This window comes from Mytilus edulis, chromosome 12, assembly GCF_963676685.1.
Source record: "Mytilus edulis chromosome 12, xbMytEdul2.2, whole genome shotgun sequence".
NCBI classification, from domain to species: Eukaryota; Metazoa; Mollusca; class Bivalvia; order Mytilida; family Mytilidae; genus Mytilus; species Mytilus edulis.
Window position 1 is genome coordinate 50,843,842 of NC_092355.1, and position 288,358 is coordinate 51,132,199.

At 32.6% G+C, this 288,358-nt stretch overlaps 5 protein-coding genes across 16 annotated transcripts in view; 2 read left to right on the top strand and 3 right to left on the bottom strand.

The window, feature by feature from the left end:
- Positions 1–8,157, top strand: part of LOC139498731 (L-tyrosine decarboxylase-like) — a 22,036-nt gene extending 13,879 nt beyond the window's left edge. For all 4 annotated transcript variants that reach the window (XM_071287256.1, XM_071287258.1, XM_071287255.1 and 1 more), the window contains exons 6-11: positions 174–545; positions 1,332–1,547; positions 2,375–2,632; positions 2,895–3,020; positions 4,450–4,917; positions 6,329–8,157. In XM_071287256.1, coding sequence (XP_071143357.1) covers positions 174–545; positions 1,332–1,547; positions 2,375–2,632; positions 2,895–3,020; positions 4,450–4,917; positions 6,329–6,535 — 1,647 coding nt within the window. In that variant the 3' untranslated portion in view covers positions 6,536–8,157. The remainder of the gene's footprint in view (positions 1–173; positions 546–1,331; positions 1,548–2,374; positions 2,633–2,894; positions 3,021–4,449; positions 4,918–6,328) is intronic.
- A 17,090-nt stretch (positions 8,158–25,247) lies between these two features.
- Positions 25,248–68,698, bottom strand: LOC139498732 (myosin-IIIb-like). 6 transcript variants are annotated; one of them, XM_071287262.1, is made up of 29 exons: positions 68,417–68,698; positions 64,509–64,676; positions 59,730–59,795; positions 57,141–57,279; positions 55,926–56,014; positions 55,484–55,598; positions 54,639–54,789; positions 53,307–53,424; positions 52,693–52,810; positions 52,201–52,272; positions 51,038–51,173; positions 48,998–49,223; positions 48,286–48,450; positions 47,342–47,487; positions 47,065–47,178; positions 45,613–45,679; positions 44,659–44,864; positions 44,143–44,257; positions 43,111–43,362; positions 42,386–42,471; positions 40,989–41,130; positions 39,645–39,802; positions 39,024–39,096; positions 38,069–38,227; positions 35,835–36,054; positions 34,818–34,912; positions 34,163–34,304; positions 33,366–33,473; positions 25,248–26,232 (listed from the first exon to the last, which is right to left on the bottom strand). In XM_071287262.1, the coding sequence occupies exons 2-29, from the start codon at positions 64,611–64,613 to the stop codon at positions 26,111–26,113; spliced, it is 3,705 nt and encodes a 1,234-aa protein (XP_071143363.1). In that variant the 5' UTR covers positions 64,614–64,676; positions 68,417–68,698; the 3' UTR covers positions 25,248–26,110. The 6 variants fall into 6 exon arrangements, with proteins under 6 accessions (XP_071143363.1, XP_071143366.1, XP_071143361.1 ...); XM_071287265.1 differs by having other exon boundaries at positions 68,587–68,675; XM_071287260.1 differs by lacking the exon at positions 68,417–68,698 and adding an exon at positions 64,896–65,121.
- A 6,483-nt stretch (positions 68,699–75,181) lies between these two features.
- Positions 75,182–93,384, bottom strand: LOC139498733 (uncharacterized). 4 transcript variants are annotated; one of them, XM_071287268.1, is made up of 9 exons: positions 93,281–93,384; positions 90,156–90,215; positions 86,942–86,995; positions 83,841–84,005; positions 81,286–81,340; positions 79,073–79,312; positions 78,122–78,277; positions 76,324–76,427; positions 75,182–75,311 (listed from the first exon to the last, which is right to left on the bottom strand). In XM_071287268.1, the coding sequence occupies exons 1-9, from the start codon at positions 93,320–93,322 to the stop codon at positions 75,237–75,239; spliced, it is 951 nt and encodes a 316-aa protein (XP_071143369.1). In that variant the 5' UTR covers positions 93,323–93,384; the 3' UTR covers positions 75,182–75,236. The 4 variants fall into 4 exon arrangements, with proteins under 4 accessions (XP_071143369.1, XP_071143367.1, XP_071143368.1 ...); XM_071287266.1 differs by having other exon boundaries at positions 78,062–78,277; positions 93,281–93,383; XM_071287267.1 differs by lacking the exon at positions 86,942–86,995 and having other exon boundaries at positions 78,062–78,277.
- A 3,917-nt stretch (positions 93,385–97,301) lies between these two features.
- On the top strand, positions 97,302–113,458 carry LOC139498737 (uncharacterized). The gene is made up of 9 exons (XM_071287273.1): positions 97,302–97,404; positions 101,419–101,557; positions 101,978–102,133; positions 104,343–104,559; positions 106,718–106,916; positions 107,505–107,580; positions 108,167–109,118; positions 109,835–109,914; positions 112,914–113,458. Exons 1-9 carry the CDS (start codon positions 97,360–97,362, stop codon positions 113,126–113,128), a joined length of 2,079 nt encoding a protein of 692 aa, XP_071143374.1. The 5' UTR covers positions 97,302–97,359; the 3' UTR covers positions 113,129–113,458.
- A 14,506-nt stretch (positions 113,459–127,964) lies between these two features.
- On the bottom strand, positions 127,965–183,640 carry LOC139497675 (uncharacterized). Its single transcript, XM_071285908.1, has 14 exons — positions 183,169–183,640; positions 167,402–168,177; positions 166,428–166,458; positions 156,299–156,570; positions 154,917–154,944; positions 152,834–153,157; positions 147,829–148,080; positions 145,260–145,805; positions 143,358–143,464; positions 134,598–135,833; positions 134,203–134,233; positions 131,494–131,783; positions 130,427–130,454; positions 127,965–130,135 (listed from the first exon to the last, which is right to left on the bottom strand). Exons 1-14 carry the CDS (start codon positions 183,638–183,640, stop codon positions 129,831–129,833), a joined length of 4,698 nt encoding a protein of 1,565 aa, XP_071142009.1. The 3' UTR covers positions 127,965–129,830.
- Between the last annotated feature and the right edge of the window lie 104,718 nt (positions 183,641–288,358).

Sequence of the window (288,358 nt, forward strand, 5' to 3'; positions counted from 1 at the left end):
TATCAACTCTTTATGTATATATAAATGGTATTTCCTCTCATCATACACACAGTATTGCCATTAATACTTTCATCTGTAAAGATATAAATGAACAGTGTGTTTATACTTCTGCGTTTCTGTTGTATATTGTGACATTTCATAGAATTATATATGCGTATTTGGTTTTGTTGTAGGGTCTCTACTTTTCTATTCACGCAGACGCTGCCTTTGGTGGATATTTTGCCTCCATGCTCAGAGAAGATGGCGAAAATCTGCCCAACAAGCTTCGGTCTGATGATTACTGTGCTCATTCTCTTCTGAGTGATTATGCCAAAAAGCAGTACTCTTTTTTGAAACAAGCTGATACCATTACGGTCGATCCACAAAAATGTGGCTTTACCCCCCTGCCAACAAGTGTCATTTGTTATAGAAATGGACTAATGAAACATTTCAATATGTTGAAAACATCATATACAGATTCAGGGAATGATGAGAGCACAGGCATGTTTACCTTAGAAGGATCAAGACAAAGCGCTGCTGCAGTTGGAGCTCTAATGACACATAAGGTAAGAATTTCTCTATTTTTAAGAACTATAAAGGGGAAGATATCAAAGACTAGAATATATTGATATAACAGTTCTGTTTGGGAAATAAAGTGAATATAATGAGGTAGAGTTCCATTCGTTCTTTGTTTCTTAATAACTACATTATCATATCGTGTATTAAATGACTAAACTATATCAATGTCATACTTTATTTGGCGTATGGCATACAACATTGTAAACCTGGTAACTATGGTGAGTTTAATTATACGAGCCTAAAAACTGATATGCTATGTAGTCTAGAAATCATTCTCTGGTTAAAAATTAAACTAAAGGGGCTTTTTAATTTTTATTGCTTATCAATGTAAGTAGCTCTAACAGGTGTGATTATGCGATTAGTATTATGTTTATCTTCTTTTTTTTTTTTATAGAAACAGAGGAAATTTCATTTCCATATATAATATTAGATTGTGTTTATAAATGTGATGATAGCTATTCAGCATCAGATGTTTACATGAATAATCATTGATACGGTCATAATTATAAATTAACTGTTTATAAAAATACTTCTAAGTTTTGTAAACTAAGGCTTTTCTACCTCAGGAATAGATTTCCTTAGCTGTATTTGGTAAAACTTCTAGGAATTGTTGGTCATCAATGCTCTTCAACTTCGTACTTACTTTGGCCTTTTTAACTATTTTTTATTCAAGCTTCACTCAAAGTCTTTTGTAGACGAAATGCGTGTCTTGCACAATACGAAATTTAAATCCTGGTATCTTTTAACTCATTACATCATTGATGCCTTTGCAGGTAATTGGATTACATAAATATGGATATGGACGAATCTTAGAACATTGTTTGTTAGGTGCTAAAATTATGTTTTGTAAATGGCTTACGCTCGCCAAGGAGGACGATAACTTTGTCTGCTTCCCCGTCAAACCACTGCCAACTGGAATAGCACTGGAGAGTGTTAAATTGTTCATCAAGAAATACATCGAAGGAAAATCTGCTGAAAAAATCCGAAAGGTAAAGCTAGCAATATTCCCATTGATACTTAAATATAAAAGCAATGGCAGGTTCAATTCATATTACCATGTATTATTAATCATTAAAATGTTACATTTTTTGCTCATAAAGTTTAGTTGTCAATCTATATAAATGCACATAAAATCATGCATTTAAAGACCGCTTTTCTTTTTTGCATACTAACATACTTAGTAATATTATGTTCAAATTAATGGAAATACCAACAAAAATGGGTCATTTGTTTACATTTACGGCTCCATATAGCCCAAATCATATGAACAACAAAAAAGATATTAATGAATACTACTAGATCTAAAAAAAAAAAATAAGTATAAAGCTAAATAAATAGGTGTCAGGTCTTCTTAATCGGACTGCTAGTTCAAAAAAAAAGTATAAAGATAAATATATATTTGTCAGGTCTTTCAAATAGGACAAATGCCAAAACTTTAACAGATATTAATTGATATATTTAGTTGATGTTTTTAAAGCAAACTGGTACAACTTTTGTCCCTATATATAATTCATGTTATAACTGTGCCATTTAAACACATAGCTATTATCTCATAATAGGAAATGTTGCGCCTCGAACACAATGCAATTTGTAACATGCCTTTGAAATAATGTTTTTTTTTCTCCAAAAAATAGCAGTAAGTTTTATGATTAAATACTATTAAGTTAATGTAGATGTATATTTAAAATATTCAAACGTTATTTAACTAAAAAACCGAACTTCGAGGAATTTAAAAACGGAGGGTCCTTAGTCAAATAGCAAAATCAAACCTCGAACACATCAAACGAATGGATAACAACAAATTATATCTTTACAGAACAAAACTGCAATGGAGTTTTTGAAACAAATTGGTCCAGATTTGGTCAAGAATCCGTTTGTAGTGAATTTCAAAACCAGAAACACAATTAATGATGACGTTGGACTATGTAATAAGCTTAACAGTGAAATATTTCATCGAATGACATTTACCAACAAAACAGAACATAACAACAGAGTACCGTTGACGGTATTCCACACAGTGATCGACAAAGACAGTTACCCAGTCATGCTTGACATTCTGAAAGAAAATCTTGGTGTAAGTATATATGTATATATAATGGTTTTACTTCTACATATTGTGACTTGGATTGAGAGATTGTCTCATTGGTAACCATACCGCATCTTCTTATATCTATGTAACATTTTATATGATTTGGATAAATTAGAGACGCCATTTTTTTGCTACCTCATTAATGCGTATTCTAAAGTTAAAGGATCAAATGTTAGTCTCATTCTTAAATGTATTTTAAAGTATATGATTCAGACAAAAATTTATAAATATATTTCTGATATTCCAGCTTAAAGGAAGTGGTGGTCTAGAAGCCTCCATACATATTGTTTTGAGTCCCTGGTTAGTCTACAATAACAACACAGACATGTTTGCATCAACATTCCGACAGATAGTACTGGATTCTATAGGCAAGGTATGGTATATTTGTAGCAAAAGTAGTCTTCCAATTTATTTAATCATAACAGAATCTCGTGCAATCGTATTTTTCTTGTTTGTTTTACTCACATATGTTTGTTGGTACAATTGAATATATGCGAATGTCATATCAGTGAGACGTTTCGTTAGCTCTAAAACAAGCCCTTATCAACAATTTTCTACATGAGTATTTGCATGTTCCAAGTCATGACTTTTTTATTCGTTTGATGCGTAAGAACTGTTGATTTTGCCGTTTGACAAAAGACCTACCTTATGAAATTTCTTGGAGTCTGGTAGCTTTGCAGTTTTACCTTTTTATAACACATATTGTCAAATACGCTTATAACACAAAATCACTGAAACTAATTTTAGAAGACATCTACAAGTTCACAAACAGCATCAAAATGCATATATATAGGAGCGTTATTTTCATGGCATCGCCTAAAACCTACAATTAAGGCAACAGTAGTAGAGTCATAAATCGATTAAAAGAAAACAACCCCGGGTTACAAACTAAAACCGACGGAAACACATATCAACTATAAAAACAAAACAAACAAACAACAGGAACACTGTACCACTGATAAAAGATAATTTTTCACAAATACGTGAAGATTTAAATACAAAATCATGAGGACATGCAATTCGAAATATCAATAAACAATGTGGTTCCAAGATTTCGATGTCAAACATTGAAGGTGTAGATAATGTGCTGATTATTGAACATCATTTAATGTATATACTAGTATATGTAACTGACAACTAGCATTTACAATCAAATATTTGACAAATGTTTCGTGTTATAATTAGGTCGGTCGGTTAACCGTATGAAATATGTCATGTAAATTTGCATATTAAGTGAATTGTTTTCTGTTTTATTAAGGGAAATTTCTTATTTTAATGAACAAAAGTTACTTGTTTTTCTCTATTTCAATTTTTTTGTCTATTGTTTTTTGTTTTGTTGTCATCAGGGATGGGGCTGAATTTATTCATATTGTTATCATTTGTGGTCACTGATCGTAGGTTGTTTTTTTTTTATTGTGGACTTTCGCTAATTTAGAGCTTTTTTACACATTATACGCAGATTTTTTTAAAAGCATCCATAACTATCCAAATTTTTTAATCAAGTCCTAATAATAGCGACACAGTATGAAAACTTTCTTTTGCACCTATGACATGACATTGTTTTTGTTACTTCTTTTATTTAGAACATGACATGTTAATATCTGCTTGTTCCCACATATAAACTATTGATTGCTGATTGCTTTTATTAAGCTAGATTTTCAGCACTAAAAAATAAAAAGAACTTTCTTATTCAATACGTGTTCCTAACTTGCATGTAGGGTTAAAGACCAACATTTTCGAAAGCCTAACATTTCGTTGACGCTAAGAGTATAAAAACCAAGATTTTTTTTGTTTTCTTGAAGATTACAGATGAGCCTGTTTTACATAGTTTTATGGCAGCAGGAAATATGACGGGAAATACAGTCTTCTGTGATTATATAACAAATCTCCAGATTCCAAGTCATCAATATCAAGCAATTGTTAAGATGAAGTTTCTTGAAGAATCAGATGCTGAAGAGTACATGCAAAGGAAAGAAAAATGTGCAGAAAGTAAAGTTATTATACAAATTGAATCACCAGAAGTTCTCGGGAAGCTGTTAGACAACTCAAAAGACGTTCCATTTATGGTCAGCTGTTATTTTGATGTTCCTTCTGCTCAAAATCGCCCATTTCTTTCAAATGTATTAGTATTAGTCGACGATATTCCATTGTACAAACATGTTGATATGACTGTGGAACCTAGCAACGGACGACAAGAATACTTCCTGTACGGGGATGAAAGCAGAACTCAAATGTCGCGGAAGACCTCAAAGATTTCAGATTGTCTCCAGGTACGCTAATTATTGCGTTAACGTTCTGACGGCAAACTATTAATTAAGTTTTCAGATTGTCTTCAGGTGCAATAATTATTGTGTTAACGTGCTAACGGCACACTATTGGGTATTCATATTAACGATTATTCAATTGCTGAAAATGGCATTTCAAGATATTTAACCCGGCACCAGAAAGAAAATATGTTTTATTGAAAATGAATGACTGTTTATCATTTAATAGTTAACGTCACAAAATGATAGCTTAAATGTATATCTAATCGCACTTCGGAATGCAAAACGGAAATGAATTGTTTAATTAAAACATAATTTTGTTTTATTGACTTCCCTTGACAGACTTTTGGATATGAATAGTTTTTTCTTTTAAATGTTTATAATATTATAATGCTTTGACTCAGCGATTTTTAAGTCCAAACTTAAAATAATATTCTGTTTGAATTTCTATTTCATAATTGAGCTGTCATGTGTTCGTATTTTCATTAATATGGTAATCAAATTCATATTTTTTATATAACAATATATTGATAGGCCATGTACTTGCTTATCTAATAGTGAGGTTTTAAAGTACACTGACATAATTGTTAACAAGACTTTGATGAACGATCTATTTTTAAAAGACATACGTTTTATTTCCTTTATGGAGCATCAAGTTGACAAGTATATCCGCCCTCACGTATATTTAAATTTTAATTTATAATTCAAGTCAAGTGATGATAATGAGTTTGTCTGTATTGTCTTCTTTCCTTTTCTTTCTTCTTTTGGGCGTGATATGTATATAAAAAGAATGAGATGTGGTATAATTGCCAATGAGACAAGTATATTCATCAAGAGTGATGGAAAAAAGATATAAACTATTTCATGTCACCCATACGACCTTAAATAATAGAAAAAAAACATGTCGTAAGCTTTATTGTTTATTATACATTCAACATGGACATAATTGCATGACACTTGTTTATTTGACATATAATCTTGGTAAAAGAATTGCCGACTGAGGCACAAAATGTGACTTTCATGTTTATGTTTTGAGAAATATTTGGAATTTAAAATTGTGGCTTCTTAGTTGCGGGCTGGTAGAACGTGGAATCTAACCCTTCAAAATATTAGTCAATGTCCAATGAAAATTATCGTTACAAACTAATTGCATTAGAATTTACAGTTACACACATTTGAAGTGCTGGTCATATTTAGGAACAAGGTAAATGAAGGATTCAAATTATTAAGACCCTGACAATATATAGGCAATTAACATGCAACAATATTTAAGTACCCGTATTTGTGTTTAATGAAATCATTTTTATATTATTATCATAGTTAGTTTCAAAACATGAATTAATTGCATTACATGCTTAAGTTTCCAAAGTCATTGGCTCAGTTATAAAACTGATAGCATTGATTTTTTGTCTTTCAGGTTGCCGTTTTGGAACAAAAGCCAAACAGGATACCTCTACATCTGATAGAACAAGGGATCGATGTATCGTTCTTTTTATCTGATAAAACAAAACAGAAAAATGGTTCCGTCAAAAAACCGGAACACATCATTCAGTACCAAAAGATAGATGGAACTTTGGATACCTCAACAGTGCACCTAAATCAAAATATTCGACTTCAAATTTAAACATTTAGTTCGAGGACAGGTCCAAAGTCAGTTAGATTGGGTCATCTTAAGTGCATTATGTTAATGTTAATGTTTCTGTGCAATTGCAATTGTTCTTCTCTTTATTTATGGTGTACATTTTGTATATATTCGTGTTAAAATTGTTAATGAATGACCTTTGCATAAGGTTTTTGGTGCAGCGTACTAAATTTGACTTGCAGTTGTCCAATGAGTCAGGGGTATGCCAACCATTTTACAGTTGTTCTGTTAGTTAATTTAATGTAAATATAGCAATTTTTAAACTTTTGCCGAATCATGTACATATTGTTTTAATAATTGTTATTGGGAAAAGCCACTTAACGGGCATTTTCATAATTTATTCGTGTTATTGTTTTGAATGTACAGTAAAACTTATGTTATTTATACATATCTCGTCTGTACATAATATTGAGAGTTCCAAAAACTATCTATTGCGTTTATCATTATTTCGTCTAATCCATGTTATATCTATTGCTTCTTGGAGTTTTGTTTTGCTCTTATCTTTCATGATGAATTTTTGCTGCACGTGTTTCAGTTTGCCATACTGTCTTGACATACCATTTTCTGTTACGGCTATACCGAAGTGCGTTTAATTCTCTTCGTTGAGTGTATTAGTGTGTCTAGTCTAAGAATTATGACTCCATTATTAATAAGTTGAAATTGGGCTTTGTATGATTTTTGGGTAAATGTGTGGTCTCTTAAATCGACGCGTTGTTGCTTTTGTGTCTTTTGTCTCATTGTTTTTTGTTTGGTAATAAGTATCTATTTGATGTATTCAGTGCTTTTAAAATGATATGTGTTGATTGTTCCTATTCCTAGTGTTATAACATCACCATGTCAGGCTAAAATGTGTTATAAACTATACTTTGTATCATATGAATTTTTCATTCATTGATGAAATACAATACAATATTTTTTCTCTTAAATTGTTGCATGTTCTGATCATATTTGTTATAGCTAACTTTATGGAATTGGTTAGCTTATTGTTGAAGGCCTTACAATTAAGTATAATTGTTCACATTACTATGATCTTTCATGGATATTTGTCTCAATGGCAGTTGTGTCACATCTTTTTATTTTGGTAATCAAAATATTAATGTACCATTACTAGTCTTAACAGTTTAACATATATTGAAATAAAGAAAATGCAACAAAATTTTAGTTTCAGAGTTCGTCTATCTTACAACACTACGCTATTTATTGTTTAATATTCGTATTTAACTTTTATGCATTGTATACATTAGTAGCAAATGTGACAATTGTAGGTCAGTGTTTTTTTTCTTCATAACTAATTGTGTATACATAATATATATGTCATTATAGTTCACCGACAAACACTATTCACTCACCGCATGTGTATATTAAAGTAGAAAATAAAATCAGCATTCTCTTTAGAACAATTAATTGATTATCTGAGAATAGATCACGTATTCATTTAAATCAACACATTACTTGTATTTATCTATATATACCAAGTTTTAAGAGTTGTTCAACGATACAGAAAAAATTTATTAATATAGAAATTAATAAATATTTTTCAATCTATAAACTTTCAATCTGTCTGTATGTACAATTTTAGACAATAAAAATGTCTAAAATACCAACACTTGTTCAGTATATTATCTTGAAAGATTTTGAAAAATATATACAATGAGGAGAAAATCTTCGCTGGGCTTCCCAAATGTTATAAATAAAAAGAAAAAAAAATTATATCGCAAACAGGCTTTGAAAATGTGGTCGAAATGCATGCTTCCAAAATGTCGTATGTGAACCTGAACATTTTTGTAAATGGCAGTGAAAACTTTGACATTTCTGGATTACCCAAAAACTTTATTTATTTTCAAAGAAATAAGGAAATGTACATTCAAGAATTTGATTCTCAAAGTAATTATACAGCGATTTTCCAGTTTTCATACAACATTTTGGAAGTAAACTTTACAAACAACTGAGATTGGAAATTTTGTAACATGTCTTATTTCAAAAATTTGATTGGTCTAACTGTATGCTATTTTGAAATATCAAAGATTTCCACCCGCCAATACGATTTGTGCCCAATAGAAGTTTTAGCAAAAAAAGTCATATACGAAATTTTGGAAGCCCAGTGACGAAATAAGAGAATTAATTCATAGTTGGTGTCCCATCAAAATTCAAAGTGTGGAAAATTCAAAACGGAAAGTCCTTAATCAAAAGCTAAAACACATCAAATGAATTGATATCAACTGTCATATTCCTGACTGCAGGGTACAGGCATTTTCATATGCAGAAAAAATGGTTGATTGAACCTGGGTCTATAACTAGCTATACCTCTCACTGATATGACAGTCGCAACACATTCCAAAAAATATTAGATCAACATTTCGCGAATTTTTTAAATTTATTTTACACTTTAAGAATGTTGACCATAAGATAAATAGGTTTAACAGCCTGTGAAAATTGGATATCGCTTGATATCAACTCTTGTTATTTAATTCAAATCGGTGTGTATTAATAAACGAGCCTTTGAATAACTATAGTCGATATCAAGCGATATCCCATTCCTGCTAGTTATATAACCTATCAGTAACAAACGATACCACTATATCATAGGATCCTTGGCTGCTTAGTATTTACACAAAAGCTTTAATGTGTTCGAGAGTGCTGGGTACTAGTGTAACAACACAACTTTATAACAAATTGTATATATAAGTGTATCAAATTTTTTGTCAGTTTCGCCAATCGAAAATGTACTTTTACTTTTGAAAACAATTATATTCTTTATTTTGTATTGTAAAGGTATGTATTTGTAGGTTTAACCAGGCCAGAGTATTCATTCATTGGTTCCCGAAAAAAATCAGATGTTTTCTTCATAGCACAAAACAAATAAAACATGAAATAAAAAAGCAACACAAAGCATAGTCTGAAAAAATAAATTATCAAATGTACCAGGCTTCTTATTTGATACGACGGACGCGCGTTTTGTCTACATAAGACTCTTTAGTGACGCTCAAATCAAAATGGTAAGAAAGCCAAACAATATAAAGTTGAAGAGCATTATGAACCCAAAATTCCAAAAAGTTGTGTCAAATACGTCTAATGTAATCTATGCCTGGGATAAGAAAATCCTTAGTATTTCGAATCATTAGACTTTTGCAAACAGTAAATTAATAGGAATTATCATACAATTGATATTCATGTCAACGCTGAAGTGCTGACTTCTGGGCTGTTGATACACTTGTGACCACCAGCAATGGCATCGACCCAGCGGTCTACACAAGACTCTTCAGTGACGCTCAGATCAAAATAGTTAAAAAGCCAAACAAGTATAAAGTAGAAGAGCATTGTTAACCGAACAATTCCAAAACGTTGTGCTAAATACAAATTTTTGGTTTCTGAAAATTTCAAAATCAAATTCCAGTTAATTAATAAAACATGCTTTCCAAGAATATAATGTCAACCTGTACACCTCCGCTGATTTGATCTTAATCTACTTCATGTTAAGTAGAATGCGTTAAGATGAGCTTATCAAATGTTAAATATAACTATCATGAGATACCTGACCATAAGTGATAATACCTGAATAACAATACTTGATTAGTGATTGTATTTAATCATTAGAATATAAATATGATCAATATTAATAAGGCCAAAAACATTATAGAAAATTATATGCAGCTATTTAAATTACCTTAATTTAAAAACTTATTACCAACATATCACATTTGTTAAAAATAGTAGCTAAAAATATTTCAACCAGGTATATATGAAATTATATATAAAAAAAAAGAATCAAGTAGTTGAGCTAGCTTTAAAACCAGTACAGGTTTAATCTACCATTTTCTACACAAGTCAGGAATATGACCGGTTTTTTTTCAATTCGTTTGATGTGATCGAGCTTTTGATTTTGCCATTTGATTAGGGACTTTCCGTTTTGAATTTTTGAGCTCAGTATTTTTGTGATTTTACTTTTAATAGTAACGAAAACCCTGTCTTTATAACGATTCAATTATACACTGGTTATGTAAACCAAAATCTTAAAACAAATTGCAAGAACGGGCATCGCGAACCACATGGAAAGAGACACATCAAATTGTGCCAAAGGAACACAACAGCCGAATTAAATATAAATCAGCAATGAATCATGAGGGAAATATCTTGAACCACAGAATATTTTGTTTTACCAAGATTTGAGCTAACGTACTTTTATTAATGTATATATGCATCGTATTACATAAAGCAATTTAAACATTAATATAAAGATTACTCATCTAAAATTCGATTGAGACTCTGAACGCTAAAATCCAAAGCCGCGGTTAAAAATGTTGTAGTTTATAAGCAATTCAATCATCTGTTGGACCAGTGCATATAACGATTTATTATACGGCTTTATGGATCCTTTATTATAGTCTTAGCATAACTATAATATTTATATGTCACCGTATGGCCTTCAACAATGAGCAAAGGCCCATACCGCATAGTCAGCTATAAAAGGCCCCGAAATGACAAATGTAAAACAATTCAAACGAAAAAGCTTACGGCCTAACCAAACATAGAAAGAAAATAAAGATATTTCTTCTAAGTAAAAGGTTTACAGCCTGGATATTGTGTTAATATAGGTATACAACTTCCTTATGGTAATTGATAAGTTGGTAAGTTGGTTAAGAGCTTAGCCACACATATAAAGAAATATTGTTATCGACGTTATATTTTTGAAGCTAAATCATCATCAGCCAATCCGAACCATCTGTTGGTGTTTGACTAATTTAAACTACCATCTAATTTAACATCAGAGGATTATACACATTCCCGTTATTGATATTTTGCCTTGATGTTAGACAATTCGACCGTGGTGAAACTGAGTTGATAAATAGGCGTTGTAAAATGTAAAATAAGAAAAATACCTAACTTTGAAAAAATCAAAACGGAAAGTCTGTAATCAATAGGCAAAACTTATAGCTCAAACACATCAAACGAATGGATAACAACTGTCATATTTCTGACTTGGTACAGGCATTTCCAAATATAGAAAAATCGTAGATTAAATCTGGTGTTATATGTAGCTAGAGCTGTCACATGTATACGACAGTAAATGTGTTTTAAATGTATTGTTCTAGCTTATGGTATTATCAATCCTCAAGATTATCAAACGTAAGACGTTCTTCTTATTTCCCGTTAAGACATTTGTTATTAAAAAACCCAGCAAAAACCAATAAGAAAATGAGATATTGTCAATCCAGGTATAATAACAAATTCTAAGGGTTGGATTAAGAGATTGCACACTTGTGACCTATATGATTTATAAATAAATGCTAATGAAATTCATAGTTTTAATGATAATTCATTTTCTTAAAACATCAATTTTGTAGAATAACAAGAATGTGTCCTCAGTACACGAATGCCCCACTCGCACTATCATTTTCCATGTTCAGTGGACCGTGAAATTGGGGTAAAAACTCTAATTTGGCATTAAAATTAGAAAGATCATATCATAGGGATAATGTGTACTAAGTTTGAAATCGATTGGACTTCAACTTCATCAAAAACTACCTTGACCAAAAACTTTAACCTGGAGCGGGACAGACGGACAAACGGACGGACGGACGGACGAACGGACGGACGCACAGACCAGAAAACATAATGCCCCTCTACTTTCGTAGGTGGGGCATAAAAATGAGAAAGTGCCAAACGTAAAAGGATACTGAGTATTTAAATTTAAAAGTATTTAGAATCCTTCAACACGTGCCTGGTCAGATATACATGAAAGTAAAATGAAAAACTAAATGAGCGTAAAAGATAAAAGAAAGAAGAAAAGAATACCGTATATTGGTTTATTTTCACTTATGTTGGTTGATAAAAGGAAAATCGCGAAGATTCCGCCACAATTTATGCAAACGTTCGGTACTTTCTAATAAATAAAGAATTTTAATAAAACGATCTATTATTTTCCAGATCAACGGTTCAATAACATTTTATGATAATTTGAACATCATGAATGCCAAAGGTTACTATTTACATACATGTATGTCATATAAAAATTATGAAAGGCTGCCAAGTGTTAATTGGTTTATTGGTATTTAATTATATGAGAGTGTATAATATTCATATATGTATTCTCTTTCAGATATGTTTCCCCTCATAATACGTGTCAAATTATATAACAGTTGCAAGTATATCAATTTCGAAACATATCAACCGTATCATTTAAAAAAAGTTTGTGCGCCTGTGATAAATACCTAAGTATCGGTATTCTTTTGATTAATTGTGTCAACATGTAATCATTTCGTCGTGCAGATTAAACAATCATTTAACCATGTTCGTCAATTTCACATTTTTTTTTAACTTCCAACCATTTCCGTATCCGTCCATATATATAATTGCAATTGAGGAAACCGAATACTTTGTTGCCCCTATGTCCAAAATTCTACTGACGATTCCTATACAGACGAAACTCACGTCTGGTGTATCAAATAACAATTAAACCACTAAAGTTATCGAAAGTACAGTGACAGCACATTAGTGATGACCTGAAATATCAAAGATAAAGTCATTTTCTTTAAACTAACTACCATAAAATATAAAGCTTTTTAAAACACCATGTCTTTTTCTTTCTCCTGCATACCTATGGTGCCTTTACGGGAATATTAAGTTTTTATATCCATGCTTTTCATATTTTAAATTGCCTATCGAATGTTTTGAATGAAAGGCCGTGGAATTTTATGATGTAAACAAAACCTGCATCAGGAGTATCAATTAATAAGACTGTTTTTTTTTAGGAACTTCTAGAATCTTAAGGATGATTTTTACTATTGAAATTTGGTAAAAAAAACAACAAGAATGTGTCCATAGAACACGGATGCCCCATTCGCACTATCATTTTCTGTGTTTAGTGGACCGTGCAATTGGGGTAAAAACTTTAATTTGGCATTCAAATTAGAAAGATCATATCACAGGGAACATGTATACTAATTTTCAAGTTGATTGGACTTCAACTTCATAAAAAACTACCTTAGTTGACCAAAAACTTTAACCTGAAATTTGCACTATCAGTTTCTATGTGAACCGTGAAAATGGGGTAAAAAATATGATTTGGCATTCAAATTAGAAAGATCATAGGGCACATGTGTATCGAGTTTCAAGTTGATTGGACTTCAACTTCATCAAAAACTACCTCGACCAAAATCGTTAACCTGAAGCGGGACGAACGGACGCACAGACCAGAAAACATAATGCCCCTCTACTATCGTAGGTGGGGCATAAAAATGTGTTGAACTTGTAAAAAATGACAATGAAAAGTAAAATAGTGAAAGCATATATGTATCAGACTTGCACAGTTATTTTATATACAAATTAATATAATAATACTTTTTTTATCAGTTGCACTAGAGAAAATGTCCTGTATGATTGCCAACAGGTGAAATTTCTTTCCCAAAAGAAGAATCACAAATTGAAAGTAAAGAAACAACAGACACGGCTTCCTCTGTCTAATTTTAAGACATAAGCGGTAATCTCAGTAGCAGAATTTATGATAACGAGACGATTTTAAATTTCTGAATTATCAATTCCCTGTACCGAAGTAGTAATATACCGGCTTCACCTGCATATGAAATAAACATTCCGTATTCAAGAGCTTGCAGTTGCTACATAAACTTTTTAAAACGTCACCAATGTCTGACCAGAGAGTTGATGAACCAGAGGTATACAAGAGAACGTCTCGTCCTTTTTCTAAACCAGATGCTCCGCAGGGCGTAGCTTTATTCGACCGCAGAGGTTGAACCCTGAACGGTTGGGGCAAGTATGGACACAACATTCAAGCTGGATTCAGCTCTAAATTTGGATTGTGATTAAATAGTTGACACAGCATAGGTTTCTGACACAGAATGAATGTGTTCTAATGAACTTAAAATTATTGTTTCCTCTTAGAGCAATTCACTATGCTGTTGAATATTAATCCTCTCAAAAAAATGTTTGAAGAAATTTTCTTTTTTATTTATGAAATTTCAAATGAGAAAAATTGAACCCAATTTTTTTAATCACATCCCCCTTTCCCTTATTCCAAAACTAATCTCAATTAAAATTTCTAATGGAGTTTGCAACAATAACTACTCATTTAAATACATCATAAAATATTAAGATGTAAAAAAAAACTGCTTGTTATCACTGAATGGTAAAGATTATTTTAATTTATCAGTTGGTATTAAAAAGTGAATATACATTGTATATTGTATATAACAAAGATTTAAGTTGATTCTGGACAAAGAAAGATAACTCCAATTAAAAAAAATCTTGCTATTGCACAATATTTTGCAATTAGATATTTCTTGCTTACTATTCTGGACAAAGAAAGATAACTCTAATTAAAAAAAAATTGCTATTTCACAATATTGTGCAATTAGATATTTCTTGCCATTGCGCAATACTGTGCAATTGAAAAGACTTGCTATTGCACAATACTTAATATAATAATTTTAAATTCCTGATTTGGACCAACTTGAAAACTGGGCCCATAATAAAAAATCTAAGTACATTTTTGGATTCAGCATATCAAAGAACCCCAAGATTTCAATTTTTGTTAAAATCAGACTAAGTTTAATTTTGGACCCTTTGGACTTTAGTTTAGACCAATTTGAAAACAGGACCAAAAATGAAGAATCTACATACACAGTTAGATTTGGTATATCAAAGAACCCCATTTTATTCAATTTTTGATGAAATCAAACAAAGTTTAATTTTGGACCCCGATTTGGACCAACTTGAAAACTGGGCCAATAATCAAGAATCTAAGTACATTTTTAGATTCAGCATATCAAAGAACCTAACTGATTCATTTTTTGTCAAAATCAAACTAAGTTTAATTTTGGACCCTTTGGACCTTAATGTAGATCAATTTGAAAACGGGACCAAAAGTTAAGAATCTACATACACAGTCATGACAGTTAGATTCGGCATATCAAAGAACCCCAATTATTCAATTTTGATGAAATCAAACAAAGTTTAATTTTGGACCCTTTGGGCCCCTTATTCTGTTGGGACCAAAACTCCCAAAATCAATACCAACCTTCCTTTTATGGTCATAAACCTTGTGTTTAAATTTCATAGATTTCTATTTACTTATACTAACGTTGTGGTGCGAAAACCAAGAAAAATGCTTATTTGGGTCCCTTTTTGGCCCCTTATTCCTAAACTGTTGGGACCTAAACTCCCAAAATCAATACCAACCTTCCTTTTGTAGTCATTAACATTGTGTTTAAATTTCATTGATTTCTATTTACTTAAACTAAAGTCATTGTGCGAAAACCAAGAATAATGCTTATTTGGGCCCTTTGTTGGCCCCTAATTCCTAAACTGTTGAAACCAAAACTCCCAAAATCAATCCCAACCGTTCTTTTGTGGTCATAAACCTTGTGTCAAAATTTCATAGATTTCTATTAACTTAAACTAAAGTTATAGTGCGAAAACCAAGAAAATGCTTATTTGGGCCCTTTTTGGCCCCTAATTCCTAAAATGTTGGGACCAAAACTCCCAAAATCAATACCAACCTTCCTTTTGTGGTCATAAACCTTGTGTTAAAATTTCATAGACTTCCATTCACTTTTACTAAAGTTAGAGTGCGAAAACTAAAAGTATTCGGACGACGACGACGACGCAGACGTGATAGCAATATACGACGAAAAATTTTTCAAATTTTGCGGTCGTATAAAAAGCTCATCGGAAGATACATGTACCAAGTCCTTGTTGATAAATATTCCGTATCAACACCACAAGTAATACTCGATAGATTTTAGGTACTGATGTTGTTTATCTCCTTAAAAACGTGTTATAGTATTCTAGCTAATATTTGTCTTTGTAAAAAGTAAATTCACAAAAATACTGAACTCCGAGGAAAATAAAATGCGTGAACTAAACAGACATAATAAATAAAATAGTCAAAATATGGGTACATCAGTCAAAACCGTGTTACATTTTTCAAAAAAACACAAAAGCATCTATCAAATAAAAAACACATTCACTACTTCGTGTGTCTGACGTCAGAAAATTTATACGTCAAATAGGATTTTGTTTTTAAATTATTACTTTTACTGTTTAGTCTTTTCGTGGGAATATCCATTTGACGTTGCTCTGTACTTGTACATCCAATCATTGTGATATTGTGCTATGGTAAATTGTTTGCATTCTTGTCTTTTGTTTATGCTTCAGTGCTTTGTCTATATGCCCTTGTGTATATCTTTGTTGACATATATGTTGGTTTTTTTTTAGAGTGATTACGATTATAACACAATGTTGACTTTTGCTGTAACTTTATTTGACAAATTTTACCTATGTGTGTTTTATTCCCACATTGTTGTCAATATAATGGAATTTTGCGCGACAGTCTTACATGTGAGAGGTTTGGCTAGCTATAAAACCAGGTTTAATATGCTACAAAGAAGCACAAAAGATCATATAGACAAAGCCCATTAGCAAAAATTAAAGATAAAAAACCAAAATTGTGTAAACATTCAAGAAATAAAATTGCCTCTTTATATATAATAAAACTAATATTTTCTCTAGTAGATAAATAAAGTGTATACAAAGGTGGTGAAATGTCACATCTTAATTTTATATCGGTTTGTCTTAAATTCTTGTTATGTTGTCTTATTTTGTCAGGTAATGCCTATGTGACCTTTTTAATGTTCAAAGTTTCTCTATCTATTGCAGTTTTTAATTTTAGGGCAAAAAGTGTGAAAATATTGGTATTTGAAGGCAACTGAAATTTGACTATGCTGAGTTATTTCTTAGATCATATATAAAGTTGATCATGTTTGCAATTTAAAGTTTCTTTTTGTCCATCTATTATATACTTTCCAAACATTTAGGTTAAATGAAATGATGATGACTACACACGAACAGAAGCAATTACCTCAAAATATGTTGTCTCGTTTCTCTGAATAGATGATTATTTTTGTCAGTTTTTTCTGTAATTGTTTTCTGTATATAAGATATAAGGCATAAACACACACACAACTCATTGTTCCATTTACTGTAATTAAGATACTTGTTCTAGTCATGAATTTTAATCTAAATAATGCTACCAGTGAACTACCCAATGATTATTTTGGTCAAGCTTGGTCCTAATCCATTGATCATTCAGCAGTTTCAGGGGTTGAACACAACTGCCAACTATTTCATGTATTTCCTGGCTGTTCGGTTTTGTTGGTGGAAGAATCAGGAATGCCTGTAGAGAACCACTGACCTTAAGCAGAAAACCCTGATGATCCTAAGATTGGATAAGCATAGGTAGACTTTGTCCCAGTTTCAGAGGACTACATCTTTCTGAGGCTTTTCTACCTCAGGCATAGATTACCTTAGCTGTATTTGGCAAAACTTTTAGGAATTTTGGTCCTCAATGCTCTTCAACTTCATAATTTATTTGGCCTTTTTAATTTTGATATGAATTTGGTTAAATATACTTACCATGAAATTACATTTATATTATATAGAATATGTTTGCTTTCACAACATGTTCTCATCGCAATTAACTAGGTGATTAAAAATTACATCCATGAGATGTACTCACCTACGTCATAGTTCACCTGTGTTACATACACTAGCTTCAGTTTTAATTTTTGCGTTCAAGAGAACGCATGTTTCTCGTCGACAAGGATTTTTAACAGTTTACTGTTGAAAATCCTTATGTTTTATAAAAGACATTATTTGTTTTCGGAATATCGGTATACGATTAATTTAATGTGAATCAGAATACAGCGCTTCTGCCAAGTTTCTGATATGCACGTTTTCGTCATTTTTACAGCTTACGAGTCTGGAAATACGACGACATAGAAAATGACCTTTGTTTAGCCGCCATTTTCAAACATTAAATCAGGTCCGAGGAAAGGCAGAATTTAGCTGTCAAAATCGGACATGTTACGTGAGTGCTACGTTTTTAAAAAGATATATTTTTAAACGGATGTTTATTTTTTTTTTTCACGCTCAGCTGACCGGATTTTTCACTGCATTAGAGCAATGCTACGAAACGGGTCGAGTGTAAAGTTTGGATAAAGTCGATTGTTTACAATTTGCAGTCTGTACACGAGACTGTGTAAACACATCACTATATTAAAATCAGAATTGGTATTTTGACCAGATCTGATTGTTTTTCATGTGGAAAACGTCCGTATGGGAGCGTATACCACTATTGTCACTAGAACCTCAATTGGTTCGATTGTTTACAATTTGCAGTCTGTTACGTGTACACCTGGTACACGAGACTGTGTAAACACATAACTATTAAATCAGAATAGGTATTTTGACCAGATCTGATTATTTTAATGTGGATAACGTCCGTATGGGAGCGTATACCACTATTGTGACTAGAACCTCAATTGGTTCAATAAATTTCAATCAGAAAAGGGAATCTGCCCATTTCTGATTGTTTTATTTGGAAAACGTTCCATACAGGGAGCGTAGACCAACAGTGATACTGTTTTAACAGTTGATAAATACATCACAATCAGAATAGGGATTTTGCCCACAACTGATGATGTTTTTTTGGTTAATCTTCCATTCAGGGAACATAAACCATATTTATTGAAAATAAAACGTGCTCAATGGATCACTATAGACTTAAAATAGAATAGGGATTTTGCCCAAGTCTATTTGATTAATGTTGACATGTTTCATACAGGAAACATAGGAACTAGAACAACATGCATGATTTAGAATCTATAAGTTGCATTCATTCTAATAAAATACAGATTTGATATCTTACATAAAATTAAATCATAACTATTTATTGATTGCACATTGATATTTATGGAGCATAGAATTGCACGTGGATGATTGTTGCAAATAAAATAAATTAGAATCAGACTAGTGAATTTAAGTCCAGGTCTATCTGACTTTTCTAGACATCCTTCCACCCAGGGAACATTATGTCTACTTTTATTATATTTTAAAACAACACAAGCATAGCTAATATTTGGTTGCACATTGTTTTTTGTGATGAACCAACAGTTTAGTCAATTAACATATTTGCTCATATTGAAAATATATTGAACAAGTGTCTGGAAATAGTCAAGACAGATATTAAAGACACTAAAATGATACATTGTTATCTAGTACAATACAAATGTGATTGTAGTTTAAGCATACCAATACATACTTCTTTTAAATATGTCCAGTTTAAATCAGGACAGTAATTCTAGAAGCCTGAAATATTTTTCCAGAACAGCAAATTGCTGTAAATATTTAATTATTTTTTTACTGATAAATAATTCTCCAATGCTCTAACAGACATGGAGACAGTAAGAATGGAGCACTGTTCTAAATACAGTTGATAGCTTGTGACAACTCTTTTTACTAATATTAAATTTCATGGTCAGTTTACTTATGACAAGAAGAACATGAATATTATAAGTATGAACTGCTATAACCAATTGTTTGTTTTTGTCGGCAGTAAGGAAACAAAGGCTTTTATATGTTTTTATGTAAACATTAGATTGTCTATTGAATAAAGAGTTTAGGGGATGCCATGATGCATTTCACAAAGACTCATTCAAGGTAATGGCTTATATATTGATTACATAATTCAGAGTGTACATTGCCAATGCATTTATTAAATATAATATGTACTAATTCTGTTTTGTTTTGAGTACACAAAAAAGAGGTGATAACGTAAGACTCAAGAGACTATCTTACCCTCACTATATGGGAATCACTGTCAAATTATACATATATCTTCCAATCATGAAAGCAAAAGGAGTTTGGATGTTCTTTCTAAGATAGAAAATTATGCCTTAATTTACATCTTAAGTTTTCTAAGCAATGCCAACAGATGGGCAAGTTTCTGCTATAAGGATTCATTCATTGGGTCTGTTTTATTCTTAATGTGAGATTGGTAGAACCCAACAGTTTATGCAATGGCTACACATTGTTTTTCCTAGAGTTAAATATTGATTCAGAATTCTGAAGTATAGAGGACTCAAATATGCTGATTTATAGAAACAAGATTATCATTAATTTAGATCTTGTAAAAAAATTAGTAAAATATTGGTAAATAAATAAATAAGATTTAAAGCATTGTGGATGCAGGATTTATTTAAAATGCTAGACATGGTCTAGGAAATTGAAGTAGTTCTCAAGATTTGAAACTATCTATTATACAGCTCTTTATATAAACCTTTTATTTAGTCAGTCTTTACGAGATGCAGAAAAAAAGAAGAGTTTTTTTTTTGAGTAACACATGATGTACCAATATAAACATATAATATATATACATTTCAATTGGTTCTCAAATTTTAGCACCAGTGTAGAAGCAGTTAATCTAACAGCAAAATGTAGGAAAAGCAATTTATTTAAAAGACTGATTAATAGTTAGCAAATAGCTTTCAATAGTCTAAGAATAGTACATGGAAGTAAAATATAGTATGATAATTCCATGATTATATCAAATCAAATGCGAGACATTTTCTTAATATTATACCTAAATATTAAAATGTCACTGTTTATTTTTTATTTTTGCTCATTATAAGCATAAAGTTACAAAAATCTAGTCTGGTCAAAGTCAAGTTGTGTATTATCTATATGCAGGAAGGTTTTCCGAATGCATGTGATTTTAACCTCGGAATTGATGGTAATTATTCACTTTTCAATTTCCATATTACCAGCCAAAATAATATAAATATATAGCATAGAGTTAGTATCTTATGCAAGAATATGCTACACAAAATTGAAATGTGTTTATTTTAAACAATTACTTTGAATTTTGATTCAATTTTGTTTTGAAAGATGTGATTATTTAAATCACATTAATTTTGTTTTTGCCAAATCTGGGGACAAATGCAAAATTCTTCTGAGTGACTAAGTTAACCAAATGACTGGGTTGAAGTCACAAAATACTACCAAAAGCTGTTTGGTTGATATATATTGAATCATATCAGAATGTATAGGATTCAGATGAGGTGAACCAAGACAGAAATAAAATGAGCATTTTTGATAGTGAAACCATTTCTGAAATAACTAAGAACACTTAAGGATACTGCAAGTTAGTACAAGTGTTTTCCATATTGCCAAACAAGTGTTTTTCTTTAAATACAACTATAGAACTATATTTGACAAGTTGCATTTTAGTATTTCTGATAGCGAAATAATTTCTGAAATTAATATAAACAATTATCAAGAGCAACATACAAGAGTTGTTCATTATGTCAAATTTTTGTTTTCTTTAAATTTGGAACTGTACATGGGAAGATATTCTAGAAAGTTAACCGTTGTCAAATGTTAATTAGAAATATCAAAACATTTTATTTTAGACAGATTTTTCATAGCTGGAGAAAATCATCTGTTAGCATTCTTTTTGGACTTATAAGGACAACAATCATGGCTTTAATTCAGCTCAACATCCAAATGTTCTGTGGAAGCAGTATATCAATGGAAACATGTATACTGAAACTTTTCCACTGATTTGTCCATTTCTGTATTTTTACACTTGAGTAGTCCAATACAAAACAAAAATATGGGTCATGGTTGAAATGGTAGACATTGTATTCAAAGGTTCTACCACTCATAGAAATTTTATCAGATTTTTTTAATTTAGTCAGTTTAGAGAATTGTCATTATACAATAGTACAAGACTTCTCTTGATGAAAATATTTTATTCTAAATCTATAAAATATTAAAAGTAGTATATCTAGCAGAGAAGCAAATTCTCAGGGACTATAACTTTAAAAAAGTTTAAAGATTAATCCAGATTTAGCATAATCATGAAACAACTTTGGTTTGAGTCTTTAATAAACTTTGATTGTATTAAGGACACCTATTTACAAAGTATATTTTAATTGATTATAATTCTTTAATTAAGTAGAAAAGAATTTATTTCCAAAGATGTGATATTGATCAGGTTATCAAAAGATGACAGCAATCATATATTATCTGTTATTATATTAACATAGAGAAAACAATGGAAAGTTAAAGAAAGGTAATAATGTTTCCAAATAAACTTAAGTTTCAAAGTGGAAAGTAATGAAATTAAGGTTGGATTAGTTCTTGTCGATTTGTACAAGCAACAAGAACAACCTATTCAGAAATAAATGCTTATTTACTGTTGCATAAATATAACAACACATTTAGCTCATAATGAAGGAGCTTTAATATAATTATTTCTATACTAACCTGCAGATTATTTATTCATCAGATATAGAAAGATGGGGTATATATACATGTGAGTGCCATTGAGACAACTCTACATCAAGTCTATTAATTTTGCATACTTGTATTTATACAATCTGCAAAGTTTGCCATTGATACATATAGTTATGCAGCATAGCTTCATTGTATAATAAATTCAGTAATTTCGGTTTTTACTAATATCCGTATTTACAAAATTTAATGGAGTTACTTTTTAAAAAATTTCACATAATTTTTTATATGTTGAAATTGTATGTGTGTGAGAGAATTTATCCTCCACCAAATGAAATACTGCTTGTTAATCAGTAAATATTCTATATATTATAAATGTAATTTCATGGTAAGTATATTTAACCAAATTCATATAAAATGGTAATTTTTGAAATCTCAAGAAGACATTTTATATGAATTTATAGGGTTAAATATACTTACCACAATCCCCCACCACCCCTGGAATAAATTCAGTTTTTTGTTCACTGAATTGAAATTATTCAATTAAACGACAAATTAAAACTAAAGCTAGTGTATGTTACACAGGTGAACTATGACGTAGGTGAGTACATCTCATGGATGTAATTTTCAATCACCTAGTTAATTGCGATGAGAACATGTTGTGAAAGCAAACATATTCTATATAATATAAATGTAATTTCATGGTAAGTATATTTAACCCTATAAATTCATATAAAATCTCTTCTTGAGATTTCAAAAATTACCATTTTTTTGGATTCGAGCGTCACTGATGAGTCTTTTGTAGACGAAATGCGCGTCTGGCGTATATACTAAATTTAGTCCTGGTATCTATGATGAGTTTATTCTGAAAGGTTAATCATGAATAAAACAGACACCTATTGATGGCAAAAGCTCATATCTACTATTTGCTAAATATAACACCTGTGCTAATACATCAAAATAATAAGCCCAAAAAAGAGAAATTAACAAACATGGATATTCCATACCTGCCAACTTTTAAAAATGCCCATGGGGGTTTTAGCGCGCGACAACAATTTCAATGGTTACAATTCTTCGCGACGACTGTTTTGCGCGTGCTGTTTTGTAGTCTAGAAAAATTGTAATATGTTTATAGTACCCTTATTGCCTTTCTATTTGAATGAAAATAAAATATTATAAAGAAGAATCTGTTTCTTGTTTGGTTTTGTTTTTGATAAATGAGTATTCACTGCTTGCAAATAAATCATTATATTTATTTATCTTTATATCTGTATAGGTATGTATTCATGTCTTCATCTCCTTATCATTGGTAACTGTATAGACAAATAAGAAAGAAATATGCTATACATGTATGATGTATATTTGCAACATGATAAATAAATTAATAAGAAAAATAACAAACACTAACAACAGTATTGCAAGGTTTTTAAGCTTTATGAAAGTCATATGATATTTCTAGAAAACTTTAAAAAAAGACTCAGACAGTGTAAAATGTTTTGCTATGTTTTGTTCACTAAATTAATTAAATCTTATATTCTGACTTAAACAATTCTCAGTCTCAGTGTTTACTAGATTTAAACCTTAATGGGACATTTATGCAGTTTAAACTTTTTGTTTATCTTTATTATGTTCAGTGTGAACTTTTTTTTTATCCTTATTATGTTCAGTCTAATCTAAATTGTAATTGTTATGAATAACAACACAACTTGTAGAGAGACTTCTAATATAAGCTTTAATCTAGTCCTTGAAAAGAAGTCTAGATTGCTAAAATAATTTATAAATTTATATTTTTTTATTTGTCCCAAAACATTTGAATTCATTTAATTACCATCCTTTTATGATAATTTGATTAAAATATTATTCATTTATAGTCTTTTTACAATTTACACTTTTAAGAGCAAAATAACTTAAAACAGGATAATTCAAAGGGAAGTAACAATTTTTTTTTTAACAACACAAGTTCAATATCTAGCATGTTAAAATATTCTTGAGAGAAAACGTTTTTGATTGGCTGATTAATTTGATCATGAGAAACACACAATTTGATTGGCTGAACACGATTTTCCTCCATTGGACACAGTTCAAAATCGGGAACAACAATATTTTTCGTGTAGATTTTCACCAAATCGTGTTTTAGAGGGTTTTTCAGGAACACGATCGTGCAATCGTGACAAAGGGTCAAAATCGTGTAGTACACGCCTAAATCGTGAAAGTTGGCAGGTATGATATTCCAGAGGTTATCCCATGCTCTGATAAGATCTTGAAAAGCTCCAACTGATGCCAAAGCTCACAGATACAAGTCTTAGATTAAATAACCCTTTGTTAATACCTCACACACAGTACAACTCTCATACTTGATATCATGGGTATGTTGTTTGCAATAAACTTGTTAAATAATTTATTCCCAAAACAAATCGGAAAAGTGATATGTATCATGCACATAATTATCAAACAATTGTGGTCCTGTCCACCAAAATTTTACAATAAGTGAGGAACAGCAGGTTTTCTTCAAGAAGCACCAGGTTAAAAAAATTCTGAAAAAGCTGCACTTTGCATATTTTGTTTTTACTTGTTGTGGATTGTAATAATGAAGACCATACAAATATTTATTTCATTATTAGTTATTTAATATTAAAATAATTTCTAGATTTTACAAATATAGAATTGACACACTTCTGAATAAAAGGAATACAACCAATAAACTCATAATAAAAATAAAGTTCATTTTGGCCAACTCACTGAAAATTACTAATAGTACAATTCAATTCTGTAAGATATTATATTAAAACTAAGTCAGAAACTTTTAAAATATTATTATAAGAAAAACATATAATTATTCATAAAAACATTGTGAATATCTTTTCATGCACCTCATATGCAAGTGTTCTCTTTAATATTTCAGACAATGTTTGAGTCAAACTGTTAATATTTTCTCAAAATTACAGAAATTTCAGTCTCCTGTCATTTTGACTTTGCATAAAAAATAAATAATTAATTTAAAAATAGAAAAAAATCAATGCTGATTGTAAAAAATATTCAAAGTATGAATTTTTTAAAATTTATCAATGTTTATTGATTCATTTAAAAATATGTTTGATTAAACTGTTACTGTTAAGTAAGCAATACTAATTACATTTGCCTCTTTTTTAAAATGGCAACATAATCATGGCCGACATGCTAGTCCTTTGGACAAGTACCATCTCCATTTACGGTGGATTCATTCGATCATCGTGGGTACGAATTTCATGGAAAAATTATATTTTTCGTTGAGATTAGATTTCATGGTTTTGCCCAGGTTTGCCAAGTTTTTAGCAAGCCTATTTAAAAATTTATACTCCATTGACTGTGGTTCACCTACACCCATATCATTAATGAAAATTGGTTTCTGATGAATAATATAGGATCCACAGTAATAAATATATGTCTCTTATTATTGCAAATTTGGTTTTGCATGTAAAAACATGTCAATCAATCCTCCTCTTTTTCCACCTCCTCCTCTCTAATTGAAACTTTAATTTTGGCCCAATCCTTCCTCACTGGTGATTTACCCCAGGCCAGGCTACTCACAACACTACCAGTACCATGTTTACCTGTATTTAGAACACAAATTTAAATTACATTGTCAGAAAGAAAATATAATCGATATTTAACTGTGAATTCAGAAATTATTGAGATGTTTTTATTATTTTGAAAATGTGAAAGGGTTATAATTGAAATAATATTTAAACTCCCATTTTGAAATTTTTCATATGAATTAAACAAGATTTCTCTCAATATCACAAAAATCAATATCACATTTTAGTCTAAAATGACAAAATTATAATAATAAATGCACGCAATAATTATGAATTTACAGTAAGCCAGACATCATCAAGCCTGACATTCAAATAATACTAAATTCATTCTTTATTCATAATCTGTGTAGACATTTTTATGCCCAACCAACCTAGGATATAGGTGTTTTCTGGTCTGTTCAATCATTTGTCCGTCTGTCCCGTTTCAGGTTCAAGTTTTTGGTCAAGGTAGTTATTGATGAAGTTGAAGTGCAATCAACTTAGTACATATGTTCTCTATGATATAATCTTTCTATTTTACCCCAATTTCAAAGCCCACTGAACATAAAAAATTTGTAAGGGTTCCACGGAACCCAGTTACTCGCCTACTTTTGCTGTAAATTGCAGGCTCAACAAAAATGAGGGAAAAAAATCAATAAAAATATTTCCCTTGATACTATCTTTTGATTGTTGAAGAAGCTTATGTCCATGTTTGGTAAAAATACAGGACAGTTTATGAATCTAATAAATGTTTTAAAAACTTTAACTGCAGACTGGATGTAATGTTTACTGGAAGAAAAATTAAGTCCATTTATAAGTAAAATACAGATACACAGATACAAAATATTAACAAAATTTCCTTCTAGATATTAGCTTTTGATCATAAACAAGCTTCTGTCCAAGTTTGGTGCAAATTGAAAATAGTATCAGAAAGTTATCAAAAGTTTTTAAAAATTTAACCACAGAGTGAATGTGTTGTTTCCTGGCCTTGCGGTCATAAAACTTTCGAGCACGATTTTTGTACTCAGACTCAAGAATCAACCAATCAAAATACAGGATTTTGTGTTTCAAGCACTTATTTTGTACTCGGAGCACTGAGTAAAGTTTTATGACCGAGAGCCCTGGCAGAAAATCTAAGTCCATTTGAAGTAAAATACGGAAGAAATGGATTTATCGTTTTACAAAATTTACTTCTGGATACTATCTTATGATCAAAAACAAGCTTCTGTCCAAGTATGGTACAAACCAAGGATAGTTTAAGAAAGTTATTAAAATTTTTAAAACTTTAACCACAGAGTGAATGTAAGTCCATTTGAAGTAAAATACGGAAGAAATGGATTTATCGTTTTACAAAATTTACTTCTGGATACTATCTTATGATCAGTAAGAATGTGTCCATAGTACACGGATGCCCCACTCCCATTATCATTTTCTATGTTCAGTGGACCGTGAAATTGGGATGAAAAATATAATTTTGCAATTCAATTACAGTACGGGTAGGGACTTATTTTTATGGATGTCTTAATCCGTCTAGTCGGATATGAATAATCGGACATTTTTATGGTAGGTAGTATGTTCATTAAACAACAGATCCAGGTGTGAATGGTCCTTTCATCTTAATCCGTGTTGCTAAAATTACGGTTCACTGATTTCAGAATCAGATTACCTGTAATTTTAACCTCTCAGTCACTTTATTGATTATATTAGTTCTACATCGTATTTGACATAAAATATTTTTACAGGTGAAGTACTGGAGAAAACTTTGTTTAATAAGAATAGCCTATTTTTGTTCATTATGGTTTTGATATTTCAACTGTTAATATTTATTTTCTTTGTTCCTTAAAATTATTTTTATTTTATGTTCCTTTTCGTTTTTTTTTTTTTTTGTTTGTATCTTTTTGTTATTTGTTTGCATAAATTGTTTAAACATATATATTTTTACATGTATTCTATTTCTTGAAGCTTACGGTTATTTTTATTTTACTGATTTATTTCCACGTAAATCCATTGATTGGCAGAATGCTATCTCAAGTGCTGCTGCATACATTTTAGTTTGACGCAGTCACATGCAAAATATTTCTAAAATTTGTATTTAATATTCAGTCTGTTGTGTCAGTTCCGAGATAAAAATAATTACAGTGAGCAACACTTGTATATTATTAGTAGCTTGATGATTCTTTGTAGTTTTTACTTTTTACTGTAAACAAATATTGTCCGAAAGTTGGAGATGTAGGACTAAAATAGAACGCAAATAATAACACTAGAAGAAAATATTGATTCTTCCCGGGCATAAGTTTATTTTAAGATTTCCGTGTTTGTTCATTATGCTAAATTAATATAATTGATCTGCATTTGGGGGTTGGGGGTAAAAGGGGTCCGGATCTCGAAATCCCGGGCTTAAAAACACGAAGTCACACGGTCCCGAATTTAAATAAATTTAAATCCCGACATCGCGAAAAAAGAATTCCCAGATCCCGAAAGGGTTAATCCCGAAATCCCGAACTTATTTGCATAATATTAATTTACGCACAATCCATGTAACAAAGGAAACTTGTATGTTATATTTTTTATAGAAATCTAAAAGAAAAAATTGCCGTGAAAAGACAATTCCATGATACACATATCAGTGATCAACAGCGTGTGCACGTGGTTGAACTTTAACTTGACTCCACTCACAATAATATTGAATGCTAATAAAAGATATTAAAGATCGATTTTGTCCACTGCACGAGATTTTTATATGGCGGGAAATGTCGTAACAGTAAACACAGGTGACCTTACTGACCGACCGTGGGAAAATTCATTCATGATTAAATTTGATGTGGAATGATTGACAGTATTGTGTTTTAGTTTTGAGGCTCTTGATCGATTTACCAGAATAGAAATTTAATCGATTTACATACATGTATAATAAAAACACGATTTAGTCTTCTTTAACTATTTTTTTGTTTTATTTTTATCAGTCATTTCCCGGATTCCCATTTAAATAATCTATTTGGAGACCTCCTTTAAACTTCGGAAATAATACAACATCGATTTAAAAAATCAAACTGACTGCGCGAGCTTTAAAATGACTAGAAGTACGACGAAAAAGTAAAGACAGCTGATCATGACTAGTAGGACTAGCGTTCAACCCCATTGGGGTATAAATGTGCATTTAGTCAATAAACTATCTATATAAGGTTAAACTTTGATTTTCGTGTATCGATTTGATACAATTTGTAAAATATATTTATAACACCCGCGATTTTCATAAAATATTTTAGACATGAAAATAGAAAGGCATATTATCTCGAGTGTCAACAATTTGAAATAAAATAAAAAAAATAGGAATCGAAATATGATCTCGGCGTTATAAATATTGTATTAAAGGAAACCAATTGTTTGACTTTCAAAGAGATTAACGGGAAATATGTCAAAATAGAAAGCACGAGTGATCTGTCTGACCAAAATGTTTCACTTGCGAGAAATGATTGACAGGTGTGAATAGATGTAGAGGCTCCGACGGGGAAAGTTGTATCAAAAGGAAAATAACTTAATTCACAATGCCTATATATATTTCATAAATACGATATGTTGGCCTTATACTTAAAATTGAGTTTCTTATAATAACATATAAAGGAACAGGACGTTAAAAGCGGGAAATAATATAACCATCAACGAAAACTCGTATAATTTACGGGATTGAAGTCTCAATAATTTGATTTAACTTTTAACAGTCTTGGTTGTTATTAGGCTTATTACTTTTGAATTAGATGAAATATTTACGGTTTACAAATACAAATACAAAATAGTTTATTGGCACAAAACTATTGAAATAATTGGCAACACAATATATTGTTAAAAATCGTCTTTATTTCATTTTCAAATTATAAAAAAAATAAAATTATATTTAATTTTAATTTTTATTCTTATATTTAATTTTAATTTTATTTCTTATATTTAATTTTAATTTTAATTCTTTCTCTTTGAATACAAAACAATATTTTACATTTATCTATCCTCCATAAATACTAATATATCTGTACAGGTAAAATTTAATTCTAATCAAGCTGGTACAGATTGATTTACGACCTTCCACTTGGATATTGCACAGCAGGTGTTTATTACACTGGGACAACTGTCCGACCAGTCTGACATCTAGACGGATTAAGGCATCCATAAAAATAAGTCCCTACCTGTACTGTAGAAAGATCGTATCATAGGGAACGTGTGTACTAAGTTTGAAGTTGATTGGACTTCAACTTCATAAAAAATTCCATGACCAAAAACTCTAACCTGAAACTCCCACTTTCATTTTCTATGTTCAGTGGACCATGAAATTGGGGTCAAAAATGTAATTGGGCTTTAAAATTAGAAAGATCATATCATAAGCAACAAGTGTACTAAGTTTCAATTTGATTGGACTTCAGCTTCATCAAAAACTACCTTGACCAAAAACTTTAACCTGAAACTCCCATTTTCATTTTCTATGTTCAGTGGACCGTGAAATTGGTGTCAAAAGTGTAATTGGGCTATAACATTAGAAAGATCATATCATAAGCAACTAGTGTACTAAGTTTCAAGTCGATTGGACTTCAGTTTCATCAAAAACTACCTTGACCAAAACCTTTAACCTGAAACTCCCACTTTCATTTTCTATGTTCAGTGGACCGTGAAATTGGGGTCAAAAGTCTAATTTAGCTTAAAAATTAAAAAGATCATATCATAAGCAACAAGTGTACTAAGTTTCAAGTTGATTGTACTTCAGTTTCATCAAAAACTACCTTGACCAAAAACTTTAACCTGAAGTCGGACGAACGAACGAACCAACGGACGGACGAACGAACGGAGCCACAGACCAGAAAACATAATGCCCCTCTACTATCGTAGGTGGGGCATAATAAAAACAAGCTTCTGTCCAAGTATGGTACAAACCAAGGATAGTTTAAGAAAGTTATTAAAATTTTAAAAACTTTAACCACAGAGTGAATGTAATGTTTTCCCACAGAAAAACTAAGTCCATTTATAAGTAAAATACGGTATAATGGAATTTTATTTTCACAAAATTAACTTCTGGATACTATCTTATGATCATAAACAAGCTTCTGTCCAAGCTTGTTAGAAATCCAGTATGGTTTTAGAAAGTTATTAAATTTCAAAAAACTTTAACCACATAGTGAATATTTGTGGACGCCGCCGCCGCCGCCGCCGATGACGACGGAATGTAGGATCGCTGTGTCTCGCTTTTTCGACTAAAGAGGAAGGCTCAACAAAAATTTGTAAGGGTTCCGCGGAACCCAGTGTCTCGCCTATTTTTGCTGTAAATCACAGGCTCAACAACAATGAGGAAAAAAATCAATAAAAATATTCCTCTTGTTACTATTTTATGATTGTAAGAAAATCTAAGTCCATTTGAAAGTAAATTACAGAAAAAAACAGAGTAATCTTTTTACAAAATTTACTTCTGGATACTATCTTATGATCATAAACAAGCTTCTGTCCAAGTTTGGTACAAACCCAGGATAGTTTGAGAAAGTTATTAAAATTCTAAAAACTTTAACCACAGAGTGAATGTTTTGTTTCCTCGCAGAAAAAACTAAGTCCATTTATAGTAAAATACGGAAAAAATGGAATTTTATTTTTACAAAATTTACTTCTGGATACTATCTTATGATCATAAACAAGCTTCTGTCAAAGTTTGGTAGAAATCCAGTATAGTTTAAGAAAGTTATTAAAATTTCAAAAACTTTAACCACAGAGTGAATATTTGTTGACGCCGCCGACGACGCCGACGACGACGGAATGTAGGATCGCTTAGTCTCGCTTTTTCGACTAAAGTCGAAGGCTCGACAAAAATGAATGTGCGAGTTAAATATGGACACATTCTTGTTAATCACTGCAACAGGAGCTGTATTTAGCCATTTCTCGTGTCCTTTAAAAACATGATAAATGCTCATCACATAAAAACACTAGTGCTAGCCATCTCCTTGATCAGATCAGCATCATAATGATGAACTTACAAAATAGGCATAACATGAACTTCTGAACCTCAATTCAGTCAACCAAGCTGTAAAGATTACCTCTGTATAGCAAAATACTGACTAATAATTACATTCAATTTGATTTCTGCTAGCTCCATATCAACCTTTGACTAAAACAGTGTCATAATCATTGTATAATTCCTTACTTTTCTACATCCATCTATAACATAAGCATGCTCACATCAATGTTTTCCCTTCATTGAGTTTCTACTAGCTAGCTCTATATATATTTACAATTGAAGCAAGTTTATCAAATATGTATAATTGTCTAAAGTTTACTCGATTTGTATCCACTTATAACTGAGACATGCTCATCATCAATAGATGATCACTTAAGTATCTGCTCTAGATCTTTATCCACTTATAACTGAGTCATGCTCATGATCAACAGATGATCACTTAAATGTCTGTTCTAGATCTTTATCCACTTATAAATGAGTCATGATCATGATCAACAGATGATCACTTAAGTTTATGCTCTAGATCTTTATCCACTTATAAATGAGTCATGATCATGATCAACAGATGATCACTTAAGTTTATGCTCTAGATCTTTATCCACTTATAACTGAGTCATGCTCATGATCAACAGATGATCACTTAAATGTCTGTTCTAGATCTTTATCCACTTATAAATGAGTCATGCTCATGATCAAGAGATGATCACTTAAATGTCTGCTTTAGATCTTTATCCACTTATAACTGAGTCATGCTCATGATCAACAGATGATCACTTAAGTTTATGCTCTAGATCTTTATCCACTTATCACTGAGTCATGCTCATAATCAATAGATGATCACTTAAGTTTCTGCTGTAGATCTTTATCCACTTATAACTGAGTCATGCTCATGATCAAGAGATGATCACTTAAATGTCTGCTTTAGATCTTTATCCACTTATAACTGAGTCATGCTCATGATCAATAGATGATCACTTAAGTTTCTGCACTAGATCCATTTATAAATGAAGCAAGTGTATCAACTTTAACTGGAGAGCATGAATCTACATACAAAATCATCTTTGTATCCATCGGGATTCGAACCAGGGACCTCTGTGTTACAAGGCAGCGTGTTAACTGACTGAGCTAAAGAAGTACTTACCACATGTTCTAAGGGAAGCAATCCCGTCACACAACTCATAATTACCTGAATTTCTGCTAGCTCTATAGCCACCTATAACTGACTCAGGCTCATCATCAAAATTATCTAGTTCTTCCTGTAACTCATTGAAAGTCTTGTGTTTCTTCTTAGCTTCTGAAAAGATTATTTTGTTGACATAAAAAACCCATTGTTGAATTTGAGTTAATCTACTTTACTAACTTGCTTTAAGTTTTATTTTTGCTATTTATATGCTTAGTCTACATGCCATTTTGTGCGTCTTTGTTATAACACAATGTTGACTGCTAAACCCTATTTTTGACATTTTTACCTATAATTTCTTACTTTTGTTGACACATTGTTGTCAATATAAAAAGTCAAATCATAAAAATGCCATACTCTGATGAAACTTCAAAACAGAAAAGTCCTTAATCAAAGAGTAAAATCAAAAGCTCACACACATCAAATGAATGGATAACAACTGTCATATTCCTTACTTGAACACATTTTTTTTATGTAGAAAATGGTGGATTAAACCTGGTTTTATAGCTAGCTTAACCTCTCACTTGTATAACAGTTGCATTAAATTCCATCATAATAAAAGTTATATGGTTTGCTACTGACACCCTACAAATCAGTAAGGAACTGTATATCAGATTTATGGCACACAGGACTTTTCCTGCAAACTGTTGTATAAAAAAATCAATGTCACTATTAAAAGTAGAAGTTAGGCCATGAATACACATTTGAAAGCTACTAACCACCTACATATATATTCAATGGGGTTCATCATGTGACAACATTGAACCAATCATGTCACTTGTTTACCCAAGGTGATAGCTTACTTGATGGATCATCCCAGCTATAAGGCATGAATTCTTTAATGTCCAGCCCTTTCTGTCTTAATTCTATCCTCGTCTTTCTTAGTGGAGCTTTACTGCTTTTTTCATCTCTTTGTTTATGTTTTGACCATTCTCTTCCTTTATGCTGCATGAACAAATATAAAAAAAAGTTCTATGCTATAAGTTTTATATGGAAAATTGAGATTGGAAATGGGGAATGTGTCAAAGAGACAACAACCGGATCAAAGAGCAGACAACAGCTGAAGGCCACCAATGGTTTCCAATACAGTGAGTAATTACCACATTTTGTATGTATTGATTAGGCTAGCATAATGATGATGTTAGAAGGATGACTGCTCTATGTACAGTGGTAACCATTCAATGCAAATTCAAAACAGAAAATGTTAATTTTAATATATATATTTTTTAAGGAATCCTGTTTTTTCACTACTCAACTAGTTTTGTCCAATTTTTAACATGATAGAAAAAAAGTAAAAGAAAATATCAAACTCAAAGGTTTCAGAAGAAGAAAAATAGGACAGATTCTCTTTAACATAGAAATGTTTCACTGGTTTTCTTTTAATTTTAGAAGCCAAATGACACTAGTTCAATTAAAATCAACCTGATAACCTTTAAACGTAAAAAAAAACATACATACTCTGTGTATTATTTCATTTGTATTTTCTTCTTTTTCTACATCTTCTTCAGACCTGATCTTCATCTGGGCTATCTTCTGTAGCACATGGTTAGCCGCTGAATAATAAAATCAATGTGGAACATGATTAGACATTTGAAATATAATTTATATAGTACATGTTTACCCACTGAAATTTAACAAATAAGTTAATTGATAAGCCACTGAAATGTATTGAATGTAGAACATGGCGAGCCACTGAAATACTGTATATTCAGAAATTATATCGAGCATTTATTATTGAAATTTTGTCATTTTAGACTAAAATGCGATTTTTATTTTTGCGATATTCAGTAAAATCCTGTTTGAATAATGTAAAAAAAATGCAAGTTTTAATTATTGCAATGATAGCTTTGTCACATTTTTCGCAATAATAAAATATCGCAATAATTTCTGAATTTTATGACCATTGTTGAAGACTGCGGACAATAAACTATTTTTTTATGGATAAATGCTTCAAAGACAGTCATACTGCATCTCTTTATTTTTTTACTGTTAATTCAGATACAAATGTGTGCATTCATATCTTAAAATCCTTGACCTCTGGCAAAAATGTGAATTCTAATAAATACTGCTTTGCAAACAAATAATAAAGGAAAATCACTTCTGAAATTATGAATGCAAGTTTTTATTTTAACAAAACTGTTTCACAGTTCACAGTTTTGTAAATTTTAACGTTATGTTCTAAGAGGGTGGTAAAGGGTTATTTTCATGCAACATGTTTTGTCATTTTTATTTCACTTGCAGTCGTGAAAAAGGTTTGTTATTCACCATGTTTCATTGAAATGGGCAAAAAGATGAACGTGCAAGATATTTTTAATTGTTCGATTATTGTGGATGGCAATTTTATTTCAAGTTCTTCCATGCAGAAACCCCCCCCCCCCCCCTTTTACACCCCTATTCTAAGTGTTGAAAGATTGATGTACAACATCGTGTGTGCGATCAACTTAGCTAATAGGTAAATTCAGTAACATTACAAACCATCTTGATCATCTAATGTCCTCAGAGCTTCAAGATTAATGACTAACAGCCAACATGGGGTTTGGCTAATATCCTCATTGTCCTCTAGAAGACTGATGCCAACTATGGTTCGCAGCTGTAAAACTGGTGCCCTGTAGAGTAATGATCTGGTATCTGATGATGTTTTTGTTGCCTCCAGAGCCAGTCCCATGTGACTATGTAACTGATTTACATCAAATATCTGAAAAATAAAAATGTCATTTGATAAGATAAGAGATGTTTCAATGTGGAGGTTGAAAAAGTCATATCACATGACATTTAGTGTTTCACCCAAGCCAATTAGGCAAATTGCACATATTTTACCTTAAAATTTTGATCATACTAGCCGAACCCTGTTTAAAACCTACCTTTAGTTGATATCACCAAATTGTGATGTTTTCATGCAGACAACCTTGTACATGTTGTATTGACCTTAACACTGAATAGATTTCTGACATTATCACATCTGACTTTTGTGTGTAAAATAAAATCAGACAAGGACAAACGAATATCCAGGAACTGAAATACTGTAATCAGGTTATCAGTATTTGCTACCAAACAAAAAGAAATATTCAGTATCATATTGGTTTTAGGAAGCTTGCATACCTCTATTAAAAAAAATGTAGGTATTTTAGGTTACCAGAAATATAGACCATAATTCTACCTGTTTTATGCTATTTAACAGGACATAAAGTTACTTCTCTTATGTTCATTGGCAACTAACAGTAAGTGTCGTCTGCCATACATGTGGTTTGTCAATTATAAAAGAATAGAGTTGAGATAAACAGCGTGACTCCAATCTTATAGGTTGGACAGATAAAAAGACCAACAATTAATCAATCATTACCTCTTCTTACTACAGGCAAAATTGAACATCATCTCAGTATCTGATCGAAATACGAGTGATTCCTGCATTCTGTAACTTTTAGACTTCCCTGTTTCAGAATCTAATGCATTCTGGGTAATATTTCAAAAAAAGTCCTGAACAATAGACACTCTACAAATGATATGAGGTAAATATGATTTTGGGGTAAGAACAATAAAATTACCCAGAGTCCTTAAGATTCTGAAACAGCCAATTTAAGCCATGCAAAGCTTAAAAAATACTCAACAGAATAAAACTGTTACATAACAATAATCTTGTGGTCTTTATTATTTACGTGTCTGTGCCTGTATGAATAAAACTGTCTATGTTAAGAAATTTAATCGTATAACTAATTTAGGCAATATAGGAAACGTGTACTGACATAAGTAGTCTCTAAACACATTAGCTCCAAATGAAGCTTTCGTTAGTAGAAGCCATATTAACTATGTGTATCAGTGAGAAAAATGTAAAAGCATAAAAATATAGTATATATACCAATACACATAATTAACAGCGCCTGGTGGTGTTTTATAGCCTGACCGGTTTCGGTCCGAAAAGGACCTTCATCAGAGGCAGAATGATGGATTAATGTTTGCACCCTATTTATATAGATATGGTAACCGGCGGTTGAGTTAATCGGCGGTTGAGTTTAACCGGCGGTTGAGTTTAACCGGCGGTTGAGTTTAACCGGCGGTTGAGTTAACCGGCGGTTGAGTTAACCGGTGGTTGAGTTATCCGGCAGTTCAGATTTAACTGGCGGTTTGTTTAACCGGCGGTTGAGTTAACCAGTGGTTTAGATTTAACCGGCGGTTCAGAGTGAACCGGCGGATCAAAGTTATCCAGTGGATAAATATGTATCTTGTTGATATCTAAAAAGGTTCAATTATCCTTTCAGTGGGATTTTCCATGGTTACAGTTATCTATATTTAGCTAATGTACATGTTACAGTAAACTTTCTTTACATGTTACGGTAAACTTTTATACGGTAATCATGTGACCTGATACTATAACCATATTTGGGCTTTAGCATTGGGTAAAGGGTGTTTTAATAATTTAAGAAGTACATGGTAATCATTTAGTCTTGATCTTTGGCTTATGATACACCTAAATATCAAGTCTTGGAATAGTATGTCATGGTAGTATAACTAATTTATCCTTGGACATGTAGAAAATCTGACTCTTTGGAACATGATCTTAACTTTAAGCTTTATGCATACAGGCCCTGTAATTTAACCTGTTAAAAACCATTAAATTACAGCTGCTAGGTATTACCATTACAAAGCACAAAGAAAAGGAAGAAGTTTCACCATACTCACCCACAGAAAAAATTTCAAGTATGATTTTTATTTACCTTAATAAATTCATCATCTGGTATTTTGCCTTCTTTCTCTATCACTTCCTCTGAGAAACAGTAATTCTGTGGTTGTTTAAAGTCTTTGACGATACAGTTATTTTTACCAATCCTCCTTGCTAGTATCCCTCCATCCTCCTCCTTTCTTAGAATTATTCCCTGTGATAAAATGACAAAAATTACTGAATTTAAAAGCAAGTGTTCTATTTGAATTGAAATTAAAAAAAAAAATTGACACAACCATTAAAGTTTACTGCTTTCTTTATCACAGGAGTTGTCAAATATGTATAACTATGGGTTTCCTTAGTTACATCACGGAGGCTAAATTGTAGTTCTTTCAGGTTTCGCATACAATATTAACTGTTTTTCCCCAAACTATTCAGTTTTCCCCTTATTCTTATATTTCTTTATATATATAATGCATCTATTATGCCTCTTGGATAAAATTGTTGACTGGTGAAAATAAATGTTGATTTCTTTAAATTCACAAATTAGTGCATAGATATGTATTTTTTATTGCAATTTCAGGAAAATGTGCATTCAGTTTGATGTATCGAATATCAGAATATGAGTTTTTATTCTTGTGATACTCACCCAGTGCTATTATTCGCACAAATAAAAACCTTGCCTGAATAATTTCTTAATTGACAGTATTTACTTGTATGAAAAATATAAATGAAAAATCAAAATCTTCCAGACACATTACTTACACACTTCTGATTGATATACTGTAGAAACAATAATTTTCGTGGGATTAAAATTTCATGGTTTTGTCTTTATATAAGACTTCATGGGAATTTAATTTCATGGTTTCCAGTAAATGGAAGTGATATTGTACATGTTGTATATAGGTTAAATTTTCGTGGGTTTTTAATTCCGTGGATATATTCTTTTCACCAAATAAAAGAAATTAAATCCTCCACGAAAATTTCTGCTTTTACAGTAACTTTATTACCTTTCCTATATAACTCCTAATTTCTTCTGTTCTTGCATCTCTATCAGGATTTCTAAAAGCACCAAGTCCAATTCTGTAACAAATATATACAAAACTTTTAAAACCAACTTCATTCCAATGTGAACCAATTGTCAGCCTTTATTATCATGCAGATCCATAATTCATACAGGTATATTGTTCCAGGTGCTTGCTTCTTTATAATTGCTCTTGCCAAATGAAATCAAATAGACAAACACTGTACATGTATAACTTCAGGGCTGCCAAGTCTCACATATTTACATGCTGGTTTGGCAACATTTTTCCTTGATTTATTGTGTTTTCTCTTTAATCTTTACTATTTTGGTCAAATGTCACAAATTTCCTTCTTGAAAAATTGGCAGAACTGGAACTTTTAGTTAAGATGTATATATTTTTTAACCTTTATCCTCCAAATTTTATTTAAGCTGTGTGCCAATAAACAGCAAGGCTAATTATCATGATTATGAAAGATGGAGAACAAATATAAATATATTGTCTAGCGTGTCCTTTATGTCCTATTGCCCACTATTCTGTTCCCCCATTCAGACCCACATGGTCAGTAAGAAGTTGATCATCTTTAAACACACTTATAAACAAACTTACTTTTCACCTTCAAAACTCTCATAGGTGCCATCAATCATAACATCCCTGTCCACAATGTAGAATTTGGCTACAGGTTTGGCATATTCCATGTAGACTATCTTACACCAAGCATCGTGGGGAATCTCTTTCCATTTAGCCAATATCTGCCTCATCTGGTTCTAAAATAGCATATTTTGAGACTCATTTGATACTTGCTTTTCTAAAAATTGACTGATTAATTTGATTGATTGATTGATTGATTGATTGATTCGTGTTTTAAGTCACTTTCAACAATATTGTGCTATTTCGTGGTGGTCAGTTTTTATTGGTGGAGGAGGAAGCCAGAGTGCCCAGAGAGAACCAACAAACTTCTGCAGAAAAACTAACAATCCTGGTCAATTAAGATTGTAGTCATGTGCACCTGCTCTGTGAGGGACTCAAACTCACAACCTCAGTGTTGACTGGCTAGTGATATAGTAATAGGACAACTTAGACCACTTGGTCACTGAGGTTTTCATACAATTGAAGGTAAGATCAGCAAGGGAATTCAAATTTTTTAGTATGGGTCATAATGTCCCTGTCTATCCTTCAATATCCGTTTTTAATTGAATTTGGTTAGGATTAACTTATTATTTCAGAATAGGGTAAAGCAACAATGACTATATTTCAGAATAGGGTAAAGCCACAATGACTATGGATGCAAAGTAATGTCAAAAAGTAACATCATATAGCATCGAAGCACCTTGTTCAATAAAAATGTCAGAAAAATTTTATGTGAAAGGAACTGTCTCTCCCAGCTTTAACAATATGGAAATGATTGGGTTCAATGTGACAAATGCAAATTATTTGAGTGACAATTCTAAACAGCAGAATCTTACTTTCGTTAAGAAATCCAGGGTATGGAGAAAAAGATTTAATTTTTATAAAACTGATAGTTGACATTTTCGAATAATTAGGTATTACTCATGAGGATTCATTATTATTTGTTGGATACCAATTTTCATTAATTAGTGGGTACAGTACAGGTGAGCCATAAAGTGAAATGTTCCAACTAATAACAATTTTCTATATAAGCTGGGCTGCGTTCAGTATCGTAGCTGCTACCTAGTGCAATGTAGATTTTGACTATTGAATGTGGAGCTATAGACTAGCTGTTACATAGATATTGATAGCAGCTACATAGCCGTTACGTAGCTGCTACGATATTGAACTCAACCCTGGTATGCAGACTTCACCCAAACCACGAAATGTCAGTTTTCTAAAAACCAAGAAAGTAATGGTACTTAGGAAAATAAAAAAATCCAGAGTAGCAATAATGTAATGAACTCAGATCTAATTCTGATCCTTATTTTACAGATAATTTACCTGATATAAATATTCCTTGTTGGATATATCTTGTTGGATAACTGGGGAGTAGACATTTTTTTCTCTGCTCAAACCTCCCTGTGACATTGATTGTCTATTCAAACCTCTAGATGATTCGTTATAATAGTCAGGTTCTGATCTCCTGGAAAAAATAAATATTTAATAAAACATATGGCTTAATGTGGTACCTAAAACATTGACTAAAATTAATTTGGCTCGTGTAATTTTCATAAAATTTTGACAAAATATTTCCTAATTGACTCTTTTACAAAAATCTAAAATTTTCAAAAAACTTGAACCACACACTTTCTCACATAAATTTCATTGGACATATCACAGTTTGACAAACACTAGTTTTTATCATTGAAAAGCTTAATATTTCCTTAACAAATACGTTTAGACGATTTTTACAGAGTCATCTCCCTGTAGTGAGTTAGGTACTCTCACGGAATAGAAGTTCCTTCATAATATAAATTCCAAAAGGAAAAATATTCTGGAATATCATTTCCACAGGAATAAATATTAAAGTAGATGTTCCTAACAGAATAAATGGTGTAGAATATTTGTTCCAACAGGAATAAATCTTATGACAAGGTTTATAACAAAGTTTCCACTGGAACTTCTGTGTTAAGCGGAACAAATATACATTGACAGTACCACCTTAAACTGAAATAGTTAATGAACATATCTACTTATACATGCATCAACTAACATGGAAATAATCAATACATTGCAATCATGCTAATGTTCTGACCCTCTTTTGGTTAACATTAGAGTATAGAACAACACATTTGAACTGTTATTTTCAGATTATCTCTTAAAAACTTTCCCATTGTGATTTCCCACAGGAAGATTAAAGAAAAATATCTCTGCAAAACTTTCTCATTTAGATTTGCCAAAGGGAGATAAATGAAAGATATATCTCTAGAAAACTTTCCCATTGTGATTTGTCGAAGGGAGATAACAGAAAAATCTATCTCTACAAAACTTTCCCACTGTGATTTGCCAAAGGGAGATAAACGAAAAATCTCTCTCTACAAAACTTTCCCACTGTGATATGCCAAAGAGAGATAACAGAAAAATCTCTCTCTACAAAACTTTCCTATTGTAATTTGCCAAAGGGAGATGTTTCACTTTGAAGTTGAAAAATTGATATCTTTGTTAAATATGTCATTTAGAGAACTTTAAACAAACCCACTCATTTTGTGTCTGTACCATATGCCAGGGTATCTGGACCGTGTTAGTCATTGTTTGTATAACTTTTATAATTCTGAGCAATTGGTTGTTGGTGTATGATCTGTTGTCCTGCCCAGCATGTTGATGATTTTATCCTTTTCATGTGTTATTCAAAAAATATTTTTTTTAATGTCGTAACTTAAGGTAGCTTAAATTTTTACCTAAAAGATGGTTCTTCATAGTCAGGAAAATCTTCAATCTCCTCAGATTGTTGTCTGTTTGGTCTCCTAATATGTCTCTCCTCTATCTATAAAAAAGATGTGGTATGATTACCAATGAGACAATGAACAAAGCCTATAGCCCATAGTCAGTTATAAAAGGCCCTGAAAAGGCAAATGTAAAATAAATTAAACGAGAAAACTTATAGCGACCTAATTTATGTGCAAAAAAGTAAAGAAAAAAATGCAACACATCAACAATCGTCAACCACTGAATTACAGGCTCCTGACTTGGGACAGGCACATACATGCAGAATGTGGTGGGGTTTAACACTAGTTTAAATAAATAACATTTTAAAAATTAATCACTCTATAAAAAAGATTAGTACTCTCCCATTGTGGCATCATCTTGAAATTATAAGTTATTTGAAAGCTCAAGAATGATTGTGCTTTTCTAAATAAAATGTTAACCTACTCTTAAGATTTCATCAAATATAGGCATCTACACAGTATCGGTATTTCTAATTGTTAAAGGCCATTGTGTTGCCTACAATTGCTTACATCCTCTTCATTTAAACTTTGGTGGATGGTTGTCTCATTGTTAATCATACCACATCTTATATCTATATAGTTTTTTTTTCTCTAAATATCTCTTTCAAAAAACTTTGTTTAAGATATGGATAGGTGGAGGATTAACACTGTGTTGGATATTCCCAGTTAACCCTTACCAATTTTTGAAACTTATGGTGATCATGGTCATTTGAAGAAAGCATCATATGATAAACTCTATCACAGTCTCTGTTTAACGATATACTGAATTCAGCCAGGTCTTGATGCTGGTGCTGTTGAATCTGTTTCAACCGTCGACAGAATTTTCTGGCAAAATGTCCCCGCACACATTTTTGGACAGTTATAATGTCTTTGTATATAGTTTCCAAACACAAGTCTAACTGTTCAGTATGGAAATATTTAAGAAATACCTGAAATAAAATGTAAATCATTTCATAATTCAAGTTTTATATGGTATAACTGATTAGATAGAACAAATAATATGTTGGTGGAAACCTTATGTTGAAGATGCAAAAAAATACGGTCAGTCATGCACAAATATTATCTTATATGTCCAAATGCATTTTTGTCTGACTGTTAAACTTTTGAAATGAGTTTGTTTTTACCATAATTTTAAACAAGAATGCATATGATGTAAGCTTTGGCTTAAGTTATATAAACAAACAACTTCTCATAACTCAAAGTATCAGAAAAAAGAAAGTCTGTGTGTGACAAGTTCTAAAAGTCCACATTTATAATTTTATTTATATTACATGTATAATAAAGCATCAGACTTATATTTTTACATCATATTATTTGGAGTCTTCCATGCTCTTCAGCTTGGTACTTTAAAAAAAACTTTTAGCCTTTTTTTAAATTTTGTAGTCTAGTGTCACTTTCAATCTTTTATCTGCATGAATGAGTGTATTTATAACCAGTAAAAAGTAAAATCACAAAAATACTGAACTTAGAGGAAAATCAATTCGGAAAGTCCATAATCACATGGCAAAATCAAATAACAAAACGCATTAAAAACGAATGGACAAGAACTGTCATATTCCTGACTTGGTACAGGCATTTTAAAATGTAGAAAATGGTGGATTAAACCTGGTTTTATAGCGCTAACCCTCTCACTTTGATGACAGTCTCACCAAACTCCGTTATATTTACATTGATGAGTTAACTACAGTAAGAGTGTATATTTCTATTACCCGTGATTTTCCAATTTCACAACCCTTTAATCCAGCATACTTTAGTATATGTTGGCAAACCCTTGGACCAATTTCATTTTCGTCAATCCGTCTTAAAAAAGCAATCACTGAATATCTGAAAATAAAAGAATATTGTGAGAACTAGATGAAAAAAACCACAATAATTTTATGTTCAGACTATGACTAATTTTACTATTATTTTGATGAACACACATCATTAGAAAAATTCTTCTCAAAATTTATACCTAGAATTAAAATAGAAAAGGATCAAGTCAATATTTCTTAAATATAATAGTTAATTTTTTTCTTTTGTTTTCTAAGAATTTAAGAAATATCTCCCTTTTTCAATTGATTGTTATATCACATTTGATAACCTTACTTATGTAACATCTTTAAAAGTCCTTCTTCAATAGTGATATTAATTAAACTTGATTTTTGAAATTCATGAATTTTGAAATTATCTCCCTTTTCCAATTTGAAAATAACAATCTTGTATTCCTATTTTAACAGACATACCTGTGTATAAAGTCTTCAAAAGGCATCCTAGTTGGATATCCCAGTTTCCGTATCCTTGTAGTCTCCACTACTCCAGTACTTATTAACTGACTCAGTACAATTTTATCATCAAATTGGTGTGGATTTTGATTAGAATTTGGTTTTATACACCTAATGAAGTGTGGCTCTCCTTTGGCCATCTTTTTCATCAGCTTGGCTAAGGAATTCTATAAAAAAAAAATGCATAATTGTCCATATAATCTTGTAAGAGATAAAAAGATAAATTAAAATTTTCCCTTTTAAAATAAGTTTTTACCATTGTGACAATGGAGTTAGAGTTTGTATCAAATAACTCATTGTTTTACTTTTATTGTACAGAATATTACTGAATATTGAAATTCAAACTTTTTTAATTTCTAATATATAAAACAGGAAAACTCATTTGCCTAAATTTTAGTACATGAATATTATTGTTTACATTTATACTTTTTCAAAAGGATACCCATGCTTTTTGCAGGGTCACTGCATTAAAAACCATTTGTGTTTATTTTTTAAAGTAGTTAAATATGTTAGAATACAACCAAAACATTTACGTAAAATACATAGAGTTAATTCCCCAAGTGTTGTGTACCAGTCCAACCCCTTTAACAAAACAAATAATGGTACAAAATATGTTCATTTATTAGTTTTAATATATTTATTTATAGTGGACTGGAAAACAAGTTATTGCAACTTATATGAATCCCTTTCCACTTTGTAGGTATTAGTGCTGCCTTGTAGCGGCATTTGTCTTCTCTTTTTCCGAAATCTACAAGGGTGTCTTTTACGTACAAGAGATATGGTTCTCTCTTAACATGGGTCAGCCATTTATCGTCCACTTTGGACGGACTATCATCGTTTCTCATGTTCATTTTTTATTCACTGCACAAATCTGGGTAAGGTATTACAAAGTTTAACACCAATTGACTTACTTACCCTGAAATAGGCACTGGCAGTAGATACTGGGGGAGTATTGCTATCCACATGTTGACTGTCTTTTAATCTACAATACAAAACAATATCTATAATATATAGCATACATTTCTTCATTTAAATATTACCTCGGATGTCTACAAATAGGGGTAATTTTGCCTTTCCATTTAAAGTTTTGATAATCCATCTATTTAAAATTGTATTAAAAAAATAACAGTTTGAACTAATTTTTCCTAATAAGACCACTAGTATATATTTGATTGCATTTGGTAAAAGGAATTAACTAATAAGCGATGGATAAAAACTGTTAATCATGTTCACACGATGCTTGAAACCAAACTTTAGGAACCTCTAATTGTCAATCCTACATTCCATCGTCGGTGTCATCGTCGGCATCCACAAATATTCACTCTGTGGATAAAGTTTTTGAAATTTTAATAACTTTCTTAAACCATACTGGATTTCAACCAAACTTGGACAGAAGCTTGTTTATGATCATAAGATAGTATCCAGAAGTAAATTTTGTGAAAATAAAATTCCATTTTTCTGTATTTTACTTATAAATGGACTTAGTTTTTCTGCGGGAAAACATTACATTCACTCTGGGGTTAAAGTTTTTAAAATTTTAATAACTTTCTTAAACAATCTTTGGTTTGTACCAAACTTGGACAGAAGCTTGCGTATGATCATTAGATAGTATCCAGAAGTAAATTTTGTAAAACGATAAATCCATTTTTTCCGTATTTTTCTTTAAATGGACTTAGATTTTCTGCCAGGAAACAACACATTCACTCTGTGGTTAAATTTTTAAGAACTTTCTTATACTATTTTTAATTTGTACCAAACTTGGACAGAAGCTTGTTTATGATCAAAAGCTATTATCTAGAAGGAAATTTTGTAAATATCTTGTACCTGTGTATCTGTATTTTACTTATAAATGGACTTAGTTTTTCTTCCAGTTAACATTACATTCATATAGTTAAAGTTTTTAAAACATTTATTAGATTCATAAGCTATCCTGGATTTTTTCCAACTTAAACAGAAACTTCTTACAATCAAAAGATAGTATCAAGCGGAATATTTTTATTGATTTTTTCCCTCATTTTTGTTGAGCCTGCAATTTACAGCAAAAGTAGGTGAGACACTGGGTTCCGTAGAACCCTTACAAACTTTTTATATATTGTTGGAGAAAATGTGATGAAAATTGTATACATAGCCATTCTGTGTAATAATAACACTCAAATGACAAAAATAGCCTACACATCAACACACCTTAAAGACAAACATATTTGAATGAACTGCATATATAGATAGACATGAGAAATATAGGGAACTATATTACAGTGTGTATACATTTTGCAGATTTAGTCGATAGGGAGGCGGGTGCCTAAGGAAAGATTAAGAAGAAGTTCAAATCTTTCCAAAAATCTGTAAATACTAGAAACCATAATTTACCTTCTCTGTAAATCTCTGCCTGCACGTCTAGACAAAGTTTCTTCTCCAGCCAAAGCAGGTCTGTTTGGCATCTGCCATTCTGGGACAGACCACTGGTTTCTGTGTAAAGTATCTCTGGAAAAAAATGCAAAAAATGCAAATGTCAAATACAAAAGATTTTTTTAAAATCCTACAAAATAATTGAAAGTTCAAACAAGTGTTATATCTCAATTTTATGGTATAATCTCAAAACAGACAGGGCCTAACAAAATACTATAAAACAAGATAGTCTACTCACCCCTTTTTTAAGGTTCCTGCCTCTGACAATTGTGTTGTGAAGAGGTCTGTAATGAGTCTGTTTTGGCTATTTTCCATTAGACTTTGGAAGTTTGTACCCAGTGTTTCTCTATTCTTCTCTATAAATCCTTCAGCTCTGTACACCACCTGTGTAAATTAAACCAAAACTTCAGTTAGATTTGAAAAAAAGGCTTTTGTACACTAGTATTTTTTTTATTGGGCAAGGGCTGGGAGGAACTAAATCAAGATAAACAGTTGTATGAGAGGTGAGATCCAAATTAATTTGTAGAATGCAAATTCTCATTATATTTTTTTACTTAATTTACATAGATGCAAGGCAAAAGTATGTATTCACATTTTATCCCTTTATATCTTTTTATCAATATAACTAAGATTTGTTTCAATATATCTTTTGTCATTTAAAGTGTGTCCATAGGACATGGATGTTTCCCCTGCTTGCATATAACATTATAAAGGGACAATGAACGCATCTAAGAACAGTAAAAGTGACGCTACCCAAATTCTTACTGTATCTGTGATTTGTGGTATTTAGCATTGTATATAATTTTCATAACATTTGGTTCCAGCAAACTTAAGTTAGAGAACAAAACAAATCTTGAGACATACAGACATTCATTAATCTCTTTTCAGCTATTTTAGAGGAGTTTTGCAAAACTCTATAATTACCACATATTGTAATATTGAAGTTTAAGTAAATTTGATTATCTCCCTTTAAACATGTTTTGGGCGGCGATGATATATTTTAATGCACATTGCTGGAATCTATATATATATAGATACTACCACTGCAGCCAGTGTGATACAACATTTATCCACTCGAAACATGTAAATTTTCAAATTTAAAACTCATGGCTCGCTGAATAATATTTTAATTCAAGTATTAATAATTAGTTATAAATGTTAACTTCAGAATAAACTCCATACCTGTCCAGCAAAGTGAAGTATTGTGAAGACTGGATCTCGAGACTTTGACTTTTTGTAATAGCTGTTCTTCACAAAGTTTCTGTTTAATTTTTCTACAAAACTGATATCCATAGAGGTGGACAGACGACAGTCATCCTCCAGCATGGCAAATAATCCTACAGGTCTCTGAAAAACAAAGAAGTATTATGGATCTAAATATCATCACTGGAAAGTCATTTCTGTAATAACAAACAATGTTTGTTTATTAACAACACGTACAAGGGAAGAAACTTTTTACAAATATAAACCTTTTTTTCTCCAATTGGTGGATGCCTTTATAGAGGTTACAACTAATAATTATGTCAGTTCTTTTTGCATGTTGTTTGCTTGCATGAAAAAAAACATGTTATCTAAGATAATAAGCATATTATTGCAACTAATTGTCTTCTAAACAATCCCTATTTTTTTTTATATTATTCTAAATGTTTTGGCATGTACAAAAAAATTTACTCAGTAAAGTTATTCAGCCAAATTAATTGAAGTATTCAAATTGATTATCTCCCTTTTAAGATATCGGACAAGAACTACCGGTGTATGCAAATCCTAGGGTAGTGTTTGAAAAAAGTCTAAACAAAAGTATACTGAAAAATGACAATAATTTTTATAAATACTTGATGATCCAAAATGTCATGTGAATAAAAAAAAAACATACTCTGAACGCAATTGTGTATACCTGTAAAAATAGATCTAATATTTCCTTGTTATTGGTGAATTTGATTTTTGGTGGTTTGATTCCCTCCTCTTCATACGCCATCATCTCTGCAGTGAACACAGCTTGGTTAAAATAATTCTGTATCTGCTCATTGGCTACATTTATACACAACTGTTCAAAACTGTTGACTGGAAAATTTTCAAACCCAGCCATATCAAGGATACTTATTACTCCCACAGGGTATCTCCTAAAATGTACAAGAAGTAAAATATAACAGCAGTCAAATCAAGTTATAAAAACAAATTTCTTAGATAATGTTTTTCTTCATTTTAACTCATTTGAATTATGAAACCCTATTAGCAACCAGTAGAAAGAAACACATAGCTGCCAACCATCGTGTTTTGGGCGGAAGTCTCCCGTGCAAATGAAGAAATTCTAGAAATCTCTCACTTGACTGTCCACTCCTGATGTAACAAGTGAAACTGCGAGCTACTGCTCACTGATGATACCCCCGCCGCAAGTGGATAATATTAATAGTGTAAAAATATGCAAGTGTTCGGTAAACAGGAAGTTGTCGAGTGATGAATCTGAAAACGCATCACACGGTATAGCTGACTTATAAAAATCCTGAAACCAAATTTCAAAAATCCTTGTATTGTAGTTCCTGAGAAAAATGTGACGAAAATTTTCAACTTGGCTATCATGTGTAAAATCATACAAGTGTTCGGTAAACAGGAAGTTGTCGAGTGATGAATCTGAAAACGCATCACACGGTATAGCTGACTTATATAAATCCTGAAACCAAATTTCAGAAATCCTTGTATTGTAGTTCCTGAGAAAAATGTGACGAAAATTTTCAACTTGGCTATCATGTGTAAAATCATACAAGTGTTCGGTAAACAGGAAGTTGTCGAGTGATGAATCTGAAAACGCATCACACGGTATAGCTGACTTATATAAATCCTGAAACCAAATTTCAGAAATCCTTGTATTGTAGTTCCTGAGAAAAATGTGACGAAAATTTTCAACTTGGCTATCATGTGTAAAATCATACAAGTGTTCGGTAAACAGGAAGTTGTCGAGTGAGGAATCTGAAAACGCATCACACGGTATAGCTGACTTATATAAATCCTGAAACCAAATTTCAGAAATCCTTGTATTGTAGTTCCTGAGAAAAATGTGACGAAAATTTTCAACTTGGCTATCATGTGTAAAATCAGACAAGTGTTCGGTAAACAGGAAGTTGTCAAGTGATGAATCTGAAAACGCATCACACGGTATGGCTGACATATATAAATGTTGATACCAAATTACAGAAAGGGTGGATGTGTAGTTCCTGAGAAAAATGTGACGAAAGTTTCATGGGACGGACTGACTGACGGACGGACTGACGGACTGACGGACTGACGGACTGATGGACGGACTGATGGACGGACTGACGGACGGACAGACAGAGGTAAAACAGTATACCCCCCCTTTTTTAAAGCGGGGGTATAATAAGTCTAAGACTTTAAAACATTGAGATATGCACTTGGTTTCCTACTATAAAATTGAGAATGGAAATGGGGAATGTGTCAAAGAGACAACAACCCGACCATAGAAAAAAAAACCAGCAGAAGGTCACCAACAGGTCTTCAATGTAGAGAGAAATTCCCGCAACCAGAGTCGTCCTTCAACTGGCCCCTAAATAAATATATACTAGTTCAGTGATAATGAACGCCATACTAATTTCCAAATTGTACACAAGAAACTAAAATTAAAATAATACAAGACTAACAAATGTTGACTTCACTTATAAGCCTCCTTAAAGGGATTTTCATAATGTGATTACATGGCCATTTTTATAGTGTTTGAATACCATACAAAATAATATTACATAATTATTTGAGTATTTGATAATTTAGGACTGTATTTTTGTTTATTTGTTTATCTTGTTTGAAAGATTAATTAATGATCATGTCATTATATTGGCAAAAAATTGTGATTATGTGATAACTTGGACACTGCCATGAGGGGCCTTGATATACAACTTGGTTAAATTTCTGACTATTTTGACCTTACGTATCATATTCTACATGTAACATGAGGTTAATCTGTTGTATCATCCAACTGAATAATCGACTGTAGATTGTCTTAGCTAAGGCATCCCTTCCATCATTAGCTTCAGGAACAGACTTAAACTTTACTATTCTTTCTCCTACAAAGGGACACAACTCAATTATAATCTGTAACTTTCCTTTTCTTTCTCTTACAAAGGGACACAACTCAATATACAATCTGTAACTACTATTTTTTCTCCTTCAAAGGGACACAACTCAATATACAAACTGTAACTTTACTATTCTTTCTCATACAAAGGGACACAACTCAATATATAATCTGTAAACTAGAAGATAGTGTCTAAAAGATGACAGAATAAATAAGAAGATGTGCAAATGACACAACTGTCTATCCAAGTCACAATGTATAAAAAGTTAACAAGTATAGGTCAATGAATGGATATTTTCTTCCTTAATGTGACCTGATTTCACACTAAATTATTTGAATTGTTACAAATAGCTTATTTTTACTAGAGTATATGTATAATCTGATAGGTGTGGAATACAGTCTTAGATGGATATGCTAAGTTTTTTCATGGTTTAAGTTCATATTGTTCAGTAAGGTCTTAGTTTACAGTATTGTTTGTTATTTACATATGCAGAATAGTTTGGAATTTTGTTTTGTTGTTTTGGTAGTCTCAGAATTATAGTATGTAAAATAAATTCAGAGTTTTAAAGGTTAATAGACCTTCCAAATGTAATAGAAAGCAGCAATAAGGTGGTTACGACCAAAAACCTTGACTAAAATTAATTTGGCTTGTTCAATCTAAAATAAATTTTGACGAAATATTTAATTTCACCCTCTGTCAAAATTTAAAAAAAACTTGAACCACACACTTTATCAGAAAAGTTACATTGGTTACATAGCAGTTTGATAAACACTAATTTTGATCATTGAGAAGCTTAATATGCCCTCAACAACAAAAAATAATTAAAATGTTTAGCTGATTTAACAGAGTTATCTCCCTGTAGTGTTAGGTGCCACTTTAATTTAAAAAATCTTTTAACAGTGTATCTGTCTGAAGAATTAAACTACCAGGGTTGCAATTATTCTGCTGTAAAGGTAAACAACCCAAATTGTAAAAAAGCCTCCTTATTTATAAAACAAAAGGATCAAAACCTTACCTCTTACCCATGCAGTATTAGCCAACAACTTTGTTACTAGATCTTCTGGTTGTAATGACAGTAATACTGAAGCTATAAAGAAAAGAAAGATATAATTAAATGTTTATAACATTACAAGAATAATACAAATTGACACCAGATGTAGTCTTAAGGAATCCCAATTCAAACATTGCCTAGTTTGGGGCCGTGGTTCCACACTTTATCTAAATCATGGCCTTGCATCTGGTCACTGAAATGTGAACCTTAGTGAATTGTTATTCGGATGGAGAGTTGTCTCAATTTGGCACTCACACCACATCTTCCTATATCTACTTAGAATCTTGAATTCACAACTATATATACCACAACCATAAAATTATGTTCAATTCAGTATACTGCCCTCTACTACATTTTGGTAAAGAAAATGAGCAGTCTTAAAAATTACCAGACAATATCTAGTCTTCAAATATATTACTTTTGTGGTTCTTAACCCTATCTGAGATCTATACTAACCTGCATCAATCTCATTTTCATTAAGTATAATAACTTGTCCTGACTCTGGTTCCTGGACGAACTCTATGTTACACAGGTGTAGGATACCAGACATAATGGCTAAAATCAAATCTACATCCTGGAATAAAAAAATATTGTTTAAATTACCAAATAATGGCTCTTTAATAAGTAAAGATCTATTATAATCATCTTCCTTTTCAATCATTAAATGTTTAAATCTTACTATACAGTATGGGTTTTGCTTATTTTTGAAGGCTTAAGTTGACCTATATTTTTTTTAGTTTTTAAATTCTATGTCATTTTGTTCTCTGGTGTCAAGTTTATTTATTTCTAAAATATTTTTAATAAATTATTTCTAAACTTCCCTGCTGATTGACAGTTCTAAAAGAGCTTGAAACTTTAATAGTGCAGGGATACAGGCATGCCATCTATCTAGCTGTTAAAAGATGTCATAATGGCTTCACTCACATTGACAATTTTTCCAGTGAAAGACATGATTCGAGAAATAGCCTATTGGCATTTTTATTTTTATTAAGAAAGTGAAATATAAATGAAGGCACATGTTTTATAAGCATACTCTAAAGATACAAAATTTATAAGTCCATTCTTCTTACCTGTTCTGAAAATCCAACAGCTTTCATTGTATGTTTGATATCAACCATCATTTCATGATATCTTTGGTAGTCTTCATTACTGGTAAATACTGGAGTACCATCGCCAGGGTCAACTAACCTGTTAATATTTAGGTTCAATTTGATGTTAATATGACATTTAAAAAAAAGGAGTAGGTTCAGTAAGACCTCTTTTTGGCCCCAAAATATAGCAGTTTTACAAAATTGTTAAAATGTAAACTTCTAGTTATTTTTTGGAAGGTATAATGCATCTGCTACATAAATATGGGTTGTTTTTGGCATTACAATGCACATATATCGGGTACTTGCATCATTAAGTCATGCTAAATTACTGAAATCTTCACAATTTCAGCATTTTAGTGAAATTTTAGACGATTTTCGTCTTAAATGAAAGTGGCCGCATTCGTGTTCATTCTTGATATTGAAATCCAAGTTGTGTTTAATGATAATACATAACATATATAAAGGTCGAGGATGAACACGGATGCGGCCACTTTCATTTTTGACAAAAACCATCTGAAAATTGACATTTTTTGGCATATTTGATAGATTTTTCATATTTAAGCTAAAATCGGAGCGTTTTAAATGAGTGAATCAGTTAAAATCTTTCACAAAAAATAATTGAATCAATTGAAATAGACATTTGAATGTTTAAAAAGTGTCCAAAATCCTTCGTCCGATGAACTTGAAATTTGAGGCCAAAACCGGCACTTACCGGACCTACTCCATTCTATAGTAACAGTACATAAGAGTAAAAACACTGAAATTCTCACCCTTCTTTACTAACCATTGATATCATGTTGATAGTCGTAAATATAAAGCTATAAAACTATCCCATCAATTTAACATGATCCAGGAAAATGAGGTAAAGGTCGGATGAACCAAACTCAAAATTTCATACATGTATACCTTACAATCATTCCATACACCAAATGTGCTTTGAATATAGTTGACCTATTACACATTGAATCACTGAACCATGAAAATGACGCCAAGGTCAGATGAACTCTGCCAGACAGACATGTACACCATACAATTATTCCATGTTTTAAATATAGATGACCTTTTGTATATAGTATCTAAGAAACAAACTCAATCAGGAAAACTTATGATTGACCAATGAACCATAAACATTAGGTCATGGTCAGTTGATAATTGCCAGACAGACATATACACCTTTGTTTATTCCATACACCAAATAAAGTGAACCTATTGCTGACACCTTATCACTATTAAATTGAATCTGGATATGTAAAATTACACAACTCTTTCAGTTGGAGCTATTTCAGGCCCTGCGTAATCATTATTTTGTACCTGTATGACTCTGGTCTGTCTGCTAAGAAATATCTTTTCCTTTCATATTTATTCAATCCTGCTACCATACAGTAAAAAATATGGAAAGTTCTCTCTCTGTCTGAAGTATGGACCAATCGGCTTTTCTCTAACATATGTTCTGTCACTTTTGCTGGAAGTCAAATATTCAACATATTTAATAATGATAAAAAAAAATTGCACTAAAATTACTGGACTAAAACAAACATGACAAACTGATCCAATAAATTGTGTAAAATATTGATAGCTAGAGCTAGAATATCTCTCATGTATAGCCCTGCCACTCTATGAGTTCCTGTCCCAAGTCAGGAATCTGTGACTCAGTTGTTTTCATTGGTTCATTTCTGTCATAATTGTTTATTGTCACTTGTTTTATCATAAACGAAGCAGAAAGTTTATCTTAGTCAATCTATTTCACATTTTTTTTTATCTAAGAGTCTTTTAAAGCTGACCTATATACAGTATGGGTTCCTCTCTATGATGAAGGCTAAATATGGTGGCCTATATTTGCTTATCATGCTTATATCCACTTCTTTTTAATTCTGGTAAATAGTATCGCTGTTTACTATATATATGTCTATCTTAACCATGAATTATAATAGCCCTTTTTAGTAACTCTTACCCAGATTGTAACAAAATAAAAACTTTGCTTTCATCATAGCATAGAATACAATAGAAAATTTTATTTTAAGTCGTGGTTACATGAACATTACAAACAAACAGAGCTTTATGTCAACATCATAATGTAGCAGACCCCATACCTCAAATACATGAAGCAGGCACAATACCATGACAACAACAAGACTGTTAATAAAACGTTCACCTACCTCCTACGACTACACCAGTGTTCAGAAATTGTATTTCTATCAGTTTACCAAAGCGACTTGAGTTATCATTCATCACTGTGTGTGCATTACCAAAAGCTTCAAGAAGTGGATTCACCTGCAAAATTTATGTTTTTATGTCATGTATGTAGTTAATTAATCCTTCAAAAATGGTACAAGTATAAATATTAATACTGTAGATTCATTTCTATAGTTCCATGGTGTGGAAATGCTATGCACGACTTGCACCTCTTGTACATTTGTCAGGGGCTCTGTTTAGACAAAAGTTTTTGTTTAATGATTTTACAGCTCAAGGATTATTCAATAAAAACAAAAATCTATATATCTATTATTTCTCACATAAGGCATTTTGATTAGGTGAGAGTCGGTGAAATTATACTAATTTGTGGATAAAAAACTTTTTTAAAATAGAATTTTTCTTTACCTCTTTTATTTGTTCTACTAAGTTTGACGATGCTGACTTTGAGATTCTGACAAGCTGAGCCACAACCATCTTGGTAGATTCTGTTTTACCTATATAAAAAAAATAAGTTTATTATTACATACCATGAGAATTGTTTTAAGTCTAAATTTTTTATGTGATCTAGACCATTTAAATATCTCTATTTACAGTAAATTCACATAATTTTATGATGATTTTTTTTAGTATTGTAAAAATTGTGTATGACATGTTTTGCAAAAAAAAATAATAATTTCAAAATTCATTAGTATTATTTGTATGAAGAATCTTCTGAAATTGTAACTTAATCAAATTTGTTTTTCTGTTCATAATCATATAATAATGTTCAACCAATACAACAACTATATAAATAGATGTTTCCAGAAATTTCAGAATTTATAGTATTCCTGCAGTGTCTTTTTTTCTCTTTTAATACAACATATAAATGGTATTCCACACCATTCCAGTTGTCAATAAGATCAATTGGAACTTATGATAGTTAATATTAGTTTATAGTTTATGTGGCATATATGTATTTGTAGTTAAGATTAAGTTTGGAATTTAAAAGATTTTTTCTTATATTTTTTGGTTTACGCCCAAATAAACAGTAAAATTATCTTATTTATGATTCAAATGAATATTTGGTGACTATATTATTTAATTTAATAATGCACGCAATTGAAAATGAATATTTTTAACGTCGCTGCCATCTTGTTTGCATTGGTTACAAAATGTAGTTTGGTCAACGTCATCTATCTAAAATAAATAAAGTCAAGAGCCTCTACCGGAAGTACTCTCAACAAATCATATAAACATATTCTCTAATATATATGCAAATCATACAGTCAAGATTTTTATGAAAATAGCACACAAGTTTTTATTTGTGTTCGAAGTAATTTTCTTGAATTTTATGACAACATGTATGAGGAGACTGCCCAAACATGTGAAAATCAAGAAAGATAGTTACATGAACTTATAAGAAGCTACTCTTACATGTACATGATGTATATGACTAAGAGACCACAAAAGAGTAGCCAAATCTATCCAAGGTCATATTTCATTTTAAGGAAGTTGGAACTATATTATTTCTAAATATATCAACAAAGAAAAAAGAACTAATAAACTTTAAGGTAGCAATGTCATAAATCTTATGTCTAAAAGTAACACAAAGTCATGACCTTGCACAAGCTAATTAATTACCTGCCCCTGATTCTCCACTAACTAACATACATTGACTCACACCAGATTTCATCAAACATTTGTACGCCTTTGTTGCCAGGGCATATATATGTGGTGGCATATCACTAAGTAACTTGAGGTTTCCATAATCTTGCCCAATCTACAAAACAAAAAGTTCCTTAAAGATACCATCTCTAATTCAGATGATAGTTTTGTGGATAATTTAAAAAAAAATGTTAACACATTGATATAACTCAAACCAAAACAAATCAGACTAAAATGCACTCTGAACCTTTGCAACTTTCAGCACTAGCAAGGAAAAAGAATAAAGTACCAGATATGTTGACAAAGTCAAAGGTGTCGCCATAGCGTTTTTATTTCTGCCATTCATTCTGTATCAATATTACTCCCAGCGGGGGAGTTTGTAAATCAGTGGTTTCTTTCCGTCATGTTTGTTTTTTTATTGGTGGTTTCATAATAAAACAAACCATTAGATTTTCTCCTTTGTATTATTTAACCATACATCTTGTTTAAACCTTAAAGCTTATTTATGATATTTTTTTGTTTTTGCTCATCCTTAAGGGCCGCCTTAGGGTTGTGCAGTCAATAGTTGCTTACATCCACAACATATGGTCTCGAATTGTTATTTGTTTCTTTGGCAATCAAACTTAACCCTTTTATGTTTCTGAGGCTCAGGGTAAAATGAGGGGTGGGGTGGGGTGGGGGTATGAAGGGGTCCTTATCTGAAATCCCTGCCTTTAAAACATGAAATCCAAAGGTTTAAAGAAATTTTAAATCCCAACCTCACGAAATTGGAAAAAAGAATTCTCAGATCCCGAAAGGATCAATCAGGAATCCCGAGCTTAAAAACACCCATGCCTTGAGTCCCGATAAAGGTCCATCCCATCTCTAAATGCTACAGTAGCCTCAGAGTCTTTTTAAATAAACAGGCATGATTTGTATGACTGCACTTTTACTGTAAATTCCCAGTTCAAATAAAGCGCCATGATTAATAAAATTTTGTTGTGTATTAAAAGTTGCAAGCTAGATTGTTCCTCTAATAGGCAGATCCAGGGGGACCTGAGGGGGCCTGGGGGGGGGCCCCTTTTGTGGGAAAATTTTTTTGTTGATTATATAGGGAATCATTGAAGCATGACTGGAGCGGGCCCCCCCTTAGGAAAAGTTCTGGATCCGCCACTGCTTCTGGCATTGAACATACTGAAGTTGAGCAGTATTTTGACCTAAGCTCATTAATTTTTAGGCTCTCAAATGTGTTTTTTTTTCATTTTTGAAGATTATTTCTGAAAACTATTGTCATGTAATGTTTCCATGTATTTGTTACCATGGTTACGGTTACCAGTAACAGAAAGTTATCAAATATGTTATTTTAAATGTTCAACAGAATTTCTTATTTTTTCAGATGTTCTCATTTTAGTTATTGACCTCGCAGTCTGTATGTATATATGGAAAATTCTATAAGTTCCTTGGTATAACCTCAATGACTTATTTCTCTATAAATTTTTTATCAGATCATAGAAATCCAAAAAGGGAAAGTTTTATGATCATGTGATAAAATCGATGAAATTGACAGTTATCAAGCTAAAATCAATAGTCAAAATATATTGAGGTAATCTCAGGTAAATTCTTCACCTGAACAGGTGCCTACAGGTGTTTGTGGACTTTTAAAGTATGTTTACACAAACTTTATCAATCTTATCATACCAAGGTGTATATATATATAATACCACTGGATCTGTGTATTGTTTCAAGTCAATCTTATCATGCTTAAGTCAATGTAAATAGTCATTAAACTGATAAAAAGATCATCATAAAAACTGGTGATGGAAAATAATATGACTGTCATACGGCAATGTGGAATGCCAAGTTTTTAATATGTTGATTGTTTCATATGTGCTGTAGGAAAGCCCCCCCCCCTCTTTTTTCATTTTTTTTTTATGTAATTATAAATTGTTTTTTAAGTTAATATTCTGGGATATTTGATATTATACCCAATTATTTAGTATCAATGCTCATGCTCTTTTCCATCAGATATTACAATGAGGGGGGATAGGACCTTTATTGGGACTCCGGGATCGGGTGTTTTTAAGCTCGGGATTTCGGGATTTACCCCTTCGGGATCCGGGAATTCTTTTTTCCAAATTACGGGATCCGGGATTTAACTTTATTTAAATTCGGGACCTCGGGATTTCATGTTTTTAAGCCCGGGATTTCGGGATCAGGACCCCTCCTACCCCCCCTCTACAATAACAGTATTTTATAATTTTTGACCTTCTATAATATATACATGATACATGTATATAGCTACAACTGTCAACGTATATTTGTTCCACCTAACAGAAGTTCCAATAGAAACTTTGTTATAAACATTGTCATAATATCTATTCCTGTTGGAACAAATATTCTATACCATCTATCCTGTTAGAAACAAATACTGTAATATTTACTCCTGTGGAAAAAATAATTTTTTTCCAGAATATATTTTCCTTTTAGAACTTATATTATGAAGGAACTTCTATTCCGTGACAGTACATTATAAAAATTTACCCTCGACTATGATAGAGGGTCAAATTTATAAAACATTTATCTTACCTGATCTCCATAAATGTTCAATGGAGCATATGGGTTCACAGATACCAAAATATCTCCAATATATGTCTGGAATAAAAAGATGATTTTACAATTTTACATTGTCAATAAGCATGATAAGTTCAAATTAATCAGTCTCTATTTTGGCAAAAAATCAAGAAATGTTTATATGAAACATTGTACTTGAACGATCTTGAACATGTTGAATATCAAACAGTATCTGTTACCATGGTTACTGGTACTTGATTAATTGCAATTTATCACTATGGGTGCTTCACATGGATCAGGATCTGGTTACCCTACTGCAGCACCTCAGATCTCCCCCTTTTTGTGGTTTCAAGTTGCTTTAAGTCTTTAGTTTTCTATGTTGTATATTCACAGGTTACTGTTGATTGCCTTTTTTTGGTCGTTTTCATGGTTTGCCTGTCAGTTTAATTTCGATGTGAGTGTTAAAGTTTTTTTGGTACATTTCACGTTTCTTTAAAACTTGTTTTTAACTTGTTAAGTTAATTAGTTTCATCATAGTTTTATACAAAATATACAGAATTGCTAGGTATAACATGTATAAATGCAGTGGCTTTTACACATCCAAGTGATTACTCATGCACACAATAATGCATGACATGATTCAAGTAAAATGTATGCACCTGATGCATTTAGTATATCAGAAAATTAAAAACTTGATCTTCATTAAAAAGTGTTTACTTATATTTCATTGGTTGCAATGAATTACATTGAATTCCAAGTGAAATAAAAACTGATAATTTGGCATTGTCAATTAACACATTGATAATGTTGGATCAAACCAAATTGGGAATGCAAGGAACAAAATAAAGTTCTTAATATGTCTTCTATTTTAATTTTTAAAAAGCCATTTGCAAATGCAATAAAAAGAAATAAATATCAAAAATATTCAAATATCACAAAATATTCAACCGTGACAGAACAACACTGATAATTAAATCATGGCAGTCATGCGCTACATGCATTTATGAAATAATTCGTTGCTTGGTCACATGGTCACTCCTTCAATATTTTTCTCTATTTGAATTATTTAATAATTTTTTCAACCAAGCAACAAAATAAACAAATGCCTTAATTTTGTTTGATACTGTCCACTCAGTTACACTGTTAAAATCACCTATTTCTGTGTAGATTGTGAACATCTATTGTCCCATACAATACATGATACAATACATTGGTTTATACCTAAAGGGGGCATCTCACAGTTTTTTTCTAACTTTAAAAATTTATTTTTACGATTGTTGCAGATTCAGCAGAAAATAATTGGAGATAATAACCCTGCTCAGATTCCTGACCTAAATAATAGTAACAGGTCACTGATGAAGCATGGTTTAAAAAGGGAAATTGAACTTGGGAAAACACACATTTGGTTGATAGGTTACAATTTAAATGATAAAGGATACCTTTTCCTTTAAAATTTGAAAGATAATTATTCAGGTAACATTGAAAAGAAATTATAGTCATAGCATGTCATTAGAACCTATTCAAGTACATTTTGTAAGGAAGTTACTGATACTTTGCATAAAACACAGCCTAATTATTAAACCTTCATTAACATGTTTAAGAACCATCCAACTGTACTATATCATGTATATCAAAATAAATATGTACCAAAACAAATAAGACAACTTTTGTTTGCATAAAACAGACTATGAAACAAAACTCTTTTTGGCTATGCCTTTTGAAAATTTCCAAAAACATATGTACTAAATTTCGTCTGCAATCCGATTATTGTGTAATCATCATGAACAATGCCATTTTAGCCAAAAGGTCCAGATGAAACTTAATTTTAATGTCATTATTCACTAAATTTCATACAAATTTGTAAAAAAGCCAAGTGTAAAACATTTTTCAATTTTTCAAATGTTTTTTGTTCATTGTGAAACTGCCACCCTTTTTTTTACCAACAAAAAAAGTGTTTTTCTAAACGTGGCACTATTTTCAACATTTCAGACAATTACACTCATCCTTTTCCTCGAACAATAGACTAATGATAACCCTGATATCAACAGGAAATTGTCCTTGACTACAGTCAACATAGTCAAAGAGACTATAATATTCAATGTTTGACCCCATAATGTTTTAACTGATATGATCAAAAGATTATTGTTTTACTTTCAGTGTATATCAAACATTTCGAACATTCGTTAATTTTAATTGCAGCTGTTACATAACATGCATCAGATATTGACTTTTGAGTATGCTATTTCTTTGTTGCAGTCACATATAGCCAGGTAGATATCTTGCAAGTCTCTGTTGTAGGGGGAAGATAACTAGAACAGAGGGGTTTTTATGACGTGTTCAGGGGGCTCAGGCCCCCTTTTGGAGCTTTATATAATATAGTTGTATAGACTTTTTACTACTACATGTCTTACACGAAACATTGCTTTGCTAAGGGACTCCCTTTTTTTAAAATCATGGATCCACACCTGTTGGAAAAGAGGGGAGTAAAATTAGGGATATGCGGGAAAAGTTTTTCAGCATGCCTGAGATACATTGATAGATTTCCATTATCTGAATTCAAAAACATTTAATTAATACCAATGATTTCTAAACCTTGAGATTGTCTTGAATAAAAAGAAGTATAAAAAGCCAACTAATCTTCACAGTGAACGATCAACTAAAAAGTTTTAGTGTCGTGATCTTTTTACCGATTTCACGAAACAGGGTGAATAACGAACCCTTTTTCACAAAATAAAAATGGCAAAAAACATGTTGTTTAGCATTTCATAATTTTACAACTTATATTTTTTTTTAGTAAAACATTATTTGTAAAAGTCTCTGCACTTAAAAAGTGACAATTAAAGCAGTGGTGAATCCAGAAATTGAAACCCCCCTTTTTCTTTGGACAATCAGTGCATTTGAATAGGGATCGACATATAGTTGGAACCTCCCTTTCTCCTTGGTTGGGACACACACCCCTTTTAAAAAAAAGGTTGCATCTGCATCTGCAAAGGACCGATACTTTAAGATTTGGGCATCTCTGTGTATAAAAATGTATAAATCTAAAACAAGTCATGATAATTTGAGTATATATATATCATGTATATCATATATATAGTTGGGTTAATTTTTTAAATATTTAAATACTTTAAAATTCTTTGGACATTATCATGATTATTGGAGTGCAATCAGGCATGTCAGGTACATGCAATCTGAGACTCATTAACACTAAATTATGTGTTATAGTCTCAGATTTAATCATTTGATATTTTTAAAAAATCAGTTCACATCGTCATGGTCTCGGTAACCCTTTACCCGTTTCTAGTTATCTGGTACACTAGCACTGAGAATAACCCGAAATGACTGTCACGATTTGGTGTTACCCTTTCAAAATACATAAAATGTGTGTTGTCATTCAGCATTTCAGAAATTAAATACTCTATATCATGTATATATGATAAATCAGACTTTTAAATGACCCAGTGTTTAAAGACACAATGTGTGAAGGATATAACATGATATAATGCTACATTTTAAACCTCTAGGGCTCTCAAATAGAAACATTCAATTTAAATGTAGTTTTCCCAATAACAATAAATGAAGCTATTTTTCCACCCAAGAGGCTACCAAAAAGGTGTTGAACCAAAAATGTATTTTAAAGACTAAACTTGTGACCAAAACTGAAAAGGATTGTATGAACTTTTCACAACATAAGCAGTGTATATTTTAGGGTAATTTTTGTCATATATATATATATATCAATTTTTTGTGATCTCATTATAAGAGTAATTAAATTTACAATTCTGAAACTGTAATTGCAAAAGATGTGACACCAAAACATCCCATCTACATCCTCATTTTGTGTTTTTATCAAAGGAAATCTCCAACATTTATTTCCTTCCTTCAAAAATTTGAGTGTTGTATATTATAATAACAAAATTATAGAAAAATGTCAAAAATACACAGTTAAGCCAAATATGATCAAATATTTTAATGACATTAATATTTTGCAGGGTGCCTTGTGAGCCGGAATTTAAAATGCTATAATAAGTTTCATGATATTGCAATAGGCTCTAACATGCATTGACATAAAAAAAAAAAAACTTGCTAATGGCTTTGAGAGGGTGGTACAGGGTTATTTTCGTGCAACATGTTTTGCCTTTTTTATTTTGTGAAAAAGGGTTCGTTATTCATGTTATTCACCCTGTTTCGTGAAATCGGTAAAAAGATCACGGCACTAAAACTTTTTAGTTGATCGTTCACTGTGAAATGGCAATTTTATTTTGCATTCTCCCACGCAGATACCCCCCTTCACTTTACCATGAATGAATCTATATATATTTCCAAAAGCTGTATTTGCTTTTTGAATACATAATTAATATCATTTCATAGACAATATAATTTGTCTCTGTTGTGATATATATGTATATATATACATTATATTTTTTATTTATTGAGAAACTACCCCTTTTTATACAAAGCATAATAGTATTGCTATTCAGAGGCAGATTTAGGGAGCCCCCCCCCCCCCCTTTTTGGGGGAAAAAATGGTTGCTTATATATAGGGAATCACTGAAGCATGACTAAAGTGGGCAGTCAGTAGGCCCCCACTTATGAAAATTTCTAGATCCACCACTGCTATTGACTTTAAAAACAGTATCGATCCTCTAAAAACTTAAATCTACTATGTCATATGGTCATACAATATGCAATATAAATGCATCATATTATTAGTTAGTATATAATATTTGTATAAATAAGATTTCAATGATCTCAGTTTAATAGACCAAAGTATATCTATAAAAAAATACTTACATAAATAACATTACGTTCATACCGTTTCTTCAATTCGTGAAGAATAACTTGGTCTTCTAGATCAATCAGTTTTGCAAGGTCGTCTATACCTTTGACCTTTGCCATTCTCAAGGACGTTGTATATGCCCAAATCAAATCATGTTGAATTGCATGCGTGCGTGTGACTGTCTGAAAAAATTAGGCTATTGTTAACTATGCATACCTGTCCTTTAAAATGCATGTAAAAGATGATGTATATGATCCAATTCATTATCCAATCAAGTTAAACTTACGTAGAAACTTCATATTTGCTCTTTAATCTAAGCCGAAAAGTAAACTTTCACAATTATTCAAAATCACGAATGTTTAATTACTAACGGCCTGGCTGTCCCACGGTGTAAAACTTACGTGAACAATATATCAAAACCTTTCATCTACAGCATAATAGTTTTGATACGATTCAACATTCAAGATTTTGTTTCAAAGTAATTCTTTCATTTCTTTTACCACTATTGTTTAATCATCTTTTATCATCGGTCCATCAATTGTTTAAATATTGCTACTTTTGAACTAGTGTACTTCCTTGTGGTAAACGATAGGCCATGTGGTATTGATTAATAACAATTGAACATGTAAAGTGTACAGATAAACTTTTTCAATTGATTTATTACAGGTCAATCTTCAGGACGTTTTCAATATTTATTTGACGGCTTTATCTGTAAAATTCACCTTGCAGGTAAAGTACCGGCTGTACTCAATGTAATGCATATTACGAAAATGGAACATATTCACAATGAAGCCTTAAGAACACAATGAAATAAAATGTTTAACTTAATATAGCGAGATGGATTCTAAATTTGTCGAAAACCAACAACCAACAAAGTGACTGGTTATAGATCGTTATATATATTACAATGCGTTTAAAAATACCATCATTATAGTTAAAATGTGACCATCAGTGAAAATTTATCATTAATACTGAGATTACTGTCACAAAGGGGGTTCCCCCCGGTTGTATATTGATTAGCATAGTTAGTTCTTACTATACAAGTCCTTTGTCAAATATGCACAATAAACTATCTGTCGTTTTCTTCACTACTTGTTTTAATTCATAATAAAATAGAACTAGTCTCTATTGTCCATAATTTGCGGTCTGGTGGGGTCATTCGTTTCTTTATTCTTTTTTACTTCTAGTTTATGAAATTTGTTTCCTCTATTCTTTGTTTTCGCCTATTAATTAGGTTCTCTTTTTTTTTCTTATCAAGCACTCCTTTTTTTATTACTTATATTCTGACCTCTTTTTCTCAATTCTTTATTTTCTGGCCCGTATAAAGTTTTCCTTTTTTGTGGTCCTTTATTCTATGTTTCCCCCATTTCAATGTAAACTATATTAAACCCGGGGTCATCCTGACCCGAATGGTTGTTTGACAGATAAGCTATCGTCCTCTAAATAACATGGAACATGTTTTTTTCAGTAACGGACCATTCAAAACTCGTTGCTATTAGGGGAATGGACCAACCCCTTTTATTTGTATATATATATATATATATATAAAAATCCTTTTTTTTATTCTTAATAATATTCTGTTATATTTTAACTGGTATAAGATGTCTTACTTAGTACTTTTTCTATGCGATATGGATAACGATTTAGTTTATAAAATAATGTTGACCCGGCTCCGTATTGTTGAAAATAATAAGAGGGTCAAAATGTATAACCTAATATATTAAACTTTTGTAAAATCGTTTGCAGAAGAGGACAGGACACAGTAAACAAGATAAAATAAGTACAGACATAATGCAATATACACCACCCACACACACCAACAAACCAATAAAAAACACCCCCCCCCCCCCAAAAAAAAAAAAAACACAAACAAAACACAAACACAAAGAAAAGAAAAGATAATTACGAAAGGGGTCTATGCCCCAAAGCGCATGTGGTTTTAACTTTTATAAGAAGAGCACATAAAACAGATTTAGTGATATTTAATAGTTGTTTAAATTCCAAGGTTATATATTTAACGGCGGTGTAAACTAGGAGAAAATGTGTATATTTGCATACAAAAAAAAAAGGCGATGATTGTGACAGTTATTTGAAAGAAACGGTTATTACTATGAACAAAAAGAAATAATGAGAGCCCTATACGATCAGAGATAGCAGAGTCTACAGTAAAATAACCAAAAGCTAAGAGGACGAACATATGAAATAAGGAGGGGGTAGGAGATCAAGGACATTGAAAATAAACAATTTGCCTACATAAAGCCTTAATGAGCCATACGAGCGGAATTTAAAATAAATAACCATGCCAAAAACATAAAGAACAAAAGTATTTTACTCAACCACTATAAGGATATAAATATGTACAAAAGGCCAATTTAGGGTACTATTATTTATTAATTATTAAAAAAAAAATAGTAAGGTCTCTCCTTAAGCAAAAATCGGTTTTCCGCCAGAAAAAAAAAACTCCTCCTGCTTTGCCTCCAATAATCAAAATGGTCAACCCAAAAAGGATTCAAGTCAATGCATCGAACGATTTTGTAAGTATTAAATGTGTATAATCAAAGTGCACATGACCACAAAACAGATTAGACAAGACACGGTACAATTAAATATATTTGTGGCAATAATTATATCAATTAAAATATCTCAATTACAACCGTGTTATACAGACAACATTATAAATTAATAATAAGTTTACTGAATGATTAACCCTTTTAAATTATTTTGATGTACGCAAGGTTTAAATACAATGTTTAGTTAGCGTTTATTATATTTAAACTGAATTGGCAAATAAAACCTTCTGAAAGTTTGTTTGTGATATTAAATATTTGATCAGGGAAAAATTATTCACTATTGGCAAACTTGAGGATGTATTGGTCCACCAATTCTGATCATATTTACTTCCGTACACAGAAAAAAACAATAAAAAATCTATGTAGCCAAGATTGACATGATTGATAAGTAAATGTGGTAATATTGCGAGTGAGACACCAGTATACACCTGTATACACCACAGTCTAAAGCAACTGTAGGTCACCTTACTCTACATGGCGGCCTTCAAACTTGAATAAAACTTTTACCGTATCGTATGAGGGTTTGGGTGGGGTTACATGATTAAAGAATAATGCCCTTAAAAAATGAAGATTAGAGAATAACGGGCCAAAAAAATGAAGATTAGAGGAAAAAAGGGTTATTTTTTTGAAGATTAGAGAAAAAAAGGGGTGAACATTAAATGAACATTAAATGTTTACAGAATAACAGACCCCCCCCCCCCATTCCAGACCCTCATCGTATAGTGAGTGATCAATTAAGGTATCATCAGAGGGAAAACAAGATAAAAAAAAAAACAGCCTAATTTAAAACAAAATAATATAAGAGAGACAAATACTGGAATATCAGAAGTATCCAATAGAATGTTTGATGAATTATTGGTAGCTTCACGTTCAGTGGTAAATATTTAATGCTCAGGACGTCAACACCATGGAAATAGAAATAGACATATATAGCTTGTTGTTCGGTGTGAGCCAAGGCTCCGTGTTGAAGGCCATACATTGACCTATAATGGTTTACTTTTTTTAAATTGTTATTTGGATGGAGAGATGTCTCATTGGCACTCACACCACATCTTCTTATATCTATATATAGTCAACATAAAATAAAACATAAATACAACATGACTTGTATAAATAAGCTATGGTGAAATTTTGATATAATATAACAAAGCATCATGAACATATAAAACATACAACTAAAACACCGTAAAACAGACTCCATTCAAATTATACAAAAGTTCTTCTATAAAAGAAATGTATGAATCAAGAGGAACCGTGAGGATCCTGTATCGGAAAACATCATTAAGTAAAAGACAAGCTAACGCACAACTGACAAGTCAAATACAAATAAAATGAATGACAAGTCAACTCACCTTTCTGACCAAAAAAATTAAAATGAATGACCACAGTCACCTTTTTGACCAATAAATAAAATCCACTGAAACGTTTTGTATTATCCAATTAAAAAAAATACGCATGTAAACAGTATCAACTAACAATATAATTCGTGGCATAAACTTCCACAATTTTTATAATTACTCACAAAAATATTAAATCTCTTTTCCGATATTTAAATTTGTTGAATCAGCACAAAGGTTAAACTTGACACTTGGATGGTTAAGTTAATGGAAGACTTCACATGATACATTTTATTTAAACCTATTCCTAAAAATAAGTATCATTATCACGATCAGGATCTACCAACTGAACGGGATTTCATTCATAATTTATATTTATTTTGAGTTTTAAAGAAAATAAAAACAACACGTCTTATTGAATACAACATTTTTGGAGAAAAGCAAAACTGGTTAAATTCCGGATTTTTTTCTAGTTTGGTTCCATGGAAAATGTTCTTTAGGGACTAGTCTGGCTAGATTATTTTTTTGTTTTTGAGGGAAAATATACAGAAGATACCACGAGGACAATGTTAAAGTTATATATCGACAAACTGGAAACTTGATCAGAAGATTTAAGTCGGAAAAGGGGGGGGGGGTATTATTTTAAATCGTGGATCCACATCTGTTGCTACCCCGGCCATGGAAAAGGATGGAAAGGCAAAAACAGTCTACAAAACATTTAACAGAATACTCATGACTGAGCAACATAAACCCCTCAAACACCATGGATCAGGTGCTTCGGCATGCTGGTAAGCAGATCCTGCTACACCGACAAAAACCACTCTTGTTGTTGTTCATGGCAATATCAAATTCGTTTTGAAGTCGTATTCGGTGAACTTACCTTAGTGGAAATGACCTAGAGCGTGATTGAATTAAGCTACGATAATTAATGGAACATATCTTACGTCATGACATCTATCGACACAGATATGCAAACTAACACTTAGAAAAATGAAAGCAGGAAAATCTGCTATCTATCTTAACAAATACATCTAACAATGGTTTCGGTCAAATCCAAAACTGATCAAAACTTAATTTAAGTATATATATAAATCCAAACCGGGCAATTTATCCATGCAACGTTGGCAATGAATTTGTCTTAATCGGTTTGCATAAACCTTGATTTGTATACACTAATAAGTCCACTACCGGCCACCGACGAAGTCGAAGGGGACTTAAGGTTTGCACTCTGTCCGTCTGTCCATCAGTCAGTCCGGCCAATCAGTTTTTCAGACTTTTTTTCTTCATGCTTGACGATATTGATTTGATCAAGGATTTGTATTGTTGTAAGTGGCTTTGAACTAGTCGTCAGTTCAAACTGAGAGTAACTTCACGCACTGGTAAAACAGTCCAAAAGAGTAAACTAACGGCCAAATTTATGTACACGAAATAAACGAAAAACAAATATGTAACACCAACAAATGACAACCACTAAATGACAGGTTCCCGACTAAGGACAGGCACATAATCTATATAAAAAATGAGAAAAGAAAAATCTGAACCACACCAACAAACGACAACTACTGAACAATAGGCCCCTGACTGTTTCGTAAAAAGTTCCGAGGTTTTTTATTTTTCGATTTGTTTTCCAGTGTTTTATTTTTTATATGCCACAGAAGAAGTCCATAAAATACTTTACGATTAAAAGTTGTATGTGGTGTATACGTCGATGAGATAGCTACGAGAGAAGCTCTACTGTGATAGTCGAGTTGACATATTTATAGACCCTCATTGATAGGATTTCAACCTCCTGTGTTACGAGTGTAACCGGAGAGCACGAATTTCATTACAAAATTGCTTGTCTCCACCGGGACTCGAACCCGGTACCTCTGTGTTACAAGGCAGCGCGCTAACCGACTGAGCTAAAGAAGTACTTCCTTAGCTCAACCGCTTACGGCTGACTAAGTATCTACTAAGTTTTTCTAAGGGAAGCAATCCCGTCACACTTCCCCCACCTCAAGAGTCATTATACTCTATAATGATGATATCTTTTTTATATTTATATTTTAACCTGGCTAGGTAATTCTTCTAACCGTGGGTTATTATTGTTGGGCGCCAATGTAACCGGAGAGCACGAATTTCATTACAAAATTGCTTGTCTCCACCGGGACTCGAACCCGGTACCTCTGTGTTACAAGGCAGCGCGCTAACCGACTGAGCTAAAGAAGTACTTCCTTAGCTCAACCGCTTACGGCTGACTAAGTATCTACTAAGTTTTTCTAAGGGAAGCAATCCCGTCACACGAGCTTGAAATGAGCTAACACAGACGAACTGAGACGTGTCAACGTAATGTGAATATGATAATGCACCAGGTAAATTATTAATTGTTAAGTTTATCACATCATCGTATCTTCATATGATAGGTAAATAAGTGAATTTTCGATTTTAAGTGTCGTCAGGGTTCAAACCTGGAATCATGCCAACCTTTCATTATTTTTTTTTAATACTAACCTATAGTCGGAACATCTTGATTTTCTCCCAATTTGTAAAGTTAATTATGCTGCTTGACATATATTTTTTTTGGGAAAAAAAATTGATATGCAGTCAAATGTGGCAGTTTTTAATATTTGTTGCTATGTGAAATAAAGGGAAGTAAATTAAAGTAAAAGAAGGCGCGCTTTTTCAAATAGTAAACAATTTAATTCAGATGCATAGTATTTTGTCAAATGATAAAGAATATCGTAGAAACTTGCTAGAAATTCATCTAATTTATAAAAGATATACAACATGACATACTGAAATCTGAAAAGGGGTAAAACCACCATACCTTGAACAAATTCAGTTAAAAAAAGGGGGGGGGTGGTAAAATGCTACGAAATTTAGATTTTATTTATTTTTTGTCGACAGCCAAAAGATGATTTGACATGTAACTAACTACTTTTTCAATTTCATTGTAAAGTAAAATAGGCTTTTTTTGGGGTCTCTGTTTATTGTGGTCTGATATTTTCAGGTTCTCTTTGGATTGCCAAATAATATTATAATCATCTAATTGAATGTTCAAATTATTTTGCAGCGATGGTGTGTATGGAAGGAAGACTGTCATAAAACCCAACAGTTCCGGATGGCCCTTTAAATAATTGCTTAACATCAATAGCGATGTAAGATTCAAGTTTAGCCAGGTTTTCCTTGTAATTGTGGCAGAAAAACCACTAGACAGTGTCATGCATTGTAAGGATATCAAACGGATATTTTATGGAATGATTCTCGTACATATAAAATCATATGCATAGGAATGTGGAGCTAGTGTCTTTCATGCAGCAATTTTTAATTTCCAATATAAACTCTGAAAAGACAAGAGCATAGAAATGTATACCAATGAGATTTTCAACATTCTTTGTGAATAAAATCATTCCAAAACTTAAATGTGTCATTAGTGTTGCATTATTTATCAGTAGAGATAATCAGATTCCAGTAAGATTGTCCAACTGATGGTTTTTGTTTGTAATCGTTTTTGTAAATCTTAGTTGTTTTGACAATCCGGGCTGTGCATGTTGCCCGGCTGACCCTTTCAGTGTGAGACAATATTTTGTTTATGATAAACAAAATCACTGATTCAAGACTGGAGCGGACCCCTTTTAGGCAGTTAAAGCGAATCCTTTAGGTTTAAACCATTACATGCAATACGGGGGGACGGGAAGATTTTTTTTTTACCGAGTCAAACATTTTTCCTAATTATAATACATTGAGATTTAATATATACTTTGCTATATGTAGTGTGTATATTAAAGTATTGCCAACAAAATTCATCAAATTTGGGATCATAATATTGTTTAAGAAAAACCCTTACCCCCTGTACATCATAAAAGTTCATAATCTTCTGTAGCACACGTGCATGGTTAATTCGGATCACATATTTTCTATTCCGATGTTATAAGAATTCGAAGGTTCATATCATTTACAATATCATTCAAAAAATTTCTGGGATTTTTTTTTACTATCAACGTTGAACCTCGAGGTTACATTGTAGTAAAAAAAAATCCAATAAAAACGTTGAATGTAAATGATATGCACCTTTAAATATTATATTGTAGGAATCATGTTGTTCAAACATAATTTGTTGATCAATTATGTTATGATGATTTTGATAAACTTCACATTAGGTAATCTTTCACGTATATTGATTACATTATATCGAGTTGTCCCAACGATATACTTGTCGGTGTGCTCGAGCATACGAATTTACCGACATTCATAGACAAAATGACACAACTTTGAAAAATTCTTGTGACGAAACTACATTTCGGAACACGTTAAAAATTGGATACCCAGAAAGCTACATTATTAAGGTTTGATATATATTTTTTTCAAAAAAAATGAAAGAAAAATATGCAGTCAAATCTGGCAGTTTTTTACACACCCCTATGTTGAACAATAGGTTGTTCAATTAACAGCATGTTTGGCAATTAAAAAATCATATATTAACACATTTAGCTTTAACATATACTTTATTTATAGTGGTTGTATAAAAGTTATATAATGGTTTTGTGTTTTAAGAGATATTCATCCCTATGCATATCGGGTTTTATGCGTAAATTGTCTCTCCTGTTCTTAGACCTTTTCTATCTCTTTCATAAGAAGAGTGACTTTTCTATTGTTCTAGTGTCACTGGAAATCCCACTGTTACGTTGTCATTTCAGGCCTTTTATCGCAGACTATGTTGTATGCGCTTTGCTCATTGTTGAAGGGCCTTACGATGACCTATACATGTAGTTGTTACTTTCTATGTCATTTGGTCTCTTGTGGAGAGTTGTCTCATTGACAATCATACCACATCTTCTTTTTACATAGACCATTGGTTTTCATGTTTGAATTATTTTACACTAATCATTTTGAATATAGTTTGTGGGAGCCAAGACTCTGTGTTGAAGGCCGTACTTTGACCTATAATTGTTATATTTTTATCTATTGTGATTTGGGTGGAGAGTTGTATCAGTGGCACTCATACAGTGCATCTTCTTACTTTTATTAATGGAAGTCCGAACACTAGCTGTTAAGAAGAACAGAATCAATGCCCGAAGACCCCTTTGACTAAACCTACACTTAACATGTGTACCTATTCATAGAACATCAGAACCAATGCCCGACGACCCCTTTGACTAAACCTACACTTAACATGTGTACCTGTTCATAGAACAACAGAAGCAATGCACGAAGATTCCCTTGACTAAACCTACACTGACTTAACATGTGTACCTGTTCATAGAACAACAGAAGCAATGCACAAAGATTCCCTTGACTAAACCTACACTAAACATGTGTACCTGTTCCAAAAAACGGATTACAACACTTTCTGTAAAGTAATTACCAAATTTATTTAGACAAGTATGAACGGATGGCACATGTGGAGCAGGATCTGCGTACACTTCCGGAGCACCTGAGTTCACCCCCTGTTTTTGGTGGGGTTCGTGCATGTTGCTCAGTTTTTAGTTTTCTATATTGTTTCTTGTGTACTATTATGTGTCTGTTTGTCTTTTTCGTTTTAGCCATGGCGTTGTCAGTTTATTTTCGATTTATGAGTTTCACTGTTCCTCTGGTATCTTTCGTCACTCTTCTACGACACATCTTGACCTCACAAGAGTGCACACGCTGAAATGTCTCGCCTTCTATACTAATCATTGATATTATGTTGATAGTCCTAAGTATAAAGCTAAGCTTTATTACAACTGTCACATAAACTTAACATTAACCAAGATAACTAAACAAAGACCAATGAACCTTGAAAAAGAGGTCCAGGTCAGATGAACCATGCCAGGCAGACAGGTACAGCTAACAATGCTTCTATACAACATATATAGTTGACACATTACTTATAGTTTAAGAAAAATAGACCAAAACACAAAAACTTAACAGTGTGCAATGAACCGTGAAAATGAGGTCACGGTTAAATAAAACCTGCTCGACTGACAAAGGTCATAAAATATTTCCATACACCAAATATAGTTGACCTATGGCATATAGCATTAGATAAAAACTTAACTTTGACCACTGAACCATGAAAATGAGGTCAAGGTCAGATGACATCTGCCCGCTAGACATGTACACCTTACAATCATTCCATACAACAAATATAGATAATAGTAGACCTATTGCATAAAGTATGAGAAAAACAGACCAAAACACAAAAACTTAACTATAACCACTGAACCATGAAAATGAGGTCAGATGACACCTGCCAGTTGGACATGTACACCTTACAGTCCTTCCATACAACGAATATACTAGCCCTATTGCTTATAGTATCTGAGATATGGACTTGACCACCAAAACTTAACCTTGTTCACTGATCCATGAAATGAGGTCGAGGTCAAGTGAAAACTGTCTGACAGACACGAGGACCTTGCAAGGTACGCGCATATCAAATATAGTTATCCTATTACTTATAATAAGAGAGAATTCAACATTACAAAAAATTTGAACTTTTTTTTCAAGTGGTCACTGAACCATGAAAATGAGGTCAAGGACATTGGACATGTGACTGACGGAAACTTCGTAACATGACGCATCTATATACAAATATTGAAGCATCCAGGTCTTCCACCTTCTAAAATATAAAGCTTTCAAGAAGTGAGCTAACGCCACCGCCGCCGCCGCCGGATCACTATCCCTATGTCGAGCTTTCTGCAACAAAAGTTACAGGCTCGACAAAAATGTCATTTATAAAACAAATATATAGCAGATCACGACACAAACAAAACAAAACGTTTACATGTGATATATATACATATATATATATACATTGTCCATATAGACCATATAGAATATCAGAACATTTTTCAATTTCAGATTATAAACAGTACTAGTCATGTCCTTCTAACTTCAACTTTTCTTTAAAATCTGTTGCTAGTGTATCAGTCTGAGAGACTCCTTTTGTCTGAAAATAAATAAACAGTGTTGTAGCGTATCAGTCTTAGAGACTCCTTTTGTCTGAAAATAAATAAACAGTGTTGTAGCGTATCAGTCTGAGAGACTCCTTTTGTCTGAAAATAAATAAACAGTGTTGTAGCGTATCAGTCTGAGAGACTCCTTTTGTCTGGAAAATAAATGGACAGTGTTGTAGCGTATCAGTCTGAGAGACTCCTTTTGTCTGAAAATAAATTAACAATGGCAGGAAAATAAGGATGACGTATCTTTGGTGTGACATTTTTGTATTTACTTGATATATGAATAAGTTAGTTAGTTTTGCTTTGGCCAATAAGAGTAGGACAAAAATCAAGGTAAAAAAAACTTCCCCGCTAACCCATTTGTTGGAATACAATCACGGTTACATCTTAAATATCAAACGATGAAACCAGTGTTTAAAACATAGCTATAGTTACGACAAGCACAGCTAGTGTTATAATAATCCTAACAGTTGTCCTGCCCGTTATGACATAGAATAAAAAATACCAGCTAAAGCGAAACATTTCTTACTAAAATTTGGTCCTAATCAGCAATCCGCTAAAACAAATCTGGAGATCATAATTCGGTATTTGGTATACAACATTAAGTTGAACGGACTGTATAACAATAGTTTACATACATGTATAAGTTGGTGGCAATATTTGTTTCAGAGAAACCACTAACGGTACAGGGGCGGATCCAGCGATTTTAAAAGGGGGTCCAACTATAAGTCCCCATTCAAATGCATTGATCGGCCAAAAGAAAGGGGGTCCAACGCCCCGGACCCCCCCCCCCCCACCTGGATCCGCCACTGTGGTATAGGTCAATGGTATATGGTATGCAGCTGTATGAGCAAATTGGTATGCATGCTCTAGTTCAATGAAGATTATTGGCTGCCCCCTCAACCACATTCTTCAGACTTTGAAACTTTTTGCATAAAGTATACTATAAAGTATATGATTTAAAGTTTAAGATGAGATCAGTTTGATAGTTAGAAACTTTACCTCAGTTGACTCTTGTTTCTTTTCAAATATTTGTCTCAAAGATTCAACAGAACCTAACCTGGTTCTAGTATTGTTTGCAATACCTTCTGATCTTTGTTCAATATCTGAAAGCAAATTATGCAGTATCTAATATCTTTATCGAAACATCTCTATAAACCAATATTGGGGACCCTCATGGCGCTGTCAAAGTAATCACATAATCAGAATTGTTTGACGATATAATCACATAACCATTAGTTATCATTTTTAACAAAATAATGAAATAAAAAAGAATACAGTCTTAGATTATCAAATAATCATATAATATAAACGGTCAAGTAATCACATAATAAAAAAACACACGAAGAGGTTTAACACTTCAGAATCAAGGACACATATGCGTTAAAAGGAAATAAGAAAAATTATGTCTCTTCAGTGATCCCCGAAAACCTATAGGTCACAGCTTAAACAAGATTTTTGGCTGCCATCTTGAATGACAAATTCAGATGATACTAATTTTAGATTATTTGTTGGTGTCTAAAAACGCTATATATCACGGTAGCCATTTGTTTTATAGTTGGAGAAGTCCGGAATACCGGTCGAAAATCAACAACCTTTGACCAGAATATTAGGCAATTTTTGTGATTTAAGAGAAGTCGAACCTAACTCGACAACTCAGTGTTCGATTTCAAAAGAGGTTAAAAATCACAGTCGGTGAACTACTTAAACTACTCGGTTATCAAAAACCCTGTCAAATGTTATTCTTGAAAACCAAAAATCGGTTTCCTAAACTCTGCAAACCTTCTCTTAAGGTTCGACGAAACCATTTCAATGAATATCAGAATTTATATGTTTCGAAACTGGCAACAAATACGCTTTCTGACATACATTTGTATATTGAAATATAACGCATTCCATTGTTTTTATTCAGTGGAAAAACAAAAATCATTTGCCGATTTCTCATTTAATTTCAACGTGAATAAGAGATAGTTTGTCGTCTTCTAATATATTGTAACCTCTGCTCTTTAATATATTTTTTTTCTTTTTTTTTCTCTCGTTCATTTGTTAATTTTAGAGTGACGTGATTTATTAGCTGTAACAGTTTAAAACTATACAAGGACATTGGTCCAAAATTCCTCTTTTCAAATCCGTATGCAGAGATTAGGGTAAAAACGTCAGACATAATATATAATTATGTGACAGTGGAATGATACTTTATCTGTTTTCTCGAGAGGGTCTGGCTGGGGTTTACATATAAATAGAGAATAATGTGCAAAAAGTGCAGAAATAGAAGAAAAAAAAAGACAGAAATAGAAAAAAAAGGCAGAAATAGAAAAAAAGGTAGAAATAGAAAAAAAAGGCAGAAATAGAAAAAAAAAGGCAGAAATAGAAAAAAAAGGTAGAAATAGAAAAAAAGTGCAGAAATAGAAAAAAAAAGGTGCAGAAATAGAAAAAAAGGCAGAAATAGAAAAAAAAGTGCAGAAATAGAAAAAAGGCAGAAATAGAAAAAAAAGGTAGAAATAGAAAAAAAAGGCAGAAATAGAGAAAAAAGTGCAGAAATAGAAAAAAAGGCAGAAATAGAAAAAAAATAAAGAATAGATAATAACGGCGGGATAACATGTTAAGACAGGAGGGAAATTGGCAAAACAAAGGAAAGGATATATATAAGATTACAAAACGAAATGACGGACTTTTTCTTGGAGTTCCGTATTTTTTGTTTTACTTTTCACCAGTTCGTTTTATTAAAATGTATTTATACCTTGTATATTTGATTGGTCTTCCTCAGGAAACACATCTGAAATTGTACTAGAACATGTACTGTGATTAGGACTGTTCTCTCTGTGATTCTCTGTGTCTTCCACAGCAAATATTGGGTTGTTCTGTGTATAGACATCCTGGGTCTGACTGTCAACGACAGATTCGTCTATGTCATTCTTAGTACAGGTGTTTGAAACTGGATGGGAAACTTTGAGTTCTAAAAGAAATAGACGTAAATTATGTTTATTTCATAAAATTCACAGCAATAATGTTCCAGAATATTATTATAATACTAGAAACCGTTCTCACTATAGAGTACCAAGATGTAGATTGGACATGTTTTCTAAATCTTTTTTCCCTTCTTCAATTTGTGCATGGAATTTATTACCGTTAGATATTAATTTAGATCCATACAATCATCTCCAAATATCAAAAACACAATCCGGCGAAACTATATTTCATTTTTGGGACCTAGTTATTATTTTATTGGAAACAGGTTGGGAAATATACTGCATATAAAATTACGCAAAGATGTTGTCCCTTAAAAGCTGATTTATACCGAGTTAATTTAGTAATTGAAGTGACCCAAGTTGTGAATGTGGGTGTACATTAGAAGATACGATTTTTTTCTTAGAATGTCCACTCTACATAAATTTTAGAAATCAGCTCTTTGAAAACATTCAACACTTAGCTGCTATCTCCATCGATCATATTTTATTTGGAACAGACGAAATTATACTGTTGGACAAAACACAATCCGTTTCAGAAATGTACATAGTTATTTATATACGCTACACAAAAAGATTCTTTGATTAATATTGCTATATCTTAAAGTGTACTCGTATCCAACTGTTACTGTTTGAACATAATATATTAATTATTATATATTTTTTCATATCGTACTGAATTATCTTGCTTCCCATCCTATTATATTTTAGACAGTAAAATATGTTTAGGTAAACTTAACTACTAGTAGTACAGATGTTTTGACTCTGACTGATTTCAAATATACCTGTTTCCGTACCAAAGCACTGACTGTCCTCTAACATGCTACTACTAATACACACTTTCTGATTTTGTAGATCTTCGTTAAAAGCATCCATTTTCAAACTATTATGATCAGTTTCACTTTTATAGTGACTGTTCTCAAGAGTAACATTCATCTTTTGTGGTCTATGGATATGGCCATCGGCAGAATCGTTCCTGCTATTTCTTTCGACACGGAGTACATCCCTGTAGCTCCTAGTATTAACTGGAATAAGAATTAAAACTGTTATGGAAAGAGGATATATATATATCAATCGCATCAATGCAAGTCCAACGATTCACTGCTTGGTAACATTATTACCGGGACTCCGGGATAGGGTGTTTTAAACTTGGGATTTCGGGGTTGACCCTTTCGAGTTCCGGAACTTTTTTTTTCGAATTTCGGAATGTCGGGATTTTTTTTTTGACTTTTCATTTAACAACCATGCTTCAAAGAAATATGTGTTTAAACTTGGGTACACGTCAATAAAGCGACACACTATTTCTATGTTATGACAATCATAGCTTAGTATACAATAACCCATTCATCATGGCATTCTAAATAGTAAGTTGAAACAAAAGTCATCCCTTCTCTAAACGGATTGTTTTTTTTATAAAATTAAAAGTTAAAAAAAAATCGTACATGGGACCTTGTGTCTCGTCTGCTATTGTTGCTGTCATAGTAATGTGTAATGCTGACTGCTAAAACTAAGTCAATGGCAACGTATCAGCTAAAGACGGAAAATAATAAGATTGAAATTCTTTCTATTGATGACATTTCTCGATATTGAAGAAGCTTCCCAATTCCGTAGCATTTCATGAAGGGGTGACAAAGTTATTAATGTGTAAATAATAAAGTCCTGTAACCAAAAATTTGTTCCAGCGTGACGTTTGTTCCGCTGGAACAAATTCCAAAGGAAATATATTCCGCCGGAACTTATATCATAGAAAATATGTTCCAGCACTGTAAAATTTGTTCCGGAACTAATTTTTTGACCAAAAATGAAATAAGTTCCGGAACAAATATCATAGCTCCATGAATTTAGTTTCAGTTAATATCAAAATTTTTAAATAAGTTCCTGTGATATTAGGTTGAGACCAATATGTACACATTTCAAAGAAATCAATGAATAAGTTCTTCTCAAACCTATCATTTTCACTGAAATATAGTACCTTTGCAACATACTGCACAGCGAAACATTTTCTTGTTACACTTAAATTATAATGCAAGCTAAATATTGTACTGAGTGTGCTGAGTTCTACAGGATAAAGCGATGGTAATGTATCATTATTTGTATCTATGTTTTATGTGGTATTCCTCCTTGGTTCCTGTTAACTGTCATGGCCCTGTGTTCTAGTCATACATGTACTTGTCATGGAACAGTTTCAAAAGAATGTGTCTTTTGTTTCTTTATGTTTTTTGGAATAATTGATCAGTCATTTTGTCCTTTTATAATTATAAGTTCATATATTCATCTTTAACTATACTTTATTTTTTTCTGAAAGATTTTTCGTATTCTACCCTTTTCTGGTTCAAAAGTGGGACTGTCATTTTGATATTTTTTACGTATATAGAAAAAAATTTGCTATAGTCCACACGATCCTAATTGGATGATTTACATTTTTTATTATTATATTATCAATATAATATACTTTTAAACTCACTGATGACAAATGTTCAGTATATAAGATAACCTGTTTAACCAGTGGAACATATTTCACATACTAGGAACTTATTTTACCAGGTGAGGAACAAATTTCACAAACCCAGAACTTATTTCACCAGGTAAGGAACAAATCTCATAAACCTGGAACCTATTTCACTAGGTAAGGAACAAATTTAACCAACCCAGTACTTATTTCACTAGGTAAAGTGAGGAACTTATTTTTATAGAGATGGAACAAATTATATTGAAATTGTTTATGAAAAAAGTTCTCCCAGAACATATTTCCTTTGATATTAGTTCCACTGGAACATTTTTCACAGGAACAAATTTTTGCTCACAAACCGTTACGGTAAAATTGACAACATGTACCCAATTTCTAACTTGATCGAAGTTTTGTGGTAGCAATTGTATCTGTTTTTATGAATGAACTTTTTTCTTCCAATGAGAATGGTGAACAATTGATATTGCTTTCATGTATATTTTTCTGTTAAAATAATGTTGCCTATTTATATAAGAGTCGATATAAACCCACCAAATGGACGATTGTACTTGGACAGTTCATCAGCAGGACCAACCCTCCTTATAATCTAAAAATATTGTACAAAAAAAAATCAGTTTTTATATGCAAAATATTAAATTGTATCTTTATAAGTACATCATGTATATGTATCTGCATAAGTTTTGTTGGTGTTATATCTAGTAGCAAACATATCATGCATATTCAGGATCCGATCAAATCAAAAAATTAATTAATAAAAACTTGATTGAGTTCGCAATTAGGGAAACCCTTATGAAACTGAATTGTTTGCCGCAAACTTGCCGGAGACTTGCTACAAGCTTGTAGCAAACAAAAAGTTTGCAGGAACACAGAAAATAGTGTTAGCAGATATTTGCCGCTAGCTGAAAACTTCCGACAAACATTGCAGCTTTTTGCTGCAAGCTTGCGGCAAGTTTGCAGAAACATCAATGTTTGCCGTAAGATTGCCAGAAAGTTTAAAATAATAAAGAATATTTGCCGCAAGATTGCAGAAAACTTCGATCATTCTATAAAGAATCGTCAAAGTTTTCTGCAATCTTGCGGCAAATATTCTTTATTATTCTATATGTTTGCCGCAAGATTGCAGAAAACTTTAACGATTCTATATGTTTGCCAGAACTACAGAATAATGACTGGGCATGCCTAGTTGGCACTTCCTGGATGCTAACAATTTGAAATTGTGGCTGGGTCATGTTAGTTGTGTTTCGAAATGCATTTCACATACAAGAGATCAAGGAGGCATTTTGGTTCAATAATATGGGATATTCAGTACGTAGTTTTGTAAGTACAAATGGTTCATAGAACTGCATGTTTCAAAAATAATTAATGTTATCATCATACATAATTAAGTAAGCAACTATGTATACATGTATGCGTGATTGAAAAACTTAAGCTATTATAAGTTTGAATTTGTAAGTGATGTACTGCACCATCATGATCATGTTTATTAAGATTAGGTTAAATTCTGTAATGCAATCATTACCTAGCTTTAAACCCAATACACATTTGAGATTTTAACTTTTTCATTTTTTAATACAGGTATATTATCATGATTATGTCATTTGAGAATGACTCCTGTCCCTTTTTCAAAACTCAAATTCATGTATGTATTTTCTAAAATCTCATGAGTTTGCAATAATTCTTTCAATGACTGTTTGTATAAAGACAGGAATTGACCTTCTATAAATGTTGTTGTGTAATTTGAAAGAGATAATTTGAATGTGTCTACACACATGACATTGGTATATGTATAGTTCCTGCAAGTTTGCCGCAAGTTTGCAACAAACAATTGCCGCAAGCTTGCAGCAAACAATTGCCGCAAGCTAATTTGCATAATTATGTTTGCAGCAAGCTTGCCGCAAACTTCATTTGCTTGGTAAAATGGTTGCGGCAATGTTTGCTACAAACTTGTTTGCCGCAGGGCTTATTTTTCGATAAAGGAAGCCAAAATGACGTGTATATCAAATGTTTGAACTTCCGCTATAAGTAAATTTATCTTACCTCCTATAGATTTATAGAGATATGATTGGTTAAAGGACTACACGTGGTGACTATGTATATATGATATAGGGTGTCCTTAAAAAAATATAGGGTTAGATACCATACATGGTTGGGTACCGTATAGGGGTTTATTATAGTAAGTAGTTACTTCCCTTTCAAAACAAAAAAGATGCCACATGAACCCTTTATAAAAACAGCACGGTGTTGAGGTAAAATCTGAAGGATTCAACATACGAAGAAATTGATGATGAAAGGTTGAAATAAGTTCATAAAACATAAAGTTAACAAGTTGTTATTGTTGGCATAATGGAGTTACTTCCCTTTTAAAAAAAAAAAGAATTCTGAAAGGATTCAACAGACGAAGAAATTGATACATGTAATGAACGATTGAAATAAATTCATAGAATAAATTTAAAGACGTAATTACTAGTAGTATTTTTGGAAATGGTCAGTAATGTTTTCATAGAAAAAATAAAGCATGTCAAAGGAGCCTGTATTAAAATCAGTGGTTGTCGTTTGTTTATGTGTTACATATTTGTTTTTCGTTCATCTTTTGTACATAAATAAGGCCGTTAGTTTTCTCTTTTGAATTGTTTTACATTGTCATTTTAGGGCCTTGTATAGGTGACCATGTGCGGTATTGGCTTTGCTCATTGTTGAAGGCCGTACACGGTGACCTATAGTTGTTAATTTCTGTGTCATTTTGGTCAATTGTGGAGAGTTGTCTCATCATTTTGACAATCATACCACATCTCCTTTTTTGTTTGTTTTATATAATATATATGGGATATTCATTCATGCCTCACACAAAATCAATACCTGACAGCAAGAAAACTTTCAAAACGACAAAGGACAGGACTATAGTTCTATAATCTAAGCCTTTGTATGTTCATATCGTGTCTTTTCAACGTTTTTTTTTATCGAATAATATTTGTTTGTTACTATTGAGTTCAGTCGTTAATTTAACTTGAAAAGCGGAAAAACAGACGCATGAATATCGACAAGGGGAGATAAAAACTGTTTTATATTTTTTATAACACAAATTTTACCTGTTTATTTAACAAGAGCGAAGTTGTTCCTTTTTTCTTAGCAGACAATTCTTTATTTTTCATTACGTCTTTGTCTTGGAGTTTAAATTGGACGTCCACTAATTTTCTTTTCAGATCTCTAGTTTCTGTATTTTCCAATTTAGATAATTGTTCCCTTTTGAATTCCTAAAAATAAATGTTCACGGTAGGTATAGTGTTCAGTTGGAATAGTGATTTTTGTTCGAGTAAATGAGACGAAGCAAACTATTTTACAAGAATATACTTGAAGATTACGAACCGCTGACTGATTTTACAGCAATATATATACTTACACATGATAAACCGCTCACTGATTTTACGGCAATATACTTACACATGACGAACCGCTCACTGATTTTACGGCAATATACTTACACATGACAAACCGCTCACAGATTTTACGGCAATATACTTACACATGACGAACCGCTCACTGATTTTACGGCAATATACTTACACATGACGAACCGCTCACTGATTTTACAGCAATATACTTACAGATGACGAACAGCTCACTGATTTTACAACAATATACTTACACATGACGAACCGCTCACTGATTTTACAGCAATATACTTTCAGATGACGAACCGCTCACTGATTTTACAGCAATATACTTACACAAGACAAACCTCTCATCAATTTTGCATCAATATACTGACACACAACGAAACCAATTTACAGCAGTATACTTTAAATTTTTAATAATGTGAACAGCTTTATGAAGAAATAATAATTGTGATTTGCACGGCTACGTATATACCAGATGCTATTAGACATTTGCGGAAACTAGGTCTATACCTAGGATTACACTTTAGACTTACGATTACAGGTGACAAAAACAAGGGGTCATATCAAAATACAAAAAACAAACCAACAATACAGATACAAAATAGCAAATGGTGTCTTCTATATTAAAAAAAAAAAAGATGCAAGCAACACGTTAAAATTTTGTGTGTCCGTTTCTAGCGCTTTTTTTGGATTTAACATCAGGGCCGCACAAAGCCGAATATTTGAAGACAAGGATTTATAAGGTGTAGATAGATGTATAAGATATATATTATCAGCAGGAGCAATAAACCTACCCCGCGAAACAGGGTACATCGGTATATTGGATTTAATCTGCACAGCTTGTGTGACCCTGATTAACCCGAACGACGTAGGAGTTCGGGTTAAAGGGTCACACGAGCGTGCAGCTTAAATCCAATATCTCGATTTGATTGGCCAATAACTGTTTTAACACTTGACGCCATCAATTTACGTGAACGTTTAAGCAATATACAAACGATGTTCCGCAATCCACGGGCCCTGAATAAAGTTCCTTGTAGAGTTAAGAAAGGGGGAAATGAGCCTTTATGTAGTAAGAGGTTGGTAAGTTTTAAATTATTTTTTTTTATTTAGGCTTCTTCCTCAATTTTTACATTATTTGCGATTTAATTGTAATTTTTTTTCTATCGTTTCTGTTAAATTTATTCGTAATTTTTTTTTCTTGCAATCAGTGACGATTAATACTTTGACATATTGTACTTTCAAATCGGTGTTATGGAGTAAAGATTAATTGCTTTTCTTTCCTTAATGATATGCTTAGAGAAAGGTGAAACGAGGAAGGTTTTAGTACATAAATTTAAAATGTTAAATAACAGAAACAACGATTCGTTATCCAATCTTAAACCCCCCTCCATCGACCCTAAATTTAAGTTCGATACCCAAATACATGTAGTCCCTTTATAGGAATAAATATTCCAAATATCGTAATAAAATTCATTGAGTCTAAAACTTATTCAAATTAGATTTCATTTACTTGCCTGAATATTCTTAAGTACATGATTTCTTTTTTGGCAGAAGCTACAAAAAATCGTCATTATCTGTTCTGACTTTGAACACTGATTTAAGATTTACACTTGTGTACACAAAATAAAATAAAATATTTCATGTCCCAGTTTAAATAATAAAAAAGGAAGGAGAAACCTTTCTTTTTTCATCAGGGGCCTCTAAGTAGTTCTTCTACAGTAATCACTAGACAGTCAACACTAAGGGTTTGAAGGCAAACTCCACCCGTGCTGGGGTTTTCGACTCCAATATCAATTGATTAGGACTGTCAGTTTTCCTATCAAATGTGTGTGGTTTTCTCCGGGCACTCCGGCTCCCTCTACCAATAAAAACTGGGCGCCACGAAATAGCCGAAATGTGGCTCTTAAAAGAGACGTTAAAACATCAACAAACAATCCATCATTTGTTTCTTATTTTGAAACTGCGGTGTTTGTACAAAGTGTTTAATTTATCAACTTTTTTGTAAGTTCAAGTCAGATGGCCGATTCGTTTTTTTTTTTTTTTTTTTTTTTTTTCTTGTGGGGGTTGGGGTCGAATAGGCTGAGGAACCGAAACGTTTTTAGTCTCGCTACAATCGTTGATATTTTTTTTATTTTATAGAATACATGTCACACCCCTTTCAGAATCCAGGAAACGCCCCTAAAGGTAAAAATAGATTTGAACTGTGCAGTATATCTGAGGTAGTTAATGCACACCTTAGCTGTGCATTTTTCAGATTATAGCACAGTAAGAACAAAGAGATTATACCCATGCCATGTGTTAAATAATATATCAATTGTTGTAAGTATAAAATATAGTGACAATTCAAAATACAAATTACAACATATCAATATAGTATTACCACAAAACTTTTATCCATGGTAAATCAGGAGTCCCGTCTTCAGTTCAATTGACTGTTTTAAAAACTTGAGGAACCTTAACTGTACCGGTTGAAAATTTGATGGATTGAGTATATATTGTAGCTTTTGTTTTATTAGTGCAACTCATAAAGTCGGGATTTTGAGAAGCAATTTCAGAGAAGTAATTATTTCTTATTTTTTTTAAATTTATTTCGCAATGAAAGAAGAAGTGAAATTCATCATCTATATCTTTAATACTAAGGGCAAAAATTACATAATCTAAGATTTCGTGGTACTTTTTTTTTTATATCTATACCTAATTCAAGTTCCAGACTATGATCACATATTCTAAATTTAGTAATAAGTTTACGAAATTCAAAGTTTGAATGTGACAAGTAAATTACAGATAAATACCAATTCATCTTCAAGATCTTTTACCACCTCGGCAGGGTCTTCTTGGAATTCCCGCTGGAAAATCAATTGATTGCGTAAATAATCATCTGTAATATTTATATTGAGGAACATTTTTTAAAGTTCAGCAACAAATATTTTCGAATTTCAAAAATAAACGATACTGCATTTCCTAAATTTTAATGACAGATGCCGTATTGGTACATGAGATGGCACATAACTTCGAAGTTTCACTGAGTTTTAACTACAACTTTAATGGATATGTTCCAGACCGTATGCACCGTACGCGTACGGTCTGACTTATATTAAGAAGTTGACAAAGTTACTTATTAGATGCATATAACAGATCAGTATAACTTAACTCTCAAATAATTGATATAAAAAAGTTTAATTGTAATTGAAAAAAAACACTTTATATTTTAATGATTTAAAAAATTCACGCTTATTGAATCTGTTAATCTCTTGTATTTAGCATGTCGATCACCCAGTAAAATAATTGAATTATGATCAAAGATCGGAAGTAATTAGAATGGGGGAGGACAATTGTTTTAGAATATTTAGCAACTTTAAAAATGCAAATGCTAAGGAACATCAAGACCGTAACTACCATTAAGGCAAGTGAGGCAATTGCCTCACTAAAATTTCGACACTGATTATTTTTATTATACATATATATAAATATAATAGTCATTTATTGTTCTGTCTCAATCTTAATTTCTATAACTTGTCATCATTCCTTTTTAAACTTTTCTCCCTGGATATAACTCAGCATCTCAACGGTAGATGTTTCTCGATTCCATTAACCGAGTACATGAGTAACGATAATCATCATGGATCTCTGGTTAAAAACAGGCTCTAGCAGAAAAAGGAAAAGCGACACTGAAGGTAAAGAAGGAATAATTCTATTATTTTTTTTTGTGAACAGAGTCTGAGTATTGCATATAACTTCATTAGAATAATCCAAAAACGATAAGTAGACTGACAAATCAAGTACTGGGCATCGCAAGGGGGCAGTCCTGTCTGTGTATTCATTTCTCTGTTCCACAAACTTTAATCTTTCTCTTTACAGATAAATAAAATATAAATAATATGAAACATGCATTGCTTATTTTTTATCCATGTTTCTTTAACCTTAAAAATATCCCATATTCCAATTTGACATTATTGAGGAATGGAAGAACCTTTAACACAGGATTTTGTCTTTACTTATTCGGGACTACGGAATTTCGTTTCTTTATATTCAGGGTTTTGGAATCGGATACCCCAACCCCTAACCTCTAAATTTATAGATTCTGGAACTAAAATACCACCGACCATTTCCAGAAATAATTTGAAATTACGGACCTACATGTATAAACGTCAAAAACTCCATTCCAATTCCCCTGTACCCATATCATATATACTTACTCTATAGATAGAATCATATACATGTATCTTATCTCATTCTATCCCTAGTTTATCTTCTCTTTGTCAGCATAAAAGCGAGTTTAATATTTTGTAACTGCGACTGTATGATGGTGCTTACGGAAAGCGTAATTCCCTTTTGCAAACAAAACTGTTACTACCGATGATGCTAGCGAATTGCCGATGGAGAAGGAATTGGAAGAAAACATTGATCATTGTGTTGATGATAATGTGCTACCTTTAGAAACACAGACTGCCCTGAAACGACTGAAAACTTGGAAAAGAGCATGCCTGAGTGGCGAGAGATTGTGCGGTCTTGCTATGCTCCATGTTCATCGCGATAAGGATATTATGATTCTGAAACAATTTGACCGAACCAGCCATAGAAAAATTTGGCAAACTCTACTGAATCGATGTTTGTTCTATGTTCTGGCAACAGACTCAATTGATATTTGGATGATTATCTTATATATTAATTTAAATAAAGTTGTTAAAAACTTGGTGTTTGTAAAAGTCTTAAAATATGAAAAAAATATATAAAAAGTGTCCAAATTCAAACCATTATCAAACTCTCTAAAAATGCCTAGAATGCAGGATTTTGCACCATGCATTCATTTCATACCCTCCAAAAAAAATTCGCCTCGCCTCGCTCGGCTCAATTATTTTGCCACACTAAAATAAGATACCTAGTTACGGCCTTGAACATACACGAACTGCAAAAATGTAAATGTAAAAATATTAGTACATTACTTGTGGCAGCAAGTGTAACATTGGTTGAGAGTACCAAAATAAGAATCAAGATATACAATTAAACAAATATTTAATTTCAATTGTTCATTTGTTCATTTTATCCGTGTAATTGTAATAATATCAATAAGTAAAACTAAAAATAAAGATTGTGATTAATGTTAATTTGTTTAAATTTAACCTATATGATCCAATATGGTCTGCTCGTACTGGACCACACGCGTATACTCATACGGTCCGACCGTACGCGTATGGTCGGACCGTACGAGTATACGTTTACGGTCCAAATACTTATATGGTCTGGAACAGATATATCCTATTTTAATGTTTGAGGAGCATTTTTACATTTTTGCATTGTTTCCATGATAACAACAGAATCTCCCAAATTAAATACCAGTCAATATTGCTGTAAAATTTCATTGCGTTTTGGAGAATTTTGAAATTTTTAACTCCTTTTCTGCCATTTCATGGCAACATTCCAACTTTTCACATTTTTCTGTTTCCAAAGTCAGATGCACAATTTTATATGGTGGTCCCATTTTAGTAAACCGTCATTAAAGTTTGTCCCCTAAAATCAGAAAAATACTGCGGAAAGACTGAATTATTGAAAGAAAAAAAAAAAGCAATAATATGCGTCATCCGACATGGTCGATCGGGTGACATAACTACAGTACAATGTATGCTCCACAAATTTCAATTATACAGATTTAAAAATTGGACAGTTTTATTTGAATTTTAAAATATAACTTTAAAAACAATATTTCGCTGACAAAGAACAAAAGCCCATGGTGATAAAGTTTTAACAATTTAATAAAACATTCTATTCATTCACTTTTTTTTATATAAATAAGGCCGTTAGTTTTCTCGTTTGAATTATTTTACATTGTCTTATCGTGGCCTTTTATAGCTGACTATGAGGTATGGGCTTTTCTCATTGTTGAAGGCCGTACGGTGACCTATAGTTGTTAATGTCTGTGTCATTTTGGTCTTTTGTGGACAGTTGTCTCATTGGCAATCATACCACATCTTCATTTTTATATTATAAAACAAAAATAACAATACTCACATATGCAAATACTGGGTTCCCATCATTTATTTGGTGATTAGGTCTGTTTTGTTCAGGCTCCTAAATGAATGTAAACACTACGATTCATATTCTTGTTATGCGCACACGCATTTATGGCCATAACACAAAAAGAAACAAACATATTAAAACATGCATACATCCATACAAAAAACTGTCTAGCTCCTTCAGAAATCATAAAACAAAATCAAAAAGAAAATCAAAGAGTTTAATCAATGCAAATTGGTATTATACTAATATGTAAACATGAACAGACAATCGGACAAAAACTGATCTATTGATTTGACGTTTTGGTTGGTGTTAAACACATGTAACAAATATACATGCACATGATTACAAAAAACCATGTTGATGTGGTGAACGCATAAACTCAGTTGAATTTTCTGTGCTGGTCCAAACGGTAAAAGTCCGTCAAAAAAAGTAACAGTACCCGTATACATTTAGACCTCGTGCCGACCCGTGTAAGCTCACTTCTTATTGCCGTGTGCTTACCAAACATCAAGAACAAAATCATTTTAATGACAATTTTCAAGATTTTGGTTTTATCCGGATGCGGTGAGATCTCACGATTTCCTGCACGCAAGCTGAGCACCGGTTACCGAAGAGACCACCGAAGCTGTTCATGAATTCAAAAGGAATTTCTTCGTCCTTAAGTTTACAGTATTCCATTGACACTCGATGAATACATATTAATGCATACAAAATTTATATAAAATATATACTCCAATTTAAAAAGAAACCAATTATCTGATTGTATAAAAACGCCCATGGATCAAATTAATGACAGGTACATGTATTATAATGTTTCTCTAATGATTGTGGCTAGTCCTATATTATATAAACTCGGGGCATTATTTTCTATTTATGTTTACTATTTACTTATTTTGCTATACTCTTGATTTTTTTGATTTTTTTTTTACTATCAATGGTGTGCCCTTGTAGTGTAATAGTATCAGATTATTACATGGCATTTTTCATATCGCATGTATTATCAGCCCTAGGTTCAATATCAGCCCAAGAGCCGCATGGCTCGAGGGCTGATAATGCATGCGATATGAAAAATGACATGTTATGATCTTTTTATCATATGCTTCAACAGTGGAGAAAAATAACAGATTCATATATTGATCCTTTTACGTGGTTTCCATATAGAAATTCAATTGATTGATTGATTGTTGGTTGCTTAACGTCCAGTGGCAAATATTTCTTGCATATTCAGGACGAGAACAGGCAAGTTCACAATAAATACAATAGGTAGGTCTTGTCATAATAGAGGCCATAAGGGATGATGGTCGGGGAAATTTGGACTGCCCTGGAAAATGAGGGTATATTGGATAGGGACAGAAATTTTGCCGTACAACAGGCCACCTACGGGCCCTCAAAGAGATATTGTAAGGGTTCTTAACGTGCAAAGAGCGTGGCACTCTCTTTACACGAGACATCGGATTTAACGTCCCCATTCTGACCGGACGTGACTGCGAACTTTATACATCCCGCACAGCCAAACGGACGCCCCACTTCGGCAAGCGTTTTACTGCCGGTCGGGAGAAGACCAAGTGACCATATTTCTATTCCCCAGTCACCCTTGGGGGTAGAAGTTCAAAGAGTGAAAAGTTCACGCACGTCGGACCCACAATTTAGTACATTCGATTTGAAATCTTTCTATCATATGCCTCAACAGAGAAGAAAAATATTTTAAATGGACAAATCGACAAAAATATACATAATGAACACTGTTTGGAAAAGTTAACTTTTTTAAAGTAACTTTCTAAATTATGTTTGAAACTTTGAAAAATGCATTTATTCAATAATTTGTTTCTTTGTTTTTTGTTTTGTTTTTGTTTTGTTTTTATTATTTTACACAATATACTTTCCAGTATTCAAATTGTAGTTTTGTACTACTTTGTATTTTTTTTCACTGAAAACTTAGCTTTGACTATGATGTGTAGTTTCCGGAATGTGCCGAGTATCACCGGAATGCCATGCGATAACGTTACGGAAAGGCATGTGATAACAATCGAAGCATGTGATAAACTTTTCATATCAGCCCGCTAAGCACAAATTCGAAAAATATGGAATTTACGTTAATTTAATGCTATTATCATACAGTACAAATCATGTTATTTAGTCTAAGTATATGATAAAGAGAAATATTTCTTCGTGCAAGAAATAGATAACAGGCCACAACCTATTCGTATAGCTATAGATTATCGTTGGTCATCTCAACTGATTTTCTTGCTTGAGCCATTACGGCGAAAGTGAGAAAAGCAGTCGAATGGAGCTGATCAATGATAATCTATGTATCACTATTTTAACCATGAAGACGTTGTTAACTTCATAGACAACGGGACGTGCGACCTTATTTTCTAACAATAATTTTTCATATCACTCTACTATGCTGAGACAGGAAATTATCTGTCAGTAAGATTCGCATTGTATTTCCACGATGATGATTGGCTATAAGTTAGGCACTTGAAGTCTTTTAAAGGTTACAACTATGTACATTTCGTTCATTGTAATGGACATATGCGAACTGTTCAAATATACACAAAACACTCACAAATTTCACCTGATTTTTTGTTTGTCTTTCATTACATTTTTGAAGCGAACATACAGTTTTGAAATAGCTGGTATTACAGTTTGACACTGGAACAGGATATGATGTCATACTGGTACCAAGGGTTCATGGAATTTTTAATTTAATACAACCGAGTGTTATCATAAGAGAAATATGCTCAACAACTCATGAGAATATGATATCGCTGGATATCAACTCTCGTTATTTAATTTAGATAGTAATAAATTAATAAACTCGCCATAGGCTCGTTGAATTAAATAGCTCCAGTACTCCAGTTGATATGAAACGACATTCAATTCTCACTTATTATTAAACCTAGAATGGTTTCGGAGTGTCCAGCGAGAACTACCGACCATCGTCAATGGGAAAATTTTGGTTGGTTATATATGGAACCAATGAAGCGTGACGAGATGCGGGACCCCTCTTATGTAGTGGGAAGTACTTGAGATATAACATCTGAAACCGTATATATATATATATATATATATATATAAATATGAACCTCAACATCAATGCGATACAAACTTACGCATGTTTCGAAGCCAAGTAATGATTTCAAATGCGAAAACATGTTCCTATATATCCTGTGTTGCTCAAGCCGCTTGATTGTAAACAATACTCATCAATATTTACACAGTCACGTGTATATATATATATAACGTTACGTAGTTTGACTATACACACTTCACATCGAAAAAAATCCAACATTTAATATAATAAATTATAGTAACTTTTTTTACTCAGAGCCTCAAAGAGATAAAAAGGGTCGGACACAGGTTTGACGAACTTATGACTGTAATGAAGACTTCTCCTTTACATAAGACAACAGTTACGTGACGTCAACATGGAAAAAGAATTGAAAAAAACTTACCACAAATATTATTCGTCGGTGTAAAGACAAACTGATGAATAAAGACCTATATATATATATATATATAGGAAATGTAAAATTAAAGCTTTATGCATTTTATTCAGATGAACCAAAAACCTTGCCTGGATTTTGATGCCATTTCCCCTTTGTCTGCAGAAGATGTTAGCAATCATCAATTGTTGGTCCCTATATTGTCCATGCAAATTAATAGAGTTTATAAGATCCATTTGGACCATTTGCTAAAATTAGCTGTATTTTCACCTCAAAATAAACTGAATTGTATGATTTAGAAACTTCAAAACTTACCTGGATTTGCAGTGCACTATTTTCGTCTAGTGCAGAAGATGATAAAATTAACAAACAGTTCAGTTTCACTTGATATGGTCCTATCAGGTACAGTTTTAATCACCATTTATTTTCAGGTATCTAGGGTTCATCTCTTGTCCATGTCAATCAATGGGCGTATTGCATTTCCGCTAATTTTTCAGAGTCCCAATGCTACGTTTCCGCAAATTTAAAGTATACGTTTCCGCAATTTTTATTTATTACTTTTCCGGAAATTTACGTGGTAAGTTGTAAATAATTGAATATATATTGACTTGAAAAATCGCCAAATTATTTCCGAAGTAGTATGGGTTGTAGGTCCGTGTTTTTTCTTCATATACTTATACTTTATGTAGTCCTATGTAAACTAAATGGATACATCGCAGAAAAATCAAGGTTATCATTCTGTTCATTTAAAGTCTACGTCGTCGGCTTCACGCGGAAGCGCAGATGATGATGATATGTAGACCCGCAGACATGTGTCATCTGAAATTGAGCGATAGCTTCTATAGGTGACGTAGTAATATTACCAACAACTAAACCACCCTCAGGCACTTGTTTCTATCCATGGGAAGGTCGACTATTAGATTTTAGCAAGAGAAATTTATGTATTACTGAAAAATTATTACACCAGGGTTTTCGATATCACAAACTGGTCAAAACATTTACTAACTTTTATCACCGGTATAAGGAAATAATTCGTAAATATAACTCAACATGCAGACATCTTATACGTTCAGGTATTTCCCATCCAATTTTTTATGGAAATATTCTTTATAAAGCACAAAAATGTCAGTATTCTCCTCAGAAACTAACAAAACCTTTAAATGGACTTATTAAAAAGGGATATAGTTACGATACTGTTGTCAGGTCATTAAAGATTGCATATTTTGGCTTTAATATTGATTCGCTTATAGGGTCGTTGCATCGGAACTAAACACATTTATTTCTAAAAAAACAGTTGTTGGCATGACACGGGTTATGTTCTTCTCATATATTTTATGATAGTATGATACTAAACCCCTAACGGGAGGGATTGTGCCTGATATTCATATGATGAAGACATAATCTTTCAATCAGTTTAATCGAGGTCTGGAGCTGGCATGTCAGTTAACTGCTAGTAGTCTGTTGCTATTTATGTATTATTGTCATTTTATTTATTTTCTTTTGTTACATCTTTTGACATCGGACTCGGACTTCTCTTGAACTGAATTTTAATTTGCGTATTGTTATGCGTTTACTTTTCTACATTGGCTAGAGGTATGGGGAGGGTTGAGACATCATAAACATGTTTAACCCCGCCGCAATTTTGCGCCTGTCCCAAGTCAGGAGCCTCTGGCCTTTGTTAGTCTTGTATGATTTTTAATTTTAGTTTCTTGTGTATAATTCGGAGTTTAGTATGACGTCCATTATCACTGTACTAGTATGCATATTTTTAGGGGCCAGCTGAAGGACACCTACGGGTGCGGGAATTCTCGCTACATTGAAGACCCATTGGTGGCCTTCGGCTGTTGTCTGCTTTATGGTCGGGTGGTTGTCGCTTTGACACATTCACCATTTCCTTTCTCAATTTAATCAATACCCATGGATAGATCAAATGTGCACCATACCCAAAATGATAAAATCTAAAACCCAGATGATTTATCTACTTGATGATTATTAAAATATTAGAAAAATGTTGTTCGGTCATCTTCGTTTAGTTATTCTATAAATATCTTAAATGTATTTCAAGTTGTAATCATCTAGGTCTATTCATACTTAATTTTTCCTAGGTGCACAGTTGTGTCTGTACTTAGAGTGATATTTGTGGTGTAAATACGGCTCTATTTGCCAATAGGTCAAAGTGAACATAAGGGTATTAGTAAATAGGGGTGAACTCATGATTCAATACCAATGTGATTTAATGTCAACCAAGCTTAAGAACATAAATGAGACAGGCTCCTTTATGCCCCACCTTCGATAGTAGAGGGGCATTATATTATTGGTCTGTGCTTCCGTTCGTCCGTTCGTTCGTTCGTTTGTCCGTTCGTTCGTCCTTGCGTCCGTTCGTCTCACTTCAGGTTAAAGTTTTTGGTCAAGGTAGTTTTGATGAAGTCCAATCAACTTGAAACTTAGTACACTTGTTGCTTATGATATGATCTTCTTTTTGCCCCAATTTCATGGTCCACTGAACATAGAAAATGAAAGTGGGAGTTTCAGGTTAAAGTTTTTGGTCAAGGTAGTTTTTGATGAAGCTGAGGTCCAATCAACTTGAAACTTAGTACACTTGTTGCTTATGATATGATCTTTCTAATTTTAAAGCCAAGTTAGACTTTTGATCCCAATTTCAAGGTCCACTGCACATAGAAAATGAAAGTGGGAGTTTCAGGTTGAAGTTTTTGGTCAAGTTAGTTTTTGATGAAGTTGAAGACCAAACAACTTGAAACTTAGTAAACATGTTCCCTATATGGTATGATCTTTCTAATTTTAATGCCAAATTAGATTTTTTACCCAATTTCACGGTCCATTGAACATGGAAAATGATAGTGCGAGTGGGGCATCCGTGTACTTAGGACACATTCTTGTTATCTTATAGTTATAAAAAATATATATAAAAAATGTAAAAGTTAAAACTTAAAAAATTGTAAATTTCATAAATAAATAAAAGAAAAAAAAAATGAAATTTACTTAAAACGACCTCATACAGGCATGCGCCGGAAAGTAATCCTAAAAAAATTGATGGTATATATTCCGTAACTAAAGAAGAAGACTGTAATTAACTACATTTGTACTGTATGATACAATGCCTATAACTTGTTTTAACTTTTTTATTGAATTTGTCACAAACTCATTTAGCACGGTAACAATCAGACTGACTATCATAACAATCAGATTGACTGTCATAACAATCAGATTCACGGCCGGGCCAACATCACACGAACAGTCAGATTGGCACCTGTAAGGCAGCAACCATTTGATTTTCTGGGGGGAGGGGGGTATGGATTTTTTTCTTCCTAACAGACCTTTTATCGGTGAAAAACAATCTATTTTTTGGGCGACAAGTCGAAAACATTTGTTCTTTTAATCGTAGCATAACATATGGTGGCAGCTGAAGGTGAAACAAACATTTTTTTTTCTCAGGGTCAAAAACAAATTATTTTTTTCTCCAAAAACTGGAAACAAACTTTTTTTTCCAAAAAAAAATTCCATAATCCCCCCCCCCCCCCGAAAATCAAATGGTTGCTGCCTTACAACCACACTTGTAAGAATCAGATCATATGGACACCTGGAACACATAATGTAGACAAAACCGGGAAATGCAAGACAAACCCGGGACTCGTTCACATGTTTTGTACTTTTACTGATTTCAATTTACCGAAGGAACCAGTTTACGAATTTCCCGCGGAAAACATAAACGTAAACAAATCCAAACAATGCCACAAGTTAAAAGCAAATTTATTGTATCATTTACGTCACAGGTGAGAAACTTATTACACGCATATTATCATTACTCCTTAATACGTGATGTTCCGCACGATTTGGCAATTGCAAATGTAACGGGAAACCATTTATTTCCGTTGAAAAGTGCAAATGAGACATATCGTCGTGTCATATGTTTTCGGGTACAAGTACTATAGTCAAATCGGCACTCGGTCAATTCGGCACCCATAGAAAAAGTCAAATCGGCACTTGGTTAAATCGGCATCTAGTCAAATCGGCACCTATTCATTTCATGAAGAATTTGATTTATATTTGGTAGTGATAGTTTACAAACCGTTTGACTTTATAATTTTTGCATTGCTCTTCAAATCCAAGGAAACTGGTACCAACCCAAGGTTAAAAATATCAAAAGGTCCCCGCCCAGTTACACGTTACACATGTATCTCGGCCAATAACACACTCGGCCAATAACTTAATGGGCCTCACAAAATGATAATTCAAACTTGCTCATGTTACTTGAACTGATAGGTAATATGATACAATTGTTGAATTAGAAACGATTTAAAGACATATGTACAGTGGAGTCCCTGGTGATGATGTACATTACCTGATTTCATCATATCACCACAGTAACACAAATAAAATAGTTCTTATTATTGTTTGAGCCTTCCCAAGGGATAGAAAAGAATAAATTGATAAGTTCAAAGTAAAATCACAAAAATACTGAACTTAGAGGAAAATCAATTTGGAAAGTCCATAATCACATGGCAAAATCAAATAACAAAACGCATCAAAAACGAATGGACAAGAACTGTCATATTCCTGACTTGGTACAGGCATTTTCAAATGTAGAAAATGGTGGATAAAACTTGGTTCTATAGCGCTAACCCTCTCACTTTAATGACAGTCTCATCAAATTCCGTTATATTTACATTGATGCGTTAAATAAACAGACACAATAAATAAAATAGTCAAAATATGGGTACATCAGTCATTATCGTATAACAATTTTAAAAGGGACAATCTAACAGAACACAAAAACATCCACTATCTACGAACGCATTCATTGATTTGAGTGTCTGACGTCAGAAAATTTTATACGTCACATAAATTTGTCGTTCAATGTGCATACAAACAATTTTAAAATCTACACATGTAGTAACATAGGCAATGTTAGCATACAGGGTTAAAAAATCAAAAGTATGTAAGAATAAATTTCAGAAATAGACCGAGATTTAAACTAGTCCAAAAGTTACATATAGAATTTATAAGAATCCACAAATAGTTAATTCCACTACGAGATTGAATGATTTTGACGTTTGTGGTTCAACGTATATTGTAATTCATAATAGAAATATATCATAATGACATATAATAGAACAATATCATACTGACAGGGTCTTTTAAAGTACAGTCACGTTATAAGAACAAAAGAAATACAAAAAGTCACATATACAAAACAAACCACCAAAATATGAAAGCCAATACAAACACATTGACGAGATGTATTATATACTGATATAAGTACCGAGCCACGTCAAACAGATATCTCATAAAACCATTCAACAGTAAAAGTAATATTAATAATAGAACAAAGACAAATGAAAGAACTATAAAACACATTGTTAAGATGATAAACAACATCAGTACGCAGAATCTATACATCAAGACCATTGTGTATTATTTGAGAAGTTGATACGGAATATTTATCAACAAGGTCTTGGTACCTTCCGATGAACTTTTTTAGAAAAAGGACGAGACATTCTTTGTCATGGTTCATCAACTTTCTACTCAGACACTGATGACGTTTTACAAAGTCTGAGTAGGAGCTGCAAGCTGTTGAATATCGAATAATTTGGGAAATATATATCCCATAGGCAGGTGAAGTTGGTATATTGCTACTAAGGTGGGGGAAATTCAAGAGTTAGTTAATTACTGAAATCCCGTGATTTACCATATTTGGCCAATTTTCATTAAAAAAAAACCTACATCATCAGATAAAATTTGTTTTATTTAAGTCAAATGTATATCAGATTGAAATAAACTTTGCTCTGCATCCTTGGCAGTGTGTTTGGGGGGGGGGGGGGGGGGGAATCAACTTTATTGCGTATTATAATATTACACAAAATCTTGAGGGTGAAGCCAAACACCCAAGATTTTAAGAAATAAAAGTATGTTATGAATGTGTTCACAAAATATTATCCATTTTTTGTGTTTTATTAGTTGAATGCAGTAAATTTATAAGTCTTATGTGCGCCGATACACCAGACTGCACTGTACCTTATGTAAGATTGTGTTTGTGCAGACCATTTACATATACAAATGTATATAGGCCAGTACAAATACATTGTACCTTTGGGCACAATTGGAAATTATTTAAAAAGCTTTAACATGTTCAATGTAACACAATATTTCCTGTGAGACTAATTTAATAATGCATATTAAAAGACTGGAATTAAATAATCCACGAGTTGATTTAAATTCTTCATACTCTACATTGTATCAATACAATTAAAATACAAATGCAGATATGGAACTTCATTGGGAGACCATGATTTACCAATTTAGTGACTAAAATGAACATCTACAGGTTGCAAAGCACGGTCTTCTAAGACCATTATGCTTCGGAAATACTTCTGCCTATCAAATTACGAAATATTAGTGAACCATGAAAGATTGATGTCTATAAATAGTTTATAAGTAGATAGATTGAAACCAAAGAATAACAGTCTGCGCCGTTAGCCACCAGTTCGATGCCCAGACTACTTAATATTGATTCGGACTAGTGGAAATTTTCAAAATTTTATATAGTCATATAGGCACAAGTTTTGATATTTAGTTTCCGGACAAGTAGATGAAAAAGTTTTTGACACGGACTGGAATAATTTTAAGGCTGGTGTCTGTGTAATTACCCATGAACTGTTCAACCAACATTGACCAAAACTTTTCAAATTTTAATGTGTAACTGATGATGAAATGGAGGTCAATGCTATATTGATGATTTTCACTTTCTCTGTTCAGAAGTTGTGATTCTTGTAAGATTGCAAAATTGTGTTTCCAGTAGTGTCAATGTTGTAACTTATTAACCGTTTAACCAAACCTATTTAAATTTTAATGTGTTGTTACTGATGACAAAAATTGATCATGAGGTCAAGATCAATATTGAAGATTTTCACTTTCACTGTTCATATGGGAGTTATAATGGTCCTTGAAAATTTTAAAATAGTCTTTCCAGTCATGTTTGTGCTTTAACTTATGAACTGTTCAACCAAATCATTTTGAAATTTTAATTTGTTGTTACTGCTTACAAAATGGAGGTCAAATTTGATATTGATGAAAAAGTAAAATCACAAAAATACTGAACTCCAAGGAAAATTCAAAACAGAAAAGTCCCTAATCAAATGTCAAAATCAAAAGCTGGAACACATCAAACAAATGGATAACAACTGTCGTATGCATGACTTGGTACAGCCATTTTCTTATGTAGAAAATGGTGGATTAAACCTGGTTTTATAGCTTAGTAGCTAAACCTCTCAATTGAATGACAGTCACTTCAAATTCCATTATATTGACAACAATGAGTAAACAAAACTAGTTGACTTTAATAATACAACTCGGTAAAAATGTCAAAAATACATGTAGGGGTACATGTCAACACAGTGTTATAATCTTAATCACAAAAATATATAAACCCAAACAAATATGTAACAAAGAAGATTGAAAAGGCATATATACAAAGAACATTAGCAAAAGTTAAGACTCAAATGTTCAGGAGTTATGGTCCATGTGATATTGAAAAATGCCAAAACACAAATTAATGCTTAAAAATCCGGTTTGCTGTCCCTCTTTCAAACTCTTGAGAGCCTATAGTGTAGATATAGGGCCAGGGTTTTTTAATTTGTTGGTTTACAGACCCTTGGTTCAAATCAAGGTTCGTATCAATGTCACAAAGTCCTATTAAATTTCTCCTGTTACATTTATGTGTGTAATATTGGCAACTGGATGCAAGCTGTGACATTAACATTACACTCTAATTTCATTTATTTTAATAGGATGAACACTATAAGGCTGCCAATCTTATTACATCTGATGGTTTCAAGAAGTGGTTATCCCATCCAAAGGAGAGATCAGGAGAGATTTCAGTAACTCTGCAATTAGAAAGAGAATGTTCCATATCCTATATAGATATTGGTTTGTATTAGATAATTTAGTAAATATAAAGTATGTGTACTGGCCAATTCAAACACTAAGGGGATTAGATATTTTGCTTTATTTGACATATGTTTTGTTTTCAAATATTTATTTTGGAAGCATTATATATATATATCCATCATGACTGTGACTGAATGATCTATATAAAAAATAGGATGCTAAATTATTTTTTTTTTCTTTAATTTTTCCATATTTTACCTGGAGCCAATTCCTAAAGTGCTCAATACAAAATGTTAAATAAAATAGTTAAGATCAGGTGATAGCACAATCATTATATTATTTATTTCAGTCTAAATATAAGAGTTCATTCATTTCAGGTGTCAAAATCCATCTAACTGTACATAGTAGTCTTACCTTGTCAAATACAGATTATTGCATCTTTATTAATCTACATTTAAGGTACTCATTGGTGTGCAAATATAGAAATTCAGGTTGGAAGATCAGACTGGCCACAGGGTGTAGACTATGAAACATTGGCCCCTACCTGTATAATGATGACACCCATTGATTGTAATCTAGCAAGGAACTGTACCAGCACTAGAATGTTCTCATCAAGTAAGATTTCAACTGTTCCCTTGTATTTGGAATTTAAACTTAAAACTGAGCTAATTTTGGGTATACAGTCCATATCATTGATCAGCCCTCAATTTAGCCTTCTGAAATGGTTGCCAGGGCGACTGTTAAAGGGGATTGGCGACAAAACATTCATAACTGGTTGCCATTTGGGCAATTAGAAAATTGAAGACCTGGCGACAGTAAATTTGCAGAAATTTTGCCCTGATCCGAGTCAGGTTTTAAAAAATCGTCTGAGCACTTGACAGTAACACAAATTTATATTGTTTTTCGAGTGCCTTTTAGATTTTTAAGCTTAATCTTGTCAGAGCTTTATTACATCAGGTAATTGTAGGTCACTTTTAAGAAAATGGCCCAGATCTATCTGTCTTCCCTATATTTTGGCATTCGGTCACAACTGCCGTTAGAAAGAAAACCATTGTCATTTATAGCTTGTGTTTATTGAAAGCACATGGTCGAGCCTGATTCTCGATTTCGTCAATAAGTAGATGAAACAAGGTCGGCGACAATTTTGTAACTTGTTCTCATCGATTCAATAAAATACCAGCTACAATTTCGTAAACGATTTCAGATGTTCATGTTGACTGATGGGGCAATCACCAGTGCTTTTGCACAAGTCTGTTGCAAATTTTATAAGACTGGGGCTTCGGACTACCGCTAAAGGTCGCAGATTGTCTTAAAACATGTGCAATGTAATAAAATTAAATAAATCATGTGGTTATGTTACAGTTAATTTATACAAACTATTTTTTACCATCGACAGCATAAAAACACAGAACAAAAACTTACTACTTTTATTTTACAAGGGTTTTTTAGCTAGACAAAAAATGTAGGCAACCGAAATTATTTCCTGGCAACTGAAATTTCAAGTTGGCCAATAAATTTTCATGTTCTGGTGGCCAATTGGCAAGTTCATTTCAGAAGCTACTTTGAGGGCTGTTAAGGTAGATACATGGTATACCGCCATCTTGGAATGTACAATCACAGTAAAAAGTCGGTCTAGTTATTTGCCTAAATCTGCAAATTTGGAGACAGATTTGCAATTTAAAGGTTAGACTGTTTAATGATTTAAAGAAAACTTAGTAATTTTTTGTATAATTAAAAATATTTAAACAAATATAATTTTTTTTGTTTTTAGAATCATTTTTTTTCAAATGGGCCATTTAAGGGAAGATAACTCTTTTAGTAGAAAATTTATACTGGACTGATAGGGAATTTTTTTCTTTTTACTTTTAGCAAGAAAACAAGTTCGGTGACACCATTTTTTCTTTTTATTTTCTTAAAATATATTACAAAAACCATCTTTTCCCAATTTATTTCAAAATTCTATCTCATAGAATTTTTTTTATGCACACAAATGTGTTTTTTCATGAACAATCTAACCAAATTTAGGCAATTTTCAACGACATATAGCTTGAAAAATAGCACGGTGACCCATACTTTTTATTATATTTTTGAAAAGAGCATAGTAAAATCTTCATTCTGGCTAAGTATAAGAAAATTCTGTCTCAAAAAATATTTACTTATGATCTACCTTAATGGTTACTTTTCACAGTGAACATGGTGAATATTGATGATTCTGACATTCTGAAATATCCCTGTATTTTCCTTTAATAATATATGATAGGTCCTGCTGCAACACCTTGCTAGTTGTAAGATATGTCTTGAGTAAACCATACTACTAAAACTTAGCGATGACATAGAATATCGTGAAATCGCTCAACTTCTAAATGTTTATTAGAAAAGTTAACTTACTCTCTAACTCTTAAAAATTTACAAAAACACATGAACGACAAGGTAATTGATTATGTACACCTCATCTTTGTTTTATTAATCGTAGTAAATGCTGGAGATAATTTACTGAATTTTAGAGTACATTGTATTAGATAATGTATTTGTCTCTAAAAGAGGAATACATAAAGATCTGTTATCTTTATCACACTGAAGGCAGTACAATATATTAATATCTCAATGCGTTAAACTTACAGACGTTTAAGTGTTCAAATGCCAAAGAGATGACTAATTTCTTAGTGGAATTTTTTTTTCACACAAAGAAATACAAAGAGAGAAATGGGCTTGAATATTAGAATTATTTTGAAAATAAAATCTTTTTGTTTAGTTAATTAGATTGTACTAAATACAGATTGCCTCTTTTATCTCAATAATTGTCATAAATTTCTGTCGTCTGCAGAGGATTTCAAAGACCATGTTGCATCAAAGACTTGGGACAGAATAAGAATCATTTGTCGACAACCATTGAAGAAGGATGTACAATTTGGGTTGTCTTTCCTTCGTATTAAAACAATGGACAATATCACCCCTAGTAAAGATCTGTCTTCAGTTTCCACAAACCAGCAAAAGACAATACGATCCATACAGAAACATTTCTTTGGGAAGACAAAATCATGGTAAGTTAGCTAAAATTGTCATCTTTTCAATTCACAAATTATTTTACGTTATCGATAACATGTTTGAATTATCTCATAAAATGTCATTAAAATGGATGCAAATAAAAAAATAAAAAAGGGAATTCAATTCATTTGTCATGATTTTTTTTCTTAATGAAGATTATAGGACCATATGGTTTATCTCAATTATGAAACAGTTTTTACAAATATGAAACAAATATCTTTTGTTTAATTCAACATTTTTCAACTAAGATGTATAAAGGGAGATAACTCAGAAATTTTATACTTTGAATGTACAGACAATTTAAGCTTTTAAATTTAAATGTTTTGTAGCAAGGAAAACTTTGCTAAAAGTACAATTCATGAGATGTCTTCTCTTATTTTATTAAAGTACTATTGTTTAGTTTTTATACGCCCGTCAAAATTTTGATGGGACGTATTATGGTATACAAATGTCCAGTGTCCGTCCGTCTGTCTGTCCGTCCGGCGTAAACATGTCGCACCATAACTTGAGAACGACTTATCCAAATTTCATGAAACTTAAGATAGTTGTTTCTTATGATGGTCAAATGATCTGTATACTTTTTGGTGAAAATAAGATTCAAACTTTTTGAGTTACGGCACTTTGTAACTAAAACAGGGGTGTGTTTTTTTCACATGTCGCACCGTATCTCAAAAACGAATCTTGATTATGGCTTAAAACTTTAAACACTTCTTAGTTATATTAATCTTAATATCTGTATACTTTTTGGTGATGATTCAAAATTTTATTTTTTAGTTATTGAGTATTTTGTAAAAAAGGGGGAGGTTTTTTTTACATGTCGCACCATATCTCAAAAACGATTTATGATTATTGCTTAAAACTTTACACACTTCTTTGTTATATTAATCTAAAGATCTGTATACTTTTTGGTGATGATTCAAAATTTCATTTTTGAGTTATTGAGTATTTTGTAAAAAAGGGGGAGGTTTTTTTTACATGTTGTACCTTATCTCAAAAACATTTATGATTATTGCTTAAAACTTTACACACTTCTTTGTTATATTAATCTAAAGATCTGTATACTTTTTGGTGATGATTCAAAATTTTATTTTGGAGTTATTGAGTATTTTGTTAAACAGGGGAGGTTTTTTTTTTTACATCAATGTCGCGCCGTATCTCAAAAATAATTTATGATTATTGCTTAAAACTTTACACACTTCTTTGTTATATTAATCTAAAGATCTGTATACTTTTTGGTTTTGATTCAAAATTTTATTTTAGTGAAATTTAGTTTTTTGTAAAAAAGAAAAACAGGGTTGGGGGTTTCACATGTCCCGCTGTGTCTCAAAAACAATATATGGTTTTGCTTAAAACTTTCTCCGAAACTATTTATGATTATTGCATAAAACTTCCACAAAAGACGTCAGGCGTATCATGCGCTCATGGCGCAGCTGTTTATTTTTGTATAATATATTTTTTTTTAATTCAAGATTTTTTTCAACTTAGCCATATAAGGGGAGACAACTCCCAAATTTTATACTGGAATGTACTGAAAATTTACTTATATAAATTTTTGTGTTTTGTAGCAAGGAAAACTTTTCTGAAAGAACAATATATGAGATATCCTCTTTCATTTTATTAAAGGACTATAATTTAGTTTTGTTTGTATCCCCTCAAAATCAGTTTCTCATGTTCATTTGTTAGTAGGTTTGTATATTATACATGACACCTGACAATTTTGCCCCACTTGAAGCTTGAAGCTACATAACCAATATTTTTTTATATTAATTTTGGAAAAAAGCATGATCTAAACTAATTTTCACCACTAACAAAAAATTCTATCATTTTAGATGCACACCACCCATGTATGTTTTATAAAAAATAAAAATTTGAAATGGATATTATTAGCCTTAGTTTTAAGAACATTGGTTGATCAATTTGCAATAAAAAAAGAAGGATATATACAACAGGGAGCTATGCACTGGAAGTAAAATGACGAGAGACCGTGTAACAATATTTGTTAAAAATGTTAATGTTTGAAAAGCACAATATTAAGCAGTATATCGGAATTTCTGGCAAAGCCTATTTTTTTTTCTTTCACCGGTTTTTATGTTTATTTTTTGTGTGCAGTTCAGCTCCCAATGGTATTTTGTAATAGCCAATGTTGTTTTTTAGTGAGACCCCTACAAATGAGGTGAAAACAAAATTACTGAAAATGGCTGGCTCATCTGAAAATGGCACAGAGATGGAAGGTGCCATGTCACGTACAGCCAAACTAGTGTTAGCAGCTTCAGCAGGAAGTAAACTAAGGGAAGTAACTCCAAATAAGACGCCTTTCTACTCTGATACATTAGCACAGAAATATGGACCAGAGGTAACTGTTCTTTTCTTTTCAATTGAAGTAAAAATGAGTTAAAAAATGTGGTATGATTGCAAATGAAACTACTATCCATTAAGATGTGTCACTAAATTAGCAAGTTTGCCATAATGTTCTGCTTATATTGTCGTAGATAAAGTTCAGCTTTTAACTTAGTATACCCCGCTCTTAATGTTTACCTCTGAAATATTATATTATAGTATTTGTCATATAATCAGCTTTCTGTTATTTGATATCAAGCTTCATGTAAGCATTTAATGTTTCTTTTCAAAGTAAGTTGGCAGCTTGCATATATTGTATTAGATAAAGTTTGACACAGACATTGATTCACATCTTACCATATACCATAGACAAAATAAACAGGATTATTTACCAGCGAAAATTTTCAAGTTAAAAGATATTCTTATGAAATTCTTCTTTTCTTTCATAACATGTTTTGCAATAAAGATTATATTATCATAACTTGAAACATTTTTTTTAAAAGTTTGAATGTAAACGGTATTTTCTGAAATTATGAGATTAAGTTTATAATGCATTTTTTATCATACAATCAGACACATTTACACATTTGTTTTATATTTACAGTTCAGTGAGGAAGTGGACAACTTTTTAAATGGTTTGCAAATAAAAGAAGAAGAACTTGACAAAGTTACAATTGCTGGTATGTATAAAATAACTATCCCTCCTTTTTAAGAAGAGAATTTAGTGAAAGATATATATATATAATAAACATATATGATAAAATTGAGAATGGAAATGGGGAATATGATAAAGAGACAACAACCCGAAAACATAGAGCAGACAACAGCTGAAGGCCACCAATGTGTCTTCCAATGCAGCGAGAAAATCCTGCAATCAGAGGAGTCCTTCAGCTGGCCCCTAAACAAATATGTATACTAGATCAGTGATAATGGACGTCATATTAACTTCGAATTATACACAAAAAACTAAAATTAAAAATCATACAAGATACAGTCTGGGGCATTACTTGAACAAATAATTTAAAAATTACCTATACATGTAGCTATATAAAATAAGTAATGTCGAAAACAAGGCTATTTTTAAACATTACTGATATAATTAACTTTTCTAAATAATTTGTTGATAGACATCAGTTTATACAGATTGTACAAGCTTTAACAAATTTGTATAACAGTGAGTATAAATATACTTCTTAAAATTTGTTTGACTATAACTAAACATTTACACAGCGAAGTATATATTATACTATTGATATTTTTTTTCAGATTTAAGACATAAATTGGAAAGGCAGAAAAAGAGAAAACTTGACAAAGATGAAAGAAAAACTTTTGCTGAAATGGCTCAAAATTATATCTGTAAACTGTTTGGTGAAAGTGATGATGAGAAAAAAGAGAATTCTGGGAAATCTAGGGAGGGAATTGAAAATATCAAAAAAGAAAGTAACTCTTCACAAAAGAAAATTGTGAATTCTAAAAAAGTGAAATGTGGAAAAACTGAGAAAATTTGTTATGGCAAAGAATCGAATTCAGGGATAGAGGACAAGCTTAACTCCCCTGACAGACTTATCTCCCCTGTCAGACTAAATACTAGTGTAGATGGGGAAGAAAAATATGGAAACTTTCATCTTAAAAATGACTTTGCATCTCCTAAATCGACACCAGCAGATGAACAGAAAAAGTCTGATATTGCAAATCAACTGAAACAAATAAGACAAAATGCTCATAAAAATTATACATCAAATGTAGATAAAATACAGTCACCTGAAAATTCTACCTCCACAGGAACTAATTATTCTAGTCATGAAGAATGTTTGTCAGAATCAGGTTCAAACAACAAGTATGAGAATTTTGCTAAAAAAATGATGTTAGACAATGAAATGTATAAAAATATGTCATATCTTGAGAGAAAAGCATTTGCATTTACAAATCCCTACAAGGCAAATAAAAACAGCAACAGCATGAGTTTTGGACCTAGTAAATCTGACAGTGGGTACGATGATGAGTCACCAGTGAAGAATTCCATCTCATCGCCTAGTACTAATGATCAGTGGTTATCCAAAGTTAATCCTTCTAGAAACGATGTAATGATTTCACCTCCTACAAGAGGTAAAAGGAAGAGAGGTCCAAATGCAGCTATTGGAGGGAGGGCCTCCAAAGTTTCAAAGAACTCTGATGGGGAGATTGAATATCTATCAAAATCTGGGACGCCTAAAAGAGGGTAATTAAAAGATACTGTGAATTCAGAAATTACTGCAATGTTTTGAAAAATGCGACAGGGTTATAATGGCAATAGTTTAAACTCACATTTTGAAATTTGTTATATGAAATAAAACAGGATTTTTCTCAATATCGCAACAATTAAAATTGCACATTAGTCTAAAATGACAAAATTGTAATAATGAATGCAAGCAATAGTTTCTTAATTGACAATAGTTGATATTACAAAACTAAAATTCATGTCAAACTGCTTGAAAGAAATTATTCCTCAATTTAGATAGATTTTGGTTCTGTGGTCAAAATATTTGTAATGAAAATCGGTGTATAATTGAATAACTAGAAAAGATGAATAGGTTATGTTTATGGGATATTCGAATTTAAGCCTTTATATTAATGACTTTCGATACTAACTCCATCTTGATAAGTAAAGCAGGCATACTTTTATTGTAAAAAAAGAATACATATATACAGTACTAACTGTAAAAAGATTATATAGATATAGGAAGATGTGGTGTGAGTGCCAATGAGACAACTCTCCATCCAAATAACAATTTATAAAAGTAAACCATTATAGTTCAATGTACGGCCTTCAACACGGAGCCTTGGCTCACACTGAACAACAAGCTATAAAGGGCCCCAAAATTACTAGTGTAAAACCATTGTAAGGGAAAACCAATGGTCTAATACATACATATAGTGTATCTTTATTTATTGTAGAAGAGGCAGAGGACGTGGGAATACAGTAGCTAGAAACGAAACTAGACCAACATCATTTGAACGATGTGAAAATTGTCAAGGTATGGTGAAAATCTAATAAAGAAAAATCAAAGGATAATAAAGAAAAGTAGTTATGCCCCTTTGATGTAAGAAGTTTTGCCTTAATATACTACTGTTGTCACAACTCCTCTGAAAACACACAACAGAATTTCATGAAACTTTGTAGATAAAAAATACATAATATGAAGATGAGCAGTGGCGGATCCAGAACTTTTTATAAGGGGGGGGGCCGCTCCAGTCATGCTTCAGTGATTCCCTATAAAACCAAATTTTTCCCACGAAAGGAGGGCCCAGGTGCCACCCCTTGGATTCGCCTATGATGAGCATAGCGACAAATATTTTTTATCAGTTGACTTTTGTAGGTGTTATACGAGTCTATAAACTTAGTAATTTGTTCAGATTTTGTTTATTCTATGACATTGTCAGGGCATGGTGTTTGTGAGCATGCTGACATAGGTTCTTTGGTTTTGAAAGCACATGCTTATAATCTGTATCATTTGTTCTCTCGTGGAGAGTTGACTCATTGGCAATTTTACCAAATCATCTTTTTAGCTCACCTGACCCGAAGGGCCAAGTGAGCTTTCCCATCACTTTGCGTCCGGCATCTGTCGTCATCTGTCGTCGTTAACTTTTAAAAAAATCTTCTCTTCTGAAACTTCTATGCCAAATTAAACCAAACTTGGCCTTAATCATCATTGGTGTATCTAGTATAAAAAATGTGTCCGGTGACCCGGCCATCAACCACAAATAGAACATAGGGGTAAAATCCAGTTTTTGGCTTTTAACTCAAAAACCAAAGCACTTAGAGCAAATCTGACATGGGGGTAAAATTGTTTATCATGTCAAGATCTATCTACCCCTAAAATTTTCAGATAAATTGGACAACCCGTTGTTGGGGTTCTGTCCCTGAATTGGTAATTTTAAGGAAATTTTGCTGTTTTTGGTTATTATCTTGAATATTATTATAGATAGAGATAAACTGTAAACAGCAATAATGTTCAGCAAAGTAAGATTTACAAATAAGTCAACATGACTGAAATGGGCAGTTGACCTCTTTAGGAGTTATTGCCCTTTATAGTCAATTCTTAACCATTTTTCGTAATTCTTAGTTACCTTTTATACTGTACAATCTTCTCCTTTGAAACTACTGGGCTAAATTAATCCAAACTTGGCCACAATCATCTTTTGGGTAACTAGTTTGAAAAATGTGTCCGGTGACCCGGCCATCTAACCAAGATGGCCGCGAAGGCTAAAAATAGAACATAGGAGTGAAATCCAGTTTTTGGCTTATAATTCAAAAACCAAAGCAATAAGAGCAAATCTGACATGGGGGTAAAATTGTTTATCAGGTCAAGATCTATCTGCCCTTAAATTTTCAGATGAATCTGACAACCCCTTGTTGGGGTGCTGCCCCTGAATTGGTAATTTTAAGGAAATTTTGCTGTTTTTGGTTATTATCTTGAATATTATTATAGATAGAGATATACTGTAAACAGCAATAATGTTCAACAGAGTAAGATTTACAAATAAGTCAACATGACCGAAATGGTCAATTGACCCCCTAAGCATTTCTAAGGAGTAATTGTCCTTTATAGTCAATTTTTAACAATTTTGATAAAATTTGTAAATTTTTACCAACATTTTCCACTGAAACTACTGGGCCGAGTTCATTATAGATAGAGATAATTGTAAGCAGCAAGAATGTTCAGTAAAGTAAGATGTACAAACACATCACCATCACTAAAAAACAATTTTGTCATGAATCCATCTGCTTCCTTTGTTTAATATTCACATAGACCAAGGTGAGCGACACAGGCTCTTTAGAGCCTCTAGTTTTATGATACACTGCAGTTGGACATCAATACTATTTATAGGTCTTCCCTCAGTCTGTAACACAATAACAAGACCCACCCCTCTGCCATGCTGTTCACCCTTTTATTTCAATACAATGTTTTTAGACCAGCTTCTATAAAAGGCCCTGATATGAAAAATATGATACAATTCAATTGAGGAAACTAATGGCCTAATTTAAAAAGTTCCTTTCATGCAATGGAAATATAAGTAATATTATGAGCCATTGTTTGGAATTAGTATAAGATGTTTATTTCAAGAAAGGAAACAGTTCAAGATTATTAAATCAGCTAAGTTCAGACTGCTGATGAAATTTTCATGTGTGATTGTATGGGACACTAGAAGTGTCTTTTTTTAAATAACAAGCTTGCAAGCACTTGTAAAGAAATTTAATTGGTAAGAAAACATGTAGAAATATAAAAACACAAATGAAATTCCTAGTTATAACAAAAAAATATTCATTGATCAAATATTAAAAAAAAAATAATTAAAAAAAACCATGATGTTATACATTTAATGTAAATTCAGATATTATTACAATTATTTTGATTTTTTAAGAATAAACAAAGATGTGATTAATAATCGTGATTTTAGGAAAAGTTTCATATACAAATTTGTAATATATATCAGAATGCATGTTCTTGTTATTGCGATACCCAAGGAGTCAGGTTATTCGCATTAATAAAAACCTCACATTAATTTTTGAATTTTCTATAATAATGGGTTTCTAAGAAGAAATGCAAAAGTATATGTAATGAGGGGGGATAGGACCTTTATCGAACTCCGGGATCAGGTGTTTTAACCTAGGGATTTCGGGATTGACCCTTTCAGGATCTTGGAAGTCTTTTTTTTTTTCGAATTTCGGGATGTCTGGATATTAATTTATTTAAAATTGGGACCTCATGTTTTTAAGCCTGGGATTTCCAGATCAGACCACTCCTTCTCGCTCTCTGTAATTCAGTGAGACCGCAATCCTTCATTCAAATAGCAAACAAGACATCAGAAGGTACTATATTAATGACCTTCAACCAGGACAGATACATTTCTTGAAATATTCATTCAGAATATTTAAAGGTTATCATTTATGGACATGAGAGTACATTTTAAACACTGTCAGAGAAAAATATTGTCTTTGACAATTGATTATATATTTGTGTTTTATTTCTAGAAACCTTTCCTCCAGGACAGATGAAAAACCATATAATGACATGTACCAATGGCAGATCAGTTTCACCAGATGTCATAGAAGTGGGAGTGTCAGGCCCTGCAGCAGTCGACAGTTTAAGGTCTCCAGAATACGTAGAATGTCCTATTTGTAGTCAGTTTTACAGTGCAGATGTAGTACAGTTTCATGCCAGTATATGTGGAGATATAGGATATTAAAGATTTAGTGCTATTTTAAATATTTTTAAAACTGTTTACTTGTATTTTTATAAAGCTTACCATGTTTCAATCATTGCTATATACAGTTAAATAGTACCTCCAGAGGAATTTAAAAGAAATCATTTCTGAAGCGTGTTGAGAGAACCACAGTGAAACATTATGATTGATAGGGATTTTGGGTCCTAACTTTCTGATTTATATGTAAATGAGTAATCAGTGTAAACAATGGTTAATTTGATAATGCAAATCTTGTTTTTAAGTCCTTTAAGAAGTATTCATTATGAAAATTGTCATTTTTGACCAGTAAAACAATAATTTATGACCATTTAAGTTACTGTGTATTTACTTCCTATTTCCTTGAGTGAGTGATGTTGCGGGTTCGGACCCCTACTGGGTCATACCAAAGACTGTAAAATTTGTTATTCCTGCTTCTCTGCTAAGCATGTGGCATTTAGGAGTAAAAGAAAAGACTAGGCTGCTTGGAAGTCTGATTAAGTGTGTGGGTCAGGCAATATGTTTTCCTGTGAACTGTAACCATGTCAACTATCAAGTTAAAAATCCAACTTAATGTGTAAGTCTTGTACAAAACTAGGTTTATGTTCATATCCCACTTACATGTTATCATCCTGAATATGCATTATCTTGGCCACTGGACATTAAACAGCCAACATCTATACAGTCTGCTTAATAACATACATATGTGTTTTTGTCGAGCCTGCAACTTTTGTTGCAGAAAGCTTGACATAGGGATAGTGATCCGGCGGCGGCGGTGTAAGGTCACTTCTTAAAAGCTATATATTTTAGAAGGTGGAAGACCTGGATGCTTCATATTTTGTATATAGATGCCTCATGTTACGAAGTTTCCGTCAGTCACATGTCCAATGTCCTTGACCTCATTTTCATGGTTCAGTGACCACTTGAAAAAAAAGTTCAGAATTTTTGTAACATTGAATTCTCTCTTATTATAAGTAATAGGATAACTATATTTGGTATGTGCGTACCTTGCAAGGTCCTCATGTCCGTCAGACAGTTTTCACTTGACCTCGACCTCATTTCATGGATCAGTGAACAAGGTTACGTTTTGGTCTATATCTCAGATACTATAAGCAATAGGGCTAGTATATTTGGTGTATGGAAGGACTGGAAGGTGTACATGTCCAACTGGCAGGTGTCATCTGACCTTGACCTCATTTTCAGGGTTCAGTGGTTATAGTTAAGTTTTTGTGTTTTGGTCTGTTTTTCTCATACTTTATGCAATAGGTCTACTATATTTGTCTTATGGAATGATTGTAAGGTGTACATGTCTAGCGGGCAGATGTCATCTGACCTTGACCTCATTTTCATGGTTCAGTGGTCAAAGTTAAGTTTTTTAGTTTTGATCTTTTTATCTAATATTATATGCCAAAGGTCAACTATATTTGGTGTATGGAAGTATATTATGATCTATATGTCAGTCCCGCAGGTTTTATTTGACCATGACCTCAATTGCACGGTTCATTGGACAGTGTTAAGTTTTTGTGTTTTGGTCTATTTTTCTTAAACTATAAGTAATAGGTCAACTATATTTGTTGTATGGAAGCATTGTTAGCTGTACATGTCTGCCTGGCATGGTTCATCTGACCTTGACCTCATTTTCATGGTTCATTGGTCTTTGTTTAACTATCTTGTTTAATGTTAAGTTTATGTGACAGTTGTAATAACGCTTTATACTTAGGACTATCAACATAATATCAATGATTAGTAAAGAAGGCGAGACATTTCAGTGTGTGCACTCTTGTTTACATTGAGGAACATATAAACATTGTGAATTGATGCCATGTAAATTGTTGACATTATCCAATCAAAGTGAACAATATGAATGATGTTCCATCAGAATTAATCATCTTATACATAAAATTGAGAATGGAAATGGGGAATGTGTCAAAGAGACAACAACCCGACCATAGAAAAAACAACAGCAGAAAGTCACCAACAGGTCTTCAATGTAGCATGTATGTTTTCAAGTAAATGTTTGCCTAAGAAGATTTGGTTAAATTGTCTTAGCAAAAGCAGAAGTATGGGGCAGGAAGTGGGAGAAAGGGGGAATAAAAAAATAGGAACAATTTTCTACTCAAAGTATGGGGAAGGGAAATGTGATTTGGGGAGGAAGCCCTGTTCACCCTTCTTTATAGGATTTTTATTAATATAAATTTATATAAGGAATCACTGTAAAAAAAAATGTCTATTCGAAATAACATAAACAATGTGGTGCACACTGAATAACCCGCCTAGCATGTTATTTTAAAGTGTGCACCACTTTTTAGCTCACCTGGCCCAAAGGGCCAAGTGAGCTTTTCTCAGCACTTGGCGTCCGGCGTCCGTCGTCCGTCGTCTGTCGTCCGTCGTCTGGCGTCGTTAACTTTTACAAAAATCTTCTCCTCTGAAACTACTGGGCCAAATTTAACCAAACTTGGCCACAATCATCATTGGGGTATCTAGTTTAAAAAATGTGTCTGGTGACCCGGTCAACCAACCAAGATGGCCGCCATGGCTAAAAATAGAACATAGGGGTAAAATGCAGTTTTTGGCTTATAACTCAAAAACCAAAGCATTTAGAGCAAATCTGACCTGGGGTAAAATTGTTCATCAGGTCAAGATCTATCTGCCCTGAAATTTTCAGATGAATCGGACAACCCGTTGTTGGGTTGCTGCCCCTGAATTGGTAATTTTAAGGAAATTTTACTGTTTTTGGTTATTATCTTGAATATTATTATAGATAGAGATAAACTGTAAACAGCAATAATGTTCAGCAAAGTAAGATTTACAAATAAGTCAACCTGACCCAAATGGTCAGTTGACCCCTTTAGGAGTTATTGCCCTTTATAGTCAATTTTTAACCATTTTTCATAAATCTAAGTAATCTTTTACAAAAATCTTCTCCTCTGAAACTACTGGGCCAAATTAATTCAAACTTCGCCACAATCATCTTTGGGGTATCTAGTTTAAAAAATGTGTGGCGTGACCCGGTCAACCAACCAAGATGGCCGCCACGGCTAAAAATAGAACATAGGGGTAAAATGCAGTTTTTGGCTTATAACTCAAAAACCAAAGCATTTAGAGCAAATCTGATGTGGGGTAAAAATGTTTATCAGGTCAAGATCTATCTGCCCTGAAATTTTCAGATGAATCGGTCAACCTGTTGTTGGGTTGCTGCCCCTGAATTGGTAATTTTGAGGAAATTTTGCCGTTTTTGGTTATTATCTTGAATATTATTATAGATAGAGATAAACTGTAAACAGCAATAATGTTCAGCAAAGTAAGATTTACAAATAAGTCAACATGACGGAAATGGTCAGTTGACCCCTTTAGGAGTTATTGCCCTTTATAGTCAATTTTTAACCATTTTTCGTAAATCTTAGTTATCTTTTACAAAAATCTTCTCCTCTGAAACTACTGGGCCAAATTAATTCAAACTTGGCCACAATCATCTTTGAGGTACCTTGTTTGAAAAATGTGTCCGATGACCTGGCCAACCAACCAAGATGGCCACCACGGCTAAAAATAGAACAGGGGTAAAATGTAGTTTTTTGCTTACAACTCTGAAACCAAATCATTTAGAGGAAATCTGACAAGGAGTTTAATTGTTAATCAAGTCAATATATATCTGCCCTGAAATATTAAAATGAATTGGACAACCTGTTGTTGGGTTGCTGCCCTCCAATTGGTAATTTTTAAAGAAATTTTGCTGTTTTTGGTTATTATCTTGAATACTATTATAGATAGCGATAAACTGTAAACAGCGATAATGTTCATCAAAGTAAGATCTACAAATAAGTCCACATGACCTAAATGGTCAATTGACCCCTTAAGGAGTTATTGCCCTTTATAGTCAATTTTTAACAATTTTCATTAATTTGGTAAATTTATGTAAATTTTTACCAAATATTTTTCTCTGTTACTAATGGGCAAAGTTCATTATAGATATAATTGTAAGAAGCAAGAATGTTCAGTAAAGTAAGAACTTCAAACACATCACCATCACCAAAATACAATTTTGTCATGAATCCATTTGTGTCCTTTGTTAAATATGCACATAGACCAAGGTGAGCGACACAGGCTCTTTAGAGCCTCTAGTTGTATGTTATTTCTAATAGACAGAAAAAAATTACAGTCATTTCTTATAATTTAATTCTAAATTCCATTTTTTACTGGAGTAAACCATGAAAAATCTTTGATGACATCAAGGTCACATGACAAAATTATGTCTATGAGCTGATAAACAAAACAACATCAGCCAATTAGAAAACGTGTTATATCCAAAATAAAATTATTCTTCATTAGTAGTTTAATTTGTTATGTCCAAATCACTATTACTAGTATATTAGCATTTTCAGTTTAAACAAAACATGTGACTGCCAATTAAATTTATTTGATAAAAATGGGCTCAAAAATATTATTTCCTTACATAGGTATTAAAACTAAAATTACTCCTGAGAAATGTCCATAAAAATCTCAGGCAAAATCACTTGCACTGCGGTGACCTGTTAACCTGAGCAATGGAAATGAATTCATTACTAAACAAGTTACATTTGAAAGTGATTGATACAATTTAAAATTAACTTTAAAATTGCAAAATAATAGTTAAAACATGTATTGATTTGGTTGTAATAGGTAATATTGATAAGTTGTAAATTGTTTTATAAAAATAGAATCACAGTATTTAAAGGTCAAACAGAATGTTGTGTCATTCTAAGTAACTTTCTCTCACAATTTGAACTATGTTTTTTAAATTCAAAAGTTGAAATAAAAAAAATCCAGTCATGTTATTATTAAATAAGTGCATAATAAAAGTTGCTATGCTGGATTTTTCACTGAACATTCAGTCCAGTAAAACAATAATGTTTTACTTGTAAACAAAATTTACTTATGTCAATACACATGCATACTAGTATTAAACTCAACAAAGGGAGGCGAAAGATATCAAAGAGATAATCAAACTCCTAAGTTGAAAATAAGGTGACAAAAGAATGGCAAAAGAGAAAAAGACAGTAACAAACAACAGTATACACAACACAATCTAGAAGACTAAAACTGAGCAATACAAATCCATATAAAACTGAACAACACAAATCCAACTAAAGACCAGGAAGGGTAAACAGATGCTTCATCATGTATGAAACCCAATGGGTTAAACATTCAAAAAACTATATTTTGGATACTAGTATAATTCTGTCGAATGATTTATTGGTCCATTTTGCTAGTTTTGATTGTCATCCCAGTGTCCTTTGTGAACACTTAGAACGCCAATCGATGTCCAATGGTGAACTTATGCAATGATTTATAATTCATGTATTTTATGTAAGAAGATATGTGGGGTTTTCTTTAATAAGACATTAACCCACGGCCAATACATATTATGACCCTGACACATTAAACATGCGCTTAATTATGTTGTTGAAGGCCGCATGAATTTTGGGGTTGCTAATTGATTTATCATTTTCTGGAAATGACGGCAGCAGTTGTATACTTTCATTCAATTTCTTTTGTTCATCTGTATGCTTCACTGTCTTGGTTACTATCTTTTACCGTGTCATTAAAATAAACTCCCATACTGTCCAATTAGTGTATGCTTGGTTATTTTTTTATTGAATAAACATCAGTTGTCTCATAGTCATATACTCCACATTACATAATAATTGATATATCCTCATGTACTTTCGTATTGAAGTTTGCTTGGTTAATTCTCCGTTGAATTATTCTCTGTTGTTGTCTAATAGCAAATACTTCATTACTGTGTCATTTACATATCCTCATTTACTGATGCATTGACATATACTCTTTAACTGTGGCATTGATGTACGCGCGGTTGTTTTTTCATTGAATTATCCCCAAAATAGTCTCGTATCCTAAACAAAGGGACTTTCTCATTTACATATACTTGTACTGCTCGGATATTTTGTCATTAAATACCACTCAGTTATCTTTTATACTCCGTGACTGTGTATTTGACATACTCCCGTGCTGTGACATATGTTTCCTCATTGTCTCATTGACGTATGCTCGATTGAATTTTAATTAAAGGTAACAGTAGTTTACCGTTGTTCAAAAGTCGTATATCGATTGAGAAAAAAAACCAAATCTGTTTTACACTCATACTCAGTTGCTCTCTCATAGACACTGCACATTACTGAGTCATCGACATGTACTTCCTTACTATCGTTTTGAAGTATAATCGCTTATTGGCACATTGCCGTATGCACGACTTTTCATTTTATTATACACAGTTGTTGTCTCGTACACATATGTATTGACGCATGCGCAATGGTTTGTTGTTGAATTATACTCAGTTGATATTGTATTGCCTTTTATGAAACTCGGAATGCAAGTCATAGTGATTGCTACGGGCTTGTTAAACTATTTGTGTGATGCTTTATATTCTAGTACAGGGTAAAACAATTGATACTTTTTATGCCCCACCTACGATAGAAGAGGGCATTATGTTTTCTGGTCTGTGCGTCCGTTCGTCCCGTTTCTGCTTTAAGTTTTTGGTCAAGGTAGTTTTTGATGAAGTTGAAGTCCAATCAACTTCAAACTTCGTACATATGTTCCCTGTGATATGATCTTTCTAAATTTAAATGCCAAATTAGATTTTTACTCCAATTTCACGGTCCACTGAACATAAAAAATGATAGTGCAAGTTTCAGGTTAAAGTTTTTGGTTAAGGTAGTTTTTGATGAAGTTGAAGTCAAATCAACTTGAAACTTATTACACATGTTCCCTATGACATGATCTTTCTACATTTAAATACCAAATTAGATTTTTACCCCAATTTCACGGTCCAGTAAACATTAAAAATGATACTAGTAGTGCGAGTGGGGCATCTGTGTACTGAGGACACATTCTTGTTTTACAGATATCTTGTGTTACAAGTACAATATTTATGTCTGTCATATGTTCATTGTCCTTCTACTCATTTTCATGGTTCAGTGACTTAAAAATACGTATATTTTATGTCGAGGCTGCGGCGTTAGCTCAACTCTGAAAAGTTTTTAAATATTTTAGAAGGTAGAAGACCTGGATCCTTCATTTTTTTTATAGATGCCTTATGTTATGAAGTTTCCATATGTCATGTGTCAATATTCCTTGACCTAATTTTCATGGTTCAGTGACTACTTGAAAAAATAGGTAAGATTTTAAGTATTTTTAATATTCTTATTTCTCTTATTAAGAATAATAGGGTAACTATATTTGGTAAGTACATTGCAAGGTCCTCGTGGCCGTCAGATAGTTTTCACTTGACATCGACTTCATTTCATTGATCAGTGAACAAGGTTATATTTTGGTGGTTAAGTCCATATTTCAGATACTATAAGCCATAGGTCTACTATATTTGATGTATGCAGTGATTGGAAGGTGTACATGTCCATCTGGCAGGTGTCATCTGACCTTGACCTCATTTCATGGATCTGTGAACAGTTATATTTCTGTGGTTAATTCAATATCTCAGATACATGAGAAAAATGTCTACTATATTTGGTGTATGGAATAATTGTAAGGTGTACATGTCCTTCTGGCAGGTGTCATATGACCTCGACCTTATTTTTTTATGGTTTATTGTTCAGTGTTAATTTTTTGTTTTGTGGTCTTTTTTTTCTAATACTATTAGCAATATTTGGTATTAGTTAAGTTTTTGTGTTTAAATCTGTTGTTCTAAAACTGTATGCCAACTGCATTTGATGTATGGACATATGTTATGATGTAAATGTTAGTCTGGCATGTTTGATTAATTTTGACCTTGCTCTCATTATTACGGTTCATTGCTCAATGTTAAATTTTGTTTTGTGGTCTTTTTATTTTCTAATACTATGAGCAGTTTGTCAACTATATTTGGTGTATGGAATGATTGTAATGTGTATATGTCTTTCTGGCAATTATCATCTGAATAAAGGCAACAGTAGTATACCGCTGTTCAAAACTCATAAATCCAGGGACAAAAAACAAAATCGGGGTAACAAACTAAAACCGAGGGAAACGCATTAAATATAAGAGGAGAACAACGACATAACACCGAAACGTAACACCCCGAAATCGGACCAAGCATCAGACAAAACACCACGAGAATAACAAATATAACATGAAAACCAAATACATGAATTTGGGATAGACAAGTACCGTGCCACGTCTGATCTCAATATCTCAAAAATAAGAGAAAACACAAACGACTCAACGTTAAAATGCAACACACACAGAAACGAACAATAATATAACAATGGCCATCTTCCTGACTTGGTACAGGACACTTTTAAAGGGAATAAAAGTGGTGGGTTGAACCTGGTTTTGTGGCATGCCAAACCTCGCACTTTAATGGCAAAGTTAAATATAACATTGAAATGACAACATAATATTACAGGACTACAATACAAATAAATATGAGAACATATTAGACAAAGAAAAACATGATTAATAGATAACAAAAAGCATCAGGTTTAAAATTCAATACGCCAAAAACGCGCCTTGTCCACACAGGACTTACAAGTGACGCCCAGATATAAAAGATCGAAAGTGAAAAAAGTACAAAGTTTTACAGCACTGGAGATAAAAAGTTGAAAAGGTTTCGCCAAATACGGCATTGTTTTTATGCCCGGGATAAGAACATTCTTATTATATAGAACAATTCATGCTATTGCAAACAGTAAATTTTATCAAATGAATATGAAAGAGATATACATAAAGAAACTGAAGTATTAACTAATTACAGAAAACTGAACCCGAATACATAACGCCCAGATATAAAAGATCGAAAGTGAAGAAGGTACAAAGTTGTACAGCACTGAAGATCAAAAGTTGAAAAGGTTTTGCAAAATACGGCATTGTTTTTATGCCCGGGATAAGAACATCCTTATTATATAGAACAATTCATACTATTGCAAACAGTACATTTTAACAAATGAATATGAAAGAGATATACATAATGAAACTGAAGTATTAACTAATTACAGAAAACTAAACCCGAATACATAATGCTATTACAGTTTAACACAGAATAGACACACCCGAATCAGTCCAGGCGTCAACGTAATTACAAAAATGTGACGTCACATACGATGGCGAAAAGGTACAAACGTTATGCCACATTTGAATTTATGAAATTTAGAAACAGCATGACGTCACATATGAAAAACTATCAAAGTGAGATAGAATTAGGATTGATTTAAGATTATATCAGAACTAAATACTGATAATTAATTTAAACAAAATGCATATTGCAATACTTATTAATAGCAATTAACTGTAATATATATATGTCCAGTTTGTTATGAATCCAACTTCAAACGTAAATAATCGTACAAAATTTAATATAATTAATAAAGGCGGTGATTAATTTTTCTATCCGTAACACCTAAATATAATAAAAGACGACGTCAACACATTTGACAAAATCCGATGAGAATTACAAATATAACATTAAACATGTAAACTAAATACATGAATTTGGGATAAACAAGTACAGAAACACGTCTTATAGTAATGCGAATTCACATTCAGCAAAACAGTCACAATCGGGAATAAGTCACGTTTGGTAATTAAAAGATTAGACGACATTGATCAATGTTAAAAGTTAATAATTTAGCCCTCTTCTTAGATTTTATATTAAGCAGGTCAAGTACATTTGGTTGATTGAATGAGTGTTACATGAACATGTCCGTCTCGCTGATTTCATCCGACCCTGACTTCATTTTCATGGGTTATTGGTCAATGTGAGTTCATATTGTTGAGTCTGTTTCTAAGACAAATAAGTCAACCATATCTGGTGAATAGAATGATTGTGAGGTTTACGTGTCTGTCTTCAGGAATTATTTGACATTGACATCATTGATAATGTTAAAGAATTTACTAGATGAATTGCACAAACATATGACTAAAATTTATGACTAAAATTAGCAAAGACCCAACGAAACAACATTTGATACAAAAAATAAACAATACTTTTAGATATTTGGATAATATATTGGCTCTCAATAATGACGACTTCAGTATTATACTTAAGAAATGTATCCTGTTGAACTTACTTTAAAAAACACTAATACTAAAAATGGCCATTGCCCTTTCTTTGATTTTTGGTATCTATATCAGTAAAGGGACAAAAATTTATGATAAAAGAGATGATTTTTTATTTCCTATCGCTAATTATCCATTTTTAGATGGTGACGTTCCCTTGTCGCCATCTTATGGTGTTTATATATCTCAACCTGTACGATTCGCTGGTGTATGTAGCAACGTTTTAAATTTTAGCGAGAGAAATTTGTGTATTACCGAAAAATTATTACACCAGGGTTTTCGATATCACAAACTAGTCAATACATTTACTAAATTTTATCAACGGTATAAGGATATAATCGTAAATATAACTCAACATTCATACATCTTATACGTTCTGGTATTTCACATCCAATCTTTTATGGTAATATTCTTTACAAATGACAAAAATGTAAGTATTCACCTGAAAAGCTAACAAAACCTTTAAACAGACTTATTAAGAAGGGATATAGTTAGGATACTGTTGTCAGGTCATTAAAGATTGCATATTTTGGCTTTAATATTGATTCACTTATAGGGTCTTTGCATCGGAATTAAACTCATTTATTCTAAAACCAGTTGTTGGCAAGACACAGGTTATGTTCTTCTCGTATACTTCATGATGGTATAATAATTAACCCCTAACAGGAGGGATTGTGCCTGATATTCATATAATGAAGACATAATATTTCAATCAGTTTAATTGATGTCTGGAGCTGGCATGTCAGTAACTGCTAGTAGTTTTTTTTTTATTATTTATGTATTATTGTTATTTTGTTTATTTTCTTTTGTTTCATATTCTGACATCGGACTCGGACTTCTCTTAAACTGAGTTTTATTGTGCGTATTAGTGCGTTTGGTTTTTTCTACATTGGCTAGAGGTTAAGGGGGAGGGTTGAGATATCAAAAACATGTTTAACCCCGCCGCAATTTTGCGCCTGTCCCAAGTCAGGAGCCTCTGTCCTTTGTTAGTCTTGTATGAATTTTAGTTTCTTGTGTATAATTCGGAGTTTAGTATGATGTCCATTATCACTGAACTAGTATACATATTTGTTAAGAGGACAGCCGAATGACGCTTACGGGTGCGGGATTTTCTCGCTACATTGAAGACCCATTGGTGGACTTCTGCTGTTGTCCTGCTCTATGGTCGGGTTGTTGGCGCTTCGACACATTCCCCATTTCCTTTCTCAATTTTATTATTTATATATTTACCCGTAAATACCTTTTAAGACTCTACAAAACATCTATCAGTAAAGCAGGAGATATATTCAAATGCATGTGTGTACTCTTATCTGCCAGACATAAACTCAATAACTGTGTCATTGAACAGATATCGTATGTTACTATCACAAAAACGTATGCTGCTTCACTGTCGCATTGACATGTGATCGGATGGTTTATACAAAGTTGTAATCTGATATCTGATAGACATATTCTATGATTGTAAACGTAAATTTCCTTACAGTCGAATATACGTATGCTGATTTCTTTTCACATTAAATATACTCGATTGGTTTATCATGGTAAGGTGATCCATAACTGTGACATTGACATATAATCCATTAATGTTGTATTGACGTAACATAGTTGGTTTTTCTTCATGTATGCTTTTGTTTATTTTAATTTATATCCTTTTGTTATCTAATAGGCATAACACTAGTATACAACTGTGTCAATTACGTTAAATATCTAACAATTGGATTTACGTATTGACGGTTGTATTTTTATTGAATTATAACCAGTTGTTGTCAAATAGACATGTACTTCATAACTGAATACAAATATACTCAATACCATATGTTGACACATCCCTTTACTGTGTCATTGACATATTCTCTCTTACTACATTGACATATACTTCCTTACTGCGCCATTGACATATACTAAGTTTACTGTGTTTTTGACAGACAATCCGTACTGTGTCAATGACTTATACCACATGCCTGTGACAATAACATTAATACTCCATTATTACCATTGACATATCGTCGCTTACTTTTTCATTGACATATACATGTAGCACATATAGTCCCTCATAGTGTAATTGACATATACTTCCTTCCTTTCATTGACATTTTCAATTATTGTGTCATGGCATGTACATGTTGTATCTTATTTTGTCAATGGCATATATTCGTTACTGTGTCCTAGACATATGCGCCATACTGTGCCATTGACAAATAAACCATTACTAACTGACTGACATACACTTCCTTAATGTGTCACTGACACATCTTTTTACTGTGTCATTGACACACTTCATAAAAGTTGCTGTGGCATTGATATTCTCCACAACATTGTAATTACATATACTCCATTTATGTGTCATTCACATATGCTCTCTTACTATGTCATTGACATATACTCCATAACATGGTCCTTGTCATATATACCATGACTCTGTTATTGCACTATATTCTGTTAGTGTGTCATTGAAATATTCGCCGTTAGTATTCATGTTTGAATTGATTCACACTAGTCATTTTCTGGTCCCTTTATACATGTTACAGCTTGCTGTTCGGTGTAAGCCAAGGCTCCATGACCAAGGCCGTACTTTAACTTATAAAGGTGTACAGTATCATTGGCACTTATACCACATTATCTGATATCTATATAATATCTTTTCATTTAGATATACTCCATTTCTGTGTCATTGGCATATACACCCTTACTGTGTCATTGACATAAAGTCCGTTATTACTATGGAATTGAGGTATTGTCTGTTGTTTTTATACGACCGCAAAAATAAGCATTTTCTTGGTTTTCGCACTATAACTTAAGTTTAAGTTAATAGAAATCTATAAAATTTTGACACAAGGTTTATGACCATAACAGAAAGGTTGGGATTGATTTTGGGAGTTTTGGTTCCAACAGTTTAGGAATTAGGGGCCAACAAAGGGCCCAAATAAGCATTATTCTTGGTTTTTTCACAATAACTTAAGTATAAGTAAATAGAAATCAATGAAATTTAAACACAAGGTTTATGACCACAAAAGGAAGGTTGGGATTGATTTTAAAAGTTGAGGTTCCAACAGTTTAGGAATAAGGGGCCCAAAGGGTTCAAAATTAAACTTTGTTTGATTTCATCAAAAATTGTATAATTAGGGTTCTTTGATATGACAAATCTAACTGTGTATGTAGATCCTTAATTGTTTGTCCCGTTTTCAAATTGGTCTACATTAAGGTCCAAAGGTTCCAAAATTAAACTGAGATTGATTTTAACAAAAATTAAATTCTTGGGCTTTTTTGATATGCTGAATCTAAACATGTACTTAGATTTTTGATTACGGGCCCAGTTTTCAAGTTGGTCCAAATCAGGATCCAGAATTATTATATTAAGTATTGTGCAATAGCAAGCAATTATAAATTGAACAGTATTCAGCAATAGCAAGAAATCTTCAATTGCACAGTATTGTGCACTTCAATTGCACAGTATTGCGCAATAGCAAGAAATCTTCAATTGCACAGTATTGTGCAATAGCAAGTATTTTCAATTGCACAGTATTGCGCAATAGCAAGAACTATCTAATTGCACAATATTGCGCAATAGCAAGAAATTTTCAATTGGAGTTATCTTTCTTTGTCCAGAATAGTAGTTGAATCAACTTAAATCATTGTTTTATACAATATACAATGAATATTCACTTTTACTACCAAATGATAAATTAAAACAATCTTTACCATTCAGTGATAACAAGCACTTTTTTTACATTTTAATATTTTATGATCTATTTAAATGAGTAGTTATTGTTGCAAACTCCATTAGAAATTTGAATTGAGATCATTTTTGGAATAAGAGAAAGGGGGATGTAAAAAAAAAATTGGTGGGAGGGGGGGGGGGGGGGGTTAAATTTTTCTCATTTCTGATTTCATAAATAAAAAGAAAATTTCTTCAAACATTTTTAAAGAGGATTAATATTCAACAGCATAGTGAATTGCCATGGGCAAAACAAAATTTTTAAGTTCATTAGACCACATTCATTCCTATGCTGTGTCAACTATTTAATCACAATCCAAATTTAGAGCTGAATCCAGCTTGAATGTTGTGACCATACTTGCCCCAACCGTTCAGGGTTCAACCTCTGCGGTCGTATAAAGCTGCGCCCTGCGGAGCATCTGGTTCTTATTGAATTTCTTCTCAGATGTGTCTCACAAAACTTGCCATCTTTAGGTTCTAATCCAAACTCTTTAAAACGTAATGGCAGATCTTGTATAGAGTTACTTTTGTACAACCTACACAGGGTAACAGTAATCACCCAAAAGATTGGACAATACAGCAGAAACCAATTCGCTTAAATACAGATTAACACAGATAAAAATGTTTAGTTCAATTTTCTTTTGAGAAAAAAACACTATTTTAGCTGTACTATTATGCATTGTTGTCTTTTTTACTGCTCTGTAAGGTTGCCGTATTAGACGGTTTGGATTTCAAATGGGTCCTTTTAGTACTGATTTGTTAAAAAAAAAAACCTGGTTTTGAAATGCAAATTGATACCGGTTGAAGAAAACTCTAATTTTCTGTATTGTATGGTATTTCTAAATTTTATATCATACAACGATAAGGTTTTATTGTCTTAAATAGAAAGTTGGAACTATGAGTATGCATTTTTATTTGTGTTTATATATTTTTTGTAATAAGCATACAATGATTTGTAAATCCACACAACTGCAGAAAAAAATTCTATTTCAATTAATTCAACAAATAATCAACTATGTACAATGTATGTAGTGTAGTTTAGTAAACTATTAAAAAACATACAACTAAAACACAGTAAATATTATTAGTACTTGTTTATGTTCAAAACCATATAATACACAAAGTAATATTAATTAAAACTCAAAATCATGAATGTACAAGCTGCTTCAGTAATACTCATTCTAGGAGTACTCCTGGTGCGGGAGTTTCTCGCTGCATTGAACACCTATTGGTGACCTTCTGCTGTTGTCTCTTTGACACATTCCCAATTTCCATTCTCAATTTTATTCTAGGAGTACATATACATAATGTATCGTTAACGGTTGACAGAGGCAAAAGTAGTTCTTATAATTATATTTACAAAATACACACCAAAATAGATACGAAATGAATCTGAGCGTATTCAACAGTATGTATGTAGTTTTGTTTGATTAATGAAGGAATCTTTGCTATGAAGAGGAAAAGTAGCTCTTTTTTTTAATAACACTGCATTACTTTACACATCAATTATATTATTTCTCCGCTGTACATTTGTCCCTACTATGCATACAGTGGAATCCACATAAATTCAGACTTTTAAATATTTTATCAGAAGAGACTCCTAATTCAAAATATTGGTAAAAAAAGATACAAATATGTACAACTACATATGGTATTTACAATGTTTGAATGCACGAAGAAAAAGTCGACCAACAACAAATCGATTTGCAAAGCTGAAGTCAAAAATAGTGTGCTGTAGATTCATGTGAATAGGTACTTTAAAAAAAAATTAATTCAAGTGTGAAAAATAAAAATTAATCCTTGAGTAAACCTTCCTACACATGAACTACTGGGTGTTTTCATCTTGAAAACCCCATTTAAGAAACAAAATCCGAAAAGGAATAGACGTGCACTCCACTTAATTAGGGGTTACCTAACACAGTTTTCTTAAAAACTAAAGGTAGTAATACTGGCTGTACTGTGGCATTATTTTTATATTGCGTTGCACATTATGTTCATGTTTCGGCCCCCTACACACAAAAACAAATATGATGCAACATTACTTTCTTCATCTTCATTTCATTCCTAGGATGCACATATTGATTCACAAATGTACCCCCTTACTCCAGATTATAAGTAGAAACTTATATAGGGTTACACTAAACCCCGTCTCTCGCCTACGATTGTTTATGTAGGTGTTAATATTTTGCTTCAGACATTATCTAACTAATGCTGCCAATTCTGCTATAAAAATGGTCAAATAAACATTAGCACCAGTCTTTATATACATGTTTGATGCCCCACAAAACCAAATTCAATTCAAAAGTAAGATAAGGAAAACAAAAAAAAATCATATTTTCAAAACTCGGATATTGTATATTGGTCACATGCAACTGTGCAAATTCTATAAAAAGCCATTAATTTAAAAAAACCATCGCTATTATTTACCTACAGTTTCGGTTATGTTAGTTCTAGTGTTATACATCCTCTTTAAATTTTAAATGAAATAACATTAACAGGTAAACAAAAGAAGACATATGTCGCAACAAACACTGTAATTATTGTAATTACAATCATTACATTAGGCCAATTAAAAATATGTATTAGTTACAAACAGCAACCAGCAGTGCTACTCATAACCCTTAAAACTGTTTAAGGCATCCTTATCACATTTACAGAAATGCATGTTTGCAGATACATAAAATAAAGATGAAAACACATTATACTACAATACTACTGTTTGAAAACAGGCAGATAGAAGGTTATATCATTTGTAGCAAAAATCCCAAATCTGTAAAATGTTAGTACCAATATTCCAAAGATCTTTTTTTTAAGTTATAATACCCTAACAAATAAACCTTAATCTTGAATAATAATATATGGTACTACATGAACTTAAAGTGAGTTGTAAGTGCTGTATATCTAAGTAAATAAAGTAATATCTGTGTTTTCAGATTTTAAGGCATCGTCTTATTTCACACCATATTTCTTCTTTAAGAAAGCTAGTCCTGCTGCCGCATGAACACGTTTCAAAGCTACCATAAGCCAGTATATAGTTGGTTTCACCCGATCCGTTTTCTTCCATTTGATGAGGACATCATGTATTTGACCATTTAAATCCCTTGGAAAGTTGTGCATAGTCTCCCTTATATCACCAATGGTAAGACCTAATTCAATCCCTAAGTAAACAACACAATCACCTATCAGCTTCTTTTCTGTCAAAGCATTAATTACTTCATCAGAGGGAACAACTTGTAGGTGACTGTGGGCCTCTTCTGTTAAAAAAATGAAAGGAAATCTTAATTTATAAATAATGCTAAACCGTAATCATCTACATTTATTTTTTATAGTGAAAACAAATTATGAAACCGGTTAAAAAAAATAACATTGATCTTTCATTTTAAAATCTCAACCATAAAATACATCTAAAAATATTATGACAGTCTGCAATAACATGTATTGTATTGCTTGTTTGAGTAAAGGAAATGGTATAAAAAAGCTGTGAATTGATAGAGATACAAATATATATAATTGAAGCAGCAACAAAACTATAACAATAGTCTTACCAACTAGACTATGGTCCTCCCTGTGTATCTGAAATATGTAGAATAGAATGAACATCAAATTAACTTTTATATGCAGAGTAATTCTGGTATAATGACATACATCATTGAACATTTATAAAAAATCAAAACCAAAATTCAGTATTGACATTGTATAAATTTTTATTTTATTTATGCTAATTGAGTATATTAAACAGAATTTGGATAATATCATATTTTACAACCAATTCACCAATAAGTTATCCTGTACAGAGCTCACAAACATACAAAGCTAGAGAACAATATTGAATTAAACTGTTTATTCAGATCATATCTACATAGAACACATAAATTGTATAAATTTTGAAATAATGTTTATGGCTCTTGTTTAGTTTTATGCCTGTCTGTACAACGTAATCTTTCAGTTGTGTATTAGGCATTTGAAGATACCCTTAAATAATAATTTGTGTTGCTCCAGGCAAGCCTATACCAACACCTTATACCATAGAATGTTACTGATTATTGAAGTCAGTATATATATATCCTATGAAGCTAGAATAACAATTATTACGCACTCTGAGGTGTCTTTATTTTAACTTGAATAATCATTCTAATTGTTTGTACTCAATCACATTTCCTGTCAAGGTAACCAATCAAATGCAAGTTAAATAATAAGCTAGGACATTCACATCAAGTATAAATGTATGAAAAAAATATAGAATTGAAACTTGAATTGAAAAAGGGGTAAGTCAATGAAATATGACAAAACAAAAAGGTGTCACAGATGTCCCAGTTGCACTTTTATTTCCTATATTCAGTTGTTTAACCTAAAGTAGGACCGACGGAAGAACGAACGGAATCACAGACCAAAATCACAATGCCTTTAAATGTGGCATAAGAAAACGCTCAACTGACAGAGAGAATTGAAATCAACTGTCATATACCTAACTGATCTTACCTAAGTACAGGCAACATAATGATGTGATTTAATGATAAATATCCTACATAATTTTTTTTATTGATTTTACAAGTGTTTGAGTTTGCACGTGTTTCTTTGTAACACAGAAAGCTAACACACTTCACAAACTAACCTGGCATAGATAGTGTTGTCTGTCAATAGCCTTTAATGCCTCCAGCAGTTTCCCAAATGTAGCGGGTGATTGGTCGCTTTCTGTTTTATCTCTCCATTGAAACATCCCCATCAACATCATATCCATAGGATTGGAGAAATAACGAAAGTTTAAGTTGTCGTAATCATTTTTTGTCATACCAAGATGAATAAAGAAGTTGTAGAAGTCACCAATCCCCAGATACTTGGTTAGATGGACAAAATGCTGATCATTTGGTTTCAAGAGAAGCGTTTTTGTTTCTTTTTCAAGACCTTGAATGGAAAATAAGTTATACCATATAAACACTTGTGTAGGAAATAACTTTGAACCTGACTGGCAACAAAAATATCGATGATATAATCTGTCTAGTTTTTCTAATATTTTTAAATGTATGCAACCAATGAGTATTCTAGAAACATTTTTTACAGTTTCCCATTCTCGAACATCAAATCATTAGAGTTTTTTTGATATTATCAGTTTTTGATGAGCAATAAAACCAGAATAAGCAAAACTGTGGACCACTGCTCAATAATGCTACCCTGACTTAAAGAATTAGACAAACTGAAAGTTGATGTCCTATGGATCTAAAAACACATCACAAAGTAACGGTTAACATGGTTAAGCATGATCACATTCAGTCTTAGACAAATTTCAGGAAGCGTAAATCAAGTAAATCAAAGGAATTTCGCGTTTAACAGTAATGTGTCGCACACTTATGTATATGTGCATCTTCAACAATAAACAACGTTGTAGACTATAATAAAATTCATCACAACGATCTCTTTTTTGCTGATCTGAATTGAACTGCTGTTTTCCAATATATATCTTCTTCAATGTTTTCCCTGAACACAAAAAGGGTAAACTATTTGTCATTTCAATATGGCGACCTATTGTTGTCAACCAGTATAATTACATGTATCTACCTTTAGCGCAAACGTATAGTACATAAAAACGGCTGTTCCGCTGTACGACCAACTTATTTATACAACCAGATATCCTCAATTTTTGACATCAAAACTCCAAGTTTATGTAAACAAGGATTCAGATACAATATATGTATCTCTATTCCACAGCAAAATAAACAAATCGGTCCATTTCAATTTAGTTTTCATGGTAACATTACAAAAAACAAAAATTCCGCGAAATGATGTCATTGTCCTGGCATGACAACGAAACAAGGTGACGCGTCACAAGTATGTTTCCGTAAATAAAACAAGAAATCAAATGTAAAAACCGGGCGTTTTTAAGTTCCTTGTACGCATCAAAACGATTAAAATTACATTCGAAGAAAAAAATTATACTAAGTGCAAAAGTCGGTTACAAAAAATCATTGAATTATATACTATTAATTTTACTTATATATTATCAAAATTTGGTAAAACGGAACAGCCAAAACAGTATCGTATGTATAGGGCATTCACGTTTAACGAAATTACCGAATTTGTTCTATTTGAATCGAAATAAATCATGGCCACCGTAGATTTGTTTTCATTTAACCATGGGTTGGTCATTTATATTCGTATAAACGTTCAAGGTAAAATACTCGAATATAAATGCCCAACCCATGGTTAAGTGAAAACAAATCTAAGGCTGCCATGACTTATTTCTTACTTTTAGGGCAATCACTCATATAATGAGTGTACTAATGATTTTGGCAAAATTTGGGTTTTTCGTAAAACTTGTCTCGCTAATCATGTTTGCTTTAAAAAAAAAATATCTGTCTATCTTTTATAGTTAAAGGATAATTCGAAAAATGCCAAAGATTGGTCAAATTCATTCTTTAAGAACAAGATATATAATAAGGTGTCGACTGACGATTGGGAATGTTAGCTTATATATAGATCTAGTCTTGCTGATCATTTTTACTTATTCAATTACCTATCTGTCTATAATAGTTTTTCGGATACATGTTTTTGCGACTGCCAGAAGCTAGGATCCATTTCTTTCCTTTGTAAGTCTTGTTTAATTTCAAATCATAGTTCATTTATATGTTTTTGGAGTATAGATTGACGTCCATTTTCACTGTACTAGAACACATATTTATTTTGGGCCAGCTGAGCTGAATAGTTATCAAAGGTATCAAGATCATAATTTAGTACGCCAGACGCGCGTTTCGTTTACATAAGACTCTTCAGCTCGTCTCAGGGTGGTGTTGAAGGTTCATTAGTGGCCTTAAGCTGTGTTCTGCTCTAAGGGAGGGTTCCTGTCTCTTTCACACGTTCCCATTCACATTCTTAATTCTATTTAGGGAAAAGCTTATAAAATATCTTCATAAGGGGGCAATCACTCTAGTAAGGAGTCAACTGAAGATTTTGATTCAATCTGTATATTATATTTTTCAATGCATTAGACAATAACGTAAAATATTTAAAAAAAATCATTACAGAGCAATTATTTAAGGAAGAAGTTATCTGACAATTTTGTTGTAGATGAACAATAGTAGAGCTCAATACTCTGAACATTTTTGCCCCTCTTACATGTTCTGTTTCATTTGGCGAAAGGAGCTGGTTTTTTGGGGATGAATATATGTTGCTAAATCAATAATGTTGTAGACTGTTGATTTTTTTCTTTTTTTTTATCATGTTGATCATGTTGACCAGTGTTGTCTTTCTTATCTATTGAATTTTAATTGCCCCTTAGACATGTTAGATATCTGCACCCCCTTTTTCAATCATAAAACTATGTAATTACCTTCACAGTTTGGGTCACAATGCTCTTCGTTCTGAAAAATATATTTTAAAAAGTGATACTAGTAATCTTTCAGTTTGCATATACATGGATTTTGGCATATTTCATGTTACTTAATTCTTGAATTTTCTAACTATGTGTAGGTTTTCATTTTTTTTTTAACTTATCGTAAAAACATTTTTTTAGAAATATCCATTTAAATTTGACTGCGTTTTTCACAGAACATTTATAATTACCAAACCATTTATCAATCAATTATTTTAAGTTATCTAAAGTATGGTAAAGATTTCTTTTTTAGACTATGAAACATTATTTGCAGTAAGTAATCAACAATTATACTATCATTTATATGCAGTCAAAATATAGCAGGTATCGGGGATATACAGAAAAAAGCCTACCTTATCGAAAACCCAATTCAGAGGATATTTTGTTTGATGTTTTTTTCCATTTTTGCAACTCCAATGTTTACGTTTTTGGGCATCCAACAAGGGAATTAAGCATGTATCTCCATTGCATATTTCTCCAACTTCTATTTCAAACAAATCTGACATAACTTGGAATCTTTGTTTGCAATTAGCACGATGGTAAAACTGAAGAATTCGTCCTAGTGCTAAGGTCAAACATTCCTGTGTCGTTGTTGCGAGATCTGGTGATATGAGTTCTTTTGACTTGTCATTGATTAAGTAGGCATATATTCTCTGTCCCTCCACATGAATTTGAAGTTCGTTTTCAGAATCGGCATCCATAACTGCAGCTTGAAAATATAGACAAAAACGGCTATCCACTACCTTTATAGGCCATATGCAAATTGCAGCTCCTATAAGCTTGAATGACAAAGCGGATGGAACCACTGTCTCCTTCAGATGATAAGCTATGCATATTGTTCTGTCATTTGTTGCATTTTTCTTCATTTTTGCTGGAATGTGAGACGTCACGATACATGGTACTAGAAATAAATCTGCAGCTGTGTCCTTCTCTGTATAGCGTTTAGGTTCAACAAGGATATCAAGGTGAAGGAGAACTTGTACCACATAATCTTTAATTCTGTCATTCCCCAACACGTCTTTGAAAGATCGTTGTGACCACAGAGTGAAAAGGTCTGTCTTCTGTAGAACTCCAGTGGCTGATAACTTCTCTAGTATATCGCGCATATGTCCTTTCTTTGGCCAAAATATTCTGTCTGTAATGAAGGCTCTCAGGATATTGACCATTGCTGAAGGTTGAATGACAATAAAATCTCTTAACGCTGGTTCGTCGAAGTATAATAACTTTCCTATTGAGTTTTGAACAAGTAAGAAATCTTCGACTCTTTTTTCGCTCAGAGAAAATTCATTATTTGACCTGTTCATATCCAAAAATCTTTCTTTTGTTATCAACTTAACTCCATCTGCTCTCATATCTGATATCTGTAAATCAAGAGGCACCCACACAATTGGCATTTGTTGTCCCCATGTTGACTGCTGGAAGGCGATATCAACTAATGTACCCTTCAAACGATCAATATCCAGGTCAGCTGCATTTGTTGCGTTGATGAAAAAGACTTTGTCGTACATAATATGCTCATGAAGTTTATGTAAGGAAAACGCTTTTGTTAGTTCCTCTTGAAATTGAAGGGCTTGTTTCTTTTTCTCATCCTGTCAATCATAAAGAACTAAGCAATGACAACAATAAATTATTTACTTTCCACAAAAAATGAATGTTGGTATAATTTGATATATATTCTGAGGAATCTAAAATTGTTTTCCTTTGGAAATTTGTTTTCAATTAAATTCTCTGGTTTGAAACAAATATGTGATGAAATTATGAAAAAACTGGTGGCCATGGTATAGCCAACTGAGCTAAATATGGCATCAAACGCTTTGAAAAGAATGCATTTAAAGTTTTACATATTTAACCCAGCCTCATTTTTGCGATTGTCCCAAATCAGGGGCCTCTGGCGTTTGTTAGTCTTGATTGTTTTTTTTTTTAAATTATTGTTCATTCATATGTTTCTGAGTTGGACGTCCATTCTCGCTGACCTAGTACATATTTTGTTAAGGGGCCAAATGAAGCACGCCTCCTTGTGCGGGATTTCATCGCTGCATTGAAGACCCATTGGTGGCCTTCGGCTGTTTTCTGATCGTTTGTCGGGTTGTTGTTTCGATGTAACCTTTTATGTCTGTTTTGTTCAAGCATCGTTGTAAATATAATGCACTTTGATGCGACTGTCATTCAAGTGAGATGTTTAGCGCTATAAAACCAGGTTCAATCCACCATTTTCTACATTTGAAAATATCTGTACCAAGTCAGGAATATGACAGTTGTTGTCCATTCGTTTGATGTGTTTTATCATTTGATTTTTTTCCATTTGATTAGAGACTTTTCGTATTGAATTTTTCACGGAGTATATTTTTTGTAATTTAACTTTTTTTTTACACATTCCCCGTTTGAATGCTCAATTATATGTACTACAAGTATCACATAAACTTAACATGATCCAGGAAAATGAAGTCTAGGTCAGATAAACCAAGCCTGAAAAACCTTCAGTTGTACACCTTACAATCATTCCATACACCAAATATAAGTGACCTATTGCTGATAGATTGAAAAAACCCAGACCTAATCATAAAAACTTTATAGTAACCAATGAACCATGAAAATGAAGTCAAGGTCAGATGAACCCTGTCAGACATTATAATCATTCCATGCATCAACAATAGTTACAATGTAACCTATTGCTTACAGTATTTACAAAACAAACTTAAACATTAAAACTTTACATTAACCAACGAACCATGAAAGTGAGTTCAGGGTCAGATGATACACGACGGACCGACATATACACTTTTCAATCATTCCGTACAACAAATATATAAAATTTTAACTTTTTCAACAGAAGGATGAAAATGAGATCAAGGTCATATTACACATTTATGCTGTTACGGCATTGGTGTTGTGTCGTTTACCATGACTTTACGACTTAAAAAGTAATATGTATTTTTTTTACGTGAGCACGTAAATTTAGTTCAACTTTGAATCATTATCTGCAGTCTGAATATAAACACTGACAAGGTGTATGCACTTTACCATATAAATGATATTCTACTTGTAAATACATGATATAATCCTTTTTGAAATTGATTCTTTTCAAGAAAAGATCACATATGTTAACTTTCGAATAATCGTTGTGCCTGTTCAGTTTCTGTGTGAAAACTTTTTAAACGAAAATTTAACATATTTCAAATATCAAGATGATGTTTTTGAAGGTTTTGATATACTAAATATAAAATTGTTTGTGTAATTCAATGTACTCAGATGCTCTTTTGTATGCTTGTAAGTATACATATTTTTTTTTTATTGTTTATGCAAAATGATATATACCAAATGTTTTATTGTTTGTTAAATTGATAGAGATACCAATAATTGTGTAAATTGGTCAGGCTCCATCGATTGGCTTCATGTCCATTGTTAGGTAATGTGACCACACTTGACTTATCTTATTGATTTTTATGATGAATAATAAAACAAGAATGTGTCCATAGTACACGAATGCCCCACTCGCACTATTATTTTACATGTTCAGTGGACCGTGAAAGTGGGGTCAATACTTCAATTTTGCATTTAAATTAGTAAAAGCATATGATAGGGAACATATGTACAAAGTTTCAAGTTGATTGGGCTTCAATTTCAACAAAAATCACCTTGACCAAAAACTTCAACCAAAACTTTAAACCGAGCTTAGCACTATCTGTTTCTTTGATCAGTGGACCGTGAAATTGGGCTCAAAACTTTAATTTGATGAATAATAAAACAAGAATGTGTCCATAGTACACGAATGCCCCACTCGCACTATTATTTCACATGTTCAGTGGACCGCGAAAGTGGGGTCAATACTTTAATTTGGCATTAAAATTAGAAAGATCATATGATGGGGAACATGTGTACTAAGTTTCAAGTTGATTGGACTTCAACTTCAATACAAACTACCTTGACCAAAAACTTTAAACTGAAGCGGGACTAACGGACGCACGGACGAACGAAAGGACTGATGAACGAACGGAGGCACAGATCAGAAAACATAATGCCCCTCTACTATCGTAGGTGGGGCATAAAAATAGCAGAATCTTCTAAAATTATTTTTTTCATCATAGATGCGAACATTTGGCTAAAATTAGAACAGACAAATCAGTTTTACTAGTAAACAGTTTTGAAAGCGAATAGAACAGTGATATTGTATTAAGGCTTATTTATATTAATCAGTGTATTTATTTTCCAAGGCCATTTACTTGTTAAAGTAGATCCTGCTCCACATGTTGCATCCCTAGTGTTGTTCATGTTAGTACACACCCGGAAATAAGTCAAATTCGGAAAGTCACATTTCAGAAAACGAGGACGGGATTGTGTTTATGACAATTCGAACAAATCCATCGTCATCTGTGAAACATATCATCCATAACAGTCAACCGACTCGTTATAGTGTCCATAAAATGTTAGGAGTGATTTCAACTATAAAACTTGGAACTCTTGGTTTAATAGCTTCCTAATGAGCAGCAACCCTATATCAAGGAAATTATGATAGGAAATACAATCTCTGTGATATCGTATTGATTAGGAGATATATCCTATACATGTTGTCGCTGTTAGAATGCTCACAATTGTGAAGCTGAAATCTTCTTTTTTATCGTAAAGTTTTGTTTTCTCATTGTCATTTTTTTTATGTAAGTTAGGTATGAGGCAGGCTAAATAACACCTGTCAACAAAGTCAATAAACTTAGTATTAAGTGAGAGAACATTATCTTTATAACGGAAAATGGAGGTGTAGAATAATGCAAGCTTAATTTCATTCTGCCTAAGACGCTCTTGTATGAAGTCAGCCTCATATGATTACAAAAACAATCGGCAAGTAGAATAGCACGGTTGGTTCTGCCAAATATGACAATGAATTGTTTAAAAACATGTTCTCCAAACATAACAACTATGTTGTGGTTCAAGAACTCGATCATCTAGATAAGGTCAATTTCAGAGAACTTTCTGTTTGAGTTAATTAGAGTAATTTTATCCCTCCCTAAGACAATTTTTTTATTAATGCGTTGGCCAATCTTTTTTATATTTTCAATCTTTTTGTTTGGAATAGGGAATACTTGATAAAAGGGTTGAAATGTCAAATGTGTTAATACTTTTGCGAGATGAAAGAGTATGATATTGAATCTACTCATACAGATCTCGATTTTTATGAGTATTCAAATATGATTCATGCTGCACCAAGAATCGGTAGTTTCACAATAACTTTAAAGCGATCCTTTGATTGCTGATAAATTGATGTAAATAATTTAGAAAGAGGTTTCTGGGAGCATTTGAAAGACTTAGCAATATAACACTGTTTATAATAACACTTTTTTTAAGGTTTCCTAAGTTAACAGCGAAACATAATCATCTGTTTGGACAAACTTTAATAAGAAACATTCATTTATCAAAGTATATACAGCATAAGGTATTTTTATTTTTTTTTAAAAATATTTGACTTCAATGTTTTGCTTATATTTTATAAAAGAAACTTTACTTTAATAAATAGTTGATTTTTACTCTTTTCTGCGGTACCTAACCAATTGAGTCTAACTAGTAATTAAAACTGTAACAGAAAAGCAATAAAAAGAAAGAAAAATAAATCTGGAATTGTTGAAAGCTGTTACTTCTTTTAAAGGTGCATAAGATGCAAATTTCTCATATTTTATTTCTAACATACTTATACGTATATCAAAATAATAAAAAGTTTAAAATAAACAATTAACTATACATGGACTCGACAATATTTTAATGTTTTGCTTATTTATGAAAGAATCTTTACCTTAATAAAAAGTTGGGTTTAACTCTTTTCTGCGGTACCTAACCAATTGATTTTTACCAGTTTTAAAAAGTGCTACAGAAAAAAATGAAAAGAAAGAAAAAAATGGATTTGTTTTAAAGCTGTTTTTTCATTTAAAGATGCATAAGCTGTAAAATTTTCATATTTGATTTCTAAAATACTAATATATTACAGTCATTTTCTAAATTTAGGCATTTTGTAAAAGGCCTGAAAATTTTAGGCATTTTCAAAAATGCCTCCATAATTCAGTCATTATACAAAAAAATTCGTAAGGGTTCCGCGGAACCCAGTGTCTCGCCTACTCTTTCTGTTAATCGCAGCCTCAACAAAAATGAGGAAATAAATCAATGAAATATTCCTGTTGATACTATCTTTTGATTGTAAGAAGCTTCTGTCCAAGTTTTGTAAAAATCCAGGATAGTTTATGAATCTAATAAATGTTTAAAAACTTTAACCTCAGACTGAATGTAATGTTAACTGGAAGAAAACAAAATTTCCTTCTAGATACCAGCTTTTGATCATAAACAAGCTTCTGTCTGTCCAAGTTAAGAACAAATCCAAAATAGTATAAGAAAGTTACTAAAAATTTTAAAAAGTTTAACCACAGAGTGAATGTGTTGTTTCCTGGCAGAAAATCTAAGTCCATTTAAAAGTTAAATTCGGAAAAATGGATTTATTTTTTTTACAAAATTTACTTCTGGATACTATCTTATGATCATAAACAAGCTTCTGTCCAAGTTTGGTACCAACCGAGGATAGTTTAAGAAAGTTATTAAAATTTTAAAAACCTTAACTACAGAGTGAATGTAATATTTTCCGGTAGAAAAACTAAGTCCATTTATAAGTTAAATACAAAAAAAAATGGTATTTTATTTTTACAAAATTTACTTCTGGATACTATCTTATGATCATAAACAAGCTTCTGTCCAAGTTTGGTACCAACCGAGGATATTTTAAGAAAGTTATTAAAATTTCAAAAACTTTAACCACAGAGTGAATATTTGTGGACGACGCCGACGACGACGGAATGTAGGATCGCTTAGTCTCGCTTTTTCGACTAAAGTCGAAGGGTCGACAATGACTAATTTTTCTAGGCATTTTACAAAATGCCTGGAAAAATTGATAGGCATTTTACAAAATGCCTGAAATGGTTTTATAGAATGAAATGTTAAACAATTCAAAGCTTTCAACACCGGAGCAGTTTAATTTATGATAGTTACTGAATTAAAAAAGAAGAGTTTTAACAAACTTTACTAAATTATTCCAAAAAACTCTAAAATTATGTTCATTTCCTCAAAATGTTTGGATGACAGAACTGTTACACAATATTTGTCCTGATTTTTTGTCAATACATTGTTTGGCGTTAAATCTGGTTTTAGCACTTCAACCAAAGTTTGGGATCCTGAATCATGATATATTTTGCCGTTTCATTACCTTTAATGACAAACACTTAACTTTCGACATCATTGTGGTTCGCAATAAGCACACACGTCACACATGAATATCTTCTTTTTCATACATTTATTGTAGGTTTCAAAGATCAACGTACATTAGATCATGATTAGTTTGACTTGTATCTTTTGGCTTATAGCTTTTCACAGACTGAAGCAGATCGGCCCATTACGGGTGATGCGTCTTTCGCTTGAGACGCTTATCCTGTCAAAGCACTGTTATTTGTCTGTTAAATGCAGTTTTAAGGAAATTTTGCAATTTTGGTTATCATCTTTCATCTTATCTAAAGCCTATAGAGATAAACTAAACAGCAATAACGTTCAGAAAATTACAATCTAACAAGAATGTGTCCAAAGTACACGGATGCCCCACTCCCACTATCATTTTCCATGTTCAATGGACCGTGAAATTGGATAAAAAATATAATTAGGCATTAAAATTAGAAAGATAATATCATAGGGAACATTTGTACTAAGTTTCAAGTTGATTGGACTTCAACTTCATCAAAAACTACCTTGACCAAAAACTTTAACCTGAAACATGCACTTTCATTTTCTATGTTCAGTGGACCGTGAAATTGGGGTCAAAAGTTTAATTTGGCTTTAAAATTAGAAAGATAATATCATAAGGAACATGTGTACTAAGTTTCAAGTTGATTGGACTTCAACTTCATCAAAAACTACCTTGACCAAAAACTTTAACCTGAAACATGCACTTTCATTTTTTATGTTCAGTGGACCGTGAAATTGGGGTCAAAAGTTTAACTTGGCTTTAAAATTAGAAAGATAATATCATAAGGAACATGTGTACTAAGTTTCAAGTTGATTGGACTTCAACTTCATCAAAAACTACCTTGACCAAAAACTTTAACCTGAAGCGGGACAGACGGACGAACGAACAGACGAACGAACGAACAGACGCACAGACCAGAAAACATAATGCCCCTCTACTATCGTAGGTGGGGCATAAAAATAAGACAGTGTGATAAAAACTGTCAATTGACCCCTTATGGAGTTATTGCCCTTTATATTTAATTTTTAAAAAAATGTAATCTTTAACCAAAATTTTCTCCAATTCATATACTGGACCATATAAATTTAAACGTAGCCCCAATTTGCAATATGCTATACTGATTGAAAAACGTATGAGATGACACTGCCAACCATATATTTGCATCACAACAAAACACAGCCTTGTATGGCGAAACTGATATTGTAGAGGGGAGTTTGTTTCGATGTGGATTTACCAATTTAAAATTCTCCTTATTTCTGAAAGAGAACATTAAATATATTGCCATATTTTATTCAAATGCAAAAATTTTTTTTACATAAAGAACTCTACAGCAATCAGTCAATAAACAAAGAACCTTTTTTGTCAATAAAAAAAACTCCTTTTAAAAAAAAAAAAAACAACTTTTTTATCTACAAATTTGTATGAAATCTACTAACCCCATACGGTCTCATAAGGGGTTACCACGTGACGGCGTTAAACCAATCACAACATGATATTTTAGCCGCAGTGCGATAAAAATTAATAACAAACATGCACAATTGGAGTCTTCTTGGTCTTTTAGATTTCATATACTAGGTTGAAAATATATGATTATCATCCTTTTTCTTTTTATAAGAATTAGGTTTTGTGGATCGAATCAGGCAACCAACTAGTTTACCTTTGGTTCAATTTCGATGTTGACATGCTTTTCTTTTCGATAGCTAGAGGGTAATTCGAAGGTCAAATGAATACGGATTCAATGAGGTCGAATTATTCACTTGTGCTAACATGATATTTCAAGTCATTCTCCAAGTAGATGTGCAAATATTTTTGGAAATATTGGTAGTAGAATGTTTTGTTGATTAAAACATACCTCAGAGAAGCTATCGCTATGGGTTGCAGCAAACACAATTCTCGGCATTTTATCTTCACTTTTGTTACAGTAGGTCAATACAGAATTAATCCAATGCTCCAGAATAGCTGCAAAAGTATGAAGTGAAACTTAAAAGTTAGAAATGAAATGTGTATGTGTCATTTCGAATCCATTGCTGGATAGATGATTTTGTAAGGATGAATGCACAAAACCAAATTGCAAGATGAGTAAATAAAAAATACCATGTGCTGTAACATTAACGTTGCAATAAACCGGTGAAGTAAAAATTAAGACCTAAATGGGAATATATGAAACATTTTGAAATTGGGATGTTCCCTATTACTTGTATAAACAATACTGAATGCACAAATTGAATAATATGGAATGAAAAATAACTTTTACCTGCAACTTCGAATTCCCTACTGTTATTAATTTAACAATATATTTTGAGATTTATACTTCAGCGATAAACTTATCATTATCGACATAGATACCAGGATTAAAATTTTGCTAGCCAGATTCGCGTTTCGTCTACAAAAAACTCATCAGTGATGTTCTAATCGAAAAATTTTAAAAAGTCAAATAAAGTACAAAATTGGAGAGCATATTGAGGACCAAATATTTTAAAAGGCTTTGCCAAATACAGCTAAGATAATCTACTCCGGGGGTAGAAAAATTTCAAAGATCTGTAAACAGTTGATTTATAATTTTGACCATGTAAATTGAAATGTATGTTAACACAGAAGTGTTGAGTACTGGACTGCTGATTCCCTCGGGATGAAACCTCCACAAGCAGTGGCATCGACCCTGTGGAGGCAAATAAACTCAGTATAGATACCAGGAGTAGGATTTTGTATATAAGACACGCTTTTCGTCTACAAGATATAGACTCATCAGTGACGAATTAAAAAAAAAAAAGAATTTAAAAGCCAAATAAAGTACAAAATAGAACGGCATTGAGAACCTACTATTCCAAAAAAAGGTTTTGCCAAATACAGCTAACTTGTTAGGTAATCTACTGGTATTATTGGAGTAGAACATCATTAGTATTTCAAAAATTTCAAAGCTTAGTTAACAGTTAATTTATAATTATGACTATATCAATGAAGATTCATGTCAACACAATAGGTACTGATTACTATGCTGGTGAAACGCTCGGGTAGTAAAACTCAAAGGGTCTATGGAGTTATTTAAATATCGTAAATGAAAATCTTCATCAAATTTTGGAATAGAACACTTTCAACATTATTGACTTTATTTCAAATCTGTTCAAGTCGTCATGACTAGCTTTTACAAAATTTTCCAAATGTACTGCACTAAAAATATGTTAAAAATATCATCTTTTAAATGCAGTAGTCTCAAATAATTTTAGAATAGTTTGGACATGTTGGATTAAACTGTGGAGTTCCTTCGTTTGATTAATGAATGCTTACTTGATGGTAACGTTTTTAGGCAAATATTTCATACATCTCTTTCAGAAAAAAATTAATTATAGGTATTAAAAAATAAAATAACAAAAATACTGAACTTCGAGGAAAATTCAAAACGGAAAGTCCTATGTTCTGTAAGAATAAGGACTGCAATGAAGAAGGCAGATAATTTGAAAAATCATACTAAATTTCCAAAAAGGGGCCGTATCAAGTATATACTGTGGTTCTAGAAATCACTTTTAATAAACTTAAAATCATAATAAATAGTATTAGATGCCCTATTACAGATTGAGGCTAGGTATGGTTTAATTTGGCACTGTAGTTGAATTAAAAATGGAAATTGTTGAAAAAAGATTTCCAAAAAATTAAAGAAAAATTAGAGAAAATGACTTTAAAGGACAAAAAGATGTCAATTGATGATTTTTATTATAAAAAGTATTCAAAAATAAATGGCATATTTGAAGTAACTTACACATTGCTGTTATTGCTGTTATATCTCCTTGATAATATTCCTCCGATTTTGTATTTAGACCTTTACGTCCATCGAACATCAGAACAAATGTTCCCCTGTGCTGGATAAATAACTGATGTGTCATATCGAACGACTTTTGCCCACCGAAATCAACCAAATCAGATGGTGCGATATTCATGATATTCTTGTTTTTCTTTATTTGCTTTGCTAACTTATATTGAATGGAATGGGTGGTATGTTTCTGTGGTTTAAGAAAGCCTTTTGATATCCCCAGAACAGGTTTAGATGGTTTTTGTTGAAATATAACAGACGGTGCCTCTTTAGATGTTGCCATTGTTTGTGATAAGGTCTGGTTTGTCGACCATTTCCCCACATCTACTGGGCTGGGATTTTCATTATTAGTTCGTTCTGACATTGAAAGATCTTGAACTACATCCCTTTCTTCGTCATAATTCTGCCTTTTTGTGTATTCACTTGTCTGTCTCTGTTTCCTTATTTCAGGATTTCCAAGTAGAAGTTTCGTTAAAACATCACCACTGCCTGTTACTGTTTTAAAAAACACAATATTTGTTATAAAAACATTGATAATCACCAAAGTATTGTGAAAACACAAGATAAATACATGTATGTGAAGTGTATACTCTAAGACTATATATTTTTTGCAATGGTTTTAATATTATTGCGATAGGATTATTATGACAACATGTAACATGTTTTATATGGAATAAGTAACTTCATTGATTTGACATTAATTTTGCTGACTAACAATATTTAATCTCTCCTCAACAATTGCGGTATAATATTCACCGTAAATTTCTGAATATACAGTGCAACAAAAATTAAAATGCAAAGTATATCCACACTCTGTATTTATTGTTTTGGAAATAAAGGTAGTTTGTTCAAGATATTGAATTCATGAAAAGACACTTCTTCGATAGCCGATTTATTACAGCATTTTACGTTTAATAACTTTAACTATTTGTGTCATATTATGAATATCTTTTATTTTTCTGTTCGTATTCACTGCTCATGAATTGAGATGAGCATTTCTGTCCTTTCATATATTAATCTTTTCAAGCTGTTGAGTTTTAAACAGATTGATAACCTGCAAATATACTGACCGTTGACATGACATATGTTAATGCATTTAAACACATATATCATTGTATGTCTGGTACTTGAAAAGAAATTTCAGACAACAATAGGCTCAATTGTATTTTACAAATAATGCACTCCACATGAAACAGCTGGATACTACCGTAGAGGTCGAACTCTGAACAGTTGGGGCATATCGACACAATATTCAGTCTTGATACAGCTCTAAATTTGGATAGTGATTAAATATTTCTTACACAGAATAAATGTTGTCAGATAGCTAAAAAATTTGAAATGGGACTATTAATCTACTGAATGGTCTAATATCCAAAATATAATTATAATCTAATCTAGATTCAGCATATAACCAAAAAAAAACATGAATTCAAACAAAGTTTAATTTTAACCATTTGGACCTTAATATGGATATATTTTAAAACCGGGCCCAAAATAAAACAATCTGAATGTACAATTTGATTCAGCGTATCATAGAACCAGAAGAATTCAGATTTTGATCAAACAGAAACAAATCTTATTTTGGACTCTTTGGACCTCAATGCATATGTAGACCTATTTAAAAATGGCAAAATATTCAATAAATTAATACATGGTAAAATATGAGACAGCTCAAGACTTTAAAATAATCCTCATTGAAATTGGTAAAAAGATTTGTATTTATTTTCAATTGAAGATTGCTTACTGTTGTGCAATTCTTTCTGTTGCGCAATACTTAGTAAATATTTTTACAAACTAGATATAATAATGTTATGTGTGTATATCCTGCCATATCAGTATTTGTTGTTTCTTTATTTAGATTTAGAATCATCTATGTTAGAACCAGCTTTGCCAGTATTAGTTTCTTAACGATAACAGCAATAACCCACAAAATCGACCTCAACCTGATTCGTACGGTGTGATACAATTTCATAGAGATCCATCGACAAATACTTAGAGTATTTGTCCGGAAACCAGAAAAACTTTCTTCCTACCCCTCCACCTTTTTTGTCTTTTTCCCGAATGGTTTAAGCAATAACCCCTAAAGTCAACCCAACCTTTCATTTGATATAATATGGAACCTTGTGTTTCAATTTCATAGAGATTTAAACTCTAATACTTACGTAATTGTCCACTAACGAGAAAAAAAACACATTTATTTGCTCCTAATTCCTAAAGAGTTTAGGCTATAACCCTAAAAATCAATCCCAACCTTACCTTTGTGATATGTAACCTTGTGAAACAATTTCATAGAGATCCATATACATTTTTTCCGGACACTATAAAATGCTATTTTCATACTAAGCAGTTTGTTTACATTTCACAACATTTGGTTGAGGCAAACTAAAGTAGGAGAACGGAAACTATTTTTTGGACGTTTGGACAAATGGACTGACTTATAGACAGACAGGGGTAACACATAATGTCTCCTTGTCGAATCTTGGGCATAAACATGTAAAAACACATTTATAATACATACCCTTTTTCAAAGGAATCATCTTTCTTTGTTGTAAATCGATGCCATTTCGTCCAAAATGAATAATTAGTCCATCAGTTGATAACCATGTCTTTGGAATTGCCTCGCCAATTAGAATACTTGCTAGAGAAGATTTTCCAATATTACAAGGTCCAGCCAAATATACCCTGTTCTCGTAAGAAGCAAATGTTCCGAGAGCTACAAGACTCTTGAAGTCATCACTATTTAACTGGCCGAGTTTGGTCAAAATGGATTCTGAAATTTCACATTTGGATTGACAGTGTATATAAAGTGCGAATCAAGTGAGTTCATTTTCACTGTTGTATGCGAGTATGTTCATTGTAGAATAAAGGACCATGGGAAAACTTTATTTGTTTACGTGTTGAAAATACCAAAATAATTGATTTGAAACTAAATTTTAACATTTTTTCATTATGATGTGTCTTTTAAATGTAAAATAACAGTATTAAAATTCAAATATGTGTTATAAAAGCAACATAACATAGAATATCAGTTATTAAAAGCGATCCATTTTCACTATAGATGCGATGAATTATCACTGTATGGCATTCATTTCTGATGTAGAATTTTCGAAAATGCGATGAATTTTTATTGTAGATAAATGTAATAATTAGACTTGCAACAAATGAAAAACTTATTTGATTACTTTAATATTTATATCTTTTTATAACTTGTATATGTCTATAGAAACTGGCTGACCATTTATACGTTTTCCAACAGTATTGACATGTGTGAACTGTAAATGTTTCCCCGCAATGTTTTTTTCCGGTTCGTATATTGCTATGATGTCGTTATCGTCTGCGTCGTCCGAAGACTCAATTAGTTTCAGGACAACTTTATTTTTTTTTTTTTTTTAAATAATATCTTTATTGCACTTTTCTTTGCTGTTGTTACAAATTACTCGACCTACAGCAGTTGGCCGAGTATCCCTGTGAATTAGTCACTGGATAACCAGGGAATGTATGCAGTGAATTCATATTTATAGATAGTTTGTTAGTTTTACAGTTCATGGTTATTACAAACATTTTACAAAGTATATTGTTTCATGATTACGGAAAGTGTACAGTTTTGTCTGGACAACTTTAATTTAAGTGAATGGATCTATATAAATTTTAAAGAAGGTTCAATACCACAAAAGGAAGGTTGGAATAATGTTGGGGATGATGGTTCCAACCGTTTACGAAATAGGGGCATAAAGGAAGCATGTTTTTAGTTTCAGGATAAGTACTTGTGTATAAGAATTTTGATTGTTCTGAAATTGTACCACAGTGTTCAATACCACAAGTAGAATGTTAGGATTCCTTTTGGGGTTATGGTACTAACAGTTTAGGAATGAAGGAACAAAAAGGGACAAAAAACAATCATGTTTGTAGTTTCCGGATAATTACTTGAGTGTACGTTTTTGGATCTTTTTCGCATTATCACAAAGGGAAGACTGGGATTTGGTTCGGGGATAATTGCCCCAAACATGCAGAAATTAGGGGCAAAAGAAATGGCAAAACAAACATTTTTCTAGTTTCCAGACAATATCTTGTGTTCAAGTGTATGGACCTCTCTAAAATTGTACTACAAGGTTCATTACCAGGAAGGAAAGACTGGGATTTGGTTTGATGGTTATTTATCCTAGAAGGAAAAAAAAATGTTATGGGCGGGAATAAACCTTCAGGTGCACAGTATTGCGCATACGATTTTAGATCTTCGACCACTCGACCACATTTACCTTGTGTCAGAAACCTATATAACGTCATAAATTTGATCACAATCCAAATTCAGATAGTATCAAGCTTTAATATTATGTCCAAATTTGCCCCAACTGTTCAGGGTTCAATCTCTGCTGTCAGCGAAACATTTTTAATGTTTTACTATAAAACCAGCAGATGTGATTAAAAGTTCCAGTTGCTTTCTTCATATGGTAAGCTATGCCAGCCTAGGCGTATCCAGGGGGGCCTTGAAAAAATTTGGTTAATTATATAGGGAATCACGGAAGCATGACTTGAGACCCCCCTTTTAAGTCAGCCATCGGGCCCGCCTTACAAAAAGTTCTGGATCCGTCACTGCCCAGTTCTGCTTTTGAAGTGTTTAGAACAATAAGTACAAATCAGGCTTTCTCCATGCTATCAGTTGTTATGCTTATTGAGAAGTCTTAAAATTTTAATTCACATTGGTCACATTTGTTTAACCCATTAGTGTGGATCTTCTTATGCCTGGGAAAACTAGCTACACATTTTGTCTTGAAAGGACAATACGTGCATTGGTATGAAGACCCCTCCTTCACTAAAGTTCTTTTTTCTGTGATTCATCTTCACTTGCCTCCCCTATTGTTGAGCCCCCAAATGCTTCAACATCCATATTCTGAAGGAAAGATAGTTTTTAGCTCGATTGTTGCTTGCATGTTCTTTACTGTATAAAATGAAACGACAAAGTGACACATAATTATCCAAAGTCATTAAAGCTTGAAATGCAAGTCAAGTTGTGTAGGGCAAACTTTATCTGTCAAAAACGTACACTGATAAAGTTGCATTGGAACATGATGTACGTTTTGTAGAGAACCCTTGATACTACCGCAGAGGTCGAACCCTGAACAGTTTGGGGTAGGTATGTACACAACATTCAAGCTAGACTTCATTTTTGATGAAATAAAAAAAATGTTGAATTTCGGAGCCTTTGGGCCTCAATGTGACCCATTTCGATAAATTGGCCCAAAATACCAAAATCCCAAATTTAAAACACGTTAAGATTCAGCATTTCAAAGTACCCCAAATACTGAACTGTTGTTGAAATCCAAAAGAATTTATTTCTTGGCAGTTTGGACCCCACAAACTTGTGAAATGGGCCAAAAAATAAAAAATAAAAAAAAAATAAACACAATCATGTATGGATTCAGCCTACCAAAGAACCTTAAATTTTATTTTGGACCCTGTGGGCAATTTCAAACCGGACCCAAAATCAAAAATCTTACTTTAAAACCTCATTGAAATTGGTCAAGAAGTAATTTATAAAAAAAAATTAGAAAGTATTGTTGTTTTTATCCCTTTTTATCCCATTCTATTTCGATAGACATGAGAGATTTACGTATTCAGTGATGAAGTTTCAATGCGTTGGATAAATATAACTACACTTTAAATAAAGATTCTGGTGAATTATAAAAAAATCTATGACATGCTTCTTCCGATTGGTAAATCGACCCATACTCGAAATCCAACGTTAAAATGTGTTTGCACATGCGTATAATGACTACTGGAGAAACATGAATTTGATCAAATTGGCATGCATTTGAAAATATTTTGCATTAATCTAAAAACACTTTCAACTCTGAAATGATCCACATATTGTTATATTATGACAATGATGTGTTTTATTTGATATAGATATTAATTCTATTGAATTTATTGGAGTGTTCAATCAAACTTTTCATCTCAAAGTCAGCACTACCAAATCCTTTTCTTACTTTAATTATTGTTTGAGCAAGTCGGCTGAATTTGGAATTTAATGCATAAAAACTAATAAAATTCATACAGTGAAAATGCACCGATTATACAATACTAACGAATCGCTCTACAGTGAAAATGAAAGTAAAGTATCATTATTCAACAGTGAACATGACTCGCATAAAAATAGCATCATAGTGGAATTCAATACAATATGGGCAAACTGAATAACAAAAGCTATTCTACGTAATACAACATTAATAATTGTGTTGTATAAATGAATATTTTTTGGCAACTACATCTTTCCTGCTAGTTTTTAATCACCTGCACGATTTGTTCGTAAAACGTCCTAAATATTCACCTATTTTGGTATATATTTTACGTATGGATGGTTCTCGGCGCGATAAAACCCCGTTCCCATCTCTTACTTTGTATAACTTGTATTATTTATTACTAAATATAATACATACGAACAATTTTCTTCATTTTCTTCAAAAATCATAATTTTTTCGTCTGTTTATTTACCATTCTACATCAGAAATGCATGACATATACAGTGAAAATGGTATTTTAGGATCCGCACTTTACGTACACTGATTGAGAAATTGATTAAAAAGTGACTTCTGTAAACCAACTTTTTTTCGCAAGCGATTTATTTTCGCGACTTTCGAGAGTAAAAAAAATACGCGAATATGTAAAATTGGATTTTGCTTATTAAACTACAACAAGTAAATTATATTATCGCGAAATTAAATAGCCGCGAAGTGAACTAGAATGAGTGAAACGCGAAATAAAGTATCGGCGAAAATAAGTTGGTTTACAGTATGTACACCTACCAGTTCCTTTTTAAGTGGGACTTGCTTAAATACTAAAGTCAATATATAAAGGAAACATACTGTATCTTTCCTACAAATTTAGGTCGGTTCGTAGTTAGAACAATGTGTTATATATATTTGGATAAAAGGCACTACAAGGCAGCACTCGCAACTGCAAAGTGGAAAAGGATTAATATAAGTTGCAAAGCTTGTTTCCAAATCCCCTATAGATAAATATGTTTAAACTAAACTAAAGGCATATATACCTTGAAATAATTCCATACACTACCTATATAAATGACCTACTGTGTTGGTTATAGTATCTGCGAACAGGATAAAAAACATGGAAACTAAACACAAACCACTAAACCATAAAAAAACTAGGACCAGGTAGGATTAACACTGCAAGACTCATATGTGAACCTTATAATTACAATCAATCCATTCACCAATAATTGTTTAGCTTTTGCTTAAATTTTTAAGAAAGTGATCAAGCCACAAAAACCTATCACTGTCCATTGAACCATAAAAAATGAGTTCAAGGTCAGATAAAACCTACTTGACAGTACACATACATGTATTAATCACCAAATAACTCTATATGACTTTTTTTTTAACAGAATGCAACCTTGTCAATGTAAAATTAAATAAAACTATTTGAAAGAAACGTAGCTTTCGAACATTTTTTTTGCACCCTTCCTGGCAAAGTTGTATTTGTTTTGATTTGTTCTTCTTCACATTTACCTCTTTCTTCTTCAAAGCCAAGGGTATTTGGATCCACATTCTTTAAAACTTCCTGTAAACAAAATGCTCCTCTCCCAATGTTAACTAAAGCCTGTACCAGTACTCGTATTGTAGGTTTTACTGATCTGTCTTCTCTCCATACGAATAATACCTCTCTATTCTGAGCTGCTAAGTCTGAGGAATTAATGCACTGTATATTTTCTAGGTTTGCAATTGACAACCCCAATTCAGCACCAAGTTGAAAAAATATATGACCTATTTGTGGAGCTAATGCATCCAAAATCTCATCTGTCGGAATACAATCGAGGTATTCCAAAGGAATATCTAAAATATATACATAATAGACATGATAGATTCAAAATGATTTAAATTGAAAAAAGTCCCTAAAAAATTATGAAAACTAAAGGCTCAAGGGAGCTGGAATCACTAGCTGGGAATGAATGTTATATTCCGACCAACTTTAAATATTTTAAGATCTGCTAATACTCTCACACAGTTAAAAACACAAACAGATTATAATGAATTTGATGAAGCTGTCAATTTAAAAGCATAATTAATTTTGACTTAAAAAGTAAGTACATTTATCAGTAAAATAGAGATTTAAAATTTGAAAAAGTTTTGCAACAAATGTATTTCAAGTGTCTATAAATGTTAACTATAAAAACAAAAACTATCTTTCAGAAAAAATATTTTTCAAAAAGTTTCATCAAACTGTATGTTTGACACATTTATTGATGTGTAACAATCTTATCTAAGCAGTTTGATTTTTTTTTAAATCAACAACCAGGTTGTTGTATTCACTAGCAATATCATTGGACTTATTATTTTTAAACTAGTTTCATGCTTCCTAAAACAAAATTGGTCAAAATGAAACAGTGGATTCAGAGGACGGTAGACCAATTCTTTGAAAGGTGACTTACAGACACAACGTGATGGTGAAAGCATATTGTTGACCTGTCGTCCATTTGAGCTGAACAGAATATTACAAGCACATACATTATAATAGATCAAACGAATTTTGAGAAATTGCTTCTAAAGATTATGTGCCAAATTAATATGCTATTTGAGGACGGGAACATGTTGATGTAATATAAATGTTAACCGTCGTTTGTATGAGACCCAGACACTGAGCTGAATCCTTAACATGCTAATTAACAAAGTAATAGTCCACAAGAATACATGTTCCTTTACCCAGACACACTATTCAAACTCTGATCCTATTTACCCTGACTCTTTAATTTCGCATGCTTAGCAGAGAAGCCATTCAAGGTTCAAACCCAAGACACCCTACACTAGAGAATAACATACTTCCAAGAGAACTGCAATGCAATTAGTCATATATGTTACAATCATCTGTAATATTAAGTTCTGTTTTCATTCAGTTTGTTTTATTGTGTATATTGGGTTTGATATCCTTTAGTTTGTTTTGTAGTTTGTATTGGGTTTGATATCCTTTAGTTTGTTTTGTAGTTTGTATTGGGTTTGATATCCTTTAGTTTGTTTTGAAGTTCGTATTGTGTTTGTTATCCTTTAGTGTGTTTTGTAGTTTGTATTGGGTTTGTTATCCTTTAGTTTGTTTTGTAGTTTGTATTGGGTTTGATATCCTTTAGTTTGTTTTGTAGTTTGTATTGGGTTTGATATCCTTTAGTTTGTTTTGAAGTTTGTATTGGGTTTGATATCCTTTAGTTTGTTTTGTAGTTTGTATTGGGTTTGATATCCTTTAGTTTGTTTTGTAGTTTGTATTGGGTTTGATATCCTTTAGTTTGTTTTGTAGTTTGTATTGGGTTTGATATCCTTTAGTTTGTTTTGTAGTTTGTATTGGGTTTGATATCCTTTAGTTTGTTTTGTAGTTTGTATTGGGTTTTGATATCCTTTAGTTTGTTTTGTAGTTTGTATTGGGTTTGTTATCCTTTAGTTTGTTTTGTGGTTTGTATTGGGTTTGTTATCCTTTAGTTTGTTTTGTAGTTTGTATTGGGTTTGTTATCCTTTAGTTTGTTTTGTAGTTTGTATTGGGTTTGTTATCCTTTAGTTTGTTTTGAAGTTTGTATTGGTGATGTTGGTTTTGTTATTGTTTATTGCTTACCAGTTTCTGCTATTTTCACTCTTCTTACCTGCATATATAATGAGAAATAAAAAATACAGTTCATGTTATAGGTATAAAGTATGATATCTCCAAAACAATTTGTTCTATCTACACATTTATAATTGAATACACGTACATCATGCATATATATGCATACCACATTCTTCTTAAATTGTACCACCCTTGCAGTGATTGATGACCGCAATATTGTCTCTAATGTTAGACAGAACTGTAATCCTTACAGTAGATTATTCAGACTGTTTTCCAAAAGCAGTAACAAAGCATCGTGGGAACTCAAATCAATTTTGTTTTCAATGGACATAAGATGTGGGTAACAGGATAATTAATCCTACAACATTCTATAACTTTATTTTTCAAACAATTGCTTCAAATATTATCTCTAAATCATAAGAAATAAAAGCTTCTATCAAGGTATCAAAATTGAAGTAACTATTGTGAGAAAAAAAATCACCACCGACGGTGTCTACTTGGTAAATGTAAAAACAAATCAATTTATCAGTAAAATGAGGAAAAACAAACATAATTATTTTCAAAACATTTAGTTTCTGATAATATGTTTTGGTCATAAACAAGATTCTGTTCAAATTTGAAAGTTTTTCAAAGTTAACCATATCTAACAACACTTTCACCAAGACTGGATTGAAAGAATTTCTATAAATGCTTTGACCGCTGACTGAAACACACATAAAACATTTTATAAAACAATTTGTGTTTTTGATTGTTTTCTCCTGTATTGGAGTATAATGTAATGATTAGATTTTACCAAAATTTGTCGGCAAATTTGTCTGCAACGATCAAAAAGGTTCTGTTAGAATATGAACTTGCAACTCGTAACATGTGATAGCATTGATTGATTTATTAGTGTAATACACATATTTAAGAACTTTCGGCTATTTGGTGGTGTTATTGTTATTGATGAATGAATAAACAGTGATGAAGGATATTTTTCTATAAGGCGGAGTACACAGCCATCTCAGGGGATACAAGGTTTGCAGAGAATACAATCTTCTCTATCCACTATAAAATGTTTAAATGTCTACAACGTTGTATGAGTTAACAAGGACGAGAAACATTAAACAATTACTATATACACTACTTCATTTTTTTCATTATGTCAAAGACTGTTTAAAACAAAATTTTCGCCTATCGTGAGTAAAAAATAACGCGAAAATAAATTGTCGCGAAATGTAAAACTCAGATCTTTCCTAAATAAACTACATCAAGTAAACTAGAAAATCGCGAAATTAAATAACCATGAAGTGGACTAGAAATTATGGGTATTTAACACAATATAAAGATATTGAAAAAATAAACTGGGTTTACAGAATTCAAATCTTTTGAATGTATTTTAAAAAACTTACTTGACACAAAACATGTGTTGATATATCCATGTTTGTCAGAGCTTCTGCCAAGTCTTTGAAATTGCTCTCTTCTTTCATATCTTTCCATTTTGATAGAACCAAAAATTTTGCTTCATTTATATTGTAAGAATAATTGTGTGTGATATCCTCCCATTGCTCAGACATTTCAAGATATGTCACTAATTTATACATTTGGCTTGATGCACACTTCATTGAAAAACGCAATAATTCAAGATCGCTTGGTCTTCGGTTTAAAGCATCATCACTTAAACCTGAAATTAAACATTTGTTTGAAAATCTTAATTGTCTTACAATAAGCAAAATGTGTTTATAAGATTTATTAATAATATCTAAACAAAAAGGAAGTAAAAACCAGTCTTGAATAAACTATACTCTTTGCAGAAAATAGTCAAAAGGGTTTATGGTGTATTAAATATCCATCTGAATTTGTTTATTTAAAAAAATCTGTAAAGCAATTGAAATGTTTTCTACAGCCTTATATCGTGTCGTCTTTAAATCCTTCACTTAATAAAAATGTATTGAATGTTATAACTATTTTTTTTAATTTTGGGTCCTCAATGCTCTTCAACTTTGTTCCTTTTTGACTTTATAACTATTTTGATCTGAGCTTCACTGTAGTGTCTTAGTAAGACGAAACAGGCGTCTGGCTTAATAAATAATTAGCCTGGTACCTTTGGTAACTATTTATAGACAGAAGTAATTTCGGTATATCAATGTGAATTTAGAATAACATATGAAGTAAAAAACTGTAATTTCAAAGATGTATAATGTCAATACTAGATATAAATTCAAACAATTTTAAGTGATGATAATGACTAATATCATGACTATGGTTCTATAACCATGATATATTTTTTGCTCTTTCCTTTCGTCCAAAATTTGAACACAGATAAAAGTATTTACAAATTTCAATAAAACATACACATCATCTAACAATGACAGTTTTTATTTATTCTAAATATATCTGGAAATAAAATATAAAATGTTTGTTTTTACATGTAAGAGATATGGACAGGGAACCCTTATATCACATTTCAATGCTCATTTTATCAATTTTTGAAATTAATCACTCTTATCATATGTGTTACCCATATCCAGGGAATAGTCAAATCAAAGTTTGTACGAAAACAGATTTAAATGAGGTTAAACTATTGTCTTGCTATCTAAAAATACATCAGCATTGTTTTGGGACAAAAGTGAACCAAATAGTTTGCTAATATCGAAATACTACATGTATATGAATATTTCGTTTTCATAAACATGATAAATGCACAAAACAATTTTTTTTTATTTTTTTTCAAAATCGTACATGATACACCTTTAATTGAGCCGACCCACCTACACACTAAGTATAGTGAGAAGGATTGACCAAAGCTAACGTTGTGAGGGAAAATCATGTCATTTTTATTTTATTATCCGGAGAAGTCTTCAGTAACACATCAATATGTTATTTCAAAATAAATTTGACTGCTAAAAGTATCCAATTATATCTCTCTCCATAAATTTGACTGCTAAAAGTATCCAATTATATCTCTCCATAAATTCGTCTGCATCTATATGTTGGTTAACAAGAGTGCACACGCTGAAATGTCTCGCCTTCTATACTAATCATTGATATTATGTTGATAGTCCTAAGTATAAAGCTAAGCTTTATTACAACTGTCACATAAACTTAACATTAACCAAGATAACTAAACAAAGACCAATGAACCTTGAAAAAGAGGTCCAGGTCAGATGAACCATGCCAGGCAGACAGGTACAGCTAACAATGCTTCTATACAACAAATATAAATGACACATTACTTATAGTTTAAGAAAAATAGACCAAAACACAAAAACCTAACACTGTGCAATGAACCGTGAAAATGAGGTCACGGTTAAATAAAACCTGCTCGACTGACCATAAGATCATAAAATATTTCCATACACCAAATATACAGATGGGTGCACTCCTAACCTGTACAGCAAGTTAACTTGATAACCAGTCATTTGGACTGGTCAAAGTTAACCTGTGACCGAATATAGGACTGCTCTGACCAGTCCTAGGACCAAAATCTAGTTAACTTGAAAAGCGGACTTGGTCCTAGGACTGTTTTTTTGTCTGCCAAAAAGTTAACTTGGAAACAGGTCCGCTATTGATATAAGTTAACTTCGAACCAGTCCTGTCATAAAGTTAACATAAGTTAACTTCGGAACCAGTCCTGTCATAAAGTTAACATAAGTTAACTTGTAAACCGGTCCTGCCACAAAGTTAACTTCTGCTTGGACAAATCCGATCAAAACCAGACCTGTTCCCAAGTTAACTTTTGACTGTTCTGCTCAACACTAAGTTAACTTGTAACCAGGACCGCTCTTCGTTGATTTAACAAAAAATATTTTTAATATCTTTGTTTCGTAGTATAAACATCGAAAATAAAGTAATTTGAAAATTATTACTTCCGTTTTATGAACAGGATTAAATACAATTTTTTGAAAATAAGTACGCACAGAACGTAACACAAATTTATCTGTGATCTGACAATCTATCTATTATAAAAACGATCTCGGTTACAATGATAACAGGCACTGAATATATATATATATTCCGAGATCAAATTCAATCATATTATGTATATTTTTGAAAAGAAGTATATTTGATGTTAGGTGTATACGTCCTTGTTAGTTATACATCCTTGAACTATGCAGCCACAATCAGCAATAGTTTAATTCATTTAAATAATGACTACAAATTTTTGTTCGCCTAAATTAAGGGTGCAAGCATGTCTTCTTTTTACTCAAAATACTGATAGGTTACAAAATTTCAGTAGTTTTGATACCTCCAGCTGACTTGTACAACAAAATTATTTGACCGCATTACCAAAACTGACCATATATGCACTTTAATTTGTAAATCTATATACCCGCATAGTAAATCAGCCATATTTTTTATGTCAGGATTCAATGTATAATACAATCATGACAATGGACAGCAAAATTGCAATATAATAACAAAAAATTTTGGTTCGCATAAATTTAAGATACCAGCATGTCCTCATTTTATTCAAAATATTGATACGTAACAAAATTTCAGTAGTTTTGATACCTCCAGCTGACTTATACAACAAAATTATTTGACTGCATTACCAAAACTGACCATATATGCACTTTAATTTGTAAATCTATATACCCGCATAATAAATCAGCCATATTTTTTATGTCAGGATTCAATGTATAATACAATCATGACAATGGACAGCAAAATTGCAATATAATAACAAAAAATTTTGGTTCGCATAAATTTAAGATACCAGCATGTCCTCATTTTATTCAAAATATTGATACGTAACAAAATTTCAGTAGTTTTGATACCTCCAGCTGACTTGTACAACAAAACTATTTGACCGCATTACCAAAACTGACCATATATGCACTTTAATTTGTAAATCTATATACCCGCATAGTAAATCAGCCATATTGTTTATGTCAGGATTAAATGTATAATACAATCATGACAATGGACAGCAAAAATGCAATATAATAACAAAAAATTTTGGTTCGCATAAATTTAAGATACCAGCATGTCCTCATTTTATTCAAAATATTGATACGTAACAAAATTTCAGTAGTTTTGATACCTCCAGCTGACTTGTACAACAAAATTATTTGACTGCATTACCAAAACTGACCATATATGCACTTTAATTTGTAAATCTATATACCCGCATAGTAAATCAGCCATATTTTTTATGTCAGGATTCAATGTATAATACAATCATGACAATGGACAGCAAAATTGCAATATAATAACAAAAAATTTTGGTTCGCATTAATTTAAGATACCAGCATGTCCTCATTTTATTCAAAATATTGATACGTAACAAAATTTCAGTAGTTTTGATACCTCCAGCTGACTTGTACAACAAAACTATTTGACCGCATTACCAAAACTGACCATATATGCACTTTAATTTGTAAATCTATATACCCGCATAGTAAATCAGCCATATTTTTTATGTCAGGATTCAATGTATAATACAATCATGACAATGGACAGCAAATTTGCAATATAATAACAAAAAATTTTGGTTCGCATAAATTTAAGATACCAGCATGTCCTCATTTTATTCAAAATATTGATACGTAACAAAATTTCAGTAGTTTTGATACCTCCAGCTGACTTGTACAACAAAATTATTTGACTGCATTACCAAAACTGACCATATATGCACTTTAATTTGTAAATCTATATACCCGCATAGTAAATCAGCCATATTTTTTATGTCAGGATTCAATGTATAATACAATCATGACAATGGACAGCAAAATTGCAATATAATAACAAAAAATGTTGGTTCGCATTAATTTAAGATACCAGCATGTCCTCATTTTATTCAAAATATTGATACGTAACAAAATTTCAGTAGTTTTGATACCTCCAGCTGACTTGTACAACAAAACTATTTGACCGCATTACCAAAACTGACCATATATGCACTTTAATTTGTAAATCTATATACCCGCATAGTAAATCAGCCATATTTTTTATGTCAGGATTCAATGTATAATACAATCATGACAATGGACAGCAAATTTGCAATATAATAACAAAAAATTTTGGTTCGCATAAATTTAAGATACCAGCATGTCCTCATTTTATTCAAAATATTGATACGTAACAAAATTTCAGTAGTTTTGATACCTCCAGCTGACTTGTACAACACAATTATTTGACTGCATTACCAAAACTGACCATATATGCACTTTAATTTGTAAATCTATATACCCGCATAGTAAATCAGCCATATTTTTTATGTCAGGATTCAATGTATAATACAATCATGACAATGGACAGCAAAATTGCAATATAATAACAAAAAATTTTGGTTCGCATAAATTTAAGATACCAGCATGTCCTCATTTTATTCAAAATATTGATACGTAACAAAATTTCAGTAGTTTTGATACCTCCAGCTGACTTGTACAACAAAATTATTTGACCGCATTACCAAAACTGACCATATATGCACTTTAATTTGTAAATCTATATACCCGCATAGTAAATCAGCCATATTTTTTATGTCAGGATTCAATGTATAATACAATCATGACAATGGACAGCAATATTGCAATATAATAACAACACATTTTTGTTCACATCAATTTAGGATACCAGCATGTCCTCATTTTATTCAAAATATTGATACATAACAAAATTTCAGTAGATTTGATACCTCCAGTTGACTTGTACAACAAAATTATTTGACCGCATCCACCAAAACTGACCATATGTGCACTTTAATTTGTAAATCTATATACTCGCATAGTTAATCAGCCATATTTTTTTATGCCAGAATCAATGTATAATACAATCATGACAATGGACAGCAATATTGCAATATAATAACAACAAATTTTTGTTCACATCAATTTAGGATACCAGCATGTCCTCATTTTATTCAAAATATTGATACGTAACAAAATTTCAGTAGATTTGATACCTCCAGCTGACTTGTACAACAAAATTATTTGACCGCATTACCAAAACTGACCATATGTGCACTTTAATTTGTAAATCTATATACCCACATTGTAAATCAGCCATATTTTTTATGTCAGGATTCAATGTATAATACAATAATGACAATGGACAGCAAAATTGCAATATAATAACAAAAAATTTTGGTTCGCATAAATTTAAGATACCAGCATGTCCTCATTTTATTCAAAATATTGATACGTAACAAAATTTCAGTAGTTTTGATACCTCCAGCTGACTTGTACAACAAAATTATTTGACCGCATTACCAAAACTGACCATATATGCACTTTAATTTTTAAATATATATACCCGCATAGTAAATCAGCCATATTTTTTATGTCAGGATTCAATGTATAATACAATCATGACAATGGACAGCAATATTGCAATATAATAACAAAAAATTTTGGTTCACATCAATTTAGGATACCAGCATGTCCTCATTTTATTCAAAATATTGATACGTAACAAAATTTCAGTAGATTTGATACCTCCAGTTGACTTGTACAACAAAATTATTTGACCGCATCCACCAAAACTGACCATATATGCACTTTAATTTGTAAATCTATATACCCACATAGTTAATCAGCCATATTTCTTTATGCCAGAATCAATGTATAATACAATCATGACAATGGACAGCAATATTGCAATATAATAACAACAAATTTTTGTTCACATAAATTTAGGATACCAGCATGTCCTCATTTTATTCAAAATATTGATAAGTAACAAAATTTCAGTAGTTTTGATACCTCCAGCTGACTTGTACAACAAAATTGTTTGACCACATCCACCAAAACTGACCATATGTGAACTTTTATTGGAAATCTATATACCCGAATAGTAAATCAGCCATATAGTTTATGTTGGGATTCAATGTATAATACAATCATGACAATGGACAGCAATATTGCAATATAATAACAACAAATTTTTGTTCACATCAATTAAGGATACCAGCATGTCCTCATTTTATTCAAAATATTGATACGTAACAAAATTTCAGAAGTTTTGATACCTCCTGCTGACTTGTACAACATAATTATTTGACTGCATCCACCAAAAATGACCATATGTTCACTTTAATTTGAAAATCTATATACCTGCATAGTAAATCAGCCATTTTTTTTATGTCAGGATTTAATGTATAATACAATCATGACAAGGGACAGCAATATTGCAATATAATCACAAAAAATTTTGGTTCGCATCAATTTAGAATACCAGCATGTCCTCATTTTATTCAAAATATTGATATGTAACAAAATTTCAGTAGCTTTGATACCTCCAGCTGACTTGCACAACAAAATTATTTGACCGCATCCACCAAAACTGACCATATGTGCTCTTTAAATTGTAAATCTATATACCCGCATAGTAAATCAGCCTTATTTTTTATGTCAGGATTCAATGTATAATACAATCATGACAATGGACAGCAATATTGCAATATAATAACAACAAATTTTTGTTTGCATAAATTTAGGATACCAGCATGTCCTCATTTTATTCAAAATATTGATACGTAACAAAATTTCAGTAGTTTTGATACCTCCAGCTGACTTGTACAACAAAATTATTTGACCGCATTACCAAAACTGACCATATGTGTATTTAATTTGTAAATCTATATACACCATGACGTACGCCCATAGTTTTAATCAGCCATATTTTTTATGTCAGGAATCAATGTATAATATAATCATGACAATGGACAGCAATATTGCAATTTAATAACAACACATTTTTGTTCGCATAAATTTAGGATACCAGCGTGTCCTCCTTTAATTCAAAATATTGATACGTAACAAAATTTCAGTAGTTTTAATACCTCATGCTGACTTGGAAAACAAAACTAGTTGACCAAAACTGATCATATGTGCACTTTTATTTACAAATCTATATACCCGCATACCATTGTACCGAGCGCCTGCATGTCTTCTCCTGGCGCTCCTGTTCACATTTTAGTAGGACCGTAAATGTATTGGAAAACTATTAATGCAAAAAATATTCTTATTAAATTGAGAATGTCAGAATTTCATCTATTTATTCATTATAACAGTCAGATCATATATAGGAGTTCATGATGGTGTACGTGTAAAACAAAACTATTATGCCACATCATCAAAGTACCAACACTGACATGTCTGAATTCATTTTTACTATTTACAATGATTTAATAAAAAAAAGTATACGAGGTTCTCTTCTTGGAATCAATTATGTCGGTTGATTGATTTTGTTTATGGTTAAACGTCAAGTGGCAACTATTTCATTAGAGTGCGCATTGAGTATAATTTTAGGATGTCCCATATAAATATCGGCAATGACAAATCTCTCGATAAATCTGACAAATTTGACGAGATTGTTGATAGTTTTACCACACCGTATGCTTACGGACACTGTACAATTTCTGTTAGAATATTTTGCGGGAAATAGAATAGTAAATCCAATGCAAACAAGTTGAATATCAATGAAATATCCATGCAAGTATAAATTTATGCATAAAGTAAAATTTAGGAAGGGACAGGTAAACAACGGGGAACGAAGTAATGTAGACAATGTTGCCGATATCCCGTGATATAAGAATATTGTTCCAATGCGTTGGATAACCTTTCTATCCGCCTTCTAATAAAACAAACTCTGTGTGATCATGGTGATCGTATAGTCATTTTTTATTTATATAAGAATACAAGTATATCAAATAAAAGAGAGCATTTGTATAATATCTAGTAGAGTCTAGCGAGTAAATAATAAATAATATCTGTGGAAAAACAATGCGAATGTTGTTTACATATTTTAATCATGCGGAAAGCTCAAGGCTGATATGAAAACTCTTATAACGATAATCTGTCATAAGCAGACCTGTCCTCAGGTCTGGTCAATAGCAGACTTGTCCACAGGTCTGGTCAAAAGCAGACCTGTCCTCAGGTCTGGTCAGGAGCAGACCTGTCCACAGGTCTGGTCTGAGGCAGACCTGTCCTCAGGACTCGTCAAAAGCAGACCTGTCCACAGGTCTGGTCTGGAGCAGACTTGTCGATAGGTCTGCAGCAGTCCTAAAAAAGCAGACCGTAGGTCTGGTCCACCAACGACGAAGTTAACTTGCTTGACTGCTTAAAAATTCTCAAGTTAACTTAGAAAGCAGTCAACAAGTTAACTCTAAGTTAACTTTTGTCAAGGTTAGGACCGCACCCATCTGTAGTTGACCTATGGCATATTGCATTAGATCAAAAGACCAAAACTCATAAACTTAACTTTGACCACTGAACCATGAAAATGAGGTCAAGGTCACATGACATCTGCCCGCTAGACATGTACACTTAACAATCATTCCATACAACAAAAAAAGTAGACCTATTGCATATGGTATGAGAAAAACAGACCAAAACACAAAAATTTAACTATAACCATTGAACCATGAAAATGAGGTCAAGGTCAGATGACACCTGCTAGTTGGACATGTACACCTTACAGTCCTTCCATACACCGAATATACTAGTCCTATTGCTTATAGTATCTGAGATATGGACTTGACCACCAAAACTTAACCTTGTTCACTGATCCATGAAATGAGGTCGAGGTCAAGTGAAAACTGTCTGACAGACACGAGGACCTTGCAAGGTACGCACATATCAAATATAGTTATCCTATTACTTATAATAAGAGAGAATTCAACATTACAAAAAATTTGAACTTTTTTTTCAAGTGGTCACTGAACCATGAAAATGAGGTCAAGGACATTGGACATGTGACTGACGGAAACTTCGTAACATGAAGCATCTATATACAAAGTATGAAGCATCCAGGTCTTCCACCTTCTAAAATATAAAGCTTTTAAGAAGTGAGCTAACGCCGCCGCCGTAGCCGCCGCCGCCCGATCACTATCCCTATGTCGAGCTTTCTGCAACAAAAGTTGCAGGCTCGACAAAAATCATTCCAATGACATTAAGTCATTGAAATAACATTCTTCTTGGACATTTTAGTACATCCAAGCCCCAACATTTGCTAATGTTTTCTGATCAGTCTATTGCTATGTTTGTAAACATCACATGCTAATATCAAGTTACTGATGGATGCCTCTAAGAAAATAAAGAGCATTTAAACAAACTACATTTTTCGCTTGGATGACTGTTGACCTTTTTAAATAAGGTATATATCGTAGGTGATATACATCAGGTAGGTATGCTGGAAACAAAGCTAACTAAGAAACTTGACTTACATTTCATTGTTGAATGACTTGAGATAGTTCATATGTAACCTGCTATTTCATTTTTTAAATTTCCACATTAAAACAAATAATCATATTTAAAGTTTAAATGAATTGCTAGTAATAACTGATATTCTAGATTATATTTTCGATAACACATATTTGGACTTAAATCCTACTTTTTAATGTACTAAAAAATACAAATTCAATTGGAAATGTGGTAATACACACCTTCAAATCATTTCTTTGATCATTTAAAATGTTAAACAATTTTTCCTATCATCCTTTTTCTATAATAATAAAATTTACGTATGCCACTAACGTATGCCAGCGGAAAATAAATTATATGGATCCTAACTTGTATACATGGGATATCTTACCTGGACAATTCTGCTCACACTGTTCATTCCTCTGTAGAAATAAAATACATACCTATAATTATTTGACATTGTTTAAAAGTATACAAATCAGAAAATGCAAAGGGTAAAATCAAAAATAAAAGCTAGAGAAAGACATATGTCATCATGGCAAAACTATAGGCTCTCAAGAGCCTGTATTACTCACCTGACTCTACTTGGGTTTTTGAAATCATATAAAAACAGATCAAATTTGGCTACAAAGTAACAACACTTAGCCAGCACCTCATAAGGGATGGACTATTCATGCTATGTTTGATTTCATTCAGTTCCGTGGTTCTCTAGAAGAAGACTTTTGTATGCATTTCCGATAGGGTTCTATGTTAAACTAAGACCCCTGCTGGCAGCCATCTTGAATGATGGATCAGAGACAAAACTAAAGAATAAACAACACGAACCCCATCAAAAACTAGGGGTGATCTCTGATTCTCAGGTGCTCCGGAAGGGTAAGCAGATCCTGCTCCACATGTGGCACCCGTCGTGTTGCTTATGTGATAACAAATCCGGTAAATAGTCTAATTCGGTAGGTCACATTCATAAAAGGGAAGGGGATTGTAGTTGCGACGTAAGGAACATATCCAATATCATTTGTGAAACGGTTATTCCATAACGGTCAACCAACTCGTGATGGCATTCGTAAAATTTACGAAGGGATGATTTCAACTTCACCATTTGGAACTCTTGGTTTAATAGCTTCCTTGTGAGCAGTAACCCTCTATCAAGAAAATCATGATAGGAAATGCATGAATGGGAATATCGTATCAATTGGGAGATATAAACCCCGTATGCAGGTGCTGCTGGAATGTTGCTACTAAGAAATGGAAAGTTCACAATTGGAAAGCTGAAATCATCTCTTTTGAAATAAAGTTTTGTTTTCAACCGACCCTCATTGTCAATTTCTAGATGTAAGTCAAGATTTGAGGCTATAAAATATATACCTTATCTTGGCTCCAAACCTCCCAGTTTCTTGATCTGTGTGTTTGACTATGTTCGTCACAAACCCATACATTGGTCTGCAAAGCTATCTCTTCGCTAATGAAGCATGTCAACTGAGAACATGAATATTCAAGGTGAAAAGGTAATTGTTGGCTGTGTTTTTCATGGATGGTTGACTGATAGAAATCTGATATTCTCTTCATTGTTGTAACCAAACATTCCTTAACTCCAGTGGCTACATCTTGTACTATAAGTCCAGCCGAAGATTTATGGACTATATAAAAGAGAATCTTGTTGCCTTCAACACATACTACAACATCATGTGCCTTGTCAAATGAGACTACAATAAATCCTGAAAAGAGGAGTTTTCTTCCTTCATACTGCTTCAAAGTCCACATGCTCAAACATGCACTGATCAGACGATTGGGCAAAGCTGGTGGTATGACAGTTCCTTTAAAAACAAACGCTAAACATATTGCTCTCTCTGGTGTACATTCTTTTTCCATGAAGCTGGTGGTATTTCTTTCTGTGACCATACAGGGAACAAAGAAAATCTCTACTGGCAACCGACTTCCTGTAGCTGTATCATATCTCCTTTGCTCTGCCAGAATATCTAAATGAATGAGGATGTTGAATATAAACTCTTTGTACGGTAAAACTGCACGGAAGTCCTTCTGTTTCCAGATCTGATACAGGTCTTCTCGGCGTATTATCCCACTTTCTGACATTCTTCTGAAAGTTTGCTGTAATTTTTGTTTCTTTGGCCAAAATCCTATATCTGAAAAAAAAAAAAAAAAATTTTTAAGAGGAACGATATTATAGTTTAATGACTATAACTATTCATTGGTCAACTTAAACGGAATTCTACATGTCAGCAGTCTGTGTATCATTACATTAATAAAAAATAATGATGCCCAAACAATATAATGCATGAACACTGCAAGGTGAGAAAAAGTTGGGTACGAATGCAAACAAAAGGTTGCATGTAGTCATATTCTAAACAAGCCATGTGCATGGATGTATAAAGGTTGCATTTGTCATATTCCTGACAAATTATAAAAATAGGTACAGTAGCATGTATCATCAACTGTCAATAATCCCTGTTTAGTACTAGTATACACGATATCTTTTCTGTGCCTTGTAAAGGCTGTCATAATAATTATGTGGGCTAATATTAGGTATAATCAACATAAAACTTTGAATGTCTTTCACTTATTTGCCCCTCTTTTAGAATAATAGTTTGCCACTGTGATTCCAATTATGGCTTGTGTCATTGTGGTATGATAGGCAAAATATGCTTTAAAGTTCCAGCCAGATATACCATGGTCAAATAAAAAAAAGTATAACATTGTAGACAAAAAATTATTACACACAATCCTTATGAGGATGAAATTTTCTTCCACGATATCTTTTCTGTGCCTTGTCTAAGTCTAAGTATTCAAAATGGCATTCAATTCTCAACAAGAGTGCACACGCTGAAATGTCTCGTCTTCTTTATTAATCATTGATATTATGTTGATAGTCCTATGTATAAAGCTTTATTACAACTGTCACATAAACTTAACATTAACCAAGATAACTAAATAAAGACCAATGAACCATGATTGAGAATGAGGTCAAGGTCAGATGAACCATGCCAGGCAGACATATACAGCAGCTAACAATGCTTCCATACAACAATTATAGTTGACCTATTACTTATAGTTTAAGAAAAATAGACCAAAACACAAAAACTTAACACTGATCAATGAACCGTTAAAAGGAGGTCAAGGTCAAATAAAACCTGCGCCACTGACATATAGATCATAAAATATTTCTATACACCAAATATAGTTGAACTATGGCTTATAGTATTAGATAAAGAGACCAAAACTCAAAAACTTAACTTTGACCACTGAACCATGAAAATGAGGTCAAGGTCAGATGACATTTGCCCGCTCGACATGTACACCTTACAATCATTCCATACAACAAATATAGTAGACCTATTGCATAAAGTATGAGAAAAACAGACCAAAACACAAAAACTTAACTATAACCACTGAACCATGAAAATGAGGTCAAGGTCAGATGACACCTGCCAGTTGGACATGTACACCTTACAGTCCTTCCATACACCGAATATACCAGCCCTATTGCTTATAGTATCTGAGATATGGACTTGACCACCAAAACTTAACCTTGTTCACTGATCCATGAAATGAGGTCGAGGTCAAGTGAAAACTGTCAGACGGGCATGAGGACCTTGCAAGGTACGCACATACCAAATATAGTTATCTTATTACTTATAATAAGAGAGAATTCAACATTACAAAAAATCTGAACTTTTTTTTTCAAGTGGTCACTGAACCATGAAAATGAGGTCAAGGACATTGGACATGTGACTGACGGAAACTGCGTAACATGAGACATCTATATACAAAGTATGAAGCATCCAGGTCTTCCACCATCTAAAATATAAAGCTTTTAAGAAGTTAGCTAACGCCGCCGCCGTAGTCGCCGCCGGATCACTATCCCTATGTCAAGCTTTCTGCAACAAAAGTTGCAGGCTCGACAAAAACTAATAAAAGTAAACGTCCAATTTCTAATGGCAATACTCATGATAACTGGTAAAGAAGTCATCTGACAGTTTTGATGTTGATAAAAAGTAGGTAGATCGTAACATTATAAACAAGTCTGCTTTTGTCAGACTTGCTCTGTCTTTTACATGTTTTAGGATAAAAGACAAAAAATGCATGTTATCCTTTTTTAGCCATGGCAAATTTTTTGTTTGAAGTCGGGGACAATATTTAAAATATAACATATGGTGTATCATTTTACTGTTTTTGTCGGATATGACAATTACATATTTCAAAGTTATTGTTCGTATCTGACGCCTTGTTTCTATTTTTACGGATATTGACGTTTTCTTTCTATTTATCTGTAAATTGAAGGCCCATATAAAAAAATCTTGCTTAATTTAGATTTCTGATGTCATGACATCATAAAATTGAGAATAGAAATGGGGAATGTGTCAAAGAGACAACAACCCGACCAAATAAAAAACAACAGCAGAAGGTCACCAACAGGTCTTCATACCAACCATTGCGGAAGCGCCGCTTCAGAAAAGAAAATTTGCAAGTTGATCAGGAGTTTTTAAGAATTGTATGTGAAATGCAGATGATAAGAATACAGGAATGCTTAACCTATTCATACAATAATCTGTTGTCTGCTCTATGGTCGGGTTGTTGTCGCTTTGACACATTCCCCATTTACTTTCTCAATTTTAATAATGTACGGATAAAAAATATGACTTATCCAACCAGGTATGAGTTCATTTAATAAAGTATAAACAAGAATGTGTCCAAAGTACACGGATGCATGCCCCACTCGCACTATCCTTTTGCATGTTCCATGGACCGTGAAATTGGGTAATAATCTAATTTGGCATTAAAATTAGAAAGATTATACTGTAGGGAACATATGTACTAAGTTTCAAGTTGATTGGACTTCAATTTCATCAAAAACTACCTTGACCAAAAACTTTAACCTGAAACTTCCACTTTCATTTACTATGTTCAGTGGACCGTGAAATTGAAGTCAAAAGTCTAATTTGGCTTTAAAATTAGAAAGATCATATCATAAGCAACAAGTGTACTAAGTTTCAAGTTGATTGGACTTCAGCTTCATTAAAAACTACCTTGACCAAAAACTTTAACCTGAACGAACGGACGCACAGACGGACGAACGGAACCACAGACGAACGAACGGAGCCACAGAACAGAAAACATAATGCCCCTCTACCATCGTAGGTGGGGCATAATTTAATGCTTAATAGAACTTATGATTAAGGGTGTAGAAAATCTGACGACAGCCAATCCTACCAAGTAAGCAAAACCTAATCGCAAACAGTGTCTGAAAATTGATGTGCTTCAGACAGACAGACGCTCATAAAAAATGGTTACCATTTATTTTTATATTGTGGGCAACATCGAAGGATAATAAAGAAATCCATAAGGACATATAAGAAACAATATTTATCAGCATGAACATGAAATAAAAGCCTTCAGGTGGCTCACCCCAATAGTGAACCCCTGTAGATTTTGTTTATTTTCACATATTCTGTAGATTTTTTTATGCTGAATCCAAAAATGCAAAGAAAAAAGGGGGTCACCAAACTTGTTTCCCCCTCAAATTGAAGCGAAATGTGCGATTTAGACCCAATTTCCAAACATGTCCACCCTTTCAACAATAACGGTTACATCAAATTCAAAGACTTTTAAAACCAAGTCAGTATGATTTTCATGTGAAAAAACATTAGAATTTAAAATGTAAACCTTTCCCTTTGTTGTTTTTGACTTAAAAATCCTTTTATTTTCAGATTAATGTCTAAATTTTGCATTTTCTAATTTCAGTTTAAGGCAAAAAATATTGGTTTAATCAATTTTTCGTAAAATTTCCCCGGTAGATTTTTTCTAAAAACTGATATGTCAAAGCTATGAACTTTTCGAACATTCTAAGGTAAAATAAAAAGGGGGTCACCAGGCTTTTGAAAAAGTTACGAGCTTTTGTTTAACCCCTCTACCCCATAAGGTCTGATTTCAATGCACTACATTAATTACTTAATTGTGAATTCTTTATTGATGGCTTTAATAAAATAATGTTTGTAATTATATCAATAAACGATGGCTGAATATAAATGTGGTTATCGTATTACTGTTTGTTATCAAAAAGCGAAATTTTGATTATTTTGGTGAAATACGGTAATTTTGTGGGTTACACTAATGTCCTGACAATGTCCTGACAAAGTCCTGACAGAAATGTAAATGCCTAATACTTTTTTGTTATTGGAAGGATTTACTTGAAATTTGGAATCAAGCAAGATGAGAACTTATATTTAATAAATAAAATAAAAAAAATAAAAATAAAATAATTTAAGACTTAGAAAACTTGACCTGACCAACTTGACCTCGAAAATACTATTGTCCTGACCGATATGAAACGGCTAAAAAATAATTTATTATTGACAGGATAGACTTCAAATTCGATACCAAGGAAGATTAAAACATTTATTACAAAAATATAAGAAAAAAAAAATAAAAAAAAAATTTTAAGAGTTAGAAAACTTGACCTGACCAACTACACATTTGCCGCGACTTATGTCCGGATCGATATAAAAATGATTCTATCTATTTTGTTATTGTAATGAATGAATTCAAATTGAGTAGTAAAGAAGTTTGCAACATTTAACAAAGAAATTAAAAGAAATAAAAAGAAAAAAAATGTTGAAAAGACCAAAAAACTTGACCTGACCAACATAGGCTATTCACCGAAAAAAGGCATGTATCTTTAAAAATAGAATGACTATGTTAATTACTTAAATAAATGTCTTTAAGTTTGAAAACTATCATTATCTTATTGAATTTTTAAATGACTTAAAGAAAAAAAGTAAACAATTATTGCAAGGGTAAATAATATTGACCTGACCACTGTAGGACTTGATAAATTTTCTAACTTGTTAACCTCTTACCTTAAATTAGTGAAATTAAAATATCCGATCACAATAATATTAAAAACGACATTGAACACGAGAGATACAGTTGAAATGAAGGAAAGAAAAGTGTTAGGCCCAGTCCCAGTTGCTGAATGTGAGTATTGTTTATTCATGTTAACATTCTCTTATTGCTCTATTAGTTAATATGATTAGGGGCTTGTGATGATTAGATTAATCACCTATTTGTTAATCCAATTAATTAAATTATGAACTTGAACTTGTGCTATCATTAAGACTGATTATAACACCGAAGTTATACCAGCGCAAAATTCGGATTCAAATTTATATTGTGTATTCTGTATTTAAGTTTGTGTTTTATAGTGTATTGTGTTGTATAGTGTATTGTGTTGTATAGTGTATTGTGTTGTATAGTGTATTGTGTTGTATTGTCTATTGTGTTGTATAGTGTATTGTGTTGTATTGTCTATTGTGTTGTATTGTATATTGTGTTGTATTATTCTTTGTATTGTACTTGTTAACGGTATTGTGTTGTATAGTGTATTGTGTTGTATAGTGTATTGTGTTGTATAGTGTATTGTGTTGTATAGTGTATTGTGTTGTATAGTGTTGTATTGTCTATTGTGTTGTATTGTATATTGTGTTGTATTATTCTTTGTATTGTACTTGTTAACGGTATTGTGTATTTTATTGAAATTATTATTGTGTATTGTTTATTTTATTGTATGGGTAGGTATTTGTGACTTAATTGTTCTGTTGGAACCTAATTTGATTGAATCATTTTTCTGTAAGAGAAAATTGTGTGTTAATTTATTGTATTTCTTTGTGATTCAAATATAATATTAATGTATATGCTTGTATACACATCCTTTTCAAACAAAACGAAGCCCATTTCCTGCTTTTATATGACATGTATAATCACTCAATAACTGGATAAAACAAAATTTATTGATTGTAAAGAAAACATTCCAAATTATGATTATAGTAATTAATGTAGGTGTGTTTTAATTTTATTGATTCTTGTCACCTTTCTTTGCCTTTATTTTAATACATTTTTTTAACTTATTTATTGCACCAAGAAGAAAAAGAAAACTTTCTATTAACTTAGTTATTAAAATCAGTAGGTAGCTAGCTAATCACTATACATTTTTATAGTTTTTAATTGAGGTTAATAATTCAATAATTAGTTTCATTAGTCAATCTGAATTATTAATCAAATTAAGTAGATTTGTGTTACAAAGGGGTAAACAATACTCACAGTCACTCAGCAACTCATATTTCCCCTATCTTTTCATTTAACAAAATTTATTTGCTTTGGATGTTGTATTTTATGGATAGGAAATATATAAATTCAATTACAATATAAGGTAAGAACTAAAAATGTTGTTGTTTGTGTATTAAGTTTAAGGGGTTAAGTCAAGTATTTATTTCCTTTCAAATATTTTGTTTCCAATTTATTGCAGCAAGTATAAAAATAAAAACGTTACAATTTGACTTGGTTTCAATTAAGAACTCAATCCGACCGAATTTGAGAAATAAATTACCAGTTTTATATCGGTCAGGACATTTGTCACGGTTGGACGTGGTTGGTCAGGTCAAGTTTTCTAACTCTTAAAATATTTTTTTTCTTTTTTTTTTCTTATATTTTTGTAAATAATGATTTAATCTTCCTTGGTATCGAATTTGAAGTCTATCCTGTCAATAATAAATTATTTTTTAGCCGTTTCATATCGGTCAGGACAATAGTATTTTCGAGGTCAAGTTGGTCAGGTCAAGTTTTCTAAGTCTTAAATTTTTTTTTTTTTATTTTTTTAATTTTATTTATTAAATATAAGTTCTCATCTTGCTTGATTCCAAATTTCAAGTAAATCCTTCCAATAACAAAAACGTATTAGGCATTTACATTTCTGTCAGGACTTTGTCAGGACAATAGTATTTTCGAGGTCAAGTTGGTCAGGTCAAGTTTTCTAAGTCTTTAATTTTTAATTTTTTATTTTTTTAATTTTATTTATTAAATATAAGTTCTCATCTTGCTTGATTCCAAATTTCAAGTAAATCCTTCCAGTAACAAAAAAGTATTAGGCATTTACATTTCTGTCAGGACTTTGTCAGGACATTGTCAGGACATTAGTGTAACCCTAATTTTGTCTGGCGCGAGTTGCTTCCCTCTAATTTGGTGCCATCATCGGACCAGAGGAATTTCAAGGTCGCCAGTGCCGACCAGCATACTATATTGATGAATACGACCATGTACATGCATAACAGACATTGTGGCGAATATACAATGATGAAGGTAGAGCTATTACATAAGAAAACATAGATTTCGATATATTAGGCAGCCAAATGTTACAGGTATCACGAAAAATACAAACTTGGGGGTTTTCTTAAAATACTCGCTACTGTTGAAAATAACTGCGGCTGAAACCTTGCACGGGCTCAATTTCTGTTCTATGTTTAATCGTTATAGCTGGTATCTTATTTACGTGTTTATTTTACCCTTTACAGACAAGTTGTAAACATGTCTGGCCAGTTATGAAAAATATCCGTGTGCAAACGGCCGAAGAGAAAGGGACGACATCTACTATGAAGCACCATCACTGTCATTTTTACGCTACCGTTAGTGTCAATGAACTAGTCTTTTTTAATCATCATTTGTAATATCTAATTTCGTAGCCAAGTTAGGGTCATTTGTATGTTGGGTACCCCATAAATTCCCTCTAGACAGTCTCTACTCCCTAGCCCCAATTATATTTCCCTTCCCTTTTACCCTAAAATCCCCCCCCCCCCTTACTTCAATACTTCCATCTCCTTGCTCCAAGACAAAATAAAAATGACAAAATATATTTCCAAGATACCCCCTTTTCTCTGATCTCTCATTCCCCTGTCTCCTTACCCCTGTCCACCTCAATTAAGGTCCTCAAGGGGTTTGATTGACATGTTTATTTTCTTGAGAATATGATATAATTGACCTAATTTGTAAATGATAAACCCTACAGTAGGAGGCAATACATCTTATTGAAGGATTCGTCTTGATCAATCACAATTTGTTTACCATAACCCCCCCCCCTAATTCTGTTAGGTATACCAAAATTTCAGGGTTAAACATGTACAGAGTGTGGCCTAAAGTATGTGTCACTTGAGATTTTTATCTGTTCATGTATATTGTATATAAAACTACATTTAAAAAAAAAAATTTTGGGATCATTTGGGATTGATTTTAAGCATCCTGGTACCAATAGAAGCAGTATTATCACAGGTTTATTTTTTGGTTACATTGTATATTTTTTTTTTTTGGTGTCTCATTTTCAATATTTTCTGTTCAGAAATTTGATATATATTTAACATATATGTTCAACCAAATTAAATTATAAAAAAATATTTTAAGTGTTCTCAAGCATTTTTCAAGGGAAAACAAAAACACATGAAAACGAACCTATTATCAAATAAACACATATTAATTTAGACCATTCTACTTCTTTTAAGGCCTCGAAGATAAAAATCCAACCATAAATGCCCTCAAAATATTTTTTTGAAGAAATGTGTTTTTATATAAAATATATAGCAAAAAAATGCAGTTGACTATTACTTTTGGCCAGGTACTGTATTTTGAGTTGAAAAAATCATTATTGTTTTGTGAATAGTATTTTTTATAAATTCAGAATTGAAGGCAGCCGAACAGCAAGAAGCCTTCATTCAACCTATAAAAACAAAATCACTATTTACGCTTGTTGTGCATGTTATTATATTTTGTTTGCTCATTATTGATCACCACAAATTCTTCATTATGTTCAAAACCATAGCGACAGGGGCATTAAGTTTTACCCTTGCATTGTCAGTCTTATCAAACTTGCATGTACGTCCCAAATTTGGTTTCTGTTCTCCAACTTCATTTTGCCTCTATCAATGTTATGAAACTAATACACAATTTATGCATATATATACCAACAAACACACATGAATTTTGAATTTTTGGTGGGGTCGCTTTTACTTTTCTAGAGTTATGCCCCTTTACAAATTAAAAAAATGCTGATTTTTTGTTCCTTTCTTTAACACAAGTTTGCTTCATCCAAATATTCTGAAACTTATATGCAATGCTTACTACATAAACACTCAGATCAAGTACAAATTTGGGTGGTGTCACTCTTTTCATTCTTTATATGCAAGCGGCTGCTCATCTGTGTCCCATGGACACATTATCCATTATGAACTTAAGTCTACATCTATATGCTTTTGCATGTCAATAATTGTTAATTTTCTGACAGAATTACTCTGATATTTAATTTCAGGCTGCAAGTACATTTGTACATGTACATGCAAATGGAAGGAGTGATCTTGGAATGTTCAACTTTACTTGGAAACTATTGGCAAAGTACTGACAGAATTTTATGAGAAGCCAGTATCATATTCTAGTCTTGCAACTGGAAACTATGCGTAAAGTTCTGAAACTTAAGAACAACATTTTACATGTATATGCAATATGTGTTGCCACAATCCACTTAAGGAGCTAAGATCAACTATGAATTGGAACTACATGTATATTCTTTAGTGCTGTCAAAATCCATAAAAAAATCCAATCAAAAGGACCTACTTCATCTACCTGTCCCAATGATGAATACAGATCATATATACATATATTGAGACTTATAAAAAAACAGTGAAGGAGAATAAAAATAATGAAAATATAGAGCTGATCAGCTTATGATTGTACATGTACATGATGTATAAATGGCAACAATACTTACATGTATACCATGTATACTAGTACATTGAAATTAACAATATTAATAAATGTTTTATAAATTTGATCTCATAGACATTAGACATGTTAGAGGAATAAAATCAATCAAGTTTCAAAAATTTGATTTAGTTGAGCCTTTTTTTTTTACGCCTGTTTTCGGGACATATTATGGTTTACCATTGACTGTCTGTCGTCAACATGTTGGACATATACTCAAAAATAATAAATACTAAAAGGTACATGTAGTAGATAAACTATTTGCGTGCAATAATTTACAATTCTGTCTGGCAATTGTCATTGACCACATAAATAAATAAATAAATAAATAAATAATCTTTATTTCAAGAGGATGATCCCATTAGTTAAAACTAATCTTCCTGAGAGTCCTCAAAATAATAATAACATATTTATAAGTACATAGAGTATTATAAAGTTATGTTATACACAATATACAATTGTATTTAAATAATAATGAAAAAGCATATTAATTTGCACAATTGATGAAAAATTTGTAACATTTTGTTTTAAAAGATACAAGTGTATTACTCATTTTTATTTCATTTGGTAAACTGTTCCATATTTGAGAACCTGAATATGTAAATGTTTTCTTTAAAAAATTAGTTTTTGGTTTTGGAAGATTTAATACTTTTTCATCAGCTGAACGTAAGTTATAATTTTGATTATCAGTAAAATGAAAATTTTCTTGTAAATAGTTAGGAACCATACCATTTAATGATTTAAATACAAGTATTGCCTTTTGGTATTGAATGCGTTTTTCCACATTTAACCAGCGTAAACTATTAAACAATAAACTGGATGATGTCATTATGTCAGCTTCTACTATAACCCTAGCAGATTTCTTTAATAACTTATTAAGTTTATTTATTCCACTTTCACAACAGCTTCCCCATATATTGCAACAATAATCAAATAATGGCAGAATATAAGCATTAAAATAGATAATACGTATATGCATAGGTAAATATTTTCTTATCTTTTGTAATAAATTGATTCTGTTTGATATAGTACATGACATTTTATCTATCTGCTGATTCCAATTTAGGTTTTTGTCAATATATAAACCAAGAAGTTTTTCCCAATCTACATTTCCTATTTGTTCATTTGAAATATTGATATCTAAACTGTTTCCAGGTGAACAAAGTCTTTGTTTTGAACCAACAATCATTGATTTACACTTTTTGGCATTTAATTTCATACAATTTTGCGCACACCAGTTTTCAATTACATGAATATCATTTTGAAGGTTAGAAGTTAACTGAAGTAAATTATTACCTTTACAATGTAATGTAGAATCATCTGCATATAAATCTATTAATGAATGTTCTATATTAAGTGGTAAATCATTGATATATAAAATAAATAACAAAGGGCCCAGGATAGAACCTTGTGGTACCCCAGTTTTTATGCATTTAGTATTAGACATGACGTTATTGACCTTAACTTGTTGGCTTCGTTCAAACAAGTATGACTTAAACCAGTCTAGTGTACAATTTGAAACATTATAATATTCAAGTTTTTTCAATAAAATTATATGATTAATATAATCATTTGTATGGTTCATTGGTCAACAGTAAGTCCAGTGGCGGATCCAGAGGGGGGGTTCCGGGTGTGCGCACCCCCCCTTTATTTTGGCCGATCAATGCATTTGAATCGGGACATATGTTTTGCACCCCCCCTTTGCCCTGGGCTAGCACCCCCCCTTTCGAAAATTCCTGCATCCGCCACTGAAGTCCTCTTTTAATATGCTATATTGTGTAATCAATAGGTCATCTTCATGTATATTTGGTGTATGAAATGATTATTAAATGTATTATAACAAATTAAAATATCAAATAAGAGGATGTGATGTGATTGTAAATGAGACAAAAGAGACCAAATAACACAGAAATAACTGTAGGTCACCATATGGACTTCAACAATGAGTAAAACCTATTCTGCATAGTTGGTTTTAAAGGCCTCTGAATGACAAATGAACAATTTAAAACAATTCAAATGAGAAAACTAATGGATGATTTATGTACAAAATAATGAATGAAAAACAAATATGTCTGTCTTGCAGGGTTTATCTGAACTTAACCTCATTTTCATGGACTTGTCTGTTTCTTGAATTCTAAATATGTTTCAAAATATTTGGTTGATGGGATGATTGTTATAGAGTCCGACATAGGGTGCGGGCTCATTGGTTGATTATATTGCGAATAACTGAAGCCGTCCCCCGCTTGGGCAGTCAGTCCCCACATTGCCACTGGAGAATTAAAATAACTAGAAAAAAAATGGTATAAGAAAAAAAAAATTGAATCACGATAATTTCCTGACGATATGCACATCTACATAGTATGTCCTTATTATCTACAAAGTTTCATGAAATTCTGTTGTATGGTTTCAGAGAAGTTTCGATGACAAGCTGTTTGCAGTAGTATACTGCAGCAAATAAGTTCAAAGGGGTGTAACTCATAGAAAAAAAAATAATCGTAATTTCCTGTCGATATGCACATCTACATAGTATGTCTTTATTATCTAAAAAGGTTTCATGAAATTCTGTTGTGCGGTTTGAGAGGAGTTGCAATGACAAACTGTTGCAGTAGTATATTGAAGCAAATAAGTTCAAAGGGGCGTTACTCCTAGAAAAAAAATATGTACATCTAAATAGTATGTCCTTATCTAAAAAGGTTTCATAAAATTCTGTTGTGCGGTTTGAGAGCAGATGCGATGACAAACTTGCAGTAGTATAGTGAAGCAAATAAGTTCAAAGGGGCATAACTCCTAGAAAAAATTTGAATCATAATTTCCTGTCGATATGCACATCTGCATAGTATGTCCTTATTATCTAAAAAGGTTTCATGAAATTTTGTTGGGCGGTTTGAGAGGAGTTGTGATGACAAGAAACAGGACTGATAGACTGGCTGACGGATGGACGGACGGACGGGTCAAAAACGTTTTACCCTGGGCAACTTCGTTGCGTGGGGTATAAAAATAGAAAGATGGGGTATCATTTTTATGAGGCAACTCTTCACCAGAGACCAATTTACATAGAAGATAACAATTATGTCCCCGTACGGACTTCAACAATTACCAAAAACTGATATACCATATAGTCAAACAAATAAAAGTCCCAGAAATTACGTTTTTTATATGATTGCACATAATGAAAATTTAATTTGTGTGCATACTGAATGATCACTAGCAAATATTTCAAGCATAATACGGATGAGAACATACAGATAAGTATCAATTATGAAAGTTATGCAAAGTAAGAGGAGCTAGATATATGGACTGCCATAAGAAAATGAATGGACAATTCTGCTTGGTGCATGTATAGGCAAAATTCCCCCTTTTTACCCTACGAGGCTTCGTATGTATACATCCAGCTGTTTGAACACCCTGTATAATTAAGGGATCATCTGTCAGATTAATCATATTTCTATGTTAACCATACGAAATGAAAATAAGCAGATGTGGTATGATTGCCAATGAAACAACTATCCTGTATCCAGTTCAAATTTAAAATTCAATATTATAAATTAAAAAACATTATCTCCTTTTATCATCACGCATAAATCGATGATTAGTTATGCATTTCTTTGCCACGGTAAGATCAAATCAGTGTTCACAAACAAAATTGCCATTCACATTTTTTGCTGCAATGACATCACTCCACTATATTTTTTTTAATCAGAACTTTCCTTATTGGCTTACCTTTTAAAAAAAGCATGTCAAAAATTTAGATAGAAGTTAAAGTTTGCCAACATCACCGGCTAATATAGCGTTCCTGTGTACTGGGTGTAGTTTTTAAATTACAATCCAAACTTTTCCTGAACCAAGTAGTAGTATAGATTTTTTTATATATAAAGTCTTTAGTAGTGTTTGAGACTGCCCGGCATGCTGCGGGTGTATGTCCTAGCAAATTCCCGACATGGTGAAACCAAAAATTTTGCGGTCCTCCGCAAATCATGCAGTATTGAGGAATTATATCATAGACCGATATGTAAGGTCGGAATACTAGGCCAGTCCCAGTTACTTTTGACAGTGGTGGATCCAGGGGGAGAGTTCCGGGGATTGGAACCCCCCTTTTTTGGACGATCAATGCTTTTGAATGGGGAAATATAGTTGGAACACCCCCTTTTGTCCTGGGTTGGGAACCCCCTTTTAAAATGGCTGGATCCGCCCCGATTGATCAATTTTCATCTTCATCAAAAGGCAGAAAACAGCAAATTATTGAAGTGTCGTTTTATTTCTGCAGGAAAACAAATAATCATTTTAGTGAAATAAGTTGCTGGATCCATTAGTCTATTATAATAACACTCAGTGCTCTGATTCAATTATTTTAGTTTTAATGCGGATATTTCTTTTTTTTTTAATATGAACTCGGTTGACAAATTGATAGATACAACAGAAAATTGCAAATCAACAAAATAACAATTCAGCAAAATAAGTAATAGAAAGTATCATAAAAATAGAAACCATTGGCCCCGATGTCTTAGATTATAGGACTTAGTCTAGTGTTTCGGAAATCATGGAATTGTTATACGAGAAAAATTATCAGATGATTTTCATGATCATTATTTGATAAGGTAAACAAATCTTTAAATGAAAATGTTAGGTGTGCCTGTCAAGTATTAAGTCTGTTAGAAAACTGGCATGTTCAAATTTGTTTTGGGGAAATTAAAAATATTTAACTATAATTTTTGCAGTGGAAAAATATATCGCATACCCTGGAATAAACTCCTAAAAATATTTGGAAACAAACTGTTATAAAACGCCAAACGGATTATAGCTTGAAAATAAACCTGCCCCGATGCCTTTAAAGCATACTATACGGACAGAGACATATATATACATATATGTCTCTGATACAGGTCACAAGTGTACCTGTTTTTGAAAGCTGTACTATCACATGAAGTTGTTTACATCGCTATCATTTGTTTACAGTAAATTTTATATTACAGTTAATCATTGCGTCAATGGCAAAACATTTTCAAAAATAAATCTCCAAGACATCATTTAATTAAACCGGTATTTAAGTGAATTCAAAATATGGTACGAACGGACCCAAGAGGCGACCGTGTAAGATGAGAATGCGTTTTGGGATCGAAGCGGCACCAAATACCGTTGACGTCATACATGTGACTTTGTTAGTATTTATATATTCTTTTTTTTTTAATGTTATGCTTAAATCATGTATATTTTTCTCCTTTTAAACTTTTATGCGAAAAATGAAGAAAGCACTCTGAATTTCTGACCGTTCGTATTTCCTGTTTTGAAGAACGTTTTGCATCACTTGTTTACATTGTCAAGGGTGCTTTCATACACGCCGGTGTTCCAAGGTCGTCAAAGCTTTTTTTGAGAAGACCCCTTAAAGCGACCGTTTCCAAGGCACTCGTAAGAAACATGCGTTAAAATATGCGCATTGGTAAAGGGCCTAGCCACCTTAAACAGTTTTGGTCAATGCTCTGATTAATTACAACAATGGTATTTACACGAAATAAGACAGAAACTTTTAGTTTTCAATTGATAAATACCTGTCACAAAAGATCTCATAATATCCACCATGAGTAGCGGGTTAATTATAACATAATCTTGGAGCTGATAAGTATCAACGTAGATAATCTTCCCAAGAGAATGTTGGATGTGTAGGAAATCATAAAGTTGTTCTAAATCAAGGACGGACACCTTGCTGATTGAATTCAATTCTTCAAGTTCAACCAATGACAAGATTTGCTTTCCTGCAGCTACCATCTCAGCAATCTCTAGTTCAAGGGGAACATAAGCGTATGGTATCTTTTCCCCCCAACACGGATGATCGAAAGTAAGCTCTGTTATGGCTTTCTTCAGGGATTCAATTTCTAAATCACCTTTGTCAGTTGCATTGACAAATATTTGTTTGTCAAGGACAAGATGATTTTTTCCTTCGTGGTCCTTAAATAATTCCTCTACTTCGCTGTACAGTAGTGCACGTCTGGTTTCCACATCTTCCTTGCAAAAAATAACCATCATTAAATACAGGTTTGGAAGCTGAATATGATGTTGTAAAACAAAATGGTTGATGTCATACTGACTCAATTTCTTTTTATTATTCTATTCAAAAGAATGCAATAGTGCTTACAAAAGAATATTGATACATTGTATAATCAAATGTTTTACAGACAGTAACCCAACAACACTAGTAACCTCTTCTTTGTTTTTTAACTTTGTTTCTACACGCATGTACATGAAAAACTTTATGAATATTATAGTTATAATGTATTGCATGTACTTATAGTCTCTCCTTTGGTACCTTTGAAACATGCGGATTGTGACAGTTTTGTTCACCCGAAAATAGGGATGACTTTTTCATTTTGAAATGATTCAAAAATAAATTGGGAATGTGTTCATCAGACACAGATGATGTCACCGCTTACATAACATATAAAATTATAAAAGGACGTAACTGAATAATAATAAAGGTGACGTTTTTAATCTGATATTTGTAGCAACAAGTATTGTTTATAAGTTCCATTTTTAAAGGGACATAACTCTAGAACAATAAAAAGTGATACCCCCAAATTCAGAATTGATCTGTTGGTTGTAGTAAGAAGCGTTGTGTATAACAGTATAAGTGGCATACCATTTGTTTGAGGAAAACTTAAGTTAGAGAACGGAGATCAACTTTGGGACGTATTTACGAAAGGACGTACACACGAACAAGGGTAAACTTAATGCCCCCTCCGCTACGGCGGGGACATACAAATCATAAGACACTGTTACAGTATGAAATGTTTATGTAATCAAATTTATATACATTTTATATGACCATAACACGCATGCATTATGCTTGGTTCTAAATTTGACGAAACTTTAATTTGTTGCTCATTTAAACATATTTAAAAAAAATCATGATTTGAATGGTAACAGATTAAAACTAGTTTACTCCCCTCTCGAATATGAGTTATAAAACAATTCCAATTATATACTATTAATTATCATCAAGATCACCAAATAAGTCTTGTCTTGGTTTCTTGTCCTTATAGGTAACAAAAGACAAGATTAGAGGAATGCCTGTTTAAAAGACCTATTTATATCTCTTTCATTTACTACTGGTACCTTGTCCTTATGGTTAGAAAAAAAAAATCCTGTATAAAAGATCTTTTGATATCTTTTTCACTTAACACTGGTGGCTTATTGTTATGGGTATAGCAACAAACAAGATCTTAGGGATGTCTTTAAACAAGACCTAATCTACCTTTGCTACTTACCACTGGTACCTTGTCCTTATGGGTAGCAACAAACAATATCTTAGGGATACCAGCATACACCACCTTACAATAGGTCAGGATTGAGTTCACCCAGTACAGTAAAAAGACTGAAAGAAGAATAAAACTAATATATAATGTGTGTTTTTGTTAGTTCTTTTAATTAACAGGTGTATGAAAATATTCGTTTTGAAAAAAAACTTTACCCTTGGCAAGTAAAATTAAATTCTCCTTGTCTAAAACTAAAATTAGTTTCCCTGAATTCCTCGATAATTATTGAAGTGTTTTACTGTTAAGAGGTATGATTCTTATAACTGTCTAGTTTTACATTTTCGTATGGTTGTGGCCTGTTATCTATTTCTTGCTAGACTAGATTTTTCTAGAATCAAACTATGCAGAGTCTGATACAAAAAAAAAATAAATGAAAATCTGCGTTAATTTGATTGGCCTTCCAGCATCCCGTGACGATATTACGGCATTTCTATTTGTTATTTTTTTGGTCAATGATGACTTTGAAAGGTTGAGACGATGTACAAATAAGTTAGACTTGATCAAGGTGAGAATGTTTCTCTGGAATTTTTTTTTAATTGTCAGTATGCATGCTATGTTCATTGTTAAATGAAGTATGTTCAGTAAAATACATGTTACAATTGTAATTGATATAAATTACCTGCCGGGGTTGGTGTCATGTGCTGCCCTGGAAAGCACAGTACATCAGGGAGATCTTCGTTCAATCCTTTACTTCCGTCAAAAACTACTAGAAACAATGCTCTGTAAGTCATGAATGTCTGGTGTGTTGTATAATAGAAATACTGTCCACTTAGGTCCCAGAAGATGAGTCGGCCAACTTTCATCTTATATGTCCCTCTTTTGATGACTTTCTCCATTCTCTTTCTTATTTCTTTTTTGGTCATTTTAGTTGCTGCTTGTGGCTGTTTGTGACTATCATCTTCTTCAATGGAGGTCATTAACACCTTATTGTACACATCATCTAAGGTATTAAAAGTTGCTGTGTGGACAAAAATATAAAAATAAATAAATGATGTTATCTTTTACACAAAACTGAATAAACTGTGGTACTCAAAGTAACTATAAAAACGACTTGAGCATTAAATGAAAATTAATTATTGAAGTAGGGATATTTTTTTTTTATTTCGTCTAATTCTAATTGATGTGGAATAATTACAGATGAGCCATTTATGCATTACAACAAAGTCAAATTAACCAGATTATAAAGAAATGCATCATCATTGCACAGTCTTCAAAATTGGAAAAAATCAATATATCTGGTTAATTTTCCTAATGCGCCTCAAATTGAGGTACTCAATAATTTTGGGTAAACAAAAAATTCTGTGTAGTGATATTGGACATGTTTCTTTTTTTTACAAGTTATTGAGCTTGACCATTTGTGTTTCTTTGAAAATTAGAGGACCATCGAATTACTGTGTAAAAATTATTGAACGATTAAATGTGCTCAAAAGTATTAAATTTGCAAAGAACTTATTATGTAAAAAAGGGACATTTTTACCAAGAGAAGTCGTCCACACGAAAGGATGTTCGGTGCATGCTACTTTGCAGAAAAAATAATCTCAATTCGTACACTGAAAAATTAACAACATATGATACAATGTGTCAGCTTCGAAACGAGGCATCACACATATCACTACAAAAGTCGAAAGTATTAAAAGACAATTTATTGCCTGAATTTGCATTAATTTTTACTCGATTTTTTTTCTTTGTCTGATTTTTTCTTAAAATTCTTAACATACATGTATTATAAATTTGTATCTTGATTTTCTTCACAAGAGTCTTGACAGTATTAACATTGTCTAAACAAATCTCCACCCTTTCTGTATTATCTAATAAGAGTCTTGATTAGTCTCAACCAATTATTGATGGTCTTAAATTTGTCTTTATGAGTCTTGACATATTCTTGACATTCTAAATAATGTCTGAATAAGTCTTCATATATTTTTGACATTCTTGGTAATGTTTGATTATTTCTTGACACGTTTTTGACAGTCTTAAAGCTGTCTGAATATATCTCGACACATTCTTGACGGTCTTAAAGATATCTTGACACTATCTCAGCAGTATCAATTTCTCCTGAATTGTGAGTAGACACATTCTGCACTGTTTAAACACTTTCTTTTGCTATTATAATACATTCCTTTTTTATTATCGCTAAACTTAACGTAGGAGAATCAAGGGTTTGTATAATAAGATACCCTTTGGTTGCCCCTGAGTGGGAGTACTCCGAATGACCCCCACCCCCATGTAGTTTAATTTTGATCTACGTTTTATCAAACATCTAATTAAATTGTTTTAATTTGAGTATATTTCAAAGTTATTGAAAATAGCATTTGAAATTCATATTCAGAATGTCGAGAATTTGTCCAGTAAATTTCATTTTCAGACTTTTGGACTTTTGTAGTGTATCTTAGTTTACGATATGGAATGGGCTACAGGAAAAAAAACGTAACTATTACCGCCTATTTGAAATCAATTAAGGATATAAACCTGTCTACCACATAAGCCATGACAAGACAATAAATAAAATAATTGACAAAAAAAAAAACGCTCACAAAAAGTAAAAGAATTGACACAAATAAAACATAAAAAGTAAGATAACTGACAAAAAATCAGGAACGTCTCATACCTACATTTCAAAAAGCCCCTATGGGCTTTAGGTGTAAGATGGCTCTCATAGTCCATGAATGAAAAAAAACAGTCGTCAATAACGCAAAACAAGAAAACGAAATTCTACAGAGCACCGTTATTGACCTTCAATGCAGATCAATGAAGAATAACTTGGTTTTTACTGGTTTGACGGAAACCGAAGGAGAAAACACTGAAGAAGTTATCAGAGATTTCATACAGCAATTCCTACATGTAACACACAGGATAGAATTTGGCAATGTCCACAGATTTGGATATGGTGCCAAACCAGGTAGACGCGGACGCCCTAGACCGATTGTGGCCAGATTTTTATATTACAAAGATCTGGCACGATCGCTTTCAAATACGTACAGGCTTAAAGGAAAACCGTTTGGTGTAATCAACATTTTCCTGACATAATTGAACAAGCACGCAAAAGCCTATACCCAGTTATGAAACAGAAACGCGAAGAAGGACACACTGTCAAGTTAGTTAGAGACATTTTGTATGTAGATGGTGAAATGTACAACGACCAAATTTCGGAAATTGAACCCACTGACAGTCTCACATCTCAAATGCGCACACCGGACCACCATCAAGACCGGAAACGACGCCGACGCATATCTTCGACTCCTAACCCATACAGTTAGGATTTCAATGGAGATTCTAAAAAAGTTAACAGTTCTATAGACTTAAATATATTGTCGCTCAATTGTTGTGGGATTATGAACAGAATGCAATATCCCGAATTTATAGAACTCATTAAATGTTATGACTTTATCTGCTTGACAGAAACAAAAACTGATGATTTTGTTATGTTGATATACCAGGTTATACTTTTAAATTGAAAAATAGAAAAACTAAATCAAAAGTCAAATCAGGTGGTATTGCATTTGGATATAAAAATGAATTAGAAAATTATGTGCAAACAATAGAATCCGAGAGTAATTTAGTATTTTGGGTTAAAATTTTAGCCAATTATTTAAAAACAGAACAAGATGCTATGATTGGTACAGTGTACATACCACCCGAAAATTCTACTTATAAGGTACCAGATTCAATAAATATAATTGAACAAGAATTTCTAAAATTTTCAGCCAACCATGAGTCTATTTTGCTTACTGGTGATTTTAACAGCAGAACTGCTGCCAATTTAGACTTCTATGAAATAAAAAATACCAATCATGACACATCGGATAATTTTAATATTGATTTTTCAAACAATTTACACAAGTTTCATATGCTACGTATTAGAAATAGTTGCGACAAGACAAAAAACCACTTTGGAAATCTACTTTTAGAAATGTGCAGAAATAACAATCTGTTTATTTTAAACGGAAGGGTTGATGGCGATAAAGAAGGTTTATTTACTTGTCGCCAGTCTAGTGCGGTTGACTATTTTATTTGTACATACAATTTGTTATCATGTGTTGTAAATATGTCTGTACTTGATTTTTCTGCTCTTTTTTCCGATGTTCATTCGCCTCTGAACTGTAAGCTAGTCTTCAACTCGATTGATAACATCGTCGAATGCGATGACATTTTAATAAACGATTTGGCATGTCATGAAAGAAAAGGCTTCAAAAAATGGGATTGTGAAAAAGAAGCCGAATTTTTGAGAAATATCGATAGAAATAAAATCGATCAATTAAATAATGATTTAACTATGCTGAATACCAGTATACTGGCTCAAGAAAATATTAATAAAATAGTTGAATCTGTAAATGGTTTAATGCTGGATTCAGCCGAAAAGGTGTTTGGATCTTTTATTTATAAACGACATGAAAAGAAATGTCGAAAAAAAGTTATTAAACCTTGGTTTGACCAAATATGTTGGGAAAAAAGGCGGTGCTTTCGAATATCAAAAAGAAGATATAAATACAATAAAACATGTTTAAAAAGAGAGGAGATGAAGAATACAGAACGTGAATATAAGAAGCAAATGAACATTTCTATTAACAAGCATAAAAAAGGCTTGAGAAAAAAGATGAATGTTTTAAAAAATAGTAATTCTAAAGAATTTTGGAAGATATTGAACTCGTATAAAGAAAAAAAAAGGAATAATATTCCTGTTGATATACTTTTTGAATTTTTCAAAAATTTAAATTCGTCAGATCCTGACGCTGGTGAAGAAATTATTATAGATGAAAATAACGAACTTAATTCACTATTAAACAGTCCTATTACGGAAAATGAAATTTTTAAATGCATCAAAAATCTTAAGAATGGCAAAGCTTGTGGCGATGACTTCGTCATTAATGAATATATTAAGAGCACCACTCAGATTTTCATGCCAATCTATGTAAAACTGTTCAATATTGTATTTGATACTGGAAAAGTGCCTGAACTTTGGCTTGTTGGTAATGTCATACCTTTTTATAAAAACAAAGGTGACCAGTCAGATCCACAAAACTACAGACCAATAACTATATTAAGCTGTATGGGTAAACTTTTTACGTCAATTTTGAATTTAAGACTGAGTAACTTTTTGGAAGAATATTTGTTGTTAAATGAAAACCAGTTTGGTTTCAGAAAGGGCTATTCCACTATAGACAGTATATTTACTCTGCATATTTTATTTGAATTACTGAGACAAAAAAAGAAAAAACTTTTTTGTGCTTTTATTGATTTTGCTAAAGCTTTCGATACAGTTTGGAGATCTGGTCTTTGGTCAAAACTCATTTTACATACAGTGAATGGGAAGATGTATAACACTATATTTAATATGTATAAAAATGTGAAATCACGAATTTTTAGTGATGGGGAATATTCAGACTACTTTCCATGTAATGTAGGTGTAAGACAGGGAGAAAATTTATCTCCCATACTTTTTTCTATTTATTTAAATGATTTAGAAAGCTTTTTTCAGAACAAAAATGTAAATGGTTTGAAATCTTTATCAGATCAAATAGAGAACGAACTAAGTATGTATTTAAAACTGTTTGTTGTATTGTACGCAGACGACACTGTACTTATGTCAGAAACACAAGCAGATCTACAAAAACAATTAGACGCTTTAAAAGAATATTGTGATACATGGAAATTAAAAGTCAATGTCCCTAAAAGCAAAATAGTAATTTTTTCTAAAGGTAGACCACTACAAAATGTTAGTTTTAAATATGCTGATATTGAGTTAGATATTGTAGAAGAATTTACATATCTTGGTGTATTATTTTCTAGAACAGGAAGTTTCACAAAAGCAAAAAAGGCACAGGCTGATAAAGCAACAAGGGCTATGTACGATATTCTTAAAAAGGGGAGATTACATAATTTGAATATTAATTGTCAACTAGAATTATTTGACAAAGTAGTTAAGCCTATATTATTATACGGGTGTGAAGTCTGGGGAATGGGTAACACCTCTGTTATAGAACGTGTTCATCTAAAATTTTGTAAATTACTGCTTAATCTTAAAAAATCAACGCCTGATTATATGATATATGGGGAACTTGGCCGATTCCCACTGGATATTTTTATTAAATTACGTACTATTAATTATTGGGAAAAGCTTGTAACTGGGGAAAATAAGAAACTTCCTGTTATTCTATACAATCTTGTTACTGGTAGTTATAATGGAAATATAGCTTGGTGTAAGAATGTCAAATCTGTGCTTGATAATTGTGGGCTATCAAATATATGGAACACTAAATATTTTATAAGTAAAAACTGGTTGTATGATACTGTTAAATTAAGATTAACTGACCAGTTCAGACAGACATGGTATGCTACTGTACAAAATTCTCCAAAAGCTCTAAATTATAAATTATTCAAAAAAAGTATAAATTTCGAAACCTACTTTGATATTTAGATGACAAAAATATTGCTTCTTTTTGTAGATTTAGAACGTTGAACACAAAAATTCCTATCGAAATTGGTAGATGGCAAAACATTCAGAGAGAAAATCGTATTTGTACTTTGTGCAATTTCGGTGACATTGGCGACGAGTTCCATTATATTTTAGAATGCTCGGCAATAGACGATAGTAGACAACTGCTACTAAAGCATCATTTTATAAACAGACCAAATATTTTAAAATTTCAAGGTCTAATGAATAGTAGCAACCCGTCTGAACTAAACAATCTGTGCAAGTTTATAAGAATTATTATTAAATGCCTAGAATCTCCTGGGTAATCACTTTATATCTCTATTTTACATTTGTATTTAAAATTTATACTATGTTAATTTATTTGTATATGTCTCTGTACCATTGTACTTTGGTTTATGAGAATAAAGATATATATATAGTCCTACAAAACCTTTAATTGGGCCTTCAAATTTATTTCAAATTTTTCATTTGCTTCTCCATCTTTAAGCAGTCCTAAACCATATTTATTCGTAAAACTAATTAGTTGTTTTAAATTGTAGACACTATTGCCCTTTCAAAATATTCATTTGGGAACCACCACGGGGAAAATCCCCGGCAAATAATGACAATTTGCAAGTATAATAATTAACGACAACACCATTAAAGATAAAAAGATATAACAGAACATAATTAACAACATTCACTCCATTGTAGACTTCGAACAGGCACATACAGAATGTTGTTGGGTTAAGGTTGACCGGCATATTACTTAAACTTCTGACTACGTCGATTTCCTTACCAAATATAACGTACCAACTCACAAAACAATAACGTGTGTATATATATTAGGAATGGAATCGAGTACACGAGTACTCGGGTACTCGCTCGGAAGGCCGAGTACTCGAGTACAGTTTTAGTACTCGGATACTCGTTTGCTTGTTATACATTTTGAGATATTTCTCTTCATTCACATTGTTCCGTTGAAATATCCCCTTCGTAATACTAAATAAAATCAATTAACAACATAACTATGTTTATGCTGAGAATACTATTTGTTATAGTAGTACCAGCAATGTCCTTTCCTTCCGAGGCAATGTTTCCATGTGCACTACTTGTAACAAAAAATAGAAAGTCAAATAGTCTTTCGTTTGAGATTGTAAAATCAATGTGAACTGTGGTGAACCCTAAGCAACTGATTAGAGACATTTTTAACGGTGTTTGTACACTGATCAACACTTTCATGGATAAATAAATGAAATAATTAACTCACCACATGCTGCAAAAACTTACCTTTGCTTGTTAACCAAGACTTCTATGTGAACGTGATTGGTTAATTTAATTACTCTGTATTTGAAACGTAACTATAATTGTTTAATTTACAATATAAAGATGAGTGAAAGAACGAGAGCGACATTCAAAACAACTGACAACGTCATGGCTAAAAAAATAAAAATCAGACAAACGATAGTGCAAAAAAAAAAAAAAAAAAAAAAAATACACACAGAAAAAGTAAGACTAAGCAACACGAATGGAAAAGTCGTATTATAAAAATATTCGAACTCCTCAGGAACAGATGATACATATTTTGTCTACTTTGTCGGACTTTATATGCAAATATTTTTTTATTTTATAGAAATTTGGTTCATGAACATTTACACAAACAATAATTGCTATTATGACAGGTTATTTGTAGAAGCGGCTGTCGGTAATTCATTCGGTTAAATTGACATAATAAACAGAGGATCAAGCTATGTTTGTAGTACGTTGGTCTTTCGTTAATATGTTTATGAAAGGTAATAACAGAATACTTCATTCAACCTAAAATCAAACTTTTCAATAGACATGTAAGATTCATTCGAGTACTCGAATGTACTCGGATATTGACATTCAGAATTTTTGACATCCCTAGTATATATATACCTTATAAATAAATCATAAGTGCAAAGATAAATCACTGTATGTAAATATTTGTCCTTACCTGGATCAATCTCGATCCAACTTTTAGTTTCTAACTCAAGTCCGCAGCGACCTTCAACAAAGGCTTTGCCATAAGTTTGATGTTGCCTCTCTGGAAAGTTATTCCCTACTAAAAGCTTGACAAGACTTGATTTCCCACTTGCATTCTGCCCGGTCACAATGCAGCGCATGTCAAATGATTGGTAGCTTTCACTGCCATGAAACTTGGAAAACATGGTAGAATCTGTACCAAATACACATTTTAAAGTTATTGATGTATTTTTGATGATGTACAAAAATATCTGTGCCTTTTGCACCATATAAATAGTGAGTAAATAGTATATTCCTTGGAAGTCATGGATTTAGAAAAGATTACTCTGTATAAAAGTTAAACTGTTAATTTATATTAAAGGGTAATAATTTCAAAAGGAAATTTTCTGACAATTTTGATGATCTTTTTAACAACCTGACTATCAGATTTTTCTTATTTACTGCATTTTAAAACATACACAATAACTATTTGATTTAACTAGCAGACATGCTAGTTGATAAACTTGAATATGAATAATACTCTTTTTTTCTGCCAAAATGAGTATCTTGTCATGCAAAGTTTGTATTAAATTTGTTGAGTAGTTTAAGATGTTAAGATTAATAACTGTGGTTTGCATGAAATTGATTTTAATTATTCTTCATTCAAATTTCTGTCCTAATTGCAATTCGTTTTATCAAATCAAACTGATCAAGGGTTAGAAATTTAAACCAAATGCAAAGTGATAAAATTGGGCATATTAAAAAATATGTATATTCAACATTCATGTTTATATACAATGATCATATAACAAAAATATTCACAAAAGAATGATTAACTCATTAGGTCAAATAAAAAAACTTCTGCAAAGTTTCAAAAAGTTCTATAAAAGGTTGAAAAAGTACTTTATATGTAACACAATTTATCTCAAAACTGTATCTACTTGTTAACTGTAACATTATTCAATAACATACAGAAAAGTTAAAATCAATGTTTTCTAACTTCTGCTCTGGATACTATCTTAGGGTCATAAACAAGCACCTATCTAACTTTCATTTAATTCTATGAAGGTTTCACAAATTTATAGAAGACTGGAACCTAAGACTAAATCTGAATGTTATACTGAATGCTCTATGGAGCCGGTGTCGCTCACCTTGGTCTATGTTCATATTCAACAAACGACACTCTCCAACATTATGCACCTTACTAATATATAGTTCTTGTCTTGCAGGTAATTTTGCTGATTTAAGTTTCTATTTATTTATTATAATTTTAAGATACAATGCATAAGGCATGAAAGCAAAACAATGGTTAAACTCGTCCTCAAAGAGCAGTAACTCTATTAAGGAGTCGACTGACGATTTTGACCATGCACTTTACTTGAAATGCTTGTCTTCCTTATCTTTTTTATTTTTTGCAATTTAAAGTTCCTTTGTCTATGATAGTTCGGAAATAATAGGCAAAAATGATAAAAAAAAAAAAAAGGTTAAATTTATCATTGAACTCACATAAGAAATTTTCTGACAGTTTTGACTATAGCTTAACATTCTTAACATTTCTGTCCTTGTCAGATTTTCTTTATTTATAACGGTTTTAAAAATAAACAAAAATAGATATCAAAAAATGTATTTTATTATATGTTCTTTTTTTTTAGCCATGATGTCAGTGTTGGTTGACAGACGGGGTCATCGGACACATTTGTAAACTAAAAACTTAATGATGATTGTCGCTAAGTTTGGTTTAATTTTGCCCAGTAGTTTCATAGGAGAAGATTTTTGTAAAACTTTACGGACGACAAATACGACGGACGCAAAGTGGTAAGAAGAGCTAACTTGGCCCATTAGGCTAGGAGAGCTAAAAAAAAAACAAAAAAAAACTACTGAGTGCATGTGAAATACGGACAAAATTAAAGCAAATGTTTTTAAAATTTGAAACTTTTAGATGAAAGGTTTGTGACATTTTTAGTGGCTACTTCAGTCGATTCAATTTTTTGTATGCAAGAAAAATGAACTGATTTGGTTATTTAAGACACTCAAATTCCCGCTTAAGGAACATCATTAGTATATATTTCTTCAGATATAATTTTCTTATTTTTTGCCAAAATGAAGATTTTACTATGCTATTTTTCACAAATTGAATAAAAAATGTAGGTCACCGTGCTATTTTTCAAGCTATGAGTTGTTGAAAATTGCCTAAATTTGTTAAGATTTTTCATGAAAAAACATATTGTGTGCATAAAAGGAAGTCTATGAGATAGAATTTTGGAAATAAATTGTGAGAAGATAGGTTTTATAATATGTTTCAAGAAAATAAAAAATAAAAAGTCGACAGAAATCGATGGGCTAATTTTCGGGAATTTTTGGGTCAAAATATAGGTTTTTGCACAAAAATCGCTGAAAACTGGAAAATTTCTTATATTTTATTATTATGACAAAACGATAAGAAATGAGTGTAAAAATAAGATAACAGTTATGAGAACTACCTATAATAGTGGCAAAATTGGGGGGAAATTTTTTTGAAAAAGAGTAATTTTGGGTTAAAAACTACATTTTTGTGACAAAAATCGGCAAAAACTGATTGTTTTCTTTCAATGTTAGTAAAAATATAAATAAATCGGTTTTCCACTTTATTTTGGACAGTATATAAAATATCATTATAAATAATACCGCATTTTTTTTTATTAACATACGAATTTTGGGGTGAAATAGTTACTTTTTAGTGAAAAATCGAGATAAACTGAAATTTAAGATAATCACTTTATCAAAATGTACTATAATAACTAATCCATTTATCTTGAATAAGTAAATACGTTATTCGAAAGTTAGGAAAAAACTATAAAGAGCTTATGTCAAAGAAACAATGTCACATCTTCATTTTAAGAAGAAAAAAAGGACTTATTTAAAGGTAGTTGCCTTCTTGAAATCTAGAAAATATAACTGACAATATATTTAATATTTGTTTCAACTTGAGTCAAACATAAGCTCATCAGCTGCTAAATTCGTGTCAACATGCATTGAATTCATACAGCTCTGACCACGACATTCGCCACACGAAATGTTACATTCTAAACCATGTTTTCTACATGTGCAGCGACGAGTATCACAATTAGTCTTGCAGTTGCAACGTATAATTGAAAGGAGTCTTTGTGGAGCGGGTTGCTTTTTTGTCTTGATAGGCATAAGTCTTCCAGTTACAAGTAACCAACCAAAATTACAAGGATCTATCTCTTCTCCTCCGATCCATGTCTGAACTTGTAAATAAGTCCTTAAGCTATGATATGTAGCAGTCTCGGTAGTTGGCGGAAGAGTGTATTTGGATCACCTCTTTGCAAGTTAGAACTCTGTTTGCAAATTTTTTGTACCTCAGAACGTCAAGTCCTTCGATCGGAGCACCTCCGTACAAAAACGTAATTATTTTTTCCCCGGCATTTATAATGTCTTCAAAAAGAGATCCTTTTAAAAATATCTCAGCAAGATCTTTCAATATTTGACTGTCGATAAATTTCTTTAGTGTAGCTACCTTTCCTACACCATACAGCTTTGATGTCGTGTCACAACCGCTTATTGCGTGAATGATCGGAAGGACTTTGCACATGTTTTGTCCAAGAACGCCTTTTGTTTTATTTATGTCCCATATTTTTGACTTTGTCTTCTTTTGGTTTAAAGATCAGATTCATAGATCCAAAATTGTTATAGTACAACAAAAGTACCAACGGGTCCGTATCTTCACCAAGGAGTATTGTTGGGTGCGAAATGGCAGATTCTACTGCAGTTTGAGCGATCAGAACGTCTGCATCTGCTGAAGCATGCTTTGTTTCAATTCCGTATAAATGCATATGTCTACTCAACATTTGAATAAAGTTCTGTTTATTTTCATTATTAGCCAAAAATAATTCCTTTTTTACCTAAAAGGCGTGGTCTCCGTAAATGTTACTTTTGTACCAAATATTCCTTTGGTTCGCTTAAGATGCATTGCATCTTTCGTATCAGGACCGGACACGTATCCATCAAATACTACAACAATTGAGCCATAACACTTTATGGAATCAATATACCTTTTACAAATTTCTCCAAATGTCAACCCACTTTTCCACGGTATTTTATGCATAAGTGATCCACCATCAACAACATAACTGTAGACAGTATCTGTTTATTCTGTACTGCAGTCTCCAAGATTCCAAATCGCATCCGCTAGAGTTGACTTTGATGCTGTCCTCATAAATCCGTATGAATCAAACATAGAACTTGGTTGACTAGACAGTTCATAAGCAAATATTTCAGATTTGTCTTCATATATACTATCTGCAGCTACGATAAATCTCTGAAATAAAAGTTGTGGGTCGATTGATGCCATTTCAGGTTCCGAATTTACGCAAATAGGTTTGTCTTGAAGTGTGATAGCCTGGTATTTTCTTTTGAAAGTATACTCTGATACGCATTTACCTTCCATCGATTTTAATATACTGAGTCCAATATCTTTAGCTCTATCTGCATTCACATCTGATGTTGCTGATACACCTGTTTCTATGTTTCTCATACCCTCTTCCTCAACAAATGGGTTTCTCTCTTGAAGAAAGGAAGTAAATATCTGTTCTTTGCATCATTGCATTATTTACCTCAGCACAATCAGGCATAGATAAAATCCAGATTGCTCTATGGCTTTCACTCATACCTCGTCCTCTTGTAAGCCCTTCTGTTGTCTTACTGCTTCGCATTAAAGCTTGCTCAATAGCCAAATCAGACGAAATACCTGCCCAATATTGATCTGTTCGTCTGATTACATGGTATCCTCTTTCAAATAGAGCTGCTACTTCTGCATTTTTTTCCTTGAGACATTTCATTTGGTTAAGATAAATCCATGCAGACTTTGCATACAGATTGTGGCCAGATGCTGTAAAGTACGGTAGCATGGCCTTGAGGGATTCCAAATGTAAATGCCAATTGCCAGTCCTCTCTGCCTTTATAAAATCTCGGAGGATGCATATCATGTCCATATACTGAAACCAAAGCTTTGCTGTTCTATGCTTCGTTCGCAACTGTCGAAATTCTTCTATTTGATCTCTTATTATGTTTAATGCATTACTTTGATCAATGTCTGTAAGAGTCACATCCCCTTACAAAAATAAATGTAATAGATCAGTGGCATTCGAAAATTCTTCCTTATAGCATGTATCGTGAATTTGAACTTTAGAATTATCATAAGTTTCAGTACAGTCTTCATCTTCGTTTTCCTGTGAGCTTACGTCTATTTTCGGAACTGGAATCCAATAAATATCTGAGAGTATCAATGCAGTGAGAGCAGTGTCTAATAAAAAGTGTCCCCTTACAGCCCTAACAATTGCCTTTCCACTCAACATATGTGATACCGCTGTGGATGCATACACAGTTTCAAAGATATCCATCAATCCTGATCCAGACATAAGGTATCCGATGCTCCCGATAAAACTCATCTCTGCATGGAATCCTCCAAGTTTCAGTACTAGACATTTAACTGAGATGGTAGTAGGTTCGTTTTGAAGTATCGTCATTGCCTTCCAGTATAAAGGCTGATCAAAAGTTAATATAGGAGTGCATTTGTTTTTCTTGGCCTCTTTACAGACAAAATGGAGTGTTGTATAGATGCAGGACTCGTCGCTAGGATTAAGATCGATCATAGGAAGAAATGTAATATTTGACTGCCCGGGATAAGATCCACTAGTTTTATGCATTATAGCTGACCAACTTGCACTTAACTTTAGAGGCCAACAAATTTTGGATAACAGATCAAGCTTCCAAGTCACATTTTTAATCTCTTTTCTTGAGTACTTCATATTTTAATTGCCTGAACGAGTTGGATTGTTCTTTGTAGAATTTGATGTTTATTTTCGCTAATGCAGTAATTTCTTTTATGCTTGGGTTCGTACGAGGTACAGCTCTTGCTGTCTGGATGCCAGGAGTGGAGGCTGATATAATACCCATCCCATGAAAAGTTCCAAACCCATCTAAAGATCGTATGTTGTGGTCTACATTATCTGCAACGAACTGTACAAATGATTGACTGTCATTTTCATTTTCTGTGCTTCTTGACGCAGCAGCGTTCATCTCGAATTTCTGTACCTCACTGTAGGATGAACAAAACCCAAGATTGTACAGTGTGTCGACAAGGAAACGGGAACCAAAGTGGTGGTGCATTTGAATACCTAAGTCAATCTGCAATGGTGCTATAACACTTCGTGGCCTTGTTGCCTGTATGATAGAATGTCCAATTGCCGAAATTTTGGTGATACAATCTGCTTCGCTAAATAACGAGTTCAAAAATATTCTTAGTGAACGAGGGACATAGTCAGCATTTGAGGTCTCTGACTCCATTTCTTCTGCAGACGGATAATAAATGTCTTTAGACGTTATTAGCTTGATGTCTTCTTTTATAAGTTGTGCTGCAGTTGATATGATAGATTTCTTTTCTTCTTCCTTATTTTCTTTTCCTCTACGATTATTATAAAAAGTATGCAATATCGATGAAATGTTGTCCCGAAACGTCAGGATACTTGGTTTTCCTTCTTCTTCTGTAAACAATACTGATTTACCAAAATAATCCAGGATTTTTTTTTCATGTGGACAATTGAATAAGTATTCTCTACGCCACATATTTTTTCCATCTCACGTACTACATCGGCGATAGATATTTGCTTCCGATTCTTTTCTATTTTCAACATAATTTCCTGGAAACCATTTTCTGCAGTATTATTCTTTGATCTACCTGCATAGGATGTTTTTCTTTTTTTCAAATTGTCCTCCGGTGTTGTAGCTATAGTTTGTGGCATTTGCTTCCCAGTTCTAAAGTTTGAATTGCATTGAGCATGATAAACTGCATCTGCCGCATGCAAATCAGAATGAGCCATCTGTATTCTATTGAAAACTTCTTCTCCCCATTTGTCATTTCTCTCTCTACATGCAGTTTCTACCGATGACTGAAAATCTAAAGTTCTAACACAAACAACGTCATATCTTCTTTTTCTTTTGTAATTTTTTGCAGATTGCCCACAGAACAAGCAGTTATCTTTAAATTTGAAAAGTGGTTTGCTGAACCTTAAATCTCTTTCAGTATCACTTATTGCCGGGTCTACATTCAAACTTATTTTCCATCTCGTCGATTTAAGGTTTAAAAAATCTCGTCTACAATCATGGTGAACTGTTTGGCCAGGAGCAGTAAATATTTCCTTGTGTCTGTCGGAGCTAATTTTTTTGATGTTATCACACCCTTTCTTTCCAAGTTTTACTGTGGGTTCACCGTTTTCCAGGAGCTTGTCACAAAAGATACAGCTGTCCATGATGCCATCTGTAAAAAAAAATAATTATAAATTCATCTATTTAATTAATAATTGAATATATATGATGTTATATTATAGGCATGCATTTAAAATTTATATAAAACAAAAATATAATATTGTTTCATGACAAGTTTTTACATGTACTACAACACATTTGATAAAAAAGCAATATTTAAATTAAAATACATTTATAATATAAATCGTCGGTTATATTGAATACAGTAATAAACAAAATAAATGGCTTAAAACGGTAAGAAAACGACGATTTCCACTAATTTGTTGCATAAAAGTGTGTTAATGTTAATTGTTGTACATCATAATACAATACTGATGGAAAAAAATAACTTGAAATAATCTAAAATGCCCTTAAAACATTAAAAATTCCATTGTCATTCCGATAATTAAAAGTATAAAATGATGCTAACGGCGTTCCATACTTTTTTTTATCCCGAAATAGTCTTGGCTTGCAGCGGTCATAAAAATGTAGTTTTTCGTTGTTTTAGGTATATTTTATAAAAGGGTAATTGGTTTTATTTATAACCAAAGGATTCATCAGAGTTTTTCGGCTTACATTCAAAATTAATTCATTAAAAGGCGTCGGCAGAGCCAGTGTGTGAATCGTAGACAAATAACATTTATTGACAAAAAATCGGGATTCGTGAACATCTATATATGAATTGAACATTATAAACATACCTATTATACAACTTATTGTCTTTTATTTCATTTAAATACTTACCAATACCGGCAAAATCGTTGATACTATTACAGCGAATTCGTCTGCTACATTGCAGTTATTTCCCTTTTGTGAACTCTTTCACTCTACTGCAGCCTGAACGTTACGTTATTTACACGGAAATTATCAGCAAATTTGTAATCGATTTTAAGAAAAAAACAAGCCGATCGATTTTTGTCGATTTTTGATATGTTGTTTAGACATAATTTATTATTCAAATTGCACAAAAATTTCTTTTGTTGCAATTTGTTTGACGTTAAACTTTATTTTGACTAGACTATAAGCCTTTCATTTATTTTTACAACGGTTTGACAAAGCTATTGGTGCTAAAAACTTTTACCACATACTAAACCTTAACGTTAATGATTCAAAATGCAGAATATATCTTTGCTATGTCTCATCTTTTCTTATTCAAAAAAAAAAAATATTTGCCTTTGTTCTTAATTTTTTATAAATATCTTATGTAAAGAACGTAGTTATTAGATCATATATATATATATGTATACACATATTTTATTTCCAAGAGGCAAAATTATTAAAAATATGGAGCTGCGCCATGATGCATCCGTCGCGTTTGAAGGAACAAAATTTCATAACTATTCAATGTCATATCCGAAATTAATAAAAAGGACTAATAGAAGGTTATTTTAATAGGTATAAACAAGTCATTCGAGTTCCATGAAGAGTGTCCAAAGAACTTTTGAATGATTGCCCGAAAATTAGAAAATCCCCCTTTTGTATGATTAAAATTCCATAATTTTGAAATATTTGAATTTTATAAAAATCAAAATGAAGCTTACATCAACAGATATAAATTATTCACCTTTGTACAGATTCCAGTTTGCGGATGTCTTTTTTAAGACACGGTGACCAGACACATGTCGCATATTCTAGCAGCGGACGTACTATTGATTTATAAATAGTAAGAAACATATCTTGATCCATGTAATCAAAAGAATGATGAATAAGAGACAACACTCTCTGCGCTTTGTTATAAATCATTGTAAATATCACTTATATGTTTTTCAAATTTCACATTAGACTCGAAAGTTACTCCCAGATCCTTTTCTTCATTCACTGTTGATAATGCAATAAAAATTTCCGGATTCATCCAACATGGTATAACGATATTGCAGGTCATTATCAGGATTAATATGCAATACTTTACATTTAGCAGCATTTAATTTTAATTTCCACATATCTGACCATTCACATAATCTGTCCAAATTTTCCTGTAACTTATATCGCTCATAATCTGACGAGACTTTAGAATAAACTTTACAATCATCAGCAAAAACTTTCACTATACCCTCTACTACATCAGGAAGATCATTTATAAATGTTAAGAAAAGAACAGGTCCTAAAACACTACCCTGAGGTACACCGCTCACCACGTCTGACCATGTTGATGTTGTGTTATTTATACGAACACATTGCTTACGCCCAGATAGAAAACTCTTTATCCAATTCAAAATGCAGCCCTTTATTCCAAGTTTTTCAAGTTTCAAAAATAAACGCTGATGTGGCACGGTATCAAACGCCTTGGAAAAATCAAGGAAAATCGAGTCCAGTGGAAAACCACTATCAATAAATTCTGACCACTCATCCAGAACTTCTAGGAGTTGAGTAACCCATGATCTACCGGGACGGAAGACATATTGACTACTAGTAAAAAGATTGTTCGTGAGAATAAACTTCATAATATTGTCTCTAATAATGGATTCACATATCTTACATACCACTGATGTTAAGCTTACAGGTCTATAATTACCCGGTTTCAGTTTTTTCCCTTTCTTAAATATCGGTGATACTATAGCATTTTTCCAATCGTCTGGAACTTTACCCTCTTTGATAGACTTATTAAAAATTAGAAACAATGGATAACAAATTGCGTGTCTAACTTCAAATAAAACTTTCGGATGAAGACCATCAGGTCCTGCAGATTTATCTGTCTTTAAATTATTGAGTTTCTTTAATACATCTTCCTGGCAAATTTCAATATCATTTAAAAAATTGTTCGACACTGAGTTAGTATCATAATCTTTCAAGTCCTCTGTTTGAGTTAATACACTAGTAAAAGTATTAATGAAATGTGGAAATGTATCTCTTCTATTATGTCCGATAACATTGATAGATTTATTCCGAAGAAAAATACTGACCGTAATTTTATAAGCCCACCTTTGACGATGGATAGAGCTACTAAGTCTGCAATTGTCAAGAAACGTAAATCATGGAAAAAATATAAATATTCAAGAAATAGTTTGTCATATGTTAAATATGTGAAGGATCGCAATGAATGTACAAATGCTGTTAAAAATGCTAAACTTAGTTTTAAACAAAAAGTGGCCTTACTAGAATCAAAGACTTATGTTAAGTCGTTTTGGAATTATGTTAACAGTAAACTCAAGACTATATCAGGAATAGGTACGCTTGAGAAACCAGATGGTACTTTAGCATCCATTACTGCTGACAAAGTTGAAGTTTTAAATCAGTTTTTACCTTATCAGATGTGCTCTCTATACTTTTTTTAAAAATTTAAGCCTAACACTGCATATTCCCCTATGTACTTTTTTTTTAGCCTTGTCGGCCATGTCAGTTGACAGGCGGGGTCATTATACACTTTTCAAACTGAATGACGATTGCTGTTAAGTTTGGTAAGAATTGTCTCATTAATTTCAAAGGAGAATATTTTTATAAAAGTTAACGACAATGGACGGCGGACGAAGGACATCAAGATATTACAAAAGCTCACTCGACCCTTCTTGCAAGGTGAACGACAAAATGGATCTGCCTCTAATATCAACATATCTTGTCTTCATTATTTACATTATACTAAATGGGTTAAATCTAATGAAACAAATACCTTCCATTTTAAGTCCAGCAGTTACACTTGAAGATTTCTCTTACATGACTGTCTGAAAAAGGAGAAATATACACTATGAGGTTATTTTTTTTAACCTTCAAGTTAATTTTTGACTTTCTGTTCATTATTGTAGAATAGTTTGTTTAAAACAAAGATTGGTACATGTAGAATCTGAAAGCAATAAAAACAAAATACAAAATCAACAATAATGCAATTATAATGAATATGTTAGAGATTTGTTTGCGGAGATCTTGAATATTTATAGATAATTAATTTTGTTTACATACTGGTTACCAGTTATTCTCTCTGTGTTCCATCTCACAGAGACATACTTTGGGAATGTAAGGTATGGGAAGCTAAGAAAATTAGTGTTAGTTTAAACTCTGAGAAGTTCAGGGCATATAAACGTTGAAAATATGCCGCACAGCCCTATATTTTGACCTTTGAAAAAAATGTGTTGAAAATATGAACTTTTAATTCTAGGATAAGGCAGCAACCATTTGATTTTCTGGGGGGGGGGGGAAGGGGGGGGGGGCTATGGCTTTGTTTTCTGGACAATTTTTTCCCCTGCGGCGAAAAACAATCTATTTTTTTGCAACAAGTCGAAAACTTTTTTTTTCTTTCAATTTTAGCATTACATATAGTGGCAGCTGAGGGTGTAACAAACAAATTTTCTCAGAATCAAAAACAAATTATTTTTTTTCTCCAAAAAATGGAAACAAACTTTTTGTTCAAAAAAAAAACCATAGACCCCCCCCCCCCCCTCAGAAATTCAAATGGTTGCTGCCTAAGATTTTTTTTCAAAACTTCATAGTAAAAGTGGTACAGTTTTAGTCGTAAAGGGAGTTCCTATAAATTTGCTTTATTTCACAGATTTTTAAAGAAATTACCACAAATATGAAGTTTTATAAATATTTAATGAAGATTGATAGAATCCTGGGCCTTAAATATGATGAATCAGCGAAAATTAACAGTTCACAGTATGCAGTCTACTTAAAGTCCTTGATACAAAATTAATTCAAAATATTTGCATATTTGTGAGTTGAATTGTTAAGAAGGGCATATGTTTACTCTTCGCAGTCATTGAAACTCATAGATCCTTCCTGAATATTTTTTATGGGGTGTTTGTGTCCTTTCGCTAACCCAAAAGTAAGCCGCAACACCTACATCTGCTTTTTTGTCACCACGGCATAATAAATACAAGCTAGAAAAACAAAAATATCTCAACAAAACTTACAATAGTGTGTTCTATCCTGAATATGTACTAAATATTCTAAATTGCTAGAAACAGCAGAATGATGGAGGAAATTTGAGGCCTCAGGGGCCAAAAAACAAGGAATATTGCCTAACCCCTGGGTCATAATACAAATAATTTAACTTGTAAATGCTATGATTTTATGATTTTAAAGTTCTTGATATAGAAAACAATAACTATACTTGGAAGTTATACAAAATTCAGATGTTAGTAGTCATCTCAATAACGTTTAAGTGAATTTATATCTCAGACTGGTATCTGCAAACATACAACTATTGCATATATGGCTTTGTTTGAACAATTCTAGTATATATATATTAGCTAGATTGTGTCAGATATATGGTTACAGATGATACTGTTGTGGCAAGAATTCTAAATTGACCATTTGAGGCAGAAAATGTGGACTGGAGACAGAGGCTGGATTAGATACTTTATATTACCTTGAATGTTGTAATGATTGAATGCTAAACATTAAATATATAGTATTCTGATATGCTTTCAATATGTTATCAAAACAGTTTTGAACAGGTTCTCAGCTTTTTTTTTTATCAGAAAATATGCAAATAAGGTAAACTTGCAACAATTAAAATCTTGTTTTCAACTTCTTTTAAAAAAAATGAAACAGGGGAGGGGGTTTAAAATATACAGTAAAGAAAATATTAGAGTATATGCAGTGATTTCTGTAAGGCTATATTTCTGATAAATGAGTATTAATGTGAGAAAAACTGTGTTAGAGAGTTTTTTATTTGGATAAATGTTTGTATAGGTTGCACTTTGTAAATACAGCTGTTACTTAAAACACGCCTCTTTTCGGGAGATCTCGAATATTCATAGAAAATTAATTTTGTTTACATACTGGTTCCCAGTTATGCTCTCTGTGTTCCATCTCACAGAGACATAACTTGGGAATGTAACCAGTAAATATACATGTTCATATTGTTTACATTGAAATCTGTGGTAACATTTCATTCGAGTTAGGGGTAGATAAGAAAATTAGTGTTAGGTTAAACTCTGAGAAGTTCAGGGCAAATAAACGTTGAAAATGTGCCCACAGCCCTATATTATGACCTTTGAAAAAAATTGTGGTACATATGAACTTTCATTTCTAGGATAAGATTTGTTTTTCAAAACGTCATAGTAAAAGTGGTACAGTTTAAGCCGTAAAAGGAGTTCCTATGGGAAATTGCATTGTCAATAATTTCAAAAATGCAACCTTTAATGTTGATTTTATACTATTTTTTTTAAGGTGCTTGCCTATTCTCACAATAATTAATGTGGAGTAAAATATTTTCATGGGAACTAATTTTCATGAATTGAGGAAAAATTGTAATGTGGAATATTCGATTTCATGGTTTTGCAAAAAACAGCATACAACCTTATAATTTTTTTTTACTTTTTAATTTGAAATTTAACTTGAACCGTGTACTGTGTTTAGTACCACTGCTGGTGTAATGGTATCATCTACTTAATAGATTGTGTTCAGTACTACTGCCGATACCATTTGCCTAACGTACAGTAGCAGTACCACTGTTGTTTATGGTATCATCTACCTAACATAAGTGTTAGATACCATTACCAGTAGTGGTACTTAACACTGTCTGTTAGGTAGATTCTATTAAATCAATTGCTGATAAGGCTATCATCGACCTAACAGACTGTGTTAAGGTTAAGGTATTAAGGTATCATTTGCCTAACATACTGTGCGTAGTACCACTGATGGTAGGGGTATCATCAACCTAACACACTGCGTTTAGCACAACCACTGGTAATGGTATGGTGCCATCTATCTACCTAACAGACGTATTTATCATTGCTGACCCGAGCACATAGTTATTTCGTAGTGCATTTCTTTTAGACAATAAATTCAAATTAAAAAAAAATCGCGGATGATCTAACTCAAAAAGATTTACAGTGTAGTGTACTACTAGTGGGACAAATAGTATCAAAATTATAGAAACTTATACCAGCTCTAACTCAAAATATTGACAATTCTGTGTTAAGGGGGTCTAACATTAGACAGCTTCAGACGTAATAAAATTTTACCTTTTTGAACTGGACCAAATCACTTCTTAACATAAAGATTCAGCACCCAATTTTTTTACATGAACATGTAATGGTATCCCCTACTTTAAAATATTTCATGCATTAAATAGCAAGAAATAAATTGGGAATGTGTATCAGATAGACAATCAATGTGATACACTGTTCACACTAGGGACTATATTCGTAGACAACGAAACCCAAAGGACGACAACTGTGTCCTTTGACCAGCTGGTAATGATTTAGTACCACTGTTGATTACGGTTTTATCGACCTAACATACTGTAATAAGTTCCACTGCTGGTAATGTTTCATTTACCTAACAGATAGTGTTATAAACAAACTGGTGACAATGTGTTAATCTACCAAACACAGTTTTTAGTATCACTGTTGTAAAGGTATCAAATACCTAATAGAATGTGTTGAGTACCACTGGTGTAAAAGTATCATCTACCTTACAGACAGTGTTAAGTATCATTGATGTAAAAGTTTACTTAATACCCCTTATTTACGATAATAGTTTTACTCTTCTACAAACAAAAATATGTCTACATGTATGTAATGCTAATTGTTCATGTACTATTAACCACTGGAGGTAGTTGTCCATTTATCAATCAATATTTTACATTTGTGGTTAAGGAATGAGGAATAGATTAAATATGAGAGAGGCTTAACCGATGCCCCCTGCCTACTATTTGGTTGTCGTTTTTTTCAACATTTGTCTTTCTTTTGAATATATCTCATCATCGGTGCTGATAAATGATTTCATATGACAAAGCATACACCGTCTTCTTTTAAATTGCTTAGGACCTCAGGTCTTTGAAAATTTGAAAGTATGACAGTTTTAATACAAATGAGTAAATTTGCATATTACACAAATTATAAACTAAGATATTTCTATTTCACCATGAATTCTCATGTAATATTTGTCACTGAGGGTTAAGTCAAAATATTTATAAAACACTATTTCATATCCTATCGAAATATTGTTTTACAAACCCTGTTGAAACAATTAGTCAGCCAAAATTATTTTTTATTATTAAGCCAATTATGTAAGTTGTAAAATATGTTCACAATTTGACATTTAAATTAAAAGAAATACACTATCAAATGACTTTAACTAACGCGGACTTGATTAAACATTTTTGGTACTTTTGCCTTATTAAGTAACATTCAAGTATTTATTAGTTTATGATATTCTGCTGTTTTTCAACTTCTTCTCAATGACATTTATAATGACTCATAGAGAAATTCAATAATCTGTATCGAAGATTTTTTATCAACGTTTGGGGACGGTTAGTCCCATTGAATTTAGAGTACTATATCCGTACGAACAGATTAATATTACAAGATAGCGATAAGAAAGCAATATACATAAAGTCAGAGACCGGGAAAGACAAAATATGCAAAGGGATGAGCTGTCGCAATAGTTGTTCTTTTCTTACTTCTTAATATGTAAGAAAATTCATAAATAGTTGTAAATATATTTATACATTTTATCATGAAGTGATGCCTTTTTTCATGATTAATGCTTAAAAAAACGTTTCTTTAATTTATCTGGTCTTGACATCGTTTAAATGTCTTTTTCAATTTATTCCAAATTCACAATCTATCAAGATTTTAAAAATTATATTATTATAATAGATATAAGAAGATGTGTTATGAGTGTCAATGAGACAACTCTCAATCCAAGCTACAATTAATGTTTTTTTTAGTACAGACAAAACATACCCGATTTAAGTCAAGAAATACACAATTTTTAAATATTTCAAAAGAAAGTATCTAGCATGTATTTTTTGCTTTTTGGGAGAGATAGACATATTCTTTCTTCCAAATCAACGTGAAACATACATTTATTATTTATATTAAAGTTGCATATTTTTTTTTCTGCTAAATGTATTCATTATTGCAAAGGTTATTGAACTTTGATATATTCTCATTTATTCCCTGATTGTTTATACGTAAATATAGGCGGACACATAATGTAACTTATGACTAAAACTGTTTTTGGAGTGCATTTTTTGATTTTTTATTAATTGGCTTTACCATTTTTCAAAAGGCCCTATGGTTTCAACTTTTTGAAAGTCGTAGATCCATCACTTATGAAAGGTACTGTTTGTAATACTTACTCTTTACATTTAAAAAAAAATATTGTATTGCATACATATGTATATGACCTGTCGTTGTGTTTAATCCTTGTGTTCGATAAATGTTTCGTTTTGTTAGTTTAGACATAGTTGTAAAATCAATATATATATATATCATGTCTAGCAGCACCTAGATATATAATTGTTACTTTCGCTGTGTATGTGCGAACGTTATCTTAATGTTACAATAAGTTAATCGAATCTACTCAAAGCAGATAAATAACTCTTCAATGTGGTATTGACCTTCTTCAAACGCTGATATAAAATCTTATTTACAGATTATCGAACTTCACTAAGATGTGTTATAAGGGTTAATTTATTTATAGTTACGTTTTGCTGACTTTTTGTTTTGCAGGGGCTTTAAAAAAAGATTAAATGTTCAATATTGTATGATGTAATCACAACGATAAATTTACAAATGAGAACGTATGGAAAACATAAAAAAAAATATATTTTGCTCTATTATCACATATTTTTTAGGTGTTTTGGGGATAGTGTATGTATAAGAAAATTTATATGAAGCAATGAATTCATATACGATAATCAACGGGCAACTTTAGTCGCAAGTTCATTATCATTTCTGAGTTCACTACTTAAGTTCTTTAGCTGAACCCATTTTAAGTAAAACAACTGTCTGGTGTACGTTTTGACAACAAAGCAACGAAATTTCATGAACTTCAAAGATACTTTCATATGTTGTCCTTTTTATTCTAAAATAGTTGGATATGATAACAGCCACTTCAACGTCCTTGTGATACTCATTTGAAACAGTATCGAGAGTATGTATACGTATTTTTATATAACCGTTGTTGGGGATACTATCTATTAGGTTTAATTGTCTTCGAGAGAGTGTAAAAAAACGAACTTAAGGAGGGCGGCAACAGTATACTTTAATAGGTGATGGCTTCAGGAAACACATGTTCACCCATCGATTACTGTCTGTCGACAATGAAGGTTAATTTAACGTCACAGTATCATGTATATCAAAACAAACTAATTGACTTATATTCTAACATATTTTGTATCAGTAATGACTTTATTGATAAACAATTCCTTTTTGTTAATAATGAACATACGAAGTATAGCGGGTTAAAATGAGTGTCGGTACGGGATTTAACAAACAAGTATGATGATATCATTAGGACTTTGTCTACTTTTCAGTCTGATTGTATCACCCAATAAGATTAGACTGTTTCTTATCATACTAAATAAAGCGATGTCTTAATATCTTTTGTTTATTTAATTTCCATTTGAGCAACATCACGATATCATATAGTGAAATAAATTTACGGTTCTATTTTTTTTTTACCTCACTCTTCAATTTATAATGTTAGATATGCTACATTAAAATCTAAATCAGTCAATTATGCATATACACAGAAAATACGTGCTTCCTTATTGCTGACCTGATTATTTCAAGTCGTTTGGCCTTGTCCGTAGTAAGGCATTCGACCTTGATAATAATAATAATTATAAATATAATATTGATGTTGAGGAGGAGAAGGACGAAGATGATGAGGAGGAGGGGATGAAGAAGCAGGAGAAGGGGAATCGACATCTAATCATCAGAATAAGATTCACCATCTTTCGTATTGCTAAAATAATCAACATTACCAAAACGTACCAGAATTTTCCCACGAAAAACAGAACGGTGTGATAGGAGTTAACAAATTAGCAAAAGGATGGTATGTTTATAGAAGCTAAAGTTAATGGTTGTAAAGCCAAGTGGCTTATAGACACAGGAGCGACATTATCTCTAATTTCAAAGAAATTATTTGACAGTATGAATTCTCAGGTTCTGTCATCAATGGAAAGAGAAATTGACTACTAACGGTTCTCCATCATTGTATTTGGGAAAACAATCATTGATATTGAAATGAATTGTGATGTCTGTTCCAACATAGCTGCGTTAGCAGATCTGAACGTAGATGGTATATTGGGAATAGACTTCCAAAGGAGCCAAAGTTGTGTAATTAATATTACTAAAGGTAATATTTGGGTAAACGGTAGAGAGACCCGGTAATATTTTGAAGGCCAGATAGGCTGCTACGGGCTATATGTAGCATAGACTGTACAACTGCCTCCTCGGCGTGAAAGGGGTCTCATTGGGGGGTTCCGATCCCGGATCCCGCTTACTGTTTTGTCAGATTCCCGTATCCCGCTTACACTATTCTACACTACATGTAAGCAATTCTCATTTTGTTTGTCATTTGCCGGGTTCCGCTAGACCTCATTTCCCGTTTTCACGACACAATTATTTGACTGTCACGTGTCACGCTTACAGAAAATCGACAATCCCGCGGCACGCTTAGACCCCAATGAGACCCACTGTGAAGTACTGGTGTCTAGAACCATAAGAGAGCCTGTTCTACCAATCAAAGAAAAAGTTAGTTTTGTAGATACTAATAAAGGAATATTGGTTAAGAATTAGGAGAAGACCTTATCACATTGCTACCAGCTTATCGCAGACGTCATATGAGAAGGTTAAACTGGAATAATGACGTTAAAATCATTGAGGTACAAAGGGAACATGCCGTTTACTCCAAAGACGGAGGTGTGGACCGAGAAGAAGTCTAAAAAAAAGACAGCTCCGAAAACGAAGATAATGATTTTAAAGAGCCTGAATGTTACGACTTCTGATAAAGTGTGTCTGGAAGAACTTAGCAAAAGAAAGACAACAAGACAAGAGAAAAATGTGGCTCCAAAGCAGAAAGAGTTATTGAAGTACAGAAAATATATAAAGTCTGTTAGAAGTATGTTAAATAGAAATGAGGTTGAGGAGAAAATTCGGAAAGAATTTCAATCTCTTGTTGAAATTTAATCGGTTATTTTAGATAGCCATGGTGTTTTTTTTTATTATAAAATATTAATGTTATTTTTATTGTAAGTGTTGAGTTGTGTTGAAATACACTCAACACAGAGAAAAAATACATCAATGTCAAGTCCGTCGGATGGGGATGTTTAATCCGAGGTCCCATGTGCAGGGAAACGTCACGCCCTGTGCATGTAAAAAACCCTTATGTAAGCCATAAGTGTTTCTTGTCGAGGCAAAATTATTATATATAATATATAGCCCTATTCTGATTGGTGGAGTAATAATCAGTTGAGTTCATTTATTGCAAATTTTAGACTTTCTGGTTGAGTGATAGGTATAAAAAGAAAAATCTACAATTTCTTTTTTAAATAACTTGGCACTATGAACAAAATGTAAAAAAAAATCACATTTTTCGGGAGAGGTAAATCAGTTAAATGACATCCGAAAGTTTTCTATTGCTAACAATCTTTATCCATAAAATGGAAAAATCCTTAGAGTCCAAATTTTATCAATTGTATTCAGAAAAGCCTATCAGAATTATTAACCGTTAGATAAAAATGTTTCCAGATGAAAGGAAACAAGGTAGTATATTTGCCCTTGTTATTCAAATTTATTAAAAGGCAAATTTTGCCTCAAAATTTCTGATTCAGTGAAGTTTCATCTACATGTTTATCCATCTTATTGCTAATTATAGGTAACAACAACGTCCAAAGCACTATGTTTTGTCAGAGTAGGTTTTACATTTTCTTAATGCTGATTTGAGGCATATTTAGAAATTGTTCGAAACTATAAGCTTAAAGCTTGATTTCCGCCTTCTTCGATAGAATAGGATTTAGCAAAATAACTCATTTTTCCTGCCATATTGCCGTCAATAAAAGTTTCCGGTTTTCATTGTGATGTTGTGTATTTTAAAAAATCATTATAATATTTTATATAATTTTTTTACATGTGAATTTTATTTACAAATCCGTTTTATGATCTTTCTTATGCATAGTTTTTCCTTAAAATCGCTTGAAAAAAAATCAGTTTTAAAACTTTCAACTTTCCACACGGTTTGATAATAGGCCTGCAATCACATTTCTTAAAAGGTGAACAAAATATCTTACCATAGTGAAGGAAAATGATCGTGCTGTCATATAATTAATTATATTTACCTCTTTGGGCAGTAAGTTAGAAAAATCGCCTTGCTGCCTCAAAAGTCCTCATCGCTATTAGCAATGAACACAGGAAGAGAGAATATGCTGTGAAAACGAGACCACAATAAAAGCACTGACGTACTGTTAACTCTTCATCAATTTCTTGGTCTGTCTACAGCCATAGTTCATTGCACGCATCAAGTACTAAAAATTGCACTCGACATTATATTAATGGGGAGAAGGGTTCGATGCATTGTTTTAGTGTATCATTTTTGTCTGCGTATAACGATATTATACACACAAATAATTGTTTGTATGCGATACATGTATTACCAAACAACCATTTTTAATAATTTACACAAATCTCATATAGCCTACTGTCATAATCATATATTTCTACATTAACAGGACATTAAGTCTTAGTTCATTTTTGTTTCTTTTTTTACAGGACGTTTTCTCGTGAGCTTATGACCACATGGACCAGTAGCGTCCGTTCACATGGAGATCGAGAAAAAAAAAACAATTAAGATTTAACTTGCCCAGTGTTAAAAAAGTTAGGTTTTCCCACTATTTTGTCAACTGTCATTTGTCTCCGAAATCTTGAATAATAATTATTTCTAACACTTACTGTAAGTCAAGTCTAATGGTTTATAAATTAAATGCATCACTGTTCATTTGTATTTGATGACGCCTTCAGGTTGTCCATGTTAGGAAATAAACATTTCTCACACCATTACAGTAACTATAGGATGCCTCGTAAATGGATATGACGTATTTATGTCATTTGGGCACAACGGGTGTCACATTTTAAGCAAGAACTGCTTACCCTTTCGGATCACATAAGTTATCCCCTATTTCAATTTTGTTCATGTTGCTTTTGTTTTTCAGTGTTTTCAGGGTGACTGGGGTATATGGTCACTTGGTCTTCTCCCGACCGGCAGTAAAACGCTTGCTGAAGTGGGGCGTCCATTTGGCTGTGCGGGATGTATCAAGTTCGTAGTCACGTCCGGTCAGAAGGGGACGTTAAATCCGATGCCTCGTGTAAAGAGAGTGCCACGCTCTTTGCACGCTAAGAACCCTTGCAACAACTCTTTGAAGGGTTCGTAGGTAGCCTGTTGCAAGGCAAAATTTCTGTCTCTATCCAATATACCCTCATTTTCCAGTGGCAGTCCAAATTTCCCCGTCCATCATCCTAGATGGCATCTATTACAACAACCTACCTATTGTATTTATTCTGAACTTGTTCTCGTCCTGAATATGCATGAAATATTTGCCACTGGACGTTAAGCAACCAACAATCAATCAATCAATGTTTTGCTTTTTTATTTTTCAATGTTCGTGTTCCCTTCCCGCAAATGTTTCGTTTATCATTCGCCCTTTTTGTTTTGAATTCAAACTTTCACATTCGGTCAAGTGTTCATGTTGGAAAAATAACATGTACCAAATTGCTTCTGTGTTTTTTTGGTGACGTCTAATGGTTAGGCAAGACTCATTATCAAGTCCCTATTATAAAACAAAAAATCAATGAAAATGACCGATCAATATATTATTAGAGTTACATGACGGAATTACCATTTGGAGATTACACTGCTTACCATTCCGGAGCACTTGAACCCGAGTTTTTTTATTTACCTGTTTTATTATCTGAAACACTGCTAATTCAGGAGGGATTCTTTCAAAACAAAGGATGCACACTGGTATTGCAAGCGTTTAAATCGATTAAAACATTTTAAAAAAAAATATTGTGTTAAATCACTAATAATATTTTTTCTTTGAAAATTGATATGATGTTGATGAATAAATTTCCGTTTTGATGAATTATTTGAAAACAGTTCAAAGTTTAAATTTCAATTTCGATATCCGCCTTGTAAATGTTTTTACAGTAGAAGTTTCTGCTCGTCAAGAAGTAAGCTCTTTTATTGTGTATTGAAGTTCAATACATTTTGATAACTGAAAAATATTTTGGATATCATGTAAATATACCAGTTTATGTATAGTGTTATAGTGTTTATATGTAATTTGTCAGAACATTAACATTGAGATTGCTAGTGCTTATGCTTATTTATAATACTTTAGAGCACATGGTTATGAGACGTTATTTGTGCATTTCATTTTAATATAAGAGTAGTTATTGCATTGGGATATATTTTACTTATTCCCCTTTGTCTATAATTCGGTTTTATGTTGTTATATGTTATCTATGTAATGTGTATTTATGTTGTAGGGTTTTATAATATACAGTCAGTGTTAAAATAAATCACTATAAAGAACCCTAGATAGTCGATTTGTAATTATTGAGTCTTTTGGACCTGCTATACTTATGCAAAAGATTTCATTGTTTACCTGTGTGTATAAATTTATACATAATAATTTAGATATTATTTATACTTATATGTAATAAACAAATATTTTCTTTATAATTTACAAAAATATTTTATTACCTCGTCTTTTCGTGTTTGAGAAATATAGATTATTACATTGATACTAGTAGATTATAGGATTTATCCAATCGAGATAGTTAAATTATACATTTTAAAGTCCGAGCCTCGGGATAAATAGCCTTTCTATTATATTCCTAAAAGTTTAAATTAAACCTTAGCATAGTGAAGTAAAATGGTCAGACTGTTATATAACTAATCACATTTATCTTTCTGGGCAGATCGTTAGGAAATTGGCCAAAGCTCGATGAGTAATGATCACAGGCACACAAATGTGTAGTGAAATCGAGACAATAACAAAAGCACTGACGTACTGTTAACTCGTAGGACCTCATACATGTAGTTCTTGGTTAATGTCTTTGTCTGACTACGTGCATAGCGCTGGGCACACCTCAAACACAAATAATTGTACTTGACTTTATATTAAAAAAGAAAGGGAAAAAGGAGAATGGTTCGATTCATTGTTTTCATATCCTATTTTTGTAATTTTGAGAAATATTGCCGGGCTAGAGGTTCTTTTTATTTCTCTCTTTTTCTACGTGTACAGCTATTATAAACCTGTTTTATGTTTGTTCGCGATACATGTACTACTAAGGCACCATATCAACCTCCGTAGCACATAAGTTCACCCTAGTTAACTTTGATTCATACTGTTTTGCTTTAGTTTTCAGTGTTATTTCGTGCTATTTTAGTTTTCAAATCCTATATATGTTGCCTATTGGTAAAAATATATGGTTTATCATTCAATCTCTAAAACCTTTTTATTTCAAACTTCCATATTCAGTCAAGTCTTTTGGTTAGAGAATTACTATTTACAAAGAGTTCTGTATTTGGGGATGTGTTAGTATTACAAACAAGCGGTTTTTAATCTTAGTTTCTTGTGTATAATTCGGACGTCCATTATCACTAAACTAGTATGCATATTTGTTTAGGGGCCAGTTGAAGGACGTCTACGGGTGCAAGAGTTTCTCGCTACATCGAAGACCCATTGGTGGCTTTCTGCTGTTGTATGCATTATGGTCGGGTTGGTGTCGCTTTGACACATTCCCCATTACCATTCTAAATTTTATGACATTCACCTAATCGCTATCGTGAGATAACTAATCGATGGCAATGAATGATCAATCTATTCTAAGAGTTACACGATGGGATCTCCATGCGGAGCAGGAAGAACATAACCTTCCGGAGCACTACCGATTGTTTAATTGGACTCAAAAACTGGTGTTCAAAATTTTGTTTTCTGTATAGTTTTGTTAATGCTTCTTGTATATTTGATGTTTTTATAAACCAAGGTGTTCATGTTTCATCGGGTTTTCGGTTTCCCATTGGTCTCTTCTCTCTCTTATCGGAAAAAAGGAAAATATCGATGGAACAATATGAAGAAAATTATCGAGTTTCTGGAAAAGTGTCGATGCATCAATTCGTTGAAAAATATTGAGTTTCTGGAAAAGTTGCTACTAGTACTCTAAACAAATGCACAATTAAATACATTTTTGTACTTGTGCCACCTTCCTGCTAAGCATGAGGTACACGGGAGTCAGAGCAATGACTTTTTAATTCTGTTCGTCACAAGAATGAAAATTAAGACTTCATACTCGTTTTCTAAGGAACTAGTTCGTAACTAATCTGAATCAGCAAAACGTTTTTGTTATCCATTCGTTTGCTGTGTTTGAGCTTTTCGGTTTTGCCATTTGATTAGGGACTTTCAGTTTTGCATTTTCCTCGGCGTTCGGTATTGTTGTTATTTTACTAGTACAAAGCAGGGTGTATAGTCATATCACATTATAACATGGTCTTGACTTGAAAATGCATGCGATATTTTCACAAGTCGCTAATTATAAATAGCCTAAAACCGGTCCTTGTGCTGTTCAACTTTTTAAGCAATTCCTGTTATTCTTTCTATGCAAAATCAATTCATCCATACTGTAAATAATTTGTCTATCAAACTTGTGAATGTCACTAGGAAAAAAACGTATGTCTATTACAACGAAAGGACGTATGACTATGACCAGAGAAAGGACCTTCCACTTTTACTCAGGAAATGTCCTTCCACTTGTGCTCAGGAAATGACTTTTTACTTCCTCCAGATAAAGGACTTGTTACCGACACCATGAAAAAGATTAGTAATTTTTTCGAGTGAAATGACCTGTGACGTGCTTACAGACTTTCCGTTCAGAATTTTTCGTATTTTAGTAATTTTACTTTCTACCATTAAAATTACCTGTAACTGTCTCTAGTGCAAGAACGCTTGCATTCATCATTGAAAAAAACCTGTGACTTTTCCCAGGGAGGGAACTTATGAATGTTACAAGAGAAAAGGCATAAGCCTGTCACAAAGTAAAGGTCATGTGACTAACATCAGGTAAAGGGCGTGTCATTTTCCAGGAAGAAGACTTGTAACTGTCACTAGGGAAGTAACCAGTGACCTTCCATAAGGAAATCAATTTTCACTGGTACCAAGAAAAGGACCTGTACACTGTTACTGTCACATGAAAAAGGACATGCGACCTTCACCAGAGAAAGCCGGGCATGCAGCTGTCACAAAATAAAGGACCCATGACTGTCCAAAAGGATCAGAACAGTGACCTTCATCAAGGGAAGGACTTTTGAAAATCACCAGGGAAAGGATATGCAACTGTCACCAGGAAAGGACTTATGACCGTCACCAGGGAAAGGACATGCAACTGTCATCAGGAAAGGACTGGTGACAATCACCAGGGTAAGGATATGCAACTGTCATCAGGAAAGGACTTGTGACATTCACCAGAGAAAGAACTTGATGCTGTCACCAGGAAAAGGACTTGTGACCGTCACCAGGGTAAGGACATGCAACTGTCATCATGAAAGGACTTGTGATAATCACCAGAGAAAGGACTTGCGGCTGTCACCAGGGAAAGAACTTATGACCGTCACCAGGGAAATTAAAGGACATGCAATTGTCATCAGGAAAGGACTGGTGACAATCACCAGGGAAAGGACTTATGGCCGTCATCAGGGAAAGGACTTATGACCGTCACCAGGGAATAGAAATTGCAACTGTCATCAGGTAAAGGACTTGTGACAATTACCAGGAAGAAGACTTGTAACTGTCACTAGAGAAGTAACCAGTGACCGTCTCCAAGGAAATCAACTTTCACTGGTACCAAGAAAAGGACCTGTACACTGTTACTGTCACATGAAAAAGGACATGCGACCTTCACCAGAGAAAGCCGGGCATGCAGCTGTCACAAAATAAAGGACCCATGACTGTCCCAAAGGAACAGAACAGTGACCTTCATCAAGGGAAGGACTTTTGACAATCACCAGGGAAAGGACATGCAACTGTCACCAGGAAAGGACTTATGACCGTCACCAGGGAAAAGACATACAACTGTCATCTGGAAAGGACTGGTGACAATCACCAGGGTAAGGACATGCAACGGTCATCAGGAAAGGACTTGTGACAATCACCAGAGAAAGGACTTGATACTGTCACCAGGAAAAGGACTTGTGACCGTCACCAGGGTAAGGACATGCAACTGTCATCAGGAAAGGACTTGTGACAATCACCAGAGAAAGGACTTGCGGGTGTCACCAGGGAAAGAACTTATGACCGTGACCAGGGAAATTAAAGGACATGCAATTGTCACCAGGAAAGGACTAGTGACAATCACCAGGGAAAGGACTTATGACCGTCACCAGGGAATATAAATTGCAACTGTCATCGGGAAAGGACTGGTGACAATTACCAGGGAAGGGATTTGTGACCGTCTCAAGGGAAAGGACTTATTACCGTCACCAGGGAAAGGACTTGTAACCGTCACAAGGGAAGGACTTACAGCATACTACTCATTCATACTTTCGAACTTTATCGACTATTGTCCATTAATTTGGCACTACTGTAGTGAAAAAATTTCTTTTAAAATGGAAAAAATTCAAGAAAGAGCTCTAAGATTCATTTATGAAGATTATGATATTCCTTACGAAAAATTGCTAGAAAAATCTAAATTACCATCTTTAAAAATAAGAAGAATAAAAACAATTGCAATAGAAACATTTAAAATAATTCACCAAAAAAGTCCGAGCTACCTTCATGATTTAATTGATATAAAAATTAACAAGTATGATTTAAGATCACAGGAAACAGCAGTACTCCCAAGAGTTCGAACTACTAAATATGGCTTAAGATCGTTTCGCTATAATGCTGCACAAATCTGGAATGAGCTACCGAACCATTGTCGAGTGGAAACATCTTTCGACCAATTCAAAAAATTGGTACAAACATGGGATCCAAGTAACAGCTCATGCCAGTGCAGTGCATGCATATAGTGATTATGCCTGTTTTATTTTACTTTTATTTTCTGTGTGACTATTTGATTTGTGCAATCTTATTATTAACTTGTGCTATGTTTTAAGTGTACTATATGCTTTTAACTTATATATGTCATTATGGTATCTTACTATGCATTATATGTTTAAAATTGTGTTGTTTTCATGACTTTTGTATGTGTGTATTGTATTGTGTGTGTGTATTGTATTTTGTTATTAAGTCGATTTGATAAGCTCACTAGAGCTTGTGTTATGTAGTTTATTGAATATCGACTCTAAATAAAACTTTGAATTGAATTGAATTGAATTGAATTGAATTGAAATGTCATAAGGAAAGACTTGTGACTGTCTTTGGGGGAACACATGTGACCGTCACCAGGGAAAGGACTTACAAATGTCATCAGTAAGACTTGTGACCATCACTAGGGGAACACATGTGACCGTCACCAGGGAAAGGATTATGACCGTCACTAGGGAATATAAATTGCAACTGTCATCAGGAAAGGACTGGTGACAATTACCAGGGAAGGGATTTGTGACCGTCTCAAGGGAAAGGACTTATGACCGTCACCAGGGAAAGGACTTGTAACCGTCACAAGGGAAGGACTTACAAATGTCATCAGGAAAGACTTGTGACTGTCTCTGGGGGAACACATGTGACCGTCACCAGGGAAAGGACTTGTGGCCGTCACCAGGAAAAGGACTTACAAATGTCATCAGGAAAGACTTGTGACCATCACTAGGGGAACACATGTGACCGTCACCAGGGAAAGGACTTATGACCGTCACAGGGGAAAAGACTTGCAAATATCAGCAGGAAAGAAACTTGTGACTGTCACCAGAAGAAAGAGATGTGCCTGTGATCGTCTCCAGGGAATAGCCCTATGGCTATCACAGGGGAAAGGATTCGTGAACGTCACCAGGGAAAGGACTTATGAGTGTCACCAGGGAAAGGACTCACAAATATTACCAGGAAAGGACTCGTGACTGTCACTAGGGAAAACATATGAATATCACAAGGAAAGGGACTAGTGTTTGTCACCAAAAGAAGGACCTAAGCCTGTGGCCTGTGAATGGTGACCTATCACAAGGAAAAGGACTCGTTAATGTCACTAGGGCAAGGACCCGTTAATGTCACAGTAAAAAATGTCAAATAGTTCAATATTAGCATGGAAAGTTTTAATATATGTGTAATATTCCTGAAAATTCATGGATCTGGGTTGACAACTCTAGAATGAGTTGATAACACAAATTAGGTACCTTCTTTTTTTTTAATTTAACTGGTTGATTTGGAATAGAATAGCTTGTACGCTTTTTAAATAAATATTTCTGTTATTATGAAGATTGTTTGATTATTTGACATGCCCATACATCTTAACATTGCCTTAAATACACAGAACAACAACCGATACATATTTTCAAGGGAATACAATATAATAGACTTTTTAGTCTTAAACTAATTACTTGAATGATGAACTAATAAATGAATAGGTTAATAAGGATGTGGCCTTAAAAGTATTTTACCAATGCGACAGCAAACCAATGACACAAATAAAAAGAAAAGGGGGGAAGGGGGTCCCTTAACCTCGATTTTAGCAAAAACAGTTAACAAAAAATGCAAAAATGCTTATAACAGTTAACAACAACTTAAAAAGCACAAAAATGGATAACACGAAAAGGTTTCCCCCCCAAAAATAACCCTATCCAGGCTGAGAATGAAACTTTCAGTTTCCAACAATAGCCAGATGTCTATGCAGCATGTTACATTTACATCATACTGAGTCAAATAATATGACTGATGCGGAAATAATTGTTCCCATTTTTATCAAACATCGTACTTTCACAAGTTCACAACAATGGTAGACAGTACTTGAACTTTGACGATTGTTTGATTTAGATATGAATGAAAACCACGTGACAGAAAACACTTGAAATCACGAAATAGACGGAAATTTTAAACGTATTTATCTATAATGAATAACAGAAATAGAATTCAATACATGATACGTATTAGTCGAGTATCACAAATAATTTAATATGTTTAAAAGAAGCAAGATTAAGAATATTTTCAATTTATTGTTTGATTAAAGATTTATAATCTATTTACTAGTAATGTTAGATAAATGGTTTACAACGTATTTGGCACTCTACACTTGCAGCAGCAATTGTATATTAGATTCGGGTTTAATGCAAAACATAATTCTTGATTATATACAGTTTTCATATGTTTTACCTCTTGTACATGTTGAGTATTAAAATCTAATAATTGTTGTTAATTTTTCACTTTTCAAAAAATAAATTGCAGAATGTATCTTTGCTTTAAACCGAAAAATGCTTTGCATGAATACTTTTTTATCTTGTTCATTATAAGTGACAAAATTTCACATAAAATGTTATTGCATATAAGAAAAAATCTATGATGTTTACCAATCAAATTTCACCTTTTGTCATTATTTAAGCTTTACTAACCATGCAAATTCAAGTTTCCAAAATATTTTATAAAAATGCCAAAAGAAAAACAAACATGGTGCTTTGAAACATACATGATATATGTTTACCGGGAATTTCTCGCTACATTGAAGACCTGTTGGTGACCCTCTGCTGTTGTTTTTTATTTGGTCGGGTTGTTGTCTCTTTGACACATTCCCCATTTCCATTCTCAATTTTATTTTTATGATAACTTTTTTACTGCAATGAAATATAGGATTAATTTCTAACAGCTATCAAAATCAAGCCAACATTTTCATATCATTATACTTTTTAATTAAATTATAACTTGTTCATGTTGTTTTAGATCCATAGTCAAAATAAGAAAACTCATAAAATTTTCTGCAAACATAATTAAATAAATCCCGACAGCGTTACATAAAGTATCCTCACAGAGACAGTATAAATAGTTATATCTCGCCCCATCTGTATCTCTTCTTTTTTTTGAGAAAGTCAAAATCAATAAATAATCAAATACCAAATAAACAATTCAAAAATCGCAACCTATAAACAGATAAAAACTGGGCGCTACCTCTTTGTTTTTTTTTCTAAACTATATTGTTATGTCTAATATACAGCATTCAAACCTAAAATTTATAAGGCATAACAATGAAAAGGACTGATTCGTTCTTTATAGCAATTCAAAGCTGCATTTACTTCGATTAAGACAAACACGAAAGTTTGTTTAATTTACTGTCAGGTATAAACAGTACAACAAACTATTTGACTTACCTTTTAGCAGTAATGATTCAACTGGTGAGAAATTATTTCTTGAATTATAAACCTACGTAAATCAGGCGGCTGAAATGAGTGTTCCTACATGATTTTATATACGGGTATCATTATACTACTAGTATTTGGACCTTGTCTACATCACCAGACTGATTGTACTATTTGATCTTGTCTACATCAACATACTGATTGTATCAGTAATATATAGATTGTATAATATCATAAAACGTTAGATCGTAAGAGCTCCTTACAATCTATTACACTGAAACGTATTTTGATATGAACGAATAAATATACACATCACAATAAACAATTTTCAAAAATATTTACTGCATTTAATATGATTGATTTAGGTCTTTTTACGCCCAAAAAACCTGTCAACTCGGCACATAACATGTTGAAGACAGACAACAATGTACATACTCACTATAAAAAGTAAGGCACCTTATACCTGGACAAATCACATTACAATGTCAGTTACTGTATTCTAAATAAGAGGAAGAAATGTTGCAAGTGAAGTTTTATTAATAGCCAATGTTGGATACATATAATGTATTTAGTGGAAAACACACAATTAAGTAAGGCAGCAACAATATACTTAAATAGATGACGACACAAGGAAATATGCACAACGAATGACTGGAAAGGGTGAGTGGGTAAAAAATGTTGGTTATATGAAAGTCAAATATCATGTACATTACAACAAACTAATGTCCTTAATTTCGAACAGTAATGATATTACTGTTGAACAATTCCTATGATTAATGATAAATACGATGTACAGAAGGCTTAAATGATATACGAGATTTGATACGGGTACAACTATACTACTTAGACTTTGTTTTAAATCACAGGTCTGATTTTATAACCCCAGTAAGATATATACTGTTTATTATCATCGTTGTCATAAAAGACATACGGTGAGCCTATCTTTTCTTTTGATATTCTCAAAGCATTATTTTTCTAAACGCTGGCATCTCGTATCTTATTTTACTATTATGTCATTTAGTTTAGCTTCTAATCACATACTGGTGCTTTTTTCCTGTATAATCCATACAAAATGTGTTATATTGTCACAACCTGTAGCTTGAGAAATCTTGAAAAGATCACAATATATACTGCGTTTTTTGCAAAGAATGAACAAATTCTATCATATTTATTGTATAATCCCATTACACCATCAAAATATTTTATTTAAAAATAAATAATTTACGATTTAAACAAGCCTTAATTTCTATTATATTCCTTAAAGTTTAAAATAAACCTTAACATAGTGAAGTAAAATGATCAGACTGTTATATAACTAATCACATTTATCTTTCTGGGCAGTACGTTAGGAAATTGACCAAAGCTCGATGAGTAATGATCACAGGCACACACATGTGTAGTGAAATCGAGACAATAATAAAAGCACTGACGTACTGTTAACTCGTATGACCTCATACATGTAGCTCTTGGTTAATGTTTTTGTCTGACTACGTGCATAGCGATTGGCACACCTCAAACACAAATAATTGTACTTGACTTTATATTAAAAAAGAAAGGGAAAAAGGAGAATGGTTCGATTCATTGTTTTCATATCCTATTTTTGTAATTTTGAGAAATATTGCCGGGCTAGAGGTTCTTTTTATTTCTCTCTTTTTCTACGTGTACAGCTGTTATAAACCTGTTTTATGTTTGTTCGCGATACATGTATTACTAAGGCACCATATCAACCTACGTAGCACATAAGTTCACCCTAGTTAACTTTGATTCATACTGTTTTGCTTTAGTTTTCAGTGTTATTTCGTGCTATTTTAGTTTTCAAATCCTATATATGTTGCCTATTGGTAAAAATATATGGTTCATTATTCAATCTCTAAAACCTTTTTATTTCAAACTTCCATATTCAGTCAAGTTTTTTGGTTAGAGAATTACCATTTACAAAGAGTTCTGTATTTGGGGATGTGTTAGTATTACAAACAAGCGGTTTTTAATTTTAGTTTCTTGTGTATAATTCGGACGTCCATTATCACTGAACTAGTATGCATATTTGTTTAGGGGCCAGTTGAAGGACGTCTACGGGTGCAAGAGTTTCTCGCTACATCGAAGACCCATTGGTGGCTTTCTGCTGTTGTCTGCATTATGGTCGGGTTGGTATCGCTTTGACACATTTCCTGTTTCCCAAACTTTAAATTTTTGAAAAAACTAAGGATTTTCTTATTCCAGGCATAGATTACCTTAGCCGTATTTGGCACAACTTTTTGGAATTTTGGATCCTCAATGCTCTTCAACTTTGTACTTGTTTGGCTTTATAAATATTTTGATATGAGCGTCACTGATGTAGACGAAACGCGCGTCTGGAGTACAAAATTATAATCCTGGTACCTTTGATAACTATCCCCATTTCCATTCTAAATTTTATGACATTCACCTAATCGCTATCGTGAGATAACTAATCTATGGCAATGACTGATCAATGTATTCTAAGAGTAACACGATGGGATCTCCATGCGGAACAGGAAGAGCACGCTCTTCCGGAGCACTCCCGATTGTTTAATTGGACTCAAAAACTGGTTTTCAAAATTTTGTTTTTTGTATAGTCTTGTTTATGCTCCTTGTATTTTTGTCGTTTTCAATAAACCAAGGTGTTCGTGTTTTGTTAGGTTTTCGATTTCCCATTGGTCTCTTCTCTCTCTATTCGTAAAAAGGAAAATATCGACCGCACAATATGTAGAAAGTTATTGAGTTTCTGGAAAAGTTTCGATGCAGCAATTCGTTGGAAAATATTGAGTTTCTGGAAAAGTTGCTAATAGTGCTCTATAAAAATGCACAAATAAATACTTGTGCCATCTTCCTGCTAAGCATGCGGTACACGGGAGTCAGAGCAATGACGCTTTAATTTAGTTCTGTTCGTCGCAATAATGAAAATTGAGTCCTCATAATCACCGTTTTCTTATGAACTAGCTCGTAACAAATCTGAATCAGCAAAACGTTCTTGATATCCATTCGTTTGCTGTGTTTGAGCTTTTGGTTTTGCCATTTGATTAGAGACTTTCAGTTTTGAATTTTCCTCGGCGTTCGGTATTGTTGTTATTTTACTAGTACAAAGCAGGGTTTATAGTTATATCACATTATAACATGGTCTTGACTTGAATATGCATGCAATATTTCCACCAGTCGCTAATTATCAATAGCCCAAAATCCGGTCCTTGTTCTGTTCAACTTTTTAAGCAATTCCTGTAACAGTTATTCTTTCTATGCAAAATCAATTCATCCATACTGTAAATAATTTGTCTATCAAACTTATGAATGTCACTAGGAAAAAAACGTATGTCTATTACAACGAAAGGACGTATGACTATGACCAGAGAAAGGTCCTTCCACTTTTACTCAGGAAATGTCCTTCCACTTGTACTCAGGAAATGACCTTTTACTTTCTCCAGATAAAGGACTTGTTACCGACACCATGAAAAAGATTAGTAATTGTTTCGAGAGAAATGACTGGTGACGTTGTGCTTACAGACTTTTCGTTTAGAATTTTTCGTATTTTAGTAATTTTACTTTCTACCATTAAAATTACCTGTAACTGTCTCTAGTGCAAGAACGCTTGCATTCATCATTGAAAAAACCTGTGACTTTCCAAGGAAGGGAACTTATTACTGTTACAAGGGAAAATGCATGAGCCTGTCACAAAGTAAAGGTCATGTGACTGACATCAGGTAAAGGACGTGTCATTTTCCAGGAAGAAGACTTGTAATTGTCACTAGGTAAGTAACCAGTGACCGTCCCCAAGAAATCAACTTTCACTGGTACCAAGAAAAGGACCTGTACACTGTTACTGTCACATGAAAAAGAACATGCGACCTTCACCAGAGAAAGCCGGGCATGCAGCTGTCACAAAATAAAGGACCCATGACTGTCCAAAAGGAACAGAACAGTGACCTTCATCAAGGGACGGACTTTTGAAAATCACCAGGGTAAGGACATGCAACTGTCACCAGGGAAAGGACTTATGACCGTCACCAGGGAAATGACATGCAACTGTCATCAGGAAAGGACTGGTGACAATCACCAGGGTAAGGACATGCAACTGTCATCAGGAAAGGACTTGTGACAATCACCAGAGAAAGGACTTGATGCTGTCACCAGGAAAAGGACTTGTGACCGTCACCAGGGTAAGGACATGCAACTGTCATCAGGAAAGGACGTGTGACAATCACCAGAGAAAGGACTTGCGGCTGTCACCAGGGAAAGAACTTATGATTGTCACCAGGGAAATTAAAGGACATGCAATTGTCATCAGGAAAGGACTGGTGACAATCACCAGGGAAAGGACTTATGGCCGTCATCAGGGAAAGGACTTATGACCGTCACCAGGGAATAGAAATTGCAACTATCATCAGGTAAAGGACTGGTGACAATTACCAGGAAGAAGACTTGTAACTGTCACTAGGGAAGTAACCAGTGACCGTCCCCAAGGAAATCAACTTTTTCGTATTTTAGTAATTTTACTTTCTACCATTAAAATTACCTGTAACTGTATCTAGTGCAAGAACGCTTGCATTCATCATTGAAAAAACCTGTGACTTTTCCCAGGGAGGGAACTTATGACTGTTACAAGGGAAAAGGCATGAGCCTGTCACAAGGTAAAGGTCATGTGACTGACATCAGGTAAAGGACGTGTCATTTTCCAGGAAGAAGACTTGTAACTGTCACTAGGGAAGTAACCAGTGACCGTCCCCAAGGAAATCAACTTTCACTGGTACCAAGAAAAGGACCTGTACACTGTTACTGTCACATGAAAAAGGACATGCGACCTTCACAAGAGAAAGCCGGGCATGCAGCTGTCACAAAATAAAGGACCCATGACTGTCTAAAAGGAACAGAACAGTGACCTTCATCAAGGGAAGGACTTTTGAAAATAACCAGGGAAAGGACATGCAACTGTCACCAGGGAAAGGACTTATGACCGTCACCAGGGAAAGGACATGCAACTGTCATCAGGATAGGACTGGTGACAATCACCAGGGTAAGGACTCGCAACTGTCATTAGGAAAGGACTTGTGACAATCACCAGAGAAAGGACTTGATGCTGTCACCAGGAAAAGAACTTGTGACCGTCACCAGGGTAAGGACATGCAACTGTCATCAGGAAAGGACTTGTGACAATCACCAGAGAAAGGACTTGCGGCTGTCACCAGGGAAAGAACTTATGACCGTCACCAGGGAAATTAAAGGACATGCAATTGTCATCCGGAAAGGACTGGTGACAATCACCAGGGAAAGGACTTATGGCCGTCATCAGGGAAAGGACTTATGACCGTCACCAGGGAATAGAAATTGCAACTGTTATCAGGTAAAGGACTGGTGACAATTACCAGGAAGAAGACTTGTAACTGTCACTAGGGAAGTAACCAGTGATCGTCCCCAAGGAAATCAACTTTCACTGGTACCAAGAAAAGGACCTGTACACTGTTACTGTCACATGAAAAAGGACATGCGACCTTCACCAGAGAAATCCGGGCATGCAGCTGTCACAAAATAAAGGACCCATGACTGTCCAAAAGGAACAGAGCAGTGTTCTTCATCAAGGGAAGGACTTTTGACAATCACCAGGGAAAGGACATGCAACTGTCACCAGGAAAGGACTTATGACCGTCACCAGGGAAAGGACATGAAACTATCATCTGGAAAGGACTGGTGACAATCACCAGGGTAAGGACATACAACTGTCATCAGGAAAGGACTTGTGACGATCACCAGAGAAAGGACTCGATACTGTCACCAGGAAAAGGACTTGTGACCGTCACCAGGGTAAGGACATGCAACTGTCATCAGGAAAGGACTTGTGACAATCACCAGAGAAAGGACTTGCGGCTGTCACCAGGGAAAGAACTTATGACCGTCACCAGGGAAATTAAAGGACATGCAATTGTCACCAGGAAAGGACTAGTGACAATCACCAGGGAAAGGACTTATGACCGTCACCAGGAAAAATAAATTGCAACTGTCATCAGGAAAGGACTGGTGACAATTACCAGGGAAGGGATTTGTGACCGTCTCAAGGGAAAGGACTTATGACCGTCACCAGGGAAAGGACTTGTAACCGTCACAAGGGAAGGACTTACAAATGTCATCAGGAAAGACTTGTGACTGTCTCTGGGGGAACACATGTGACCGTCACCAGGGAAAGGACTTGTGGCCGTCACCAGGGAAAGGACTTACAAATGTCATCAGGAAAGTCTTGTGACTATCACTAGGAGAACACATGTGACCGTCACCAGGGAAAGGACTTATGACCGTCACAGGCGAAAGGACATGCAACTGTCATCAGGAAAGGACTGGTGACAATCACCAGGGTAAGGACATGCAACTGTCATCAGGAAAGGACTTGTGACAATCACCAGAGAAAGGACTTGATGCTGTCACCAGGAAAAGGACTTGTGACCGTCACCAGGGTAAGGACATGCAACTGTCATCAGGAAAGGACTTGTGACAATCACCAGAGAAAGGACTTGCGGCTGTCACCAGGGAAAGAACTTATGACCGTCACCAGGGAAATTAAAGGACATGCAATTGTCATCAGGAAAGGACTGGTGACAATCACCAGGGAAAGGACTTATGGCCGTCATCAGGGAAAGGACTTATGACCGTCACCAGGGAATAGAAATTGCAACTGTTATCAGGTAAAGGACTGGTGACAATTACCAGGAAGAAGACTTGTAACTGTCACTAGGGAAGTAACCAGTGACCGTCCCCAAGGAAATCAACTTTCACTGGTACCAAGAAAAGGACCTGTACACTGTTACTGTCACATGAAAAAGGACATGCGACCTTCACCAGAGAAAGCCGGGCATGCAGCTGTCACAAAATAAAGGACCCATGACTGTCCCAAAGGAACAGAACAGTGTTCCTCATCAAGGGAAGGACTTTTGACAATCACCAGGGAAAGGACATGCAACTGTCACCAGGAAAGGACTTATGACCGTCACCAGGTAAAGGACATGAAACTGTCATCTGGAAAGGACTGGTGACAATCACCAGGGTAAGGACATGCAACTGTCATCAGGAAAGGACTTGTGACAATCACCAGAGAAAGGACTCGATACTGTCACCAGGAAAAGGACTTGTGACCGTCACCAGGGTAAGGACATGCAACTGTCATCAGGAAAGGACTTGTGACAATCACCAGAGAAAGGACTTGCGGCTGTCACCAGGGAAAGAACTTATGACCGTCACCAGGGAAATTAAAGGACATGCAATTGCCACCAGGAAAGGACTAGTGACAACCACCAGGGAAAGGACTTATGACCGTCACCAGGGAAAATAAATTGCAACTGTCATCAGGAAAGGACTGGTGACAATTACCAGGGAAGGGATTTGTGACCGTCTCAAGGGAAAGGACTTATGACCGTCACCAGGGAAAGGACTTGTAACCGTCACAAGGGAAGGACTTACAAATGTCATCAGGAAAGACTTGTGACTGTCTCTGGGGGAACACATGTGACCGTCACCAGGGAAAGGACTTACAAATGTCATCAGGAAAGACTTGTGACCATCACTAGGAGAACACATGTGACCGTCACCAGGGAAAGGACTTATGACCGTCACAGGGGAAAAGACTTGCAAATATCAGCATGCAAGGAACTTGTGACTGTCATCAGAAGAAAGAGATGTGCCTGTGATCGTCTCCAGGGAATGGCCCTATGGCTATCACAGGGGAAAGGATTCGTGAACGTCACCAGGGAAAGGACTTATGAGTGTCACCAAGGAAAGGACTCACAAATATTACCAGGAAAGGACTCGTGACTGTCACTAGGGAAAACATATGAATATCACAAGGAAAGGGACTAGTGTTTGTCACCAAAAGAAGGACCTAGGCCTGTGGCCTGTGAATGGGGACCTGTGACTATCACAAGGGAAAGGACTCGTTAATGTCACAGTAAAACATGTCAAACAGTTCAATATTAGCATGGAAAGTTTCAATATGTGTAATATTCCTGAAAATTCATGGATCTGGGTTGACGACTCTAGAATGAGTTGATAACACAAATTAGGTACCTTCTTTTTTTAATTTAACTGGTTGATTTGGAATAGAATAGCTTGTACGCTTTTTAAATAAATATTTTTGTTATTATGAAGATTGTTTGATTATTTGACATGCCCACACATCTTAACATTGCCTTAAATACACAGAACAACAACCGATACATATTTACAAGGGAATACAATATAATAGACTTTTTAGTCTTAAACTAATTACTTGAATGATGAACTAATAAATGAAGAGGTTAAAAAGGATGTGGCCTTAAAAGCATTTTACCAATGCGACAGCAACCAATGACACAAATACTAGAAAAGGGGGGATAGGGGGTCCCTTAACATGTTAACAACACTTCGATTTTGGCAAAAACAGTTAAAAAAATGCAAAAATTTTGATAACAGTTAACAACACCTTGACAAAGACCAAAACAGGTTAACACAAAAAGGTTTTGCCGCCACCACCCCCCTCCCCCCCACGGAAAACATCCAGGCTGTAAATGAAACTTTCAGTTTTCAACAATAGCCAGATGTCTATGCAGCATGTTACATTTACATCGTACCGAGTCAAATGATATGACTGATGCGGAAATAATTGTTCCCATTTTTATCAAACATCGTACTTTCACAAGTTCACAACAATGGTAGACAGTACTTGAACTTTGACGATTGTTTGATTTAGATATGAATGAAAACCACGTGACAGAAAACAGTTCAAACCACGAGATGGTTTTTATAGACGAGGGTCTGGTTGGGGTTTACAGAATAACGTCTGATGAGCAAAACCACATGAAAAATACAAGAAAGAGAAAAATATTTCAAACAAAATAAAGAATAACGAAAAATAATAAAAACAAAATAAAGAACAGAAAAAAACGGCAGATTGTTTACACTTTTCTCAACGTACTTCCCAAGTTCAAAACATAAGTATTGTCTCATTGTTGAAGGCCGTACATTGAAATATAGTTGTTAATTTTTATCTCATTTGCTCGCTTGTGGAGAGTTGTCATATTGACAATCATAACACATCTTTTTATTATATATATGTACAGGTGTCTTAATATTTATGTCTTGATTTCATCATAATTGTACTTTTTTAGTCTTTGATATTACTTTTAATTGTTTATGCATAAGTTAAGAATTACTTTAATATCGCACCTAGTCAAACAATGTTAAACTAATAACAGGAAATTTCAACTGGTGTGAAATAATTGTTTACATTTGTTTGCCTACAAAGTACTTTAACAATTTCAAAACAATTGTAGAAGATACTTGAACTTTAACAATGTATATGAATAAAAACCACGTGACAGACAAACTTGAAATCACGAGATCCATTTTACAAATGAGGGCTGGGGTTTACAGAATAACGTTTTAACGTCTGATGGGCGAAATCTACAGAAAAAAATAAGAAAAAAAAAATTAAAAACAAAATAAGGAATAGAAACAAATAGTGAAAACAAAAAGAATAGAGAATATAAAGGCGGCTTGTTCACACTTTTCTCAACATACTTTCCCAAGGTCACAACAATTGTAGACAGTACTTGAACTTTGACTTTTGTTTGATTAAATATGAATGAAAATCACGTGACAGAAAACACGGAAATGTTTTACTTTAAGGTATTTATATCTCCTAAAATATGAATGATGAAAATAAAATTTAATATTGATACATAAGTCAAGTATTGAGGACAGATGTATAAACTTTGACTTTTAATTAATTAGAAATCATTTTTTTTTAAAATCTGAAATAATGAAGAGCTTATGATTGTTGTGGCATTCATTACTATGCCGACATGCGATAAAAAAAAGTGGGGAATGTTTTCTGTTCTGTGCGTCCGTTTTATAGTTTCTCCCGTATTAGATTAAGGTTTGTATGTAAGTATTGTATCAGAAAGGAAAAGAGTTGTGGTCACATCCACTTGAAAGTCATGACAGTTTTCATATCATATTTCTGATATACTTTTGATTTCGATTACATGGTTCACTGAGAATAAAAATGTGATAGTTTGAAATAAGAGTTTTTCAGGTTAAAGTTTACCATTGGTTTCATTTTGGACAATGTAATCTGTTGCCAGCCTGTATTTGACAAATGTTTCCCGTATTATATTTCCCGTATTTTTTCCCGTATAAAGTTAAGGATTTTCTCGTATTATATTTCCTAAATTTTATTTCCGTATTAGGTTAAGGTTTCGGTTTAAGTATTTTTTCTTGTTATATTCCGGTATTCAATTCCCACATATTAATTATAAGGATTTTAAAGTATTGAACTGCACATATATTTTCCCCGTTTTAGGTTCAAGTTTTTTTGTTGAAATATTATATACTAAAGGTGTTGTAAACTACACTGAAAATATAGGACAATTTTCATATTCTTTAGCATTGTATCAACATTTAGGACCCCGATTACGGGATTTACTAAACAGTGAATTGTTACACTTTGAAATGTATATATTTATTCTAATGTTAACTGTGAAGGTTTGTTCATACTAGATTGGTACCCGGCCGTTATCTTACAAGTTTGGCAATATTTTATTTTTCGATGAAAAAGTTCTGACGATATATGTACAATAATTTTTGTATACCCCTTTCAAATGAATTTCATCATGTTTGATGCCTTAAATAGCAAGTACATGAAGGGTATGAAATTACACTCAAAAAAATTTTGGTCATGAAATTTGAAGTTAAGTAGTGATTATAACCATCCATGTGTATGACATAATTTAACATCCCGCAAGTAGATCAAATTTATCCGTTCCGAAGGGAACCCACATTCTTTATATATATATGAATTAGAGATGTATTATTTTACTGTGTTAATGCTGGATGTATAACTACGTAGACACGTCTACCCTCCGACAAAAAACGCCATTCCAAAGAAATGCATCCTCTTTTACTAAATGCGCAATCACGTCTGCCTTCCAACAGAAAACACCATTCTAAAGAAATGCATATTTTAATACTGTGTGGGATGTATAAATAAGCAACCACGTCTGCCTGCCGTAAAAAAAACCGTCATTTTAAAACACCATTCTAAAGAAACGCAACCACGTCTGCCTTCCGACAGAAAACACATTCCCCAAGAAATGCATATTTTTTTTGACTTTGAGGAATGTATTAATACGCAGCCACGCCTGCCTTCAGTCAAAAAACGTCCATCTTAAGAAATGCATATTTTTTATCTGTGTGGAATGTGTAAATACGCAACCACGCCTGCCTTCCGTCAGAAAAGGCCTTCTAAAGTAATGCATCCTCTTTTACTAAATACGCAACCACGTCTGCCTTCTGACAGAAAACACCGATCTAAAGAAAATAATGCATATTTCTTAACTCTGTAGGATGTATACATTCTGCCTTCCGTCCGAAAACGCAATTTTAAAGAAATACATCCGTTTTCACTGTGTGGAATAAATAAATACGCAAACACGTCTGCCCTTCCGACTGAAGACGCCATTCTTAATAAATTCATCTTTTTTGTTTACTGTGAGGGATGTATAAAGGCAGCCACGCCTGCCTTCGAACAGAAATCGTCATTCTGAAGAATTGCATTCTTTTTAATGTGTGGGAAATATAAATAAGAAGCCACACTTGCCTTCCCACAGAAAACGCCATCCTAAGGAAATGTGTCCTTTTTAATCTGTGGAATATTTAAACGCGTAATCATGTCTGCCTTCCGACAGAAAATGCCACTTAAAATTTGCATTCTTTTTCACTGTGCGATAAACGAGAACGCAACCACGTCTGCCTTCCGACAGAAAACGCCATTCTAAATAATATCATTTCTTTTTTACTGTATGGGATGTATTAATACGCAGTCACGCCTGCCTACTGACAGAAATCGCCATTCTAAAGAAATGTATCCCTTCCACCGTGTGAAATATATAAATACGCAACCATGTGTGCCTTCCAACATAAAACACTATCTTAAAGAAAGTGATCGTTGTCACTGCGTGGAATATATAAAAACGCAACCGCATCTGCTTTCCGACAGAAAATGCCAGTCTAAAGAAATGCATCCTTTTTAATGTGTAGGATGTATCAATTCGCAGCCACGTGTCTCCGTACAGAAATCGCCTTTTTAAAGAATTTTCCTTTTTTCGCTGTGTGGGATATACAAATACGCAACCACGTCACTCTGTCTTCCGACAGAAAACGCCAGTCTAAAGAAATGCATTTGTTTTGCGGTGCGGGATAAATAAGTAGGCAACAACGGCTGTCGGAATCTTTCCGAAAGAAACCCGCATTCCTTATATATTATCGAGTATTTCCCGAATCTGTAATAACATAAACAATATGACGGGTGCCACATGTGGAGCAGGATCTGCTTACCCTTTCAGAGCACCTGAAATCACCCTCAATTTTTGTTGGAGTTAGTGTTGCTTAGTCTTTAGTTTTCTATGTTGTGTCTTCTCTACTTTTGTTTTTCAGTTTAATTTAAGCAATGGCGTTGTCAGTTTATTTTTTAATCTATAAGTTTGACTGTCCCTCTGGTATCTTTCTTCCCTCTTGTACATATAAATTAGAAATGTATTCCTTTACTGTGTCAACGTAGGATGTATAAAAACGAAGTCTACCTTCCGACAGAAAACACCATTCTAAAGATATGCATAATGTTTTGCTGTGTGGGATGTATAAATAGGCAACCACGTCTGCCCTCTGAAAAAAAACGCCATTTAAAAAAATCCATTCTAAAGACATGCATCCTCATTTACTAAATACGCAATCACGTATACCTTCAAATAGAAAAAATCATTCTAAAGAAATGCATAATTTGTTACTGTGCAGGATATTAATTACTCAACCACGTCAGCCTTCCGTCAGAAAACCCCATTCTAAAACACCATTCTACAGAATAGCATCCTTTTTTACTAAATACGCAACTGCGTCTGCTTACCGACAGAACAAAACATTCAAAAGAAATGCATAATTTTTACTGTGTTGGATGTATAAATACTCAACTACGTCTATCTTCGATCAGAAAACGCCTTTCTAAAAAAAATGCATCCTCTTTTACTAAATACACAACCACGTCTTCTTTCCTGAATATGCATGAAATATTTGCCACTGGACGTTAAGCAACCAACAATCAATCAATCTTTCAGATAGAAAACAACATTTCAAAGTGATGAATATTTTTTTTAATATTTTGGATGCATCAATACGCAGCAACACCTTGCCTCCAATCAGAAATCGTTTTTCTACAGAAATGAATAATCTATTACTGTTTGGGGTGTTTAAATACCCAACCAAGTCTACCTTTGATAGAAAACGTCATTCTAAAGAAATGCATCCGATTTTACTGTGTGGGATAAGTAAATACGCAACCACATCTGCCTTGCGACAGAAAACGCAAGTCTTAATGCATCTCTTTTTTTTAACTTTTTTTTGTGGGATGTATTAATACGCAACCACGCCTGCCTTCGGACCGAAGTAGTCATTCTACAGAAATGTTTCTTTTTTACTGTGTGGGATAACTAAGCATGAAACCACTTCTGTCTTCCATTGGAAAACACCATTCTAAAGAAATGCATAATCTTTTACTGTATAGGATGGTTAAATACCCAACCAAATCGCTTTCCGTCAGAAAAAATATAATGAATAAGTTCGCAACCATATCTGCCACTGTCTTTTTCTTTACTGTGTTAACGTTAGATTTATAAGTACGCAGCCACACCTACCTTCGGACAGAAATCGCCATTATAAAGAATTGTACCCTTTTTAATGTGTGAGATATATATATAAGGAGCCACATGTGCCTTCCCACAGAAAACACCATCCTAACGAAATGTTTACTTTTTACTGGGTGTAGGATGAATAAATCCGCAGCCACGTGTGTCTTCCGAAAGAAAACGCCATTCTTAAGAAATTGACCCTTTTGTAATAAGTATGAAGCCATGTCTTCCGTTCAACAATAAAAGCTATTCTTTTACTAATTGTGTTTAAGAATACAAGTCATGTATCCCTTCTGACACCAAACGCCGTTCTAAAACATATATTCTTTAAACTGTTGGTGTTATTAAAAATATGCAACCACGCCAGCCTTCCGACAGAACACGCCAATCTGAAGTAATGTATCCTTTCTTACTGTGCGGGACGTGCAAATTTTTTTCGATATGCAACCACGTCTTCCGTCTAACAATAAAAGCCATTCTAATGAAGTGCATCCCTTTCTGTGTAGAATGTTTAAAAACAAAGCCACGTCTGACTTTCGACAAAAAACACCATTCTAAAGAAATGCATCCTTTTAACTGTGTGGGATGTATAAATACGCAGCCATGTCAGCATTCCGACAGAATACTATAATCCAAAGAAATTCTTTCTTTTTCGGTTTGAGGTGTATAAATTCGTAGCAACACCTGCTTACCAGCAAAACTCATTGAATAGAAATGCATTCTTATACTTATTGTGATTAAGAATACACAGGCATTTCTGCCTCCCGACAGCAAACGCCATTCTAAAAAAAATGCATCTTCTTTTACAAAATACGCAACCACGTCTTCCTTTAGATAGACAATATCATTCTAAAGTTATGAATATTTGTATTACTGTATGGGATGCATTTTAAAATACACAGCCACACCTACCTGTTGAATGTATATACATAGATAATTAAATACAAAGCCATGTCTGTCGTCAGACAGAAAAAACACCATTGTAAAGAAAGGCTTTTTTTTACTATTTGTGATGATTGTATAAATACGCAGACACGTCTGCATTCCAATAGAATACCACTTTCTAATGCATTTAATCATAATGTTGCAGTCCTATAAATTCGCAGTAATACCGGGTTACCAAATAAATACACAGACATGTAGGAATGGAACGATGTTAGACATGTATCAATGCCTGGTGTAGTGAATTTGTCTCGTCTCTATATATATATACTAGAACACACCCGTGATATCGCGGGTACGGTGACTGAATTAAAGTATAGAACTATGCGTATTATCTGATAAAGTCATGCCGATCATAAGATGCACAGTTTTCCCTGCTTTAAAAAGCTTTCTGTTTGAACCCGTCGATCTTGAACTTATCAATTATTGGTAATATTAATTTTTTGGAAAACAAAGTGCATGGAATGTAGTATTTTTTAATCAACAGCATTGTCCTATATTAGTTATTTGATCTTTGATTCGCTGTTTTACGTCATGCCGGCTTTCAAATTGAAAACTGTACCTATACGCCTTAATTTAAGTCCAAATTTTTATTATTCGTATTGTCATCTTAGAAATTCATACTGATTAAAATACTACAATAGGGAACAATGTGACAATGGTTGAATTTAGTAGTGTCAACTCTGTGGTTATGACCCGTGTATATAGCAAAATCCTAAATACACCGGATGGTGGTGCGCCTGTTAGATGCGGAACGTACAGATAAGGTAATAGGTAACAGGTGAATATACTATTGGTATCGGTATTGGATTCGACCCGGAACTTGTTAATTATTGGCAATATTAATTATGTGGACTGCAAAAGGGCCTGGAGTGGTGTTATTTTTAATCAACACCAATGTCCTATATTAGCTATATATAAAGTTGAATTCTTTGATTTGCCGTTTTAACCTGATGACGGCTGACAAATTGGACCTCGTCATTTTAGTATTATAGATATATATACAACTCGTCTAAACATCAACCCAACAATGTTAGATCTGTAAATTTGCTTTCGCAAATTTTTGGTTCTTCCCTCGCCGGGATTCGAACCCATGCTATTGTGATATCGTGACACAAAATCGCCTGCACTGCAGCCGTCCCGCTAGACCACAAGACCACCTGGGCTGATAGCTACTGCCGTTAAAGAACACTTACAATAACTTTTTAAGAGGTCCGTACATGTAAATATCCTAAAAACGTGATGAGAATCCCAAATTCTATATTCATTTTAAGCAATTTATTAAACACATTTTCATGTTCGCGTAATTACACCCATTTTGCAGTTAAAATCTGTGTTGTATGTTGTTCGTCCTATTTTATATTCTAATATGACGTGCTTCTTTCGCTTTGTAAACAACACCGTGATAAAATTCTCGATATATCTATACTTAGCGCAGACTCCAAGATGTACACAAATGGCTGTTTAAATATGCCTCCCACTTAAATCCACATGTATCGTAACCTATGTGTAAACGGTTGTGGATTTCGCTGTGTTAACAATTACAATTGAATAAAACCCTACAGAACATTTATTCTGATTCTGACGCATAACAAAAAGAATTTACACATTAGAGAACGGAAAAATGGACAAAAACAAAATAAATTAAAATTCCGCGAAATACCAGTAATGATTTTGGCGCATTAACGTCATTTCAAAACATGACGTCATACGTATGAAAACGTGAAAGCTGAAGGTTTTTCTATTGCGTTTACCTTCTAAACTCGGATACAATTGCATTAAAATAAATTATTGAGGTAGGTGTTGCTTGTTTTCTGTTCTATTGCATTATTCGCACATTTACGGATTTCAGCAAGTCAACATGGCGGCTCCTTGGTTACAACATGTCAACAGTGAATTTGACGGTAGCTTACGATAAAAAATGTAAATTTAAAATTGCAAATGTTGGGTTTACTGAGAAGTAACAAAAGGAATCGCATTTTTTTTTCTAGCGGTTAGTTAAGAAATCATTCATGCAGGTTTATTAAATTTGTTTTACATTTATCGAACAGTGGGTAAAATAGAACAGCCACACACACGGAATACCCATCATCGCTTCAGTTTTTTAATGATCGTATTTGTCCTATTAGAACCGAAATAATTCATGGAAGCCATAGATTTGTTGCTTTCTCTTTTTCTTGTTATATAACTGCTATGTTGGTCACATCTATATATAAGTGAATGACTGTTAAATTGTTTTGTTCTAAATTTTACCGTTAGTTTTCCCAATGGAATTGATTTATGTTTTTCATGTTGGGAACTTTTATAACCGACAATATGGTAGTGATTTTTCTCATTGTTGATGGCAGTACATTTGCATATATATTGTTTGCTTACATCATCCTCATTTAAACTTAGTTGTATTTTTGTCTCATTGAAAATCATGTCGCATCACCTTAATACTATCATATAGAACAAAACAATACCCTTGATAATTGCTTCTATACCTTTCACAAAAGTCAAGAATTAATGTAATAACAAGAATTAATGTAACATGACCTTTCTATTTTACTTTAACTACATATTCCAGTACCGCTTTCGTAATATTGAGAATACATTGTATCTCTCCCAGTTGATACTATATTCAAAGGTTTTAATTTATTGACCTGTCGGAGAAAAACAAAATGATGGATGTAAAGTAAACCCTATGAATGGTATATGGACAACACCATGATTTGGTTGACCGTTATAGAATATTTGTCCAAAATCTAATGTGGTCTTATTATCAACAATTATAAACAAAACTCCTCGATGGATTCGTGACAGCAGTCTCGCCTCAAGTACAGGAGCTGTGGTTTTGATAAAAAGACTTGATTCTACATTATGCATGTGTCACTTGGGATTAAACGCAAAGACAAGTGGGTATGTGGGTTGGTTTCTTTTATTATATATAAATACTAGAACACACCCGCGAAATCGGGAGCATATACAGCTTGTGAACTGCTGTACGATGATTTTTTGTAAAAGATATTATATATGGAGAATTTCATAAAAGGTATCAAAAGCCCTCTCCCTTTTTCCAAAGTCCAATATTTGTTTCCTTTCTATTTAATTCAATTATTTTCGTGTTTCTGGCCTCAGACCACAATTATTCTTCTCTTTTGCTACAATGCTTCTTTTGGTAAAAGTCAAATCAAATTAAAAATTTGCACCGTTACAAACATGAAATAAATGTAACTGCTTAAATATAGACCACTTTTGTCTAATAAAATATGCTTCTAACACAATCCATCAGTGCTTTTCTTTTGAGAGCCTTATTAACATGCCAATGGTAGGATATGAATCATGTATAAATGACTAAGACTGACTAAGTCTAATTTGAGGGGTGGTCGGAGGGGTTCTGATACCGAAATCCCGGACTTAAAACTATGAAATCCCGAGAAGCAGAATTTGAAGAAATTCATATCCCGAAATCGAAAAATATATTTCCGGATGCCGTAAGGATCAATCCCAAAATCCCGAGCTTAAAAACACCCGATCCCGACGCCCCTCGTTCGTTCGTTCGTCCGTTTGTCAATCTGTCCAGCTTCAGGTTAAAGTTTTTGGTCGAGGTAGTTTTAGATGAAGTTGAGCATGTTTTACTTATTTTAATATATATATACATGATATATGCAAGTGGTCATGATGACCCCTTACATAGTAAACATTTCAAAGAAAACAGTAGACAGAATCAGAGACTCTCTATACTAACATAAAAAGTCCCTGACAGAATACAGAGAGTCTTTATATATTAAAGTAGTATAATCGTAGTTTAAATGTAGGTAAACGCGAAAAAAAATTGTACTCTCTAAGGAGGTATAATAGTTGTGGTTCTTGCGATCTAAACACCATGATATAGAGAACGCTCTGAATGGTCTATTTATATTTGTTATCTATCATACGATTGGTTGTTCTTGTGTCACATGTTTTACTTATTTTAATATATGTGCAACTGGTATGACCCCTTAAATAGTAAAAATTAAAAAAAAAAAAAAAACAGTAGACAGAATACAGAGAGTCTGTATATATTAAAGTAGTATAATCGTAGTTTACATGTAGATAAACGCGAAAAATAAGTGTATGTAAGGAGGTATAATAGTTGTGATTCTTGCGATCTAAACACCCATGATCTGGAGAATGCTCTGATTGGCTTATTTATTTTTCATTTTTGTTATCTATCATACGATTGATTGCATTTGTGCATGTTTCAAACCGGAAGTGTTATTTATGACTAAAAGTCAGTCTCATGACGGAATCATATCCGGACTCCTTTTTTGTCGTTTTTCTCTCAAAATAACTCAACCTGAATAATCATAAGAATGGATGACAAATGCGACTATTCATGTTACATTCATGGACACCGAGGCATGATGATTGATTTATTGTGGAAGGAAGAGAAGCGACACACGAAATGAGGTCTTCTCGTTTAATAGTATAGATACTTAATAAATAAATGATTTGGAAAATACATTGAAGGTATAAAAAGTCATGAGAATTCCGAATGCAATTAGGTTATATCCGGGCACTCTGGTTCTAAACCTTGGATCCATCTGGGTTTTCTGGTTCTGAACCTTGGTTCTTTGGTACGAAACCATGGTAACTGGTTCAACATCCGGGTTGTTTGGTTAAGGCAACCCAACTTCTTGGTTCCATCTTGGTTCTGTTCTAGAACATTCTAATGTTCCCGTTGAACATAACAGAAGATAACCGCAAGTCTCCGAATAAAAAGGTAAAGTAGGTCAAAGACGTTAAAATTATTTTATAACATAAACATTTTAGCATCGACGGTAAAGGAAGCTATATTAAGGTATTTATCTTCTCATTTTAATTATTTTGATAAGGAAACTAGATAAAAATAAAGCATCGTATAGATTTTTAAAACAAACCGAAGTATAGAGTACATCGAACATTCTTCTATGTAATTCAGTCATTTAGTTTTCTTTTTTTTTCCTTTACTCATCCCTTATTTACGTTTAAAACATTGTTGTGACGTCATTCTATTGTTTAACTTGTTCTTTATTTCAGTGATTGGACTATAATTTACCTGTAAGAAACCATTATGTTACCTTTAGCTGTCCAATATTTTTAAGAATAGCCGTCTTCTTTCTTAAAAATATTGGACAGCTAAAGGTAGCATAACTGGTTCTTACAGGTAAATGATAGTACAATCACTGAATAATTTTTTTTTTACCTTAACTGTTTTCATCATGTAAAGAATAATACAACCATGTTTTTTTTTTTTTATTAAAGTCAAGTTCCAATAATTTTGTCACTCATCAAAACGGTTTCTTGAGGAAACAAGTCACTTCCAAATTGATTTTTAACACTACAAATACTCATAACAGAGCCATTTTCTCAAGTTTTTGGGTTGTCTCTTTTCGCACTAATTAAATAAGTTGATTATGCTCGTTGTATATCTTGTTTTTGTTGCCAGTCTTGTTTTTTATTGCTTTTATGAATTTCTTTTTTTAAAAGATTTATTCTCGTCCTCCTTTAGGTAAACAACATTGACCTCTGGTGTTGCTCTTGTATTCCCTAACTTCATTTTCAACTACGATTAAAATAAAAAAAAGCAATAAAGTAATGCTTCTAAAATTTGATAGATCATGCCGCATTACAAAGTCAAGAACAACCTAAACTTTATCCTGTGTACAAAATGCGAATCGAGAACTTCCTTCATGAACTAGGGGAGTGTAATACTTTTCAGGATTCGGCGTTGTTGTACAAGTTTTTTTTTTTTTTTTAAGTTGTTGCCTAAATATGAATGTAATGCAAAACTTCTCTTAAGAAACGACGATAAATATGGGAAGCAGAATAAAGGAAGACATAACCGCATTTTATCTGTCAAACAAACCAATCGTGTGTCCGATTCGCAATTTGTTCGCAGTGATCGTTTTATAATAGTTTTTTGTCAAAAGATAGTCAAAACAAAATTACGTTTCGGTAACATTAAAAAAACACAAGGAACTCAGTGAGTATACACTGATAAACGAAAAAAAGAGCGATACGACCTTGCAGAAAGAAAACAAACATAAAAAGGGGGTATTCAGGGGGTTAAGTTTGAGTAAACAATAACAGTCTCTTGAAAATGCGAATCGAGAACTTCCTTCATGAACTAGGGGAGTGTAATACTTTTCAGGATTCGGCGTTGTTGTACAAGTTTTTTTTTTTTTTTAAGTTGTTGCCTAAATATGAATGTAATGCAAAACTTCTCTTAAGAAACGACGATAAATATGGGAAGCAGAATAAAGGAAGACATAACCGCATTTTATCTGTCAAACAAACCAATCGTGTGTCCGATTCGCAATTTGTTCGCAGTGATCGTTTTATAATAGTTTTTTGTCAAAAGATAGTCAAAACAAAATTACGTTTCGGTAACATTAAAAAAACACAAGGAACTCAGTGAGTATACACTGATAAACGAAAAAAAGAGCGATACGACCTTGCAGAAAGAAAACAAACATAAAAAGGGGGTATTCAGGGGGTTAAGTTTGAGTAAACAATAACAGTCTCTTGAAAATTCCAACAACAGAATATAACCGATTGCATGTTGTTATCTCTTTGTTTGTTAATAATGATTATGCATTTGAAATAAAATCGACAGCGGTGCACTTGATATGGTTCAACGAAAAACCTGTCTTCATATGCTATTCTTATTTTTCTCATTAACCCTGTAAAAAATAAAAAAAGAGAAGAAACAAGAAACTTATAGAAGAGGACTACATTTTGAAATATAATATAAATAAAACTTGCCATTATTAGCTGCTTTGACTATATCCTCTTTGACAGTTTGTAATCCAACTGAAATAATGTATCTGAATAGATTCTGAATACACATATGATTTTAATCCAAAGTTTGAACACACAATAACCTATTACGACATCGCTTTCTTCGTTTTTGCATTAAGAATATAATTTCATCACTTTATCCGTTTGAACCACAAAACGCATGTACAGGTATTCACCGAATACTATTAGCGGAAACTATGAGTTGTCCTGAGGCTTGCGCACGCAAAAGTCATGATACGCATACCCTTGTCTTACATGTAGCAATACATGTTGTTTACCTTTAGCTGTACTTTCTTTTTGTCTATTTCTTTATGTTGAGCTACTGTTTAAAGGGGCCAACATGTAGGATATATTTTGATGTAAAGAAGTTTATTCACAAAACAGTTTTCATACTTAATGAAAACAAATCTTTGCTAGTCTTTTCTTTTGTTTTACCTTTTTCCACGTTTTAAAAATGTTTTAAGTAAGATATAAGCCTCTAACAGTCCATTCTGTAAAATATTGAACAGGTCTTCGGCCTGCGGCCTCAGACCTGTCCAATATTTTACAGAATGGACTGTTATCGGCTTATATCCCTTACAAATATGTCTAGACAGTAGCGGATCATGAACTTTTCCTAAGGGGGGCCCGCTCCAGTCATGCTTCAATGATTCCCCCTATATAACTTACCAAATTTATCCCACGAAGACCCCCCCCCCCCTTTTTGGATCCGCCTCTTGGTTCCATCTGGGTTATATTCTAGAACATTCTAATGTTCCCGGTGAACATAACAGAAGATAACCGCAAGTCTCCGAATAAAAAGGTAAAGTAGGTCAAAGACGCTTAAATTATTTTATAACATTAAACATTTTAGTATTGACGGTAAAGGAAGCTATAAGGTGTTTATCTTCTCATTTTAATTATTTTGATAAGAAAACTAGATAAAAATAAAGCATCGTATAGATTTTTAAAGCAAACCGAAGTACACAGTACATCGAACATCCTTTTTAATATCTAATTCAGTCATTTTGATTTCTTTTTTTTCCTTTACTCATCCCTTATTTACGTTAAGGTGTCTAGACAGTGGCAGATCCAGAACTTTTCTTAAGGGGGGCCCGCTCCATTCATGATTTTTAATAATGTCAGATTTGAAAGAAATGCATGTGAAGTATATGTAATTTTTGTTCAAAACAGCATGTTAAAAGACATATAAAGGAAAGTTATAATCAATAAGTCGGTAAGCTTTAATTAGTTGGAAAAAAAAGTTATAAAATATAATACAATGTATTATTATGTACAATAAATTTGTCAAATTTGATGATACTCATTCAGCCGTTGTGAAGGGCATGCATATAATCATTCGGCCAAAAATAAAGAAATCAAGATTAAGATTGAATATTTTTCTAATAAAATTATGTGTACATGTGTTAATGACAGTGCTAGTGGGATGTGTATCACCAGCACAATAGTAAAAACTTCTGTGTTGGCGCCATGATTTAGGAACATAAAGAGTTACACTAGTCCGTCTGTCCCGAACGTCCAATAAAAACGGGTTCCGCTCTTCTTTAGTTTGCTTCAACCAAATACTACAAAACTTATACACAATATATAAAAGAAGCTGGTGCATGAGTGCCAATGAGAACTCTCCACAACAGACTAAATTACACAGAAATTAACAATTATACAATGTAGCCTAGGTCACCACACGGTCTTCAACAATGAGGAAGATTCATATTAAAGGCACCGACATGACAATGTAAAACAATTCAAACGAGAAAACAAACGGTCTAATTTATGTACAAAAAGAAACGAAAAACAAGATAGGCACGTGCATATACAATAAGGTGGGGTTAAAAATGTTAGCGGGATCCCAACCCACCCCCTTGTGTGGCATAAGTGCCAATGAGAACTCTCCACAAAAGACCAGATGACACAAACACTTACAACTATAGGTCATATACAGCTTTCAACAATTAGAAAAGTCAATTCCGCATATAGTCAGCAATAAAAGGCACTAAAATGACATTGTAAAACAATATTCAAACGAGAAAATAAACGAACAAATTTATGTACAAAAAATGAACGAAAAACAAGTATGTAACACATAAAAAACGACATTCATGGAATTACAGGCTCCTGACTTACCACAAGCACATACATACCGAAAAAGGCGGGGTTGGACATGTAAGCGGGATCCCCACCTCAACACAAAATCAAATTTGAAATTTTTAGGTGTCACTTTTACCGTTCAAGAGTTATCATGTCCCTTTAAAAAAATATAAGAAGTGCCGACTCTTTCGTTTCCTTTCTCTCAAATAAGTCTGACTGAATCAAATGTTAGGAACCTTATACGCGATTCACATTACCCCATAGCACATATCTATGAAGCTCAATATTGGGTCCCGATGGCGTCACTGTTCATGATTTTTTTTAGATGTAAACAGTTGTGGTACGAGTACCAATGATACAAATGTCAACCCGAGATAGGAAAACTGCTAAATCTATTGTTTCCGTTCTTTAACTTTAATTTGCCTCAGCCAAGTGTTTCGAAACTTATTCACAATGCTTATGGTCACAAAACGGTCAGAATTACGCGAATCCTGCATCTATATGTGGAAGTTTACTCAATTTTTTTCACAAGCAGGGGCATCTGTGATATATTATTAGACACATTCTTCATTTATTTCAGTAATCAGCTTATTTACTTCCATTGAATTCTTTTTTAAATAGACTTAACTTTCACATTTTTTTCAGGATCTTGGTGCAGTTTGGTAACATACAGTGATATTGTAAGTTAAATGTGACCAACTTAACAAAGTGTTTCACTAGATTGAGCTCTTTGTCTAAGTGTACTTTAATGGTTCTTAGCATTGAGTTCAGTTTACTGATATGCGTATACCTTCTGTGTGAATTTTTATGATGTAAAAGCAGACTATCCATACCTACATGTCCATGAAAAGAAATCTAAGGTAAAATGATTGAAACATTGTTGCATTATCTATCACAACTGGCAGCACACGATGCTACTGAAGCAGTAAATTTTCTTACTTGATATTCATGGAAATTAAAGGATTTAGTTTCATCTGAACCAAACATTCTTAAAAATTGAGAATGGAAATGTTGAATGGGTAAAAGAGACAGTAACAATGTCAAAAGAGCAGAAAGCAGTCAAAAGCCACTTATGGGTCCTCATAGCTGACTATGTGGTATGGGCTTTGCTCATTGTTGAAGGCCGTACGGTAACCTATAGTTGTTAATGTCTGTGTCATTTTGGTCTTTTGTAGATAATTGTCTTTTTGGCAACCATACCACATCTTCTTTTTTATATCTTCAACAAAGCGAGAAAATCCCTCGCACAGAGGCGGGCTTCGGAATGCCCTTAACAAAATGTGTACCAGTTCAAACTCCAAATTATAAAGATAAACTTACAATTAAAAACATACAAGACTAACAAAAACCAGAGACTCCTGACTTGACGTCAAGGTAATCATACCAAGAGACACATCCAATATGCAAAGGTCAAGAGTCTAAAAGTCATAGTCTGGTCAAGATATCCTTGTAAAAAAAACACAAAGCGGATTTCGATAAAAGGGTCAAGGATAAGAGTGCCAATCATACAGTTAATTCTCCATTTAATCCAGACAAAATATACAAGTATTACATTGAGGGCAAAGGTCAAGCTCACATGAAGTTTCTCGTGCCAATAGACTCATCATCTTATGACAATACATCTACATGCGACGTATTCAGAAGCAAGGTCAATTGAAAATTATATTTTGAGGTCAAGGTAATACACCGAGGAACACACTGCAACATGATGACACACCCATCGTGCATACATGTAGGTCAGGAATCAAAAGGTCAAAGTCTGATCAGATGTTTCATGTAAAAAATACACACAGCAGTCTTGCACGAAAGCTCATCATGGTACATGTAACAATGTCTTATGTCATGATGCACTAACACATGCAAAATATAGAAAACCTAGGGCAGAGACAGAAACACAACACATATAACTAAACTCAATTGAATGGTACTTGTATTGCAGGTCACTACAATTGCCTTCAACAAATAATATAAACTCTCGCAACAATGCATAGTTAACCCCGTCTTTCACTAAAATTTGGGCAGGATTCTTTGCAACGATTATCTTAACACATATAATTGAGAATCGAGTCGTGCAGTTATGTCAAGAAATTAAAACGGTAAGATTAGACATTAAAACAGTAAAAACTAGCTTAAGGGTTTACCATTAGTTTTTTAACCCAACCATATGATAGTAATATGGTAAACTTATGGAAACACATGATACAGTCATGAAATTGAATATTTGAAATAGTACGACCAGAACAATACAAGACAGAGTTGTAAACTAAAGAAAGTAATGAGACATATCGAATTTTTAATCCCAATGCACAAATTAGGAACCGTAGTTTTCATTCAATTTATTTATCTAAAATGTACGCTTGGGTTAAACAATGGAAATTAACACTGTATATTTATATAAACGATCAATCTTGTAATAAATAATAAATAAGCTTTATTTAGAGTCGGCAAGGTATACAAACATAGACAAACATAAGCTCTAATGAGATTTTAACCGACATTTTAGGGGTGGTTTGGTTGGAGTCATAAACATGTGTCCAGACAGATACATGTCTTGTTGATGGCTGTTACCTAATGAATTAATTCGTTAAAAATGTACGTGTGGGCCAAGTACAAAGAAATTATCATATCTATATAATCGCAACATGATTCGTTCTTATATGCATGTACTATCACGGAACGTCGTTTACAATTGTATGTCCGTCTTTCTGTCCTTCCGTTGTCAACATGTCGGACAATAACTCAAAAACGCTTCATCCGATCAGTATGAAATTTTGGTGACTTGTTCAATTTGTACTTTGAACTGATCTAATGCATTGAGCCTATGCTATCTGATATAAACATTTTGTTTTAATATTGTCCATTTATACCACTGTCAAAAATGAGGACGGAAGGCGATTAACCACCAATTAACATGTAATGTGCCTACATCCAATAGAAACAAAGGCAACAGTAGTATACTGCTGTTCGAAACTGATAAATCGATAGAAAAAAACCAAATCCAGGTTTATACAAACTTAAACAGAGGGAAACGCATTAAATATCCCTGTAGGAGGAGAACAACAACACAACATTAAAATGCAACAAACATAGAAAAACCGTATGTAGTTCAGTAATTCCAGTATCATTGATTTCCGTCGTTTTATGTAAAAACATTCTTATAAGCTTCAAACCATTCATTTCTTTGTTGTTTATTTTTTATTATCTGAACACTTTCTATATTCTGTATGGATACCGCTCGTTATTGAAGACCATTTGTTGACAGTTGTCTGTCAATCCAGAAAAAACCCCACATCTCCTTATATTTATACATTGGAATTGTGTCTCGAATAAATATAATTACTCCTGTATGTGCCCCTGTATATATTTTACTTAACAACAATTACAAATGACAGCTCAAAAGGAAAAATAAGATAGATGTGTGTCTATATGAATGCATAACTTTCTACAAAAATAAGAATGATTAGTGTTTTTAAGTAGTAATAGTATTTATTGTTTATCAGAATAACATTTGTATAACTGTTGCTACTAAACAAAGATTTTGATAGAAAATTAAAAAGAAAAAAAATAAACGCTCATAATATCATTTCTATAGTAAATTGGACTAACGATATTGAAAAGTTACTGTAGTTGTAGTTTGATATTTATGTGGTGTGTTCCAATCTACCAGAATCACATGATCACTCGAGCTGCGAATTCAGCTCTCTTTTATTAAATATGGAAGATCAGTTCCCGACTTTCTATACTCTAAAGTCTGGTATACATCATGTGATCTGGTCAATCACTCTTGTATATTACACCTTCCTAAATTAACATCAAACAACAACTTATGTAAGTTAATTTCTTGATTTCATCATTACACACAGTTGCACATTTACAAACAGACATTTACTTTCATTTACATGATGAATATATAACTGATATGGTATAAGCACTATTACCATGACAGTTTCTGTAGCAGGTGTTAACATTTTAAAATTACAATTTCTGCTGCATGTGATCACATTTTAAAAAGAGTCGTAAACAGTTAAGTATTGTTCCAAACGATATTAATTGTTTATATTTTAGGTTGGTCTTCTACATACTCTTGTTATGGTACTAAAATGTATGGGTATTCTCCATGGCCTGTATATAAATAATCATTTGATTTAGTTTTCAATTTCAACTTCAATCGTCATTCCTAAAATGAAAAAAAAAAACGTTCAGTAGCAATTATTTTATACATGTTTATGAGACCTCGATGGCCAAGTGGTGTAAAAAGTTATTATACCGATGGTCGGTGGTTTTCTCCGGCCACTACAACTTGCTCCACTTATTAAATCTTACTGCCACGAGTTAAGGACGAGAAAAAAAAACAATTAGCACGACCCTAAGATCATGTTAAAGGCATCCACCAGAATGAATTATTGGAAAATTTAATTACCAAAGCATATTGCAAAAGGCTACGAAATGAAAGATCAATTTGATGTTGCAAAAGTTCTTACACGGAACATCGGATTTAGCGTTCCCATTTTGACCCGATATGGTACGTATATATATTTTTGTACAGTCAAACGAAAAGAACCAGCAGAAGAAGATAGATTGAATACTAGATGTAGATAACGGAACGAATTTTCTGGAAAACAGTTACAATCAACAGGCATAACTAATCTTTAATAACTAGTTTAGTCTGCATAAACTTATACTTTTAAACACACAAGTATGTATACTTTCCCATTATCATACAAACAAGTCTGAATAAACAGTAAGATATTGAACATTACAAGAAAACACAATAATGACTCCGAAATCAAACTTTTTCAAATATATTTACCCACTATATCATTTTCAATTGATTTAACTTCCTCTGCAGAAATTGTTTTAGCCAAAATGTCATTCAGCGAATCTGTATACAGCCTTGTTGGTGTGCTGTGGTGATCAAACCGTTTTAAAAGGTCGCTTACTATTTTACATAATTCATTGAAACGTGTTTCGTCTAGTTTAAATATCTGAGAATGTTGTAGTTCGTTTCTTGTGAGTCGTATGCGCTCAATATCATCTCCAATAGCTATGTCCGTACTCTGAATATCTAGCCAATTCCCTCCCCATGGTCCAGGAGGACATTGTCGGTGGTTTGAATTACTTGGAACATGTTTATTAAGTTTTCTGTGCTCACTGTATAAGTATGTTATATCACAATCACACCTTGAACGTAGATGTTGTTTATCTGGTTTTAGTAGATCATATAAAACATCAGCAAGAATATTCAGTGCTATCATTCCCATCTTTGTAAAATTGATTTCCTCTTTTGTGAACTGAAAGAATATACATGTAAGAATATAAGAGTAAAGAGTTGTGATGTAAAATACGAAAACGATAATCTTCAATAAGACTCTACAAGTTTTGTTACAATAAGTTTTGGTTGAATAAACTTTTAGTTAATATGTTCAAGAACTCACAGATGTTTTTGCATGAAAAAAACCAAACAGAAACAGCTCATATAAATAAGTAAAATTAAGGAGCTGGCATCAAAAATCCAAAACTAACTTTTATTAAAGAAAACCTTGCCGATAATATTTAAAAAAAAGTTTGTCTATGATAAGGAAGCAGTTTTAACTTTATATTTTTCCTTATAAAGAAAAAAAAAAAACCATAATAATAAAACTGAATCACAAATGCATCATTTATCCAACTTTGTAAGTATCTGGTCTAACAATATAAAACATTTATGATAAGATTATTGCTTTGAATTTACTGAAGAACAGCAGTAACATGACTGTCCAAGGAGAAAATTCCGTAAGGGCAGTTTATGGACCTAACATTGCTTCATGTTGATGAAAAGACATGTAAAAAAGAGAGATAAAAATATTTTGATCCATTTTACTGAAGCGTATTAGCGCCACACATTTTTTTCCTATCTTTGCGTTATATAACGCAAATATCTTGATTTCAGTTATTCATTAAGTTTTGTATATATGTCCGTCTGTTATTCATTTCGGATGGGATTTACTAGTAGATAAAAAAAAAAGACACATACATACAAGGCCACATCATTATAATAAATATGCATAGGAATAATGGAATACTTGAGGTGCAATTATACATAAATTAAGACTGATTTGTGCATCAGAAAAGTATATAATTTAACAAGAAAATAGATATAGGTTAGTTTATACATGTTATAGTCATATTCAAATTGAAAGATAAAAAATAATGTCATACAATTGCAAAACCTCCAAGTAAAATAGACAAAATGATCTTTCTGATTTAAATGAATTATTAATAAGGAAACCTTTTTTTTTTTAAATCTCAGAATATGATCAAGATTCTTTGATAGATAGTCATTGAATTTTCATTTCGATATGATAAAAAAAATTTAAGATGCTTGGTTAGCAATTTAAATAGAGAGAACACAATTTTATTAATAAAACATCTTCATTCTAAACATTTATTGCCAAAGGGTAGCTTGTTTGAGTCTAACCTACTTTACACAGTTCTCAAACGAGAGCTTACTTTGGAAGTATATTTATGTTCCGGACCATATGAGTATTTGGACCATACGCGTATGGTCATGACCATATGCGTATATACATATGGTCGGACCAGATAAGTATAATACTCGTTTGGTTTTTAACGGGCCGGACCATATGAGTATTTGGACCATATAGGTATTTTTTTCAAATTATATTATAAACGTATCAATACAAAAACTATCTAAAAAAAGCAACGATGGTTACATGACAATATATTAATTTTATAATTCAAAGAATACGTAAAAATTAAATATTGATACCCTAGTTAGTTTTCATCGCTTGTTACATTCTTGCATGTAGGCTTGAAGTGACAGTTACTTCCACACGGTATCAAAGCATTTTTGCATTTACTAGTCTTGGTTGTGCACGATTCTTTTCATTTACATCTTTTGTTTGCGAATGAAAAGTTAGCCTTTTTGCAGCTGTGTACAGTGAAACCGAGGTCTTGGGCCATTCTGATATATATTCCGATGTTTTAAGAAGATGTAGATCTCACGACTGCAATACACCATATTCACAATACAAATTAAATAAACTATGTTACTTCCAATTGACTTCTTGTGTAACAGTTCATTAAGACATTTTTGGAATTAATTTTTTTAAGTCGACATATTGCCATTCACTCGTTATAACAAATCGGTAATGACCATCGGTAATGACCATCGACAATGACCACCGGTTTAAAATGTGTTTATCATAGTTTTGACAAGTAAGTAAACTTAACGTTTTGAAACTTCTAATTTTTTTAGCTAATCGTTTTGTTATGATTATAAATTAATAAAACTACTTATGTGATAGCGTCTTTTTAATGAACCGTCATACCATATGAAGAGTTGAGATGTATTTAAAGTAGACTGTAACAGAGTGTTAATGACCTCGACCATATGAGTATATACCAATATGGTCATGACCATACGCGTATTGTCCAAATACTCATATGGTCCGGAACATTTATATTCGGGTAAAGCGATATTAGCAGGGTTGATTTTTTTCTTCGGTGTAACCTCAATTTACTCGATTTTCAACATGGATATCGTTTTTGGGGGCCTTTATAGTTTGTTTTCAAGTGTGAGCCAATGCTCCGTGTTGAAGACAGTACTTCGGCCAATGATGGTTTACTTTTACGAATAGTGACTCAGATGGAGAGTGGTCTTATTGGCACTCATACCACATCTTCTTATATTATTCTGCTCATTATTAGTCAATGATCTAATTATTCAAGCATTTTACTTTGCAATGACTACAAATGTGATAAATTTTAATATATACAGCCTCCTCCATTAATAACTACTGTTGTATCGTTTATGGATTATCGTAAATTCCCCTATTTCTATTTTTAGATACTATATATAATTATAGTTGTCCGGTCACTTTTTCGTGGGGATCGTTTTTCTCGTGCTTGGAACTCAATGTCCAGACTTAGATATTTAAACCTTGTCAGGGCAGTATTTCTTTAGATTAGGGACAACTTTCGTACTGGTAAGTTGTATTTTAAATTTCATTTTGTTTTGTATTTTGATGTTTGATTTAAATATTTATTTCTTCACATTTGATATATTTCTTTTCGGTCTTGTAGTCAAACAGTTCTAAAATATAAATTATGTTTCCGTTCTAGAATAAATAAAGACAATTGTACACTAACCAGATGTTTTATGATTTTGGGTTTATAAAGTGATGGAGTTCATTTTGATAGCGATATTTAGACAGATGGTTAATCCGAGGGATAATCTAAGGAACTGTTTGTGCTCTACTCTGAAATAGAATATTGTATTATCGCATGTTTTAGTTTTGGGTCTTGAACTGGTCAATGATATTGAAAAACGTTTTCAGACATTGCTCTGGTTGGACTGAAAATTAAACGGGTATAGAGAAATGTGATGTTTTTTTTTTACTGGATCGATTTTTGTTCCCTAGTCATAGAATAATGAGGTTCATGATCTAGTCTAACAAAGTCGATGGGAACCAGTGGGGATATTTATTTTGTCCGTTTACTTAAATATTGAGAGCTGTACACTAGTCGTCTTTGAGTCTCTTGATTGCATAATAATTTAGTTAAAGACGACTAGTGTACAGCTCTCAATATTTAAGTAAACGGACACCTCAAAATTCTAGTATCATATTCTTTTTTTCCAATTAGATAGCACTAAGGCCATAAATTTCCTTGAATTGGTTAACTTGTAATTGGTATTTTTCACCTCATCGTTTGTCCAAAAAAGGGAAGTTCGAAAATGTATTGAAATTATGAACTGATAATTTTACATGGAGATACCGCGATATTTATGTATTTATATATTGTCTTTGTCTATTAAATATGAAAGTATTTCGTCATTGATTGACAATAACTCTGATAAGAAATCAAGGGAAGGTTTCTTCCAAATTATCGTAATTGTAGATATTGTCTTGCTGATATTTTTTTTCTTATTTAAATTTGTATATATCTATTATAATTTTTAAGATTAAACGCACAATAATTGGTACAAATCATCATCATAGTGCAATTAATTTAATAAGGAGTCGACTGACGATTTGACCATGTGAACTTATTTGAAGAAGTTGTCTTGCAGATCATTTTTGCAATATAACGTTTGTCTCTATCATTCATAGTTTTCAAAATAATAGACCAAAACAACCCTTTTGTTCTATTTTTGGCCATGTCGACAATCATGGTTTGCAGACGGGGTCATTTGACACATTCTTAACTAGATACTACCAACACGATTGTGGCCAAGGATGGTATAATTTGGACCAATGGTTTTAGAGAAGAAATGTTTGTAATAGTTGAAGACGACAGACGACGACGGTGGACGTCTAGTAATGAGAAAACATCACTTGGACATTATGTCATGTGAGGTATAAAGTATAACGAAAATACCAAACTTCAAGGAAGGTAAATAAAAAAAAAAGAAGTTAAAAAAAACTGACAAATTCAAACTTTAGACTTCTCAACCAACTCAATGAACATCTAGATCTCCTGTTTTATTTATTTTAATTGTTTCGAACTGAATTTGGCGTGAAATTATAATTTAGTGTTATATATACCCCTGCCGAACTTGCTGTTCCTGTTGCCCCATTTTTGGCATTTGAAAATACTCTCTCACCAGCTTGGACACGAACACGTACCTTCAAATATAAAATATTCATTATCAATAGAAAATATTGGTAAACCTTTATGAAAACGTGTCAATGTGGGTGGCACCTATCATTTTGTATCATTCTTTTACAAAAAACATAGGTTTAATTATCCACCAATGCAACCATGCAATTATGTCTGAATTATTTGACAAAACAGTTATATTTTTCTTTAGAGATGTGCTACTTTTAAACAAAAAGTGTCCTGCCTAATTGTCAAACAACTAAATGATGGTATGCATGCCTGTCATTAAAATTTAAACCCTAGACTCCTTATACATATTAACTGAAAAGATGAGTCAATTTATACATGTTATAAGTAAAGATCATGAATAAAGTTTGGTTTATTTTGGTTGCACTATTCGTTTTTACATTGAGGAAGAAGATGCAAAATTATAGCAATAGTGCACATTGTCAGATCAGCTATCCATACTCAGTTTCGACTAGTATCTTGAAATTACATGAATTGTCTGAATGTTTTGCATTTCAACAGTCAGAAATATTTCATGTTATCTCTTGTCAATCTAAACATGCAAAAGAAAATTACTTAATACTTATGTAATTATACAAATATCAACATAAGAATAACTTCTATGCTATGAAATAGTATCTTGTTACCTTTGTGGACTGACCCGTAGTTTGGATTTCACTGGAGCTTTCCGTGTAAGGATTAGACGTTGGAACATTTTCAGAACTCTGACAATAAAAGTAATTTACAAAATAAGTATTACCACTATGGGATAATAACCACTACCTTATATATAATAAATAGCACGTTTTTCAATTGATGAATCATAGATATATACGTAAAATAACTTACATTTTATTTCAATGATTGCAAAGATAGAGCAATTTTGTATTGTTACAAGCAGATTCTAGCAAAGTTACTACAGATTGTAAATATTTTTCAGCTTATCTCAAAGCGATTTTTAATTGGTATTTATACCATTTAAGAAAAGAGAGGGGGATAAGGACATCACTGCTGTCTGATTCTGAGTTAAAATGAATGTCTTGCTCCTAATTTCCGAAGCACTGGTGTTGAACTAATAATCGTAATTGGAATAAGGAAGCTCTCAATATGGCGACGGCAGAAATATAAAATATGTTCAGTCATTTTTTCTCAAATGTAGCCCGTTGTTGTCACGAGTTACTCAGCTGCAAGGTTTTTCTATACCATTACATACTATTTGAATCGTAACGGTGCACTTTAATCATTGTTAATTGTCTAAGCGCTTAGAAAATTTCCGTCGAAAAATTCGTGATGATAATCGTTATTCAATGTGTCTTTCAGCTTTTCAATGGTATTTTGTGTGAAAAACAACAATGTCCATTTAAACGATGACATTATCACAAAAAAAAAATGAAGCAACTTACAGGTTTATATCTAGGACAAAACTTACATATACATCTAATATATATATCTCGGTTTATAACAAAATGCATAACCTTTAGCAATATCGAATATCTCAAAAGAGCAACACTATCAATTCATTGATCCAAATAAAAGTCCCGTATACCACATTTTAATATTGGATTTGGAGCGAAATTAAACATGATGAGTTTTGTTACGACTGCCCAAAACCAGTGGTTTTCGATGGTTGCAATTCTTCGAACTTATATTTTAAATCAGGCCGAACGTGTTCATTTTCTAATCGGTTACATCTTTATAATTCACATTCATTGTGGTTTTTGTCCGTTGTTGGAGGTCATACTTTGACTTGAAATTGTTCACATATTGTTTCATTTAAGTCAGTTTTTATCAGTCATATATAGTAAGCAAGTCTGGGTCGCCTTTTTTTTTTTATCCCGTCGAAATGTTTTAAAGACTGTACACATTATCTTACCTCGTTTATTTAATTGAAATCAACCAGTCAAACGTTTATAAATGTCGCTTTATCTCAGGCACCTTTTAATTGTTATCATGTAGAAAATCACCAATTTAAGGGCATTTAATATCTTAAATAAAACTATTATAGTTAGATAAATTTTCATCTGACATTGGACGGAAGATGTTGCCCTTCTATGTCATATTATTTACGATTATTTGAAAACGCTTATTAAACAGCCAAATGGCTGCACAAAAGTAAAATCTGGAGTCACAAATCCGATTGAATACAATTATCTGTCTAATTTCATTGATTCTGTAACATTTGTTTTACAGGACCAACTCTTTACCAAAAATCACCAGCACTGTTTCAGGACCCACAAGCACAATGACAGGACCACCAGCGAAGTATCAGGACATTTCTAAACTGATAAAATGCACAATTTTAATAAATTGCACAGGTTTTTCAAAAAATAATTATTCGTGTGGATTTGGGTATGGAACGCGAACTACAGCGACATTTTTTTTTTAATTTTTTCAGTTTTATATTTTCTGAAAATGAGCACTTTTGTGTTACGCTTCTGAAACAGTTTAGAGGGTCACATGTTACAGTGTTTGTCTATAAACCCATAAGAAACATCAATTAAACATTTCAACTGGTTTCTTCAATTTTAATGCGAGAAAACGTCAAAATCATCATTTCGTCTTTGTTTACACATTTTCATGTTAAGTTTTAGGGAGTTAAACAAGTTAACCATATAGTTGAAATGTTCCATATAATAAACGTCAAATATGAATAAATCTTTGACTTACATCAGCTGATCTATGTTGCATATATGACCACTCGCCAGTGAACGCATGTGTAGTAGTACATGTCTCACAATAATATATTGAATCATGATCTTCACTTAAGTCAAACGATCCTGTCACAGACTCTGGTTTTAATTGGCCACATTCCCATTTTTTTACGAACTCTACATTGGACATCTTAAATCGTGTACTTATTATCTTGTTTATTTCCTCTGTCACAAAGTTAGCAATGTATTTGTACATACCTGCTTCGATTTGTTTTCCAAACTGCAATACCTGAATTTGAATAGCATTTGGACTTTTCATTACGAGTAATTTTCTTAATTTTGTTGTTTTCTGTAGCTCAAATACAGCAGTCCCACTAAAAAGGGCAATTTGCTTTTTATGTTGTTTAGGAAAATCCACTTCCGCGACTTTAAACTGCCTGCTCAATGAAGCAATCAAATGATTAATAAGATGTGGTGGTAGAAAACGAAACTTGAAACATAACCAGGTGGATTTCTTACAGGTTTCCTTGGTCACATTAAACATCTCATATATGTCATATTTTGGCTTTGCTTTGACCATACAAGGAACATAATAGCTAGGTTCAACACCGTCATTTGTTGCAGATATGATAATATCAAATTTCTCCATAATATTCAAGATGGCATCTTTATGTTTATCATGTTTATACAAAATGTTTTTTTCATTTTTGAAGACATCTTCTAAAACTTCATTATGTAATATTCCTCTTAGATTTAAATCCTTCAACTTTTCTTTCATTCTATGTCTGCTTATATCTGATTGAAATTTCTCTGCTGTTACTATACATTTAAACGCATCAGATAACCACTGGGTATCTAAAACTATAAAATCAGGAAGATCCTCAAAAAAAACCAACGCTCTGATTTCATGGTGAAATTTCAAAAACAGCATTAGTTCCTCATTACTCATTGGCATTGGTGTTTGAACAGATATTTTCTCAAGTTGCTGAAAGGTTATAACGGGAATAGATAATCTTGTTCTGATATCTTGAAGAAATTTTTCCAGCTGAATAAATTTCAAGGGATAGTCTGTATTCCAGGTTCTCATTTTTTTGGCTACGTTTAAGATGTTCTGTTGAATTTGCTGGAATACACTATCATCATCTTTTTTATTTGAAATGAAATATTCGGACTGTATATGTCCACATGCATCATCTGAAACATCTTGAGTATACTTCATAATGCGCGTTTTGCATTCATCCTCAATCTGCAATACAAGTACTTTTTCAAATATGGATTTATTAATTAATTTATGACTATTGAACAGCGGTTAGCTACTGTTGTCTTTATTTATCACAGGAAACCGAAAACTTCCCGGTCAATGCTTATCATTATCATTTAAATAAACTCATTATAGATACCTGGATAGTTTAGGTTATATTTACGCCAGACGTTCATTTCGTCTATAAAGACTCACCAGTGACGCTCGAATAACAAAATGTAAAAAAATGTCCCTTTATTGTCTTTTGAGGCAAAGTGTCTATTATTTGTATCTCAATGAATAATACTGTAAATAACAATGACATGGCTGTCGTGATCTTGAAATGTAAATCACTAGGTATATGATTGCGTATTTCTATCTATTATCTAAAGCTGCGTTATGATCAACCAGTTTCCCTACAACATTTTACTTTATATCTAGCTTTTGAAACCAACTGATGCATGTGCTTTAAATAATTCAAGACCCTTTATATTAGAATAGGAAAAAAGAAATGAGTCTTCAGTTGATATAAAAAAAGAAGATGTATCATGGATACACATAGCGGACGTGACAAGATCCTTTATATATTTGCAGTTACTGACAGCTAGTTCAAAGCCACTAACATCTTTGTACTACATTAAAGTAGTAGGCTTATTGTATTAAAATTCCTAAAACATAATTTTCAAAAAGAGTTGGAATTGGGCTTAGAATAGATTAACAACTGATTCCTTACAATGTTATATATGATATAAAAATTAGAAAGTACACAAAATACTTTTGACAATGAACCAGTGCCTATGGATTGAAATTATTTTCAGAAATAAATACATGTATCCTATTTTTATACTTTAAAAAAGACTTGTAATATATATGTATGTGAAGTTAGCAGCCGGTTCGTTATTCGTTATTCGATATTCAATATCCAACCGGCTGCTAGCAGCCAGTTTGATATTCAAAATTTAGTGAAAAATTATAAGAAAATTAAATACTTGATAACATAAAAAGCATGAATTTCAAAGTTGAAAGGACTGATTAGATACGTAGGAAATCATTAAATGACCGTTTCAAGCTGTCGTAATTTCTCGTTGTCCTCGAATATAAACCCTTTTCCGTGTTATATATTTGTCTTTATGTAATATAGTTTTGTCATAAAAACGACTTCAAAGATGTACTTTTGTGTATAAAATTCCTTAAGACAAAAAGAAAAACCCATAACTCTAGAAAATTTAAAACTATAAATAGAAATATATATGGAAAGCCAAAAAAAATTTATTTTCAGTCACATATGTCAAAATTTTAGGACAAATGTTGAGACCCCCCTGGTATTTCAATGTCCATAAAATTCAACCAAATCATTGACTCTGTATATATAAAGGTTGTATTAGATGGATTTTCCAGGATAACGTCATCTTCAATATCTACGGAGGGCTAAGATTGTCACTTTTCAGTCAAAGAATCCTTCTGAAAAAAATTTAATATATATAGAATCTATTATTTTGTTGAATTTAAAAGACATTGAAAGACCAGGGTGGTCTCAACCTCATTTAAGCGGTTTCTCTTAGGCTTTCGCTTTATATTTTGAATATCCAACTGGCACTTTGGGCGTTCCGTAAACATGGAAGACAGGACGTGTACCCAAATTTCGTTAAGTCACGTTTGTATCTACTTATTGACTAAATATCTGCATAATATTAGAAAGTTTGAGAGATCAGGGGGCTCTCACCATTGCCCTGTGCCCTTTGTCCTAAAATTTTGACATTTTTTGGCTAAAAAGTGACAATCTAAGCGTTCCGTAGATATCGAAGATGACATTATTCTAAAAAATCCTTCTGAAACAATCTTAATATATATATAGAATCTATGATTTGGTTGAATTTAATAGAGATTGAAAGACCAGGGTGGTCTCAACCTCATTTAAGCGGTTTCGGGTAGGTTGTCGCTATATATTTTGAATATCCAACTGGCAATTTGGGCGTTCCGTAAACATGAAAGACAGGAAGTGTACCCACATTTCTTTAAGGCACGTTGGTATCTACCTATTGACTGAATATCTGCATAATATTAGAAAGATTGAGAGATCAGGGGGCTCTCACTATTGCCCTGTGCCTTTTGTCCTAAAAATTTGACATTTTTTTGGCTAAAAAGTGACAATATAAGCGCTCAGTAGATATCGAAGATGACATTATTCTTAAAAATCCTTCTGAAACAATCCTAATATATATATAGAATCTATGATTTGGTTGAATTGAATAGACATTGAAAGACCAGGGTGGTCTCAATCTCATTTAAGCGGTTTCGTGTAGGTTTTCGCTATATATTTTAAATATCCAACTGGCACTTTGGGCGTTCCGTAAACATTGAAGACAGGAAGTGTACCCAAATTTCTTTAAGTCACGTTTGTATCTACCTATTGACTGAATATCTGCATAATATTAGAAAGATTGAGAGACCAGGGGGCTCTCACCATTGCCCTGTGCCCTTTGTCCTAAAAATTTGACATTTTTTGGATAAAAAGTGACAATCTAAGCGCTCCGTAGATATCGAAGATGACATTATTCTAAAAAATCCTTCTGAAACAATCTTAATATATATCGAATCTATGATTTTGTTGAATTGAGTAGACATTGGAAGACCAGGATGGTCTCAACCTCATTTAAGCGGTTTCGGGTAGGTTGTCGCTATATGTTTTGAATATCCAACTGGCACTTTGGGCGTTCCGTAAACATGGAAGACAGGAAGTGTACTCAAATTTCTTTAAGTCACGTTTGTATCTACCTATTGACTAAATATCTGCATAATATTAGAAAGATTGAGAGATCAGGGGGCTCTCACCATTGCCCTGTGCCCTTTGTCCTAAAACTTTGACATTTTTTTGGCTAAAAATTAGTTTTTTTGGCTTTCCATAAATATTTTTATTTATAGAAATTTCTAGAGTTTATATCAGCTTTTTCCTTCGTTTTTAGAAATATCATGTACAAAAGTACATCATTGAAGTCGTTTTATCGACAACATTTATAAATACTACATAAAGAAAAATATGCAACTTAGAAAAGGGTTTATATTCGAAGACAACGAGAATTTACAACAGCTTGAAAAGGTCATTTTACGATTTCCTACGTATCTTATCAGTCCTCTTAACCATGAAAATCATGTTTTTAATGTTATCAAGTATTTTTTTTTTTATGATTTACATCAAAATTTTGAATATCCAATAACGAATAACGAACCGGCTGCTAACTTCACATACATGTAATATATACTGTTTATAATTTGATAAGAGAATAAGAAAATCTAAACTAACTTTTTGTCAGATGATTATAGACTTTTAATCAAAACATGCAAAATGTGTTTTTATTTCAATTATGGCTAATTAAAATGATGAACATTAGTTTGCCCCAGGTTATAAAATTGAACTCCATTGGCAGTTTTATAACCTGTAATTATGGTGGTTACAAAAGGATTAATACTATGCGGGTAATTATAATTATACATTTAGATCTTAAAAAATAGCTGAACAAATTATTTTTTTTTTTTTAATTTCAGAAGAAACTTTTAACATTGTAATTTACTATGTTAAAAAAATACCTGTTTTTAATGAGTAAAAACAAAAAAGCTGACCTCAGTCAGTATGAAAGCAAACATTTTTTGAAAAACCCTGCAATATAAATAAGTGGCTGATGCAATGCTATAAAATTGAGAACATCTCTCATTCATGTTAAAAGCCAAAACTTTAAGAATTTTTGAATATTTCTGATCATCAGTGAGTGGTTCTATCTAGAAAACAACTGTCAACAACAAAAAAAAAAATTGAAACAATGCTTTAAATTATTTTTTGGGAAAATTTCTGAATTTCCCCTACACAAACGTGGAGCAACATAAACGTGTTGTACATACTTAATTATCATTTATGAATTTGTAGCATGTAATTGACAGTAATCGAAAAGTAATATAATAACATTTGATAAAGCAATTGATTGCGATCGATTACATTCAACAATCAGAGTAATCGATTAAAATTCCATTACATTTCTTAGTAATCGTGCACTTCCCTGCATATATTATGAATTTTTGTGTTACAGGTATACCAATGAGAGTTTTTTTTTAATGTATTTAACTAGACTGTTCAATGTTATATACATTTTCATAATTTTCATAGGATAAAACAAAACCAGTATGAATATTTATTCCAATACCAATGCAAACAATATTCAAAAAGCTAATTATAGTGTTGAATAGGAAACTTAAGAAAAAGTTTATTCAAATAGCCGATAAGTTAAAATTGCGTAGGGTAAACGGTTGTTGACCCGTCTGTCCGTCTCCTTTTTTTTGTCTTACAACAAAATTCAACAAATATTTTTGATAAATAGAAGGTATGGAGAAATGCATATCAATTGGAAATTGTGAATACATTTGTTTACGTACGCAAGAAGGCATTTGGTTTTCAGACGACAATAATTTGAGAATAAGTGTATGGATCTGTTTGCAATTTTACCACAAGATACCAAAACGTTCTTGTTTGAGGATAATAACTTGTTTCTACTTGTATGGATGTCCATGGAATTGTACCATAAGGTTTTCAAATATACCTGAAAAGGAAGGTTGGGATTGATTTTGGGAGTAATCGCCCTAATTATTTAGAAACAAGGTGCCAATAAACGATTTTTCGATTTCCGGACAATGCCTTGATAAGATGTCTATATACTTATAATTGTACCGCAAGGTTCAAAGCTTACCACAAATAATGAAGGTTGGGATTCATCATTTTTATTTTGGGGTAATACATGTAGGGAAAAGGGACCAGCAGCAATACTCTTCTTAATCTGTGTACACATAGCTTATTTTTTTTAAACGAATTTCAACGTGGTTTGATTCAAAATCTTTGTTCATATATGAGTTCTTTAGTATGTAGTATTTCAACGTGTATTCAAATTCATAATTTTGAGCGACGTTTTTAAATTAGTCCACAGGGATCGAAATTAAATTTTGAGTTCTTCAAAAATATCCTATAGGTGTTCTTTGATATGCCAAGTCTCCTCGTGTATTTGAATTTGAATTTTAGTGCTTGTTTTCAAATTCGTCCACGTCTAGATTTTAAACGTCAAAACGTCCAAAATTAAAATTTTGGTTGATTTAAAAAAAGAAAATTCTTGTTCTTCTTTGGCATGCTGAATCTTATTCTGTATTTATATTATTATTTTTTTTTTTATCAAAATAGAAATCTTAAACAACATGCCCTCTCCACCCTCACTTTTAAATTAAATGGCCAGTCTATGATAAGACCAAATAAAAATAAGACACCTGTGCTGAAAAGTTCATGTACACCTGACTGGCTTAGAAAAGATGCACAATTTCCTATATAATTCATTTTGTTTATTCCAAATATTTAGACCTTCATGTAATGAGCAGTAAGCAGTGTTCGTTGTATGCTTCTTGCCAGAAGAGGGGAAAGTGGAAAAGCATCAGTCAGCTTGTCAGATGTGAGTCTTTATAGAAAAGAAAAGAACAGTAGTTTGGAGTAATAAAAAATCAATGTGCTGCCTATACTAGTATGTAAAAATAAGAAGATGTGGTATGATTGCCAATGAGACAACTTACCATTAAATTTAATTGTTGAATGTAAGCAATTATGACTAACCGTAGAAACACATTTTCCTCAAGAAGGTAGATATCCAAACCTTGTAGTTAAACAGTAATCTATACAAAGTAAAAATTCTAGTATGCACAATTTTTACATGCGGTAGACGGTAAAAGGGAGGAGTTTTGTCAAAATAATCTTTTTACAAATGAGATTATTTTAATCAAAAGATTTTCGTATTCCATAATTCTTTTCGAAAATTGAAGGCAGTGGCTGCGATTGTTGAACGTAGATAAACACAAATTTGTTAAATTACTCCTTTTAGTGGGTAAAGATTTTTTATTACATACATGTATATCCTCCTCATTTAGTGACTAGGAGATAGCTCTAAATGAAAATCATATCACATCTTCTTAACTGATATTCATCATATACTTAGCGTTACTATGATAGCTTTTGCATATGTGTAATGAACGGAAGTACACAAGCCATTATTTCACACTCAGGCTGATATCCCATATCAGGGGCCTCTCGTGTAAGAAACCCATAACAGTGCTTCCGTTACTTCCGGTATTTCTTTTATCGTGTGTTTACTTTGACATTATAGCGTCATACATTTTTCAATTATAACGTCAAAATTTTATGGGAACTTTTGTGATGTTCAGTTTTGGCGGACAAAACTCGATAATGTGTATTGGATCCAGTGTGAACAAAACCAGCTGTTATTGAAAAACAGATGTTAACATGCTTATAGGTCCGTGTATTATCTGCATCCATTCGTTTTTCGTTTTGAAATATCATAAACAAAAAACAAAAAACAAAAGTGTTTTCATTTTTTTGTTTTTGATTTCTTAAAAACCAAAATGAAAAACAAAAGTGTTTTCGTTTTTCATTTTTTATTTCACAAAACAAGAATCGAAAAACAAAAGTATTTCCATTTTTCATTTTTGATTCTCAAAATCTAAAATCTAAAAATGAAAGTGTTTTCATTTTTCATTTTTTATTTCACAAAAACAAAAAACGAAAAACGAAAGTGTATTCAATTTATCTTTCCCCACACTGTTTAATTGTCATTCAAAAAATGACAATGGTGTCATTTGTCATTCATTTAAAGGTCGTTAAAGTATACATGTACAGCAGTTGTCAGATCAATACTACTTTAATCGAAGATAATGTCGACGGATGCAAAAGTCTTTAGCAATCGGAACAATAAGGGTGCGTGAACTTTATTACTTTTAAGTTTAGAAAGGTCGATCCAAGATTATTAGAATTGATGACCAAGGTCCATCTGTCAGTATTTTACGAACTACGAGGACGATAATGTATTTTGCTTGATGAAATTTAAAAAATTTCCGCAATTTCACAATTCAAACTGGGATATTAAAGCCTTCAATTGGTTTGCCATTAGAGCCTATAAGGTGTTAATTTTGCTTATATTTGAAGACTATAAGGTGACATTAACTAGAGGCCGTTGAGGGGGGATTATGGAATTGAGAATAGTGGACAAAAAATATAAATAATAGAGACAATGGACTAAGAAATAAATAAAATAGCTAGAATAATGGTGTTAAAATGTATTGATAAGAGAATAATTGTCAAAAAGTATAAAGAATAGAGAAATATGGTCTAAAATATCAAAGAATATAGAAATTAAGAACCCCGAATCCAGACCATCATACTAGTTGCCTTAATGAACGTTAGTTTGTCTCTGGGAGATTGTTATTGGTTAGCATACGGTTTCTCTTTATTTCTATGTTGATTAATTTAAGCGTGCTTTCATTATTTGCCAACATTTTACATATCACATTATAAAAAAGGTGTAAAGGGGAGCTGGGTAGCTGATGTCTGCTGGAGAAAAAAATCAAGGTTGCTGTTTAGCTTATTTTTTTTCAAAGATAGGTCCAAAGCTGGGGTCGAACACCCCACCCTTACCGAAAATGTAATAAAAATTGTCCTCACTAGGTGCAAAGGGAAGCTGGGTAGCTGGGGTTTACAGTAGAAAAATCCAGGGTGTTGTTCTGCTTAGTTTTTTTTTTCTAAAAAAAGGTCTAAAGTTGAGGTTGTATACCCTACCCAACCCTTACCAGACAGTCAATAAAAAAATTCTGCAGCAATACTTTTATCTGCACTAGGTGAGAACGTAAGCTAGAGATCTAGGGTCTACTTGATCAAAATTACAAGTTAATTTATAGCACGGATCTATCTTTTTTAATCTAAAAATAATTTACTTGCCCACCATACTTAAAATACAAAAAATAAACCTTCTGTCCAGTCATATTTAAGCGAAATCCACTAGTTCAGAGGTAGAATGATTTGTAAAAACAGTTTTGTGTGGCAAAAAAAAAGTTAAAACACGAGTGCAACTTTCTTTTCTTTTGATGCAGAATTATTATTACTTTTCATGAACTATTTGGCAGGATGCCGATAATAAGGAAAGCTATTTCACCCAATAGTGCAATTTTGCCATCATTACAAAAAAAAATCATAATTATTTACGATTCTATAAACACTCAAAGGGTTGACTATTCAAATGTAAAGCGGGCAGTACGCTGTGTAATAAATCGAAAGCGATTGATTTTGCCTTTATATAACTAATAATTACATAAGATGTATGTTTCATTATAATTATTCTGATTGGCTAACTGCACATCTCATGTAATTCCTTACGCAATTGCATTACACAATGAAATTCATCATTCATCATGACACGAGGTCCCACAATAAAGTGCAAAGGTGAATTTAATAAAAACTTGATAAAAATCGTTTATTCATGATCCTAGCTTAAAAATGTAATTATAGATATTGAATGCTTCTTTTTGTAACTTCATAGGGTTGTAAAAGCGTTGACCGTGCACACATTTTCAGAATGAAGCGCTTCCGCGTTTCATACAAAATGTATTTTGGTCAACGCTTTACACCTCAATGAAGTAGTAAAAAAAAAGTATTCAATTCTTAAATGAACCAGAAATGAAATTTTAAAATTCATTGAATAGTGTCTTTTACTGCTTAATTATATATTAAAAACTGATGATATAGTGGTTATATATAAATAAAAACATTTGAAGTACAGTGGAGATAACTTCTAACCTCTCATTAGAACTGTCAGAATATCTGTCATAGAACTGTTCTAACCTGTCATAGAACTGTTCTAACCTGTCCTAGAACAGTTCTACCTAGAACAGTTCTACCCTTGAACTGTTCTAAGTAGAACTGTCAGAATCAGTTCTAGGTAGAACTGACTAAATCAGTTCTAGGTAGAACTGTCAGGCTCAGTTCTAGGGTAGAACTGTCCAAATCAGTTCTAACCGTAGAACTGTCAGCAGAACTGACTAAATCAGTCAGGACTGTAGAACAGTTCTAAATGACGTCACTGCAGTAAGGGCACTTTAGAATTTAGAAGAAATAAATCACTTCCAATTACTTTGCTATAGCAGATTTTCTATATTTTTTACTGATCAAACGTTACATGTAAAAATATCAAAGTGAATAGAAGGTTATCCAACTTAGGAGAAATATTTTTATAAGATTGCATAGGAAACATCATTGTTTACGTTTCTTCGTTCCCCGTTTTTAACAGTCTCTTCGTAAATATACTGTAACTCTGCATTTAATTCATGGAATTTTAATCGTGATTTACCTTGTTTGCCTTGGATTTACATTCATTTAGGATTCTGTTTGACAAATGTTCAAACGAAAATTGTACAGTGGATGAATTATGGGATATTAATGAAAAAAGTGTTGTATGATAACGTAAAAAAACTATACAGCTATATACATTTGCACCATCTCGTCAGACTTATCCATAACGATTATAAATGATATCAGGGAGTCTGGAAAATATACTCATCTGAACATGAATGAAACATTTGCCCCTGGACGTTCGGCTACAAACAAAATCATGCATTTTTCTTTGCCTTCTTCAAATTATATTAACAGTATACTATTCCAAGAAGAGAACTTCCCATATATGTACTTTTTATTTTAAAATAAAGTATATGAATTAGTCATTTGAGTGTTGGATGATGCTGTAAAATAGTTTTGTTTAAAAAAAAAACCATTACAGACCTGAGACTACTATATACTACTATATAGTAGTCTCAGCACAAACTAACGGACTTAAAAAGTCACTTTAGTGACGGTTCATTATTATGGATACAGAGAGGAAATATCGGCGCGCTAAATTTTTAGATATGGTAAAAATACACCTTATCGCTATTTGTCTGCCTTAACTGGATATCACAGGTTCACGTAAAAATTTGACGTCATAAAACAAAATATCTGACGCCACAACTGAAATGTGATTGTTGTATGCTTCAAAAATTCAAGAGGCCGGGTCAGCCAGGATTAGCAATAAGGTGTATTGTGTTCCAAAGTTGGTGTCATTTTTATCATACGATCCGTCCTGACATAGAAATATTATTGGTTTACAATGACTGAGGCCATATATATTTACATGACAAGTGTATTTAAAATAAGTTCAGTTTTGGTTGATGTGGTCACGAGTCAGTCTGAGGTATGAAAACTACTGATATTTGTTTCTGATGCGATATTTTGAATAAAAATAGGAAATGCTGGCACCCTCAATTGATGCGAAAAAAAATTTGTGGTCATTGATTTCCAATATTGCAGTTATTTATATACTACAGTCCCTCTCGACCTAAAATTATAACTGAATTGTTGTGCAGCTATATAGATTTACATAATAAAAAGCAAATAAGGTAAGTTTTGGTTGATGCAGTCAAAATATTTTATTACACGACTCAGTCTGAAGTATAAAAACTACTGGTATTTGTTTATGATTCAATATTTAGGATCAAGGGGAGGGGGTCCAGGGGTTGGAACCCCACTTTTTTTAAAACATCAATGCATTTGAATGGGAGCATATAGTTTGACCCCCCCCAGCCTTTTAAAAATGGCTGGATCTGCCCCTGCATGCTGGCACTATAAATTGATGCGAACAAATTTTTTTCCAAAATTGCTCTAACTTGTATATTACATTCCCTCTAGACCTAAAATTAAAACTGAAGTACTGTGCAGCTATATAGATTTGCAGAAAGAAAAAGCAAATAAAGGCAGTTTAGATTGATGCGGTCAAAAGATTTTTGTTAAACAGGTCGTCCGAGGTATGAAAACTACTCGTTAACTGATATTATATTGGTTAATGAGGTCCGATAATTTTGTTATGTGATAACGAGCCATCATGACTCCCGAAAGAACAAATGTAAAACAATTCAAATAATAATTACCCCCCCCCCCCCTAATACTAACGGCCTAATTTATGTACAAAAAGTGAAAGAAAAACAAATAATTGATGTGACACATCAACAAAAGAAAAGCACTGAATTACATGCTCCTGACTTGGAACAGGCACATACATGCAGAATATGGCGTAGTTAACAGGTTAAGCATGTTCTCTTGCCGATTATAAATCTGAAATAAATCTGAAATAAAACCGGCAAAATAGAAAAACTCTATATAATTAAAATCGCTTTTTTACCCAAGCCTTTATATTAAGGCAAAGAGTTCTGAAAACTTATGAATCAACTCTACCCGTAGAATTTATAAATCAATTTTAGCCGTAGAATTTATAAATCAATTTTAGCCGTAGAACTTATAAATCAATTCTGGCCGTAGAATTTATAAAAATCAATTCTAGCCGTTGAATTAGAAATCAATTCTAACCGTAGAACTGTTCTAGAAGTAGAACTGACCAAATATTTGGTCTGTTCAAGCTAGAACTGTCTAAAACTGTTCTAGGGTAGAACTGTCAGGATCAGTTCTAGGTAGAACTGTCCAAATCAGTTCTAGGTAGAACTGACCAAATCAGTTCTAGCTAGAACAGTGCTAACCTAGAACTGACTTAAAGGTGTCAGGCTGACAATTATACGTACTGTTCTAGAACAGTTCTCCTGACAGATTTAATGAGAGGTTAGAAGTGATCTCCACTCTACGTTTGAGTCTTATTCAATATTTGTGTTTATATATTTGAAAACAGGCTGCTACCGACTGGCTGCTTGAGCCTGGTCTCACAAACTCCGCATTTTTATTACAGCCGATTACATTGAGTGTGTAGACAAAGGTAATATATTTGGATCGCTTGTTTGTTAGCTGAACTATGAAGTAACTAGGTAAGATATACCACCCTCCTGTAGAAGGAGCCTAGTCCTACAGACAGATTGATTGGTTATCTGGCGAACTAGTCTACTCTTGAAGGAGGGTAGCTTACCTAACCTAATAATACAAGTATGTTAACCAAGGATATTCTACCTTTGCCTACACACTCAATACAATCGGCTGTAACTTCTTTACATTACAGGTTGCAACACCTTACCAAATCATTGGGTTCCAATAAACGTTTGGAAAATTAAGTCAATGTGCTTTCCCATAGGGTTTTATGCAGAACAATTACCGGAAATCTATTATGGAAACTTGCAAGAACAATTATATCAAAATCGAAATCTAACTGAACAATGAAGTTACTCACATTAAAAAAGGTTGAGACATTGAAGGCCAAATATTTTTTGTTATTCTTGCGTGTCTTATTATAATCAGACGGTAATTTTAAAGTTTACAAAAAAAATTTAATATTAAGACAAAAATTAATGTAGAGTTTCATTGGTGAAATTAACACTACAATACCAATAAAGGATTTTCAAATGATCATGACTTTTGCTTGTAGTAAAATGATCAATCAATCAATCAATCAATTGATCAATCTATCAATCAATTGATCAATCTATCAATCGATCAATTAATCAATCAATTGATCAATCAATAAAATTGAGAATGGAAATAAAAAATGTGTCAAAGAAACAACAACCTAACCAAAGAGCACAGCTGAAGGCCACCAATGAGTCTTCAAAACAACGATAAAATCCCACAACCTGCAGAGGCGGGCTTCAGCTGGTCTCTAAATAAAAATATATACTAGTTATGTGAAAATGGATGTCACACTTAACTCAGATAAAAAAAAAAAAACCATAAAAAAACTAACAAAGATCAGAGTCTCCTGTCTTGTGACAGGAGCAAAAATACGTCTGGGCTAAACATGCTTTGTGAGATCTCAACCCTCCCGCTATACAACTATATCTAGCTCATGTAGAATAAACAAATACACAACAATCAGCAAAACTCAGTTTAAAAGAAATCCGAGTCCGATGACAAAATAGGAAACAAAAGAAACTACACAAAATGAATATGATTCATAAAGTAACATAGAACTACTAGCAGTAACTGACATGCCAGCTCCAGACCCCAATTAAACATATCGAAATAATATATAGATATAAGAAGATGTGGTATGAGTGCCAATGAGACAACTCTCCATCCAAGTCACAGTGTGTAGAAGGAAACTATTATAGGTTAAAGTACCCTCTTCAACACAAATCCTTGGCTCACACCGAATAGCAAGTTATAAGGATCCCCCAAAATGACTAGTGTAAAACCATTCAAACGGGAAAACCAAAGGTCTAAACTATATATATAACTAGAGGCTCTAAAGAGCCTGTGTCGCTCACCTTGGTCTATGTGTTTTGGTGATGGTGATGTGTTCGTAGATCTTACTTTACTAAACATTTTTGATGCTTACAATTATCTCGATCTATAATGAACTTAGCCTAGTAGTTTCAGTGGAAAATATTTTGTAAAAATGTACAAATTTATGAAAATTGTTAAAAACTGACTATAAAGGGCAATAACTTCTTAAGGGGTCAATTGACCATTTTGGTCATGTTGACTTATTTGTAGGTCTTACTTTGCTGTACATTATTGTTGTTTACAGTTTATCTCTATCTATAATAAAATTAAAGATAATTACCAAAAGCTGCAAAATTTTCTTAAAATTACCAATTCAGGGGCAGCAACCTAACAACAGGTTGTCTGATTCATCTGAAAATTTCAGGGCAGATAGATAATGACCTAATAAACAATTTTATCCCTGTCAGATTTCCTGTTAATGCTTTGGTTTCTGAGATATAAGCCAAAATCTACATTTTATCCCTATGTTCTATTTTTAGCCATGGCGACCATCTTGGTTAGTTGGCCAGGTCACCGGACACATTTTTTATACTAGATACCCCAATGATGATGGTGGCCAAGTTTGGTTGAATTTGGCTCAGTAGTTTCATAAGAGAAGATTTTTGTAAAAGTTACAACGACGGACGACGGACGCAAAGATATGAGAAAAGCCCACTTGACCCTTCGGGACAGGTGAGCTAAAAAACGAGAAGCGAGAACGACATCAACAAACGACAACTACTGTTTTTTTTGTGTGATTTTTTTATTACTAGACCAAATATTTCATGCTTTTTTATTATCTAGGACTGTATTTTTGATTAATAATTGATTACCAAGTTTAATAAAACATATGTGAGTATAGCAAACATATTGACTTTGGCTTGAAAGACGTCTATTTAATTGTTTTCGACTCGCTCTGCTCGGAAAAATTGACAAGAATAAAATCCTAAGATTGAACGCGTTCGTTCAACAATCTTATTAAAATTAATATATATATTAATTTTCTCATACACATAAGTATAACGAAATCAGAGATAAACCTTTTAATTAGATTAGTTCGTCTAATTTACAAATGTAGTATTATCTGTAGTAAATTTACTGACTTCTTTAATAAAGGATTTAAATAAGAATGTGTCCATAGTACATAAATGCCCCACTCACACTATCATTTTCCATGTCTAGTGGACCGTGGAATTGAGGGTCAGAACTCTATATTTGGCATTAAAATTAAAAAGATCATATGATATAGAATATGTGTACTGAGTTTCAAAAAAATTATATATGTACATTAACTTCACTTTCAGGTATAGATATGTGATTTTTTTCTGAGACAAGTGCTTGTGACAATCCAAAGGAACTTACAGTCATTCGAATTCAGTACTTCAGTACTTTGATTGTTTGAAAACGAGGTAAAATACCCTGCCACATTCGGTATTTGTTTTTGTTAGACCTTTTTTTTCTTCTGTTTTGTATCGATCTCATGCGATAAGCCCTTTTCGACTGATTTGTATAGTTTGTTCTTATGCTGTGCTGTAACAAAACTGTCCCAGCTGTTTACAAGCATGTTAAACGCCATAATATATTGCATGTGCCTGCTCCAACTCAGGAGCATGTAGTTCAGTGGTTGTCGTTGTTGTCTTTTATATGTGTTTTTCGTAATTCATGTTGTTTTAAAATAGGCCGCTATTTTTCTCAATTGAACTGTTTCATATTTTTCAATTCATGGAATTTTTAGCCGACAATACCGTATGTTTTTTTCTCATTATTGAAGATTGTATGGTTGCCTATATATAATTGCTCACATCCACTACATTTGAACTTTAAGGGATAGTTGACTCATTTGCATTAATACCAAATCTCCTTATTAAAAGTTGAGGGGTGTGTGTATTTCTTTGGAAAATTTCAATGTTTTTCTCCTAGGTCACCCAGTTTGAATAGAATATTTTGACATTTTGCTGTGCTCTTGGATTTGAGTTAACAGCCAACCAAAGCTCACGGCCTGTTGCTGGGTAGTTGATGACTATATGGTAGGCTCTGGATGTCTTTTTGAGTATTGCATACGGTGATTTGGTGATGTCTTCATGCCATGCATTGTCCCATTACTTTATATAGACAGCTTATCAGTCAACCTGATCTATCAAAGGAGCTCTACTCGCCTTTTGGATAGTCAGACGAAAAACAAGATATTAACTGACATAGCTTGGTATATACATGTTTATTTAATATACTCATATAAATATAAAAAAAGAAGATGTGGTATGATTGTCAATGAGACAACTCTCCACAAGAGACCAAAATAACACAGAAATTATCAACTATAGGTCATCGTACGACCTTCAACAATGATCAAAGCCCATACCGCATAGTCAGATATAAAAGGCCCCGGAATGACAATGTAAAACAGTTCAAACAAGAAAACTATCGGCCTTATTTATACACAAAAATTGAACGAAAAAAAAATGTAACATATAAACAAACGACAACCACTGAATTACATGCTCCTGACTTGGGACAGGCACATACATTTTGAATGTGGCGGGGTCCCAAATTCAAGTCAAGTTGATATTTTAAAACAACGTAAAAGTAAAAAAGTGTAAAAAAATAATATTTTAATAAATGTTGAAAATATTATTGTGTTTGGGAGTGGAAAACTACTTAAAATTGTAGAAATATTCAAAAGTAGCTCTCGCGTTTTTGTTCTGCGGCTACGTTAACGGAACACCAATCAAGTAATCGATTTTCAAGACTATGGCTTCAATATTCAATGGTATAAAATATCATGTTCTGCTTGTCGTAGACTTAAAAAGACTTCAAGTTGGAATAGATCTACGAAGACTAAAGAACGTTCATGTGTGGTTTGGCAATTGTACATGCCCACAACACCGATGTCCAGATATTGTTCGGAAGATGTTTTGAGAAGTAACGATGCTACCGGACATGTAATTAAACTGTTACAGTATATTACAGAACACAAAACTGGCTATCTTTGCTGTAAATACAAGTTAAAAACCGGACATGGTTTACATTAAAGCTAAAAATCCCAATATCACGGCATCAAATAATTAAAAAAAAACATATGCCTTTTAACATTGGAGGGCTAAACTAGCATTGAGCCGTGTCCAGGTCCTAAATAGAAAATAAAGAGATGTGGAGTAAATGTACACGGGACAAAATCGCACACAATATATAGAAAAAAATACAAATTATTAATGAACAGGGCTTTTATTCCTGTTCTTCATCTTGAAAGGAGATGGAGGGTCTTCAACGAGGAACTAGACCATTGATCCTCATTATACAAAAGTAACATAGGCTAGTGCATCGGACTACAAAAACACAAGTTCCTGGTTCGATCCCAGTTCCGGGGAGAAAATTTCCAATCCACTATTAATAAATATGTTTAAACTAACAATAGCCACACACTTGACTTTTGTGGATTACATTATTTTTTTCTTCATCCTACATATATCTTTTGATATTGTGCATACATGTAAATACTAAAAGTCTTACACTGTATCTATATATTTTGCTCCGAGACCAGAACATAATAAAATAGATAAAACAAAACTTGCGCTTTAGATTAAAAAAGGGTCTGAAAGATTTAGTATCACTTTTTCCAGTTCTTCTGGGGTCCATGAGACCTTCCCTCGCCAACAATATATAGTTTCTTTATTTGTAAAAGAGGCTAGTTACGTTTCTGTATTATCATCTTAGATTAACCTCTCCAAACTGAAAAGTAAAGTTCACGCACCCTTATTGTTCCGATAGCTAAAGACTAAATAAAAAAAAATGCATCCGTCGACATTATCTTCGATTAAAGTAGTATTGATCTGACAACCGCTGTGCATATTTACTTTGACGACCTTTAAATGAATGACAAATGACAACATTGTCATTTTTGAATGACAATTAAACAGTGTGAGGGAAAGATAAATTGAATACACTTTCGTTCTTCGTTTTTTGTATTTGTCAAATCAAAAATGAAAAATGAAAACACTTTCATTTTTCGATTTTAGTTTTTGAGAAATCAAAATTGAAAAATGAAAATACTTTTGTTTTTCGTTTTTTGTTTTGTGAAATCAAAAACGAAAAACGAAAACACTTTTGTTTTTCATTTTGGTTTTTAAGAAATCAAAAACGAAAAATGAAAACACTTTCGTTTTTTGTTTTTTTGTTTTTGATATTTTAAAACGAAAAACGATTGGACGCAGATATACACGGACCCTTATATTCAATGATTAAGATCTTTAAAAGGATGATAGTTTAGCACTTTCTAATATGGTTCTACAGGAATTAACAAAGGCCATTGACAATTATGAATCATCTTTATAAAGTTTTTGACTGTTTTAGTTATTTCATTTCTTTATTTGCCTTACATTTAACAATTGTCGGAAGTATATGATCAAGAGATTAATGCATGGTCTTTTCCATATCGGCCCGGGTATCATCCTTCGACCGATATCAGAACCTCGACTACGTCTCGGGCTGATATTGGGGTCTCGGGATGATGCCCAATCCGATATGGAAAAGGCCATGTATTAATCTCTATGTAAAAAATAGACAGAACATTATATAACGTATGACATAATTAGTGTAATTAATTGAATTACACTTTGCCTCCTTCAACAGGTGAGGTAATATTGAGTTCATGGTTCAACGTCCATGGTAACATTCCTGCTTACTAAAATCTATGTCCAGTGCTTACGATGTCTTTCTAGTTTCACTTGATATGAGAAACTTTATCATGTTTATATTTTACAAATATGTGTACATTATCCGTAAATACCTTTTTTCCTTTTAAATGTCTGACTTTGTCTTTATGTGAACCAACAAGAATCACCGGTGGATCCAAACTATTTGTTTTATCTGTCCTAGTATTATTCTTATCCATTTCAGCGTTTTTACTGTCAGATTGATTTTGCTGCTCTTCAAGTCTGCAGTAGCAATGTATTGAGTTCATCCACAAATGAAACATTTCTACAAAATAATGATTTCAGAATGTATGTCAATGTTAATGTTTCAATCTATTTAAACACATTTGAACTCTGGATATTGAAAACTGAATCATTTCAAATGTTGCAATAGCTTACTAATGGAATCCAGCTTTAATCCTTTTCCTCAACATTTCCGCCCGGTGTCGTGTTCGAAACACTCATTCTTTGATAGTCAACATCATACATATACATATGATCATTCATACTTGTTTAGAACTGCCCCAGCTTAACTATGTTACCAGTGAGTTCAATCTGGCAATGTATGACATGAAAATCTAGTTTGCATTGTTTGCATATTTTTGTCTTTTTCATTTTTAGCCATGGCGTTGTCAGTTTTTTTTTTCTATTTATGAGTTTGACTGTTCCTCTGGTATCTTTTGTCCCTCTTTTCATATTTTTACTATAACTGATTTTTATGCCCCACCAACGAAAGTAGAGGGGCATTATGTTTTCTGATCTATGCGTCCGTTCGTCCGTTCGTCCGTCTGTCCTGCTTCATATTACAGTTTTTGGTCAAGGTAGTTTTTGATGAATTGAATTTCAATTAACTTGAAACTTAGTAAACATGTTTCCTATGATATGATCTGTCTAATTTTAATTCTAATGCCAAATTTTAGTTTTTAATTGTAAGGTTCAGTGAACATAGAAATGATAGTGGGAGTGGGGCACATTCTTGTTAAAAAATGTATTAGGGTCGAATCATTTGCTAATAATGACCTATATCTTATATTTTGAATAACTAACAAACATAAGTTGAAAATCAAATTATATACGTAAAAATTCAAAATTAATGTGGTTACCAAATTTCAGGGAGCTCTTATATATACCTCTTGTGAAAAATGTTACATATCGTAATATGTATGTTGTCATACCAATCAAGAGGGAGTTTACCAGCAAGGAATTTTTACATCAAATCTGTTATGTAGTTCCAAATAACAAAATTAATGCCAAAATAAAATTATTCTACACATGACAATTCTGTTTAGAACTTTAGGTTAGCAGGAACTTGATAAGCGATGAATTTGATGACGTACATTATGCTCATTTAAAAAAAGAATACTTGACGCTCTTATTTAACATTAATCATATAAAAGTGAAGGTAATTTAATTGGACTGACATAAGAGACAAAAGATAGTATAAGTGTCTCTTTCTGAGCAGGGTTATTATGATATATCAAAGATGTCTCTTAATATAGAATAATTGAAGCAGAAACGTTCATTTCCTAAAGCATGACTCTTGTTTCGACGGATCAAGCACGAGAACACTACACTGACTTCACTCTGGACTGGAGACTAAATGTAAACATGTAGTTAAAAAAAACATGGCTTAGACGGACTAGTTTTTAGAACAAAATGTCGAATGACTTCGAACAGGTGCATACATAATTGGGAAGTTCTCTGAAACATTACCTTTGTTTACCAGCTAGTTTTGTTTGTTGATTAAATTGATCATTGATTTTTAATTTATGACTTTTCCATTGGTATATTGTAGTGCTATATTTGACTTTGCCATAAAAGCGTCAATTTGGGCAAGCCTGAAAACCAGGTTAAAACCACAATTTTTCTTAAACTGTCCTGTACAAATTTAAGTGAAATAGCAGTTGTTATCGTATTGTTTGTTTCTATGTGTGTTACATTGTCGTTTGTTTTTTTTGTTGCACTGGATAATTCTGTTGTTTCATTGTTTTCATCTAATAGTTGATGTTTTTCCCTCAGTTTTAGTTTGTAGACCGGATTTGATTTCTGTCAATCGATGTATGACTTTCGAACAGCGGTATACTGCTGTTGCCTTTATTAACAATATATATCTTTATTCACATTTGTTTTAGAGCAATATAAGTTAGAATCAAAGGAACAATTATCACAGTGACTGCTTTTGACAACATGTTGGACGTAAGGTTTCCAGGAAGCCTCATAACAAGAACCCAATAAAGTGCCCTGTAGTGAAACCTGCGTTACTGGTTAGGTACATTTTTATCGGTGTTAGTACACGGATTAATACTTTCATGAATTATTAATTTATAATAGTTTAATAAAACACATAAACTTATTTTCCCAAGTCTGGAGCCTGTAATTCAGAAGTTGCCGTTTGTCGATGTGTTGCATGTAAATATTTGTTTCTCGTTCATTTTAATGATCATATATATGATTAAGTTATATTTGGAAGTCAAACAGTTTAAGATCAGCAACAATATACATGATACATGTACGTTTTTCTATCGTTAAGATTTCAAGCGATGTATTCATACTATAATCAGGTTTATAAGAAGAAATAACAAAAATACCACATCCCAACAAAAATCAAAACTTTTCACTAGACGTTCAAGATATATCCGTGTACTCGAGTACTCGCGAGTGACATGACCGAGTTTTCGAGTTTTACATTTCAGATTTTTGGACATCCCTAATATAGATATATAGAGAGTTCTGTTAAATATGCTGAATGATAAGTACATATTGAAATATGGAAACGCTGAATTTCGTACTTCATTTGGTATTTTAAAAGTGTTTTGATTCGATCTTCACTGATGAGTCTTTTGTAGACGAAACGCGCGTCTGACGTCAATATACAATTGTAATCCTAGTATCTATGATGAGTTTATTAAAGGAATATAGTATATAGAGTTACAACAAATTTCACTTAATATTTTGTCTATCCTTAAACAAACCAATTGAATCTATGAATTAATCAATTGTATCATGTATAAGATCAGAGTTGTGTTGATTAATCATATCACTAATTTTGAATGCATTGAGACTAAACTTACAACTTGTGAGACATAGTGATGAAAGTTCGGCGTCAAAACTAATTACCTAACACTCTAGATTGGTGTAAAACTATTCATTCTTAGTGACAAAAAAAGAACAGATTGTTAATGTCGTTTTGATATGTTTAAAAAACAAAATGAAAAATATTGTTTAATTTGACAACAAAGTTTTAAATTTCAAACTAAAATGTATTCCCTTCCATGTCCAACATTTAATCCTTAGGTATAAAAAGTACTCAAATTTCCACGCAAGCGTATTAATAAACAAAGAAGAGAAAACTTTTGATGTTTATCAACATAAATTTTAGCAGCTGCTGACTCCCAATTTGTGTAAAACTATTCATCCTTAGAGACGTAACTTTAATTCCAAAAATACTTGATTTTTCGTAGTTACTCTAGTGTTAAATCAGTATTAACAAATTAATCATTAATCGGAAATACAAGGGATCTTACGGACGAACGCATAGAAGAAAATATAAAATTATGAATTCCTACAAACACCTTCTAATCTAAATGATGTACTTGTGTATTAGCTTTTTATTGTAAAAACCTATAACTGACGTGTAAGTCTAACTCATGATGAGTGGAAAGCGTATGCTAGTTTACCGAATTAGACTATTTACCGGATTTGTAATCACATAAGCAACACGACGGGTGCCGCATGTGGAGCAGGATCTGCTTACCCTTCCGGAGCACCTGAGATCACCCCTAGTTTTTGGTGGAGTTCGTGTTGTTTATTCTTTAGTTTTCTATGTTGTGTCATGTGTACTATTGTTTTTCTGTTTGTCTTTTTCATTTTTAGCCATGGCGTTGTCAGTTTGTTTTAGATTTATGAGTTTGACTGTCCCTTTGGTATCTTTCGTCCCTCTTTTAAGCAAATGATTCAGATAAAATCAGGAAAAGATTCATTCCTTTAAGTTTCATTTTGATAAGACGTCACTTCTTTGATAACGGGCAACATTAGAATAGACTATAAATAAGTCAAGTTTTCAACTTAAATGTGTGTATCTCTACCATATCTACATGCTCAAGCAAAACAATGTATAATCAAATATCATATCAATACTTACCTTGAGCATTTTTGTCCTCAGCCTCATTGAGTTTTGTAACAACTAGATAAATTGCATCTGGGGACAGAAATGTTTGATGTGTGTGATAGAATTCTTCATCTCCACCAAAATCCCATAGTAATAACTTGGCATACTCCTCTTTGTCCTGTAAATCAACCTTTGATTTTTCCATCATGGATTTTATATCCTTATATGCGTTCTCTAATAATAGGTTTTGCAGCGGTTGATGATAACTATTTGCGCTTCCAGGATTTACGAGAGGTTCAGTCTCTACAGCAGACTTCGTTAGTATTTGGGATTCAGTTGTTACTTTGGTTTCAGGCAGTTTGAGATGAGATTCAGTTACTGCGTGGGTGTGTATAGGAGGTTCTGTTTTTACAGGTTGCTGAGATGACGTCTTTGATTCCACACGTCTGTACAATATTGTAATCACGGTATTATCTTTAACAGTTTCATGGGCTCCTTCGAAATGTTTTATCAGGTTGTCTTCTGTTTCTTTATATTTAGTGGCTTCTGAAGATAGTTCTTTATGTTCATTGGCTAATTGAGGTTTAAGTTCTATGGGCTGTTGAGATACAGTTCTTGGTTCGTTTAATTCATCAACAGTGAATGTTAAAGAAGTTGTGTCCTCATCAATCGTGCGGGCTTTTGCATTAATGGTGTCTCTATACTCACTGGTGATTTTTTCTTCGTATGGTTTTAACAACCTTGTATTAAGTTCATTTTCTTCATAATTGCCTATAATTAAAACAAAAAAGCTATTTTTTCCCTTGAAATGTTAAAAAATATTGAATAAATTATATTATTACATTGGTTGCAATGAATTACATTGAGTTCCCAAAAAAAAACAAATATCTAAAGTTTCACATGTCACTCTCTGACGTCATACAACAATAGGCGTTGTCAAGACATCGATACATGTAACGTCGGATCAAAACAAATTGTGAATGCGTAGAAAAAAGATATAGTTCCTTATATTTGCTACATTAATTCATAAAAAAAACATTTATAATAAAAAAAATAACTTATCAAAGAATTCAAATAACAAAAAAATTCAACTCGTGACCGAACAACACTAATAATTAACTTATGCGCTACGCGCAATTGTGCATTAATGTGTTGTTCGGTCAGTCGTTGAATATTTTTTACTATTTGAATTTTTCGATTACTTATTCTTTAACAATCAATAAACATTTAACAGCTTAACAATACATTTGACAATGCAGTTTGGTTCACCAATTATCTCTATAAAACACCCCTGAATATTTATAATGTATCTAAAAGGTGGTATCCGTGTTCGGTTGTAGGATTCACTGCTCTTCTTCTGAATAATGTGTTTTTCTTGTGCAGTATTTTTTTGTTACAAGATGTCACCTAGTGAATGATACCGAGCAGCTTGCACTATTTTGAAATTGACCCTGTTTAACACTTTTCTTGTAAGAGTTATCTCCCCAAACACTGTTTTTCTTGTGTTCACAACTGCTTCACATCCGTAAAAAACCGGCAAATTTATTTTAACAAATTACATGAATTAATCGTTATATAGTCAGGATAGAGATGATAATCTGGACTCAAGTAATCCGTTGACTTCATACGAGAGTAATTTCCACTTATTTGAAATAAGTGATATGTATTTGTAATTTGTAAATCATAAGTAATAAAGGCCCATGATCTTATGATTTGAGGTCTTGTTCTTAATTTAAAATTTGTTTTATATCACTTCATTTAGATCAACGTATAAGATATCTACAAAATATGTTTACCAAATTGTTAGTTGCGACATGTTGACATTATATGCGAGTATTCTTCCTTTTCATATTTAGAATTATGTGTATGGTGATATAACTCATTTATAATAATGATTTAGAGTTTTTTAATACGAGGTCCTTGATTTAAGACTTTGATATTGAGGTCATGGTAATAGGTACATTTGATGTTCTAGATTTTGACCTTTGCTTTAACGTTATATGTAAACATGAGAAAGCCAGAATACTTTTTCCATATGGTTTAAAAAGATACTGAAAAGGCCAACCCGAAACGACCTTGTGTAAACCGGATGTTTACTGGTTTGTTTAAAAGTATATAGAACCATATATTTTTGAAATTAGTATTATGTACTATCAAATGCTACCAAAAGCAACACGTTATCTTTCTTTTATATATGTTTATATATTGTATCGTACATATTATGCGCTTATGAATTTCACTCTGCTGAGCAGATCGATTTTTTTGGTAATAGGTATCTCCACCATGCACTATTTATCTTACGCATCCCCTTCGTAACAAACAAAGATGTTGAAATTAGTTTTTTTAATAAATTGTTCGTTATATCCTCATCAGGCTTTAGTAAAATTGGTGTTCATTATTTCATTCATTGTAATCGATAATAACCAAAAGTCTTTTGAATTCAGATCTTTCAGTCTAAATTGGAAAATGAGGTCTATGTCAAAGTCAAGGTCATATTATAAATTAAATCAATTATGTGTGAGTGCATCCCCTCTCGGACTGTAAAAGCTAGATACAAAAGCAACATATTTTGGGTGCTAAAAGGAAAAAGTTATTCATTTGGTTCAAAGCTTCCCAGTGACAGTTTACAGGAGTTATAGCCCTTCAAATGGTTAAATTCAAGGTTAATTGATATAACGTCATCGTGCCACATTATGAAACCATGAGGTAATTTCCAAAAGATAAGATTACCTAATGGAAACTTGAATTAGTTATAAACTATATAATTTTGGAATCAGCATACATCAACATATATACTGACATTAAAAAATGACCTTATGTAAACAGGAAGTAGCTAGTCATCTCCCTTATTTAAAAAAAAAAAAAACCCCATAGAAACCATATATTTTTAGGATCAATTTAAATAAAGCTATTGTGACTTTCTTTTCACCGCAAGTGACTGATAATCTCCCTTTTTAAAAGTGAAAGGACATTGAAACCATAGGTTTCATTCGATCAAGGTAAAATAACCTTTCAGATGAAACTGGAAGTGTCATTTTCTAAACCGGAAGTAGATATTTATATTCCTCTTTTTACATAGAAGGTCCCAGCAACCATACGCTTTATAATCAGTCCAAAATATCCTTTCCTATGACATTGGAAGTGATATACTCTACACTGCAAGTAGCTTAAATTCTCCCTTATTTCAAGTGTAAGTTATTAGAAATCATTTGAAATTGGTGTTTAGTTTAGCTGTTCTCTACGGAAGCCTACTAAGGCCAAACGTTTGATTTTTTTTTCAAATTGTCGACTTTAATCTTGGAAATTTCAACTTCAAACTTGGAATTTCCACTAACATACATGTATGTAGCAAAATGAATAGCACGCATGAAGTAAAACTGACTATACATGATTAAAGTGACTACGACAAATCAAGTATTTTTGTCATTAAAGTTACGTTCTTTTTGTCTCTAAGGATGAATAGCTTTACACAAATTGGGAGCTCTATAGGTAAGCAGCTGCTAAAATTTATGTCGATAAAAATCAAAAGTTACAAAGTTAATATTCTTGCGTGGACATTTGAGTACTTTTATACCTAAGGATAAAATGTTGGACATAGAAGTGAATAAATTTTAGTTTGAAATTTAAAATTTTGCTGTCAAATTAAAACAATATTTTTCATTTTGTTTTTAAACATGTTACAACGACATTAACAATCTGTTCTTTTTTTTGTCACTAAGAATGAATAATTTTACACCAATCTAGAGCGTTAGGTAAATAATTTTGACGCCGAATTGTCATCACTATGTCTCACAAGTTGTAAGTTTAGTCTCAATGCATGCAAAATTAGTGATATGATTAATCAACACAACTCTGATCTTATACATGATACAATTGATTAATTCATAGATTAAATTTGTTTGTTTAAGTATAGACAAAATATGAAGTGAAATTGTTAACATCATACCTTTTAATTTGTTCCAAATACAATCATCATAGTTTGCTTTGAATTTTATCACATGAATTTCAATTCCGTTTGTGCTTGTTACATCTGCTTTATTTCGTCCAAGCAATCTTTTAAAAAATGAGGTTCGTCCAGTCCATTGCTTTTCTTCGTTGAACAACCTTTTAACCAACGAGGTCTTCCCTGCACCCTTCTTCCCAACTATTACTAAACGTATGTCTCTTTTTTTCTCAGATCCTGATTCGAGTAATTTGAGGTACAAAGGAACAGATTTTTTGTCAGCCATTAATTCTATTTCAGTTGGAACTTTATTATCTACAAAGATATGGTAAATAAGAAGAAGAACATTATTATTTTGTTTAACTGTTCTTACAAAATGTCTTAATGAGGTAATAGGCTTAAACTTAAACATAGTAGCTGTCTTCAGATAAAACTATTTTTAACATGTTGGAGGACTCACTTTGAATTTTAGACGAGGAACAAAAATACAAAACTAAAGTTGCATGTGATGCCCTATTTACACTTATCCGGATGAGTTCATTTCCTGTCAATTTGCATATCATATATTTTGATGTACATTGAATTTGGTATTTATTGTATTTACAGTATTTAAACAATGTCTTTGTTTAACATAATATTTGTTGATATTACCCTATTTGCTTTAAGTCATTGAAAGTGCTAGACCAAAAACAGTGATAGATATAGAAGTGGTATGTGTGAAAATCCGTGCTACAAACTAAAACCGGCGTAAACACATAATTTATAAGAGGAAGACAATAGCAGTGTTTATACATAACAGATAATAAAAACTGAAAAAAGTTCAAATTTAGCTTGAAATCATTTTACGTTTTACGCTTAATTGTCTTATCTGGTGATGACTATTGCATGAATGCGTTTTACATAGTAAAAAAGCACACATTTTACTACTTAAAAGCAAGTTTAATTTTATAAATCTAAATTGACTGTTGTCTTTTAATTGGTGAAACGGAATAAACAAATGACACAATCTTTTTCATAACATTAGTCATGCACAAGTGATCACTATCATGGGCGATAGACAATTTTTCAAAAAGCGTCTTAGTTAGGGACTTCTATGCACCAACCTAACACATTGTTGTTTTATATATTATTCGTATTAGAGTTTTCTGTACGGTTGTATAAAATCAAACGGTTCAATTTTATTGCATAAACATCATATACTTTTGTGAGAATTAATCAAAATGCAATTTTCTGGTTTTTGTAAGATACCAGGTGTTCAATAGATCACATTTACTTAATAGAACAGGACATAATAATTCCAAATTTCTTGTTAGTTTGATGATATTTCCCAAAAATTGAAACTCATAACAAATCGTACACAAATGCGAAAAATATTTTGTTATAATTTTACGATGCAATTATTTATTTGTCATTCTAAAGTTTTCTTAAAATAGCCTTAGATAGTTGTGTTTGCCTTTACCAATGTTTAGATATCATAATAGAACAATATTTTTTCATAATAAAAGAAGGGTCTTTTAAGTTCGAAAAGAAATATTTTGGGTCCTCAATGCTCTTCACCTTTGTACTTGTTTTTCTTTATAACTATTTTGATCTGCATTACACTGATGATTCTGATGTAGACGACACGTACGTTTGGCGTTTAAATTAGAAGCCTGGTACCTTTGATAACTATTTACACCACTAGGTCGATGGCACTGCTAGTGGATATTTCGTCCCCGAGGGTACCAAGAGATTAGTAGTCAGTACCCTTGTGTTGAACTGAATATCAATTATATGGTCATTTTTTATAAATTTCTTGTTCACAAATGTATGAACTTTTCGAAATACTAAGGATTTTCTTATCCCAAGCAAAGATTACTTTAGCCGTATTCGGCACAACTTATTGGAATTTTGGATCCTCAATGCTG

Bases quoted from the DNA above. Each gene is read 5' to 3' on its own strand.
- LOC139498732 (XM_071287262.1), bottom strand. From the start codon at position 64,613: ATGGCAAAGGTCAAAGGTATAGACGACCTTGCAAAACTGATTGATCTA. The intron at 59,796-64,508 runs GTAAGTATTTTT...TTTTTATTCCAG, and splicing joins ATGAACGTAATGTTATTTAT to ACATATATTGGAGATATTTT. The intron at 54,790-55,483 runs GTAGGTGAACGT...TTTGACTTCCAG, and splicing joins CACTGGTGTAGTCGTAGGAG to CAAAAGTGACAGAACATATG.
- LOC139498733 (XM_071287266.1), bottom strand. From the start codon at position 93,322: ATGTTTTCGCATTTGAAATCATTACTTGGCTTCGAAACATGC. The intron at 86,996-90,155 runs GTGAGTATTGTT...TTGATTTTCCAG, and splicing joins GGAACCCAGTATTTGCATAT to CGGGAATTCCAAGAAGACCC. The intron at 78,278-79,072 runs GTATATTTGAAA...TATTTCTTTTAG, and splicing joins GTGCTTTGGTACGGAAACAG to AACTCAAAGTTTCCCATCCA.
- LOC139498737 (XM_071287273.1), top strand. From the start codon at position 97,360: ATGCCACAAGTTAAAAGCAAATTTATTGTATCATTTACGTCACAG. The intron at 97,405-101,418 runs GTGAGAAACTTA...TTATTTTAATAG, and splicing joins TTGTATCATTTACGTCACAG to GATGAACACTATAAGGCTGC. The intron at 101,558-101,977 runs GTTTGTATTAGA...TCTACATTTAAG, and splicing joins CATATCCTATATAGATATTG to GTACTCATTGGTGTGCAAAT.
- LOC139497675 (XM_071285908.1), bottom strand. From the start codon at position 183,640: ATGGTTATTTTTTGCAAGGAAGATGTGGAAACCAGACGTGCACTACTG. The intron at 145,806-147,828 runs GTATGTATTATA...TTTTTAAAACAG, and splicing joins GATGATTCCTTTGAAAAAGG to TAACAGGCAGTGGTGATGTT. The intron at 143,465-145,259 runs GTAAGTTACTTC...ATACTTTTGCAG, and splicing joins AACAGCAATAACAGCAATGT to CTATTCTGGAGCATTGGATT.